The 288,358-nt window shown below is 40.4% G+C and overlaps 3 protein-coding genes and 1 long non-coding RNA gene across 10 annotated transcripts; 2 read left to right on the forward strand and 2 right to left on the reverse strand.

Moving 5' to 3' along the window:
- The first annotated feature begins 58,017 nt into the window (after positions 1-58,017).
- SNRK (SNF related kinase) lies at positions 58,018-96,725 on the forward strand. Of its 4 annotated transcripts, none has more exons than XM_048301060.1 (7): positions 58,018-58,315; positions 68,629-68,726; positions 70,060-70,753; positions 83,900-84,041; positions 86,952-87,164; positions 88,215-88,349; positions 92,910-96,725. In XM_048301060.1, exons 3-7 carry the CDS (start codon positions 70,165-70,167, stop codon positions 94,126-94,128), a joined length of 2,298 nt encoding a protein of 765 aa, XP_048157017.1. In that variant the 5' UTR covers positions 58,018-58,315; positions 68,629-68,726; positions 70,060-70,164; the 3' UTR covers positions 94,129-96,725. The 4 variants fall into 4 exon arrangements, with proteins under 4 accessions (XP_048157017.1, XP_048157027.1, XP_048157034.1 ...); XM_048301070.1 differs by having other exon boundaries at positions 68,629-68,721; XM_048301077.1 differs by lacking the exon at positions 58,018-58,315 and adding an exon at positions 60,414-60,494.
- A 4,682-nt stretch (positions 96,726-101,407) lies between these two features.
- On the reverse strand, positions 101,408-224,766 carry ANO10 (anoctamin 10). Of its 4 annotated transcripts, none has more exons than XM_048301114.1 (15): positions 224,662-224,766; positions 223,384-223,505; positions 221,308-221,481; positions 220,130-220,312; positions 218,581-218,715; positions 216,937-217,056; positions 214,337-214,906; positions 211,949-212,004; positions 210,433-210,507; positions 209,295-209,477; positions 205,695-205,886; positions 203,497-203,625; positions 142,921-143,037; positions 107,751-107,848; positions 101,408-102,283 (listed from the first exon to the last, which is right to left on the reverse strand). In XM_048301114.1, exons 3-15 carry the CDS (start codon positions 221,465-221,467, stop codon positions 102,277-102,279), a joined length of 2,025 nt encoding a protein of 674 aa, XP_048157071.1. In that variant the 5' UTR covers positions 221,468-221,481; positions 223,384-223,505; positions 224,662-224,766; the 3' UTR covers positions 101,408-102,276. The 4 variants fall into 4 exon arrangements, with proteins under 4 accessions (XP_048157071.1, XP_048157054.1, XP_048157062.1 ...); XM_048301097.1 differs by having other exon boundaries at positions 107,751-107,851; XM_048301105.1 differs by lacking the exon at positions 223,384-223,505 and having other exon boundaries at positions 107,751-107,851.
- A 24,702-nt stretch (positions 224,767-249,468) lies between these two features.
- On the forward strand, positions 249,469-275,429 carry ABHD5 (abhydrolase domain containing 5, lysophosphatidic acid acyltransferase). Its single transcript, XM_048301137.1, has 7 exons — positions 249,469-249,623; positions 263,427-263,512; positions 263,790-264,162; positions 267,574-267,728; positions 271,813-271,924; positions 272,457-272,643; positions 275,282-275,429. The coding sequence occupies exons 1-7, from the start codon at positions 249,493-249,495 to the stop codon at positions 275,369-275,371; spliced, it is 1,134 nt and encodes a 377-aa protein (XP_048157094.1). The 5' UTR covers positions 249,469-249,492; the 3' UTR covers positions 275,372-275,429.
- LOC125324799 lies at positions 268,038-272,515 on the reverse strand. Its single transcript, XR_007203130.1, has 2 exons — positions 272,438-272,515; positions 268,038-270,839 (listed from the first exon to the last, which is right to left on the reverse strand). It is a non-coding gene; the product is annotated as an uncharacterized LOC125324799 (long non-coding RNA).
- Positions 275,430-288,358: the final 12,929 nt, after the last annotated feature.

Here is a 288,358-nt window from a genome sequence, read left to right on the forward strand (position 1 = left end):
GACATAGTGATGTTATGCCTCATAAAGAAGGGCCATGCAAACTCCTCTGAGCTGTAAACATCTGATTCTGCTGATGGGACTGTTATAGACAAATCTATGCTACAGAACATTTCTTCAAATAGACAGCAGATACAATGTTTGACTATGATCACACATAGATCACAAAGCCTTTAAACTGTGGCTTTGGTTCTAGGATCATTAACTCCTGGTAGGATTACCCACCAAAGTGGTCTTAGTTCTCTAGTCACCACACAATCTGCTCACGGACAGTCTTCCTGTAGAATACGGAATGGAATAAGGAACCGCAGGCAGCGCTCTGAGACCAGGCAGCCTCAGACATTAATGCCCCCTACTGATATTTGAACAATTCTGGGGAAAGAGATGTCTCAAAGTGCTGGCAATGGCAGCAAGGCTGATACAAGCAGCGAGAACACATGTGAGGAGCACAGATCGACAGCTTGAGGCTCCGGACAATTAAATGTGTAGCACAGAGCAAAGTAACTGCTCAGAAAAAACCATAATTTGGGAAAAAGCTGGTTTGAAGATCTTGTATTTTAGGGTGAAGGAGTTTCAGTAGCTGAAAGTTAAACCTTGGCATTTCAGCTGCCACAGAAGCCCATGGACTGTCTCATCCAGGCCAAGGGAACTGTGGGCATGGGATACTTGGGAGCTGCAAGGGCACCATGAGCACAGCTCACACCAAGATGTTTGCAGACATACATCATGGTCGATACTACAGACCATGGTCACCTCACTTGGAGGGAAATTGAGTTGGGATGGCAGTGACATGACTAAGGTGTAATCATGTACGGGTAGGCAAATAACTTCCTTTTTAATTAGGGTTTCTGTAATGCCTGATTCTTCTTACCAGCCCAGCAGTTATAATCCTTTATTGCCAAATGCTGACAGCAATTTCATTGCCTGTGAACCACTACTTGGACCAGCTTTTCCGAAATTTGGTGTTTGAAACTTGGGTTGCTCTGTGCTATGTTCCATTATTATATATAGAGCAGGTGTTTCCAGTGCTTCCAAGGAAAAACATTTTATGCTTTATACTGAGTATCCATAGCCTAAGAGTTACAAACTTGTATTTTTGAAAGTAAAATAAAGCTCAGATATTTGAGCAAAAAGACTACTGTTTAGTTTCCTCATCTTCCCAGGAGCAAAGGCAGCCATTCTGTTATATCCACTGAGACCTCGGCTCAGAAGAGCACTCCTGTAAACTTCCTGTGAGGTGCAATTGACTCTGTGGCTCAGTGGAAGTTGCTGTACTTCCATCCACACACCTTCAGCAAGTCTTAAATCGTCTGAGGAGCCACATCTGTGCAAAAAGTACAAGGATGAGTATGTAATTTGCGTGTCACACATGTATCCATGGTCTGGGAGGGAAGAACAGCCTCCCCAGCCACAGAAAAGCTGTTTGCTGTCTGGTGATAAGGGCGAGGAATTTCAGTCAGTGTAGTCCTGTGGACTGGGAGCCTCAGGGCAAGAGACAGAACCTGCCTCTGGTGCTACCCTTAGGTGAGTTACTTCCTACTGAAGACACAGCCTGTGTTTCCAAAGAGCTTCTTCCTGCCTATAGACTGGCTTATAGAGTCAAGGTAACTTCCTGCTAAGTTTGCTGTGGCAGCCTGCCAGCATCAGACGAAGACAGCATTTGCAAAAATAACAAGACACCTTAAGAAGTCTGAAAGGGAGTTTGGATTTTACTATTACCACTACCCAAAAAACACTGTGTATCAGTGTGCCCTTGGGAATACATTCAGACAGTGAAATCCCATTTCCTTATCATGCGCAGTAAAACGCTGTGAAGTTAAAACCCTCGGTGGCTTCTTATGCTTTTATCACTGGATTTATGTCAGCAAAATAGCATGGAAAGTGTATTCAAGTGGTTATTATGCACCACTCTGATCATACAACATGAAGTTGTATCTGGCACCTTGTATGCAAAGGAAACCTGCTTTTGATGGAAACTAAAATGGTTAATTTGCTACATTAGCATGTGATAATTAGTACGCAGGGCTTATGATGTATTACAACTACATCTTAGTATGCATGCATGCAAATAGACACATAATACATCAGTGTATTAAATGCAGGCATCTCTAGGACAGAAGGTGATATAAACAAATCTAAGCAGAAGCTTTGGACACAGAATGAGGGCTGCATAATGAGTGCCTCAATTTACAGTCCAATAACATATTATATATTCCTCCACACACCCTGAACAGTGTGCATATATTAAAATCTCTAATCTGTCTATTTTCATATTCCTGAATATATTTGGACTTTCTGTGGTTCTTTCTTTTTAAATTGCACAATCCAGGGTCAATTAAATGGTTGCGGCTTGAAGATGCACACTGTGGCTGTGTCAGAGCAGGACATCTCATCACTCTCAGTTTTGTGCATCTGTAACCATGGTGACTTTGTGGCTGCAGCTTTCCCCAGACTTGCTGTAACCTGGGGTGGATAAAGGCATGCTTCTCCGTCTGGTGCGGATGTCACGTACAGGATCTCTTAGGATACATTTTTAATTACCATGTTCTCTTAATTACTCCTTCTGATTTCCCTGGTGAATTTCCTTTCTCGAGTTTCAGTGACTCATTGTGAAACCAAGTGATATCTTTGCTGTCTTCAGTCAAGAAAATTCATCCCAGACCTCTGCACCTTCTCAAGGACAGCCCTTGACTGAAAAGCAGTGCAACCTGGTGCTTTGTGCTTGTGGCTACTGACCAAACGTGGTGTTTTACAAGTGCAGATTTCCTTCCCTTGGCTGCCGGCCTTGCCAAACTGCACTGGAGAGTGTGGCTGTGCTGTCCGAAGTGGCCTCCAAGGGCAGCCCTGCTTTGGCTGCCAGCTGGCTGAGCTCAAGGTGGGCTCCACCATAACATCTCCTCTCAGGGAGGTGCAAGGACCGCACGGTGGTGACCCCAACAGGAGTGCAAAGGTGACACATGAGGGGGTGTAATGACAAGGGAGGGTCTCATCACCCCCTTGGCCATTTGGTCCCCTCCACAGCTGTCAGGCACTCTGGAGATAGACTAAAGTGCCTGTGGGACATGGTGCCATAGAAAAGCTGTCTTGGATGTGCTCGGGGGGGAAGCTGTGGGATGCCCAGCACACACATCCCACTCACTGGGAGCTACAGGCAGCAATCTGTAAGTCTGCAGTGTGTAAATCTCACCAGCCCCTGCTGAGAGGGGGCTTAGCCAGGCAGTGTTTCCTGTCACCACACTCTTCTCGATTGCTCTGCTACAGCACAGTGTGCTGGGACCAAACAGCTCTGGATTTAGCCTTTTATTTGACAAGGTACCTAGCTAAGAGCTGTAATTTATCCCTTTCAAGCAAGCACTTCTCCTTGTGTGTTAAACCCACCCCTGGGCAGAGGTCCAGGCAGCACAAGCCCTGCGCTGCAGGCAGGCGACACGGACCATACACACATTTTACAGCCACACAGCATGGGACTGAGCAGCTGAGGAGGCACAGTACCAGACTGTAGGAGTGTTTTCTTTCAGTGTTCCTGGGGGGCTCGTCTTCATCTTGGCCTTCATGGACTGGGAAGTCACTTTACACCGTAGGTTAATCAGCATTTAACAGAGCACCCATGTATTCTTCCACTTAAACTGCACTAAACACAAGCAGTAACTGCACTATTTCTTTTTTCTACCTGGGCAGTAATACATCTTCTTTTCATGAAGTCATCCTTAGCTGAGCCATCTCTGTAAATAGCTGAGCCGTTGAGGTGCATTATTTATCACCGTCAGATGTTTAGCACACGAAACCAAGCGGCGGGCGGCAATCGGATCACCTTCTCACTCGGATGGGATGAGGGGGATTTATGGTCAAAAGCTGTGCCATGGAAAGAACACACAGTACTTGTTAATTAAGGACAAGCAGTTGAAGATCAGTACTGCTGCATTTCTGACAGAGGGCAGCATTGAGTTTTTTATCATATAAAATAAGAACCCAACAAAACACTTCTTGGCAGTGATTGCGCAGTTCAGAAAGAAGAAAAGCTTATCACTCCCATTTTTCAAAAAACCGTGCTATCAACTGGCTGTTAACTAAAATTTCTTTTTGCAGCTGGCTGTTTTTTGAGACTGTTTTGGCAGGGGCAGGGCAGGGTTGGGGTTGTTTGCTCATAGCTTCATGGAAATGTTGCTTTATGGTCTGCCCCTTGCTGCTTCTCCTCTACCCAAGGTGATGAAAGTCACCAGAACTTGATACTGCCTGGACAGCCTTGTAAGGGAAACATGTCCTGTAACACCCAGCTGTTGTTCCCCTGTTTTGGGGGCCTATGGAAAAGAAGGATCTAGGAGTACTCAGAAATGATCTGGGGAGCCACCAGCTCCTGCTGCAGACAGCAATTTCATGAACCAGCTTTGGACTTGAGTCCCTTTCTCCCTAAGAGCCTCTGCTCCCTCCTGAGTTTTAATAAGACCAGAGAGCTGTGAAGGCATCCCCACAGCTGCAGCAGGAGGGGATGCTGCTGCATGGCACCCTGGGCAAATGTCTGGGCTCAGGAAGTTTTGAAGGGAGGATTTAGCTGGTGCAGTGTTTCTAGACACTGTTTCTACCTCTCTGTGTTCTGTTAGAAACACATCTTTTTTCTTTTCCCTGCCAGCAAGAAATAAATTAATTTAATTCCTGAGCAATGTAATTTATGATTAGAAATGGTCCCTGATGTGGGAATTTACAGCAAAGCCTGTATCTAACTTTCTAGTGTTCCCAGCCTGTTGCATCTCTGGGCCCTGGCTGCACCTCCATTTGTAATTGAAAGAAGACAATTGCTATATGAAATTGCTAGAAGAGTGGGTGCACCACGAACTTGAGGATCAACTGGAAATTTGCCCACTTAGGAGACATCTTCCAGTAAATGTGGATGTTTCCCAAAAACGGTGGGTGTGGGAGTGTGTGTGTTATGTGTTGCAATACCACCTCCCTGTAGGCATTTTCATTGTAAGTTTGGGAGAGAACTGCTGCATATTCCATCTTTGCCCTGTCTCATTGATATTCATTCATTCTCCAGTGGGCTTAATGTTGCTGTCTGCACAGGGAAAAAAAATTAAAATAACAAGACAAGGAAATAATAGAAGAAGGAGGTGATTCTTTTTAAACCTTTCTCATGAGTGAAGACAAGGATTCATTCGTCCTGAGCCTTTGTTCTGGGAGCGCTCGGCACAGCAGTTGTTAGAGCAGGTAGCAGGAACAAGGTATTCAGATGCCTCAGAATACATCTATAAATCATGTCACCACTTTTCTCTGCAGGAGCCAAAGAGTAGGAGGGAAGAGGGATGAGAACAGCGAACAGATCAAACAAGCAACCTTCAGAGGAGACGTCAGCCCCACAATGATCCTTGGTGTGATGTGAGCATCTTTGAGGGCTCCTGTAGGTAGTTTTATTTGTCTAAAATAGGATGGACCCTAACTAAATATTTATGTGCTTCTCAAATGGCTTTCAAAATATTTAAAGTTCTTTGCTCACGTGGACTGAAAGTCTTCAAAGGAGCACAAGTCCTCTTGACTTGCAAGATGATATGAGCACCTATATCACATGTCTGCTTTTGGAAATACTCCTTGCAGTACAGCCAATGCAGGCTGATGGATATTGTCCAGCTGTCCCAGCAGGCAGAAGTTGTGCAACCCCTCTAGGGCAAAGGATATTTGGACAATGAAAGGGAAATGACGATATTCCTGCCTCGCCCAGCCCTGATTGCCTTAGGAAGGATGCAAATATCTGTACAGCTTTACCTGGAGGTCAAACAGGACCTGATCAGGCCAGGGTCTGTGGAGGGAAGCTCAGCTAAGTTGCCAGGTCTCACACGCTGCGGATGAAGGTCCTGGGGCCACTCCTTGCTCCTCTGCCATAGGCTGGGGCCAGGCAGTGGGGTTGCTCCCCAGCCAGCACCCTTCATGGCACACAGCCAGACAGCCTAACATGGGCACTGCTCACTGTGGAGCTGGTGGCCAGTCACCATGCGGGGAGAGGCTGCTGTGCCCCCTTTCTGACTCCTTGGGCCCATCACCTCCCTTCCATCCCCTGCACATTGCCAGTTTCTGTCTTTCTTCCGTAATCTCTGCCAGATCTCACTCCATGTCTGGTCACCCTTTGTGGCACAAGGTGTGTCGCTGGCTGCCATTGCTGTCCCTTTAATCACTGCCCACTCCAGGAGGACCTTGAGCAATTGTGTGCTCAGAGCAACATGACATTTTGGCTGTAGCTGCCAAGGGTTTGCCTACTTTGTAGGCAAAACGGATCTTTGTCTGGGTGAAATCCTTGCAGGTCTGCTGCTTTCACCTGTGGACTGCAGTATTTGTACAGAGAGGTTCATGACAGGCTTTATGGATCCGGTTTTATGGGCTTTTAGGTGCTGTGCTTAATTTGTGCCTTCACCTCCCCTATCTGCCTTTCCATAAATGCATGTCTGGGCTGTGGAGTGAAAAGTTGTTGAAGCTCATGTTAGCCACACCATCTCCTTATGTGCCTTAACTACTCCAGCTCAAGACTAGCTCGTGATAGCTTAAATTTGAACCTGCTTATATTTGCCCCCAGAAGGAGAGCAGATAACCCACTTTTATCCTTTGAGCTGTGCAGGAATGGAGAGATCAGAGGCACCAAGGGTTCAACCAAGTATAAAACTGTCCATGGCACTACCATGATGCTGTCTGTCAGATCCATGAGGACTGAGCTTTGCAGAGACCAAACCCAGCAACTCTGTTTGTCTTCTGTGCAAATCCAGAATACTGCTGCTTGTCTTAACCTTAACCTACCAAATTTTAAACTCTGAGTGGAAAGAAACCTTCTAAAGGTGGCAAATCTTTGCAGTTGTGTTGCTAACATCCTTTAATGACCTGCAGCATTCCAGATGCAGATAATTTTTACTACATCAAATGCTAGCAAACAGCAACAATACAATTTCACAAAATAAAACACAAATTTTAAGCAGCAAAAATTCTGCCTTTTGAGCTGCTGTTCTAAATTAAGCATCTTGTAAGCGCCGAACAAGCAAAACAATTATGCTTTCCTATTTCATATCTCACCTCAAGATGACTGAAGCATTTATTGAGTGCTCAAAACATACTATGTGGTTGTAGTAGCAAGCAAAGCAAAGTGGGCCACAGAAGAGCTGTAATGCCAGAGGAAAGCAAAACAGCACCATTGAGCAGATGATTTCATGCCTGGAAGAACAACCCAAAATTCCCACTTGGAGAACGCAGAGGCTGTGCACACTCCAGTCCAGTGCCAGGGCCAAGGGTAGGGTACAAACCTGTAGCAGACAGCAAATCACCATTTTGTATATGAGCTGCCTCCACATCGAGGTGGGGAAAGCCTTGAAGGGTCCTGCCCTGGCCAGCCCGGGCATGTGGCTGTGTGTTTCACTCTGCCTGGCATTCAGGTGGTGGGTGCCAGCAGGAAAATGCATAAGGGCATTAAGCCAACTTCCTGAGAACATGCCACTGCTTCATTCTCCAGCCAACAACAGCGATCACCTTCAGCGCAACAAACCCAGCTTTGCTTCTGTGGGTACGTCCCTCACGTGCTCCGGGGCGCAGGACTTTGCCTCTGCAACCTGCTGGAACAGGTGTGCCAGCATAACTGGGAGATACTCAGATACAGGATGGCTTAAGGCAGTGGAAACGATGGGAAAGACGAAGGAAAAAGTCTTCTGAGGGGAAACATCTGTTCTCTTTACCATTAGCTACAAGTGGTACCTTTTTAATTATTGAGATGCTGGAGCTGGCAGAGGTTGTGAATTGACTTGGTAATTATTTAGAAGAGCCCCAATTGCTGGCAAGGAATCCCATGTAGTCATTTTCTAACTGAATAGAGGGAGAAATAAACTCTTCAAGTATTTATTATTATTACAGCCTGTCAATTATGAAGATTTATTCATTCCTGCTGAGCTACCTGGAGACTTGGCTTTATCACTTCACTGCTGCTGCCACGACACTATTATATATGTGAAAATGTGAAGGTGAGGCATGCTTTTTGAAGCTAGACACAATTCATCTTCCTGAGTTTTGACAGCTCCCCACCATGTACAAGATAACACTGTCTAACACACCGACCACGGCAGTACAGTGTGCTTTTCTCAGGTTTGATTCAGCACAGCTTCTTAGCTCACACACTGTAACATCTTTAAGCAAGCTGAAAGTGCAATGAGAGTCAGTCTTAATATTTTCCACAGCTATCCAGACCACCGTATAAACACCCTGGTCCATCGGGCTCATGGGCTGCTGAGGGCATATTTAAGCCCATTGAAAATGGGATTTCAGTTGGTAAATTCCCCATCTTTCAGGTCAGTCAGGTCCTGAATTTAGGGCAGGTTGACCAAGATCTTTAGGAAATGTGGGGATGTTGGTGTCTTGTTCTGTGTAGCTCATTTAAGCCTGTTCATGGATGCAATAGAGGCTCAGCACAAAGCTATTGTTTTCTGGTCCAAGAGGGAAGTGGCTTATGATGCCATTTCCCTTGGGATTTGTGTCCTTTCCCTTTCCCTTTCCCTTTCCCTTTCCCTTTCTCTTTCCCTTTCCCTTTCCCTTTCCCTTCCCTTTCCCTTCTCTCCCCTCCCCTCACCTCCCCCCTTTTTAAAAAAAAAAAAAGAAAGCAGCAGCCTTTTATGGTTTTGTTAAGTGAGAGGCAGATTTTTTGGGGCAGAATTAAGGAGATAAGAGAATGAGAGCCCCCATCGTTCAGACCTCAGTTGGAGAGACTATGCCTCAGGAAAACCTTCCCCACCTCTTCCTCCCCGGTTCCCTGTCTCCCTGCACAGCTGCCCGTCACACTGCTTGCACTGCCCCAGGGTGCACGCTCCCTGGATGGTAGGTGACTCCAAAATTGCTTTCATAGGCTTTATTTTGGGAGCCATTTGAAAGGCATGGGCTGTCTGTGAGGATTTGAAGCCCTGCTGCCTTTTGTGCTGTAGCCAGCGTACAGAGGGTGCCAGCAGTGAGCCCCTCCACTCCCACCCTGAATTGGGGTCCAAGTTCCCGGGTGGGGAACTTCCCAGAAAAATGCTCTTTGCAGTCTCATCCCAAGCAACTGCGACAATTTGGGGCCATCTGCAGATTTGCCACCTCACCGCTCACCTCTTTTCCAGATCATTAAGGCATGCATTAAACACCACCGACCTTCTGAACGAATTTGTGAGTCACTCCTACAACTAGCTGGGAAAATGATCCCAGCTCCTTATTTTCAGCCTCCATCTCTGTTTTGCCGTGCTTTTCCTCACGTGACAGGGTGATTTCCCGGTCGAGGTTATGCAAGGTGTGTTAGTCAAGATCCCTCACATCCTGTGCCGAATCAGGGCTGGAATTTCTGCATGAGCCTTTGGGGAGGAGTGGGTGCTGCTGCTATGTTTGCCAGCTTCCCAGCTGTGCTGCAAGGTATTTGCTGCCTGTGTCAAGGTTGGGCCATGCAACTCTTCCAGAGGCATGGGAGAGGCATTTGGGGAAGTTTTTTCCATTGCTGATGGTCTGCTCTGCGGCTTTTTGCAGGAAGCTGTGCTGCACCTGCAGTCTGGGATAGGCAGAACCTGGAAAGACAAGATATAAACACCAAAACCAGAGCCACTGCCAGGCCGGGCAATTAGTTTTATTTATACAAACACACCTCCCCACTGTAGTTTTTGCTTCCCTGGCACATGTTCATTTTCCTTCCTCCTCTCTTCTTCTCAGAACATTGTGGGGCCATGAGTTTCCCAGCCTGTTCCTCTGGCTGCCCACCAGCCGTGCCGCTGGGTCGGCACAAGCGCGATGCTCTCATTCAGCAGCCCCAGGGCTGCTGTGCGACAGCCAAGGCAGATGTGCCGTGGGGATCTGCACTCTGCCCCCCGTGTTCCCCCTCGCCTGCCAGTTCTGGGGAGCTGGTCCTGAGCTTGCTGTGAGGGACAGGTAGCTCATTAAACTGCTCGCTGTGCTGTGCAGCATTCCCACTTGGCAAGGTCATCACTGGCACCTCAAGCCATTCCTCCCATCTGGGGGAGAGGTAGGGGAGAACCTGTTGGGAAACCTTCCTGTGTGCTAAACAATGCTTGCTGAAAATACACCATGGGATACAGCCCTGAGGAGGCAGAACAGCCTGGAGCCAGCTTCAGATTATGTCTTCCCTATCCACTAGCCACTCTAAAGAGAGGCACACAACCCCAGATGGTTTGTACCTTAACACGTGGGATGGATGGCAACCATATCCTTTGCTGCCTTTCCTGGTTGCCATTGCAGAGACCAGGCAGCTCCATGGTTGGCTGGGGCATCATCCCAGATCTCAGCCATGAGCCTGGACATGGGCAAAGCACAATTCCTTCTTCCCAGCATCCAGCCACTAAGAGGAGCCAGCATTAGGGGGTAAAAAAACCCATCACCAGCTGTGGGATCTCTTGGGGTACTGGGGAGTGCAGAGCCCTGGCTGCAGGTCTCTGCCAGAGGGGGAGATGTTTCCAGCCCCAGGGTGTCAGGGTTCAGAGGACCCTCCAGCCCAGCTGGGCTGTATTTTTTTTGGATACACCAAATGGAAAATATTAGCCTGTAGACAAAACTGATGCTGTGAGGAGGAGCACAGGGCAGTGTGCCCACTGCAGGAGCCGGGGCTGGAGCAGCAAGCTACCCACATGGCCAAGCTATGCCAGCTATGGGCTGCTGGGGGGCGATGCTGGCACCATCCTCAACCATGCTGGGAATAGCTTTTACTGCTGCAAGTCACCTGGGCACACTCCATGGAAAAGTTTAAAGGTGAAAAGTCCTCTTTGCCTTCCCACCGCCTGCCAAGGATGTCGAGGAAGGGTTGTGTTTGTCTGCCTGTCTCTCTGGAGATAACCAGGAGGTGGCCAGCAGTTGGCCTCCTGGTCTAAAAATGGCTCTATTTTATAACAAACATCCCACTTGTCTTTGGCAGGTATTAACCACGAAGCAGGAGGTCTAATACACAAGCAGCACAGGGCTCATCTCCCTCTGTGATAAATACAGAGCTGGAACCTGCCTCACACTGCAGGTGACAACCTAGAGCAGCCCCGTGGAAACACATAGGGGAAGATCACAACTCTGGGCATGCACCTCAGGTCAATTTTCCATAGTGCTTTTTGTCTCCTACTTTAAATAAACTCAGAATTCATTAATTCAGAGCCTCTGTTTTTCTGTACCATCTGCTTGTGGGCCAGCATAGCTGACAGTATCTGGAGTCAGCTCTCCTGCCACCTGCTCCCGCTGGGTTTTCCTCCTCTAGCAAAGCTTTAACCTTTGGTTTGCAGCCTGCTCAAATGTGGTTCATTATTAATTGGCTGGAAAAGCGGGGCCACTGCAATGGACTTTTGGAGCTCCTGCCTCCCACCCGTCTCCTTGCATGACCTGGCCTGGCCAAGCAGGACAGGCAAGGCATGTCTACAAGCTCAGCCAAGGAGGATTGCAAAGGAGGGCCACGCTGCATGGCACCCTGCAGCTCCTGTCTCCAATGACCTCTGCGAATCCCCACCCGGATGCCAGAACTGATGGAGGGTCCTCAGGAGAAGGTACTGATTTAGGGACAGCCTTGTTTCTACTTTGAAGGGTGGCACAGCCTTCCCCATGCTCTGGCTTTACCAATCTAGGCTCTGTTTTGCTCCGTTGGTGACCCATTCATGCTCAGGCCAGATGAGACCATCACCATAATCTGGCTTTTTCTTCTCACAACTCAGCTGTAAATCTTCACCCAGTGATTTCTGCACTGAGATCCTGAGATTACAAGTGCTGCCAGAGGTAGCACCTGGCTTTTCAGAGGTCCAGACCTGATTCAAAGACTTTGAACATCATTGCGAAATTCTTTGGAATCTCTTCGAAGGGATATAAATAATCCCTGTGACTTGTGCAGATGGGAAACACAGCTTTCTGTCCACCTATCCTGACACAGGGTGTGGCAGGCTGTGTGCATGGCCTGGTGGATACACACCAGCCCCCATGACAGGCTCCACACCTCCAACACAGCAGTAGTGTGGAGCATAAAGAAAACAGCAACCCACCCTCCCCCCCCCAGAAGATGAGATCAGGATGTTTCCATGCTGGTCCTTTTGGGAAAGGGAAAAGCAGCAGCTCAGCATCTCAAATCATAGCCCAGTTGGTGGGGCTGCCAGGCAGGTACAGTGCTGCAAGGCTCCCTCTCCAAACCCGGGCCCAAGTTCCTGCAATGTGGGGTGCCTACACAGCCAACACCCCTGCTGCTGGTGTCACAGCCCTGCTGGGGGACCAGGGGCTGGGGCAAACCCTCCACAGCTCTCCAGGAAGTGCTGGCCATCCAAAACAAATTTAAAACCCAAGCCTTCCAGCTGGCCTTCTGTTTGTAGTCCTGGAGAGAACTTTTGGGTACAAGAAAACAATTCCAAAGACCTAAAAATAACCCTGAACTTCTTCAACAGGGCAGTTTTATTTTGAGGTATGTAGAATATTATCAACACTGAGACCTCCTGCTAAAACTGTGGAGGAGATGAAAGCCTCTTGTCACCTGAGCTGCCCTTCAGGCCTGGGAGGGCTTGTATTTGAGCACATTCCAGGACTCAGGTGGTGAGGTTGTGCTTCACATCCTGCTTGATTGGGACAAGGACAGCAGTTGTCACCGATGTTCTCTGCTCCTTCTGTGTCAGAGAGCTCTGCTTTGTTTCTCTTCCCAAGACTAGCTAGGGAATACACAAGCAGTGTTTAAACAAGCCATGGTCATATTATTTTATTGAAATGATTAAAAAAAAAAAAAAAAAAAGGGCCCTTTTGTTTTATAAACCTGAAGGTTCTGGCTGAGAGTCTCTGACAGCATCCCTTCAGCACAAAGCAAACCTAGAAGAAACATGACAACGAGATATGTTAGCAGCTTGAACACTCTGCTCAGTTTAAAGCTATGTGTTATTGCAGGTCTGAAATGTTATTTCTGTTGGATATACAAAACCTTGCGCTTCTTACAGATTTACTTCTTCACTCCTCCCAAGCTTGTCTCCAACAGCAGGTTTTTGTCCTTTGTCTCCAGAGTCCAGAGCTCACTCATCTCACCAGGGCAGATATTGCCATGCTTCACTCAGCTGAGTGGCCCCAATATTTTGCCAGTTGCCTGCTGCTGCTCCAACCCTGTTTCAGATGCCCATTTCAGGAAGAGAAACCTGCTTGCCTGGGCTGGAGCAAAAAGAAAAGGCTGTTCTGAACTGGAGGAATGAATAACCATCCCTTCTTTTATGCTAGTAACTTTAAAAGGCATTAAAATAGAAGGCTTTCAGGGCAGAAGAATCCCCATCACTAGGCTACAGATGCTGCAGAAGGTGGTTTCATTATGAGCAAAGGATGTCTGGAAACAGATACTCCTTTTCACAAATACTCCAGTCACTGTCTTGGAAAAAATCAGGTCTGTCACCTGCTCTGCTCACGTGTGAATGTGCATTGCCTCCAAATTCAGAATTTCTTAGATCATTATATTGTCTACAATGGGGTTGCTGCCTGCAGAGAGCTGAAGATCCCTCACCCCTGCACACACACACATGCACACACTCTCTCTCTCATGTCAGTAACTATCTTTATGGCCACAAAATCCCATGAAAACAGATGGTGGTGTAGTAAAACTATGATAAACAGAGTGATTTACATACACAGGCAACTCCAGCTCTCATTAAGAATAAATTAAGTAAAGACACCCAAGATGCAAGTAACTCTCTGGCTCCAGCTCCAGGCACTCCCAGCATTGTTGATGCCTGAGTCTGGGATGCTGCTGCAGTCCCAGGTGATGCTGAAGCCTGGGAACCCCAGATTTGCATTTCATATCTAATTTGAGATGGAGTGTGTGCCCAGAGCTTCAGTCGGAGCCCACCTCCAACAGGAACCAAAGGAAAGGATGCTTTTCTTAGATTTTAAGATTTTAAAGTCAAAGCTGAGCCACGTGGTGCAGGTGATCCTCCCTTCAAAGCTGGAGCCCAGCACCTCTTGGTGTACTTCAAGCACAGCTGCCTTGCCAGCAGCCCCCAAGATTCCCATGTGCTCAGTGAAGTTGGTAAGGACAAATCTGTCCCCTTTCACCTCCCCTCTGACCATGGCCTCTGGGCAGGACTGCCCAGAATGGGTTGGCCAGTGACAAGCCCAGCATTCCCAGATTCCTCACAGGGGAGGTTCTGAGAGGTCCAAGTCAACATAACAGCAGGGATGGTGTGACCACACAGGAGCACACCTCAGCCCACCTCCCCTATGGGCTGGGGAGGGAGGAAAAAGCATCCCTTGGGCCCCCTCTGTTTGCTGGGAGTGCACATGGCCCCTCCAGCAGCTCCCACTGCCTCCGGCTCTGCCAGCCTGGACATGGAGACAACAGCTGGAGGAAACAGCCAAGCCCTGGGCAAGGCCCATGCAGTGCAGTACCTTCACCTTTCCAGAGGGATTTTCAAATGGTGGGCTCGGCCAGCCCTTGGCCAGACACAGCTGCTGTACCTGGAAAGATAAAGGGTAAAGTCCAGAGATTCACTGGTCTGTCTCTGCTCCACAGGGCTTCCCGAGGGTGTGCCAAGGCAGCGTGCCTCTCCTCGTGACCCCTTATGTGTCCTGTGGGACTTGCTCTGTGAGAAAGAGGGGGAGGAAGGATGAAAATCCAAGATGAAGCACAATTAAAACCACTGGGAACCTGATGAGCCAGCTGGTCCCCAAGCAAGCACCCTCAGGGACCTCCCCCAGGGAGCAGGCTCCAGGGGCTCTTGCAGCAAAGGCTCTGGGCAGCCTCTTCCCACACAGTACAGCCTGCCTTGCCTTGCCTTTCCTATGCTTTAATTTTCAGGATTTTCACCTGTGTGGTTTAGTTTTTGTTCACAGTGTGTTCCCATATGGTTTAATTTGCACCTCTAAAATTAAAACCAGATTCCTTGCTGTTAGGGGGCAGCAGGTCTGAGCACCAAGCCACAAAATTTTCTGGTTTTCTGTCCCAGTGAGCTTAGTCAAGCACAGGGTTCCTTGTAGCCTTGGTGTTCCTTAGCCCAGAGCTACAGGAATGGGGAGCTGTGGCAATAACAGAAAATTTTCATGGAAGATTTTTTATGTGTCATCAAGCTGCACAATTAAATGGCATCAAAAGGTGCCAGATGAGGAACTCTGAAAGTTGCATTTAATTTGGTGTGTGGTTGGGTTTGTTTAAATCCACCATTAATCACTGCTCATGATATTCACAAGGAACAAAATATTCCTTTGCAAAACCGGGGCTACTGTACTCCTGAAGTGGGAATAAAAAGGGGCCAGAGCAAGTCAGGAGCCCTGTGACAAATGTGTGCAGCATATTCTGGAATACCATTAGAAGGCTGCAGCCTCCGTGTGCAGCATGGATGGAGATACACTCGGAGCTCCCTGAAGCGTGGGACTGGTGTAGCTCAGGGGAGACCTTCCCCACTGGGCTGGTGGGCTGGGTGCTCCAGGTCCCTTCAGCTCCTGCCCTTTCCATGTCTAATTCCAAGAGGCAAAGCTGGCCCAGGTGATTCTCTCAGCAGGAATGTCAATACAGCACATCAGGCTGCAAGGAGAGAAAACAGCCATTCTGGGCAACCAGCCCCTGCCAGCCCCTCCCCAGCAGCCAGAGGAGATGTCCAGGAAGGACATAAGGAAAGCATAGGCATACAATGAACCTGTCCCAGGGAAATTCCATCCAGTGGCTCATGGACATCACCTGCTTGAGATGACATCCTTGAGTTTAGCAGCCCTTGAAGGATTTGAGTTATTTAAATTTGTATAGCTGCTTTCTGATCCTTGACAAAGCTCCCAGCACCTACACCATCCTATGCCAACAATCTCAAATGGCAGTAAAGTGCTGAAATACCATTTCCCCCTGCTTCTTTTAAATGTGCTGCCTAATAAACTTAGAATATTATTTTAAGTCTGGTGAGAAGGAATGAAAGTTTCTTTCTGTTTCCCTTTCTCTCACAGACCTCTTGCATGCACACTGTTTTGGGGTGACTTTATGATGTGTATCCCATATCTCTGCCCTATGCCCAGAAATTAACTTTGTGCCTTTCTATGCCTCTAAACTGAGCCTGAGAGGGGGAAGGAAAAACTGAGCAAAACTTTTTCAAAGCAGTTTGCAGCTTGTTCAAGGTCACACAGAGATAGCAGGTTTTTTTCCCAGCTGCAGCAGGGGAGCAAGGAAGCACCTGGCTTGCGGCTGCCCCGTCAGCTTTTGGCCAGTTGTTCAGCTTCTTTTTCTCCAGAGAGAGACTGGGAGTTGAATTTTCTTTCTCTTCCCATGAAATTTGGGACTTCTCCCTTTTCCACTGGACTGCTTCAATATCAGAGCACATAGGAGGACTTTCCACCGGGCACAAAGGGCCTGGCCCTGGGCCAAGCCCCAGCTCCGAGGAGACCAAAGGGAGGACTCTAACACTTTCCCAGGTTTTTTCTCCACAGCGGGAGATTTTATTATTTAGCATTATTTTCCTTTTCCCGTGTGTTTGGTAAATAAATAGTTTTTACCTCTTTCACTTTCCTTTGAGGAAAATTTATTTTTTTCCAAACCTGATGGGGCAGGGGTGGTGACCTGCCTTCTCTCAGAGGATATATTTCTAAATTTGGCCAAACCAGTACACTCACCCATGCCCTGCAGCCATCCCACTTCCAGTCTATCCAGCCCATCCTCCCACAGAAGCTGCTCCCTATTTCTGTCTGCCTTTTTTCCCCCAGCAATGCAGTGTTAGCCATGTTGATCTACCTGAGGCATCTCACAAGGAATCAATGGAGGTACAGGTGGAAGAGCCTCATCGTTGGGATGATCTGTCTGAGGTATCATGCCATGCACAGCATTACCTTTTACGTGGAAAATTTCACCATTGTCCCTTTGCTGCATGCTCAGCCAGGGGGATGATGCTGCTGGACATTACTGTGAGTACACTGGCAGCTCCAGACTGTTCGAGTACAGCTCTTGGTGTGACTCAGTGATGGCAGGGATCATTTGGTCCATCTTGGGAAGTAGCACAAGTGAAGAAGGAGCAGCATGACTGCCTCAGTTTCTCAGTCTTTACCCTAGAGCACCCAGAAAGCAAACACAGAGCCCGCACTAGAGGGAGGCTCAGGAACAACCACTGAGGAAATCTCTTACTTCACATCCTGAGCACAGAATGCCTCTCTCGGGAAGATAAAACAGGCTGGAGGGGGGTGGATGCATCTCTTCCCTCTCAGGAGGAGCAGAGGGAGCACTCCCCTGCTGGGCACCCCCTTCCCCTCTTGCCTTGCTGTTCCTGAGCTCATGAGTGTCTTACAATTTACTTTAATTACTGCCTTTACCTCCAGCCTTTAGAAGCTGCCCACCCCCCACGGCTTGAGTGAGGAACGACATTTTACCATCACTAAACCAGGCAGGCTGGCAATATCCCATATGTTTTCATATCTTCCTGGCTTTAAATGGGGACCAGCTGTGAGGTGCACCGAGGACCAAACCCATACACAATCTATCCAATCCCCTCTGTGTCTGCCAACGCTAGGGACCAACCTTGTTCAGTTTTCTCTGCTGCAGGTTGTGTTCCAGTCCTGACAATGTCCCGCCTCTCATGATTTCATGCCCTTTCTGGCTGTTCTCTTGATGGGGAGCTGAACAAAACCAGTACAAAAGGAGGCTATGGCAAAATTTGCACTGACATTTGCTGGCATTGTTCTTCTTTTCTGGCAACTGGAATGTGGAATGTGTCTGATATTTATCAGAGAAAAAAAATGTCACGTCCTTTCTCTTCCTCCTGCTATATATTAAAGAAATAGAAAGGCAGTCTGGAAGCTTTTAAAGGTCAATGTTCTTACACCAAAGACAGTCACAGACACCTAAATGCTTAGGCACAGATGCACAGCATGCACCCCAAGGAGATTACTGTTCAGGAGATCCTTCCTCATGCTGGATTACTTTTAAATGATGTAAGGTGGTTCTAGTCTTCGCAGCCTCACACTTGATGTTCTGGGAATTGCCTGGCCATGTTTGTACCACCATGGGTCTTTTACACCCCCACAGTCCCCCATGGGAAAATGACAGGAGTGAAGGGTTGCATGTTCCCCCGTCCTTGGTCAGTCTTGCCTGCTGGTGTTCTCCTGTAATAAAACACCACATCAGCAGCTCCTTCTTGGGTGGAAAAACCCAGCCTGAACACTAGCCTCTCTTTCCCTCTTAGGTGTCTTTCCCCTTTTTAGCTCAATTTTTGCCCTGTTGCATGGCACTTTGGTGGAAAGGCTTATTGACAGAACCAGTGTGAACCACAGCCATGGCTTCTGTGCTTGCAAATGTATGGATGTACAGCTGTGAGCCTGCGTGCTTTCATGTGTAAATATGCATATGTGCCAATATGTGAGCTGATCAGAATATTGCCCCTGTATATTTATCATTTCTTACAATGCATGGCATTAAAAAAGATAGCACAGTAGATGTAATATGTAATGCAAATGTCATATGCAAATAATTTACTTAGTGTCACAGCAAGAGCAACAGAAGACAAGGAATCCGACTCTCAGCAAGTCTGTGGGGTTTACGTTTTACATTACATCCTCACTCCATTTGCTGGGATGGCATGAGGAAAGTAGCTGTCAGTAATACTTTGTGTGGCAGCAGATGCAACGTGCAGAACTGTGAGCAGGCTGATGCAGTACCTTTTATTATCCAGATTAAGGATGGCAGGCAATTTACTTGCTAAAGGCCAACAGCAAATAATCTTTTCCCTGTGAAATGAATTTAGGCAGCTTGAGGTGGGGCCAGAAAGCAATTAAGTATATTATTAAAGCTGGGCAGGAGATTGTAATCATACATATGTATATTACGTACTTACATATATAGAAAGGCAAATAAGTCTGCAGCCACCTTTGGAACCAATATATTCAAGTTTGAAATGCAATAAGGCTGGAAATTAGGTGCTTATCTTCCTTTGTTAATGTGTAATCTTCCCCTTTAATCAGCTGCATTAATTATTCCATCACACTGAGTTTTTACATTTCTGAAAAGCAGAAAAGTTAATTTTGTTGTGGTTCATGGCTTTTGCGAATTACCTGGGGCAGAGCACAGCAGGGATGAAGACAGGCTGGCTACTGCCTGCCTGCCTCCCCTTGCAGGCACCCTGCTAACAGGGTCCTCACCTCCCGCTCCAGGCTGAGCCCTCCTGCCCGCCGGAGCAGCAAGATTCCCGCAGCATCTGGCGACAAAGGGATACTCTGCTCTGGATGTTGTCTGTTGTCAAGGAGATAAAGTATCCAGATTATCAGGCCAAGCGATAATATGATAGACATTCAGTGAGATACATGTAGCTTTCAAGAAAAAGTAGTCAGAAATCTTCCACAGTACGACAGGGATTTTGCCTCCCTTACCTAAGAGGTCTCAGTACAAACAGAAAACAGGGTTTGCATTTGGCTGTAACAAAGATGCAGACTGAGACTGCTCCTTACATACAGAATGTCAATAAATACATGATGGGAGAATATTTTCCTCTATCATAAGGGCAACAGCCACAAAAAAGCCTGATCAAGTATGCTCCATTTATAACATCTGATTGCAAAAGGTAATCCCTGCTCATTGAGGATGTGGCAGTCATGGGCACAAACCACAAGCTGAGCAAAAGGTCATCAGCACTTGGGGAAGAGGGTATCACATCTGGTCCAGGGGTGCGCCTCAAAAACCTTCCAACTCCCCCTTCCCCACCCCACCAGCCCCCCAGTAACCACTCCACTTCCACAGAGGCAGAATGAGCATGTTACCCTTTGGCTAAGGAGGGTAAATGAGGGATCCCCAAAGCATTATTTTCCCTCCTGGAAGAGCTGATATCTGAAGGCAGGTGTTGCTCTGTTGAGATCTCTTCACCGAGACGTCAGCACCTCCACTGAGCCCCTACTGCTGCTGCCGTCGCAGGCAACACAGCAGGGCTCAGCCCCCACTGCCAGACTTAGATGTATAAACTGCTGCAGCTCTAATTAAAAAGTGGATTTCTTTCTTCTGGGGCTGTAAAAAATGGTGTTATAAACTGAGGTCAACACAGGAAAACCCAGTCACTCTCTTTACCCACTTCCCCTTTAGACAGAAAGACTGATGTTTCCCTACACTGGGCACACATCCCATGTAGTGATTTTGATAAAATTACAATATTCTTTGTTTAAGCAAAGTGTTCCGATATTATTAAAACGTCCCAGATCCATTGTGTTATTGAAAACCTTTCAGTTAACCCAAAAGTCAATTGAAAAGTGAATTTTAATTTCAGGGCATATTTAAAAATTTGTCATTTACTTTTGGATTAGGAGTGGAATAAAATAAGGAAACTGCAAGAACAGAAATTATCCCAGTGATTTTTATATTAACTGACACAACTCTCACATTAACTGCTTCAGGGTTTTATTGCAGGACAGGGTTAAGATTCAAACTAATGAAGTGAGGTCAATATACAGGCCAAATAACGCAACAGCTGGCACAGTGCTCTAAGAACTAAAGGAGGTCACTAAAAACGATGCCAGCTCACAGTGGTTTATATAAAATGTACTTTGTCAAACTAACCGGCCGCCTTTGATGAGATGATAAATTTTGCTGAAAGAGATAAAAAGCCTTGGACTTGGTACGGCGTGACATTGGCTCAGAAGCTAGGATGGCATGAAATCAATGTGTCGATATTAAATGACATTAAGCAGCTACAAGCTGCTTCATGTCTATATCATAAAGTAAATTGTAAATAGGAATCATCTCGTGTGCACTGTATGCGGGCCACTTTGGGATCACATATTTTGTGTCCATTACAGCTAGTATTTTCGTAAGTACTTAGAAGAAAACCTAATCACCACTGATGATGCTTGTGGGTGGTGCAGATTTTGGGGGATAACAGCAATAACAAAGAAAAGATAGTACAGATCAGCATCACCTGGTGACCTGCACCTGAGCAAAAATATCTCTGCTGAGCAGAGCCAAACATAAATCCATATATCTGAGGGCGAGAAGATGTTGATGAGGCAGGTGAGCCATACACATCCAGCTTGTGAGGTGAACTACTCCAGTAAGAGCCTTATTTACAATTTAATATCCTGGAAGATCCTGGCAGAGCCCCACAGGCATACTCATCAGCTAGCCTTGACCACCTCAGCATTTGGATGCCTCCTGAGTTCCTCCTTCTGTTTGTTGACTTGCCTGTTACTCTGTTAAAGGCTCCTCATAGTTGCCGTGCTCTCTTTAATCCTGGTTTTGAAGCACTGCACTTCCTACAGAGGTAGGACTGCAATTATATTCCACCTTGACCCGTGGCCTCCAAGCAGGCTTCCTGCACTCAGCCTGCCCCTTGGGGACAAGGGACACTGTCCCTTGCTTGTCTCATCCCTGGGGGCTTCTGGACTGCTGCTGACCTGGGATCTCTGGAGGACTTGCTTACAGGCTCAAAACATCTTTCTTTCAAACACAATAAATAAATCTTTCCCTAAACAGCCTCACATTTTGTGCCATCTTTTATGTCTTCGGATGTTATATGCTGCATAAAACATGAGAGGTCATTGAAGTTGAAGTGAGAAACTAATTAGCCCATATTTACACTGAGGTATGCAAATAAATTATGTTATTCAAATATCAGGCATCCCTTTTTAAGTATTGGCTAATATTCTAGCAAAATCCTCAGGTTACAGAGATCAGAGAAGATGCTTAATTTATGGCAAGCACCCAAATATATGACTACACTGGGGTGACACTGTCACCAGAAGAGAGGAGATGACCCTAATACCACCTGCAAAGCTGCACTGAGGGCATTGCCACAGGGACTCTTAGAGCAGCTGCATCTCACAGGGGAAACAAAGAGCTGTGGACCCTTCCCCATGAGCCCATCAGCTCTGGCCCCAGAGGCTACAAGGTGCTAACATATGTTGCAACCAAAATATATCCCATATATCCTCAAGGGAACCGATTGCCAAAGCAGAGGAAGGATATTAAATCTGTTGTCCAAAAAAGGCTGAGCACCTGCTGCTTCCCTCTGTTTGCTGCTGTTACTGTGATCTCTGCTATGCTCAGCTCCTATTTTCATGAAACTTGTAGGAACTTAATATCTTCGCGCCTTTTGTTCCTCTGTCAAATTTGTCTGAGGCCAGCCAATGATTTCAATGCAATAGCAGGGAATGCAAAGGGAGCAAGCAAGTGATTGCATAGCTGTATTTCCTTACGAAGTAGGCTAAAAATAACAGTGACCTTTACGAGCTCTATTTTTCCATGGTTTGGAGCAGAGTTGTGAAATTTGGCAGGTGCAAGAGGCCTTTGGGGTGTGCCTTCTGCTGTTCCTGTGAAAATCTTCTCAAATTTGGGCTAGGTATAAGCCTTTGGAAAACAAGACCATATGTTAAGAATATGGTTCAGATGCATGTAAGAACTTAAGCAATTCAGAGGAATTCCCCCATAATTTCACCCTCCCCAGGTCTCATGCTACTTTCCTACTCTGTGCCACTGCCTGGCCCTGGGGTCTCCATTTGGATACCCCCAGGTCCCAGTATGAATACTGGGGTGGAAGGCAGAGGCACAGTTTCTTCAGAGCTCCCTGTTCTCACCTTGCTAACAAAGACAGGGTAAAAGGATGCTCAGAGCAACCATGTGAAGGGACAAGGACGTGGAGCAGATGGTGGATCAAGGTGGTCCTGAGTCACCACATCCCGCAAAAGACAGAGCCAGTGGACAGCCTCCCAAACCCATTCCTGCTCGGAGAAGGAGGACTTGCTACTGAGTGTGCTTTCAGACAAAAGCTGTGCATAAGATGCATGCATTAATCTCTGGTATGCACGTATGTGAGCAAAATAATCCCAGTTACGCGGTGTTGTCACGCACACAGCCACGTGGAGGGAAGGTCTCAGTCTGAGATCTGCCCATGCAGCCGCAATGAGGAAGAGAACGTTTGGCTTCATAATAGATTAGTCATTTGCTTGTAGTTTAAATAAGGCTCTGAGAAATTGTTGTCTGACACTGCTTTCTGGCTGGACTGGTAAGAGTGGCTTTGAGCCGTGTCCATGGAACATCTGCCTCACTGAACCGGAGGGGTGAGCAGTGACAGACAGTGGTTTGATGACTCTTGCCTGAGTGAAGGACGCTTCCACAGACAGCAAAAAATGTTTTGTTTTTTTTACTCCTAATTTACACAGGCTTGCTTTAGGGAAAGGTGATTTTGAAGCAGAGGATGAACTTTGAGGTCCTTCATCCCTACAGGCTCCAGTCTGTTTTTCCCCTGGCACTGCATGGCCCTGCTCTGACCTGCACAGGCCACACTGGGAGCTGGGATGATGCAGATCAGTGTATGGAAGAAGAGTCACCAAGTGACCAAGTGTATCCAGGGAGATCAATCCATCCAGAGCAGATTAATATGGGCACACCTGATCCCCAAAGGACCCAGGAAAGCTTGCCACAGCCACCAACACCAGGAGTGACTATGGAGGTTGCAGGTGGCAGGCAGACAGTGATGGAGGGAAAATTTATGAGGAATTGAATGAGAATTGGGATTGTTTGGGCAGAAAAGAATGAAATTGAACTGAAAGATAAGGGAGAGACAAGATGGGGAAATGGAAAATACTATATTCAGTAGTGGCTATCAAATAGGATTTCTATTCTATGCACCCATGATGGCAAGAATCCCATAGAAAAAATAGATTTTGATTAACATGCACTCAATTACATTAGTAATTAAAGTCTGTGCATTGTAGGGACTGTTCAATTAAAATTGCACTACCCGTGTCCTTTTTAACAGCTCTTAATTTCTGAGGGGCTGAATTTATGATGTTTCTCTGCCACTGCCATTTTCTTGATCGAATTCTAATCCTTCTAGAGGAGTGCCAGTTGATACCTGCTGGAGATCTCTACACACAAACCAGTACAGCAATCACAAAGGTAGGGAGAGCTGGAGCAAGTATTTAAAGGAGGCATTAGCAAAGAGGGCAGCTGTCCTTGTGCAATGCCTTCACTGCATTCCCCATGCCATTGTCCTGAAAATGCCCACTTGTGGGCAAAACACTGCTTGAGCCTGGAGTGACTCCAGGCAGGGATGTCATGAGCAGCATGTTTTGCCAGCATTACTGGCAGTGGCTTAAGGACCTGCCCTTGCACATTGCCTGGCCAAGCTTGGGAGCACCCTGGCATGGGGAAACAAGGGGGTTGTGACACCCTCGGCCCCACTGCTGATGCCACCAGACCCCTTCTGTCAGAGCCCTGTCTGTTAGCAGGATCAGAGCTGACTATCCTTAGTGAGCAGAGGAAGACTTTGCTTTTGAGATTAAGGCTGGACATGTGGTGCAGGCAGGTGCCTGCAGTTTGGGTGTTTGAGCTCTGGCTGTAATGTGGACATGGGACAAGCCTGGCACATCTCACACAGTGGCTCTCTTCATCACATGGTGTGTCCTTGTGCTGTGGTCCTGCTGAGCTCGGGCTGAGGATCCCATGCAGAACCCCGTGGGGACAACCCCTCAGCTCCTGTACCCTGTGCTGAGGCCTCCAGAGCCCAATGCATCGAGCCATGGCACTGCTATGCACCAGACACCCACCTCTCCATGCCTCATTTCAAGCTGAAGACTGCATCCTAGTAGAGGGGCTGTTTCATAAAGGACTCTCCATTCTATTTGTGATAATCCAAAGCCCTTTTCCTCTTGTTCATGGCTATGTAACAGCCCTAGTGGCAAATGCATCAGCTGCTTATTCGGGAGAGAAATCCTGGCACTGCTGAATGCAAATTTACGTAAGCCAAATGGCACACAAGTTTTCCAGAGAACACTGGCAGATCCCCACTGATTTTCAGAAATACCTATTCTTTTAATAGCTGATGGACAGGTTCATTAGGTACCTATTTTTAACGAGATGAAATAGATTCTGAATAACTGAAGTGACCAACATGTCACTCCTGAGCAGACAAAACTTGGATGCAGTCACTGGGGATTTTTCCCATGTCAGAATGTGGTAAAGGCTGCAATAAATGACTTCTGTGATGCTGAGGACCCCCAGTTAGACACTTTGCTTTCTTCCTGGTGATGAGTAAAGAATTGCCCACTGATCACAAAAAATACAAATCACATTTTCACCAGACTTTTCTTATCTAAACTGCCTTATTGCCTACCCTCCTTAATTTAAAAAAAATTAAACCTGTAAGTGGCTCAGATGAGAGTCCTGCTGCCACCTTGGCACAGTTCACCTCTCTTCCTTTGAAAAAATGCTGCGAATATTTCATGTTTGATTGCCAGCAAAACTTACCTGGGCAGGTGTTAACACTGAGGACAATATATTGTGTATATATATGTATACAATATTGATTTTGGTTAGGAGTCTAATGAATTTTTAAGCAGATGGCAAACTGGGCAGTATAACAGGAGGCAAAAACAGGCAGATAGAACTTTAATCTTGTTATATAGGTTATGTCTACTGGAGACCACCTGTTTCTCTGGGTCTGCAATGTCCCCTTGGGTTCAGAGTGCCAAGGGCAGAACCACCAAAGTCTGGTACTCTCAAGCCAGGGGGTTGTAGTCTTATGGTAGAGACAGTTTTAGACGCTTTCCATACTACTGCTGGTATGAAGTGGGCCAAGCAGATCTGGGGAGACACTACATCAGTTTTGCTGGGGTATTCAGTGAGAATAAGGTTGGATCATCACCCACCGTCCCCTCTGACCATGTGCTATGCCAAAAAACCCTTTTCTGCTGTCTAATGATTTGCAGCCCAAAGAGCAGGCTAGTATTTTAACAGATGTAGACTTGCCTCCTTCACCTATCTCCTCATAGGAAGAGTTCACCGGAAGGTTAATAGGATGCTGAGAAGACAGACTGATTAAAATTAAATTAATCCAAATTAAATTAGGGGAAAGTCAAGTAACCCAGTCAGTTCATAAGAATTCATAGGAAAAGTATTAAAAAGAAGCAGTTCAGACTGTAAGGATCTGGACCCGAGAGTGTTCTTCCCCAGGCATCACCCAGAAGGATTCAGTTGTGGAGTTCGCACGGCTTGTAAGACCAGTCTCAGGAGCAGCCAGGAGCACGCTGTGCTTGATCACCAGCCCTGCAGTACACCCAGCTGGCTCTGGGACAGCCTGCGGACTTCCCGGGGGACAGCGTGGCTGGGAGGACCTGGTGGTGGGACCCGTCGGTGGGACCCGTCACACACCCATGCAGGAGGTGCCAGGCTCTGCCCTGCAGCGTCCCATCCCGAGCGCCAGGCGGGCTGAGAGCGCAGCATGCGGGAGGTGGTGCGTGTTGGGAAGCAGGGCAGCACGGAGCCAGCGGGCATTCCTGCGCTCCTTGCCTCCATCCGTGCTGCCCCAGCTCTGTGACTGCTTCCACACCTAGCATCCACGGCACAGGAGGTTTGCAAGGTCTGCAACGACTCCCAGGAAGCTTCGAGAAAGCACTTAGCACAGGGAAGGGTGTTTTAAAGCAACAGTAATAACGATCAAGTGAGCTACATTCATCTCTAGTGCTATTAAAGCTATTTCATAAAACAACAAATCTCTCCACAGATGTGTCTAGGTGATCCACTCCCCCAACACATCCTCCAGGAATTCAGATGGTCATCTGCTTTCACATGCAGCAAGGCAAGCCTCTTTTTCCATCATGTGAACTTAGGAGAGAAACTGCCTCAAAAACAAAGGGTCACAAAATCCTCACTACCCTAAACCGCACAGAGTCACGGTTATTCTGCAGTTGAATACGTAACACCCCTCATATTACATGTGCCTAATTTTCTTTTAGTTTCAAAGTATCAGTATAGCATTCGTTTTTGGATTCTTGCTTTTTTTGTTCTTACTCTATGAACTAAGAGAGGCTCTTTAAACTCCATAGTGTGCAATACCTCCTTCTAAGGAGGCAATCATCTCATCATAAGATGAAACAATATATATGTAAATGTACATTGATACATAAAAACTGAAGTAAGACATTAAGATCTACATTTTGATGCACTAATTTGGGCCTAGTTATGTTGACACAGATGGAGTGAATTACTGGAGGAGAAAAAGCACATCTGTTAAATGTTATTGTTTAATTAAGCCATTAGCAACTGAAAGACAAGGGCCTTTAAATTATAGTATTTTATATTTATCCCAGCCCGTGGTAGTCGTATGGCTCCCTTAGCACTTGGAGTGCTCTGTAATCTTTAATGCAATCAGCACAACAACCTCTCTGTGAAAGAGATCAAGAAGGGTCCCCCTCTCTGCCTCGCAGATGGGGAGGTGAGCTGTTTGGCCTAGGAAATTCAGGCAAAGCACAGTGATCTGGGCTGACACTGTGACACGGACCTTCTTTGTTGGCCTGCATGGCAGAGCCTTACAGGACCTCTAAGGAAATCTTCATCTGGGGGTGAGCATCCCTGAAACCTCTGGTCGTTTCTCCGTGAGGGCTTTGCACCCTGATATTCGTGTACACACAGCTGTGGAGTTTTGGACATACAAAATTTGCTACCTGAGTGCCAAGCTCTGCATGCACAGCCAAAGAAATTGGCAATAAGCCTTTATTACAGCCACAGGCTCTCTCTGGAAATCTTATTCTCCTGTTCAATTTTACAGGGAATAGATTTCCTAGCTGGAGGGAAATTTCTTCCTGTGAGAGGGAAGAAAATGTCTCTGCGAGACACCTTACCAATGGACTTACTACGACATAGAGGGGAAGAAGTCTCATCTTGTATTCCAAAAAGCCTTCAAATTCACCTGGGAAGGGTCCACCACCACTCCAAGGATGCAGGGTCAGCCATGAGAACTTGTCCTGCAGGTTGTCCCACTGAACACCTGCCCCTTTTTTAAGTCACCTTTACTGTGGAAATAGGACTTTACAGAGTTCTAGAGAGCTTAGAGTTGTTAAGCATCCAGAAGCAGTGCAAAACCAGACATCCATAAAGAGCAAAGACACCCTTTTAGCAGTTTTAGGGGGGAGAGGTGAACACCATCAGCCTTGTCTTTGCCCAGAAACTGAGGCTTCCTTGGTTCTGCTGCCCAAGCAATGCCTGGTACCTGGCATGATGGGCAAGCAACAGGGTCACAAGCGGTGCCCATAAATTGTTCATTTAATTTTCCTGTGCCATTTACACATCACTGCCAGCAAAGTGACACGTGACAAATAAAAGTAAGAAATGCTTTCAGCTTTAAAAATAGAAATGTTTTTCACTGTAGCTGCTGCAGGAGGAAGGCCTGAGTCTGCTCTCACTTGTGCTGGCGTAAAACAAAATTAGCTGCACAGAAATGAATAGAGTTACATCTATCAAAAACTGCACAAGTGGCAGCAGAACTGACCCCTTTTCTTTTAAACTTCTTCCTACTCAATACTGTATGAACATCTTTTATATTTGATGCAGTAATCTTTCAGAGCTGACCCCTGCCCCCCACATCAGAGCTGATGCCGTTCAGGAGCTAACATGGATAGAGCTCAGAGAGGAAAATCGGCCTTGGTGAAGGCCCACACAATATGGGAAGCGATCCTTGGGCCAGCACAGAGCAGTGTAAAGCGCCACCACAGAGGGCCAGCATTTGCTTTTCCTACACTAGAAAATGTTACAGCACAGCACAGTCACTGGCATCAGGGAGGGTGCTCACGGTGCTCTCCAAGGAGAAGAAACACTGATGGACTCCTGATGGTGCCCCATTCAGCTGTCCTTGTCCAGAGCCACTGACTTTGGCCAGGCATGATCAAGCCTCCGTGGGACCTAAGGAGGTTGGCAGAACACATGGAAACTTCCCGAGGGATGTGCCAGGGAAAGGAGACAGCATATCCCTCCCAATAAAAGCAGTGGCTCAAAGACAACGAATCCCTTCTCACAGGGAGCTGGATGCCAGTGCTCCACTGTCTGAGGAGGCAGCAATTTGAAAACTAACCAGAAACCTTGCTGCTATCCCAGAGTACTGCATTAAATAATTGAAAAAATGAATAATTAAATTAAAAGAGGATTATTTCCCACAGGCTGGCAGAAAATTGCTGCCTGCAGGACAAAGGATGATGGCAACACTTCATTTTCTGCAGTTCTCAGCAGTCAGGAGTGAGGTGATGTGAATAACATCCACAGTGGGCAGGAAGAGCCCCCCGAGTCACACTGGATTTTTGGCTCACAGTTTATCCCTAAATTGTCTATCGCCAAGTGCAAGAATAGTGATTTCTAAAGAACAGGGAAGCAAATCAGGAAATACAAGACATTCCCTTTTCCAAGAATGTCACCCTTGGGGTGTGGGGGCATCTATTTACGTAGAGGTACCTGAGGGATTTGCACAGATCAATCCTGTTGACCCACAGTGAGCTGCTACACATATTTGTAGGATACATTCCCGTGTTAAGTCATCTACATTTATTTTATTGCTGGATACGAGGAGACACACATGTCTGCTTTGTTCTAGCACTTTATAAGAACAGTATAATGGCACTATTATATTTTTCCCTAAGATGTGTATATCTGTTTGAACAGACGACACATTGTAAGAGTCTGTATTTCTCATGAACTATAATTAAACATGAACAACTCTCCACACAGGATAACAATACTATAATATACTTGCTCTCCTCACAGAAATTTAAACAAGTCGACATGCTGAGTGAAAAATGATCCTACATTTATGCAGACTTACATTCTCTGAGTAGCTGCAAGCCCTTGGCATGCTGACATCCTGACTGTATGAGGCACTATAGCAGGGTCTGAACATGACCTGAGGGGAGTAAGTTGTCCTCTTCAACCCATCCACCTTCCCAGCACCTCAAGCTCTCCTCACCCAGCCAGTACACCCCTTCATTGTCCCACTTCATTCTTTGTGTCTTTTGCATCTGGAAGCCCTGTTTTTCTCCTCTGTGGAAGGTTCCTTCTGACAGCCCTCCTAAACTCCTCCCTTAAACTCCAGTGAAGCAATTTCTTCACTCACCACGTCAGTGTTGGCTATAAAAGGTCAGGGTATTTTTCCAAGAGCTATGACATTTTTCTTTAAGCCCATCTTCTTGTCTCTATCTATCCAGAAGCTTTATAGTCCCCAACACAGTGGTCATAGCTGTGACTGAGCTGTCACAAACCAGATAGCTGTGATGGTGCCATGGGATTCACAAACACACATGCAGCATCAGGAGGGGAAGTTAGTCACCCTTCCTCCCTCCACTAGCAGGTCCGTACTCATCATCACATCACATGTATATCTGGAAACTGTGACCCAGTGCAGGAGGCCCAGGGTTTCAACAGCAGATTTCTCATTCTCCACCCCCTGTGCCAAAGCAGATGGGCAGAGGAAGCTCAGCAAGTAAACAGCATGCTTGACACTATGGAGCAGTGCTGCAGCAGAACAATTTCTGAATGCCAGCCCAGGGCCCCAGTCCCAAAACCAGCCCTTTACTTCCTCTACAGAGAATGTCTGCAGGCTGCATTGTAAGAGAGGACATCTTTTGTGAGAGGTGGCTTTTGAATACAGGAGCAATGAACCCATGCTGGAGCCCAGAGCCAGTGAGGCCAAAGCAGAGGAGAGGCAGGGGTGAGGGCCTTTCTGGCCGTGCAGGCAGCTCCACTGCCCTCCTCTCACAAAGGTCCAGCAAACCGAGGCCAGTCCTCAGCACCGAAGTGGGGGGCAGAAGCACAGCAGCTTCTCCCTCTGTATCAAACCATGAATAGCAGCGCAGTGGAGGCTGGTGGAGGGGATATTTCAGTACATGCCTTTTCATTAGTACACCCTTGCATTTGGTAAATGAATCTCCAGTCCCTTCAGAAATGGCTTTGTGGTGACACATTCCAGGGCCAATCATCACCGATCCAAGACTAACATTTACACACACAGGAGTTGAAAGCTGGTATTCACATGCTACCCGGCACCAATGCTCCCCTCTCTGCCTATGCAGCTATTCCTTTATCTCAGGCTGTCTAATAGCCACAGGAATACAATTGGTGATTTTCCCTTCTGTCCTGAAGCCCTCCCAGCTAAACCAGTGGGAAACATCTTCGTCCTGCTCAGCTCCAGCCCCAGCTCCCTCCACCGTTTCAGCAGGGGCTAAAACCGCCATAGGGATACTCTAATCCCAGCCATCTGGCAGGGGTCCCTGGGGTACAGTCCTCCAGCTCCAGACTGTCAGCATGCTGCCAGATGAGTGCTCCCTGCTGCTGGAACAACTCCCAGCCAGCCAGCCGCCTCCAGCCTCCAGCATCTCCTTCCCACAAGCGCAGAAGAAAGAGCTGGTTTGGGGATGGGGGAGGAGAGAATTGAGCTTCGACCCTTCAGAGAGGCATTCATTTTCCCTTGCTCATCAGGGAACACTAGAATACAGTTTTTGTGAAGGTGTGTCAGCCCCTGTGATTTAATGCCAGCACTGGCTCATTGCATCTTCAAAGCTCTTTACCATTGGCTGGCCATGGTCTCCTCTCAGGAACCACCAGACAACTGTGCTGGGACAAGTGGCACCACGCAGAGCCTGTCCCCCTCCCAAATGACTCAAGCCCTGCAAGGGTACCTTTGCAAGGCAGGCAGAATCAGTGTTATTATTCCCTCTGACAGATGGGAAAAATGAGAGGAGGTGCAATGGCAAGACTCGCCCAGGGCCTTCCTGTTAACCTGTGCTGTGAATGCCTGAATTGCTCAGCCCTGCGCTCCAGCCAGTCAGCTCAAACTGCCTCTGGTACTCTTTGCTGCAAACCACTGAAAAAAGCATCAGTGCATCAGTTTTGGGTCAAGCCAAGGTCCTGTCTACCCCTGTATCCCATCTCTGATGAAGGGCATGGGTGGGCATTGGCAGAAAGGCCAAGCCAGTGAGACTGGTACAGAGCATGTCCCTCCCAGTATGCCTTGAAAAATGAGTGATGCCTTTCCATCCCCATCACCTCTCATAATGATTAAAGCATTGAATCATGCTTTTGGCTTACAGAGCTTGCATTGTGCGGGTCTGTTTGAATTGAAGAAAGGAAACGCTTTGATGATCTTAATCAGAACTTCCCTCTAAACACATGTTTCCGTCCCTGCCACGGCAGGAGCAAACACAGCACTCTGCTACCCAAGAGCTCACGTCCAAAACATGCTTCCAGCCCCAAAGGTCACCAGGAATGGAGGAAAAAATGTAACCCTGCTCTCAAGTCGTTAGCCAGACCAAACAAAAGATTCGTCTCCAGTCCGAAGAGGAAGAAGGTCTCTAGTAGACAGAGGGGCTTCAGTGGGAGATCACTGCATTTCAGGCTGGTTCCAATGCCACTGAGGTGGAGAAGAGGTTTTTGGTGGGGTCCAGATGAGGTCCTTGGGAAGCACATCAACAGCGTGACCGGGCGTATGGATGCAAGATCTAAACCATGTCATAAGAGCACACAGCAACACTTCAGGCAGGTGCTGAAGAAGAATTATTCATCATATGCTTTTGATCCTCCCTTTTACCTTGTGAAGATGTTTTATATATTTTGCATCAGAAGTAAAATTTACCCAAGGAATGTAATAAACAGCATTGCCTCGAAGACAGTGCACAAACTTTACACTACTGGCAGATTAAAAAGTCATCTGCTCCCTAGCGATTTCCTCCTGCACGTACCAAAGAAGTCCAAGTGTAGATAAATTTAACACAGATGATTCTCATTTTTTGCTTCTGGAAAATGTTGCCCTGGCAGATCATGGAGTCAAGCTATGCATCTGTCACTCCCTCCAGTCAAGTCCTTGGGAATCTATATTTATAGTCTTAGGCTTTGTACAGTTAGAGTCGATGCCAAAGCCTGCTGCAGTCAATGGAAATCTTGGGAAAAAAGCATTAGAAATGTTTTATAAAAGCACAGTTTTGACTAGAACATGTTAAAATGTTAGAATATGTAAAAAATTTTCAAAAATATTTTTTAAACATTTCAAAAAAAAACCTATCCAGGCAGAAGATTCTGAAATGAGCTCTGGATGTGTGCTTGTGAAAATGCTCAGGGCAATGAGTTTACCTGAGCACAGCATCTTGCCTGCCATGCACAGCACCTTGTGCTCCTCTGGCACTTCAGCCCCTGAACTGGGTCAGAGGGAGTTTTGCATAGCTGATTCAAGTGAACTCCAATTCCACTTTAGTCTTCTGTTCTGTTATCTTTCTGTTAAATAAATGCCGTTCTACAACTTCATTATTTGTTGTTACCAATCACTGAGGAACCAGCAGGTGTGTACATCAATAAAAGCAGGGAGATTTTTCTCACTTTTGAAGTTTCCTGAGAAAAAACAGTGTTTCCTACAAGATTTTTTGGATGGGCATCATCTCCCTCTGGGACTCCACTGTGGAATATTGTCACTTTTTTTATCTGTGACTGCATCAATGGCAATATATTTTCTGTCTTGGCCTCTTTCAGTTTTTGCCAGGTTTTACAACCCCCTTGAAATCTGGTCTACAAGAGTCTAGAATATCTGATCTGTAGGTCAGAGATACAGAAGGGTACACACATACATTAAGGTGACACACATACAGAGCAACACACGACCAGAAAACTTCAGGGTGATAAATGGATGAGCAAAAAATATGCATCACAACTTTAAAATCCTGTAGCCACTGAAGTAAGTAAAAAGAAGTCCTATAAGGAACTACAAAACAACAGCATTTCCAGCTGAGGTAACCAAGACACAAAATAAAATAAAATGCTGACCAGGAGCATTGGAGGATAGTACAAACACCATAAGACTTCTCCAGTAAACTTGGCTTCTCAAGGTTGAAAAAGGTTCATACCAACCTTGCTGTGCCTTGCACAGCTGGTAGAGGCCTCCCAGCTGAAAGGATCTGGCAAGCCTGAAGCCAGTTTTAACATCTCTTGGCAACAGAGCATGATCAAGCCAAATGTTTTCCAGTGGTCCCACATTCACATGTACTTTAGTGTCATCTACAGCAAATCCACGGCTGAGGATATATAAAAGAAGACATTGATACACTTGCCCATGGGTTCCCCATGCAGCATCTGTACCACCAAATTTCCTGTGCAGATGCCCCAGTTTAAATATTCAGGCACTTCTGTGCTGAAAGAGCAAAGTCAGAGGTGATCCAGGCCCCACTCCTGCCTGCATGCTGCCCACATGGTCATTGTTTGATTCAGCTTGTCTACTGCCAGAGCTTATCTTGGATGTGAAGATCCATAGGGCAGCATTCTTAGGGAAGACTGAGCTCAGATGTAAAAATACTTATGGCACAGCATGTCCTTCTATACATTGCTTCTGTTCACCATAGACTTGCTTGGGGAGCTGCTGTGTGCAAAAGGCAGTGAGAGTTCACAAGCCCCCAAGCATTGCCCAGTCAGTGCTGTCAGGTGGTTATCTCTGTGCAGCACAATCTTCATGGTGCTGCATAGCTAAGGACAGAAGGGCTTACAAGGTCTAAAATTAGGGGCTCCTTTGCCCAGGACATCCATTAAACCTCATCTAGGAAGTGTTCTCACCATACACATGGCCAATCTATTCTCCCCAAAAATGTGAAATAGGTAGAACAATTTACTCTTACTCTGCATCTCCACCCTTTTTACTGCAAGAAGCTTCATCCACAATGTGGGAATCCCGGGCATAATTTCCTCTTCTAAGACAGTAGGAATATGTGTGTCCTAGATACATGCTGTGACTACCAAATAACAGGTTCTATCCTGAGGAGATGCTCCATGCCCAAAATAAAACAGGGACACTTGGCAAGAAACAAGAAGATTTGGTGGGGAAACAGAAGCTGTCAAGGGAAATTCTGCTGCTGCAACATCAGGGAAGAGGAAGAGGCTGTAGGACAACAGAGGCCATCAAGCAAGGTCACTACTAACTTCAGCAGTCTGGGTCAGGGTCCAATTTTTATCTTCCTGTCTCACTTGAATGCTGGATTTTTAGAAATTTCCTTATAAACTTTATGTAACTTCTCTTCCTCTTCATGATGTTGGTGCTCCTTTTACCTGCTCCTTTTACACGTCATGCTACCATGAAAGCTATTTAATGTCTTTCACAGTGTCTGATGATAGCGAGTGGCTTTTTTATGCCTTGCGCAATTATCCTGCTACGTGCTCAGGAAATGCGTGTCCCAGGACTCCAGGAATGTCTGTTTCCAGGACGTACCTGTTGGTTTTATAATATGCAAATATCTGTTAGCTGGTTTTGTAACTTCGTGAAGTTATGAGCCAGTGAAATTAGAGAGTGAATGGCTTTACACTACAGGAACCCAAAGAAGAGCTCCAGCATGTGTAAATCAGTGTAGCTCCACTGAGTCTGATGGAGCTGGGTCAATTTATTCTAGGTGAGCAGCTCTTGTAACTGGAGACATAGCCCCAAAATGGCCTGTAATAAGACACCATCCTGCTTCTTCTCCCTTCAAGTGCGCTAGCACTGCATCCTTGCAGATGATTGCATGTTATGCCACGTGCTGGCCCTTCTCATACAGCAACGGGCACTGATGTTTATCACAAGCATTGTGTGAGGTGAGAGGGAAAAAACCACAGCAAGAACTTGGCACCACTTTAGTCTCATCTGAGCCTTGCTTTGGATACCCGGAGCGTTCCAGAGGCTCTGCCTGCCCACTTTGTGTGGGCACAAACGGCAGCCTTTGATTCCCGGGTGGCACTGGTTCCTGCCCTTTGCTGTGGCTTTAAGACACAAGGGCATTCTAAGTGCCTGGCTGCAGTTCTTAAGAATATCAGCACTTTGGGCTCTTGGAGCAGCTGCATCCTTATCCCCAGCATCTGAAAACCACGTGTATTATTAAAGTGGCAGATTTCAGAACTGGCATTTCCCCACAACCACAGGTATTTAAAAAATTTAGCAAAACAAGATGGCATGCTGGGATGGTTCTTACGGGTCCTGCATAGCACTTGAGCAGGAGACAAAAAAATACCAGAGCTGGCTCTATGCAAGATGAGCCTTGGATGTGATTCCTCCTCTGTCTCTGGCAGGATACAGCCACTGTGCTAACAAAAACATGAAGACTCTTCCAGAAATATTGCTCTTGAAACTTTTCATGGCCTTGTACACAAAACGCTGCAAGACTCATAACCTATTTAAGGTTGGTGATGCAGAGCAGGAAATAGTTGTCCCCAGGAAGCAGCTGGTTGATGAAAGTTCCACTGGTGTGAATAACCAGCACAATTACAGGGAAAGGCAGCTGTCTTGAACGAACTGTTAATGGGACACTGAGCCTTTAACTGCTAGATCAAAGTGCAAATGTGTCCCAGAGCAGCACTGACTCACGTTATTTGATGTCCTATGGGAAACATGTTAGTAAGGCTCATTCCAGCTCCTTAGCTCACCAGAATCATTGAAACTGAAGGAGCTGAAGCCTCCAACACACTGAGATGCTTCTGTTGGTCCTACCAGATTTGTTTCTACAGCCTTGGAAAACTGACCTTACTTGTCTCTGCCACAAGGGCCACCACTGCCACTCACACAGACTGTCTCAATTTTTGGCCAAGAACAGAAACAGCATGAAAACGAAAATCCCATTTTAGCACTCATGTCAATTATTTATTCATGAATGCTGATTTATTCATCAAGATGTCTGCCTTCAGCTGTAATTTAACAGCTTTGCTAAACATGGGTTTCATTTAAGTAACAAGGAACTTCACTCTAGTCCTTCATCTATCTAATAAGGGCCAGCAGGGGTCCTTATTTAATAAGGACTGCAAATGGACCGATCTGAATTCTGGCTTTAATAGACAAAATTAACAGCAAAGATTAATTTCCTCCACTGCAGGAATGAACATTAGGATGAACGTTATGAGGAAGTCAAGCTAAATGATTGTAATTTCTAAGCCTTAATATCTATTTAGATAGTCATTTTGCAATAACAAACAATTAGATCTATGCAAAAGGCAGATAATGAATAGGAAATATAAGTGTTCTATGGACCTTTCTGGACTATAAATGTCTATCACCTGGTTGCCCAAGACTGTGTGGAACCAGAGTCAAAGAATCCAGTTGGCTCTCCCAGTCCTATATTTGTACTGAATATAAAGTAATTATTTTTAAGAGAAGATAAAATACAGGTATCCCCAATTTAGATAAAAAATAAAAGCTTTTCTACAGTTACCCAACCATGACTCACCAGGACTTTACACTGAATGATAGCCACATGCTGCATGAAGGCTCTCTGTAATGCTGGATATGGTACAGCAAGTCTGAATTGCTATATGAATTCTTAGTCTAAGAAAATTCCTTCTGTAAAATGGGAAGTTCCTACATAGTGCTGCTCTTGCTCGGTAAGGATATTTGCTACAAATGGTATAGACAGCAGTCAGTGTACCCAGAAATTTGATCAAGACCCAATAGGAAACAAAAAGCAGTAAGGTCATCTGATCGTGATCAAGTCACCATGAACTAGCCTGAGCTCTGGTAAAAGTACAGCTTTAGCCCATGGTAATTGTAACTCTCTAGTAATGTTCTGCTTCTCAACTGCAGTGTTCTAGGAGCTGAGCATGGCTCAGATCAGAAGCAAGACTGTGCCCATGCCACCTCCCACTAGCACTGCTGAGCTGAAGGACAAAATGACCAGCCCCAGCTCTGACAGCCTCCCTGCTGGCGTCCACTGTTCCCTCACAACTCCTGGTATGGTGTTGCCAAGCTCCCTCACTGAAGGGACAAGCCTAATCAGCTTAAATGGTCCCAAAGAAGTTATGAAGTGCCCAGAGAACCAACTGAGGTGGGTAGAGAGGATGTGGGGGGTAACAAGAAACACAGACAGTGACCTCTTAAGCCAGCCAAAAGAAGACATGAACCCACAACCTAGCTTGTCAAAAAACCTGTAGCTCCGTCACACAGAAATATGTGAAAATACCCACAGCTACACACTGCTCTACTTTCTCCCCTATGGATTTTTATTAACAAATATTTCTACAAGCCTGGGGGAATGACATTGGGATGAAACAAAGTATGTACTGGCAGTGAATATGCACCATGGTTTGCTATATGTTTGCCTGACTTTTTAAGTGCCAATGTTTTTCTTCTTAATTTTTTTTCTTCAAAGCCTGGCATACTACCATGACAGCTTTACAGTGAGACACCAGTCCAACATGCTGACATCAACTAAGAAGGCATAGCAACAACCCAGCCCTTTCACATACTTTACGAGTACAATGTGTTAGTGTTAAGCAATATTTGAAGAAATACTAGGCAAAATGATTCCCAGGAAGACCTGGGTTCTGACTTCATGCAGGCAAAGAAATATATGACAGAAATGACAAATTCTAGTGACATTGCTGATGGCCCACCTAGTCAGGGAGCAGTTGTAAGACTCAAGTGTAAGCAACAGCCCATGAAAGAACATCCTCTTCATTCCTTTCAGTTAATTTGCTTGACTTTTATGCTGGCAAGTGTTGTTTGGTAACATTAAACAGCATAATAGGGCAAGAGGTTTGCTTATTTGCATCTAGTGAAGATAAAGAGGTTAAAAAAGAAAAACCCTGCTAATAGTAACAACTTGCATTACAAAGGGCTGAGGTGTACAGTATACTCTTCTAGAACCACACTAAAGCCCAAAAGCAATGGCATGTTGACACTATCAAAAGTCTGCACTTTTCACAAAGAAAACAACACTTAATCTCTAAAAACGAACAGATAAAAGGTTCAGAAAAATCTCTCCAGACATACAGTCCATCACTACTTTACAATGTTCAGGTCTTACACAATTCACTCAGCTTCCCCCACTCCCCCTTTGCCTTATTCAGGGATGGAAATGTTCTGCTGGCTTGTGTGCTGTAGCAGCTGCTCCTCTTGACATTTCTGCTGCAGGCTGGGATACAGACCCTGAGAGTTAGTTCTAATGAAATAGCTAATATAACCCTTCCTCTCATTTCCCAATATTTCATGTGAATGAGAAATTCTAATTTAGGCAATCCTTTATCTGAGAAGTCTTCCTAGGTTAGTGGAGATTCAAAAATAGTTTGAAACAGCAACAACAAAACCAAGGGTGCTTCAGGCTTTAATTTTCTTCCAACAACTTTTGCAGCTTATTAGAAGAAAGTAGATACTATTTCTACCAGGTATCCTGCAAGGAAATTCAGTCTATTAGTTATTGGCTCCCACTCTTTAGATGGGTGCACCAGTGAATAGAATAAGATACAGAAAGCTAATCATAGAATCATAGAATATCCTGAGTTGGAAAGGAGCCATAAAAATCATTGAGTCCAACTCCTGGCCCTGCACAGGACACTCCAAGAGTCACACCATGTGCCTGAGAGTGTTGTCCAAATGCTTCTTGAGCTCTGTCAGGCTTGTGCTGTGACCTGCTTACCAGCTGTGACCACTCCCCTGGGGAGCCTGTTCCAGTGCCCAATCACCCTCTGGGTAAAGAAACTTTTCCTAATATCCAACCTAAACCTCCCTGCACACAACTTCATGCCACTGGTCACCAGAGAGAAGAGATCAGTGTCTGCCCCTCCTCTTCCTCTCACAAGGAAGTTGTAACTGCAATGAGGTCTCCACTCAGTCTCCTCTTCTTCAGGCTGAACAAACTAAGTGCCCTCATCTGCTTCTCATACGTCTTCTCTAGGCCCTTCACCATCTTTGTATCTCTACTTTGGACACTCTGTAATAGTTTTATATCTTTTTTATATTGCAGAGACCAAAACTTGCACACAACATTCAAGGTGAGGCCGCACCAGTGCAGAGCAGAGCAGGACAATCACCTCCCTCAACCAGCTAAATGCTGGTGCTGAGAATATGTGGACATGACACAGTAAGACAGCATGATTTTGACCCACAGGGTGCATTTGTAGCTCAAAAAGTACAAGGGAGAAAATGTCTTTACAGAAATTATTAATATTGCATTTCCGTGGCAGAACATCCAAGATGCAATTCGTGATAAAGGGGCTTTGTCTTGGCAGGCCATTTCTTCAATGGGCCTGCAGGAGCTGCTCATTAGGAATGTTTTGATCACCACCACTGACCACTGAAGACGCTGTAAAGAAAGCCTCCATTCGTTCCCATCACACTGCAAATATACAGCCCATGCAAACATTTGGGTTTTTTGAGGATCCACTGAGACTGCTGGCTAGCAAAACCCTCAGCATCACACTGAGCAAATTTGACAAAATAAGAAGAAAGTCGAGTGTCAGTCAATGAGACCTGGGAGCAGAGATATCTGTATTGAATTACCCTTTTTGTGCTTCTGCCCATTACCTGAAGAAATGTGGGACATCTGGGAAACAGGAATTGCAAATGCAGTCAGTTACCCTCTCAGCTGTGACAGATCTAGTTTGAGTTCTGCTTGTATTGCTCAATAATTTCTTCAGGGAAAGGTGTATCGCAGGAACAATTAATTGAAAAAATGGTAATTAATTAACATATACACCCCATCTCAGCAGTAGAAAATGTTTGTTCCTGGCACGAGAAAGAGACAAGAGTCTCCTCATCCCAAGTCGCTTTACAGCTCCATTAATCATCTGCGTTTGTTCCAGTGGAGAATGTGCTTACTGCAAGTGTTTTGTCTCATGCCTGCATACATTTCCATGCCCTGACTCCTGCATAGCCTCCAGGAAACTCCTCGATGCAGGCAAAATTCTTCATGAAGTTCACAGAGGCACTCAACCATGCTGCTTGGCCAGCTCCGTCAATATCATCATGCAGCATACTGATCCTGCTTTTTATGCATGTATGTTTTTCAGATTCCAGGAACAGCTTTACCATCATTAACCAACTAAAGAGAGTATGTAATCCATGGTGAATATTTCTCAACAAATGCCACTCTGGTGGAGGCTTACTGCCAGATTGCCATGGGCTTGTTTCCAAGGTTACGTTTCCATTGGCCCATTTCTGTACGCTGATGTCTTGTACCCATACGCCAAAACAGGGTCTAGGAGCATACCTGCCCTGGAGGAGCACGGGGTTATGATAATTCAGGAGTCCTAGCAGTGAATTCCCAGGTGTTACAATCCCCCGAATAGAAGTGAGGTACAACCTGTTGATCATACAGCCTCCCCTCCAAACACTCTCTCTGTCAGCTTCCTCCCCAAAACCTGCATTTCCCTCAAGATCTAGTATTGATTCCTCAGACTCAGCCCAGAGATTATAAATATCCCCAATCTCCCACGTTCCAGTTAGCATTTTGTGAGAAAACCTGAGGAAATTCAGCAACACAGCTAGCTTTTACACAGCATCCTAAAACAGCTCATTAAAAGCAAACAAACGAGAGCTCCCCAAACCCCAGGCCCTTTCTGAAATGCAGCTTCCCTCCATCTAATTGTGTCCCACTTCAGAAGTCCTTGTGGCAAGAAAGGCAAACAGGCGGTTCAAGGGGTACCCTCATGCTTTAGCTTTCTTGTGCATCTCCTTCAGACTTCACCCAGGAGACCTTTTAAACCCTCTTTTATCACCTCTTTAACATTGCCGAGTTGCTGGCAAGTTTCCAGTGCTCCTGGAAAAAAGGGTACTAGTTTGTATTCGGAGATAATGTACTCAGTGGAACAAAACCCATTATGCCATCCAGCAGCAGCAGCAATCCAAAAAGTCTTCACATTTTGAGTATCAGGAGACACTGCAGCTGTAAAACTCGCAGTGTATGCATAAGGGCTTGCCTGTCATCATAGATTTTAGGGATCAGCCTCCAAGAAGATGCACAATTTCCTGTCCCTTTTCCTGATCAGCAATCACTAATGAAATCTTTTTTGAATTTTTGCCAAGAGGAAAACAATAGGCTGCTCGAGAACTTCAGCTTGAATAGGTGTGAGTTATTGTGCTTCCTCTGCTTAGCCAAATCCTGTGAGAGGGCTGGGGGAGTATAATCAGAATTCAGTGTATGTGCTGAGAAGAGAGATGCATATCTGCTTTTTCCTTAATCCCAACATACTTTATTATCCCACTGGGGAGGATGGAGCTATGGAGATGCCATTTCAACTATCAGCTGAAGTTAAGAGATCAGTTCTGACAGCAGCACAGAGTATGTCATGAGCTTATGAATACATCGACCCTGAAGTCACTAACTCACCTGAAAATTTGTTGTTCTCTTTAAATGTCAGGTTTCACTCTGTTGGACACCAACAATTATAGGATCCCACAAATTAGTCAGAGCTTGGGCTAGAAAACGTGTGTTATGAAGGTGCATCCGGGACATTAGGAAAAGGTTCTTCACCCAGAGGATGGTCTGTCACTGGAACAAGTGTCCCAGGACACCAAACCTGCCAGAATTCAGGGAGTGTCTGGATGATGCTCTCAGTCATACAGTTAAGTTTAAGGTAGTACTTTGAGGAACAGGGAGGTGGACTCTATGATCCTTATGGATCCCATCCAACTTGAGATATTCTATGATTCCATGATTCTGTATCAGACAATCAATAAACAAGGTCTCTCCAGCAGTTTTAGAAGTGGGAGAAACTTCACAAATGGCAAGAGGGTAAATGATGTAATTAAACATAACATCTATTTCTCTAATATTAGCTTTGTTGTTTGTGAGGCTTGCCACAAAAATAAAGGCATGAAGGAAAACAAGCAGGTTCATGTAAGTAAAATCCTCTAAACTGAGAAAGATGGGGTTTATTGATAAATAGAAAATAAAGATGTTTTGTGCTTTGAGAATGCTGAAAGACGATACTATTATATAAACCAACTACAGACTATGAACATAATTTGTTATTATATTGTTTCAGTAAACATGTTTGCCTATCCTCTTTTAAATCTACCTGTAAAGGATTTTTTTTTAATGAAATCAAAATATATTTCATTGTATTTATACACTAGCAGAATGCCTCTCAGTTTTACCATGAATTTCCCATAGTTTGAACAAAAGTCCAAATTTGCAATTGCCTGAAGTGACTGCCTGTTCTTGACACATGCCTCTTTCTTAGTCAGCTGGTGCAAACCAGTCATCATGGAAATCTGAAATTCATTGCAGAACAAGATATTGTACACTGTGGGGAATGTTCCGTGACTAACAAAGGATAATTTATTTAATCTGATTTTATTTTCAAAATGAAGTGGCTTTTGATTTCTTCTTTTAGATTTGGGAATGAACACTGTATTGGAGTGTGTATCTCCTGTGTGTACTGCTTGAAACTGCAGAGATGCAACAGCTTGCCTGTAGAGATTGAAACCAAAGGTCGCTTTGCCTAATGTTGGGATATGGGCCAGGCCTTCTCTATGTTTTTCTCTCTCTCCCGATATCACTCTTGTATCCATGCCAGGAATTAGGATATTCATCTTCTCTAGGTAAACATCAGTTTATAAAATGGAGAATATAATTGCACAGAAGCAGCTATGATATGCCTTGGGATTAGTGAATACCTCCTAATTGAGCTTCAGTGAAAGCGGCAGTTCTGGCATTATTTTTATTCACCTTGTGGAAAATTATTGGAGCATATTTCATATAATTAGGATCAAGAATGGATTTGGCATCACTTCCAGCAAATGCCCCTGAACACTAATCTGGTTTATTTGGCACGACTGATGAAGCTTCTCTTGTGGGGAATACAATGACAACAATTAACCTGGCAACACAGAACAGAAATGGGAAGTGGGAAATTGTCTTGTCTTTTATCCACATACAGGATGAAGTGTGGCCTCGTTCAGCAACAAAGCAGTGCCTTGAATTTATTTTCTTCTTTTGTTTTTTTCTCCCATCTTGAGATGCCCTAAGGAATCTTCTCTTTTTTCCCCCCATCTATCTGAAAAATCTACATTTTTCATGCTGTTCAAGAGGATCCAAACAAACAGACTTATTGAAAGTGTTTGTAGCTCAATGTATTGGATTTAACTGGACGTCATTGAATGACCAAAAGTCTCTTTCTCTTTCTAGAATTAGACCAATATTGACTTTCAACAGCCAGTTCAGAGCAAGAAATCAATAGCAGGATTCGGGCAAGGTCTTCAGGTCACTGCACAAGGATGTACTTTTTTTTTTTTTAATAACTGCATGTGATCCCTATATACTCCAGTTCCTAGTGAGTTCTGTTTGTTCCTTCTCAATGAGTGTTCTGGACAACTTGACAAACCCCCTTTTTTCTCTTCTTTATCCACTCATTATAAATTCGGCACTGACAATGCATTTTAAGATTTCCAGGTCAGGTAAAGTGACAATTCATCCATCCACAGCTTTCTTTTCCTTTGATCTAGTCATCAGACTGGATGATAGCACAGTGAGGCTTGGGAAAACTAGTCTTCCAAAGTTTGTTTTCAGGGAGAATGTTTGGAAGAAGAGACTTCCACTAGAAGCAGGACAAAGAGATTAGGTATTAACCTGGGATCTTAAATACAGCAAAGCTTGAGAGACTTAGGGAGATTTACAGACACAGGGGAACTTGGCAAGAAAGAGGAAGAGTACAGCAATTTGGTTTAGCTGCTGAGCCAGCCAAGAAACGGATGAGAAGAGCTCTGTGGGGAGGAGTGAGAGAGGAGGATCTTGTGTACTTAGGGAACCTTAGGCTTAACCCCAAAGAACACCATAAAGCAGTGACGAAATTTAAACAAGGAAATACATAGAGGTGCTTATTGGCATTATGTGGGGTTTGGGTTTTTTTTCTAGAGCAGTATATTTCTTTTGCCAGATGTACGACCTAAGAACACAATAAATTTCTTGCTCAGACTCATATTCTGTCCCTGATCATGGCAGTAGGAAACACCATCCAGGCAAGCATGCTCATTTTATTTAAGCACAGTCAGAAAACCTGCATGTTTCCTCTCTCCCTGGTGGCTGAAAAGGTGAGATGGGAATCCTTGAGCACTTGCAGCTCTGGCGCTCAGGGCAGGAGCTTGCTTAAGCTGCTGAACAGCACAAGGCAGGCAGCTGTGGGGCTGGGACATACGATTTCTACACAAAGTCTCGTTTCTTTTACTGGAAAGAGAGAGAGCCTATGATCAAGCAGTGTGTGAGAGAGACTGAGAAACAGGCAGAGCTGTGATGTGCTTCTCACCTGAGGAGCCTCCTGTAAGCTCAGTGTAGCAGGGATGAGGTGTAAAACCCTGGTGAGAGCCATGCTAGTGTTTATGATGAGCAGCTGGAGATCACAGGATTGTATTTCAGTCATATTTTAAAAAATCTTTACAAACACAACAGATTTGGGGAATGCTGTCAAGTCTAGCCCCATCCTTTCTGAAATCCTTGAAAAACAGAGGAGACTCACAGCCTGTCCTGATCATTAACACCCCCCTCCCCACAGCCCCCAAACAGCCTCAAGCAAATGCCAAAACTGAGAGCTCCTCACAGAAAGTGTCCTTCCATTATCCTGAACTGCAATCTGTGCTCTATCCTCTTCTTTGACAGCAGAAAGGGGATGCAGTAAATCCTGTGCAAGCTGTTCACATCAAAACCAGCAGATGATCTTGTAAAATTGCTGCTCCTGGTAAAATACCTTGTTTGGTAAGAGAGCAGCTGCATTCAGCTCCTGGATTGACTGTAGATGTAGCCCAAAGATGAGAGAGCTGCAGCAATTTAGCTGTGAAGCAACAAGTAACTGACTTGCAATAGGCAAGGTCCAGTATGGGTAAAAAACACACTGGTACAACATCCCAGCCAGACAAAAATGAGAAACTTCCTAGAAAATGCTGATTTGTGATGTGCAAGAGGAACCCACCTACAGCCTCCATGTACAAACCAAGAAATGGCAGGCACACGTTCCATGAGAAGTGGAAATGACTATTTTTCCTAAGCAAATAACTCACTTTTGCCAGGTGTAATTTTTGCCAAGCCATTTCATCATGAACTCGGTCCTCCAGCAATAATCTGTGAGGTTTTCAACAGCTCCCCAGCTTTGTTGTCAGCTGAGCCAGAGAAAAGGGGCTGGTTTATTGTCAATGCAGCTGAACTACTATGGCCTATTTTCCCTGTTCTGTCCCCCACAAAAAATAATTTACAAAGCAGAAAGGAGCAAAGGGCAGGACAAATAACACTGCACCCAGGGGATCTGATCCTTGCTCTGGAAATGCCTGGTGCGGCAGAAGTGGCAAATCTCTCACACCAGACCTCCCATTGGCTGCCATCATCAGGGGACTGAGCAGCGCCCTGCAGCTGCGCTGGTCCCTGTCCCATGTTGTGTGTGTCCCCTGGTTTTATTCATGCTGCTGCACTTGGAAAGTGATACACACCACAGTGCTGCCCCAAACCTTACTCTGTGCACAACATATTCTGGCTCACTTTTCACCAGTTTTTGTTAAAAATTTTATTTTTGTGCACACATAGCATTGCATTCCATTTCTAAATTTAGAGGCTCTTAAATCCATCCTTAACTCAAAAGTCTTGGATAGCCACCTTCTGGCACCTCAGTTTAAAAGCTCTGGCCTGAATGTTTCATGTACTCTCTTGTGCCAGACATTGCACAGCCCCCTAAAGAGTGACAGATAATGAATGAATTGCATATGCTTCAATACCAGGTTTCATGAGCAGAAAATGGGATGTCACCCTTAATTATGAATTTTCTTCTCTCCTCCTCTAAAAATCTGCATAATAACAATTAGCACAGCATAAATGCGTACTGTACATTTTCATGGGGTTTGGACACAAATATATTTACCTCACACTACACGAAAATTAGCAAAATAGCAATGTTCCCTGTCAGCACAAAGAGAAGTGAAAGATAATAAATCACCAACTTGTAAACTGCACCCAAGAATCAATAAAATGTAAATGGCTACAACACAGAAAGTAGAAATACATTAAATATGAATGATAAGAAGGAGTAATAAGACTGAAAAATGATAAGGCTGTGTACTTCTTTACATGAGACAGAAGTGATGGAGAATGTTTCTGGACTGGTAAAAAGAGAGAAGTTCTTTTTAAACAAAATGGTATCTGACCATGTAACCCTGTCCACTACCCCTCTAATGGAGATAGAATATATCATGAGAGTGTCAACAAACTTTTGCAAACTTTACACATTACTGATTACAAATGAAAACGTAAGGCTGCCTACACATGTTCTGGCTCTTATCTCTCCTCTGGGGGAAAGCATTAAATCCTCAGCCTGCCATGGAAAATGTAGCATTCAGACATCTGCAACCAGTATGTGTAAAGAAGAAAAGATAAGGTGCATATCAAGCCTACATCTGTGACAGGGGTCTCAGAGTGTCTAGAGATAGATGAATGAATGCATATGAAGATGAACTGAAAATCTTCTAATTAAATCTACGCTTTCCCCAAAAGTATTTGCTCTCTACAGAATATTTTCTGTTTTGAAAGAAAAGCTCACCGAAAAGATTTTGGCCAACATCCTCAATATCCAGTGCTTACATGCACACACTCTTCTTTTAAGAAATAAATAGCCTATTCTTGAGCAAAGATACTGTGTATACTTTAAAGACTCCCTGGAGAAAGTTCAGCCTGCTCGTCTACTGTGCAAGGTAAGAGGCAAGCTGTTAATGGTTGCAGGATGGCACTAGATATGTAGGCTGCGAGACAGATTTGGATCTTTGAAGAATAACTGGTTCTGAACAACAGGAGATAAATCAGAACAAAGCCACAGGTAGATGCTTGGATGAACAGTGGCCTGCCAGTCAGAGCCAGTCATTAGCCCATACTGGCAGTGTAGGTGAGATGAATAAGGTAGAGCTTCAACTTCAAACTTCTACGCAAGGCTCTTGAATTTTACAGCTAGAAGTACAACAGCTTTGTATGGTCAGCAATTCATCTTATTGCTTTGGAAACTTAAAAATAAAAAATGCAAATGCACCTTTCATGTGTTGATTACTTAGGGATGTACAAAACCATGAACAGTGGCAGTAACAAAATGTCTCCTGGGTGCCTCTGAACACCACAGGAGGACACAGGCGAGGTTCCCTAGGAAACCAGAGATGCACTCCAAAGCATGTGCAAGCTTGGCCAGCTGACAGTCACTCAGTTGTGTTCTGAACATCGCTGCTAGAAGGTATGTGATTCAACTCCGGAGTGGAGTTGGAAGGACTAATTGTGGAAAGCCTAGAGGAGGTTGGGATAGATTTATTCCTGGTTGCATAAATATTCAGACCTCTAAAAGAAAGAAAAGGCTGATTGCTAGCTATCCAAAATGAGGGGGAGAGAAGGGTGAATAACACTTCAATTAATCTAAATATTGATCTTAGTCCCAGACTCTGCTGGCCTAAATTCCACCTAAATCCTTGTGCCTACTGTTTTCTATTGGCTGGGACCCCAAAGGCTTCAGAGTAATTATTCCAGAGATGTGAGTAAGGCTTAGAGCACACAGCCACCAGTGCTCAACACTAAGAACTCAGATTTATGTGGAATCTAGTCCTGGCAAAACTAGGCATTAGGATTCAACTGTACCTCCAAGGTGCTTATGAGAGAAGATGTCTGCAGACCCAATGCTCAACCTTGCCTCTTCCAACTTTTAGACGAAAATATCAATTTAGCATCTCTTGGGAAATACAGTATAGCACCTCTCCTAAGCTCTGCTCTTTTTCTGCATCCCAGCACCTACAACCCCTCATTGGGTTTGCTCAGAAGAGAGCTATGGCTGAAAGTACAGGTGACCCATGGGGACAATGAGAGGAGAGGAGAGGAGAGGAGAGGAGAGGAGAGGAGAGGAGAGGAGAGGAGAGGAGAGGAGAGGAGAGGAGAGGAGAGGAGAGGAGAGGAGAGGAGAGGAGAGGAGAGGAGAGGAGAGGAGAGGAGAGGAGAGGAGAGGAGAGGAGAGGAGAGGAGAGGAGAGAACTGTTGCCCTCCTTGGCCAGATGATTCCTAACCCTTTGCAGATCTTTCATCTCTTACTACTAGAAGATCCTTTTAGCAAGGGTAGAACAGTGGAATTTCTCATACTACTATGGAAGACATGACACGACTGAATTTCTTTCCAATTGAATTTCCCTGACTCCCTGAGAACAAGCCCCTGTATCTACCAAAGACTGGAAAGCAGTCATAGACATTTCAGAATGCTGCCTACAACTCAGCAGCAAGTCCTTCCCAATGATCTGTGGATCAAATATCCTTAATATCAAATACTTGAGGATTGGGATGTTTGGAGTGGAAAGGGTCTGCCACACACAAACATTCTTACAAAGCTTTCCATTTTCCAAAGAAGAACTGTTGTTCCCGAGCTCCCCTGCCCTGGTGTGAGATAGAGCAGACAGGTGTGGCTGTGACTCCAGCACAAGTAATAAATACATTTAGCAGCTAAATTAGCATAATTGCTTGCCTAGTCATCTAGCATGCAAAGTGCACAAACAAGTACCATAACAGTTTTATTACATGTACATGCTTGCGTTTCCTTGAGACGTGATAAAGCAAACAGATCAGTAATTTTAGAACAAGCAGTAAAAAAACCTAAAAAAATGCAATGAGTAATTTAAAACAAATGTTAAGAAAACTGTGTCTTTAAGAAATCTTCTCCAAGCTCTGCACCAATTCTATTTTATCGATATGAAAGATACGATCACCAAATGTATTGCTGGTCACAAAAACTTACATTTAGGTAGCTCTTTGTTCCATGATGAAATATGTTTTGTTTTGTTCCATTATGAAACATACTTCACTGCAGTCATTTATACTCTCCGGTGTAAAAGGTGTGATTTGATCTGGAAATATTTTGAATGGGTGATTGCTTGAGAAATGTCCCCACCCTTTTCTATGCTCAAACAACAGATAAGAAATGTGCCTCTTATTTCTCAAGTAGAATATTTCGTTCTTGCTGATAATATTGCACAGTGCCTTTTGAAGAGCTTGAATATCAGTAATTTAAAACTGTTCTAAATACACTTCTAACAATCTGCTATAATTTCACAAATATTACATGAGCTAGCGAACAAGTTTGTTAGTCAAAACAAATAAGCTAAAACATCTTTGGGGTTACACCAAGATGCACTCAGCTGTTAGACAAAGTAAAATCAGCTGTTAGAGTTTGTTCCTTTTACAAATGGCCTATTGTGTGTGTTTCAGGGAACAGTGGGAGCAGTGAGCACGACATGAATGAAGGAGTCTGTCAAATCCTCAGTTTGATTTATAATAATGGGGTTGCATTGACATGAGAATAAAATACAGCAAAGCATATGTTCACTATGAGTAATACAGACTCATTTATATATTACAGGAGTATTAAATAAATAGTCTTGATCATTTTCTAAAATAGTCCTACAATGAATGTGGTTACAGTGCCATGGGACAAATTCTGCTTCATAGGCAGTGATCAAACAGACAGAAAAAACATTAACCCTGGTTTTTGTTTCTCGTTAGGTTTCCAGTCCTTAGACTGGTTAAGGGAGTTGAAACAGCATACATCTTCTGTTGTGGGTCTAAGGCGAAACTAACCCTGGTCTTTCTTTGAAACAGAGAACAAGCACAACAGTGTCTTCATGACATAGCTTGCTCAGCTTCAGTCCTCAAAGAATCTGGTCCCTTAAATTCTCGATTGGATTTTGGCAGGAAAGGCCCAGGTAGGATTTCAAGAAAACATTGACACAGTTTCAGAGATGTCAGTGACAAATCCAACTCAGCTATAAAACAGTTACTGTGGGAACACAGAGAAATACATGCATTTATCTTGAAGACTGGCAACTCTTCCACATGAATGTTCTAATTAGGAATCATGACAGCCTACTTTTTTTAAAACCTTAGTTGTAAATGGACAACAAATGTTATTTATCAGTGATTGAGCAAGAGAATGTCACTGTTTAAACATGGAAATGGAATTAAAAGTCCTGCATTTAATTATGTTTGGGGTTGCTTTTCATTTGGATCTAAACCTGAAGATTTTTTAAAGATGTGGCTCCAATATTGTTTCTCTTTGTAAAATGGGAAAAATGTTAAAGAACATATCCAAGCTGCCTTTAACAGCATGAAAATTGTCTAAAACATAGTAAATCTCCTAGTTGTTCAAATAATCATGCATTGTATGAGCATGGTTATTTTGTGTTATGGTTCTAACCACTACATTATGTGACAGCTCTTACAAACCAGAAGTTTCTGAAGTCTCATTTCTATTCCTTTTCTTTCCTTTCTTTTTCAGTGAAAATGCTCTTTACCTATCTCTCCCAGAGACCTCAATTTGTGCACCTACTCAGTGTCAGAAGCAAAGTCATTATAAGAAAACTGCTTTTTTTTTTCTTCATTTCCAGGCTGAATTGAGAAGTTCTAAACATCTGCCAGTAACTTTGTAAATCAGAAATCTGATAAATGAAACACACAGCATTCTGGTCAGGCCACCTAAAGAAAAGGAAGACTAAGTACAGAAAGGAAAACTGAGCAAAAATAAGCAAACACAAGCAAAATAGACTGCTTCCTGAGCTCTAAGGCATAGGCCAAATTGAAGTTGAGGTGTAGGTGGATACAACTTCTGCAGCACTAGTAGCAAAGTCCAGGCCAAGGCTGCAGCTGTGAATTCTTGAGAATGTGGAGCTTCAATCTGCTAAACCTGGAAAGCTGCTCTGCCCTTCAGTCTTCATTCCAGGGTGTGAGTTTAACCACACAGCTTTAACCATTTGCCTTTACTGCACCGGCAGAGGTAATTTTGACTACATTTGTTGAGTGCTGAGAGCAGATGTGTAAGTATTTAGCATGGCATTCATCAGAACTAAAAAAAACAATCAAACAAAACCCCATGACCCCAAATCCTTTGTTGACATGAATTTTTGAAATGTTTCTTTTCAAAACTAAAATGTTGCACTTGTGAAAATGGCAACGCTATCCTTTTAGATGAACATCAGTTATTCCAAAGAAACACATTTTGCTGTGTAAAACATGATTACTGCTGTTCCATGACTACAATTGCCCTCAAAGGTGCAATTCTCAAGCTCTCCTTCCAAGAAATTGCTTATTTTTAAATCCATGGCATTACATAGTTGTACAGGTCTTCAGCAACAAGTCTCCACATCCCATCTTGTTATTTCCTGCAGTGCACTGGACGCAATTAAGTTTAGATCAGGGGTACGTACTACTAAGGACCCTTCCTTAGGTAATGTGTGTTTGAACATAGCTGAAAATAAGCAACAATTATAATACTGCAAAAAGCTTTTAAATATTTTCTTTTTAGGACATCATCCATTGAAGTGGCAGGGTGGAATATAGGTCATATCCTAGCCATTAGCACTTATGCTTCAGTAGCAAACAACTGGGGTTAAGTAATCTGTCACATGATCAGAATTCTAATTTTGATTTTAACTCAATAATTGTGTGCTTTTTCCCTGTAGCAGCGCATGTATGGCTGATTTTCTACACTTTCTACCATTTAGTGTATTCAAGCCCCATACTCATAGAGAATTTGAAAGAATTTTTTTTGCCATTTATTTACAGAGAGTCTCTCACCATAGACTGTTCTTCAGAAGGACAATTTTTCTAAACCCTACCTTCCCTTCTTCCTCCCAGGTCAATGCTGCTTTCTTTATTATGCTACCCAGGCAAGGTGGTTGGGGATTTTGAGAAAGTTCAGACAAAGTCTTCCCCAGCCAGCGTGACACCTGCACAAGGAAACCTAGCACTTTGTCCCACACAAAGGTCTCCCAACCTTTCCCAGAACAGAGAAAGACAGAGAGTACTCCTGAGTTAGGCTCCTGACTACTATAAAAGAACATGTTGGCACTAAGGGATTTTTTTTCTACAACTGACTCACTTTTTCCTATCCTGGCTCTTCTAGAAGAGTTACTAGGAATCCCTAAATAACTTGGGCCAAGCCCAAAACCATAAGTGAAAAGGAATGCAAGTCACCAGCCTTAGAACCACTCCTAACTTTACTATGTTTAATTAGTTTATCACTTAAAACACTAATGGCATGTCTACAGACTTCGTGCCTCTACCTTCCCTTCCAGATTGATACATTTTTATCCTTTCAGACTAAGGCATTAGGAGTCCATGTCTTACCTTACTTCATTCATCATTTCTATGCCTGATGTTCTTTTAATATCCGGTTCTTTTCTGACTGAAGCAGGAGCTTTTGAACTGTGTCATCAGCTCACCAGAATAAGATGTGGGACAAAGGTATCATAGGAAGGGCAAAGTTTCTGCACTACTTCTGTGCTAGTCAGGACCCAGAGAGGCTACATGCTGGGTCTCAGCCTGATATTTTTGTCCCCCTTGCCTGGGCTAAGTCAGCTTGGGCCACATCCCAGTTTCCCTGTCAGCCCAAGGGTCCCCTGTATCACTGTGTCTGCTATTTGTGTCACCAGGTGGGATTAGTTGCTTTGACTAAAAAGCAAATGAGGAGTTAGGGGACACGATATGTGCTTCCTTCACAGCTGTCAGCAGCTCTCTAATGGCCCTTGGCACCAGCGGGAAACACTACTCTCCACCCATTACAGGAAGCACACGCCTTCCTCCTCCACAGCAGTAGAGCACCCATGGCCTTGCTTTGTGTTTCCTGTGGGTGTGGGTGGGTGTTTGTGCCCTTCCTAGGAGAAGGAGAGACCTTTTGGAAAGGCCTGCAGCAGCACTGCAGAGCAGCTACGTGGTGGTGGAAAAGCTCAGTATTCCAGATGCGGTCCGAGTGCCAAGTAGAGGATGGTAATTGCTTCCCCCCTCTCCTGGCTGTGTTCCTACTGACACAGTCCAGGATGCTGTTAGCCTTCATCACTGGCTTGGGCTTACCCAGCTGTCCCCCAGGACCCCATGCCCTTCTCCACAGAGCCATACCCTGAGTTAGTCTGTCCCAGATACTGTTTGTCCTGGTTGAATTTCATGAGGTTCTTGTCATACCATTCTTTCAGCCTGAGTCCCTCTGAGTGGCAGCTCTACTCTTGACCATATTGGCTCTCCCACTAATCTGCTGTCATCCACAAACTTGATGAAAGGGCACTCTGTCACCTCCTCTAGGCATTCCTACAGACATTAAACAGGTCAGGTCCCAGGACAGATCCCTACAGTACTCCACTTCTTACTGGCCTCCAGAGAGAGTACAGCCCTTTAACTGCTGGCCTCTGAGTCCTATCATCCAATATTTTACCCATGTGGTTGTCCATCTATCTAGCCCACAACATGTTAATTTGGATACAAGACAGTAGACGGTGTCAAAAGCACTGCAAAAGTCAAGGTAAATAATATCCTTTGCTCTTCCTCATCTACAAATCCAGTTGTTTTACAATAGAAGGCAATTGGGTTGGTGAGGCATGCTGGCTGTTCCTGATCACCTCCTCCTTCCTGTGTTCAGAAAAGTGTTCCAGGAGGACATGGATTTCCACATGGACTGTAGTGAGGCTGATCAGCTGAGAGTTTCCCTTTGGACTTTTTTTCAAGAGTCATTGGGGAACACTCTAATGGTTGTAGAGACTCCAGTCTCCACTACCTTTCAAAGAAAAAAGTGCAGTCTTGCAGTGACACCAGACAGCTCCCTCAACATCTTGGATACAGCTCTGTTGATCCCATGAATGTTTATGGGTCAAATTCTCCCATGTAATCCTTGACTTGATCCTCACCTGTTGCTGACAGTTCTCCTCCACGAACTCTAAGCACAGAGATCCGGGAGACCTTGATGATATGCTTGAGGCAACAGTGGCTCTGGGTGCCACAACCTCATCGGTTTCCATTGCTAGATCATTTGCCCCATTCAGGAACAAGACCACGTCTCTTGTTTTCAGTCTTCTACTCTTCGAGTTGTGGCAGAAGCTCTTCTTGTTGCCCTTGGGATCATTTGCAAATCTTAAATACAGCTTTGACCTCAGAAAAGAGACTGTATATGATTCCTTTGGGTATTTCCAGCAGTTTCTGCATCAGCCCAGAAACCTGAGTTACCTCCCCTGATCATGGAAATGTACAGATTGTTCAAATGCAAGCACCGAGGCTATTAAGAAATGTAATATCTGAATGTCCTTCATAAGCTGCAGTATAAATTGTACTCTTCTATATCTGTCCAAAGGCAGCTGCTTTGTTCTGCTTTGTCAGGGAAACTGTTAATAATTTAATAATGAAAGGGAACTAATGAGGCCTATGGATTTGAGCCTCATGCTCCGATTATCCAGTGTCTAATGAAGTGTGAATTTTGACTGAAGCTTTTCCCACCCTGAGGGGAAAAAGCTACTCTCATGCATTCGGATTCTCCTGTGACTAATGAAGGGTGAGCTCACACTGCAGCTTCTGCTGTACAGGGAGTACAGGTAAGGTTACTGTTTGCTGCATAGGCCTAGTTTCATGACACTTATGAAAACATGTAATTCTGGAAATATCTACCCCTTTAATTCAGATTTGACCAGTGGGTTTGGGAATTACTAGGGAGAATGGACATACTCACAAAGGCTGGTCCAAAGTCATGATTTAAGCCTCAAGCATTTTGAGACATCCCAACATTTTCTTGCCCTACTTTGTATTTCAAACATGTGTCACTGGAAAGGTGCAAAATAATTTACATTATGTATTAGCCTAATTTTTGAAACAGGTGAACCATAATGATCTTTTTAAGAACGTATCCCTTCTCACATCCTGGAGACTAACAATTTCACACGTGTTTATACACCCCATACTTTTGAGAGATGGCTTACACTTTTTGTATCTTATCTAAAATAAGGTTATTTCTAATGTCAGCCAGTAGGTATTCTGTAAAAACAAATATTATCTACCATTTTCTTCCTGTAGTAGATTATGCTTGGATTTAGCAAGGAGGAATGTCGTCTGGTCTGATTTGGAAGCATGTATGCCATGAGCATTCCCTCAAACAGATGCATGAGGCTGTTGCTGTCACCTTCCCTAGACAAATACATTCAGGCCAATGACTGACGGGTGAGGTGTGTTTTGCTGCGGCACAGCTATCGTGTATTAGCTGTCCTGTTTTATAACTGACGTGGGGACCAAGGCACGGCGCTTTTATTGCGGGGTAAACCAGGCAAGGCCAACCAAAAGCAGCAGCACAGGGCTGACTTCCCCCAGCAACCTCGCTGCAGCTTGCGTGGTTTTACAGGCATGTAGCTACCACATTCATTACGTTTTCACTGCAAAAAAACCCTCACAAAACCAAACACAGCCCTGTGCCACTGAAGACAAAGCCCAGTGTAAGTGACTGTATATGTGACAGGAGATTTACATTACCTTGTCAGAGACTGGTATTGGTCTCACCCCAGAAGTACGTGATCTAGTGTAAACAGTGATAAAGTTGCCTGAAAACAGGTAATTCCATCCCACTACAACTGCCAGACTCCTTCCAGTCCCTGTTGTCTCCACTTAAGTGCTGCATATATTCTTGACCCTCTTCTTGGTCTCACACATACCCAGCTACAAAGACTCATCCCATTGAATAAAACAGCTGTTGTATTGCATAAGTGACCCTAAGTATAGTATCTCAAAATAGCTATGTTGCAGGTGAGATTTTTTTTCCCCCTGCAAATGTATCCTTTTCTACCCACCTGTTTTCCCACATAAGAAAACATACGGAAAAGCTGAGTACATCTGAGCACAATATCCTGTGTGGCAGTGCAATAGATGATAATGTGATTTCTAGCTGATATAGAAAAGTCCTTCATGCCAAAATATTTTGCAAAGGAACACTTAGTGGCCATGAACTGAATCATCATTTGGTCTCTGTGAGATGTGCCTTCTTCAACATGCCAATGAAAAACAACTGGAAATACATAATTAACTAGAGAGATGGAATCTAGATTTAAGTTTTACAACACAATAAGTGTGAGGCATCACCTGACCATGGCAGGCTCAGAAATCCAAGTGGTGCATATCACATGCTTGTGCAAACTCAGACTTGAGAAATCAAGTGATAATCAGGCAGACACAGGTGATGGGCTGGTTATTGCAATCTCCTACATCAAATCCATCTTGTAAATTCAGCAATCAGTTGTGTTTTACTGGTGTCTGAATTGTGCAAGCATGGAGAATCAAGCCTGATTGGAAAGTGGAGAAATGCTGACCAAATAATGAAATTCTCATTCTTACAGGAGGCAGTGATCAGACTCAACATATCCTGAAATCTTCATGTATTTTTCACCTTATTTCTCTTTGAAACCTTAAAATACAAAATCATTACGTCCTTTATTATTACATATGATCACACTATTTCAGTTTAGTCATTCCATGAACTGTATTTTCTGGCTTAGTGTATTCACAAACATTGGTTTCAAGCTAAGAAATTCCAGATTAATTCAATAGCCTCTGCTGTACATAAGCTATTAACAAAAGAATGATATCTAAATTTTGTCAAAGCATGGGAAAAAATGAAAAGCATTTCTCAAACATTTTCTTAAAATTAGGCTTAGCTGTATAGTGAGGTTTTGTATTCTCTCTTCATATATCTTGATTGGCCATTTCTATTGGAAAAAAAAACAGGGCACTTTTCAAAGTGCCACTTTCAAGTCTTTTATTTTCCTGGCTATTCAAAGATTTTCCTTCCTTGATCTTCAGAGGAAATTCTTGCATTATTTCTGATGTTCCAAGCAACCACTTTGCTCATCCCTCTTAGCACACACTTAGCCTGACTGCTTCTGTAGCACAACCACTTGAGATGTTTCCCTCGCCTTCACTACACGTAGGGCCTTGTATGTGTGCAGGGAAACTGCTGTGACAGGGGTATGTGTAAAGGGAAGCTCTGAAACCCCTGCCAGGCTCGTTCCTCGACCTGTTTACTCCTACTAGCTTCACTGCCATCCTTTCCTTTCACTCTCCCTGCTTCCAGATGACCTCCACCATCCATTGTGCTCCCACCCTTCTCACCACAGTGAAATCCAACAGCAGTGTGCCTCGATGCCCTCACACCATTGCTACCCAGGCCAGCTGCCCAGGACACAAGGGGCACCATTCCCTGCTCGGGGAGGTGGTGGAGTCATTGTCCTTGGAGGTGTTTAAGGAAAGACTGGACGTGGCACTCCCTGCCATGGTCTGGTTGACGGAGTGGTGTTCGGTCACAGGTTGGACTCGATGATCTCAGAAGTCTTTTCCAATCGAACTGATTCTGTGTTCCCTATACTCTCATTTATACGCTATTATTTCTACCCAGGAATCACAGGCGTGGCCCTTTCACGACTTTAACGAGCCCTCCAGCCCAGCGACCCCTCCAGAGGCACAGGGGGCCGCCAACTCGCCGCCACGCAGGTGGCGGACGCGCGGGCTTCTTCACCCTCTCCTCACACCTTCAGCGCTTCGCCCTTATTTTTCTTTATTCGCTCTTATTTTTCTTTTTTCTAGGGCGAATTGCTCAGAACCTCCATGAAGGCGAAGCCCAGAGAGGACCGAACCGAGCACTCCCACTGCCCTCCGCTCAGCTCCCCTCAGGCGCTCCATCCCCTGCCCGCCCCCCCGCCACCGCCATTGGCCCCCGTCGTGACTGCGCTTGGCGCGCGGCCTGGCCTCCCCTCCCCTCCCCTCCCCGCCGCGCGGCGCAGGCGCGGCTGCGCGCGGGCGTCCGTTGGCCCCGCCCCGCCCCTCGCGGCCCCGCGCGAGCCGCGGCCGTTGTTATCAGTCGCGACTCGGAGGCGCAGCAGGAGCGGCCGCAGCGCCGGGTCCCGTCCGAGCGCAGCGCGGGCAAGGAGAGCGACCTGCCGCAGCCCCGCCGACCTTCCCCGCTCGGCTCTTGGACTCCCTCTGTCCCTTCTCTGTCCCTCCTTCCTTCCGCGCTCAGCTCCCCGTCCCCGTCGCCGCTCCCGAGGGCAGTCGCAGCGGGCGCTGCCCATGCAGGGGGCGGCGCGGGGCGCGGCGCCCCGAGGAGACGCCGCCGCTGCGGGCAGTAAGTTGCCGGCGGGGTTGGGCCGCGTTCGGCTCAGGCTGGGCCGGTGGGGTGTGGTGGGTTCCTTCCTCCCCCTCCCTGCGCCTTCCCGTTCCTCCCGGAGCCGGCCGAGCCCAATGGCGGCCTCGGCCCAGGGGGAGGAGGAGGCGGTGGAGGGGACGTTTGCCGGCCGTCGCCGAAGGTCGGTGTGTCGGTGCCGGCGGGGCTGGAGGGGAGGGCTTGGGGAAGGGAGGGGAGAAGCCGTTGTTTCTGTAGGGACGGCGGACTCCCGGGGTGCGGGTGTTCCTGCGGGGGACGATGGGCTCCCGGGATGCGGGTGTTCCTGCGGGGACGGCGGGATGCCGGGAGCCTCCCGTGCCCCCGGCGCGGCAGAGCGTCCGTGCGACACGGCCCCGTGTGACCGCGGTGACACCCGGCCCCGCGCGTGTGACCGGAGTGACACCGGTCTCTCCGTCACCCCTGCGCTGCTGCTGCCCGCGACGGCTCCGCCGCGTAGGTTCCGTTGCTGGGAAGGGACAAAAAAATAAACAAGTGAGGCGAGAACCCCGCGGTCCGGCCGCGGATGCGTTTTAGGGGGATGACGGTGCATCTCGCCCCTCGGTATCCGGTGCGTAGCCAACAGGTTTGCCTTCGTCTCCTTCTGCCCAGGGTTGGAGCGTGCCTCTCCTGACAGAGGCTGGAAGTATTGCTCGTTCTTTGTCAGTACTTTGCTGTTTTGCTGCTGTCAGTACACTTATTACGTTGAATTCACTGCCAAGAGATTAGTATAGAAATTGGTAGAATAACTAGCAAGGTCCGGCACAGAAGTCTTTGTGCTTCTTGCCAGGTGAGTTTTGGTACCCAGATGCTTAAATTAATGGAAGGTGACTTTTAAGGATAGTTGATGTGCAGTGTAATAGTTGAAGGACAGATACATGTGGTTGGTTTTGTTATTTGTTTTGTTTTGGTTGGTTTGGGTTTTTGTTTTGTTTTTTTTTTTTTAAGTAAGTAGACTGAATGAAGTATTGGAGAATATCCACTAGGGCAAAACTCCCTATATTGGCCAGAGGATGGTTGGTGACAAAAGTGACCTATTTTCAGATTGGATGTTTTTATTGGTAAGAGATGCTAGTATACCTGTGAAGGAGAAACCTTTATGTGGGATACATGCATACAGGAAGCTTTGGGTTTTTGCTTATTCACAGATAGTTTCTTATGGATCATCTTGCTTCCAAGAGCTTGTTCTGAGTAGATGAGGGCAAAGAAGTGGTTTCTTCAGTGGTACCATTACAGTTACTGGAGCAGCTGAAGTGTATTGTATGATTTTCAGCCATCTAGCATGAATGAAGTGCATGCAAATGTGCTTACGCCTGCCCTCTGTAGTGCAGTCACTACTTAGTCATATCGGCTGCTTTTTTGGAGTTGTTTATTATGGATATATTTAGATCTTCAGGCTCTGGGGAAGGACCAGTTTAACGAATCTCTGCAAAGCAAAATCTCTATAGAAGTGTTTACTCACAAATGTTTATTGTGTTAGAATTAAGCATTTCTTTCAAGGCATGCACCATTAGAAGCTGGGTTAAGGAATGGTGGGGTTTTTTTGGCAGATATATCACAGAAAGTGGGAAATTGGCTCGTAGTTGTTTTTGTACTATTGCTGATCCTTGGAAGGAATCTGAAACAAATAAGAACTAACAATCATCGCTAAACAATGCAATCAAATTTTACCTTGTGAAACATATCAAAATGTTTACTTAAACAGACTAATATCTGCTCCTTTTACTTCTAGTGTATACAACATCCAGATTAGAGGGCTTAATAATAAAAGCTAAGGAGGAGAAAGTCCAGTCTTGCCTCTTATTTTTCCTGAATATTCTAAATGACCAGAAAAGTGGTAGAATGATGACATGATTTTTCAAGTGTTTGGAAGGAGAAGCTAACCTGAGTGCTGGAGCTTTGCCTGGTAGGCAAGGTAGCATCTAAGACAGCACATTCATCTGGCTCTTTTAAGAGAATCTTTTATGATCCACACTTGAGGCTTTCATGAAAAACAGGGAAAAGGGAAAATTGCATCTTAAGTGTACTTACTGTGTTATGGTTTTTGTTTTCATTTTACACAGTTGAGAAGCAAGAAAGTACAGTTCGAGTGCTGGACACTCTACAGGTTACTGCTGTTCCTTGAATCATCCTGCTATGTGGTGTGAGTGGTTGTACTGTAATAAATAGTCTGCTTTCTGATTATTTTAAAGAAGTAGCATGTTAAAGGTATGCATGCTAATATGCTACTGCAGATGTTCTTCTGCTTGCAGTAGTCATCTTGTCTGCTGTTCTGACCAACCTGGTCTCTTCTAACTGCCTTCGAATCATACTCGAATAATTCTTTTGCAGTCTACACCTCCAGTGTATCATTGTCCCTTTTATCTTGCTGGCAACTGTAATGCCAAAGTAGCGCCTTTGTGTTGCTTAGCCTGCCTTGCTTTCAAGGGCACAGTATCCTGGGTTTTTTCCTCACAATGTGTCTCCTGGGAAATAATGCACTTCTTTTCTTGGATTTTCAAAATTCCACTGAAATGCTGTAGCTGTAAAACTTAGTGATGAACTTCTGTTCATTCCTATTTAAAAGTGTTTCCTGATTATGTCTTAAAATAAGAAAGCAATGAAACATGGTTCAGATCAGGCATATAGGGCTGAACTGCAGTTTATAATGAATATAGTAATATTAAATTGCATAAACTCTTAACTTTAATAGCCTGTGAGGTTCTGCCCATCTTCTGTGTCACATTATTTTCAAGCACTTGACTGAAATGCTACAGCTGCTATAATAGTGTACGTACCTGTTGTTTTAATACACATAACAGTATTATATAAGAGCTTAAGAGGATTTGAAAAAAATGTATATTCCCTTACAATTCTAGGATAACTCACCCTGGCAGAATTCTAGTACACATAAGTTGATTGAGTCACCAATGTGAAGAAGTTAATGAGATATAATTATACTTGCAAAGTCTAAAACAGAGCATGTTCACTTTCTGAAAAGCTGAATCCCTGTTATAGTGATCTTCTACAACAGTGCTGGGACACAAATGTTGCATTGTATTTGACAGCCTGGTTTTTATTCTTTCTTTGTGTATCATTGTGGGTTTTTCTGCAGCACTCTCCTATCTAGTTAAACCAACTTTACTTGAGAGATGATAGCCTAGACTTTCATAATCTTAGTTTATGTTGAAGCGTGGCAAGTTTCAGGTGTCTGGCTGTTCCTAACTAATTTAGGATGCTATAAATGAGAATAAGGTATTGAAACTGAGTAACTGTAAGTTGGAGTCAATCTATTTATCAAGATTTAAGCAGTGTGTATCCTACGTGGAAAACATCAGTCTTATAGAGGCAACTTAAGTCAATTCAGTACTTGAATTTGATATTACCAGATGTATTGCTAAACAAATGAAGCTATCTGACATTCGACCTTGAAGATGTTAAGAAATGTAATAGAAATTATTATTGTTTGTAATAGGTACTGAGAGTATGCACATATTTGCATCTGAATATTTGTGTTTGAGATGGCATGTGATGCTTTCGCCTCCCTTGATACAGAATAAAAATCATGTTTGTGGTTCTGAATTTACACAACTAAAATGTAGGTGTTAAAACCATGCTAACATTGAAATATTATGCCACACCTAAGTGTTCATTGATTAATGGGGGAATGTTTAGAGCTCCCGTTAATGGTCTTGGCTGCACTGCCTGGCATGACAAAATTATGTGGTAATGTTAATAAATAGACATTTGAAAAAGGTGAAACAATTCTGGGAGTTCATGAACATGGAGTAGATGAAGCAGCTCCTCTAAAAGTTTAGTTTGGTGGAGAAGTCTGAGTTGTCTGCTTTCTGCAAAGGTCCTGTCATAAGTTTCCTGGAAATAAAGATTTAATGTCCTGTCTAAAAGATGGTGGTACTGGCATGAATCACCTGATATGCAAAATATTTCTGCATCAGTTTTATGTTCCTCATTATTTTGGGGGAAGAAAAAAGAAGTAAAAAAGGAAAATGTGATGGGATTCATAATACTAAAAATCTTCAAAAATCTACTTGGATACTGTTTATCAAGCTTGGAAAAGTATAATTTTGGGCTAGGGAGTCCAACTACCCTGAGTTATCTCTGTTGCTTGTACAAGTGTTGACTGAAATACCAGATCTGGTTGGTTAGATGTATGAATGTCTGTAGCTAAGAAACCCATGCTAATTTTCTATAGTTGAGCAAAAAATTTCTGCTAGTGGGAACTGCAAAATACGAGAATTTCAATTGAAATTAATTTTTTTTATATAATATGACATCACAGGGTCTGAACAAAGTTTTGTTGCTGATTTACAGATACAGAAAGAAAGTACTAGCAGGTATCACAAAACTTGGAGCAAGTCCTTTTAAAAGATGTTATCACATACTATTATGTAGAAGATAATTTACAAGGCGTGGCCATTTGGGAAGATGTGGTATTTTTCTATACAATAATACTTTAGGAGCAGCTTCAGAGCTGAAGTGCTGTATTGCTGAAGCCTCTGCTACCGTGGACAGGGTAGTGTCTCTATTGCTTTTTTCTTTAGCTACATACTGGCCTTCAAGAGTAGGCATAAAAGGAAAACAGATACATGAGATTAATTGCTTTTGGAGCTGTAGCTGTCGTGAGGACTTTAAATGGTGTAAAGCTATTGCTGAGTTTTTGAATCATAGGGTAGCTTGTATTTGTCTTTTGTAATACCTCCTCTTAGAAATGGAAAGTACCTTGTGAACTGCAGCGATTATCAGCAAGGTTGTGAAAGTACTTTAGGCTTTTAACATATTTCACAATTGGAACCAGTGCCAGTAACTACCAGTGATGGGTTTGTTAGTGAATCGTAGTTCCATCAGTCTTCATGCATCTGTCTTCTTAATAGCTTTGGTTTCTAGCCTGTAATCATAATCTTGCTGTTACTACTACTGTCTCACTGTTGCTTTGCAATCTGTACATCAGTGTTGTCTGTATTTTTTCTCATTCACCTGCTTTGAAAGAAAAAGGAAATGGATATTCTGGACTTTTAAAGTGGAGGCCTTGAAGGACCAACTCAGATCCCGTGGCTTCTTTAAGTTGTCTGTATTGAAGATGACTCTCACACAGATACCAAATATCTGGTGGAGTTTCCACAACACAGTTCTCAAGTTTTAGTGTGCTCTTTTCTAGTGTTCTGCAGACCACTCATGACAGCTTAGCTTTGTGAAAGAGGAAAGCTTTAACTGTCTGTGCTTGATGTGGCTGCACTAATCTTCAAGAAAATAGATGGTAGACAGCGATCTATAGGTCTAAAAGTTTGGGAATTCTTCATCTAAGAAATAAATATGTTCTTAATTGATGATATCCTGAATCATGTGTTGTATCTTTTAAATTTTCTTTTTCTCATGCACTGGATCTGTCTCAAAGTGTCTTGATCTTAGAACTCAGGTCATGCAGGCTCTCATCTTTTTCTGTTACAAAATGCTGTTAGTAACTTTTTTCTTCTCAAATCTATAATAGCGCTACCCTTCCCATCCTCCAACATTTTGTTGGTCCAGGAGCAATGTTTTACCAAGTTTATTGACCTGCCAAACATTTCTGCTGTTGGCTGTTCACTGAATAATGGACCTTAGAGTTTAAGAATTCTTGTTAGCATTTTGCTTTTATTTCAATTCTAAGAAGAGTTAAGGCTAGACATAAGTAGCTCTAATGCCTGCAATACATTCCAAAACAATGAAACATAAAAATTTCGCTAGAGATTTCCCAAATGTTTAGAATGGCAAAACTTCATCAGCAATTGGCACCTCTTATATATTTTCAGAGCAAAATTCTATATACTGTTTAAAACTAAGGAATACAATTAAATTGTTCAGGTTAATTCTTCTTTTTATGTTTGAAATACAGCATTACTTGATAACTCTTCATCATGATCTTCATCATTTTAGGGGTAGCCAATGCTGAATAGTAGCGAGGTTTGCTGATACATCTTGACATTTTAGTAACACAGTATGAGCTGGTTTCTGACACTAAGGCCTAATAGGAAAATAAAAGAACACGTACACCTTGAAAAAATCTCCTGTAGTATTTTGTGTGGAACTCACTTGGAGCAGGAGAGTTCATGGGGTTTGTCATCAGTGAAAGGGAAGATATGTGTGTATGCTGTGGTGCAGTCATGTAAAGTGGAAAATAAAGCTTTAGAGGGCATTGTGTATATAAAGGCTGAGTTGTAATACAGCTGCTACTGTGAATTGTATCTTCCTCCACCCCCCAAAAATGCTGCATCTACAAAATGTTTGGCTGTAGGGCAGGTATAGATTGCCATGATTTCTTTGAGTAACTTTGAATGGTGGTTGTGAAAGCTTAGGCCATAGGAGGGTGGAGGAGGAAGGGCTCTGCTGGACCATGACACCTGTGTATGCAAACAGAAGGAGAATACACTTTCCTGGGATCCTGACTCCCATAGTGAGTCTTGAATATTCAAGAAACACTGGGTACTAGGAGCTTAAGAAGTTTGAAGTACGATGGAGGAGTCGAGTAATGACAAGTTTTCAGAGCATGTGATATGCATTGAGTGTATACATTCTTCACATGTCACTCTTGCAATGCCTTTTACCTGCTTCTAGTGTGTTGGTGCTCCCTTATACCAAAAGAAAGGTGGTAAAAAACCTTCTGGGGGAAAGCAGATTGACACGTTAGTGAAGGTGTAACAGTGCCAGTAGTGGCTCATATAGTAACAGGATAGACTGTTTTTAAAGGTTTGTGGATTAGCCTGTAAAGATACCTTATGTTAGGATAGCAGATAAAAATTGGGAGGAAATATTGAAAAAAAAATGAAAAATCATACTTGCACTTTGTTTACTGAGTTAATATGTCCTTCAGTTTGCTCTCAGATTCTGATGATTTGTACAAATTCCTTTCAGAGTGAAAAAAATTGCTTCTGAATCTCCATATTCCATTTATGTCAAATTTTGGATTTAGTGTTTCTAGGAACACTATCAACGTAAGTCTTACTCTCAAGATACAAATACAAATAATTGGAGTAGATGCTGTTACTTATCTTAGACAAAAGAAAGCAAAAGGAGAAAAAGGGTAAAAAAACTTATCTGAGAGAAAAGAGAGCAAAAGGAGAAAAAGGGTAAAAAGAAACTTCTTTAATCTATCTGGTGGATGTGTATAATGTGTGCATCCACTGAACTATTCATTCTAAACTCCTGTTACAGAAAATGAAAGCGTGTGCTTTTAAGAAATGATTAATTTGATCTATTTGGCTATCTGCTTTAGGGCGCACTTTGTTTTATCACAGACTCTTATCTGTGTTGACTGAATCTCCATTTATCGAGAAGGGAGACAGGAATGGTTAGCTGTCTGTGGACGGATGAGTCCCAGTGAGGATTACTTCAGCTTTCATGTTTGTTAGCCTGATAATGCAGGGAAGTCCTTGCATTGATAATTTTTCAACATTTTGTTTAAATGGGACCTTGAAGCTTCATTTTCTAAAGTAAGCTAATACACACATTAGGGTAAGATAAACTAGGTTGGTTTTACATGCAGTATATAATCTGATGAAACTTTCTGAATAGGGTGAATTGCTTAAAGAAAAAGTAGTGTCTCTGAAGCATGCTCCTTTTTCTAAACAGATCTATTCATCCATCTTTTAAAGATGGTTGAATCACAGTACTGTTGTTAAGCTTCTTAATAAGATGCATGTGATATTACAAAACAGCTCCTGGAGATCTCCATTAATGGCTGTTTGCAGTGTTTTGTGGCATAGGTATATGAGCTTCTAGGGAAGGAAGGATCCGTTCTGAATTTATTTACTGGTAAATGTCTACATTGCATAAAATGAGTATTGGGGGTGTAGCTGAGTTCTGGTATAATTAGGGAAAAATGCATTTTTAGAACCATAATTAGCCACATGGATTAAACGCTGCCAATGGTTACTGAACTCACCAACTAGAAAAACCAAACTCTAATGCTGAAAAACGAACTTATCAGGGATTTGAGATAATGTGAAAGAAAAGACAGGTAAATATTTTACGTGATAAAACTCTCTTAAATGCTTTTTCTCAGGCTGTCATTTGGCTTGCTGCTAAAGTGTGGCTGGTGGAAACTTTGCTTGTCATCTGCTTTAGTCTGCAGCTCCTTCATTTGGTCAAAATGTTTGAGGGGTCACATTGTAAACTGGATCACTGAAATGATCCATCATTAAAAGTAATCCTGTGTTGGAGGGTGATGGCAAAACTAGAGGTTTGGCGATTTCATCTATAATTAGCCCCAGAAGTTCCACTGTTGTAGCTAAGGAGACAAAAACAAAGGAGGGGTCTCAAAGAGGCTCCAGCTTGAAAGTTATGAAAATGTGCTCTTAGTTGATCCTTAAGTACTGTCAAAATTATACTTTCTTACTCTTGAGAGAAACTGAGAAAAAGAAACTGCTCTGAAATGTATTGTTATGGCAACTGCACTCCTTTACATAGCTTATTTAAATTGTAACCAAGGCTTGTATCTATATACACTATGACATTTTTGCATCCACTTCCTACTGCTGAACAATTCTAAATTTTGGTGTGTTCAAACCATGTGTTGCATCTAAGATCCTTGTATTTAGCCGTGGGAGCTTCATCTATGCAGATTTATTTTAAAACCACGGAGTTAAGGGTTAGTTGGTCTGTTATTGTGGAGACTTTAAGTTAAATTGTTAATGAATATGCATTAATTTTATTACAGCTTATGGGGCTGCAACATTAGTAAACGTAATTTATCTTCCATTTCTGTAATCTCTTACCCTGTTGATTACTCTCTGATATATTTCTTCGTGGCTTAAGCATAACTTTTTTGCTGGAATTCTGTTGACAGGCTGATATTTATGTGTAATCTGTGATTTAGAGTTAAATCACTTGTTGAGTTTGTACAATGATGGTTGAGAATGTGCCAAGTGAACAAAGTAATGAGCATAAATCTTCTTTCCTTACTGCTGAGTGTTGCAGTTAAATTCAGACAAGTTGTCTTTAATTTGTGTGCTCCAGTTTTCCTTTAATTTCTTTAATCTAGAAGCAGGAGTCCGATTAGGATGCTCTGGAGACAGCAGTACTATAAAGCATGTTTGTGTGCGGTTTTTTGTTGTTGTTGGGGGTTTTTTAAAATTCTGGCAATCCCTTTAGGAGTGAGACTCTGGAGTTGCACAACCATATTGGGCACAGCTGATTAATATATCCCCTATTGCTTCATACAGGCTAAGATTAGGTGGTTTATGTGTGTGCATGGACCGTTTTTCATTAGTCTCCATGTTGGGGTTAGGTCAGTAAGATGGAACATTATACAACTATACAGTAAAGCATTGCTTGAAAACATTGTCAGTGCGCAGTAGTAGTGAAAAAGCCCTCAAACTGGCCTAAGAAAGTAGAATAGAACAAACCAAAAATGAGTAGAGAAGGGTGAGAGGAATGCTGAAGCCTGTGGAATAACCTCTGCAAAAGGAACGATAGACTAGGACTTGAACAAGATTGAACTGAAGTTAGAAGGGAGGAAATGCTGTGAGTTGCTTGAGGCAAGGTAAATGGAGTATGATAGTTCTTGTTTTGGAACAGACGGTGAATGAGAAGATGCACAAATTATCAGGAGATTAAAAACAAACAGGAGGAAGTGGTTCTTCTCATAGCACATAGTTAAGCTATTCAGCTCTGCTGCAGTATGTTCTTGATGCTAAAAATTCACATGCTTTAATAAAGCACCTGCCCTCTTTCACAGAGAGGGGTGGGGTGGAATCCATCAAGTGCTATTAAACACAAGCCCACTGCTCTCAAATGTAAAGAAGTTTTTGAATCTCTGAAAGATAAGGAGAGTTCTACTGTTTATTGTTGCATTTGCCATTGTACTATGTTGTTCCCTATGCATCCTGTAATAGTTTCTACCAGGTAGGAGAGTGTTTGACACAGGCATTTGATTTAATGTAGAATGCTTTAATTCAGTTTTGTGCTTTTTTGAGTAAGGATGGGAGGGTGTTACATGGGAATGGTAGGGGAAACTCTGTAAGATGAGCAGTATGGGAAGTAGATATGCCAACCATCTTCTAGTGGAGTGGTTTTTGAAAGAGCATGTGAAGCATAGTGCTTAATAGCAGAATGAAAGGGTGCGTACAGCAACAAAAAACCCAGAGAAGTTTGTTAAAGCTTGATGACTATCTTTAAAGAAACGCAAAACCCCAAACCTCAATTGTTTATATTGTTTGTTATTTTATTAATGCTTATACTTAACTCTGTTCCTTGTCTAGGTTATGAAGTTTTGGAAGTTAATTGATTTCATTTAAATTTCACAGGGGTGGAGGTCTCAAACTGAATTCTATGTGTTTTGTGGAAGCAGACAGCTGGATGGTGAAGAGGTTGTATCATGGCTCCAGCTGAGAGAAGCGGTAAGGTGAGCTTGTTAAACATCAGAGAATCCTCATAGGACCCCCAGCCTTGTAATTGAATTAATACGAAACCAGGTTCATTAGTTTCACTGTCTGTGAAATAACTTGTTTAGCAGGGAGTGTTTTTAATCTAAAGCTTACATTTCAACTTGAAAATAACTAATGTAAGGGTCTGTTTGTTTCCCATCTTCCTTTTCAAAGATTATCTTTTTGAAGTTCAGTTTTGAAACTGAAAAAATATTCTAAAGAGCTATGTTTTCTGTATTTTAGAGTTGGCAATGAGCCATTTAATTTTCATACTTCTAACTACATATTTCTATCTTGCACTCAAAGTTGGAGAAATGGTTAGCTTTTTGATAGCTACAATTTTTTATTTAAACATCAATCTGTTAACAATGCAGGAAAAGGTTTTGGGAGGTTTTCTATGACAATGGGACGTAAGACCTTCAAAATCAGTTTTGAACATTAATATTTTATAAGTTGGGTCTTGTTTGCTTAAATGCTAAACACCAAGTGAGCAGGAATTCAGTATAAAAAAGCTGAACTCTTGAGTCTTCTCTGCTTCCTTCCCACTCCTCTTCCCCTTCTCCTCACTCATTCCTAGGACTGCTGAACATATGCAGCCTACCTCCAAACTTTTTATCACCAGTTTGTATAACTTCAGTCAAAATATTTAACAAGATATTTTATTTGCAGTAAGTACATCCAACCCAAATGTTTCATTTCAGCCTTTAAAGCTTTGTTCATTTGCTGTAATTATAGTATTGATTGATAATGCTCAAGCTAATTAGAGTAACAAAATTAAGTATTGTATGTCACTCTGAGCTTTTCTAAACAGAAAGCTGTTAAAAGGGAGGAGGTAGAAGTCCCAAGTCATGTCATCAGAACTTTGTATTAGAGCTGTTTGATGTGCAGTGTGAAGGGATGTGCCAAAAATGAGATGTATGAAGTATGTTCCTTTTGCTGATATTCTGTGCTGCCCAGCTGTTTCATAATGTATCTGGAAAAGTTACATATTTCATCTTGGTCAATTTTAACCGTCCTTATAATACCGATTTCTTCAAGTGCTGCCTGAAAGGTTTCTGACTCAAGACAGTGAAGGCCACTGAATTTGGGACAAATTTTCATTATTGCAGTGTTGAAACTCAGTTTCTTCAAGCATACTGATAATGTGATGTCAGAAATCTGCAAGTTAGCACAGCCTGGCTTATTGCAGAAATTCCTGAAGATTATTAATAAATAATCTGTAGTAATCTGCTAATATAACTTGGGGTAATTACAGGATAATAATTTTGCTTACTCTTATACAAGTATATAATCTTGTCTCTTTATTCTTAGGTATGCTTGGCAGTGATTATGGACTATTTATTTGCATCAGATACACTTGTATGAAAATACCACGTTTCCAAAGAGCTTGAACATTATTTCATCTTCTGAAACAGAATGGCAGGCTTCAAACGAGGATATGATGGAAAAATTGCAGGATTGTATGACTTGGATAAAACTTTGGGCAGAGGCCATTTTGCTGTGGTCAAACTTGCTCGGCATGTCTTTACGGGTGAAAAAGTAGCAGTAAAAGTCATTGACAAGACCAAACTGGACACTCTCGCCACTGGACATCTCTTTCAAGAAGTCAGGTGCATGAAATTAGTGCAGCATCCCAACATAGTGCGGCTGTACGAAGTGATTGACACCCAGACGAAGCTGTATCTCATCTTAGAGCTAGGGGATGGTGGAGATATGTTTGATTACATCATGAAACATGAAGAAGGTCTCAATGAGGATCTGGCAAAAAAATACTTCGCTCAGATAGTTCATGCTATATCCTACTGCCATAAACTGCATGTAGTCCATAGAGACTTAAAACCTGAGAATGTGGTTTTCTTTGAAAAACAAGGACTTGTGAAATTGACTGATTTTGGCTTCAGCAACAAATTTCAGCCTGGAAAGAAGCTCACCACAAGCTGTGGATCTCTTGCCTATTCTGCTCCTGAAATTTTACTTGGGGATGAATATGATGCACCAGCAGTGGGTATGTATGTCCACTTTGAGTTGAACCAGTAATCTACAAACGTAAATACCATGATCTTGTACCTCTGTTTTCTGTTTCAAGATAATGCCATATGTGGAAGCCAGCTAATTGGTAAGAAGTAATATAACCTGGATGAGCTGTGGATGAGTTACTGCTGGAGCAGCTCTTGTTTGAAGGAGATACTCAAAACATTCTCAAAAATGCTTAAAAGTTCTTTTTGTATGAAATGATGCAATTGTATACATTGTAATTTTTTTTTTTTAATTAATTGTAATGTGGATGCAATGGGTATATTTGTAAATACTTTGTTAGAGAGAGCCCATCTTCTTTTCGGAAAAGTTGCCTGTTTGGAATTTATTTTTAATGTGACCCCACACTCTGTTGTACCCAACCACTGGTGATAATTCTTTGCTCCATTTAGCCATGTAAGAATAGCATTGTGAGCCCAGGCTGCTTAGATGTTCTGCTGCAAGGTGGTGGGAAGCCATTTGTACCAAGTACTAACTCAGCTATCAAAGGAGGAGATAGGGAGTTAAAGAAAGCTTCAACTCCCTCTACCCCTTCTCTGCCCTTTTTTTGTCTGAGAAGTGAAAGTAGCAGATGAGTTCCCAGTTGCTCCTGAGTGTATAAAAGGTAAAAGAAATAGTAATGTGTAAATTAGTCTGCATGTTTCTAGCTGCAAAGCGGAGCGTGCAGGGTGGACTACTACATATAATTCTCTTACTGTCTTTCTTAGGTCTACTGCTTATTCTAGTAGAAGTAATTTTCAGTCGTTTTAGAATAGCTGTAAACATTGATAGGGTCACTGAATATTGTCCTGTAGTCATATAGATTGCTTAAATCTTAGCTGAGGTACATGAGTGAGGTACAGGTCACTTCTCCAGCAGGTGTAGGTACCTATAATTCCAAACGGTGCTTCAGAAATGGCTTCTGGTAGTCAACATGCCTCTTGTTCTTGTTTGCTCAGTATCTGATACTTTCACAGGTGTTAATAGCACCCATTAGGACTCCGTACATGGCTGTGTGTGTTTTGTTATGTTTCATAGTAGTGACTGTAGTGATGGTTTAAATTAATATAGAGTTGTCTGGGTTTTTGCTTATTTTCCTGAGGTAAACAAGCAGCTAATTTTGTGTGCTGACAGGCATACAAAACTGTTGAACTACAATTCTTGCATTATTTTTAAATACAAATATTTTCAGCTATCAGGTATTATGGTCTTTGCCTAAACATTTGAATAACACTTCATGGCTTCTGACTTTGAATAGGTGTTGTTTTTCTGGGTTTTCTGGACTTGAAAGGAATTTTGGATCGCTGTTATTTCCGGGTTTGCAAATCCATGTTGATGCTGGAGTGATACTTTACAAAATTATTTCTATTTAGAGACAGATGTTTTAGATGAGTCGTTCTGGTTTTATTAGTGGCCAACTAGAGCTCCTAAGTTGTTCTGTGTTCTCCTGTGTCCTTTTATTTTGAGAATTTCCTGAAGCATGAGTGTAATTGATAGCTGTAGCCTTCAAAACAAGATAGAAAAGTGCATTTGTTAAATATTCTGTACAGTGCCTTATGTGAATTTTTTCTTGAAAAATGGAATTGCGGTGAAATTTTGGAGGATGAGCAAAAAATTAAGTTTTGATATTGCTGCCCAGTTGAAGATGCTTGGGAAAAAGGTGGTGTGTGGAGATTAATGGGGGAGAGGGAATTAGGAGCATTATGACCAGATGGTCCAAATTGAATTACATAGTTAATAAAGCATGCTTTGGACCTCTTAATCCTAAGTGTAATAATGTTTGTTATAGGACTTTGTAAACAATTAGGGAGGTAAACTTCTGAATAGTACTAAAAGAAAATTTTTGAATGGATTCATAGAGGGGGAAGTCTGGCTAATATGGAATGGATTGATGTGAAAAGTAGAAAAATTAGGAAAAAATGAAATTGTTTTAACTGGTGTCTAAGGATGCCAATTATCTTCTATTTCGGAGAATATTTGCGTACACATCAGGGGTTAGTTTTTGCTTACTTATTCCCCATGCTGTCTCAGCTACTGGATACTTAAAACTTCTATCCTAGTTGACCAATTGCAGTGCTTGTATCCTAACATTTTAATGGCATATTTTTCATCACTCTGTAATGCACTACAAGTTCTCTATGAAGTACTGTCAGTTAACAGAGTAAAAATACCAACATTTACTACAAGATTCCAATAAGGTGATGACCTTGAAGGGTCTGGATTTTCCTTTTCTACCTATGGGTAAAAAGGTAAGATACACTATACAAGTTTTCTAAATTTGATTTATGTATTTTAAGTACAGAGATTGTGGGGGAAGAAAAAATAGGGCCTTCTTTAAAGCCCTCTTTCCCCAAAGAAATCCTAAACATAAGTTTAGGATATTTATCACTAAAAATGTAATTATGTAACTGAGAAACCAGCTTCTGCAAACTTGAAAGATAAACTTTCATGCTGGGATGAGGTTGTACTTGTGGACTAGGTGTATGTATAAATTCAGAAGTAGAAATTTTCAAGACAGAAATTGCATCAGTTACATTGTGATGCGAGTAATGTGCAAGGTGTGTATATTTAGCTTGAAATAGTGGTGGAGTGCTGTCAACTCATTCAGCTGTTGGCTGAATGGGGCTATTAATATTGCAATAATAGTGACTGACAATGGCAGAGATTTTTCTGCCAGTTAGGATGAAATTACATTACCGCTGAACCAATCTAAAAACTTGTTCCTTAGTAAAAAGGGGGTCATGCTTTCCCCAGTGCAACTTACATGGTCATGCCCCCTTGTGAGAATCTGACCACTTGAAATCCAACTCAGTTCACTGAAATGACAAATTGAAATGGATTCCCCTGCTTTTACACTCTGTGCATATTAAGGTACATTTGCATTCATTATATTTTTAAAACCCCACACCTGTTTTTATTTATGGAAAATTGTTGCAAAAATCACTGGAAGAAAAATCAATTGGGGTATATGATGGGGTTTTTTTGGCCAAAGACTTTGCCACAACCATGGCTTTTGGATCTCTTATGAATAATATTAGAATGAGTATATAAAGGAAGATAATTTATATTTTGTTTCAACAAACAGCTGAAATATTTAGGGCAAATCTTTGTTAAGTTATATGCTTATTAAAGGTAATAGAAAAGCTTGCTTTATGAAAACATAACTGTTTCAGCTAGTTGAGGGATTAATCTGCCCTTTGTGATGTCACTTGAAAATCTGCACACTTGAAAAGAGCCTAGTTAATTTAGGTCTCTCATTTCCTTTTGTGTTTAAAGCTGTAGTTACAATGATGCAAGAGGAATATTGGGCAATGATATATGTTCCCAGGGCTTTTCAAAAAGCTGAGTGAGTTAGATAATGAGAAGTTCTGTTGCTTGTAGTTTCCCATCTTTTTTTCATACTTAATTAAAATTTGTTCTAATCAGAGGAAAGTGGGAGGACTGTTGTTGGACATAAAGTTCATTTCCTAAATGAAATGGACATGCTACTTTAGATCAGAGTTCTGTCGAGAGCAGTGGTGTGATACTGTGAATTCCATCAGTATTTAAAAGTTGATAACTACAGACGAGAAAGAATAGTGTGCTTCTGGTAGTACTCTTCCTCTTGCTCTACCAGCATCAGCAGAGATTGGATTATTAAATAAATAGAAATTGCCTCGTTCCTAGGTGATGAAATTTAGTTGGAGTTTTTCAGATTAGTTGATTCTTTCAGCAGAGGGCAAGTTCTATTTTGGCATCTCTACAAAGTGTGAAGTGCTGTGTAGGCTACAGTAATGCTGGAAGACACAGACACTTGTGATAGGTTTGTATTAATGTAGTTGGGGATCTTGCAATGCATGGAAACATTTGCAGAGTAAATTCATTCTTCTGGGGATGAGAAATGGGCAAATTCAAACTGTAGCATTGGAATTTTGTATACTTACCATAGTTGAGCACTGGCCTTTAGAAAAGTACTGTAATGCACAAGTAACACTGTAGTTACCATCACAGTTACTTAGCACTGCAGTCTGTCATCACAGCAACACAAAGAATGGTTGCAAGATGTTCCTCATAAAAGACATGACAATCTTGAGGATAACAAAGAATTTATGTTCTGTGGCAATTTGTATGCAGGTAGTAAAGTTTATTTCTAATGAAAGAGTTCAGTTTTCATGCAGTATGCTATCCTTTGGTTCTCCCCCCCTCCCCCCCCCCCCAGTCTAATTATTGTATTGACAAAAAAATACTTTTAGTGCTTAAAATTGAGGATGTTATGCTGCAGCGATTTGAGCCTTGTATTCAGAAGTGAAGCTTTGATGTGATGGGGCTGCAGTGAACTGTGCGAATTTGGGATCCTGATAACTTCTCAGTAAATCTGAGCAAGCTAATATTTATGAAGTATAATTTATGTTCTGTTCTGGATTATTTTATGCAAGTTTTCATGCATTCACCAGTGAACTGCTGGGTGAAGCAAAGAATAATTTATCCAAGTGAAACTACAGAGAAGAAGCTGTCAGGATAGGCTTCAGTTACCGCCATATCAGCTAAACTGCAATTTAAGTATAGGGATATAGTTACGTTGCTGTGTTTATGGGAGAACTGTTTTCATAGTATTTCAAGCTGCTGTTGTGGAGCAAGCCTTCGTTATCATGAGTACATCTCCACAGCCAGGAAGCTTAATGTCATATATCTTTCAAATGAGTACTCAGATTATTTCCAGCCTGTGGCTGACTAATTTGGCAACACAGATCTGGTGGGACCAAAATCAGTAGCATACTACCTAGCTATAAACCAGATGCCCAAGTTTTGCATTCATGTGTAAATCATGTATTCAGATGTTAATTTTTTATAAATAAAGTACAAATTATACATTATACAGCTAAAATGTGTAGGAAAAGATAGTCCACAGAAAATATGAAGAATTTTTAAGATACAAGGAGCAAACTGTCTTTATATACCAAAAAAAGAACAAAGTCATTGCAGTGAAACATGTACATGTGCTGTATAGACTTTAATATGTCCAATGATTTTGAGAACATGTTTATAAAGAAGAAAACTTCCTTTTATATTTAATTAATATTGGGTTTTATTCTGGCTAATTATTTTCTGGAGCAGTAGTATTGGAATTCATGCAGAAAATGTTGGTTTAGTTTAGTTTCTTAATATAGATTAGTAACTTTTTGGGAGCTAAACAACAGACACCAAAGGAGATGAGATAGATCATATTTTTAAATGCAGAACTGATGATTTGGAGTAAAACAGGCCATTTTGGAATAAAGGCAAGTGGCATGTGTTCAGTAAGACATTTCAGTGGTGGTGTTTTCAGTTAAAATCCCCTTATTGAAATTTGAGATGCATTAGTTACTAAAAAGGAGAAATGAACAACTGTTTGTATTTTAGTGGTTTTACTTAACCAGCAAAACCCATGCTATTGACTTCAGGGAAAAATCATGAAATCATAGAATGGTTTGAGTTGGAAGGGACCTTAAAGTTGGGTTGTATTCTCAACCCTCTGCTGTGGCAGGGACACCTCCCATTAGACCAGGTTGCTCAGAGCCCCATCCAACCTGGCCTTGAGCACTGACAGCCAGTGGGGCATCCACAACTTCTCTGGGCAACCTGTTCCAGTGCCTCACCACCTTAACAGTGAAGAACTTCTTCCTAATATCCAATATAAACCTGCCGTCTCTCAGTTTAAAGCCATTGGCTTTTGTTGTGTCACCACATGCCCATGGAAAAAGTCTCTCTCCAGCTCTCTTGTCGCCCCCTTTAGGTACGGGAAGGTGCTCTAAGGTCTCCCCAGAACCTTCTCTTTTCCAGGCTAAGCTACCCCAGCTCTCTCAGCCTGTCTCCATAGGAGAGGTGCTTCAGCCCTCTGATCATCTTCATGGCCTCCTCACTGCAGCAGGTCCATGTCCTCCTTATGTTGGGGCATCCAGAGTACGAGTACTGGTTTGCCAGACTGAATGAAAATAGGAATCACTTCTGAAGATAAGACTTAGTTACTGATGATTGTGTCTTAGTCAAGCAAGATAACTTAGAACAGACTGTTTCACCAGACAGATGAGCTAATTAGGAAAATAATTTGCCAAATGCCATTTGCTATTTATGCTCTTTTTTGGAGGAAAGGGGGAAAGGAAAAGATTTCTCCTAATTCTCTTCTCTGCTATGTGTCCTAATAGTAATATTGATTGGATTTATAGTGCTTTAAAATAAAGAAAAACCCCAGTTCTGCATGTTAATTTTGAAAATGTTAGCCTTGATTGTGGATGTTTTCTTCCTCAGCCTTCAGCAAGGGAAAAATAAATGCATTTTACAAAGACAAAAAAAGTTAACAGATGGTAGCATCTCTGAGAACTACAGAGGTCAGTATACAAGTTCATTCAAAGCCTTTTTCATTAAAAATTAAAGAGTGAAAGAATAGTTAAATCAGCTAAAAATTTGAGTATCTATGAAAAAATAATCCTTGTTCTATACTCTTAATGCTTGAAATTTTACTGGTCCAATTTGATCATGATCCAGATTTGTCAGTAGTCTTTGCACATGGCAGTGTAAAAATACTTCTGATATATAGAAATGTTGAAGTGTTTTAACACAATTACTCTATACCTTCTCGCTACTGACTTTTTATGCAAGGGATGCAACTTTTTAAAGATTTTTAGCTTCTACAGGAGTGGAAATACTTTTTCTTACTCTCCTTTTGAAGCACAGGTGTATCAACAAGCACCATTCAAATGATTCAGTAGTATGATACCAGCTTTTATCTTTTGTACTGTTGTATATAATGTTTCATCACTATTTCTAACAGAAGTCTCATTTACTGCAGTGTTTCACTTGTCATGTGAATTTTTACTGTTTAATTGTGTTTTGGTTCTTCAGACAATTATGTGGAGCTGTGCTATACATTTGAGTATTCATTCAGTTTCCCTCAGCCTGTGAGTGGGTTCTTAAATTCTAACTTGTAACAAGCATGCTTGCCACTTACCCTCCTGAGCTACCAGCCTGTACCTGCTCTTGAACCCGTCAAGGTTCCACTCTTCAATGCAAATGAAGTAGTTCACAATGGGGTTTTTGTGTCTTGACTTCAAGAGAGCAGTCTGCAGGTACTGGCCAGTTGTTGCCTAGTCATGAACGTGCCCAGAGTGCAGAGATACTGATGATTTTACATAGAGTTGTTCCTATTTAGCTCTGCATACAAGAACTAGGTATTGAAGTGCTGATGTGTTGAATCTCTTCCAAGGCTTGTATTCAACAGGTTTCTGTTGGGCTTTCTTCATCAATCTGCTCTGAAGAGGTAGCAGCAGCAGTGGTAACATTCTTCAGTGTCTTAACACAGTGTTTAGAGTAACTGCCCATAATCCTGGAAATTTGGGTCCATTTCCACCCTTCATTTATTTACAGTCTGTTGATACCTCTGTAGCGGCAGAATAAACATGTAAACATTTGTCATCTCCATAAAAGTTGGTTTGTTTCCTTTTAGCTTAAGTGGCTCCTAGCAGAAAATAACTAATGTTCAGCTGTTACAGTAAATACTGTGAAGAGAAATTTATAAAACCTGGCTAAATTTACTCAGTATTACAAATAATTTTTGTAGAAAGATCCGTCTTAGCAGCTGAGCAATATATACTGTAAACTGTTGAGCGTTTCTAAATTTAAGTTAGGAGGAAAAAAAAATCCACCCTTTTTCCCATCAAGGTCTGAAATAAACAACTTCAATAAGCAGACTCAATTTACATTATATGTGTAAATGCAAATGTGTCTATTCCAAAATGAGTATGGATTTTTAATTGCTTAAAATCACAAGTTCATATAGCATATATAAAGTGTGACAAATGTCTGGCTTCTGAGGAATGGTAGAAATTTGAGGAAATACGAAGCTATAAGCATCCCGTGTCACTTTAGTTGTAACTTACTGAAATCGTAAGTACTTATTTTAGGAGTAAATCACAAACTTCAGAAAGCAGTAAGTGACTAATGAAATGGTGAAGTAGATGAACATGGATATCCTTTGTGGAGTGTGCAGACTTGAACACGACAGATGTTTGACCACCCTGTGTTTACGACAGGCGTAGCACAGACAACTACTGTTGTAATTTGGTTTCTATGGCAGTGACTTCACATTATGTAAGGAAGTTGCATATACACAGCCCTGGTTGTCATGGTTCATGGTCCTTTTCTGATTATTTAATGGCTTGAAAACAAAAAAATATTCTCTACTGCAGCTAGTTACTACTGGTTTTATTCTTATTTTATTCTTGTCATAGCAATGACAGTTTCAAGCTACTAGTACCCAATTTAAAGGCTAAATTCTATCTTGAGATCTTCACAGGGCTTGTGAAAGAGACCTTGATATTGGCTACTGCAGTATAGAACTGGCCTTCCTTTAATAACTTGAAGTTTTGCAGGTTATAAGAATGCTAAATGCATGCAGCATGTTGGGCCTAATTTCTGCTTTCCATCAGTTTTCTAAAGAGAGCAAATTAGATGACCCTTGAAGGACAGAAATAAGCAGTTTCCAAAAAGCCTTCATCTGCTAATTGCTAGTTATTAAGAGTAGGAAGAGAACTTGAAATTGTGAAAAATAAATTATTATTTGAATCTGCATTTTAAAGGTGGTCTCTGTAACCCTTCTCTTCCTTATGTTCCTTCAATTAAGGGTCTCAAATCTAAAACTGGCACTGATTATGACAGGACCAAACTGTGGTAATGAACACTGTTGTGTGTGGCTTTGTGTATTGTTTGGGGAAATAATAAAATTTGGTAAATATGCATTATAATAAAATAACCTCTGATTCTCCTTTACTAATTACTCTAAGACAACCCCGCTTAAAGATCCTGCATCTTTCAGCCAGATGACACTATTCTGGAATAGAAGAATTCTCCAGAATGAACTGTGATTATTATATTAAATGGGTGAACAAAACCAGTATATTTAGAGAAGAAAGCAGTATATTTACATGGTTTTTTGCAATTTATTTTCTGATTTGACTGAAAAATATGCAGCTGTGTTAACAAGAGCCTTGTTAAAGGTGTTGCATCAGTCATATGGTTGGTTGGCTTTAGTTGCATGAGGAGTTGCAAACAATTGATGTGGTCTGGTTAAACTGTGGCACAGAAAACGGACAAGGAATCAACCCCTTGTCTGGAGAGTTTGCATATGAAGGGGCAGGACAGAACTCTTGAATGTGTTCTCTCAGTACACCTGCAGACATCTAAATGCTTGGCTCTGTTTCCAGAAATGAGAGGCTTGCTATAATATGATATTGGAGGGCTTGTGAAGATGTTGCTAAGATGACATCTGTCTTTTGACATAGTAAGGTGTCTCGATTTTGGAGACAAAACTTCAGGAGGAAACACTCTGGAATGAGTGTCTCCTCCGAAGGGAAAAGGGCCTCCCCTTTTCCTCCACCAATAAGACAAGTGGGTCACAGCAAGTGAGAGTGGAAAAAAACCAAACAGTTTATTAACACATGAACAAAACAGGGTAGAACAGAATTAAAAAGAAAAACCAAACTCAAAATACAACAAATTCCCAGAGAGGGAACAGACACGCGGGCTCGGACCAGCCAGGGCCACCCCGCGGGGCCACCCCCGCAGGCTCCCTGAACCAGCGAGGAGGGAAGGGAGGTAGTGAGGCAAGGGGAAGGAAGGGGAAAAAAGAACAAGAAAAGAAACCAACTGAACTTTTTCCAGCTAGCCAGAACACAAAGGAAACCAAAAAGCAGCACAGCGCTCCCGGCGCGCTCCCTGCCGAGCCCCTGGAGCTGTTGGGCTGAACCGTTCAACTGCCCCCTCCAGCCCCTGGCTCCAGCCCTGGCCCTGGGTCCATCTTAGAGGCACAGCGTCCTTGGGCATTGAGCGGATGGTTAAGGAATAAAGCGGCTTCATAACATCACCCCAGGACATAAGGTCTGCTCTAAGCCTCCCAGTGATTTTTCAGTCTTACATGTAGATTAGACTTTCTCAGGCACACTATCTTTTTGCTTCTGGGTTATTAGTAGACTTTTAAGTTTTGCTGAGGCTGCCCAGCTCTGTCCATGACACTGCAGGCTGAGTCATTTTAGTCACCTTGGCTGTAGGTGCAGTGAAGTTGATCTTTTTTCAGCTGTAAAAATAGGCTAAGAATAAAAGCCCTATAATTGTTTCTGTCCACTGTTGTTTCTTGGTCACATCAGAATAAATGTCTGCTATGCTTGCAGGGTAACAAAATACACATTTATCAGAAAAGTGTAATAGGAAGCTTTTCCTGTAGTATGTAAGAGTGAGGTAAAGTATAGTTGTTGCTGCTCTAGTGCTCTTCACTGAGAGGCTTAGAATATCCATGTAATATGCCAAGGTTAAATAGTCTTAAGCACTGTTTTTAGTTTCTAAAATAACTTTTTCGGCATATACATGATGCTCTTTTAGTGTATATTTTATGCATTAAACAGAATTTGTGATATAATAAAATACAGTAGCAGTTCAGTGCATGATTTATATTTCATTATTAACAAGAGTTTGTATTCTATTTTTTGTGCTGCTGTGTTAAAATTATTTCATTTTACTATTTTCAGCTCTTCTTATCTGGAAAGACCCATGGGTACAGAGTGCAAAATATTAGTAACTAGTGAAAGAAAAATAGACAAAATTCTCTGTTATGTGCTGGCTAATCAGTAATTACTGTTTTATTTGTCAAAACATAAAGGTTGATGTCTAATGGACATTGCATAATGGCAAGCAATAGTGGTTTGGGGGTTTACTTTGCATTTAGACAATCAGTTGGATTTTGCTTCTAAAAATTATTTTTTATTTTTATGAAGTAAATGTGCATAAATGTTTATCTAAATAACTTCTGGAAAACTAAAACAGTACCTGTTATCACATATCCTTTCAAATTGAAATACAGCGAAGTGAATGTATAGCCCGGAGAGGAAGCCATGTGTGTAAAATAGGAAATAAATTAGGAGACTACCTTTTAATGGAAAATACATAAAATATGTTCAGTATCTGCTCGGTGCAGTTGAAACTTCAAGGTCTGATAGAATTTCCTGTGTATGGTGATTTCATGGTACTTTAATTGTTGTCTTTGATTGCTGTCCTTTTCTCAGGACTGTCTTACTGTTTTTGAGCTTGATTTCTTACACTACTGTCTTCTCCCTTCTGTTCAAAGTTTTTATATGCTTACTTTTAACTACCAGTTTAATTATATTGCTCCCTTCCCCAATATTTTTCTCTTGGCTTAAATTTAGCCAGTATTTATTGCTTTATTATAACAAATGTAATTTGTCTGCAATAATGAATACTATGTGGACTCTTGTAAAATACTTCATTGCTTAAAGGACGCATGAAGCATTCTGTTCTGTTGTGGGGGAGTATTGAACAGAATACTTGGATAGATCAAATCACAACTTAGGTCCCAGGCAAAGTTAAAAGTCTGGGAAGATATTGATAGCCAAGAGATGACTGTTCATAGAAATGCATAAATTCACATGTCTTTTGTGCTTGCAAAAACTTCATGTAATCTGTTGTGTGATGGAAGATAGATAATGCACCAAAAACTATTGGCTGCTTTGAAACTAAACAGCAGCAGAAAGACAACAAGTATCAAAGCACTTATTGAATCTGTAAACATCGTGACTGTCATGCTGAATTTACAGGTATACATGATATACTCAAGATGCTGAGTACCTTCAGGATTGAGGCCCTAGTGAGCATAGCAGAAATCCAGTAATTGAGCTTAATATAAGCAAGTTTTACTACAAATTAGAGCTCTGAAGAAAATCATCATGTAGTGTTTCTGTTCTCCTCTGTCAGCTAAACCATAAGAAGAATAGGTCATAACTAGCAAAATGAGTAATTGTTCTGAGGATGGATCTTTGTGATTTACTTCATTTAATAAAAAGTTTAGCTATCCTTCAGCATGAAATGCATGTAAAGTATTTTGAATGGGCCACAGAAAGCAAGATGCAGTTGAGTAGCTTATGTGGATCCCTCTTGCAAGCCCTTCCAGGAAAGAGCTCGTGTGCTCTGTGTCCCAGATCACTGGCGGCTGCTCTCTCTTCTTTCCTTGGGAGGTGCCTGCCTGATCATTTCTCAGCTGTTTGGTTTTACTGGGTACAGATCTGTAACATGTTAAGGGTTTAAGACCCCAAATTGCTGCTGAAATTCCCAGAGCATGGAGTTGTAGCTGAATTTTAAGATGATGGCAATTTTATAAGCATGTATTGGAGCGAGTTATTTATTTTTCTGCAATATAATGTATTTCATAATATTTATGTTTCCTTTATTGAATGCAGTGACTCTCATGAAATGTTTTCTTCTAGGTGGGCTCTTAATAAAGATCTGAGCTAAATATTAGCTAAACCAGCTACAAGGCTTCATGCCCCAAAGTGCTTCTTTTTCATCTTTTGGTATGCCATTTCACTGGGGAACAGGAGAGTTGTTAAATGTTTATTTTACACAAGCAGGAATTAGAAGGAAACAAGAAGACTCCCAGAGTGTAGTAGAAATCACTGTTAATTGTTATGTTTGGATATTTAAAAAAACCCCCAAAATCAGCACCCAACCCCACTATTCCCCCACTATACACTTTGTAGTATCATTGGTATAAGAAGCTGGTTTTACATAAACTAATTTAGTTACTGTTGAAGTGCCAAATTTTAAAGCAACACAACTGAGGAAAAAACATAGCAAAAGCAGTCTTACTGAAATAAGTGACTTTCTTTGTAATTTCTTACACCGTAGAGTAACATGTAAATCTAGAGAACAGTTTACATGAGTCCTTCAGAAAGTAATGTATTTTGAATACAAATCTCTTGAATAACCTGTGCCTACCTGTTAACAAAAGGGTAATGAATTCTTGCCTTCTAAGTGACCAGATTATTTTCAGCTTTATCCAACACTGCTGTCAAAAGTGTTAATGCATCTCAAACTGTTATGCATCCTTGAAGGAATGAATTCTGATTTTTTTCCCCCCTTTCAAAAACTGTAAAAGCTGTCAAACAATGGAACTACTGTATTTTTTACTTCAGTGGAATTGCAATTTCCATAAGTAATGCTCATAGTGAAGAGTACAGTAATCACCCCAATATGCATTTTAAGAATATTTCATGGGTTGGATGGTAATTATGTCTGTATCCTCAACGTTTGATTTTTTAAAATATGTACTTTATATTTACAGATATATGGAGTTTGGGGGTCATCCTCTTCATGTTGGTCTGTGGACAACCACCATTTCAAGAAGCAAATGACAGTGAAACTCTGACTATGATAATGGACTGCAAATACACAGTGCCACCACATGTGTCCAAAGAATGTAAAGAGTAAGTAGAGTACTAAACAACTTGGAAGCATTCACAGAAGTGGATTTTCATTACTTTGGGGAGTTCCCCATAGCATATTATCAATGTGTAGAATATTCCTTGATGCTCTTTCTTTTATGTCTCTCAGTTGTCATGCATTTTATAAAGAATTGAAGAAGTTACTCAGTACTGATTGACTTTGGCCAACTCTTGATGGACAAATTACCAGATGGTGTTGAGATTATTTTGTGACAAGGGTTAGGAAGATACTGCTGTTAATTGAATTCTGTCCAAACAAGAAGTTAACAAAACCTGTCACACAGCAAGTTTTGCTCATCTCCTACTGAAATTGCAACTCCAAATTAACATCCTAGGCAATCAAGGGAGAAAAATACTTGGTCTGGAAATACCATATCCACTTCGGAATCGTGATTGCTTTTGATGCGTTGTTTTTCTGCAGTGTTCACTGGAGCTTTTTTATTTTTATTGATATGTTCCAGTATTTCCCATGTTTCCCTATTGGTTAATCGCCTTCAGTCCTTTAAATATATATCCCAGTTGCATCACTTAGACTATTTTAAAATGTTTGTCTGGGTTCTTGAATCTGCAGGAGACTATCTTTTAATTTTCAATATGAAGAACCAGATGCCTTTATAAATGCTTGAAAAATGCATTTAGTTCAGTCAAAAAATCTAGAGCAGCATCTAGAATTCTGTTGTTTGCCACAGAATGACATTTTGTCACAGCTGTGGTCATAATGACTGTTCCTTTCTTTACCTGTCATCTGTGCAGTCCAGGAGTCTAATGCATAACATGGTGAACAGCATCCTGGCCTGCATCAGCAACAGTGTGGCCAGCAGGACCAGGGCAGTGATCATCCCCCTGTGCTCAGCGCTGGTGAGAGCACATCCTGAGTCCTGTGTTCAGTTTTGGGCTCTCAGGAAAGACATTGAGGTGCTGCATTGTGTCCAGAGAAGGGCAGTGAAGCTGGGGAGGAGCTGAGAGAGCTGGGGGTGTTCAGCCTGGAGAAGAGGCGGCTCAGGGGAGACCTTACTGCTCTCTACAACCACCTGAAAGGAGGTTGTAGCCAAGTGGGGTCGGTCTCTTCTCCCAGGTAACAAGCAATAGGATGAGGAAATGACCTCAGGTTAAGATCAGATATTAGGAAAAATTTCTTGTCAAGCATTAGAACAGGCCTCCCAGGGAAGTAGTAGAATCACCATGCCTGGAAGTGATGATGATTCAAAAGTATTGTAGATATGGCACTTAGAGAGATGGTTTAGTGGTGAGCATGGTGGTGCTATTTTAGTGCTTGGACCTATATTCTATAATTCTGTGCCATAGCTGGTGTTCTTGTCTTGTCATTAGTGTCTAGCACCCTCCAGTAACATGGAAAAGCTACCATGAGCTTGAAGAGTTTCACATACAGGAAGAGGTTTAAAATACAATACAGGAAGAGGTTTAAGAGAGAGCTCTTATCAGTGAATTGTATCAAATCAATCTCCTGAGATGCTGCATGCTGTGCTGAGGCCAGGAAACTTATCTTTTACAGCCTTTTGCTTAATATATTTGCTAACACTGATTTGCTTAAATGTCCAGATCTGCTTTCTCTGTATGAAGCATGGACAATGTGCAACCAGTTACTCAGGTCTTCTATAGGTTAGTTTTTATGGAAAAGTCTGGGAATGTTTAAACTTCCTGCTTGGAGTGAAAGCATTTGTGGTTTGAGATGCATAAACAAGCTTCAAGCAGGAGGCACATGTGCTGCATTTGTGTGGTTTTACTACAGGTGTAGTTTAAAAAAAAAGTCAAATTAAGTACGGAGTTTGTTCTCTTTCTGTCATAATATTAACAAAAGCAAAGAAACTCAAGGCTCCCATGTCTCACCCCACCTTTCCTCTTGGTAAAGGCAGAGACCACAGCTACTAAAAATAAATGTGCCTTTTTTTTTTACTGTAGAATTTTTAAAGAAGGTTGAATTACCCCCCACTTTTAAATCCATACATCATCTCACACCAAAAAAAAAAAAACCCCAACCCCAAAAAACCAAACAAAAAAACCCTGTAAAATATTGTGATTACCTTTGGGCTTTATGTGTGGCCTCGCAGTCAGAAGTTGCATGGTACAGTGTAGTTAGTGCAAGAAAAAGCACTGTATGATATGTATGATAACTGGAGAACATGTTGGAGCAATACAGTTTCTTTGTAACCTTGGCATTAAAACCATATATCTGTATTTGTTGTACAAAGCCAAAAATACCTCCCCCAAGAACGTTCCATGTATAGTAAGTGAACAGAGATGTGCTGTGCTAATGAAGTCTTCTTTCTCTGTTTACTTGGGGAATTTATGCACTTTCTTCCCAGCATTTGTAAAATCTCAGTATTGGCCCATTAGTAGATTTGTCACTACATCATCCCGGAGAGTGTATTGGTCTGTTTAGGTTTTGTTCTATGCAGGTAGGCAAATCACAGTTTTTTCAAGGATACTGAAGACTTAATTGTCTGATACTTACTTCAGAATAAAATATTTGTTTATCTTGCCATTCCATATACTTATTGACAGCAGCAATAATAAAAAATCCCATTTCTATTACTTTACTAACTAGCTGGTAGGCCATCTGTGACCTGTAGTTGCCCCATAAGACCTACTGAAAACAAATAAATGAGAAAAATCAGATTGTTTATCTAAGTACAGTAAATGAAAACTGCACTGTTTATGATATTTAGAGTTTTAATAAATTGTTTGTTTCAGTTCATCAATATTTGAAATGTCTTTGAGACTAAATAATTTCCCATCACATTGTTTACTTTGAGACTTCTGAAGATCCATGTGACCTGACAGCAGAAAATGTCTTCCTAATGTTGCTCTTACAACAGCTGCTTTTTTAAACACGCGTGTGCATTTTTGTTTAGATTTATTTTTCATTCACAGTCTAATTACACGGATGTTGCAGAGAGACCCGAAGCGAAGGGCATCTTTGGAAGAGATTGAAAACCATGCATGGCTCCAAGGAGTTGACCCATCTCCTGCAACCAAGTATAATATTCCTCTTGTATCATACAAAAATCTGTCTGAGGAGGAGCACAACAGTATAATACAGCGCATGGTTCTTGGGGACATCGCAGACCGAGATACCATTGTGGAGTAAGTCGTCACTTCTCTAAATGCAGTTTGTTTGTGCATCTCTCATTTTTTATTCAAGAACATCATGAGAACCTGGGCACTTTGGGGTTTAAATATCAGGCCATTCAGTTAACAAAACAAAGTATTACAGTCTTGCTCTGTATCAGAAATACTTAAGTATACCCAAATTTATGACAAACTTCAAGAAAATGTGTTGGAACAGTGTTTTGATTCTTGCAGTAGCCATCTTGACTAAATTTAAATGCTTTAGAATCCATGCTTTTACTTGTTCTTCACCTCTCATGCATATTTGGAGGTGAAAAATTCTAGCATTTTTCCCTTAGCGCAATTCCAGTGCACACAAATTTTTGTTAACTTAAAACGTTAACTCCTTTTATCTATGTAATGCATAATAGTCACTCACTGAGGGAGCTTGCTAGAAAGCTACATAGATTCTTCTAATAGATAAAAACTGCTAAATTTCTAAGATATTCCCCAAATTTAAATAGGTCTTAAATATTTTTTCCTTTTTGTATGTGTTTAAGCTGTAAAAAACTGTTGATGGGGAAGGGGAAGCAGCAGTCTCACTCCTTAAGCTTTTAGCTGTATAACAGGGGCATCATCTCTGTTACAATGTCTGAGTGACACTTACTGGCTTATGAACTTTTACTGTAAACTCAATATGACAGCCCTAAAATAATGAAAGTTTTCTTCCATTTGTTGCGTAACCAAATATTAGTACTTTGTGGTTGTATGTGCCAGTGGGAAAGCCCATCACTGGTGCAGAACATTAATAAAAAACACTGTTATCATTTAAAGAATGTAAAATAAAAAATAATTTCTTGGATGATATTCTGAGGACGTTTTCTTCCAATTATAGTTGAAATTGCTAGACTTGTTGGCTCTTTATTTTTAATAAAATTAAGGCATGCCCGTCAAAAGATCAGAAATGGGCAGTCCTGTTTTCAGGCACTCTTCCTGCTGTGGGAAACACAGGAAGATGTGAGATGCATGTCCAGTTCTTAGAAACCACTGATGGATGGGTTATTTCATGTTTTGTGCTTTCCTCAGGGCATTGGAGACTAACAAATACAATCACATCACTGCTACTTACTTCTTACTAGCTGAGAGGATCCTGCGAGAAAAACAAGAGAAGGAAATTCAGACCAGATCTGCAAGCCCCAGCAACATCAAAGCTCAGTTCAGGTGAGAATTAAGACTCTAAATGGCTGGGGGGGGGGGGAGGGGGTGGCACTATTTTGGGGTTTTTTGTTTGTTTTTTAAATTGTCTTAATGAGAATATTAAATTGCTGAAGTACTGATTTCTTGAAAACAGTAAAATACTCATTGCAAATTTTAAATGTCTTCAAAGTGCTGTGGAGACTTCAGGAGCTGTTCAGAAATGAGTTGCACATAATATTTTCAATTCCTACCCTTCTCAGGAAATGACAAGGCAATTTGAAGTCTGTACCTAAAGAGACAAATTTTCACACCTCCTAGAAAAGGGCTTGTTCATTGACCTTCAGCTCCTCATACAAATTGTGTTACATAATATCCCTGGGGAAAAATTAGTTGCATAATCCATAAACCTGCTGATACAGAATCAGTTATAAATGAAAAATCACTCTAAATTTGATCTGTAGGTATGTTTTTTCATGTCAGTTGCTGTGCCTGTTGTGTAAGCAAAATGGTTGAATTTATTGTTTTAATCAGTCACTTAAAGACATTGCAATAGGTTTTGTTTGTTTGACAAAAGCATGAATTAAAAAACTGTTTTAGTAAGGGTCCCTGGGATTTTCAAAGCTTAATCTTGTGACACAGTAAAACTAAAAGGGGAGAGTTGGGATTCTGGCATGTAGTTGGTATTGGTATGCTCAATTGTTCATTGGCTCTGCAACCAGTTATCGAAGCATCCCATATTTTCTGTTACAGCAGAATGGGCTTCAACAAAACCAACCAACCAAAAAAAGAAAACCAAAACCAAACCAACCAACCAACCAAAAAAACCCAACCCAAAAGGCAAATAGTATAGTTTCCACTTGCATGTCGATACTGGAGGATGCAAGTTTTTGAGCAGTTCTTTTGCTTAAACATTGGGGTTTTTCTTTCCTAAGTTAAGTATTAAACTATCACTAGGGATCTGCTGGTATTGGATAAAATATTCATTGGCCCATCTTGACAATTGTTCCAGTGAAGATGGAGGAGGTACTGAGGCATTTCCATTAACTTTCATCCTGCAACCTCCAGTTTTTTCAGAAGTTGCCTATTGAGGTAAAATATTGGTAACTGTTACCAGCAATAATAACAATTGTTAGTAGATAATTTATTAATGATAAAAGAATACTAAATTTTGTGCTGATGTTTTGCATTGCTAACTCCAGCAACGTCTTCAGTGTTGTTTAGCTGTAGGATTTAGAGAAAAAGAGAAAATAACTTGTTCATTCCAAAGGTTTCTTTGTGCCAACTTTCATGCAAGGTCACATGTGAAATTATTTAATAGGAATAATCATAGGAGCATAAATGCTGGGATGTCCTTCTGGTGCATAGTCATAGTTTCCTTGGCCTAACTGATAAAAGTAAGGTACTACTACTTGAAATCTAAAAAATACGGACACTTGTTATAAATTAAGGACTCACATACGGGAAAATAGGTTAAAGTCTCCATTGGTTGTCACATTGGATTTAGGCTTGAGATTTTAGTGGCATCTCTTCTGAATACCATTCTGTGTCCCTGAATTATGAGTTGATGCTCTATATATTAGAGTGTTTTCAGTATCTTTGTCATTTCCAAGTGGGACTGCACCCTGCACTGTGTACACTTAAAGATCATTCACTCAGTGGTCACTGATGTAGGAAATTTTATCTTATGTGGTTACAGGTACTTCAGAAGGGTTATTGTTGCGGGCATTTAAGGGTCGCCTACAGAACCAGAATGGTCTGGAGCTGGGTGTGACAGAGCTCACCTCTCTTTAAGGGCAATACTGTAACTTTGACTCAGCAGTTCTCTCATGATGGATCATCCTCTTATTTTCATGTCAACTTCTTTAAAAAACAAATCCCATCAAATATGCCTAATACTAAGTATTACTTATAAAACAAATTACTTCAGAGGAAAACCTGGAGTTCACCTTCACATAGAAACTCTAAAACTGTAAAGTTGGCTTTTGAATTGTGTGGGGTTTTTTTCCTTAGTGTCAGTGTCACTCTTTCAGTAAAGTGCAACCCTAGTTATATAAGACACTGGAACAAAAAGTTCAATGAATCTAAATCTTTATATGAATTCATAAAATCGGAGTAGCTGTAGCCTGCCCTTTGAGTATGAATTTCCATAACAAGGACATCTGCACAAACTCAGGAACCCTTGCTCTAATGGTCCCAGTGCCTGTTCTTTGCTTCCATGATGGTTCTAAATTCCAAGCGTTTCTATAGAATGACCTCATGGAAAAGATAACAAAGTAGTGCATTAGTTTGATTTTGAGACCTTCAGACATAAAAAAACCCACCCAAACTATTTAACTTGCAACCTGGAGCTTCTTTTCTGTCCCACTCTCCCCTCAGGCCCACTGGGATTAAAGGGAGAGGCAGAAGGGAAGGGAGGCAAACATGGGCTGCTATGAGAGATAAACATACTGTAGTGAGGAGGTTTATTGCCTGGCAACTAGAGTACTGTAAGATACTATATTTGCTCTTGATTGTGACAGCCACAGAACTTTCCTATTTTTGCTGACAAACCAGTCTGTTCTTTAAGCATGGCAAGTTCCTGAAAGTTTTAGATCTTCATTTTCTGTCATATTTATAGTTATGTTTCTAGTGTATTTAAGTCCTGTTTTTTAATTACAGACAATTGTTTGTGTTTAAAATACACAGCAGAGCACAAGTCATCAGCAAACTGGGTCAGTGTTTCCCAGTGTTTCTGGAGTCAGCTGGGGCCTAAGGGAGAGTGCCAGAGTCAAACCAAGGAAGACAACAGCCCAGGCTTCACTTCCTGTCTGTGGAGCTTGGCTCAGAGCTCCTGGTTGTGTTGCCTCCCTCCAGGTAGAGCTCCCCACTGCAGGGAGGCTGGTGGGAGGCCACCAGCAGCTCCCAGTGAGACAGGCAGGAGCCTGCACGGCTCCACCCACGGAATGCACTACACAGGCTCTGGCAGTGTGTGGGCAACCAGGCTCTGCTGTTAGAGGGTCCTGAGGGTATTTCTGGCACCAGCTGGTTGAGCAAAACCAACGTGAGTGCTTCAAAGCAAAGTCTGCAGCAAGGCTTGGTGAGTTTATTGCTGGCTTTAGTAAAGCCTCCTCCTCCTCAAAGTTCATACAGCTGGGGAGAGTTGTCAGAAGACAACCTGGTGTAGACCAGTATCTCACACCAAAGGGTCTTTTTCTGCACAGCCTTCAGCAAGTGCAGCCCTACTGCAGCAAAGAGGTGTTTGAGCCTTCCCTCTTCCTTCAGCTTGACCTCCTAACATGGCAGAGAGGAGGAAACTGATGTGATCCTTGTGTCTTTGTATGCGGTCTGTCAGGCAAATACCTGGGGTCACACTTGGTGTGAAACATTCTCTGCTGTCCTCCTCCTCTTGCTTCTAAACTGGGCTGCAAAGTCATGCAGCCCTTTCTTTTGGCACACACAAAATAATGGGAATGTCTTGTAATATGCTGTCCATATGTGAACAGAGGCCACTACTACAGCTTTTCATGCAGTATGCCAGAGTATTTTTGGTTTGTAAAGTTAAATGATTGGCAAACTTTTTAAAATGAAAGACAAAAAGCTTACACTGAGTGAAGACATCGAAGAATTGTTCAGTGTTAAGGTATTGGTCTGTAGATGTTGGTTTTTTGGATTAGGCTTTCAAAATAGAGTAAAGACTGTTTTTGTTCTTAATTTATTCTGTGTGCATTTTTTGAAAATTAAAATATATGTTAAGATTTAAAGTCAAATACAAATCATTAAGAGATACTGGAGATAAGACATCAGCTGCTACTTGTAAAACTGATGCACACTCATGTTACTTTTGATTTGAGCTAATGCTATTACAGAGTCATTCATTTTCAGATTGGATTTACAGGTTATCCAAGTGTCATATTCTTAAGCAGCTTGAGTTCTGAATTCATGCAGTTGTATTATTCAGATGCTCAGCTAAGGACAAATAAATATATTATCTCAGTTTGCATGTGTTTAAAATTAAAGGGAACTTTGTAGAATAGAGAGCTTGGTGAGAATGAGAGACTGTTTTGTCTGACTCACCTTTTCAGTCTCACTCATGTTAATTCTAGCCTAATTTTTATATTAAGAATACTGGGGGAAAAAAACCCAGAAGCTAAAAGTAAAGCTTAAATAGTAAAGTAAAATAGTTTGCAATGCTATCTTAAGTTGTGCTTGAATAGGCTTGTACCTTCCTCTAGGAACTGGTGGTTCTGTACCAATCTCAGACTATTTTCTTTGAGACACAATTATTTCAAGTTCTTTCATTGCTTAATAATTTTCTGAGAGCAGTGAAATCTTAGATTTGACAGTAACCAACATAATTTCCAAACGACGTTCTTGTATAGATGGTGTTCCTTTCAAATACCAGCATTTCTAAAGGAATGCACATTCTCTGAGAACACTTCCTGCGCTCAGTCACTCACTCCTGTTGTTTACAGACACGCCACTCAGCAGCCCAGTTTGTGTGTCAGTACTTGTGCTTCTCTGGTGCAGATCTTACATTTCCTTCTAAGTTCTGAAATGCTTGCCATGATGTAACTTCCTGTTTATCCTCTCTAATTTTTTATGCAGGCAGTCGTGGCCAACAAAAATTGATGTCCCCCAGGATCTGGAGGATGATCTTACAGCAACCCCTCTCTCCCATGCCACTGTTCCTCAGTCACCGGCTCGCACGGCTGAGAATGTTCTCAACGGGCACCGGAGCAAAGCCCTTGGGGATTCGGCAAAGAAGGAGGAGATCCCAGAACTGGCTGGGCCGGCACTTTCAGCAGTTCCATCAGTGAGCTTAAAACCCACTACAAGTGGCCGGAAGTGCTTGTTCAGAGTAGAAGAAGATGAAGAGGAGGATGAGGAAGATAAAAAACCTATTTCTCTTTCTACTCAAGTTGTTCTGCGTCGTAAGCCTTCGGTTACAAATCGTCTTACTTCGAGAAAGAGTGCACCAGTCCTCAACCAGATCTTCGAGGAGGGCGAGTCAGATGACGAGTTTGACATGGACGAGAACTTGCCCCCAAAGCTCAGCAGGTTAAAGATGAATATCGCCTCGCCCAGCACAGTGCACAAACGCTATCACCGCAGGAAAAGCCAGGGACGGGGCTCCAGCTGCAGCAGCTCCGAAACCAGCGATGACGACTCAGAAAGTAGGAGGCGTCTGGACAAGGACAGCGGGTTTACCTACTCCTGGCACAGACGGGATAGCAGCGAAGGGCCGCCTGGCAGCCAGGGCGATGGTGGGGGACAAAGCAAACCAAGCAATGGAAACGGAGGGGTGGACAAAACGAGCCCAGGCGATAACAACAAAGGTGGGGGGAGTCCCTCTGGTAGCTCTGGCGGGAGTGCCAACACCACCTCGGGTTCCACTCGGAGATGCGCTGGATCTGGAAACTCGATGCAGCTGTCGTCCAGAAGCGCAGGGGAACTTGTTGAAAGCCTGAAGCTAATGAGCCTTTGCCTAGGCTCACAGATTCACGGCAGCACGAAATACATTACTGATCCTCAAAACAATCTGTCCTTTTCCAGTGTAAAAGTACAGGAGAAATCAACGTGGAAAATGTGTATAAGCTCCAGCGGAAGTGCAAACCAGGCTTCATCGCTGGGCAGCCTAAAATTTTTTTCCGACCAAATGTCAGAGACAACAAATGAATTGGAACGGCTAAAGAACAGGAACTTGAAAAACAATGTGCTACAACTACCTCTCTGTGAAAAGATGATATCTGTGAATATTCAGCGGAACCCAAAGGAGGGGCTGCTGTGTACCTCCAGTCAAACCAGTTGTTGTCATGTCATTTGACAATGACCTGACTTGAACAGCTCGATCTGTTTGACAGTGTCATTCTTCCTGGTCAGAGCTGTGAACACCTTGTCACAGACCCCCTTTTGTTGTCTTACAATTTTTAAGTGGGCTTCAAGCAGTTATTTATTATACTTTAATTTTGTGTTTGCTTGATGGTATGACAATGCATGGTCTTTGCATGCTGCTAGCAGATATGTTTTTCTTTTTCAACAAAACAGAATATTTTATTGTGTAATTTTTACATTTATAATTTTACTATGTAAGATCTGGATTAAATTAAAATAAATATCTGGATCCTAATGTAAATGAAGCACTTAGAAGTTTCAAGTTCTGCACTTAAACTAGAGAGAGAAGCTTTTGTTTGCTTGTGAAATGTTAATTCTTGTTCTGACCTTCTGTGAAAACTAAAATATGTGATACGTGGCATACTTCTATGTGTCTGAAACAGAACCAAAGCAATAATGTTTTGATGCTGAAAACTCTTCAGGGAGCTTTCAGATGTTCCAAGGCTTGTACAAAGCAAAGATGCACTGAAAATTAGTGATCTTGAAATACGATTTTAAACCCACACCTATTTGTCTTAAGCTATGATATGGATAAAGTTGTGGCTCAAAAATGAAACCGAAAAGATCTTGTTTTGCTAGAGGCAGTTTTCTTAAAAAAAAAAAAAAAAAAGGCAAGTAGATTTGTAAGGCAGCTTTCTCCCATAGAAATATGTTAATATTACAAGCAGACAATCTTTTTTAATATAACAAAGGTAAATTATTAAGTCTACTTCTGAGTTTTTACATGCTAACTGAAAATAAAGTATTTGTATGAATTACTTTTGTTAGTAGTATATCATGACACTTAGTATTTTAGGTTTTTACCTCGTAAACCCTTTCTGCTGTTCTCTACTCCCTTCCCTGAGATTCAAGAAGGCAATAAGGGATGGAAAACCTTTAGGTAATTGGATTCACATTGAAATTATTGTCATTTATGTTATTATTACTCTTTTTAAGACTTAAAATACTGCTGTTCCCCACATGTACACCACTTATTTTCCCTCAATAATACGCTTTTTCATAAAGTCCACTTAAAACAGCCTGTGGGAAAGTGTTTCTTTCACAGCTCTCAGCCTTCCTGTCAGGTTTCCCATTGCCGTGGCAAGGTCTTGCTTTAGCCTATTTCTGTACAAAAGGATACTTATGACCAGATGAATTAACTTTGTGGAATTTTATTACCTAGAATAAAATATATTGCAGATTCCTAGTTTTGGGAAGGGCAAGAATGTCTTATTTTTTCATGCTGTACACTGGGTCTTCTACGCAATGCTAGTGAAACGGGGGGTACTATGTAGCAGCGCCCTGGGCAGACCCTGGGCGTCCCAGAGGAGTTTGACACTGTTGAGCATCTTGTAACACTTGCAGAATGGTCAATACAGTGTGGTTTGTGTCCGCTGTGGAGGCAGCAGAGCACCAAAGAACGGCTGGGTCAGGATGGCCACAGCTCACAACAGCTCTTGTGAGTCCTGCAAGACTTCCGAGAGTCTGAAGTGTGTGGGGTGTCCTTCCTGGCAAGCCAAGGCAGGGGCTCTGCTTCCGGAACAAGGCAAAGGATAAGTGTTTCACTTCTTTACATTTTAATCTCTAGTTGCAGTTTAGTTAAAAGCTACAAGTGTAGATGTGTGGGTGAAGCCATAGAACATAATTGCTTGAAATTTTTGAGCAGGGATCTTACCAAGGGCCAGAAACGAGATGTGTGGTTCACAGACAGTGAGCGTAACATCCACGTAGGAGACAAGTTTATAAAGGGCATTGGCAATAAACTTTATTTGTTGCAGTTTTTTTCCAAGTATTGTAAATACTCTTTCCTGATATGTACAGCCTTGGAATGGCACCTTTTAACTAACCCCGGGTGTATTTTGTTTCCAATGTTTTTATATACTACTGTATATATGGTGCTCACTTTAGAACAGCCGTGTTGACCATTTATGCTGCATAGTTGTATTATAGCCTTATAGTTGTGTGTGGCTGGTTGGACCTCTGGGTGTACAGATGTGTTAGTCTGAGTGCTGTCCTCTCCCCTCTGTTGATAGGTGAATGATTGTGCATGTGGTGTACGTCGTGTTATGTCGTCACGTAAAAGGAAGGGCGAGAATAACCACTACATTAAGATAATATTGGACCAAACTATTTAGAGCAAGTAAACAGTTTCTTGTACCCCTTAACGTGTCTTTAAGAGTTGCATATAGTTACAGTAGTGTATAAAGTAAATATTGTGGAAAAACAGTTAGTCTTGTATTTTTCTGTATGTGTGTATATAAAAATATATAAAAAATAATGTACCTCTAGCAACTTAATCTGTATTTAAGATGTGACAATCTTGACACAGAATTTTAAGAGTAGCAATCTAAATAAGCAGAATTAATGAACTGAAGTATAAAAATTTCTCACCGAGAAAGAATCCATGTGTGTTAAGAGGGTACAGAAATATCAACTGATCTTATTGCTTCTGGCAATGTTTGGCTTTTTCACTGTATAAACATTCATGGTGTGCGACAGAAATGGAAAATCCAGTTAATAAAAGTGATATCCTGATTGATGCATAAGCGATGACTTGCATGTGGATGCGGTTTGTTTCTCCTGGCGTTGGGTGTGTGAGGGCGGCACAGCCTCCGGGCCCGTCCCTGCGCTGCAGCACCTGGGGAGAGCGAGGGGCCTTGCATGGCAAGAGCCCAGCTTTGTGAGTGGATGGACATTAATTTGTGAACTTGCAGTTATTCTCTTGCATTGATCAAACGTGTTCATTTGGGCTTCACAGTTGTCACAGCTGTCATCCGCTAAGAGTTTTTTGTCTCAGGGCTGAGGTAGCTGTTCCTCAGGCAGAACTCCAGGCTGGTTTAAATGTTTTAGTAAACCTGGCACGCTGCTGCTCAGTGAGAGGAGACGGATGCTACAGCTGTGCAGCTTAAACCCTCTTAGCAGCTCCACAACACAGGACACTGGGGGTCCTAAAGTCTCAGCTAAAATGTTTCCTATCAGCAGGCAGATGAGTCAGCCTGTGTCCACTGCAGTCCCAGGAGGGCAGGGACATCTCTCCCAGCCCTGGCATCACTTGTGGGGGAAGGAAGTTGCTTCAGTGCTCTCAGGCTGACCACATTAGATGAAGTGATGGGGTGGATGCCAGATCTGCACAGTTGTGGTGTAAACTAGTACTTTTCTTCTTGTGAAGGTGTGAGTTGAAGTTCTGGCAGTCTAGATGTAATGTTTTTAATCCAAACCTATCCTGGTACCATTGTTCTTTACAAAAAAGATGTGTAACAGTAAAAATATGGGATGGCAGCAGTGCCAGCCCACTTTGCCCCGCCAGCACATGCTGCAATCAGATGCACAGGGCTGCCTGGAAGTGGGGTGGCTTCTGGCATCTCACCCTTCAGAGGTGTCTGTAGTGGCCTGTGGTTGGAGCAGCTCAGCTCAGCCTGCAGTGCTGCAGTGATTTAACTGCTCCTGCAGCACAAGCTGCAACCAGCCAGGGAGGGTATGGACACAGGGATCAAGGGCATGGAACAGGTAATGTGAATACATGCCATTAACTGACCACTGCTTTGGGCCGGGGCACTTGTGCAGAGCTGCACCCACGGGCTTGTGCAGCTGGGACCTCACCCCTGCTGAGGAGCTTCCCAGCTCTGGTCACTGCAAAATGGGGTGGAGGCAGTATCAGGAAAGGAGTGGCCAAGGAACTTGCAGAGCTGTGACCAAGACAGGAAAGGCGTAACACATCTTGCAGTGCAAGGCCAAGCAATAACATAGCAGTAGCCGGTAGGTGCAGGTCAGATACTTCTCATGTCTGATTTTTTTCAAGGATTTTTTCATCAGCAAATAAAAGGAAATCCCAATGCAGATGGCTGGCAATAAACAGGGAACAGGGGCAAGCTGGAGCATCCCAAACATCAGAGACAACACAGCCACCCCGTTAGCCTTTCCCATGGTTAAGTTTATATGAATGAATCAGAACTGATTTGTTTGTCGTTAATTCCAAATGATGACTTGCTTTCAGTAAAAGATGTTTGAGCAATAACACCTTGACATGACTGTACTTGGGAAAGTGTAGCAATGACTCAAATGTTGCACTGCTGACTGGATGCAGCCAGCCAGGCTCCCTCACTGAAGTCACATCCATACAGTGTTTTGAAGGACTGCAGGATTGCCCTTCTCTGGAGCACTGTCTCTGCAGCTGCCTTAACCTGCTCCCTCCCTGAACCACAGGCTCTGGCTCTTTATTTTTTAAATTGTAATCATAAGATGACTCAGTTTGGCCTATCTGCTTGTATTACAAATGACATCAATTTCTGGAAGTCGAGAACCTGTATTAGTGATGGAGTAAAGTTTTATTACACAGGGGTAAAGAAAAGACATAACCTCTATTTCTTATGTGGTGGAAGAATTACATTGTGTGAAAAATGCAAGTATAGGGCTTGAGAAGCCCAGAGAGGTAACACAGACTTCATCAGGCTTTCAGATGTGTCATGTCAGATCTCAGCAATTCATTTCACCAAGCCCTTGTGTAACATCCTCCTACTTCCTCCCTCTCTCACTGCTCTCTCTTGAGAAATACAGAGCCTGTATTTCTGGGTTTTCTCTGGTTTTCTCTCTGGGCCATTGTGTGCCACATGCCCTCAGCCTGGGACAGGCTCCTCTCGGCACTAGGACAGCCCTGGGAGCCAGGGCTGAGGAGCTGCTCTTACAGCAGGCCCAGCGTTGCCATCATGATGCCAGTGATGACAGAGGCCATCCCCACAGTGCTTTGTATCGAGCACTGGCGTGCAGAGAGATGCTCTGCTCTCAGCACCAGGCTCCAGGGCTGGCAGTGAGTCACCAGGCCCTGCTGTCAGCCCTGGCCTGACACTGGCACTTGCCCCTGCAGCTCTTGGGTGAGGCACGGCAGATCTTTCCTGAAGAAAGCACATTGCAGTAGTAGGCATTGTTCCCATGGGCTTTGCTTACATGAATAAGGAAGCAAACTCAAATTTCTCTGAATGAGATTCAAGATCAATTCCCTCAGGTCCAGGTAGGCTAAAGTACCCGTAACTGCTTGCCTGCTTACAAAGGAACCTTTCCATGTAATCAGTGTTTTCCTCTTCTGTTGTCCTCAGGTTCACGTGAAGTGAACAGTAGATGTCTTGAGTCAGCAGATCCCTCTGGGCCACGCAGTTACACCTGTGCTCACAACATGCCTGATGAGAGAACTTTTGTATCACCAGCAAGTGATTTATGAGTTCCCTTCTAAAAATACAGCTTTCTTGGGTTGTTATTGTTGCTGTGAAGGAGATGTGTAAAATCCAAGTCTTAACAGACAGATAAAGGCTACTCCCACACAGTCATCTTCCCAAACAGGATGCTCCCAGCCTCATCCTTGGTTTTTCCCTGAAGCTTGAGACCAGAGATAAACTTATTTTATTGCTTAGACTCAAGTACTGGCAGAACAGCCTCACACCCTGTCTGTCGGTCTGCACTCCTGAAGGGCCCAGAGCCACGGCTCCGCAGAGGGGTGAGGCTCTCTCAACTGGGTAAGGGACACCCTGCCATGGACACTGGAAACAGACATTCAGATTCCATGTCCTGTGAATGGCAGCTACTGATAAATATCTTATTGTTTCTGATATTTTCACCTGACAACTGATTTTGGTCAGTGAGTTCCATCCCTGGCATCCCAGAATGTTTACAGCTGCACCTACAGCAGAAAGGAAACAACACATTCAGGAGCACAGACAAAAACACTTTCTTCTCCCAAATGAGAAATGAAAATAGATGCCATCATGAATGTAAAAAACCCCTGAAGACAAAACCCAGTACCAAGGAGTATGAAACACAGCAACTCCTGCCCAGTGACAGGACAAAGAGCTGCATACAGAGGAATAGGAGCTGAATTTCAGTTCAGTGAAAAAATACTACTTGGCACTATGAGGGAACATTTCTTAGCAAGTTAAAGTGTGTGTTTTTAGGACAGAAACAGTCTCTCTCATGATCATGTAGCATCTCTGATGCTACAACTAGAGTTCTCCCAGTATGTGGAACAAACTTTAAATCCCTGTGAAACAAAGGAGTCTCATACTTCTCATTCACTCACGCCATGGAAAGTCAGAATTCCTCCATACCTACTTGCTTTAGGTGGAGAATGCACCTAAGAACAGTATCCCTGTTTATAGATACAGAAACTAAGCAGAAGTGAAGGGATTTGCCCAAGGCAAAGGCTACAGCTGACATTACTGATGTCACTGGGTACTTATACCTCACTAGAGATTTTCCTGTTAATCCACAAAAAACCAGAAGAAATGGACCCCACAAGGAAAACCACAAAGTCAGTTTTGCAGAAGGTGACTTATTTGTTTCACATGATCACAGCTGACACACGACTTCAGCAAAACACACCAACTTCATGCTCCCAGACCACCATCAGTTAGCAGACCAGCAGATTCCCTTCAAAATGGCTACAAGGTCACAAGAACAAACTCCATCAGGAACTCATCCCATTGATTTTTCTTCTCTGGAACTGCTCACTCAAAAACACTGACCAGGCAGTTAAAACTTGAAGAAACATGAGCTACTTCAGACCAAAGTGGGAAGGAGATTGCAAAGATGGGGAGTTTTCATGGAGAACACACTGTTCCCCTCCTACAAAAACATTTGGTTTTGGGATCTCTACAGCACTACAGGAAGGATGACATACTTCCCTCAGAGATCCTCAGGGCAGAGCTTGTGCAGCCACAGCCCTGCCACTGCTTCAGGAACAGGCTGTGAAAGCAGCAGCCCATGAGATACCCCTGAAATAGCAGCAGCGTGGGGGATACTCAGTGGGAGAAGCAAGAACAGAGCAGCCATAGCACAGGTTTGCTCCTCTTCCCAGGGGAACAGTCATTTCTTACTGGGTCACACCTGCAGAGCCTGAGAAATCCTAGTTTTTAGTTCCAGAAAAAAAACCCCATTATTTTGGCTTAGTTGTATTACTCTGCTGTGGGGGCCCTGTGGCAGAAATCTTAAATGTGCAAAGTAGGCAAACTACTTAATTATGGCAGCAGCAGATTTTTGCAAACAAAATTCCAGCAAGTACCACATACAGTTCCATCTACCAAAACTGAGTATCACAGCAGCCAAAAATAAACTGTCTCAAGGTCATAGGAGCAAACACTGTAGATTTCGGTCCTATTACTGTCAGAAAACAAGGAAACATTAGGACAACTACCTTTTTGTGAAGTGCAAGGAAAAACAAATCAGATATTCACTACAAACACAAGTCCTGGTGTATCAAGTATCAAGTTTAATTGATCTGTTACTGTTAGTTTATTTAACTAGAAGATCCACTCATACAATGCTGCAGTTCAGAATCCAGGGGAGTGATACATAATCCAATGTAAATTAGAAAATAAATATGCTTCATAAGTCACTGATCAGCAATCTGTTGCCTAATAAATATTTTTTACCTGGTTTTTGAAAATATTTTAGCTGGGATCTATTTAGAGAACTAGCAAACAGGAGTATATAATGCATACTCTATAAATATTTATGTTCAACTACCTCTTAGATCACATAATGAAAATACATTGTTGTTCCCTATGAAATCTATAACATACTTAAATTAATTTGCTGTGGACAAGCAGAAGCTGATAAGCAAATCTTTGAAATAATACAGGATTGATTAGCTATTGTAATAAAGAAAGGAAAGGGGCAATAACCATAAAGGGACAGTACACTGTGAACTAAATAATAGTTTGTTGGGGGTTTTTTTTCCCCTTTAGAAAGTTGCAGCTGAAAATTCTAGTTAGCTTCTGGATGCTACCTCACAGGATCTGTTTTCAATCACTCAAAGCACAGGGAGTCTGGCAGATTTCATCCAGACCTGGCATAAGCTGGAGTGCTTTATTTGGTGTTACCTTCATAAGCAATTGCATATGAGAAACAAAGAGAGCAGGAGAAAAAAAGGTTCTTTACAGTGTCAGGCAAAGATAATAACCAAGTTTCATTTAAGCAGGTGCCACCTACTCGGTAGATGGTGGAGGGTGCACTCTGAGCGCCACACGACCACAAACCCTGGCTCCGCCCCGCATGTGACCGCCTTAGTCATCCTCATTCCTCCGTGTTTACTCCTTCAGGGACTCCGCCGCCAGCTTCATTTGCTGCCAGAGGAGAGAACAGCGGAGAGAGACGCTGAGTACAGCGGCAGCAGAAGGAATTACACAAACCAGCCAGAGCCCAAAGCAGGACACTGAGTAATAAAACCACACCAAAAAAAGAGCCTGAGCATTTAAAAACAAAAAACGCAAGTCTGTCATGCCTGATTTTTACAAAATACACGGTTTTAACAGAGGCTTTACTTTTGTCCACCAAAACACTCATCAAATGGCAATGCAATCTGTATGCTAATTACTTAATTAGTTTTGTGATGAATAATGCCTTACATGAAAGTCATTTAGCCTTTTAAATATTTAGGCTTTTAAGCTGATCTCAAAAGGTCAGTGAACTACTGACAAACTGCTGTCCCCACTTCCCACTGCAACAATCTGTTAACTGTTATCCAGTGTTTCTCTTTTTGTTGTTGTTGAATTGAATAAAAACATCCTGTGATATAAGAAGGAGGTATCAGACTGCTATGGTGATATGTGTTATTTCCAATCCTGCTTGATAACCAGTGTTTTCATTATCTTAGGATGTCACCAGAGAGATCTCCACGTGAAACCAGGATAACAGTCCCAGGTGTGGAAAGTATCTGCTGAATAAAAGAAAACAGAGCCACTCTGTGAAGCTTCTTGTTAAAGAGGATGTTTCGTAACACAGAACTTACAGAGGCAACAAGAGTTTAAATTGTGCCCAAGGCATCTCTCATACATCACCTGGGGGTTATCAGCCAAGGGGCTGGAAACGTCTGGATGGCTGGAACCACCCTGATAAACCTCTGGATGGCTGGAACCACCCTGATAAACCAAGAAATAGTCAGAGCGACTTAACACTCTGAAGAAAAAAGACGGGGACAACAGTCACAGAAAGGAGACGAGAGGGAGACCAGCCCAAAGGACAGGGTGAGGAGCAGGGGCAAGGAGATCCACAGCACTGCTGGAATTCACTGCTCATGCCCAGCATCACTGCCTCCTTGGAGGCAATTCAGCAGGCAAGGAAAGGAAAAGCCTGGACATGAAAAAATTTGAGTGATCATATGAAAAAACAATTTAAGCAGCTTTCAACTCCTAAGCAGCTGTGAGGGTTCCGTATCATTCCCCCAGTGGAGGATGGACAAGTGCTACTGAGCTGAAGTTCTTTCTTTTACATTTGTATTCGATTTCATAAAAATGGCCCATGACATATGAGCTATTAGAAAGAGAAGTATCTAATAATGCTACAACAAAACTGGAAAAGATGAAACTGCAAATAAAGTGGGCACTATCATTCAGTTTCTATCCCACAGCATGGGATACAAGGATGTCATATGCTTTAACACAGCACCTTCAACCTTTTCTTCGCTGCTAGTCTGTGCCTGAACCATTCCAAAACAGTATTCTGCATGATAAAAACACACCTACTACAACTTTTCCTTATCATTTTTATCTGTATTTCCATGCCATCTATAAGTGAAGTAAATTTAGTCTGTGATACAAATATTTATATGCTTCTCCATAGCAACAGTGTAAGGAAAAAAGCCATTGCTAAAGGCTGGAATACAGATTCCTCTTCTACATCCTGATTCACTTATTTAAATAAATGTCTGAATAAAACTACGGCATCTTTAATTAAAGTGACTTTTCCTCTCATTGCAAAAACATAGAAAATACACAGAAGACAGCAACTTCATTCAGTTCCTGACTCATCAAATTCAAACTTAATTCTCTTATTTTAGAATGATTTTCTTAAATTCTGAGTGGTGGTGTAATTATATGGGAATTGATGAGGAATGCAGAAAACTGGAAAGGTATTTTTATTCTCTGATCTCTGCAGGGCTTGCCAGAGTCTGGAAAAAACCCAAGCACATGACTGCTAATGATAACTAAATGTAATCTGTCCAAAATCTCTGTACAAGTTGGACCACTCTCATTTATTTTTGAAGGCCCTCCTAATTTTAACTGAGCTAATCTTAAACTAGGATTCTCTTGTGCTGGCAATCTTATGCTATCATATTTAAAGTAAGTGATATGAACAAACAAATATCCCAGCTTCTTGAGCAGGCCAGTGAATAGAAAAACCTCTTAAAATAGCTTCACATGCTGCCATGGCACACAAGGCCTGGGCAAAACCAGTCCAAATGCAGTCACTCACATATTTCAGGAAATGAATCATATGCCACCTGAGAACCCCAAGAGCTGCATATTTCATTTCTTCTTTATAGTTTCTAATAACAAAATGTATTTAGCAGTACCTGGCAGCAGCAAACTCCCCAAGATCTATCACTTGGGCAAGCAACATGTGGTGGCACCTTTAAACAGAGAAATTCTTTGCCAAGTTCAGGCTGAAGAATGTTTAAATTTCCTTTTTCTTTTACTGTGAAAGGAAATGTTCCATTTTAATGGGAAAATATTTCTCTAAGACAACATATGGGAAAGGGAGTGTATTTTTGAATTTTTATTGCTGAGAAAGGGAACTGACAAGGTACTTTCTAAGATCACTTTCCCCCTGACAGCCCCAACAGGTTCACTGACAAACCTTTGGGGCTGAGTTAACCACTCTTCCATCAAAAAGACATTTATTTGTAAGCTTTAAGGAGTATTTTAAAAATATAGAAAAGAGGTATTAAAAACATCTCGATCTACTTGTCAAGCCTACAAGATACATAACAACAAACAACGCTCATTTGAGGGGTATGAAAAGCCTCTGCGAACTAATCAGAGGCACAGCTCAGAAATGAGTTGGGTCAAGAAGCCATTTATTATCAGCTGAGAGTTACCAGTGAAAGGTTTATACTTAATGCTCTGTTTTATGCAGCACCCTTAGCAACAGCAGCCTATGCATGCAACACGAGTGAAATGTGTTTAAACTAGTATTAATTTTAGTGGCGCTACAGGGTTGTTTATTCTAAAATTCTACTATTAGGAAATGCTCTTAATGTTTATCTGCTGTAATTCAATAAATTTGCTATTTCCATTTTATTAAGTTTAAATTTCTTTGTAAAGCACATGTAATATAATTAGACAGTACTTCCAGGAGAAATAGCAAACCAATTACTTAGATTTCCCTACATTTCAACATTAAATTTTCTGAAAGAACTTTATTAAAATGATACTTTCACACCACAAATAGAGCTGCATGCCAAGCATGGAAATCAGGCTACTCCTTTGTGGGCTCACTCATGAGAAACACCAACTTTAGTGTACAAGTTATGGCTGTGGTAGCTCTCCAGTTAGAGGGTCTGTGGAAGTCTAAACATGTGATTTAGTGCTGCCAACACCACCAAAATACAAAATTAAATAGCTACAAACATGAAATAACAGAAATATACAGCAGCACCAGGGCTTGGTTCAAGTCACAGCCTCACTGGCAATGCAGGATACTTCCACATGGCACGAGGAGGACCGTGGCCCACCCTGTTTTCCAAGCCCTTTGCCCAGGGCTGAGGAGCTGCTTTGCCCCTCACTCTGCACAGCAGGGCTGCTTCGGGCTGAGACTCTGCTTCGGGCTGAGTCCCAGCACGTGGCTTCTTTCTGCCCCTGGGCTGAGAGGCAGGAGCTGCCTCTCACACCCCCACCTTGCCAATCCATCTGTGACCTTCTTTCTGCACCAGAGGAGGTCAGAGATAAACCAGCACTGCTGCTGTGCTGGTTTCACACACACTCATAACCTAATCAAACACTCTCACCTTTCCTTTATGGTTTCTGTGGGACAGCCAACATTTAACAGGCACTAACAGTCTTTGCCGGTTTAATGTTGATTTACTGCCCTTGCTGAGCTCTGTGTCAAATGCTTATAACACTGTTATTTTCCAGTTATGCTCAGTCTTGGTAAGCCAGCCTCTAACTAGTCTTAATTTCACCACTGTGTGTGTTAATGCCAACTGACAATTCAACCACGACCTGTGGAAAACAATTCTAAAAATAGAAAGCATATAAAAGTGAAAACCAAAGAAAACAGGATCTAATGATTCACTGGTTTGGTGCTTTTCCATAGGTATACTCACCATACACATAGGTTTGTACATATGTAGAACAGACATGTAAACAGCCTATATTAAATATAAGAAGACATGAAGGCAGATGTTTTTTATCAGCAATTCCATCTTCTGGTTTTCCAGTATACACCATGTAGAACAGCTCATGAGCACTTAGAAAGAGCAGTGGTACATGGTATCTTTCCCACTTTCTTACATTAATAATTATATGAAAACATGGTAGATATATATTAAATTCTTCTTTTGTAATGGTGTCCAATCACAACAAAAGTAGTTTATTGGCTCTTGAGCTGTCTCAAGAACTGTATCAGCTTAATCTGAAAGTACCAACCAGTTACAGAAGAGGCAAATTAACACCCACTTCAAAACTCAGTAAGCCTCTTCCACATGTAGTATTTTATTCTGTGTAAAGGTTTAAAAGCTTATTTAATGGAAATTTGTTCTCACTGATTATAATGGTGTAAAGTTATGGTAACTTTGTATCTAGAATCACAAACCTTCCCTCAAGGGTTTTGTCTATGGCACGGAACGCTCTACACGGAATGGCGCTCAAGGACTCTGGGCTTGGGGTTACTTTTAAGCTGCATTTCTGACTCTGACCAGTTTTCCAGCAACCTGTTAGGTTCCTTAGCTGGAGATGGTAACTGATGCTTCTTGACAGCAGTAATAACCAGTCCCTATACTAGTACACTCCCATTTATAAATCCCAGGACCACACAGCCACAATATAACACTGAAAGCTTATTTTCATTTAAGTCATCCTGCACAACTCTTCAGTCTTCTTGAAAGCTGATGATTTCCAGAATACAGTTTCTCCCCTACTTCAATAGCATGGTAAAAGACTTGTAGGAACAATTTCACAACTTCCTTGTTTCCCAGAGCCAAGACCAATGGCCCTGTGATGCTGCAATCCAGTGGAAACAACTCCCTACAAAGGCAAGCCATACATGAGCATTGAACAGTCAATAGGAAGTAAGAAGAATTTTAAACTGAAGATAACAAAAAACCAAATTCAGAATTATCACTCTCACAAGGACTGTAAGCAATTACAGTAATTTAACTTCTTGAGGAATATTTACTCCTTACTTCTAGGTTGCACCTGAAAGATTACATCTAGGTTTGGGCCCTCCAGTGTAAGGAGGATACTGATGAACTCTGCCAAGTCTAACTTTGGAATCCAAGATGGGCAGGGAGGTGATGCACATGCCCGAGACACCTGCCAATATCTACAAGGACGTAAGCAAGAAGACGGGATCAGGGTCTTGGCCAGGGTGCACAGCCAGGAAACAAGAAATGAAGTGGTCATTAAAAAATAAGTCAAAAAGGCCTCAACAGAAAGCATTTCACTACAAGGATAACTAAGCACTGCAGCAGGGGCCCAGGGAGGTTTTGGAGTCTCTGTCCTCAAAAGACTCAAGAGGAAAACCACCCCCAACAAGCGCTGGGGTCTAAATTTGGTGCCAATCCTATCCGGAGCAGGAAGTAGGACTACTGACCTTCTGAGGTCCCTCCCAGGTTGAGAGATTTTTATAGTTGTTTCTACAGGAATTGTGACAGGAAGTTTGCCTGGACTCCACAGACCCAGAGTGGGAATCTGCTACAAGAAATAGAAAGTTAACAGGAAAGAGCAAAGAAATGGTTCTCTCCTTTCTTGTATGCCTAATTCAAGATAGAATACCAAGTGCAGTGTTAATGAAACAATAGGTTTGCAAAATTAGTAAGTGCAGAGTCAGGAAAACTTGCAGAATCACGTAATTTGTGCCTTGGAGTATTGTGCCTGATTAATAGTGCTGTGAGGAACAGCAGACAAAGCAACCCCATTTGTAGTACATTTTTTTCCTAAGATTTTTTTTCTGATCTACTTCAGATTGTCTCTGATTTAAATTGCAAAGTATTAATTAATACTCATTACAATATTCTTACAGTATTAGTCACCCCTTCCTGAACCTTATCTTAGTTCAGTAGACAGTACAAAAATGAAGAATAGTGGAAGTCAGACTAATAGTATTTTCTTTAGAAGTATATAGCTCATGCATTCTGTCCCTCAAAATATTACATTATTTTTGTCTTTGTGTAGCTCATATTTTATAGCTTTTTTTCCACCATAACTGGCCATGTAGTTGCCAAGTGACAGATAAATACACAACGTTAAACAACACATCCGAATGCCTGACGAGGAGCGTGTGCCGAAACCTCCCTCGCAGGATGCCAGTCCAGCCCAAGGGATGCTCTCCCCTTTAGCTCATGCAATTACCTCTCACCCAATCAGCAGCTGGTCAACAGATTTTGGAGTCAGAAACTCTTGACTGGCTATGAAAGCAATGATGCAAAAATGTGCAATGTGACATGACCTTGGTGACATCTCCAAGTGCAGTCCCACACACACTTCTGTAATTTTGTGCCGTGGGTCAAACAGACATCACTATAGTTTAAGGGTGCAGCTGGTCCCTAGGTCAACAGCACATCAGCAATGCTTTACTGGTTTCAGGGCGAGCTATGATACCATTTATTTTCTCAGGGGTTTTGGAGGATGGTAATTACCTGCTTGCGATTACTAGTTACAATCAAGTGAAAATGCGTATACCAAACTATTCTGCCTCTCTGAAGTTTAACAAGCTTATTCACTAAGCAGGGTGCCCCTGAGCGGGCACACAGCCTTTGGAAGAGAAATACCCACCACTCTGAGAGTTTAACTAGCCTTCTGGACACAAATTCCTAATATATGGATATGGCTGACACTGAAGCTTAACTGCAGACATAGCTGTGTTAGCTTTATACCAACTGTAATCTCCTTCCCTGGAGATACTCAAGAGCCATCTGGACACAGTCCTAAGCAGCATGCTCTGGGGGTCCCTGCTTGAGCAGGGAGGTTGGACTAGCTGATCTCCAGAGGTTTCTTCCAACCTGACCGGTTCTGTGGTTCTGTGACAGCAGTAACAGCCTGGCTAACAATCAGTCTGCTCAGTGTGCATTAATTTACCACTTAAGCTCACATGCCTTGCACTCACTCTGCCTCATGATTGAGGAGGCACAGCTGAAAGCAGTCAAACAGCCCCTGCAGCAACACCAGCAGTGGTGGCGAAGGGCTTGAAGGCGGTCGGTGGCACTGCAGAGGGAAACTGACAGTCCTTCCTCCCCACACTGCTTGAGTGGCCAAGCGCTTGGGTGGTGGAAAAAATACACAGCTCACTGCAGCTTCTGCAGATGTTCCAGAGTAACAAACAAAGCTATGTGAGCTCTGTGCTTCCATTTTTTTCCAGCTTAAGGCCAGAAGGAACCTGCTGGGTTACAGACACCAGCCTCCCTCGAGTGCATAAACCCACGTCACAGAGGTTTAGCCAGCAGAGACCACGCAGCATCGGTTCCAGTATTGCACAGGCCAAAACCCACACAGTTTTTGCCGACATTCTTTAGCAAATCTATTATACAAAAGGCAAGAGACTAGTTTAAAATATTTAATGCCACAAAATGAGCAGAGGAAAAACTCAAAGAGCATGAATGTGTCTCCTCGTAATCATGCAACAGCAGGGAACAGACTGTGAAAAACAGACGATCTCTCAAAATCAATTATGCCCAATCCTCAGAAGTCAAAAAAAATATATTCCACTAGTTTCTGGACAGAAATTTGGCCATCCCTGGAACCCAGGCACACAGACCCCAACACCTAAGCACTATGGAAGTCCTACCCACCCTCTGCTCTGCCAGTGGACACAAAGGCATGCCTAAGTGTTGGGGTCCCTCCCCTGCCGTGTAGCCCTGGGAGAGGGGCCCTGAGGGCACAGACACGGGGCTTCCCTGTCCCTGCTCAGCCTCGTTCCCATTGGTTGGTTTGTGTTCCCTGCGCGGGCAGAAGGACCCTTGGTCCCGTGACTGGAACAGTTCCTGGGCAGAGCTCCGGCCATGCGGCTGGAGAAATAAACATCTCTCTGAAACAGCTATCAAGAATCTGTCTGTCCATATATATTTCTTTTCCACGGGACTCCTGGTTTGATATATGCGTGTTGCAGGATCCCCACTGCAACACCTAAGCCCCAGCCCAAGACCAGCTGGTCTCAAGTTTTACCCTGGGCTCACATTTCTCTCCAAATTTGCTAATTTGTGGAGTCATATAGAGCCCAACTTGGTTTCATATAAAACAAGTAACAAGATAAAAAGTTTACTCCTCTATGCAGGAAATGCACTGGGTAATCTAGATCAGACTCCAGATATGAAACTAAGAACCCAACTTCAAGCACTATTTTTGGAAATTACCATCTGTGACATAAATCTGACATAAACAAGCAGACAAATATGCAGGGGGCATGGCTGTCCTCTGTCCTGCTACCACACTGCAGCCACAATGCTGCAAGTACAAATTTCCCATTTCTTTGTGGCAGGCAAGAAACTTCAGCCTCACAACACATCAGAAAACACCAGAGAAATCAAATGTCTGAAAAATATAAGTAGAAAATATTATAGTGTATCTGAAGTAAAAGCTACATTTGAGAACTCAGAGTTCAACACTGGGCAGACACATAGGAAAGCAACCACTGCTGTGAAGGGAGTTCTTCCTAGGAGGGAATTTGCCTCTTTATCTGTTGTACCAGCATGAAAAGTAAGTTTAATTTGAAAGTAACTGTTACCACAGTATAAAAAAAGTATTTTAATGCAGTAAAGTAGGAAAAATTAGTCAATGTTTAGATTATTTGGTGAAGAACTAGTCTCAATTCTACCTAAGAGTTTATTAGGCAAGGAGTCCAAGGCCAGCAACAAAGGGACCTGCCAGGCCATCTTATTTGTTTTCCTCCCCTGTAGAGGCTCTCCTGACCCAGGCACGTGTTACTGCAATATAATTTCGAGTAGTATTTTCATTCTTGCTTTTCTCTTCAAAGACAAGATTTCTTCTACTTCCTGTGAGGGCTCTGCTATTGCCTATTTACAGCCTAGTGAAAAATAATCAACACAGAGCTGCTAAACAGCTTCTAATTACAGTTATTTTATAAATATTCTGAAGCTATCAACTCTATGAATTTTAAAGTGCATCAAATATCTCTTCAAATACTTCCAAAATGGCACTGGTGTCACTGACAGAATTTCTTCCTTCACCAAAGACACCTGTGACACAGCAAATTCCCTTCTGCCAAGTTCCCAGCTCCTTGGGAAGACTATGCACCCCCGGGAAGAGATAAATTGTTTTCCCTTAAACACTGGGCCAAACATAAGTATCAATATATTACAGGCTAATGATTTGTTCTGAAATCTATATTTAAGCTGATATATGTCTGATCAGATAAGTCAGTTACTCAAATTAGTTATGGTGGATGTATGGTTTGATCTGGCTCAGGAAGTTCTTGAACTAAGCATAGGCAGGAGACAGGGAGATACATGTTATTCCTGCTTTTCACTCTATCCTAGACATCTGTGTATTGCCACTTTGGAGGCTTTGGCACCAGTATGCAAATATACACGTACACAAAGAACACAGCTTATTAAACGTGCCATTTTCATTGAAGAGGCACAACTGGACACAAAGCATTACTCTCATTGTACTACAAAAGACTGTCTAATAAGCAGGTAGGAGAGTAAAAGGTTGGTTTGGTAGTTTATAACTGCATTTCTTCAAAATGAGCAAAGTTGTAACAGCTGACATAGTCCTAAATTATAGTTATGGCAGTATTTATGAATTTATAATCTTTATAAATTGCTCTGCTAAGCCTGTTGCAATTTTAAACAACGTAGCAAAAAGGGTAAAGGTCTGGTTTCCAAGAAGGCAATGGCAAAGTTCTCATTTATTTCAGTGAAACCAGACTTTCTATGTTTCCTGTGTTACGAGTGAACAAAATGCTTTTTCCCTTTTTCCAACACATTAGTGGGAAGAAAACCCCTTTGCTGTAGGCTGCTCACCACCTTTGTTTTGAAGTGATGTAGTGCTCCTCCTCCACAGCCCCCTGTTCAGAGCTACCTGCACTGTATCAGAGACAATCACAAAATTCTGTGCCTTTTTGTCTCCAATACCATCAGCAACTTCTTTGCAAAGCTTTATGAAATTCTTTTGCAATAAAGAGCAAATTAAAGCTGTGTAAGACCTACTATTTCCAGTCTCAAGAGAGATGGTATTTTAAGCAGCTCTGTAATATGAAGACAAACAACGACCTGTAGTTATGTTGAGTATTAGCGTTTACTCTGTTTCTGAAATCTGCTTTAGTGCCTTTGAACACCCTATGCTATGTAACTGAGAAACTACAGAAAAAGTATTTTGGGATGAGGTTTAAATTGAAAAAAATGGATGAATTATTTCTGACTATTTAATTTTATTATTTTCATGCCTTGCCAACCCTATAATCCCAGTTTCTTTCTGTTAATTTAAATTTTGTGCAATACAATACATAAAGGCAGAGTACATGTATTATATAAAACACATCTACATTTGTAAGAATTTCTTTTAATAACATTGTGGTTTTTAGGTTTAGAACTTCATGTTAAAATTGTTACACTCTAAACAAAACTTGAACAATTACAAAAATGGTCATGCATATTGCAATTATTCTTTTACTTCGTCAACATGAACTTTGTGTCTACGCAGGCTTTCCATGCACAGAGCAAGTCCATTTTCATATGCCTTGGTAACACTTCTCCTTATTTCTTCCGCTCTTTGATTTCCTTCAAGTATTTTTGCTTTATTAAAGCATTTTACTCCTTTCCTTATTTATTCCTTGCTGATTCCCCACTCTCTGTTCTACTGTCCTAGTTGTACCCTCTCCCTTATATTTTCACTTTCAATTCCTTCAAAATGAGAAATCTTTCCCCTTTGCCTCTAAATTCACAGGTGGGCAAGGGTCAGATTTGCTGGCACAAAAACTGCCGAGAAGAGTGGCCCTGGAGGTTGGCAGCTTCCCAGTGGGGAGAGAGCCACACTCCTCCTCCCACTCCCATCATCCTGCACTGCCTTTCAGGAGCAGTGGGAACCAAAGGAAGGACAACGTACCGCTAGCATAGCCCCGCTTTGGGGCTCTGCTCTGAGGGGCTGGATAAAGCTGGGCAATAAATTGAAGCCTAGAAATAAATGTGTGGAACAGATATATGCAGCTCCAGTCCAGCTGCTGTTCTAGACTGACCTCCTTCTTCTGCTTCAATGGAAATTAGAGCTAATGGTGCCAGCTTCAGCACGCACTGAGGGATTAACTATTGTGATTCATGTTAAATTGCCACACTAATTTAATTCTATCAGACCTCAAGGCTTGGCTTTGGAATGTTGTTATACACTGCAAAGTGCTTTTACTGGATACCCTGGGTTACCAGTACCATCACACTCCTATTCCTCAACTTTAATCTATCACAACAAATATATTCTCTAGCATGCAACCACAAACATCTAAAGTAATTTCTCTTCAACATATTAGCTGCAGCACATCAAAACTCTCTGATTGCTATAGAAACACTGTACAACATCACCATTTGTGACAAAATATGTTGTCTTGTAAATTTTATAGTAAGACCTTTATAAAATGGGTTGTTACATCTGTCAAACCAACCATATTTTAACAAACATGCCAGTAAGTGCTGTGAAAACACTCTAAATAAATGCTGAAAACATCATATGATTTTGCATCAGTAAAGTGAGTCAATATTATCCAGTGAGTCACCTAACTAATTCACCACAAATTTATGTAATGGTATAAGATGGAAGGTGAACACACATTTCCACAGATCCTTCAGGGCAAATCAAATATACAAGCTAGGGCAGCACAAATAATTGCAAAATATTAACAAGCTGCAGAAACCCATTTTCTGCACTTTGCACTTGATAATATGTCAGTGCTCACATGCTCCCGCTTCCTTCTTAACACTGGAAACAATCAGAAAGTAAAGGCACACCATTATAGGACCAACACACACCATTGTAGGACCAACAGAACTGCAAGAACCGTGGACGTTAGTGCCATCCTTTTCTAAAATAATAACATTTCACAACCACAGCAAAAGATTTCTTCAATAAACTAAAGCAAGTATCTCTTACATATTAAAATGAGAGCACATAATTTCCACTACTAATAGGAAATTACAATAATTATTAGTGGTGTAAAGAAATACAGCAAAGGCTGTGGTTTACAAAAGAGCCAGTGTGAGACTGCGTCTACCAAGGACCTGATTAGCACCCACACACCCAGATTCTCATTCTCTCTCTCTCTCTCTCTGTACCTGTATACTGCATCTATTTATCTATCTAAAAAATAAAGAAAATGCATTCATAAAGAAGACCTTAACAATGTTTGTATTTGAAGGGGCATTATCCACAATATTAATGGGAGGCTGTTAGGTTTTGGTTTCCATGTGTTGGTTTTTGTTACCCTGAAAATTCTCCTCTCAATGCCTTCCTCATTTGTAACTGAAATATTGCTACCAGAATGTTACAGTGAATTCGCACTTCAGTTTAGCAATGGAGTTTTTCAGCAGGCACCATATACTAAAAACTAATTAGCATTGAGCACTAATTTAAAATACGTATTATATATGTTACTCTATATTACTTGCTATGAATCTCATATAAATAACCTTCAAGTAATTGTATTAGAATTTTGCCATCTTATTAACTTTTCATCAAAGAAACATATCCTATTGAAATTGCCATCTGCTGAACTTGCTTCTTGACTTTGTTTCATCTTTCTGTGACATGGGAATAATCACCAATACTATCGGGAAAAAAATACATAAATAACACCTTAAATAAGTTTTCTCTCTTCTGAAATCTGCAGGGGTTTGACTAAAAAGAAGAAAAGAGGTTTTTGTCCTGTGTTAGTGAATGGCTGAATCTCCTTTCATGATTTCTGCTGATCAGTGAAAAAACAGAGAAGAAAATACAGCTCAGAATCACTCAGATCCATATAAATGCTCTTGTATTAGATGCTTACGCAACAAACCGGAAGATTCACAGCGGCATTAAAAATAATCTCGTTTGTGAAGCAGATATGAAAATTCTTCCTATTGATGAGATAAGCTTAAAACTAATTGATACAGCAAGTAAGCAACTGCTCCCATTAATTGTTGCTCTAAAGTTTTAATTGTTAACTACACTTTCACATACTTCTCACGGAAACAACAGGACAGACCACCCCCAGAGAAGAAGTAACTGGATAAACCAATTAATGGTTTGGCCTAGTAATTTCAACTTCACCATGTTAAAAACAGGTAAGGGAAGCTCTGGGTGTGTCCCACCTGCAGAATAAAGGTGTCTTCTTGCCACATGTGAGTCTAATTTAGCCACTTAGGAGTTTCTCAACCTGGCACACCAGTTACATTCTCGGTTTACTCAACAGCACTTCCACCAACCCAAAACCATCTGTCTTTCATTTCATTAAGAATTTACCTCACTTCTGGTTACCCAATGTTAGCTAGAATGTATTAACAGACCTTTCCATCTCCCCAAAAGAGGAAAAAGAGACTGACTAATTTGATAGCATTTCTCAAGTCAGAAACAGGAAGGACCAAGAGTCACAAGAACCGTATCTATTTAGCAGACTTACTACTCTTTTATATATAAAAGTAGTCTTACCTTTTGAAAAATGCCACCAGCCCAAGAAGACATTGATAACAACCCCCACCCCCTTTCACAGAAACAGACCTCCTTATTCATTCTGTTCCAAACTATTCAAACACAGAACTTCTCTTCAAAAAATATCCAGCAATCCCTGCTGTGTTTAGGGCAGTCCTGCTCTTCCAACAGCATGTAAAATTGTCCTTAAACATCTAAGGCTGTGTTGCTGCCCAAATGTTTTCAAGTCTTCTTTTTTCTTCCTAGATAACCAAAAGCAATGCACGAGGCAGAATTGTACAAAGCTCTTGAAACTTGCATGGGCAATCAGATGGTGATGTGTACCTGTAGCACCGGCACTCAAAAAACCTCTGAGGCAGGAACTTAACACTTGTGCATTTCTACAGAGAGCTAAGGCAACAGAAGTCCTAATGTGTTTAAGCCCTGTAAGTGCTACAACTAAATAAACACTGCAGAATAAAGAGTTACCTAACACACAGTTCTTTTGTCTCAGAGTCTGACCTGAATATTAAAAACCTGGGTTTTGTGACCCATTCTGGCAGATGTACCATATCGTCCATGAGGATTACCAAAATAGTTACAAAAGCTTTTAAAATCCTTCAACTTTTTCCTATTTCTTTCCTATCAAAAGCTACGGAGGCACCATGCCTGCACAGGTCTGCTAAATAATCAAAATAGTTTCTCTGCATTGAAATTTAAACTTTTAACATGTCTTTGAAGGAACTCTAGTTGGTCACATCCCTTAAAATTTGATCAACCAATCTGGACAACATTAGAACAATATTGCTCAAAATGGAAGGAACCTCAAAGGTCACCTAGTTCCAATTCCCCTGCTATGGGCAGGGACACCTTTCACTACACCAGCTTGCTCAGGGACCCCATCCAACCTGGCCTTTACTTCCAGGGATGGGGCATCCACAATTTCTCTGGGCAACCTGTTCTAGTGCCTCACCATCCTCACAGTAAAGAACTTCTCCCTAATATCTAAGCTAAACCTATTCTCTTTCAGTTTGAAACTATTACCTCTTGTCCTATCACTACATGCCCATGTGAACAGTCTCTCTCCATCTTTCCTGCAGGCTCCCTTCAGGTACTGGAAGGCCACAATTAGGTCATCCAGAGCCTTATTTTTTTCAGGATGAAAACAGCGCTTGCTCTAGTGTCAAAAACTGGTTTTCATCTTTGAAAAGAAAAGTCTTTGCTTTATCATGTTGAGCACCTTCGTTGCTTTTTCCTGGGGTTTTAGAGTTGTTGGCTGTACCCTTCCTTTTTTTTCTTCCTCCTAAAAAGAGATAATTACTCTCCTCACCTCTCCATCCTTTCTGCTCAACTGCCCCATTAATTCATTCCAGAATTTTATCTGGGAGATGGTCCTTTCTGGCTCATATTTTTCTTTTGTAATAAGCCAATACCCTACCAAACATTCTGTGTCTGACAAGGTAACAATTTCTGGCCCAACAAGACATGTTTTGAGTGTTCCCTCCTCCGCTCTGAGGGACCAAGGAGAGGTTACAGAACAGCAGCAGACTCCTGAACTGAGATGTGCATTGCTGCAGTATATATTGCTCTGGGACAGCTTTGCTCTGAGATAACAAGGTAGGTAGTACAGGCTATGGCTCATTTCTCTACATGCATTCCACATTCTTCTGACTTTCGTAATTTATTCCACATGAAATAAAAATTGAGACAGTAGAGAAAAAAAAACCCTGGAATATGAATGATACTATTATCATCTGAGGAAACAGATAAAAAGAAAAAAAAAATTCTCCTAAGAAAAGAAGGTAATCAGACAAAAAAAATCATAGATTGGTTATGCAGCCTTAACAAAGACTCAAAAACTAAAGCACTCTCAAAATAATAGAACAAGAAGTCAGCAAAGCCTCTAAATGAGGAAGAAAAACCAACCAACCAATCCAAAACCAAACAGAGCAACTAAACTAATTAACTTCAGATTCTCCAAATGCTTCTCAGAAAAGCAAATCTTTCTGTTTTCAATCTATTTCAGAGGATACATGGCCATAAGTAGTGCACACTGCTCCTATTATTGGGCGAATAACCTAGCAAACTACAGAGGCACAATTGCTCTGAAATGCTAGCTGAAGTTTTACTTGTTGTCAAAAGAAAAGAAATGAAAAAGAAACAAAAAGAGTATTACAGTACCTTAACTTATAAAATGTTCTATTTGATTCTAGTTATGCTTTTCCATTTAATTTTCATTTATTTGGCTAAAACTTTAAAATACAATAAAGCTTTAAAAAGTATCTGTCTGAATTCAGTTCTTTTGGCAGATATTTTCCTCCTGGCTTCTCTAATCCGTTTTATATGAGCTGGCATCTTAGTATGCAGAGCCTAACAGTACCATTGAAACCTCCTGACAGCCTGCTTCTCAGAAGCAAAAAAGACATTATCTCCCCAAAAAACCTGCTCTAAACAGTGTTCTCTTTTGCACATGAACTACCTGTCACCCCATGCCCTGTTACTTGTTATTCTTAGAGCTGCACATTAAAGAGAACCAATCCTGAGAGCACATACAGGAAAACTTACTCTTTTGGTTAGGCACAGCTATTTATGTAATGGTGTGTTGCTTTCCATGTACATAAATGAATTTGGTTTTTATGAAAATTCCCTCTGAATATTGGAGACTTCAGTCTCTTAATAAATAAACACAGAGCAGCAACATAATACTGCTTCTGTAACAGAGCAATACTGAGACTGATACACATGCAATGATGTATATATGCTTGTCTATACAAAGCTGCAGTACGTGCCTCACAATTTCAGAAAGTTCTTAGCAGAATGTTATACTGAGCTGACAAAAATGTAGAATGTCAGTCACCTCAGTTTAATACTTCTTTCAGGAAGGGAAGGTTAAAGGAACTCCACTGTTGTCTGCTTGCTAAATTACCCCCAAACACATTTTAGTACTTTATAATCTGTTACATACAACATTGAATATTCTACTCTCTGTACGAATAATAAAAAATGCTATTTTCAGCTTGTCAAAAGAAATATTTGAGCGTTTACAGCATAGTGTGTAATGAATTAATTACACACTAGGCAATTAAAATCTAAAATACTCACCATGCTAACTTAAAAGGATGCTGAATACTAATTAAAGACTGACATGCTCTTTGACCCTAACCAGCTTTCTTTGAACACAAAACCTCTTGAATTTCTCAAATGTCAAGCCTTGCTGCTTTTCCATAGAAGTGTATGAGACTTCAAACGCAGCAGAAATCCTGTCTTTATGATGCTCTGCAGAACAATGGAAAAACAGGCAATGCTTGTATGTTGACTGTTGCAGTCATTCCGGTTAAAAACCCCCTACATCCTTCATGAACACATCAGGCCTTACTTGCTCCACTTAGTGTGCTCCCTATTTTGCTTGCATATTGAAAACCCCCTCTTATTACTGTGACTAACCTTTTTGTATTAATTTTTCTCTGTTTAATCACTTCACAATTCAACCATTTCATAGTTCAGCTGTTGTTTCAATGGGGTGGTCTCTAACAGCTTTGCTGGCAGTCTGAACTACACGTAGGCTCTAGCCAGAATGGCATTTTCCACAATCTTGTGCTAGAAATAAATTTGATTTAAGGAGAAAATGCAATGGTAATGAATCCATTTCCAGTGCTTTATGATGTATAATCCTACGCAAGAGTTTCTCAATTCTCTAAGTATCTGCCTTCCCCTGAGGTTTTGTGCACACACCAAATCTCCTGTCCCAGAAAGACTAACCACATGCCATCCACACCCAGCTTCCTGCTGTGGGTGCATACTCATAACAAAGTGCAGAATGAATACTTTATTGCTTATCCAGTACCTGAAGAGTTTATGTATGCTATGTCCCCTCATGCTAAACTAAAAAGGACTTGGAAGTAGGTAAATGGTAGATTTGCATATCAACAAAACACTTCTGACAACTCCAGTTATTAATGGGTAGCTTCCCTTCTTCCCTTCAATCCCTGTCCACATGATCATTCACACTGTCACTGATTCAAAGCAGTATCCTCCCACATATTCACAGTTGATTAGGAGTTAGATTTGAGAGTCTTTCAGCTGCACAGCTGACACAGGACCGCCAAGAACAGCTTTGCTTCTGGATGTCTCTGGAAGGGCAGAATTTGGTAACAGGGTAGCAAACAAAGGGGTTACTTTTCAGATGACAGGACCACAGAATTTCCTGTGAGCTCAGCACTAAATCAAACACTGATAGGTGTATCTGGGTAAGTAAATGCAGGCAAGTATCTCATTGCAAACTCTGATGACTTGTTACCCTGTTGGTCTCCTTAGTGATAGGCTTATATTGAGTATAATTATCTTGAGTAACCAAAACACCAAAGTTAAATAAAAAAAAAAAATCGGAAGCTGAAATGTTCAAAGCACATGGTCATCCAAATTGTAACAGGCATCTGGACAAGCAAGTAACATAATCACATACCTTGAACTGACAGCATGCATTACTACAGAATAATTATTAAATAGTAACTCTAAAATTCAAGCAAGTCTCTGAATTTCAGTGGTGGCCAACAGCTGTTTCCTAAAATTTGCAGTTTTCACAGTGACAGTAGGTCTCTAAAATCACCTGAATCAGATATCTAAGGGGCCAGGGCCATGGAGCAAGGGACCACAAAGTAACTTTGCCGCCACCAGCCAATTTCAACTGAAGTCATAACTTTGCAGAGGTCTCAAGGATGCCAAGTGTCTCTTCACTTTATGAAAATCAGTAGCTGTGTATGAAGGGAAATCCAAACCAACAGCCTATCACTGAAAACAGAATTGTAGCTCAGAGTAGCTGCCACTTGTTTAATGAGGACATGTGCACAGCTGCCTATAGGCTCAGGAAAGACAGGACATAAATCCTGAGGGAATCAGGCTTCATTAGCTCAGCTGCCTATAAGCAGATTGCAATGGGAGAACATGCAAATGGAAAAGTTTATTGTATAAGAAATCAGTCCAATCTCCTTCATGGTATCTGTCCCTGTACAGTCTTGATAAAAGTAAAGTCTTGATTTTCATTCCCTTCCCTGGTTACAACCTGCATTTATCAGAGTTCTGCCATTTTCACTAGTCTCTCAGCATACAGGTACCCAATTCTTTTATTTCTTTTTTATTCTTATCTAAAATAGACTGTAAGACTCTATGTTCAAAACACCTTTTTGCCCTTTTTTGTCTCTAAATGAAAGTTATCATTCTATTTGAGAGAGCAAGCAGGTAAAAAGAAATTTTACAACATTTTTAAAGAATAAAATTAACGCAAGCATATGACAGAAGGAAACTGTCAACCGCAACAAAAATCAGAGTAACTACAACTTACTGCTTTGATAAACTTGGAAACACTCATAGTTTATAGAAATGTAGCTCTCCAAGGAGCCAGGAGAATAATATCTGCCATGGCAACCAAACACAGAGTCTTCTGGCACTTTCTGAATGAGCATTTAGGAGGAGATTAATTCAACACTCTGCATGATGAAAGGGCTCTTGAGATCCATAACTGTCTCCCACAAATTACCCTTATTGTACAACTGGATGTTTAGAACAGATTGCACATTATCTATATTGAACTAGAGCTTTCACAGCAAATTTATACGAAACAGATTAAGCCTACATGATGTGTCACACTATTTTTCACCCACTTATTTCAGGGCATTTATAAAAATGGGCATTTTATTAAATGGATCATCGCAGTTTTGCAGGATTTATTTTTAAGCTTGTTTATATTTAGAAGTACCATAAAGCCTTTTTGCTACGAAACTTTGGAATTTCTGAAACACGTAAAAGCATAAAAAGATACTACAGAATTGACAGTAGAGTATGTAAACAGACAGCAGAAAGACTGCCATGTAAGCGAGCATTTATAGCCATTGCCATGCATTTCACGCTATTTTGAATTTATAGTAAATTCAAGTGATAACATACTTCAATAAATAATTATGTCTTCTTATTTATATACACCAAACAATATTTTTCAGCAAATGCAGCACCTGAAGAGCACCAGACAGTTCAATGAAAGCAAGTATTTTATAGAATGCGTTTTAGAAGAGTGTGTTAAACCTCTAGCTGCTTCATCAGAATCTAAATTACTATGGAATCTTGCCTCCCAGGACAAAAGTGATTTGGTATTTTGTTTACTGATTCCCTTATATTGCATCCAATCATACTGTACAACATAAATAACAGAAGAAACTTGGAATAAAACGAGATCTAGAGCGCAAGCACATTTAGAAATGACTGCAGGATAGAAGAGCCAGTCAGCTACTCTTAGGAAAGAGGAAATGTTGTGTCTCTTCTGAGGCTACTGGAAACTCCTCTCTGCAGCGCAGCAACGCTCAAGACAAAGTATTTCCCCGCTGGATTAAGTGAAGATCTTTCCAGTTGTTTGCAGCTATGAGTAACACCTCAATTGCACAAACTATTCTGGAGGATGCACACCCAAAAAGTAGTCTTAGCCAGTCTGATGAAAGCTGAGGTTGAAGATTATAAATAGCTTTGACTTAGTTTTGTATTTGGCAACGGCAATGAACGAAAGGTGAACTTATCAAAAAATTTCTAAATGCCACACATAATTTGTGGTGATAGACAGTGGAAATTAGACACTTAATCCACCAGCATTTCTGAAAATCCCACTTTGGCTTTGATTACATTATCATACATTATTTCTGAAAAATCCCTATCTTCTTTACAACTAGGAATACATTAGGCAGGCAACAAGAAAAAACAAAAAAGTAGTGAGTGTAATTACAATTTTGAAGACCCAAGACTTATGTAGAGCTACCATTTATTTGCAAATCAGGCAACTCTGAATCTACACCACTTAAGTATAGATTGTACTCTGCACTGTGGGCTGTGGAACTGCGTATCCTGAATAATAAACACCATGTAAATCAGGGAACAGCATTTAGGTTCTAAGCAGAGAAAAAAAGGTATTTACCTTGCCATTAAACAGTGAATAAAAATAAATTTAGGTAAAACAACCTCACTCACTGAACATCATGTAAGTTAGACTGAGGTACAAATATTGGGTGGAATAAAAATCCAGAGCACAAGGAGCAAAGCTGTGGTTTGGCAAGTTCCCTTCAATTTACTGCTTCTCACTTCAGTCCCATTTTACAATTATTATATCATTAACAAACCATCAGTCCTCACTTTGGTGCTGATAATTAATGCTGTTATAAGTTTTAGAAGGTCTTTAAAAACATTAGGCATTTTAAGCATTCAAACATCACCAAAAAAAAATCCCTCTGGGCTTGAGAGTGAGAGGCTCCCACACCTAATGGAGTTGGGCTGATTATTCCAGATAAAGACTTTCATGTTTCTTGACTCTTTTACAAAGCAATGAAGTGAAACAGATTTGTACATTTCACCACTTCAACTCTACAGAAAAGCTACACAGGTTTTAATACCTGTATTTTAGAAAACAACTGAGGCTTTGCAAACCACTATAATGATACCTCTCCCAGAAGTCTATCTGTTGATTAACAAACCTCCAAAACAAATCTTTCCTGTATAAAGAGAATTAAATATGTTACAATTTAAAGTCAATGTATTTCCAAGGAATTAGAAATGGTAATTTGAAAATTGTCCCAAAGGATCTGCAGAAGTACTTACATGATCAAGTAAATTGCTTCTCCCCAATACTACTGCTTCAAGATCATTATTTTCCAAAGCTACTCTTCACAAACAAGCTAGACAAATCTACAAAATGTGGTAAGAATTTGAATCTGCAATTCACAAAAGAAAATACGTAACCAGAGAGCAAAAAAATCATTCACAGATATGAAACCTATCCCAAAAACCAAATTCCTCTGTCTCCACGTCAGCTGAATCTGAGACTTTATACCTGCACTCTTCCTTCCCTCTCATCCATAAAAAACCTCAACAACCACAAATGCCACTATTTAAATTATCTTTCTGATCTGTGCCTGTAACTTTATCACCATTCTCTTCAGCCTACTGCTCCTTCGCATGAAACGAATTCTCCTGACTTTTGGAAGTTTTGTAATCTATTCTGCATCCACTTGCTCCATTCTGACACAGAGAACTAACTCTTCTCATGACTTTGCCAAAGAAATAATTCCTTGCTACCATGCTTCTTCCTCAAAATCATGGTTCTTTCATGCTGCCACACAAGTATAGAAAAGCTCTCCGTGAGCATTCATAGAAAGTATCCTGAAAAAATCACTTTTAATGTATAAAGAACAATTCATAAAACTCTGATCAGGTCATTTATCGTGAACATGTTTTCCAGGGGGGGCTAAGAGCTCTTCATTAGATCTGATTAGATCTGCCAAAATATCTGATTGGTTTTTATTACCATGTCCTCCAGAACCTATTTTTGCTATAGTTCTAATATTGTAGTTTAATGTAATAGAAAGTATTATCTAATCTTAGCTATAGATGTCACTAGTTGTCTCCTGTAATAGTAACAAACTGAAAATGCAGCATGACCTGTAACATATTTAGAGTATAGTATTGGGAAGGGAATATATTTTGTAGGAGTGAGTTCTTTTCATGACTGAGTAAAGGCATAATGAGAGCTGTACTTCACATTATGAAAGTTTTATAGTTCCAGATATTCTGAATGAATGTAAAATTTAAATTTAGTAAGATGTGTTCTGAAGACAACCTTGTCACTTAAACACCTTTTGAGCCCTTAGGAACAGGGCTGATTGTTGCCTTGGAAACAAAGACTGCTCTAGTGTTTTCATTTCAAGGGATTCAGTCAATTTGAAGTCAAATTTCCAATTGCTAATTTTATAGACAGTGCAGGTGCAAAAGTTTTAAGATTAGAACAGAAACTGTTTGCAATGCTGTTCCCTGACAACAGTGTTTATTTATTTATTTATTTTGCACTGCCCTTGGCAAATGATGGTATTCTTGCATAACACTCTGCAGGAAACTCAATTGTATACTGTCCCTCTGCATAAGAGGGTGATTATGATAATGGAGGAAACAAACCTGAAAGTAAAAATGCAAAGACCTTCAGGCATAAACAAACAAATGTGTCATTTTGGTCCTAGTGTTCTTTAAACTGATGTAAGATATTTATAAAAAAATGAACAGGATAACACCACCCAATGCTCTACTTCTATGCATACATTCTTTTTTCTGTGTATCTATGTTCAGACAAAGTATTTGTAAAAATGAGGACTAACATTTAAAAAGACATTCCATTCATCATTTCAGTGAAGCCACTTTGTTTAAATAAAGCACAAAGAAGGACAGGAAGAGACACTGCCAAGCAGGACCTTTGATAGGGGATGACACTCATTTTTTGAAGCTCAAATTCAGTCTTATATTAATGGGCCCCATTATTCACCCTCAAGTTAATCATGACATACCTAATTCTGTCTCTTTCTTGGTCAAAATATAAACACTTCCATTTTCAAACAGGATTAAATTATGGACCAAGTTCTTAGCTGGTATCTACCCATGAAAATATCCACACTTTACCCTGAGGGAGACTTGCTCCATGTACAGATAGCAGAGAGGGGTAGGTTCCTTCACAGATTGCTCATAACTCAAAGTTAGATTCCTGTTCTGAGGAACCTCTTTCTCGGCCTTTCTTCAAGGAATGGGGGAGACTGGCATATCTAAAACAAGTTTTCCCAGTATGTCTATACAATATTCAGTGTAGGTATTTTAATAGCCTAGCTATAATTGCAAAAGTTCTACAGTACTACACAAATACCTACAATTAGCTATAGAGTTTTGTGCTGTTAAAAATATTTTTTCTTCCTCACATGCACAGGGCTCGTTAACTTCTATTATCTCACATTGTCAGAAAGTTACAAAGCACATCCCCAGAGCATTCATTCATCAATCCAGTTTGCAGAAACTATTGTTTCCATTCAGCATAAAAGAATCACTCACTTGCCCATCTTAAATCTGCATTCTCCATTCCGGCTGGTGAAATTCAACCAGACTCCTCTTCTTTATACCAGGATTTAATACCTGTAAGAATTTCTCATGACTAGCCTTGCCTTTCTAATCAAACTGAAGAACCCCTATCTTAAAAGACTGATGAAAATGGAAGTTACTTTATAAGAGAAGTAATAGTTAATACAAAAAATTTTATTTCCACATAAGCATAAGCAGGATAGGGGCCATAAGAACCACGTATACCCAGAGGGGGAAAAAAACCCCCAAACCTTTAAAAATCCCTGAAATAATAAATAAAATTTAAATGAAACAGCTACTGAATGATTCAGCATTTAAAAATTGTGATGGCCAAGTTGATTCAGTATTATCAAAAACCAACGACTATGTACAGACCCAGAGGCACATGCAGATGTATAAAGATGTGTATACATGCACAGGAGTTAGTGTATTATGAAAATAAAAATGTACTTCAAATAGAATGAGAGATCTCACAGTTAACATACATTTCAACATGATAATGAAGGCAGGAATTGCTCATTATTTTTACTACTGTGGAGACAACAAAATTGCTTGAATCAATGCAACGCTAAAAAGCAAATGAAGGAACAAGATCTTCTAAGTGTGCCATGTGCAACTACCCTTCCCGTCACTCCTCCACCTTCCTCAACTTTCAATTTCAGGTTTCAGTATTCAGGTTTTTTTGCACCAGGCTTTCTTTGGAAACCATCACATTCTGTTACCACTGAAATGAAGGCCTTCAAGAACTGAGTATTTTGAGTGTTACAACAAAAACATGGGCATAATGAGGGTAAATTAAATGCAATTTAAGCTCGTTGAGAGGCTGGGAGATTTTGTTCAAATACTGAATATTGTGATGAGGGAACCGAACAATTCAGAATAGATTCTTTTCTTTCATAGTTCTTTGTTTGTGTCTTAATAAAATCAATGTAAACAAACTGCCTAGCAGAGCAAGGCTGGCTTGGGTACTTAAACGACTTTTTTCAGCTCGTTTCGTTTCCTGGATTAATTCCATTGTCACTTTGTGTAGAGCTGTGGAACGCTCATAGTGGCAAATAAATGGATGTTTACAAAATACTCACTGTACAGGGACTTTAAAATGCCTAACAGCTGATTAAAAGTCCAGGGTGAACTGCAACAAGGCAAAGAGTATAGTTATGAAATCAGGTTCAGGAAACTCACTGCATGACAACCTAACGATATTTCTCCCACAGAGACAAGAAATATTAAGATAAGTAAAACAAAGAAATGCGAAACTGGGAAGATTAGAAGAGTCTACACACCAAAATGAATAAAGACTAAAACCCTTTCAGAACAAAACACAATGGACAGAATACAAAGCAGGTACAAAATTTGAGAGAATAGGGCAGGAAGAGGAGGAGACTATTTTTATACCAAACAATTCCGTAAACCACATTTATTTCATCCTCAGGGACACTTTTTGTCGGATAAAAGTAACCATCTGGCTGCAGATTGATGTACAGAACTAACCCACTGTAGGAACAGTGAGCTAACTTGTTTGCGCCTTGTTTACCTAAAGAGTCAATGCTAAAGAAACCCTATTTTACCTTAACTGGTTCTTTAAGTTATATTGTATGGATTTGCTAGTGATACACTTGACACCCATGATTGTCGAAGGCTGCCAGTCCTGAAATCCCAATTAGAGACGAAACAACCAACTCCCCATTTCTTTATAGAACCAGTAAGATATAAACTCTGCTGAGGCAAAATATTACAGTGCAGCATGATGAACACCGGCTGTAATTACTGCATATACATACTTACCTCAATGTGTAAATAATTGTATTATATAATTTTATTACATAAAAACTGCCTACAGAGACCTTGTTCCCAGTGACTAGTAATGAGTTACACGTGGACAGGATGTTTGTGTGAAATGTTCTACTTAACAGGAACTGCAGGATGGCTTCATGGGGCTGTCTTCTTAGACATGGGAAATAAGGACAGAGATCTTCCTCAAGGGAAAGACACAAAACTCAGTTTGCACTAACAAAGCAAAAAGCAGTTGCTCACAAACTAGACACTGAGATCCCAGCAACTATGAGGTGACAAAACGTGTTTCATGGCACTGATGTAGGAAAACTGGCTGCACTAACTTCTGCAAAATGTCTCTTTGTAGAGTTCATGGAAAGCTGTGATTACTATAGGACCAGCCAACAGACTGAAATAGCAGAAAGCTTTCTGCAGGTTAGTGATTAACTTTAGACTGGCAATGGACAGATTTTCCTTCATTTTACTTAACAAGTGAGTCTCCACTAAATTTTGTTGTTTCTTGGGAGGGAAAGTCTGACGTACAGCTGAACTGCCCCTCGCTCTGGCAGTGAATCACACCAACAGCAGTGTAACATGCCAGAGGCAACAATGCTGGATATGAAGGCAGACCCCAGCTGCAGCTCTGAGAAGCACCATCAGGCAGAAGAGGTAATTGGGTATAGGCTGGATTTACATATTAGCAGTCTCTAATAAAAAATGTGTTCAGTTTAGTTCAATGTTGGTCAGGTACACAGGCTTTAGCTTAATTGTGACTATCCTGCAACCAAAGCAAACTGCTTCTGGACAGAGTGGAACTAATACTGCTCCTGCTTTGTTTGAACAGTGACCATTGCAGCACTGTCAGCATCTGGCCTCTCGACATGTCATCTGTGTTCCACAACATCTGGATGAGAAAAAGTTCCTAGCAAACACTCCATGCCAGCTGCACGAAGGCATTGCGCTGCCTTTCCCACCTCAAAGCGAGTTTTTGAGTGGAGACTGAGGGATGAAATAGAATACTCCTTTGCAAAGCTGAATTCAATTTCCCAATTACTTGAGAATAGAATGTCTTATAGAGCTCTCATCTGTGATCTGTTACAGTTACTACAGTGATTTCAACCATTTAACCTGCAGTATAAATTAAATCTGGCATGCTGTCAGGAAGGAGCTGTAGCTATCTGACCAAAGCATGAAGAATTGAGCTCTTACTGCTACCATTAAAATGTGTTGCAGAGGTTGGAAAAGGTTCATCATCAAGCACCTTTTGATCTTGATCTGAAACTGTGATGGATTAAAGAAGCCTCAGAAGATTTCCCCCCATAAGAAATATCCATGCTTCTATTCGCAGAAGAACTGCAGTTAAATCTGCAGAAGATTTTACTAGCAGTAACAAAATAACTAGCAAAAAAATTGCTGAGCTGCAATTCTCTGTCCCAAATGCCAAGAAATGCTTATTCAGACTGTATATAAACAGCACACCCTTCCTGCTGGGCCTAAAAACTCCCCATCATCTCATAGTATTGAAATATATTCCACTGCAATACAAGCTTCTGTACGTGATTTGCTCTTTTATACTGATACTCAGTTAAAAAAAAAATAATTTCTCATGGACACTTGATTCTGTTCTTCTTACAAATTATTGTATTACTTTCGAATATCTTAACATGTGTGTTTCATGCAATCCTGCTGCCACTGCTGCAGAAATAAGAGAGATGCCCATTTTCCAAGAGGGCTGCCTGTGTTTCCGGGCTGGTTTCAGGCGGGTGCTGGTGAGTTTTGGAAGAGCAGCCGGTGACCTGGAGCATGGGGGAGCTCTTATGTAATATGCTTATACACCTTACGTAACTTTCATATACTGTGACAGCCAAACCATCTCCCAGATATTTGACTATCTGACAGCTCTCCCTTTTTAACTCTCTCACTATCTGGCTTTTAAGAAGATATTTTAAAAAACTCCTAACAATCCTCCCTCACTTCCCCCACTCACTGAGCTCCCTATATTACAGACACTAATGGCATCATGCTAGCTACCAGCAGGAACAGATGAGGTCTTTGCTTTTAGGACATTTTCACATATATCTCGTGCCAGTAAACCTAACTTTAGAAAAATCACATTTTGCACACACTACAGCCATGGTTTCACAGCAGGAGAAACCTGTGTTTTTACAAGTGCTTTTTCTTCTCAGTTCCCAGCAATTTAATCTCTAGCTGAGTGGATGGCAAATATTAACCAAAGGCATTCACTGAGGAGGAAGGGAAAGAAAATTTCTTGTGCAGTAGTCAAGTATTTAACAAAGCTACAACTTTTGAAAACATCCTGTGAAAAAACAGTTCTTACCAAATGATAGCTGAGATCTTGGCGGATACCAATGCAAAAAACAAGGCATTTTAAGAAAATTACTTCTATTTGCCTTTTCTAGGATAGTTGCACAATACATAATGCTTTTATTTTTTTTACGTTTGTTTATAATATTTTATAGCTTGCAGAAAACAGTATTTGTAAAATAAAGTCTTCCCAGAAACTCAAAGTATAAATAATGAATTCATACATTCTTGGTCAACAAAAAGTTTAACTCCTAGCACATTGTTGTAGCCTAACAGCCTCATTTTGCACCAGTATTATAATGACACTGGCAGAATACAAAAAGCAGAGATGCTATTGTAAGTATGAAACAAGCAACATTCTTCTTAAGTGCCAGCTCTAAGCAAGTAGAACCATTCTGTTTTCCTTGCCATTGAAGCTGTGAGATACCCTTAATTGTGAGATACCCTCTCTTTAACCTTGTCTATAAAAATGGAACACCGAATCTGAATTTTAAAAGTAGCATTTAGCAGTAGCATGTTTAGAAACACAGTCAGAGGATACAAGATAATTTGACCTAAAAAAGCTAAGAGGCTTTGGGCATTAAAGCAGACTCTCAAATGTTTATCTTAATGCAACAGTTTTGCCCTCAAAGCTACCCAGTATGATTAATGTTTGCTGGAAAACATTATGCACACACGATACCTAAGTAAATAGACAGTAACTTTTAAATGGACATTCTTCCAGGGAAAGCAGTTGCCTATATTCAGCTGAACTTTTAAAAACCTGCTTATTGTGACTATAACGATGCCTTTAAGAAAATAAAAGTAAATCAGTAGTTACAAAGGAAAGATTTTGTAACTCAACTGGTAGGCAGAAAGCAGTGGCTTCTGGAATTTCGCTACACATTATGGAGGTGCTGGCCAGAACTCCCTAAGCAAAATGTCCCCCTAGAAACACAGGAGATCCCAAACAGTAAAAAAATTCAACCTCTTTGTATTTCTAAGCACTCCTCACATGAAACAAATTTTTGACCCTTCTGCACATAAATGCCTCTCATAAGAAAGTTAATTACTAATGGAATGTTTAATATATAATTAAATAAAAATTTCAGATGCAAAATACAACTTTTATGTAAGAGTCACACATGTAAATAACCCAATATATTTAGGAATACAAACCTATTCCTCATATTCCTCAGTGCAGTATTTTCTTCATAAAGTTAACAGAGTTTGAAAGACTGGAATTTTAAGTGTTCCAGTCCAAAGTGATAGAAATTATTGTAGTTATTTTAAGAAAATAAACAATATCACGGCACTGTTATGTTGTGGTGTAACTGCCCAACATACTTCAAAAACACAAAAGTCCACGAGATCAACCACCACCAAGTCATGATATCTTGTCTAATGACAACTACCAAACTGACAGTATTCAAGACTTTTCATGTTTTGGCAGATTAAGCAATTTTCCATGAAAAAAGAACAGGAAAGTACCCATAGCACCTAAGATCCCCACTGTGGTGGCAAGGAACAAATTAGGTACATCAATTCAGGTACTGTAATGGGGTGGAAGAAAAGAAACTACAGGAATCTTGCCAACTTGAATTTTCCCAAATTTGGTAATAGATCTGGCTTTCATTGTGTTAGCAAAATGTTAACCTGGCCCCCAAGAAAGAGGACTCTTTGCACCAATGCACATTATTTGACCATCTATACACAAACAGAGGAAAAAAGGAGTCAGCTAAAGCCCTGAAGCATGTGATTTGATTATACTAATTGTCTTAAAGCAAATTTGCAAGCATCATTAACAAACTAAAAGCAAATCAGCCATTATGTTTTCCATAAAGCCCATAAAATAAAGTTAGAGAAAATCAAATTCATGTATTACAGAAGCCAAAAGGACCTCCATGACAATTTAGTCAAATACCTCCTCTCATATGTAAACGGTAAAGACTTTTTCCCACCAAACCAAATTAAAATATATTGAAACATCTGCTAATAATCAACCTATGTCCTTGGCACCAAGAATAATGAGTTGTGGCACTTCTTGCTGAAGGATATTGTGGAGCTTAAAGCTAAAAATGGTTCAAAAGACGGTAGAACACTACTGTGGAAGAGAAAATAACTGAAGATTACTAAATACAAAGATACTGCATCCGTCTTAGAAAAATCAAGAGCTAGAAGTGACTGGAAATTATGAGAGTTTTAGGAGGAAGCACACCACCTAATTGCCACACTTCCCTGCTCTTTTCTAGACATCTGTTTGTGGATGCTGGTAGAGATGGCATACTATCTTTGATAAAAGTTCTTTTTGTCCCTGATATGCTTGTTTTCTAGTCTGGACCAACATTCACCTATTTTCACAGATACAAGATCATGCCTCCTTTATGTAATGTTTGATTTCAGACACTGGGCCACATGACTTTTTTATCAAGAAGTCAAAAAGGTCTCCCACTACACTTCCATGTACTAGCAAATACATAACTTACACAACAACATCTCTCATCCTTTTCTTGACAAGCTAAGTAAATTGTCCCTAAATAATCTCCCCTGCATTACGGCAGCAAAGGTTACAAACTGCTGGTTCAGGCTGTCACATAATTTATGAGAATCACTTATACATGTATTAAAAAGAACTGCTGATACTAGAACAAAAGGCTCACAAATGTCCCTGTGGTAGACAGAGACTTCTCACACATGCATCTTAAATGTGCATTAGCCAGAAAAAATATCAGAGCTTAATCTCTGCAGACTTTCCTATCATCATCTCTTGCATTCTTGGTATGCTATCAGAGCTCCTTTCTGATCCCCTAATCATATATACTCATTAAGAAATGCCAAACCCAAGTTCCTTTGATAACACAAGTGCTACCAGTCTCCTTGTAAGGAAGGTAGCAAGCTGCAGCAAATGAAGGAAAAAGCAAGTTAGAACTTCCTTCTGGTTGATACCTCACACCTACTTCTAGAAAAGTGACTCAACACAGGGTCCTGGTTTTGTTGCCTGAGCTGGCACAGTGAGAAAAAGGGACTCAATCTCCCTTCCCCTTCATGCACAGAGTTTCTGTGTCTTCTTCAGACACTGGACATCCTGGCATGCCCTGTTAAGGGATCAAATCTTCTGCAGTTTCTCATTATTTACCAGTTTAATTTCAATCAAGCAGTGTCTACCATTGAACAGTGTATCTCCACCACAGTTACACAATCATTAGTGAAAATAGTACTTTCCTCACCGTATCTGTGAAACACATACACTAAATTCTGCTGGTGCTGTCCTGCCACACATGCATACTCAACTTGGAGTTAGACTGCTTACATCTCTACTAGTGACAGAGGTGGGCTTTTTCTTTTGACACATGCATGGCACGTTTTCACAAAGCAAATCTCTCATACAGTTCAAAGTGTTCCAGGAAAAAAAAGATGGATTTTATTTTAATCAACCAAAGCAAATAGGAGAAAACTTCAAAAACTCTCTGACAAAATTTCACTCTGCAGGAAGTGTTTATTTTAAAAATATGACCTTTCCTAGTCTACAAGGAGCTTCAGTTATACCAACTAGCTCAACATGAGGATGTGGGCTGGATGACTTCTAGCTGTCCCTTCAAAACTACACCAGTCTATAATTTTGTGAAGTCACAAACCCTTAAAGATTGTGTTTAAATACAGTCTAGGTATCAGTCTGGATACTGGTAAAGGGCAAAATTATTTAAGACATTATACCAAAATTCCTTATATCAGGGATACAGCAAGTCTTAGAAAAGAGGTAGACACAGAACACATACTTGCTAATTATCTATGAACAAGCGGGTGGTGTCTATTCTGATACAACCGAGATACCTACATCAGACACGACTGTTTTTCAGCTGACATGGATGAGCATATGTAGAGTTTGCAGAAGCCTTCTAATACACTGCAGTTGAAACAAATAAAACCACCTTTGTTGGACCAAGCTGCTTCATATCCGTCTGTTCACTTGGAAGGTTCTCCTCAGCACAAATTTGACTAGATTCAAATTTTGAATTATCACAAATTTTGAGAAGCAGCAAAAAGGACAAGTAGACAAAACTGTGTTGCCAAATAATATGCATAAATTACAAGACTACAAATGAAATATGAATTGGTAATTTGTTCTAGAAAATTATGAATGGCAGAAAAACCCCAGCCAAAATTCAAATGTTGCCATATGTTGTCCAGCTATTGGGAACTCAGTGACTCCTAGGGAGCAGTAGTTTGACTAAGAGTCAATCACTTGCACTACCTGCCAGGCAGGCGTCCCCACTAAGACGCCTCAAGAGACAGAGGCATTCAAAGACTGAAACCTCCTGCAATGAAGTCTTTGCCTAGCTTTGGAGAAGAAAGAGCAACCATTCCATCCTGAACTCCAAGTAGATGAGAGAGAAGAAGGTTAATGCTTTAAGATAGGTTTGTAGGAAAAAAAACCCCAAACATCTTAATGGATATTACTGATACAGAGCAGTTGTTGGGAGAGCTACTGCACAAATTGTCACTGCTTGTGTGACAGGGATCGAAGCCATGCAGGACAGGGTCCACTCTGTGACAGTCAAAGGAGTGGTCTTTGCAGTAAGACATCCCTTAGGAGATTAAATCTCAAGCCATAGTTGCAGTAGAAAGTATCAGGAAAGATGGTGCTGGGCATGGATTCAGTAAGGGACAGATCAAAGTGCCCATAGTGTGTCTCCTCTTTTACTTTGCAACACAGTCCTTGACTGTACTGAGGGATTTTGCTGCCTCTTGGGAATTAAGAGAAAATGTTCTGTACCTATATACACTGGTGACACTGTTCATGCCTGGTTTACCTGTACATACCTGTGATAATAAAATAACCTGTGGCCTGCCCATTAAAATAATGCCTCTAACTTAGATGTTTAGGTCAACAAAACAGATTGAAAAATAGGGAAAATAATATACAATGGTGATAACAAGTACCAATTTTTACCTTTTGAAAATCACCCTCTCAACACATTTTCAACTATATCAGCTCCTTAGATGCTGGGAGAAAGCACAGAATTAGATACCTGAAAGTGCCAGAAGCAGCAGTCCATGAAACCACCTTTACAAAGTCTTCTGTGATGAAAGTTTGAAAAACATTTGCACAAGGACTACTCTTAACATAGCAAAAGGATGTGCTAAAAGTCATGTGTATATAACAAACATAATTAAGTAGTAATACAGACTATCAAATTTAAACAAAATGCACACACATTAACTACTTATTTTTCTTTTTATTCTATCCAGACAAGCAATTAATTACATCTCATTTGAGAACAAAAATGAATCAATGTGGCAAGAACTTGACTATTTGCCACGAGTTTTACTGAAATACCAGATATATATCAGAGTGCTATTTCTCACCACAGAAAGCATGAGTATTTGAGGCAGCACCAGGAAGCACAGAGATTTTTTTCAAAATCAAAAATTAACAAAACCCCAGTGGCTAGGTAGGCAACATATCATGCTGAAGACTTGTTCTTAGAATCACCATTATCAGGCTGCACAGCATGCAAAGACTCAGTCTTGGTACAAGTGACATCACTAGCAACATGCAGACATGAACCCACTTTTAAAGTTTTTCCTCTTTTTCAGGAATTCTGAGGGTTCCTGCTCGTTGGTCTCCAGTTACGTCTCAGAAAGAGCTCTTCTCGTAGACAGGATCACAGAGATTTTCTTGGGAGGAGGGGTGGTAGTGGTATAATCAGTAATAGTTAAACATCTGAAATTTGGCTGAAATAATCATCTCCAGAAAGTTGTGTCATACTTACTGTCTTCCTGGTAATAGAGAAAGCTTTCCAGAGTAATGTTTAATTATTTCAAATAAACTAGCACTTCCTCTTAAAGTCCATTGCTCTCACTGGGATCTTTTGAGGTGGCATAGGGAAAAGGATATTTAAAATGCAATAGGTGTGTGGGAGTCCACAGCTACTTGCAACAAATACTGTATTTTTTATCATCAAGTTCCATTCAGTTCTATAAAGACAAGCTCATTATCCAAGCACGGTAAGTGTAACCCCATGGGATTCTTTTCTTTTGAAGGAATTTTAACATGAGAAGACATTTAATTTTTACTTCTCACTCTAGTCCTTCACCTTCTCAGTAACAGGTACAAACACATTTAGAAGTCTGTAACTACAGACACAAGGATGCCCTGTAAAAGCTGGTTACCAGAGTTCTTGAAATCAAATCTCACTGTGCACCTTATTCTCATTTGTATGGGAAGTGGAATAGCCTCTTCCCTTGTATTCAAACCAGTACACACATAATTGGGATCTCCTCTGGGTTCTGAAACTATGAAAGCCTCGTGTAGCTGCAGCAGTCTTACAGTAGGAACAATTTTAACCTAGTTTTTATCCTATCCCCTTATTCCAGGTTTCCTTGTTGAGATCACATCTTGTCAATGACCTGGGACATCAGGCAAAAAGAGAGTACTGAACTGACTGATGTTCATTCCACCACCAGGCTCTAGGTCAGGATTTGAAAAAAGGTAAAATGGGTAATCTTTCCAGAGAGACTCAGCTGTTATGGAAACATAACTTGATGCACAATTTTACCCCTAGCAACAGCCACAGAGAACAAATGGGTTGCTGAAAAAGAAAATTACACCTGCTGGGAAGTTGGTGCACTATTTGTTTCTGTTCCCATTAAGAGCATGCAAAGATATCATCTACCATCACATTACACCTATTTAAAAGTTTATATTTACACTGTTAGCTCTTAAGGGTCCCACAGTTAAAAGTTTAACTTATTTCCAACCAGACAGACTTCTTGTCACCTCACCTTCAGTTGAAAAGTTGCAAATGGGGAGATGCAAATCTTCTTACCAAACTTGATTTTACTTCTATTTTTTTAAAGGACAACAATTCTTTTTTGTTTTGCTAACACTTTTATATTGAAAGAAATTTTCATTAACATACTCTCAAGCAAGCTCCAGGATTAAAGGCATTCATGTTTAAAATACCCTGGCAAAACTATGTTTGAGCACAATCTGTTCTATGACTGGGTGCAAGTGTTTCTATGCTTAAAAAACTGTTATGAAAATATAATGAATCTTACTTGCATTATATCCTCCTGCTACCAAACACATGCAAATGTTATATTGACATGTCTAAAAGTGTTCTGCCTATTCACTAGGAAAAACTGCATTTGTGAAATTGAAGTAACAGGTTGGGCCTTAAAAAAAACTACAGCAAACAACAATTAGCAATGGTTCTATTTTAACATCAGCTGTGAATTATGTCTGATTACACAAACCAGTAGAGCCTATCAAAAAAAAGTGCAGCCACATATTTTTTTCTGAAAAAAATGAGGCCTTGTTAAAAATATTTTTTTTTCTTTAGAAACAATGCTATTTTTAAGGATTTTCTTGGGGGCAAGGGGAGTGTCAAAACATAAAGCAAATGGTTTATTTGCTTGTATTCTGTTTTAACCTAAATTCAATGTTTGAGCTCAAGTTCCATCAGCCTTTCCTACAGGTTGTTTTGCAAATCTTTGATTATTTGAATGAAATCTTTTCATGTCAGCTACTTGCCCTCCTGTCTGATTGCAGCCTTGTGTTTGTCCAGAATTGCCAGCAACCATGGAACAAGCTTCAGTGGTGTTTTGAGGGCAGTCCTAATACTACAGGCCCCTCTACATCCTGGTAATTACAGCATCAAGTAAGGCAGAAATCCACTGAGTTTGTTTCAGACTCTCAAAAACTGTCTTCAGTTCCCATTTTGCATGATAAATAAACAGGATGTTAAGAAATAATGCTCTTCCACTGTTAAATGGTTAAAACAAAAGATCCTGTTCTTTTTCTTCCCCCACAAAAGGAGAAGGGTCATTTCTGAGGCTCACTGATAATTCAAGCAGCTCTACTGGCCCATCACATCCACAGTCATATTTTGAGATACATGATATATTAGTACATAGAAAATCTCTGCAAGAACAACAGCTTGAAGAGGTGCCAGGAGAACGCACAAATGTCACACAGTACAGAAGACCCTTAAGTTAGCAACACTTCTGTTTTGATCTGAGCTAAAGAAAGCTGTTCTCAGAGAGGCTACAGACTCTAACAGGCCAGCATAGTGTATTCCTTCTGGAAAGGATGTGATTACTGCTTGTGGGTACTATTCCCAGGGGAAATACCAAGGTTCAGCAATTGCAGTCAGAAACCAGAAAGCCTTGCCATTATTAGAGCTGCTGCAGTGTAGTGAATTGCAATGATAAGGCACTGCAATTACCTGAATCAGAAGGTTTTCACTGAGAAAACACCAACTTTTGCATACCAGAATACCTGCAGAAGGAGGGAGGAAGGGTTTAAACTTCCCATATGACTGCACCTAGGTGAAGAGACACCTGTCTCTTTCTGTCATTGTCACATTATCCTTTTCAAAAAGAAGCTTGTTAATACACTGTCATGTTTTGAAGAAGCCTCTGGTCAATGACGATAATGCAGAAATCAGTCACAGCATTCTGAATTTACTGCATTTCCTTGAGAGGGAACTGAGACACAAGATCCATTTTCAGGAAATGGCTGACATTGCTGGAAAAATCCTAGTGAATGCTGCACCTACTGTTGCTTCAAAAAACATGTTATTCTGCTGGAAATCATTAGGAAGGAACACTCCTGACTTACAAACACCTAGGCATCACTCTAAAGCAACTGAAGCAATTGTTTGTGGATATCCAGACTATACCACTGCCATTAAGCAATTGCATATGGATGGTACAACTGCCAAGGGAGATACTGTATGAAAGAGCAAAAGGTCTTAACCGCATTGCTTTATCACTCTCTGAACAGAAATACACCAGGGAGGATAAAGGAGGCATATTTTCATGGCTGGTGTTCACTAAGCCTGACCCTTTTCATTACTGCCAGTTGAGGAAGGGTGACAGCTGTCAATCAGCTGACTGGGCCCTTTACTCATGAGCCTGTTATCTGTCTGGAGTCACTTTCTGGTGGAATACTTACAGATGGACACCAAATACCTAACAGATGGACACGCTTCTTCAGAGGAAGCACTGAAAGGCTTCACGTATCGGAAGGAAAAGGCATTCCTGTTAAAAGATACTGCCCACTGATGGCTAGAACACTAAGGAAGGAAGCAAGAGTACAGGGATGATAGGACGTTTATAAATTTTTCTGCTCCAGCTTAAGGACAGTTTTTCTCCTCTACAGTTACTCTGAAAAAGCCAGCTCTTGCATGAAAAAGTATTTCTCTACTGTTGCCATCAGGGCTATGTTTATTTTGCTGAGAGAATGGTGAAGAAGATGCTATAAGGAAAAACATCGTTACCCAATTTAGGTAATTCAGATGTTTTAATGTAAAAGTATCATAAAAAACCACAAGCATTTTCATATCAATGAGGTTTTTTTTGTGTTTTCAGAGATAGTACTGATGCTGTGTAAGTAGTTGCACTTTGTGGAAAGATAGGCCATTCTCCATCATTTAACACTCTATCCTTCCTTGAAACATATCTACTAGTTATACATCATCTTGGAGTTGTTACTATCTGTATTTCATGATCAGAAAATAATTGCACGAATAATTATTTTTCCCTAACTGGGCTACCATTTCCCTGAGTCTAGTTTCAGCTCAGAAAAAAGGTATTTATTTGATGTTTGCCTCAGTTAGAAGAAGGTAATACTGGGGAGATCTCCTAATACCTGAAAACATCACTATAATCTAGTCCACAAAATGAAAATTATGCTGTTTAATCTGTGGTTATCTTGTGTTTCTGAAACTTAGACCTTTTACAAGGATATATGGCTGATCCATCTCCAACCATGAAGGCTTTTTGTCTATTCATTAAGCTTTGATCTATCCAGACGCTGAAGTGCTTATCAGTGAAGCTTTTACTGTCACTGCCCTGAAAATGCTAGATAGTGAACTCACACAAGTTTTACATCATTATTTCCATGTACAATGTATGCAGTGGTGATTCCTGAACCACTGGAGAATTAACTGACTGTTTCCATGCTGCCTGCAGGCACATCTATACTTGGTCTTCCTTAAAATAGGAACTAGACAGAAGAGCATGGCATGCTTCTGCACTTGCAGCAAGTACTGCAAAGATGCAAGGAGAGTCTCGGGCACCTCACTCCACTTTACCAAGTGGCTACTTCCCCAGGAAGGATCCTGCTGCTCACCAGAAAAGGGCCCATCACCCTGGCAGCAAACAATACTCACTTCTAGTTGTCCATTATCCAGCTTCCTTCCACGCAACAAAGAACCTGACAACACTTTAGAGAATGTGAAAGGAATCGCTCCTGCTCCTCTTCCAAGAATCTTGATGCATAATGTCATTAGTCCCCTATGATAAAGTTCACACTAATTTATTCTCTGCCTCAGCTCCCCCCCAACAATAGTCTCATCAGCCTCCTCTATCATTCTTTACAGGGAAATTTGAAGCAAAATCTACAGCTGTAACACATCCTCCAATTTGGATTCAGAAAGATTAATGTACCTTGTCTTGACTTACATTAACAAACTTTGTTGTGATACTAGGTCTGTATCATAACAAAGTATTTTCGAAATAGATTACATTATTCAACCCATTCAACAGTGTATTCCCTTTAAATAGTCTCAACACAAACTATGTAAAGAAATGTTTCAAAGAAACATTTCAGAAGTTCCTAAAAACCTTTCCTAAAGTTTGAGAATTTCAAAACAAGACTGACATTCCAATATAAAATGAATTCCTTTTTCTTTTAATGGAATTTTTCACCATATAGAAGGGCTTTTTTAACAAGCTCTAATGATGACTATTCATCGCTATTAGAGAGCTCAGACACTCTATTCCCTAAAATCCCTTTCAAATAGACACTCAAGTCTTCAAATGGATTTGAACACGGAATAGTTACAGTCCCACTGCATCATGTTAAAAAGCAATTAGCTTAGCATTAATGAAAATGTAAAGGTAACCCCACTGCCTAAAGTTAAGGATCCCAAGCATAATCAGTACAACTGTTCAAAGCAGCCGTATTAGGAGACCTTCTCTCCATGTACTGTATACAGAACCTAATAATCTATTTTGGCATCTCAGAGGTTTACAGTGTGGCATTGTTAATACCCTTCTAATAGCTACATCCCAAGATAGCAGTACTCTAAAAGATTATATGGTAAAACACAATGGAATGCATGTCTGCATAGCATCAAGAAAGGAATGTGATGCATACTTGCACAAAATTATACAAACCAGTTTCTCCATAACATTTGATCCCACAACATATTCGCCCCAGATATTTATGCCTGTTGTTTTGGGGGATTTTGTTGTTCTCATTTTTTGCTTGGAAGTAAGATATACAGCATAAATTACCATGCTGTAATAATTACCATGTAATAAGAGGAAGAAACAGAAAATGTGCTTCTAAAATAAATGCTTCGGTATCTTTTTGCAGTGCCAATGTACTACTTTTAAACACAGATATTTTTCACTCAAAACCCACTAAGGAGCAAGAAAAAACGCCCAAATATCTACATGTCTGTGGCATACGTAGCACAGTATCAATCAGAGGAAATCTAAAAAGGTGATGGCATATACTTGTGTTTGAACTACTTATCAAGGCACTTGAAACTCAGCCAATACTCTTCCTAGATCCTTTAGGAAGCCTGAAAGTATAGGTGAGAACTAGGCCAGGCTTCTGGTTCTTGCTGAAATTCAGACTAACTTTTCGCTACTGAATTAATGAAGCAACCCTGAAAAACTGGGAATCGGGCATATATTATTGTAGGAATGCACAGATGCTAGGACAGGAGATAAAGACCTAACTGCTGACATGCACACTCATATTGAAAGAGACTCTGTACATATTCCAATTGGAACACTGTGACCAAAGGTGACTATATTCTCTTGACCTTAACATTCCAGTGGGTGACTAGTTTTGCCTGTCTACAAAATGAAAACAGAGAAAGAACAGCTGAAATAGAAATGTAGTCCTGTTCCTTTTAATATTATCTAAAAACCACATGAGATCCCTGGCCAGCTCCTGCTAACTTCACATCGACCTACTACAGAAAAACAAACCAGAACTATCAGGCATTAGATACGATTGTAATTTGGATTTTGTTTGTCATGGCTGATTAAGAAAGACAGCACTGGCCTCAATAGCGATGTTCTAGTATCACACAAAATGGTGGGATTTTAACTAGAAAAGGCAGTGCATTGTTTATAGACTCTGTTCAGAAAAAAGAGATTGTTTTTTCACATGCAGCTACAGTAGATGCTTTAAAAAGTAACCTTCCATTTTACACACATAATAAATAGTATAGAGGAGTTTACATACGTGCATGCAGAGCACACAAAGAACATGCTCATGTAAAACCATGCTCTGCAGTGTGAAAATATCTGAAATGAAAATAAACAGGGAAACCAGTCTCCGCAGCTCAATGCTTGCGTTTTTATTCTTAGTTCGTTTTCTGATATGTAAAATAGTTTAGAAATCCCATCTAGCACTGTACAGTCAGAAGCTCCTAAAGAATGCTACCACTGCAAAACCAGCTCTGTAGAATCTCTGTATCCTACTGAAGCTAATCCTGTGCAATTCGTCGTCTCTTGCGATCTCCACCACTGACTCTATGGAATAATTTGTTCAAACAGAAATTTTCAGTAAAACAATCTAGTTCCTTATTTTCCTACATTGTTTTGGAATGTTTCTTAAGTATATTGTAGAATATACCTTTCTACACAATAAAATGAGAATACTGTATGGACAGTAAAATAAGGCAATATCACTATTTCCTCACATGTATATACTTCTCAACACAGTTACTTCAAACATGTTCAGCCTGTTTACAATTTCTGATTAATACTAGAGCCAAGTTAACTGTTTACTTGAGATGGTATTTCAGAAATGAAAGCAATTCTAGTGTTGTAGTAACAAACACCTCCAGAGGATGAAATGAGGTTTCATAGGACCAATGTCCTTTAAAAGTGACAATATAAACAAAGTATGTTTGCACACACAAGGACAACAGACATTATAAGGTGCTACATTACCAGCCACACCAGGAATTTCAAGCTGTCTGAAAGGGAAGATCATTTTCCTGGTGTTGATTTGCATGCATTGGTGGGTTGAAAGTACAGATGAGTAAGTTAGAACTCTCAGCTCCACTTCTTAAGGAATGATGGATTAAGAGAAAATGAAGCTGCATCTGAAATGCTCTTACCTGTTGTTTGAGAGCCTCTAAAGATTCAAATTCCAATTTGGCGAGTTTCATCTGGATATCTCTTGGTTTATCAGGAATTACAAAAGCCATGATAAACTTTATTGCTAGTAGCAAGTGCTGTGAAAAAAAGGAAAAAGAAAAATGTTGTTTTATAGAGTTTGAAGCATGAAGAAAACAGCATAATATTTCTAAATTTTAGTAACAGATGTATAAACAATGATTTCTTGCGACATGTACAACACAGCTTACTATAACCACATTAGGCCTCAGCTACTCTGTATTTTTTCTGTTTGCAAGTCATTCATAATTTGAATCTAAACACAGTCTGCTTATTTTCATAATAATCCTATTTTCACTGTATACGATAACATTCTAAATGAATTTTGTATTTGTGATTCCAGATAAAATAACAGCTTTTAAAACATATTATTGGTGTATAGGAATTGAATTATGGCACCCAGTATATACAGTTTCAGAGTGAATTTTTTACATGTATACATATATATATATAAATATACATACAAATACATATCAGATGGAATTATAACAACATACATATGTGCATACAGACATGTATGTATGTCATGATACAAATGAAACAAGATATGGTAAAAGGTATGAACAAACAGAATTTCTGCATTAGAGAAGTTACTAAAACATAAAAGCATTCCTGAGAGCATCAGAAAAGAACAAAACTAAGTAAAACATAATCCTTAAAGAAGTGGCACACCCATGAACAGGAACTTTTCAGGAAATGGAGAAACATTCCATATATAAGATGTCAAATTAGTCATAATTTATTGCAAAACTTTATAATCTTATTTAAGAGAAAACAACCACGAAGTTCTGTTGAACCCAGTCACTGAGCAGTCTTTATATCACTCAAATATGCACTATCTCACAAAAAACAAATGCCAAACTGTCAAATCAGTGGTTTTGTTTCTTCATTTATGTCAACTACAATCTAAATAATAAATCTTCTTCTGTCAAGGCCTGAGCTGACAGTATGCTGCATGTTTGTAAGCAGGAACTTGCTCCTAGCTGAGAAAACCCTGGCCAAGATAAGGCAACACTCAAATATATGTGCTTAACTTCAAGCATGTGCTTACACTGGCATGATGATACTGATGGAGGTGCTTAAATTAGATAGTACATCCAAGCTACTTCACAAATTCCCCTGGTTTTTTAATATAATAGGGAGCAGAGCAGTGCTCCTCCCTGAAATACCATTTTGCTGAACTGTATGATCTTGATGGACTTGGGCACATGAATAATAACATAACAGACCAAAAATCCCCCACATTCTGGTATTACACAAGCAAGAAGCTAATGAAAACACTATCGACTTCACAGGAGCTGTAGTGAAACTCTAAACAAGGCAATATGTAAGGGTTAAAGTAAAAAGTCAGATTATGGTAACAAGAGAACAACGACAAAGAGCCATACATTAAAATATTCCTTAAAATGTATTGCAGAAACATAGTAGGTCTAGGAAACAAAGTACAAAGTATAAAGTACAAAGTACAAAGAATAATACTTTCTGTAAAGAGGTGGAAGGGAGGCTAAAAATTGATACAATGAAAACACAAAGAGGTTAATGAATCAATTGGCACGTCTGCTGTGCAATGCAATGGTTAATATGACATTATTAAAAAAATTATGTCAACAGTAAAATATTCTCTCACTCATTTAGATTTTCTTTTCCCCCTCTACTTAATACCGTCTGCTACTGAGAAATTTTTCTTCCAAAAAAATGACAGCAAACAATGTTGGTTTATGCTAGAAGTATACAGCAATAAAAAGCTTGTATCAAAGTATCATGTATCAAAGTCAGCTTCGGAGGAATGTCTTAAATGAAAGAAAGTAAAATGCTGAAGACAATAATTGAACAAGACAAACAATACTCCTGTACAGAATAGAGTCATAACTACTCACAGACTGAAGGGGAATAACTAATCTTCAGATAAAATTTTGGTATGGCAATGTGAAAATAAAGAGATCAAATTGGGAATAACTCAAAACAAAATAACAGGATTGGGCTAAGGCAGAACTAGCAATATTTGAGGAATTTGGAAACGGATATTTATTTGGAAAGTTACAATGGACAGTTAAAAAAAGACTCAGCATCACACAAAGTCACTTCTAGATGCCCAAAGTCCTTTGGGCTGGGGTTCATCTCATATTGCTCAACAAAAAAAAAATTGTATTTTTTAAATTATAATAAGGAGTAAAAATCAAATTTTGCAAATGTAATTATTCAAGCACTGCCTCTTGAGGAGTTTTGAAAACATAAACCAAGTGAGTAACTTTACACAGAGTCTTCAAAGTAGCTCCAAATTCAAACAGCTTTTAAGAAAATAGAACAAATAATTTCAAGGAAATGTAAATAACATTATGGAGGATAAAAACTGACTAAGTTTTTCCCATTTTTGATACAGGTGAGGAAGGAATAGAAAAGACATCTAGGGAAACCAGAATTAAACCCAACAAAAATACTGATGTTAATCCCAGAAAACATTGTATCTTTTCAACTAAATTTAGAAAGGCAACATGTTTTAATTACTTCACCATGTGAAGAGTTTTATTTAGCTGCTTGTCAGAAATTAGTTTTCATGCTAACACAAATCAGCCAACAAACACAAGGATACAGTCTTAAACATGAAGGCAGAACCTCTGACAGTCTTCAAGCCAGAGAGGGATCAAAAGTTGGAGTACAGATGTGGGAAGTCACTACTTTTGCCTGCCCCACTGTCATTTCTTTCCTAGGCATCCACTAAGGGCCATTGTTTAAAAAAAAAACAAACAAAAAAAACAGGGTTAGGAAGACCTTTGCTTTATTCCTACGAATGGTTTTTAAAGTTCTTTTTCCCTCCCATGAAAACAAAGCTTTACCAGTCAAACTGCCCAGACTGCGTGTGGGATGTCCTTCTGGGCAAGTCTTGTGACTCAGAAAACACACTGGACCTAACAGACTGCAAACTGATTTCAAGCCCACCTCATAACTCCCATGAACCTGAAAAAAGATACCAGATAAACAGCCTCCGTCAGATAACTTTTCCAGCTGTTCTTATTTGCAAATTTGGAGCAGTATGAATAAAACTGTCAAGGTAATTGTCAAGGCAGAAATTATGAATCTGGGTCACATGATCCATGAAACCTCTTGAAAAGAAATGGATCTATTTTATTAACAGTTTATACTTCATTTTGAAATTGTAACTTGACAAAGGAAATTTAAGCAGTTATTCAAGAGAAACTGAAGGAAAAAGTAGGGAGTCGAGTAGTTGAGTTCATTGTATCAGTCACATTCCCATACTGATTTCTTAATCTTGTTTAGTGTAACTCCTGCAAGTCAGATCCACAAAAAGCAGACATCAGCTTTCAAAAAAGAAATGTCTTAGGAGTATAGTATAAATCACTGGGAAACAACAAGACTTGCTTTCATTACATTAACACTAGTATGAATATGTTATAAAACCAAAATACTAAAGTTTATCCAAATTTGCTATACTAGTGTAAATGTACTTGTTCAGTACTATTATTTCTTCATAGAGATGGTTTTTTGGTTTGGTTTTTTTTTTGTTTTGGGTTTTTTGTTGAAATCAGGTTACAAACCCAACCATTATTTCTAACTGCAACCATTAAAAAGCAGTGTTGTTTCCAAGAACATGCCCTTTATGATCACAAGAGGACTATTCCACTGTGAGCAAAACCCAGGGTAACATTCCCACAAGCTGTAAGCTCTCCAATGCCAACAGCAAAGTCCCCTCTTATTTTGCAATGTGCCAAGCAAGCACAGAAACAGCTCTGAATCTCTTCCCCCTGATAAATGCAGCGCCGTCAAACTCTTGTGGTCCTGTGCCAGGTGCTTGGCGAGCCAGAACTATTCTGTTCTGCAAAGCCACCAACAAGAGCAGAAGCAGCAGCTGTGTTTTGCAGCAGTGGGTCCCCAATCTCACCTCTTCTAAAACAGAAACTGCAAATTAGGGTTAAATTCCTGGAATTATGAACAGCTAATTTGATTTCTGTACTGGTTTTACCACAGCAATTCCTGACAAAATCTGCTCAACTGAAGGAAAAAAAGAAAGAAAATAACATAAGCAGTAGCTGTGTTGCTGGTTAGCTGATGAAGAGTATGCCAAATGTCAGCTTGGGGAGACCTTAGTAGCATTTTGCATCAAAAGCCTATTCTATAATCTACTATTTATAGAAACTTTCAACTAAAATCAGAAATCTGGACCTAGACCGGCCCAGAACCAGTCCACACTCTGAAGCGAGGTGGTCTTTGGTTACTAACTCTGCACAGGTGAGGAACCCTACACAAAAGCCAACACCCGAGACTGGCACCTCACTTGGAACCTCTGTCCTCTGCTGGCCTTTGCCAAAGGAAAGGCATCACAGCAGAATCATGTTGCTGTCAGAGCAGAAGGCAGGGAGATCATTAGCCTCCTTGCTAGGACTCCAGATCAAGGAGAAAAAAAGGCAGGAGTAAAGTGAAAAATAATTCTGTCAAGGGAGCAATACAGGCAAAGAAAAATTTTCATAAAGCTCAGAAGTTGAAATAAATTAAACTGTCTTTAACAGACAGCAATAAATTTATGAGCAAGTATTTCTGCAATATACCTAAGAAGAAAGCATGACCAAACCTTCCTTCCCTCCTGTTGACTGAAGTGGCTTCAATAGAGAGTCTTGCTAAGGGAGAAGAATGATCACAGCTGAGAGACTTTAAAAAGGGCCTTTCTTCTGCTAATCCAATAATTGCTGCCTTTAAAACCACATATCCCATATATTATTATGAAATTTTTCTTTCAAAATTTTACTTTATCCACAGACATGGCCAAAATCCTGAGGGGGGGAGGGGATGACAAAAAAGTTATTACATGTTGGTCTATTTCATGGCTTCTTCACCTCTCCCATTAATTTTCTTTTCCACAAACATCCACAGGCACACACCCACAGTCCGAACACCTGCCACAATCTGTAAGCTCCATCTACCCTATTTATTTATTCCCAAAGCAGCATAGCCCATTTCTCCCTCATTTCAGCCTCCTCGCTGCTGAAACTCCAGGGAAACACTACAACTGAAGTGCAGTCTTCCTACCTCAGATCCAATGTCTCTTGCCACTTCAGCACAGTGAAATCTGTCTCAGTTCTCAACTGAAATATGCTCAGTACAGGTGAAAAGTTCATGCACTTACACCTGATGCCCTCCTTTAAGACACTACAAAGCACATAAACCAGAGATGCTTCAGAAGCTTGTAGCTTTACCAAGTTGGACAGTTTTCTAATAGAAGCATCCCAAAGCACATACTTAGATCAGAGTTAAACTTCTGTCAGCCTTCACACTGCTACTTCAGAGCACAGATACAATGCCTCAACATAACAATCTCATTTTTATGTATTTATAAATAGCCTATATTTATTTCTTTACTTATTAGATCTTCGACTTCCACAGAAGGTGGAAGGCTTTTATGTTAAATACAAAACCTCAAAACTACAAACTTAAAAAGAACCCATCCAGCAGGGAGAGTTTCAGCCTGTCCCATTAAAATGTGGCTGAGGTAGATGCAAGTGAGCAGAAGCGTATTACAAAACGTGTCCGGGAGCGTGAGCAGAGACAGCATTATCCAGTCCATTTATCATCTGTAATAGAACATCCGTTTCTTCCTCTTAGATTCTGAGTACACACACACAAAGGCTGCCCAAGGAAACCTGGTAGCTTCATTTCTGCCAGAACGTTTTGCTGACTGTCAGAAGGGCAGGAGCAGATCACCCACCTTCTACTGACCACACCAGCATGTCTGAAACTTAGACATGCTCAACGGAGTTCTTAAGCTTATGTTTCATTTTAAGAATATCTACGAATATTTTTAGGTTCAGGGAAACATTTAAGCCTGATAATGCTCAAGTCATTTGCTGAATCTCGATCTTAAGATTTAATGGATGAATCACAATGTTTTTTTTTTTCCTAGAGGTGGTTGAATGTGACACGTACTAAATTCACAAGTTTGAAAGGAAGAATGCCAGCTCGCACAGCGTCTCCTTGCATTTACACTTCAGAAACTGTTTTAGGTAGTGCAGGAATCCTGGTCTGTATTTTTATTACCAATCCACTGTAAAACATCACAAGTAGAAATCTATGCTGAAAAAGATACCAGGCTTTAATGTACCATTCTGAGGTATATTTCAACTGCAAGTATTAAGCTGCTTCATGAGAATCTGGGTTCATTTCAGCAGCTCTGGCCTCTAGAAGCACTGAAACACACCTCTTTCCAGGCGTCATGGGTTAGCAAGCATAGTCCCAGAAGTGATGTTCTTGCGAAGTGGTGCTTACAGCTTCCTCTATGACCTGATAGAACCTATCAGCTGGCCAGTTTGAATTTGGACAATTCTTTAAGCCACTGAAAGTTGTGACCGCCTCTGTGATGCACACTTAAGAACAGAAAACCCTGAGGCAGAGCTGTCTCATTTCCAGTGCTGGGACAGGTGGCTGCAGGCCCTGTGTGGGGGCCAGCGGGCCCGGCCCAGGCCCTGCTCGGGCCACGCTGGGCCGGGCCACAGCCATCCTGGAGCCGATGGACCTGTTCCACACACAGAACCCCCCCTCCACAGCAGGGCTGTGGGCAGCCGGAGCAGCTTGACTCGCCCCCTCCCCCTCCCCCCTCCAGTGCGGCCAAAATTTCAGCAAAGCGGCACCGGCACCGCTGTCCGGCAGAGGTCAGGTGACCAACAGCGATAAGCAACACTCCAGCTGCAAGGCCGAGGTGAGATTAACCCTTTTAGTGCTGTGAAGAGCTGAAAACCTGAGGGAAGAGAAAGAGGAGATGCTTAAAGCTGAAATTCTGTTGTGAAGCTATGATATGTCAGAGTATCCCATTGTAATTTCATGAAGATATGGGGGGTGGAGTGTTCAACTCGTGAGCAAAAGCACCTGCACTGAGATAGGCAGATGCTGACACAGCTGTAATTTCATAAGGAGTTTGAACAGGGAGAAATGGAAGCCATGAGGACTTTTGCTCCAAATGGGAAAGGAGAAAACCTCAGTTCCTAGAGATGCTCCCAGAGATAGTCCTAAAGACGAAGATGAGGAAGACCCTTTGCTCCCAGGGAAGGAGAAGGGCCTCCGTTCTTAGAGATGAAATGCTCCCAGAGATGGGTGAAGAGAACTTTTGTTTCTGAACGGCTCAACCTTAAAATTGTACCCCAAAAAACTTCAAGAGTGGACCCTCGAAAGCAGTTGTGGGAAAAGCTGCAAGTTGGGGGGAAGGGACTCGCAAGCAGAGACACTCCTCTTCCTAAATGGACTGAACAAAGTTATTTGGAAGAGGGCAGCTGTCTCATTGTAATAATGTGTTCATAGCATGGGCAAGAGAGACTCCTCTTCCTAAACGGACTGAACAAGGTTATTATGTGTAGGTTTCGGGTGTGGGTTCGGCAATCACGGTGGGCGCCAGACTGTAGGTTACGGGGGTTCTGGGGTCCAGTCGGGACGGCTGGACGTAGACGGTGACGGATGGAGACGAGAGATCTCTATAGGCAGGTCTTGGGACACAGCCGGTTTATTGTAAAGGGCGTGGGTATTGGGGCACTGCTCAGAGCTGGTAGACTCAGCTCTGAGCAGGCCCAAGAGAGCAAGAGAGTGAACGGGTGAGAGAGAGAGAGAGAGAGAGTAGGAGCAAGAGTAGAAGTGGAAGAGAGAGAATGAGAATGTGAATGAGTAGAAGAGAGAGAGTGAGAATGAGAATGAGAATGTGTAGAAGAGAGAGAGTGAGAATTGAGAATGAGAATGTGAATGAATAGAAGAGAGAGAATGAGAATGTCTGAAGTCCTGGTTACAATACAATAAATCATCTTCTGTACTGAATATTCTAATTGTCACTAACCAATCTAATACAAGATACAAATCCTATAGCATTTACATACAGCCTATAAGAGTTCTTATATTACCATAGAGTGTTACATCTTAACTTCTAAAAACTACTCTTTGGACCCCTTCTGCTGAGCTAGTAGGGTCTGCTCTGACCCTTGGACCTGTTTGCAAGCAGAGGGTATTGTTCCATCAAGAGGGGATTACTTCAGTGGCCATACCATTGTTTTCTAGTTGTTCAGTAACTAAGACCTGGTATTTCAAAAGTGGCTTTCATTTCGATGTTGCCTGTAGTTTTCATATTCCCAAAATCTTTTGTCAGGCAATCATATTTCCAAGGCTTTCCTGTTTCATCTTTCCCAACAATTATGGAAGTGGTAAACAGACTGAACATCTTAAGGGTTGTCTTTTTACATTGTCAGTGGGAGAAGGGAGAAAGGTGGGGGGAGGAGAAGAGTTCTAAAGGTGTGGTATGAAATTTTTTTTCTTCTTTTAGGTCTGTTAATAAACTTCTTTATATATATAGAAAGACTATATATATATATAGTCTTTCAAGTTTGGTGCCTGCTTTGCGTTTCTCCTAATTCTTATCTCACAGAAGGTAAAAAGTAATGAGTATTTTGGACCAAACCACTACACCAGGTAAGTCTTGGTCCTATGCCTCAAGACTACTGAATTGGTTTCTCTCAGAAGAAGTAAATTTATTCTGAATGCTACAATTGCTTCACAAACTATCAAAATGGATGGAAGAAAAAAAAAATTCCACACCAGTACGCTTAAGCAAGAGACTAGTAAGTAAGACAACAAGAAAGGTTTTTTCAATTTAAAAAAAAAAAGTTAAGATAATCTCTAAGGAAACAGATTCAGTGCTCATGTTTCCAGGAAGTAACTGCAGAAGCAATGAGTTAAGCAAAGCAAAAAATAAAATACTGCTAACATCATCATCTAGTGAGGAAGCTGATCTCTTCTGCCCTTACATATTTTTGTACTCTCCTTCTGTTTTCAAAAAGATCTCTACAAGACTGGTTGGAAAGCAAGTACAGCAAGCCAATCCTATTTCTGAAACTTAGTCCTGCCCTTGGAAAGCCCTAGGAAGTATTTAAACTAGATACAAATTTACGTCAAATAAATAAATAAATATTCTAGCAAAATATATATGAATAAACGAAAAATCACAAGTAATCTGGTCAGTTACATAATTGTGACCATTTTCTGTCTTATGATACTACTATGCTTTCTAGTCATTCAGTATTTTTTTAAAAACAAATTTTCTAATTATTTATAATTTATATTTACTAATGTTTAAACCACAGCTGTTACATATCATATTCAGCCAGTAATGAACTGCAGCATTATCTGGTTTTATCAGACTTTTTGAAAACATTTAGAAGCCGAACTGTTCTCTGTAACTTTCTCCAACAATAACAATTAAGACGTGAGGCAGCCCAAAACCTACAGAAATTTTGTCACCAACTTATCTGATACTGGGAAAAAAGCCACTAGTTTATTACTTCTCACCATTTACATATCTGTTCAAGGCTTTTTATAGATCTTTTACACTGGAATTTTAAGTCTACCTTCAGATTACTTCTTCAAGACTGAAGTATGAACAAAAGAGGGCCAAGTGCTAGTAGAGAGGGTATTTTACTTACATACCCAAGGAGCATTTTCCCCTCTCTCCAGGGAAACTGCCATTTTTATATCTATCACTATAAATTAAGGATTCTGGAAGGTTCTAGAAACACCTGCTGAAAGAAAAAATTCTAAATAAAAGATCTTTTGGTATCAGTCTTGTACACAGGCTCCTAACTGACTGCAGCTTGGGAAAAAACAGTTGCCCTAATAATCTTGTTGTATAAACAGAGCATATTCTGTAACCCAAAATATTTTATGATACAGCACACTTGCAAAACTGTCTGTATAAAAGTCTCTATAAAACTACAGCATACACAAACAGGCATTTCAGAAATGTTACAGAAACATGATTTTTCTCACATTTGCTTAATCCTGTAGTCAATTCCGAAGACATGAAAAAAATCACTGTAGGTGTAAATTTGTTTTGGAGGTTGTAAGTATCTGCTAATGGTTAATTTTGCGGTAACCCAACAGTCTTCAAACTAGCATGATAATGCACCTATCTCTATGTTACCGTTTGATAATCCTGAAATGTTTTGGCACAATGCTTATCTCAATTTATGGCCAGCATTTAATAGGAACTGGGATGAGAGTTGCCAAAAGCCAAATTAGCTAATGCTGAATGTAATGAACAGCAGAGCTTTGATCATGCTGTGAAATAAATTCCAAGTGAAAAGTGGAAAGAAGGATGCCCATGGAATTAAAATTGACAGTATGATTAATACAAGCCATATGAAGTGCCTCTTAGCTGATTGCTAATGTTACATATCGGCTTCCATACTGACAGGTATAGTTTATTGTCAAAATGCCCTAATGTTCCACATCAAGGAAGGGGGAAAAAATTGCCATTTTCTATTAATCTGCAAAACTCATACTTCTTTCCACATTTAAGTCATACATTTTTCTCTGTGAAAAAAAGATACGAGAAAATTATGGCACATGTACTTATGTATTGTAAGGAATTCAGTTTTCCAGGGCTCAGAAACTCCTCCTTGGTTACCTGACTAGCAACCTGATGATTAGTAATGACATATGAAGCAATGTTCCTGCCAGGGTTTTAAAACTACTGTTAGATCAGTGATAAACAGAAATTGTCACCTGCTGCAGGCCTCACAGATTTTAAGAACTTTTTGCTCCTGCCTCAACCAAACCCCATTTGTCCTAGTCCAAGCCAAAGTGAACAGATATAGAACTTCCAACTGAGTTGTGGACAAATTCAGCAAAGATACCAAAACATACACATATGAATGGAAATCCACTATACTTCAACAAGCCATACAGATATTTTCCTGAAAATGTGGGGTGGGTCTGGAGACTGAAGGACTATTAGACTTATCTGACCTTTTTTTTTCCAGTTTATGAATGGGTGATGGAAGAGGTGATGTTGCATCTACATTAGAATTTAAACTATTTTAAACACTGAAATTGATGTTCTTGTCTGTCGCCTTGACAGCAAGAAACAAAAAAGGTAACTGGTGTTTAGTTCTAAGAGTGAAGTCTCAGTCAGTCATTCTTCCAGATGACACACACTTTAGCTTTTGACCTTAACTGTGAATAACAAGTTCTCCAACCAGATGCATGGTATTGTATTTCCAGCTATTTGCTTTCTTCTCTCATAGCTCCCTGGCTTTACATGCAGCAGGTCTTATGATGTTTTCAAAGCTGATTCACAAGAACATTCATCCTACTGAAAAATCTCTTTGCCTCACAACACCAAGATAAATAAAGACCCATAGCTGAATAAACACGTTTTAAACAAAACACAGTGTTTCACCACACTGCCAATGCACCTTCTTTGAATGAGTCAAGATTTTAGTGCAATGCACAGCTTTCTTCCTACTGTATTGCATTCACCCTGTTCTAAGTGGTTTGCTTTGCTCTACTTCTCTTTGAAGTTGTAAGTAAATTCTATAGGACATGGCATATTTTTTAATCTGGACCAAAAGGTGAATCATGGAATGTTAAATAATAAACAAAATATCACAGCCATGACTTACCAGAGAAAAAACAAACGGTATTGCAATATGTCACACTCTAAGCTGCAGATTGTCGTCTCTATTCCTGTGCAACTTTAATCAAAAGGAATTAATTGAAAAGGGTCCAATAAAACTAGCTAATCTGAAACAATTGTGAGGGAAAAATCACAACTGACTATTTTTCATATTGGGAACTCATCACCTGCATTTTTTTCCTGTAGAAACTAAGGGGGTTTTTTGTCAGAACTATCAAAGTCAAATAATCCTTTGCTTTTCAATAAAGGTCAGAAGGAAAGCTTTCTATTCAGCTGGAGTATTTTAATTAAACATTGCAGCAGGTGTTTGGATATGCTGCCAACACCTAAAAAGCTTTCATTAAAACTGTATCTTAAAAAAAAATAAAGACCTATACATCCTCCTCAAGCCCTCTTTATCTGCCTTTTCTCTGGATGGGTATTCACAAAATTACACACCATTTTCTCTGTTTTGGAACACCATTACCTGCCCTAGCTATAAAAAGAATTCTTCATCAAAGCTGCTGGAAGCAAACCATGGAATTCTCACATCAGCTTTTATGGCCGCAGCAGATCCCTGCAACAGAGCACAGCCCAGAGTTTAGCCTTAGCTGCTGACCTGCTTCAACTTCTTGGGAACATAATTGGTCTGTCCAAGCTGACAAAAAGAGAATCTTTAACTGTGAGCCAAATTCACTTTTCAGACAAAATACTGCAGGTAATGCTGAACTCTTTGCATAAAGTTGGGAGGTGTGTTATTGCTGCAAAACTCAATTACTTGCATATGACACAGTCATGTAAAAGCAGCCTAAGGAACACTTCCAAAACTGCTTATGTCTTTAAGGAATGCAAAGCCCTTGGAAAGTTCTGTTCTTCACCAGAGAGGAAGAACAAGGCATGCTCTACACAGTGGCACTCAGTGATTCTATCAAGTCCTTCTGTCAGCTGAGAAAGTGAGTCAGAATGTGAATCCCAACATGAAGACTACAAAGCAGTAATTCCTATACACTGGGATACGCATAGTTCCATCAGCGCAGTACTGTTCTCCAAAAGTATCAGTGTAACCCAATGCTTACAGCTTGACAAATTCAGTGGGCATCTGTGACATCTCAAAAAAATTCACATTTGAAATGGAAGAGGTTGTCAATTGAATTCTGATGTTTAAGGAGAAAGGAATATCAGCAAATATCAACAATACCAACAAACATCAACAAATACCTTTATTTACTTACTCATTTAAGAGCTTTTTTCTGAGACTTGGTAGTTTGGCCTTTGGAACTACAGTCAGAACAGAAAACCAACAGTTTAATCTCAGTGGTGTAACAGCTTTGACAACACGTAGTGAGCACAACTTCTCATCTCCCTACAAATAGCAAGGCTGAAAGCAAAAAAAAAAAAAAGCAAAAAAAAGAAGAGCTCTATTTACAGATTCAATTAGAATTTTAAGACCATTTGGAGCAAGACCAACTTGCAGCAAGGGCTCAGCATCGCTTTGTTGCTATGAAACATCATCACATAGGAATAATCAGCCATAAAAACCTGCAGCTGATTCATTCAGTGGCAGAAACTATCTCAGCTGAGAGGGACACTTTCAATTTAAAATGAATTAAGTTGCAATTTTGAACATGGCTCTAAAATATACCTCAAGAATCTCAAACTGATAACCCTGAGACGTCAGACAAGACCCTGGACCTTAGTAACTAAATCTGAACAGGTCCTTGTGTACCTATAACAATGCATGCAAACAGAGACAGGTGGAAAACTGAGACTTTCCACATAAGAATCTCAACAGAGCTGACCAGTGCTGTCTTGCGATTCTGAACAGTCTAGGGACTGAAGGAAGAAATCATCTCTACCTGTGACTTTAGAAGGCCTGCTACTAATAATTAAAAGGAGTAACATGATACCAAAAATGACAGTATCCCAGCTTCAAAACTCATTCTGGGAATGAGAAGAGGCATTACCTCACTACAGAAATAACTTCTAGCAGCAGTGACTTGGGCTTGCTGTGAACCAGGAGGATGGTTTTACAGAAGTATGTATCCCACAGACTTTGAGTTTTGAACCAGTCCTGGGTCTGCACACAGAGACTGATAAAAAGTAGGTATTTATTTCCTGAATCTGGGGACCATTTGTACTTACTGATTTGCCTTATGACCAGACTGAAAAGGAATTCTCATTCTTCTCTGAGTTAAGAAAATGATGGAAATGAAATTATTCTACAGTGCCTTTCCTTCTGCTTGTAGATAAAGCAAATTACTGCTCCTTTTTTGTGCTAAGTGTGGGTAAAGAGAGTTCTTCAGGACAAATGAGAGAAGTATACAGAGAAAGACAAAAGGATGTGAATGTACAGGACTGAGCAAACCTGGTGCATAAGGGCAAGACTGTTGCTACAAACAGAGCATGCCTTGGAATAGACTGTGATGCACCAGCACTCTGCCAGCTTCACTGCCCCCAAACAGCAACATAAGCCAGTTTACCATCTCCACAGCCTGCTGTCTCCAAAAGGGACAAGATGACTCCCTGGGTGCAGAGACAGGTGCCTATCTGAAAATAGGCACTCCTGGTCAATTAATGCAATTAATGTCTTCAAAAGAGACATGTTTATAAAAGTAAAATCACTGAAGATCACAACATTTCAAATCTTTCATCCAAACAGACTCCCTCAACAGTCACATGAATCTGAACTACAAACAAAACAACAGCACTGTGAACAGGCAAAACATGAACAAAATTTTCACTTTGCTGGGACCCTGCCTTTTTCTCCTTCGAAGCTCTTTAAGAGCTGTTACTTGAAAGGAGAAATCTCTAAGACCTCCTGGCCTAGATTTTTTTTTTTTTTTACTTTTTTATATCCTTGACCAAGTGTTGCTTGTTAATCTAAACACACACATCCTTATGTACAAAAGAAGTCTTCTCCATACTCTTAAAATGGTTAAAAAAAATACAGTGGGAGAACTTGTCCTGGAATGCTTGAGAGATCTGGCAGTACTTGATGTTATATGGGGTTTTGTGACATAACAATTAAGGAATTACCTTCTAACTTAGTAAATTGCTACACCAAGCAAAAGGTTAAAGTCATGTCAGATAACAAAAAGGCTCATAAATCAGTTTTGCTACTTACATTTTTTTCCTAACATCTCATCCAGCATTTTTACTCGAAGAAATATAAGTATGTCTCAAACACAGGAAGAAAATTTCTCAGTCAGACAATATCCAAAAGTAAGACCTTCCAGCATGACAACAAGCATTTTAAGAATAAAATCGAGTATACTTTCCCTTCAAACCAGAGGAACATTACTGTTCTTGGATAATACTGAATGGTTCTGCGTTAGATAAAACAACTTCGCTGTATATAGCAATTTAAAATCCATTTTTATGATGAAGCATTTTAGCATCACAGATACCAAGCTCTCTCAAGACAGAAACAGTATCTTTACCAGTCAGCAGACATACACCTTGCTCACTTTCAACGGGAACAAGCATATTACCCTCAAATCTGAAAAGTATCTAGATTGTTTTCAGAATTTACAGGGATGTCAGATGCAAACTAGAGAAGTTCCAAACACTGTACTGCTTCTGCTTTTGTTTTCCATGACCATGAAGGCAGTTACTTTTTTTTTTTTACTGAATACCTGATCTTTTAAAATCAGCTACTATGTTTAAAACACTATCACTGAACAGATGGCACACGTGTATCACCATTTTATCCTGTCCCAGATCTTTAGAAATTGAGTTTTGTTGTTTTGTGGGGAAAGGATTCTTTTGTTTTAAGTAATTTTGCAACTTTCCATGTTGCATTTACTAATTTTTGCTTAACTTCTCTCCCACACACAAAAAGCACTAGGTAACACAGTTCAAAGCAAAAACACTTGGGGATCACTGATGTCCAGGATGCTTCTGAAGATATAAGCCATTCTTCAGAATCATTACTCTTCCAAGATTAATACTTAAGACTTTCAAACCAGGTAAATGGCAAGAGTTTCTTTGACAAATTGTGTTGCCTGAAGCAAGTATAAAACAAGCTTTAAAATACTAAAATATCATTTCTAAAGGAAAGAATGCCATTGTGCACAGGTTTACTTAATTTTCCTATAACACTGAAGGAGAGATGAAAAGATACAGTATTGATCAGAGAGGTGCTTTGCTACCCTGTTCTGTCAGAGGTTAAGTCCTTGATCTCATTAAGGACATGCTTGGTTGTTAGTAAGGGTAATTTTTCTGACAATGCTTTGCTTTTGAGGGACACAGATTTAATTTGTTTTGGTTGGGTTAAAAGTTCATCTCTCCCTTCTTTTATTTCCCACCATGCCAGCAATCTTATCTTCACATGGCCAATTCAATCTTTTTGTCCTTTGACTATTATTTTTAAAGCTTAAATATATACAGCTGACCTTTATTTTAATTTAAATTCTCCTTCATACTTTTAGAATGTTGTCAGACTTGCTATCTCCAAGTGAACTTGCTGCTGCACAGTTAAAGTAGTCTTTTTGGCCCTGTCAGCAGCAGGATATGTTTAATAGGATGAATTTCTGGGCTTCTCTGATCAATCTGTAATTCTAAGTGCCAGTTCTCAATATACCCCCTTTAGAAATTCACTCTAACAACTCTTCTTGAGGCCCAAAGCTCCTGAGGTGTTATGCCTCAGGAGTCCTCAGTTCTGTATCTGGTACCAACAGTGAGGATATGGCCATTCATATAATTAATACGCCACCCCTGTGTAATCCAAAAGACTGATGCACAAGACCCATCATTTGCATCCAACACAGCAATCCCAGCCCATTCCAAACAGTTTAGCATCCAGGTTTACTGCAAGAATGATAGAGATTCAACCATTAAGGAACTTCTATAAATAGAAAACCTAGGATGATGGCTCACATTTTGTTTTCAAGTGTTACGTGTCTCCTCTTTCTAGGTATTTGTATAGCAATAGCATTTTTTAAAAAGGTTCATTTAAAACCATACAGTTTTCTGAATACATAACGCTGCTTGTAACATTACACATAGAGCTGTTTCTCAGAATGTATACTTGTCTCTCTTAAATGCAGAGAAGCAATAAAGACAGCCATTATTTGTTTCAAATATAATACATATTTTCTTGACATAAAACATTTATATGCAGTTTCTGAAATCAAGTCTGGTTAGATTGTGTCACTGGGAGAAAACTGGTGTTAAGATCAGGGATCACTTGCATTCTTCCATAAGGCAATAAGGAGTTGCAAAATCCAATTTTGCCAATAAAAACTTCCAACTGAATACAAAAGATTAAAAATCACAATGCTGATCAAAGCTTTAGGCTTGTTTTAATGTTCTTTCTTCTCCCTTGCTACGAGATGTTCAATAGCTCACAAATAACAAGTTAGAAATGCCAAACAGGTCTGCTATCTAAAATGCACATGCCGTAACTCTCAGTCAGTAATAGGCCTGGGAGAGATTACAGCACAAACTTGCACTCCCTCTATAGTGCATCATATTTCTTCCTTGTATGCACTTAGATGCTTCCCAGTGGACAATCTATTCTTCAATAACGTGTATGAACTTCTGTTACAATTTTCTGAATAACAGATCTACTTTACACAAAGTTACTTTATGCATTTTGCTTTTATATATTTACCTGCAAAGTAAACCCTTGTAGCTGAAAGTGCTTACAACTGAACAACACTCCATCATGAAAACAAGGTTTTTAAATTGACTAAAAGCATGTTCAAAAATCCTAGCTTTGTTTTTATCCTGAACTATTACCAACACAGCTTCCAATCACAAGGGAGTAGACCTGCGTTCCCTTGCTCACTTCTCTACTTAAGCTTAAATAGTGCAAATAACCTTTGCTGTTTGTAGCCCACCAGCAAAGCATTCCTTCACTGCAGAGGAAAGCCAGCCGGGAGCAGCAGCCTTCTCCCTAAGCACACACAGAGTGCAGGGGTGGGCCATGTGCTGCATGAAGATGGGTGGGAGCATAAAGGCAGTGTGACTGACATAAAATTCCTAATTGGGTTCTGGACAAGGTCATTTTAATTCAGCCCAGCTAGATACCTGCATATTCCTCAGTCCCACACACTGCACGTACACTGATGACTCAGAATGAGCTCCTGCTCCAAACACCACAGTTTTGATCAATGACAAAACAAGCAAGAAGGCATAGATTTATGATTTAAATGGAAAGATTAGTGCTGAATGGCAAAGCACAAGCTCATCTGGATGGCTCCTTCTTAAAACTTCAACACTAATAGCAATCTCTCATTTTTCCTGCAAAATTCATTTAGCTATGAAGCTCACAAGACAAAAAGCCCTGTATGCCTCATAGCATAGACACAGAGCAAGACTAAAAGTGGAACGAACATGTCTTCCTCCATAGATTAGAGTGACAAATATTATTAAGCCAGACAATAGCCCTGGAAATGAAAAATGAAAAGCAATCCCCTATCACCACATACCTCAGAGCACGAGTTTGGAGATCATATGCTGAAAACCAGTTTCTGAGAAAGTGTCAGCATGCTCTATTTTTGTTGGCACAACCATCAGTGCTCTAGTTCTGAAAACCAGGTCAATGCTGCTTTTGTGCCTACATGCTTGAAATCAGATACCTGTATTTTATAAGTTCTGTTTTACTATACAGTATTTATGGTTTATCCAAGTATTTGAGTCACTGAAACAGACAAGCACTAATAATAATTACCCTGAGATTAAAGACTAGACACTCAAAATTGGATCAAGACCTTTTTGTTGAGCAAAATAAATTAAAATCATGTATGAGATTTTCTTTCATCTAAGTTTAATTATCTAATAAATCAAGCATAGCCAAAGCTAGCAGGATCCACATCCCCAGATGGCATATTCCAAATGAAGGCAGGAATGACTCTCTGCAGGTGTCTATACATTCCACTTGCCCAGACAGTAGTCTAGGCAACTGGCTTCAGACGGATACTAGCTTTCACGTTGTTAAAGGTTAGGGGAGACTTTCCAATTTGTATAAATTTAAGAGTAAATGCCATAAAAAACTCACCAGTTGAACTCAGAGGGAAATAAACACAACAGTGATTGAGTAGAAGAAATACTCCAAAACCTTTTTATGATCCTGTGTTTCTGCAGAAAAGTCACTTTGAAACATTAAAAACAGTAAGCTATGAAATATGAAGTACAGTTCCTAGTCTGTTGTGATTACTGAAGCTAACTACTTAAAATAGTCATCTTGCTTAGGTTGTGTACTTAATGAGTTCATTTACATGAATAGGTACAGGCAGAAGTCTCACATTTTACAACACTGATCTCTCCAGGGCTTCCATACAGTGTTAATGGTAATAACTTCAGTATTTTAGTAAGAAAAGGAAGAACTTCATAAAACCTTTAACCTGTATACGAAATACAGAATGTGACAGAAAATTTTGTGAACTATTTTTGTGTAGCTAAAGAATGCTGAGACTACAATACTGGAGAATATTTTAGAAAATGTCATATATGTGCTTTGATGTGTTCAGTCAACTATTTTAAAATTACTGTATTATGCTTACACTGGATTTTCAGGAGATAAGTATTTTTCTTAATTTCTGACTTCTGCTGGAAAAAAAAACAAACACACAAAGCTACATCTTCACTAAGTCATCATCTGGGACATCCCAAACATTCATACATGCACATCACAAGAAAACCATTAAAGATGCATTGTTTTCAAGCTTCTGGAATGAAATTATAAGACATTTCATATACAATAAAATTACTGAATTAATTTCCTTTCCCGAAACATAAAGATCACTTCAGCTTTCTGGGTTTCTCTCATCATCATCCAGCTGTGCAGGCTTCTCTAGTGCCGAGGAAATAAACACAGCATTATTTAAGTTGGAGAAGACCTCTAAGATCATCAAGTCCAACTGTTAACCCAGCAATGCAAAGTTCACCACTAAATTGTGTCCTTACGTGCCACATCTACAGGTCTTTTAAATACCTCTAGGGATGGTGATTCAAACTCTTCCCTGGGCAGCCTGTTCCAATACTTAACAACCCTTTCAGTGAAAAATTTTTCCTCATATCCAATCTAAACCTTCCCTGGAGCAACTTGAGGCCACTTCCTCTTGTTCTACTGCTTGTTAGTTGGGAGAAGATACTGACTCCCACCTTGCTACAACCTCCTTTCAGGCAGCTGTAGAGCTTCTGAGCCTCCTTTTCTCCAGGCTAAAAAAACCCAGCTCCACAGCCACTCTTCACACCATCCTCACTCCTCGACTTGTGCTCCAGACCCTTCGCCAGCTTTGCTGCCCTCTCTGGACTCGCTCCAGCACCTCAGTATCTTCCCTGCAGTGAGGGGCCCAAAACTGAACACAGGATTTGAGGTGTGGCCTCACCAGTGGTGAGCACAGGGGGACAATCACTGCCCTGGTCCTGCTGGCCACACCATTGCTGATACAGGCCAGGATGACACTGGCCTTCTCGGCCACCTAGGCACACTGTTGGTTAGTGTTCAGCTGCTGTTGACTACACTCCCAACAGTTTATTTTCTTGCTGAAAAGTGAACTTTCATCACACCAGTGTACCTCCCATCAGAAAACTCTTAACCCTGGTTTTACTAGTCCAGCAGCCCCTCATTTACATGGCTAAAGAAAATTCACTCGAATTACAGAGAAACACACAAAGAAAAGCCACCTTTGCAGGAACAAGACCCAGATAAAAAGAAATTAATTAAAAACAATGAAGAAACAAAGGAAACTGCGGTAAAAGCAGCATTCTGAAATTAAGTAGGTGTTCAGAGATAATTTTTTTGTCAGATGTAGTCTGGGATTTCCAGCTCAAAATAGGTAACTTGTAGTATACCCACACACTTCCAACTCTTCTCCCTACTCTATGAATTCCCAGTGCAGATTAATGCAGTCAAATGTGCTTTTAAGTGACACATTAAATTAGGAGTCTCATACCTTTTTAGAAAACATAGGTCAATTTACCAGTAAAGCCCTCTGGCCATTAGTACTTCCATTTTAGTATTTCCCATCAACAAGTCAAAGGCAAACACTTTAAGCTTCATTAATCTTCAGCAATCCCAAATGCCAGTTTCTTGATTACCTACTGGGTTGTTGTATACTACTCCATCTCTTAAGCTGTAAGAGGGATTACAGTATTATAAAATCGCTTAGAACTTGCATCATAAACTGAACTATTCATACCATCTGTTATAGAAGAGTGAATTGTTCTCCCTGCTGAAGAAAAGATTGAGGTTAATCCGCTTCCCCAGTGCGGTGCAGCAAATCAGAAGAGCAGGCTACACTAAAATGCTGAAATCTATAGTTGCCCGTTTCATGATAATTCTGTATTATCTTTTCAACAACATGGAAGCACAGCTACCCTAGTACATCACTATCATGTCCTAAAAATTCTAGGACTATTCTAGTTCTTGAGACAGCAAATGAATTTTTTTTGAACATTTGTATATTATTAGCTATAACATTATTACTGCAGTGCCCAGATAGTTCAGCTGGAGAATCCAGCCTCTGCATGAGATGTTTAAGACAGTTATTTCAAGTGCTTCAGGTCAATAAGCCAATACTTCTGCACTCTTGTAAATGAGGCCAGGATTTCTCATGAGGTTTTACCAATAACTTCAGAAATATTAAATTATTCCTTTCATCCTATTTGTCTTACCTAACACCACAGATCCCATAAAAAAAAAGTTCATTTTGTTCTAGGATACTTTATGGAAATAAAACTCTGAACACAGATTCAGCTGGAAAATGAAACTCCTTCCACCTACATTGCCATCTTATTGTTTGCAGAATGGAACAATTACAATTTAGAAATAAGTTCATTTTCATACCAAAATTGAAAACAGCAAGCTCATTATACAAAGAATAAAATAGCTTTAAATGGGTGTATTTTATTTTCTCATTTAATCATTTTCTTATGTAAGTATTTTGACAGGGTGTTTAGGCCAAAATTCTCCTTCTCTCCTATCACAGCTCAGTTTCTGATAATGATGACTCAGGTTATGAATGACAGGTTAGAAAGCAACAGTAAGATCCTTCCTGCTAGAAAGTGTCATATTTGAGCTCAAACAAAAATATCTAAAAATATGAAAAGAAATACAGGAGAACAGAATGAAGATAACAGGTAAAAATGTTGCCTACATTCAAGTGCAATGCAGAGTAGAAATTCCTTTTGAGTAGTTCCAGGCAGGAGCTCTGACAGACATAGACATACTATGATGAAAGAGAAAAGGAAGCATCTTACAGACAAGGGAGAAACAGTCTGGGCTCAGGCCCACTTATCCATTTCCACAAAATTTGGACATACTACACAACTTGGCTTCCATAACAAGAGCTCTTAAGCTAGTTTGTATGATATGACAAAGTTACTTATCATATACAATGTAAGACTCATGGATGAAGAAAATTTGCAAATAAGAGTAAAAAAAATCTAAATATTTCATTGGTCAGAAGAGCTCTAGCAAAGATATTTGCAATTCTCCACTAAATTATTAGAGAAAATAAAGCTTTACAGTTTTTCTTTTAACAAATGAATGAAGAAATAAATTCTAGTTAAGTTACTTTTAAGACTGCAGTATGCATTTTTGGTATGATGGGGAAAAAAAAGAGCTAATGAAAATATTTTATTTTTAATTACAGGCACAGAAAAAAAGGCAAAGTAAAGCTTAGTGAAGTAAACCTCTCATTTTCTCACCTGTGCACTGTCCTCAACAGATATATTATTTAAGATCTACCTGCCCTACCATAAGAAAACCAGATGTAACCTTACCCATGTCACAGATACATACAAACAACTCTACCAAGACTCCAGTGCAAGCTTCAAGGATGGTATTATCCAGAAGGCATAGTTTCTGAAAAAGTACAAAGCCACTTTAAAATCTTGCTCTTTACTGTGGCTGCATACTCTGCTTGTCTCTCAGAGGAACATGTGCACACCATCAGGTGATGATAAAATGTAGAGCTGTAATGCTGTTTACAGTGACTATACATGAATCAAACCATGGCTTTATCCAAGTGTGACAGAATTCCTACAAGATAGAAGGAGCTCAGTGAACCATCACACTCTTCTAATGAGTAAACACCTTTCTGTCTCTCCTAATCTCTACAATAAACACCAATCAGTAATTCTAGGCTCTCCTCTTCACTCAGTATGACACCTAATTCTGAAAAGATAACTGTGATTATTTTGACAGAAAAAAAAGATGATGCAAAACAAATGACTAACATCAGCCTTCCCATAGAATCAAGCCAGAATGTTCCCATATTGTAAACAAAGGCTTTTTTCCAGTCTAAACTCACAAGTGGTTACATAACAAGTTTCTAACATATAAACTCTAACTTGAAAAATCATTTTGTTTTTATCCACCACACTTACCTAATTTTGAACAAACACTACTCAGAGCTAAAAAAAAGTAAATAAATTATCTGGGTATACACAAATACAGACTGAAACTGCAGATTTAATACTCCTTCTGGTTTACCAGAATTATCGTCATGTGCAACATTGTGTCTTATTCATTGTGCTGCTTATGAAATATTTTAATAGTGTGGTTTTGTGAAATTTTAAAAAACCAAGACAAAATGTTTTACTTTTAAATTTAATGATGCTCACAAGATGTCAGTACTGAACTGTTTGCTCTAAAAGGTCCCTTACATATTAAGCTTCTAAGACAATGTTGATGAGCAGATGAAGTACGTGTCTGTAACAAAATTTATCAGGTTTCAGTAATAATGCACGAATCACATAATCACCATTAAAAAGAAAAAAATTTGTTAGTTTTCCCAGATTGAGATTACTGTAAAATTTGATAGAAACCAACTCCCTTCTACTGCATCAGTGGGGGGGGGGGGGGGCGGGGAATCAAACATGCCCAGTATACAGAACTAGGCTCTAGCTTATTTCTTTCTCTATTTATTTCTTTGATAAACTCTTTTAAACTCTCACTCACAAAATTTTTGAAGCATTAACTTGACATTTGGATACAGCTATAAGACTTAAGTATATCCAAATTATTGAGACTTTGTCAGTGTTTAACGGTAAACAAGAAGCTAGAAGATTTTGTTCTGTGGTACATCCCCTTTAATGATCAGGCTAAACATGTTCCCTCAGTCGTGACAATTCTTAATTAAAAAAACCACCTTAGGACAGTGAAGTAAACTTCTTAAACCAGCTATACAAGTTACTGTAACATGATTACCACAGCACTTACAAAGCCTAAACCATTTTTCCCTTTCTTAAAAAAAAAAAAGATGCCAGGGGAGTGGAAGAGTATATGTTACTCAGGTTATTAGACGGTGTATTACAGAATAAATAATTTTGTCTGTTGCTCATTTTAATGTTGAGTTATTCCTCCATTGAAATTAATGCTTTTTGGTTAAAGGACTTTCCCTATTTAAATTCTGCCTATTCTGTAGGGAATTCAGAAAGATTTTTCATCCTTCTCTAGAGGACCTGAGAACAGAGGCATTTTTCTTCCTACTTATTTTAAAAATTGCAGGTGTTTATGATCTGATTTATCACTAAAAAAGGAGCCACAAAAGCAAACTCTTTTAAAGAATATCACACAAGTTAGAACTACATAACATAGCTGGAAGCTACTTCAATCCCTTTGACCTTGTGTTCACTGGAAGAAATAAAAACAAATAAAAACCCCTCTGTGCTCAAGCAACTCAATCCAAGGTAACATCCTATGGAAAACAAAGTAGCTTTTGATAATTTAGGATAAAATGAATGTGCTCACCTGAATTAAGCGAACACCAGAGCTTCATCTTTAAACCTTTTCAGGAGTTAGTGAGAAGTCATTACAGCACAAGCTCACAGAGTGCCAAGAGGTACCTCCCATCCACAGGTACACACTATGGATTCAGCTGCTTTGCAACCCTTACCTGCACCTTTCAGTTCAAGGAACTGGGGCAGTGAGCAAACTCATGCGAGTGACACTTTCCAAGAAATGAATAATCAACAAGAAAGATGGGAATCCTGGACTCCAAAGGTTGCCTAGTATGGCAAGTCAACATGGATAGATGTGAAGACCAAGTGTCTAATTATTTCACATGCTATTTTTTGTAATTCATTTCCTGCCTCATTGCTTCTGCTTCTGTTACAGGATTAAAGCCTAGGACAAGGCCTCTTCTGAAACAATGGTAGCACTTTTTCCTTCCTTGTGTTAGGCAATATGCCTTACGAACTCTGCCTCCTGTTCCTCTCAAGAAGTCACTGTCTTCCCCTGTCTGGAAGCTCACAAATAAATCAACTGCTTCTCTCGGGCTATTTAAACTGACAGTATTTCACTTCAGCAGAAACTGAAAGTATAATCTCTACTAGACATTATATGTATTATCATCATTTATTTGTTCTGTATCACAGAAATCACCGGTTAGCAAAGCCAAACAAAAATTAATATCCCATCATTGGGGATAATGAGGATTTTTAATTTTTTTTTTTTTTTTTTTTTTTTTAATTTAACAACACTTTTATGTTTTGGGTTTTTTTAAATTGTTAAAGAGAAGCATTGATGAATCTGAAGTCAGCTGACCAGGGACTCATGGCCAGCACTCAGGAGATCAGGTGTTCTGGTTAAGTGTGCACTAGATGTGAAATGCTTCATTCATAGTCCAAACACCACTGCCTGCTCATCAGCCCTCTCAGGTAAAAGACTGCCCTGCAGGACACATCCACTTTACAGTTCATTAACTAAGAAGTTCTGTACTTCAAAGATAGGAAAGAAGGGGAAAAAAACCCCAAAGAAACAGTCTTTCCAAGACATCTTTCCTAACTATAAAAATACCCTACGTTAACACGCACATACTCATCTTCCATTGGATTTTGTTTGAGATGCAGTCCCAAACTATATCTGAAGGCTTTGTGTCACACTTGATCCTTGAAATTAATAACATCTGTATGTATGCAGCAGTCCACTGATATTTTTTGGTAGCAGAATCAAAACCTTTATCTTCTATGAAATCAAGCTCAAATTCATAGATTTTCATGGAAGTGAGACCATGCAAATGAATTATTGGGGCCACGAAAGTATTACACTCTCTTTATAAAAGCCATTATTTTTTAAAACCAGTTCAAAAGCTAACAACACAATCTGCTGGAATACCACTGGGTGAAAAGAGGGGCTGGGCTTTGCTCAGAGAAGATGCAGGAAAGGAGCTTCTATTCCACTGGAGAATTACATTACAATCATTATCATGTGCTTACCAGAAAACCAAAACACTCCTCACAATAATGACCATCTACAGTCTCCTTTTACTTCATTTTGTTGTGGTGGAGAGCTAATTATACATACTAGGACTTTCTGAAAATAAATCCTTGACATGCTATTAACAGAGTCTTTATTAATTATGACATGAAGTGTTACATACTAAGAGTCACAGATGCTTCATGACATAAGTCTTATAACATTAAAGAGGGGGGAACAAACCACTGCAGAAATGCATGTATGGGATATAATCTAATGAGTTCTTTCAGAATTTATTTGTGCATACAGGTATCAGTAACCTGAAACTATTTTAGAAGTTCACATTTTGAAATACAGTTTCAGTTTTACTTCCCCTCCCATGAACAGTATTAATGCTATGGGGACTTTTTTTTCTTTTTTAAGTGCTTTAGGCTGGCGTCAGAAAGTACTTTAAATTTTAAGAGTGCCTCCTGTGCATCCCTGTCTAGCATGTCTAAGAGGAAATATTGTCAGTGAAGTCTGACTAGCAGCCATACAGGTCATGAAAGCAGTTGCATAACCAAACAGTGTGGACAGCCGTTGTATTCAAAAGATAATGCAGTGCCGCAGGTTTGAAAACAATGAAGCAAGGGAGGTGTGTTCAAAATCATAGCTGAAGGAGAACAGAAACATCTACATACTTTAATCTTCGAAAAACATTGAAGACACTGAATATCCCTCTCTACCTTCATGAAGACAAAAGAAGCCTGGTACAATTGGGAATGACTGCCTGTTTTGTTTTGCTGCTCCAGTAGTTATAAATGCCAGGCACCGCTGCTGCTGCTTTGTTGCTGTGCAAGTGACAGCTGAGAAAAATGATGATGCTAGAGATATGTGTTATGAATATACAAATAGGTGAGAGACAACTGATTCCTGCAGACAAGAGTCTAGACATTTCATTTAGTAAGTGCTTCTCCCTTTCCCTAAATCCAGCAACTCACTGAACATACAGCCTTATCAAATACTGTGTGTCTCTGGAACTCTGCTGGTAAATAATGGTGCAGCCATTATTACAGCCTAAACACACTCGACAGCTTCAGCAGCAGCATTGATCTCACTGTCATAAAAGAGACTAGTCCAAGGTTTCTGAGCCTACTAGGATGCTGAATAGCTACCTCCAGACAGTCCTGCTTTGTGTGCACAGGATAAATTGAACTATTGACAATGTCGTATTTGTTATCTTTTTAACAAGAAATCCAAGTGAAAAAATGTAGTGAAAATGTAACTACCATACAATATCTAAAGAGCAACTTTCTTGAGAAGTTGCACATTAGTTCTAAAATACTATGTAAGAGTCTCTGAACAACGCTGGAGTTTGGTTATGTTGACACATATACCTGCTACCGTGTCATGCAACAAAGGAAAAGGGTTTAAGCTATGTAAGAGAAAGAAAAAAAAAAAAAAATCCTTCTTTTCCTTCTTTTAAACACAATTCAAAGCCAATCTCCAATTAAACCTGTGTATTACCAAGTCACTTATTTAATTCATAGCCAAAGTACATGGCTTCATATCCATAAAGAACATATTCTTCTATTGTGTTGACATTGTACTAAACTGAAAAAAAAAAAAAAATAGCATGTCACTGAAATAGAGTATCAAAAGTCTGTTCACAGCATCAGTGCACCATTCTGGCAGTTAAACAGTGATAAAACTAGAGTAGTTTGGTCTTTTTGATTCCTTTCTGGGGCTTCAGGGTAAGTTTTCCCTGCCATACATCCCAATACAGTTGTTTCAATTGCTCTTAAGAAAATAAAAGGAACTCAGTGATGGATAAATCTAAGCTTACCATTTCCAGCTATTTCGGTTTTTGTTATATTTCTATGGACTTCCTAATAATCCACTTCAATACCAATGTAGTCTTCTTTTTAGCATCTTTCCAAGTTAATAAAAAGCACAAGATTACAAAACTAGAAATGCTATAGCTTATACAATGGCATATTAGAGGAGGCTGAACTATTTGAAGTGAAATCAAGGACTTATCAACAGCACACTGCATTCAGTAATGACATCAGGAGTTTTTAAGAGTCCTACATCCACTGGAGAGCACAGGTATATTATACTCAGAATAGTAAATTTGGTATGGCCATCGCAATAATAAGTACCTACAAATAATAAAGAATCCCACCCAATCTCAGAGCCCCCTTGCAAGCTTTGAATGCCAAAAGGAACAGTAAGAAGACTGTTCCTATTATGATGTTCTCTATTATTAGGCCAGATCTTGTTTCTGCAACAGAAACCTTTCGTTTTTCATGTATTTATAACCACAACTAAGTTTCCTTCATTCCTGGGTAGCACGATTGTTTTTATGACACACTGTGCTAACTAGGAAAGATCAGAAAGAATGTGTATACAAATAAAAGTACCCAAGAAGAATTTGATACACAGACACAGAGCACAACACAGAAGGTTTACACCATCACCACCTGGTTTTATGCCTCAGTCAAAAGTTCTTGTCACCACTAACAATCAACTACTAATGCCAATCAACTTGCATTAGCATAAAATTGTTTCTTGAGAACATTATAAAACTTGGTTGATAAAAAGAAACTATTTTGATATAGAATACTTACAGCATCTGAAAACATGTGACTTGATTTTACAGAAAGTTTTGATTAAACAGCGTAATACAAATTAAAAAGGCTTAAAAATGAGACATATGATAGAGCTCAAGGATACCATCTTAGTACGGTTGTACCTATTCTGCAGCAGCACATGAACCATCTCAAAACACCATCCTTGTTCATCAGAATACTCAGCTCTTGATGATTTCAAAGAAAAATAAAATAATTTCAAAAAAAACCCCAACTCTGTGGTGCTCAAGCAACAATAAATTCTGAAGAAACCAAGGCGCTGATGCAGAGGTACCACATCTATTCACTGACCGCATACAACCAAGACAAACTTTCCAGAACAACCAAGTGAAATGCTGTACCTACAAATGGTCACAAAGGTCAGGTGACAGAATGAGGGAATCACAGTCCACAGAAGAAGTAACTCAAAATAAGAGATCTGGATACTGACTAATTATTCCTTGGACACTATGGAAGTATTTTACTTAACATAGTAAACAAAAGAATCTGGACAAGACAGAAAGCTAAATTACTTTGCCTCTGATATTGATGAGACTAGTACTGCAAAGGCAAAGGAAATGTAGCATTCCCCACTTCAAGAGCAATGCTGTAAAAATGTGAAATGCTTGCAGAAAAAACCCCAACATATTGGGGTTTGACTGAAGAATCACAGCGACAAAATAAAGAAACCTTTATTTACCAAGAAGAAAATTAAAGGGTAATCTGATTAAAGTATATACGCAAGACATCAAAGGGAACAGAAGGTTCCTAAATTTAAGGAGGAAAAGAATAATAGCCAAAGACAAGAAACCGAAGATGGTCAAATGTAAAATAGGTGATTTTTCTTTTCTTAAATAGCATGATTTATGCTTGAAAGAAGGTACTAAGGGTCATCATTTTTGCAACTTACGTATATGAAAGCATAATTTTCATCAATTGTTTTGGGGGTTTTTTAGGTTTTTTTTTACAAGAAAATATACTACCAGCTCAAGCTTTTAAGAGACAAGAACTGAAAACATAATGGAATTGATGTCAGTGTTAAGAAAACTTGAGAGATTTTCTGGCTTTAAAACCTGGCATGTTTAGAAATATTCAATACAAAGTACTACTACCCGCACAATAATTTTTTCTGTGCATAAAGTGTTCTATGCAAAATACCCATTTTCAAAACTTACGCAGAGTACTTTCACAAGTGCAAATGTCATTTGGCAATCTTTGTAGTTTTACTGTAATAGCAAAGAAACATTCCTTCATTTGATGAGCTGAAAGTGCCTCAACAGATCAGCACACTGGTACTAACTAAAGAATTACCAAATGTATAAAGTCTATGTTCTCTTTACTTCAAAGTGAAGAATTAAAAAAAAAGGCAAGATATAAGAACAATAACACAATAAACTCTTAGAAATCAGACTGCTTATGTTTCAAAAGACATAAATCACCTAATTAACACTGAAATAAATTGTCTTTTCTCTGACATGAGCAGTGAGAACAGACTGAAAATTATGGCAGCAGAAATGAACCACTGGGATAAGAACAGAATGAACAATCAGGCCAAGAATTCAAAGGCTCTTCTCATAAATTACTCTAAAGTAAGTTTAGCATTTTACTTGTGTTTTATATCAATTTTTCAGTAAGATACAGGACCTAGAAATCCTGTAATCACAAAAGAAGTCTGATGATGCAGAATTTTGTTTGCTGTTAAGAGAAGAAAAACAGCTGAGCCTGTGCTGCATCCGTTTGTGGTAAGTCAGTTCTTCACAAGAAGAGCATTTTCAGTCAATCTCTAGAATGTTGTAGGGCCAAAAAGATTTATTTTGAAATAGGTAGCTCCTGAGTAACGGAAGTGGTGGGATTTTTTGTTGTCCATTCTTGCTTCTGCTTATCACCTTCTAAAAGGAACCAAGCTTTTCGACGTATTTGAAAAGAAGAACTTCAAAGAAAGGACATCGGATCTACAGAGAGCACTCACACAGAAGATAAAACACTTCCTATAATGAACTGTGAACTTGAGCACAGGTAGCCCACCTTTGCTTCAAGGGCTCAATACAAAGACAAAGCAACAAAGGAAGACAAATTGATCAAACCATTCAAGGCTATGTCAATCTGCAGCAGATATCCTATAGCCCTTGTAAAATGCAGTTACCTTGGAGGGGCTTAAAAAATGGCCTAAATTAAAAATCTACCAGTTCATACAACATTAATATACATTTTAAAAGATAAATAAATGAAGGATTGCTTATATGGGATTTAAGGGGGTTAACACAAGAAACTAATTAATCACATAGCTTTACATTGCTAATAGGCTGCCGAATAATAAATATTTAGTTGTACCCTGAAGTAATTTTAACAAGCCAAGGGATTCAACACTTCTCAACAGCCTTCTGAACTTCAGTTAGTAATATATGCAACAAAGGAACTTTTCAAGGAGGAGGAAAATATGAGTGGATAAACACCTCTAATATGGATATACACCTGTGATGCTCTAAAAGGCATGAGATTAGCACAACACCCTTTCTTTTCTCAGTTCCTAAATTATGAGATATTTTATTCTCCCACTCTAGGATTAACTAGAAAGCAGATGAAGCTAGCTGCCTAGGAGACCTGAAAAGCAATATAATGCAAATTTAGCTAGTTCCCTACTTTGGAATGAGAGCAACTCATGAGACACACACAAATGTGTTTCAATATGCAATCAGAACGGAAGAAAACAAAAGTGAAAAGGAATTATCTACTGAGAATTCAGGTGGTATTCCAAGCAGCTACAATTTGTGAAGATATTTTATTTTTAACTCGAGTAATCTGACTGTTTTCACAGATGAAGGGAAGACTCTGACAGCAGTCAAAAACAGGAAATAAAGCATATGTGAATGAAAATGGTAATCTGCTGCTTCCATGAACAGCTTATTTTGTAGACAGAAATTTTTTATGAAAGACTTGGAATTTGCATCAAGGCCATCAAGGACCCTCCTTAAAATGCCTATGAGAAATTTAGCTGTCTTTTCCTTTCAGAAGTGGGGGATAACTTTCAATAATTCATTCTGGTTTATATTTAAAATGGCATTACACAACTTTAAAAGGATTGCCATATCTACTTTGAAAACAAGAAAGTAACTAGCAACAACCTTCGTGGGAGTAAATAATTAACACAAGAACAGTTTAAGCCTTTCTCTTCCATTGTTCTTGGTTTAGTGGAAGAAGAATAATTCAAACAGCATAAAAGTATTTGATACATGAAGTGTCGCAGTATCCCTATGAGGTAAGTAAAGACAATTGCCCAGTGAGAGAATTAAGCCACAGAGGTAAGTCTCTCACCCTAGGCACCATGGACTGCTGCATTTTCAGGCTGATGGCATTCTGTGCTAGTCCTCATCCACACTTCAGAACTCAAGAACAATTTTATGGAATAAATCAGTCACAGAAATAACACTGTAAAAGGAGACACACACGAGATAATTTAACATTTGGAACTGTTCAATCCGTTGGAGATACTTTTATTGCACAATTCCAGAGGTCGGCCCATGTAATCATTAAGCACTATTTAAATAGACTAGCAGCATTCCCTTTCCATATGGATTAGAACTCAGTCTTCATTTTTTTTATCCAGTTATAAAAAGTTGTAGATGATCTGTTCATTTTTTTCTTGCAAGTATTTTTTTCCGTTTATTCATTAATTCTATCCTTGAACGATTTTAGGTTGCATTATTGCCACTTCATAAAATATAACTATTAGCAAAGCAGGAAATTAATCTAATGCACGCATAAATTACTTGTTGCAGATCCCAAACAGTTTGCACAGGACCATCTGTATCATAAAGATGCACTGAAGACACAGAACATAAGACCCTCTAGGATTTTCTGTTCTATTTCCTTCCAAGAAACCACCAATCTGCAAATGTGGATGTGGAATTGCTCTTGTTTAGATAAACAATAACTTTTTATTAATTGTTTTCTCTTGGCTAATGCAACTACTGTCTATGCTGTAGTGCATCTGTGGCCCATATAAAGATCCTGGTCTGGACCTGGGCTTTACACTAACCATTTATCCTCTCTTTTCAGCCATGAACTTATGTATGGGTTTCTTAAGATGTGACTTAAGCAAGTCTTACCAAAAAAAAAAAAAAAAAAAAAAAGGAATTGCTGCCTTCCAGCATCCCCTACAACCAACATAACCTATTACATTCTACTAGCCACACCAAAGCCTAGGAGAATACATGCAAGGGCATTTAATTTAGCTATTCAACTATACTTCAAATGCCCCTCAGCACTGCAGAGTTGTACAGAAATTAAAATGTGTACGTCTCAACAGCCTAATCTGTATATATGGAATCAAACTAAGCCCTTTTTTTCTGTTGAAGAACCCTGTTTTCATGTAGGGTAACCCATACATTTGTCCTCGCTCCCTATTCCTTCTTTAAAACTTACCACAAAACCTTAGTTGAACCTTCCTATGGATAACTTCCTTAAATTCATAGGTAATAATAAACAGTAACACAAACAGATGCCTGACGTAGATGACTCCGTATATAACCTTGATTTACATATTTTCCTTTTCCAAACTTCTTAGCTATTATCCATCTTTAAACATCCTGTTTTAACTATAGCACAAACTTTTTCTTAGACTGAAATAGGTACGAACTCATTATGAGCAGCACCATGCAGAAATGCTGAATTTATGTAATTCTCACTGTATTGCTGGGTGATACAATGATTACCATCTCTCAGACACAAGCCCTAGGTACAGCCTTCGAGCACCACACATGAACAGGGATATCCGTGCATGTTCACTCACTGCACTCATTTTCATCCCAAGAATCTGATAAATTTAGAATGGGAAAAGTTATTTAGAAGTTCATTTTTCAACTGCTAAGGGTAATCATTCAGGTTTTAAAACTATATCTGTGTGTGCATGGGACAGAGATACTTGGATCTTTGAAAAGACTGACAGGCTCAAGGCTGGCCTACTTTTGAAAGCAGAGCACAATCCATTAAAAAAATCCATGAAGCTCTTCTCACATCCATTAGTCGCTTTTTCCTACCAAAATAAGACCCATCTTTAAATTATCAGTTTGGTAAAGGAGTAACATTAAAGTGGGTAAATGCACGTGATTCTACTGACTTTTTATTAAAATCAACTAAATTTCTACTAAGCTCTCAAGCAGCCTTACAGTATCATCAGAAATTTAAACTGTCCTCCTTCTATCGTTAGCCAGGAGAGATGATAGAGTTTTAAAAACAAAAGGAAGATAATACTCTTCAACAGGATGAAGCAATCATACTGAACTGTAAAATAACCATGCAGCTGTTAATAAGGCATAAGTTAGCTCTTATGCCTAATTACTTCATATTTTAGTAAGTACTGTAGCATATTTATATAAGAACATTAAATCATTTGACCTCAAGCTATAGATACACACAATAAATTTTTTTTCTTGAATTAATGCATAGGCAGTTAAAGCAAACAGTCATCATCACCTACAAAGACAAAATTCAGGTGAAGTCCATCAAAGCATCATTCCAACATACAAAATGAGGTTTATACTGCATTTGTCATTACTGAGAGTCAAGTTTTACTGCTGTTTTGGTAAAAAAGTTAAACTAAAAAATTCTCATCTGTCAGTTCGGCAGTCTCCTAGTAGTTGAAATCAAGCAAATACATAATAAAGGTAGAAAAGTTCCAGGCTAACAGTGCAGGCTGTGTTATGTAAGAAGCATATAAACACTTCCACAACTTAAAATAATCAAATATTTTTAGTATCGTTCAACTTCCTCTCTGGCTAGTTCCTTTTTCAAAACAAAACCCCAAACACAGCATATAGGAACACAGAACACTAAGTAGACAAGGAAATTAAAATGTTATTGTTCTATTTAGAAAGGAAAGAAACACCGAACTAACAAATTTGCAGTTTTTTATTTCTGAAAACTACTACTGTCTGACAGGTAACCTGCAGAGTGAGTGATTTCAAGAGACTGGCCTCTCCATTGTTCACAAAACAGACTCCAAACAATTCATTTTGTTCTGTCTTCCTCCAAATATCACGCAAGAGTCTTGCCTGACATCCTGTCCATGTTTAACTGACCAGCAGATGCCACGAATGCATCATTCAGATCTTAATGTTTATCTTCCAAAGGAAGAAGGCAGTACATTTCTGAAGCAAAAAAAACCCCACCCAATAAAGTTCTGGAGCAAAAATCACCTGAGAAGTCATGCATATACAAAGTTGAGCTTTTAACAAGTACGTACGAGTAGTCCTGAATTACAAGTCACACTTTTAAATGTATCAGGTGGAAAGTCTGTACAATAGTAGTATATTTGCAAAAAAGAAGTAAGTAATGCACTCTAAAGCATTAGGTGATGCCACACTGTAAGGCCTTGTTTCTTTTTTGCTATTCACCATGGACAGCATAAGCTACCGCTCCAAAAGCTCATTCTACTTTATTTTTCACTAGACACTCAGCCACATCTCTGGCAATACTGCAGGAATTTTACACAAGACATGGCAATAGCCAGCACAGCTGTTGCAGAGCCCTGGTAACTACCAGGTCCCTCATTGTAACACTCCTATGCAGAGTAGAGCAAGTGTAACCAGAAGAATCTAATGCTAAGAAAGCAGTATATAAAATCTATGGATTTAATGGAGGCAAGGGACTCTGGCCTTTCTGGACACTCAGAAGGAAGAGAAAGGAACGAAGCATTTATCCCAACAGCCTGGGAAAACATCATTTAATCTGAAGGAGAGAGTTTTGTCTCTTCTAATAAATTCAGGTAAGGTCTGAGGGCTAAGACACATAAGCACTGTATAGAGAAATAGCCACAAAAACAAAGGCAGCTGTCACTTCGACAACTAGGGAGGAAGGGAAGTAAAGCAGGGTTTGAAGTCCAACTCCACCATGAAAGGAAGAACAGAACACAGAATCTCAACAAAAATCATGAAACAACATAAGAGGGAGCAATTATTGTAAATAGTGTTTCGGTAAGAATAGACAAGTATGAAACTAATTTTAGGCTGTCTGCAAGGAAGGCAGAAACTTTTCAGTTAGAAATTTTCAGTTTATATATGAAAGCACCATAACTTTCTATATAACATTTTTATCTACCCTAAAATAAAATGTAGTTTAGGCAGCTGAATAAGAGGTTAAAGATTTCTTTTTGGAATGCATGTCAACGTATTTATATGAGTGCAAGTTTTAGCAGTATCAGTCAACTTTCCAGGCTTTGCAGAAGGTCATCATGTTCTGGCTAAAGAATATTTTATAGCACTCTCTTCAGCCCTAGCAAAAGCTTAGCAACACAGCTCTCCCTTCACTGCATGCCCAAGAAAGCCATGTGTATTTTCTAACCTTACTCTGCACTACACACTACAGAGACTGCAGGATCAGGTACAGGAGAAATGATCAAGCATTCTGAAAGGCTTTGTTTCTAACACTATTTACATGTAGATTTTTCCTTTCAAAACCAAACCAAGACTCCTCATTAACTCACGTGTTTATGCTGCTACAAGTAGCAAGAGAAAATCATAAGAACATCATTTATTACAGAGTAATACCTGAAGAGGAGTAACTCCCCTGTAACATTTATTATCTCCTTTCATGTTCTTTCAGGCATAAGCTACCAAACATGGCCACAGTAAGCATCTGTTCACTCTGTTTAGGTTAGGTTTTCTTAATCACAATCTAGTACTTCTGGAAGTTTCTCCTTCCCTAAGATCATTGTCAAACTACAGGAGAAATATATACTGTTAGGTAGACATCTGGCAGTGCTTAGTACAATTTAATGCTTTCAAACACTTACACCAGTCACCTCCTTTTTTTAAATAAAAACTTCAAAATGTAAAAGAGAATTATGTTATCACATGTAACCATGAATTGGTTTTTCTATTACTGAACATTCCTTCAGATAGACAAGTGGGAGAGACCACCAGAGGTTTTCCAAACAGTAATTTGTAACTGTTCAAATCACTATTTGGCACTGTCTTTTTAAATTTTTTAGCATCCATTCCCTTATGCACATAAACATACCAAAAGAAGCAGTCAGTGCATACTATCCAAACAGTGACGCAATACAGAACACTTTTTGAGAAACTGCTCTAAGCACGTTGTGCATCTTTTGTGACAGCCTATTCTTGAATCAGATCCTTTGACTTCATGAACAGGGTGAACAGCAACTGCAAGTTTGCCACTGACAAGAAACAGCAACAGAGCCAGGCCAACAAAGTTCAAAAGTCAAGAAGATACCAGAAATAGAAAATGGCTTGAAATGGCTTTTTGAGATCTTAGGAGGAGCCTGACACATTTTGAGGAATTCAGAGCTAAATGTAAAAAAATGCTAACTCCACAACTTTTTAGAAAGATTTCCTACCCAACATTTCTGCACAGCATCCTACTCAGATCCTACCATCTCCAAGCAACCCCAGCTTTTCCCCAGAGAGCCTGAATTCTCTTCTGTCCTCAGATGCATCCCACTGTGCACATTATGCTTCCTCCCTTGTCATCAGGCACTTTGCACCACCACTTAGGCTTTCTCAAACCCATAATGCTCAGTTTTTGCTCAATGCAACCGTCTGGGGAAAGGCAGCTGCACCTGCAGAAGCACAGTGGTGATTCCCTGGGCCTCTTGTCCTTCCCTCCAAGTTCATTCCTCTTTTGACTGTTTCTCCTCACTGGAACAGGTGCAACTTTTTAGTTCTGTCTGCACAACTCTCCATGAAAAAACCCCACCTGGCCCTGCCTAGGACAATACACACTGAAGAAGTTAGTGTTGACAGCAGCGTCAGACTGCAGATCATCCAGAAAACTTGTGGCAGAGAAGCTGTATCTTTGCCCTCATCTTCTGAGTCTCCTCAAACTAGCCCTTCTTCCCTTGCTCTGCCCATTTGACAATGGTTTCAAAACAGAAAAATATGGAAGCTGCTTTTAGAAGGTTATGAAAATAAATGCTATTGTGTTACTGAGAACAGAACATAGAAACATCCAATATCCTGTCTCTGGAAGAAGGTGCCGAAGAAAACACAAGTGGATAACAATAGCTTCCCACAGCATACCTCTGAGTAAACTGCTTCTTCAGGACCACTCATAGCAGAGGTTGTATCTGTATTTTTGGCTTAGTCTTTCCACTCATTAAACATTTTGAAAAATGTAATTGAAAACACATCAATTGTTCCTTGCAGCCTGATCACTGTGCATCACTGCTAGAAGGAAGCTGACCAAATAAACTGTTTACATCAAAAATGTTTCTTTAATCCTAAAATTTGCTCTACACATAGGCAAAGTGCATCCCTGACTGTAGTATTCATCCTAACAGCATCTTAAAAACCCCAAAACGTATTACAACTATTAGCAACTATTTCAAAAGAACTTTGACAGCACTGATTAAACCTAACAATTCTTGTTTCATCATTAGGTTTCTTTAAAAATAGATGGACTTGCACAACAATGATTTTGTTCTTAAAGTATCTTCTAGATGTTAAGAAGAGCAAATTGTGCTTTAATAAATAAATACATTAAATCTGAACTGCAGAGGAAGCTAAATTAACCCCACTGGGGTTCCTACCCCTGTTGTCTTGCCAGTTCTGTTTTTGTTTGCTTGCATATGATAGAAATATTGAAACATTTGGCTCAAAGTACTCCTGAGTATACACAGGAGACTTGCAGAGCCGGTTCAGCATCAAGCAGAGGAAAAGGAGAGCAAATGACATCCTGTCTGCTTATGTAATAATTTTTTCCAAAGTTTGTTTCCCATAGTTGGGATTTAAAATAGTACCTTAGCTGCATTATAAAAGCAAAGTATTATAAGTTCACAAGAACCTTATTGTTTACCACAAGACAAGTATGTAACAGATAATCAGAAGAAACAAATTAATTGCCCTGCACCAAATTCTAAACCCATCATTATGCATTTTCCCACATACTTTAACTCAAAAGGAGAAAACATGCCTGCAAATGGAAAATGAAACACAACACCGGTCTTTGTCAGACCATTTATTTGGGCTCAGGCAATTTTCCCAAATGCTGAGATAACACCACAAAGTGTGCAGGATCACTACTTACTTCAACCCAAGTTTAAAACATTTTTCTTCACTTAAAATCCATTACTGGTTCAAAGGATCAGCAGCTTAGTTTTATTGTATAGCAAGCCAGTGTCTATGTAACAGTGAAACAGGTCTTTTTCTGTGTGCAGTATTTAAAAAGCTGTCAGTATTGAGTGAAAAACTGTTTAAGTTCTCTGTTTGAGATAACTCTCATTTCAAGTCATCACAGACTCATTCTTCTCCATCGAGAAAAATCATTATGTTGCTTATTCTGGCATCACACCTATGTTATCACTGATCATCAAGAGCTACCTGTTAAAGCTATTTTAACTTTCATTGAGTTTATTTTCCACAGCCCAAACATCCTGTCACTGGGGAAACATCTGTAGGCAGGAATGCAAATTATCAATTATATCTAGGGAGGCACAAAAGAAAGAAGTGTAAGAATTTGCCTTAGTTTTTCAAAAACTCTACAAATAAAATACTTCTGAAAACTGGTTTCACAGTTCTGCTAGACTGAAACAGTTTAGGGTTGTTGTTTCATGCCATTATTTTCTCCTTTTAGTGTGTTCCATAAACCCCTCCAAAAGTTATCAGAATTCAAATACATTTAACAACTGAATGCTGATCTGGACTAAAATCCCCATCTCCCAAACAATACTAAGGAACTTCTAAAGCCCATCGAGTTCCCGAATACTTTTAAAATGCTAACACAGACAGAATTTAAAGTTCTATGAGAAACAAGCAGAAACCGTTTTGACTTCTGAGTACCTTGGTAAACCAGCAGGGAGAAAGGGCAACCTCCAAAACAGTGGAATGCATATTACAAATGTTTAGAGCTTGCCTAATCCCCAAGTGACACCAGTATAACATGTGCATTCATATTATTAGCGTTATTTCAGTATAACTCCTAGCCAATATTGTTATTTCTAGTACAAGAACAGATCAGGTTGCTTTGAAGGCCTGCTAGAATTTTAGTTCATGCAGCTTAATGGTATAATTAAGGCACCAAATAATGTACCATTTTAACTTTCTTTAGGCTGAAGCTCAAGCACAACAAAAAATCCTAAACAGAAACAAACAACTAAAAAAAAAAAAACCACCAACACACACAAAATCCCCAAACCCCAAATAAAAAAACTCTCCCACAAAACAATAACAAAAAAACCCTGAAGAGGTAATCCAAAATAAAAATGAGACAGCTATCTCAGTTTTGAGGTAGTGGCAGCTCTCTAGTAAAACTTTATCTCTCTCCTATTTCAATATTCTTTCTGGAGGTACAGATACATGTAACCTTTTGATTTATTCAAGCTATTTAAAAGGAAGCATTGTAACAAACTTAATCCTACAAGCTGCTTTCACTTAACTATATATTTTTACACATTTTGAATTTCCAAGTTATTTTGGAAAAAGAGCTATTATCTGCAAGAAAAAATTAATCTCTATTGACCAAAGAATATGAACAATCCTGTGCAGTGGAACACTGTAAGCAAAGATAATTATGTTGTATTCCTGGATGTGCAAACTGTGTAACATAAACCCAAGTTACTATCTTGTTGATACATATTCTAGCTATCTGCTGTGGTCCACAATTGTAAGTATTTACAGTTAATTAGGAATATCCAAAGGTATTTCAGGTATTTTCCAGGAATATTCAAAGGTATTCAAAGTTACTCATGCAAGAGAAACAGTTAAAGAACAATTGCTACAACAATTTAACATGTATGAAAATACATTAAATAAAACAAGTGAAGACTCATTTTTTTTCATATTAGAACACATTAGAAGTTAGTATATGAAATAACAGACAAAAGCTTCAAAAGCTTGTTAAAAAACTTCTTTTAAATTATCCTCTTTAGTACCCTCAAAAAAAACTATGCTTCTATTGACAACGCATTAACTTTTTCTTTCAACCCCATTGTTGAGAAGATGTTCTGTATTTGTGGAGGCAAACACCACTCAGAACAAGCAACAAGCGCAGTAATGGATGTGCATTCTTCACTTAAAAATTTTTAAACACAAAAAAAAAAATCTATCGAGTAAACATTCATAAAATTAAAAAAAACGAAAGATACAATTTTAAAAAATCCTTCCAGTTTATATTTTACAGAGATAACTCACACATGGACTATAAAATTATCTTTCCCATTCTAAACTCCATTTTCATAATTAGCTCTGTCCCATAAAGTGGCTCTTTATTCCCAGTTGCTGTATTTTCACTTTGCTAACAGGCTGTAAACATACTACCTTTCCTTTTTATTAACATTGGCTAATTAACCATTAGCTTGGAAATATATACATCTGTCTTTTTTTTTTTTTTTTCAGTTTAAATAAACTAACATTAGTATGCTACTTTGGAATAATATCATTATTATGGCAACCAAATTAAGAGTTTTAACATAGTGCTCACAATTTGAAACGGGAAATGAAAGATTATCAGTTTGGGAAAAACGGCTTGAAAAACCATTCATATACAGAACTGTACAAACTTTCTTCCCTCTTTTGTTCACCACAAGCATGACCTATCTGCAGAGAACCCTTCACAAACAGATTTCTACAGATCAATATCATCCCGATACTGAAAGTGGAACTACAGAATGCTTTAGTGACTGTGTATTAATTTGACCCAGTATTTCCATTGAATGCATGGAAGTTTCAATTCAAAGTCATGATCAAACTGCATCTTTAATAAATACACTGTCAAAGTGCCGCATATGAAGATCTGATGCAAAGTTCCAAAATAACATTACATATGAAAAGGCATTGTAATAAATTATTTCCATGTGACAGCAAACTTCAACTCTGAGGACTAATCTAGAAGATACATCAAATTCGCTATCCTGTTTATGCCCAGCAACTCCCAGTCATTAATGTCCATGCAAATTACCTGGACCATGCACTGGATATGCCTCACTTGATGGTAACTATACATTTTCTATGCATTTAAGCATTCTAGCCTTCTCCAACTTTTTATAATAGCAATTTTCTAAGAATATATGGAAATATTTTTAAGCTAGTTATTCCAAGACAACCTTTACAGAATTTGAAGGTCACTGACACCTGATCCATTTTAAATTAGATATGCAAGCATACATGATTTACAATGACTCCTTTCGACTGATATGGATATAGGAGTACTCTCACAACAGATCAGCAGGGATGCAGTCTCTGACAAAGGAGTTGAAAAACATGAGAGGAAACATCCAGTGAGATCCAGAAAATCAGCAATCTGCCTACAGACTTACTGCGAGGGGAAGCGAGCCAGAGCTACAAGTCAATACAAGTCAATGTCGATCACACTGGGCAGGGGTTCTGTTCTACAGAAGACGACAGGTTTTAGCTGAAGAAAACTGACCACATCCCAAATATGACATTTATACATGTTCCATTATCTAAGATAAATAAGAAATTTCAATTCCTCATCTTCCTTCCACCAATACATGGACTATTGCTTAGCTCTGGTAAAAACAAACCAATCCCTCAGCTCCTGTTTCCTAACTCGCAAATACTGAAATTTGATTTTCGTTTAAACCAATTTTAAGAATACATTATCATGTATCAATTGATTATTTTTGTATAAAAAACAGATGCCCTGACAGTGAATATTCTCCTCTTCATGCACACAAGGAAGCGTATTGCAATTAATTATCAAACTTTAGGATTATCCTATCTACAAAGTGATTTTTTTTTTTTTTTTTATTTAATCTACTTTAGTAGATTTGAGGTATTTGCAGCTAATATTCTATAATAAACCAATTTCATCAAGCGACAGGGCAATTCACCAGGAAATAAAAACATCATGCAGAGACCAGGCAAATCAGTACCTTCATCTACAGTGTGTGAATCCTTCAAGCAGGAAAAGCAATTATCAGGTAAAAATAGATCTGCACACAGCCAGGATGGCTTCAAGCTTACTGGGGGCTTGAATGTGCACTGACCAAAAAAACCTCCAAAGAGCACACACACACACACTGAGTGGCAGAAGAGTTTATATAAAGTTAGGAAAGCGCACATTTGGAAATGGCTGCCAATGCTCTTTGGTAGGCAGCAGGAGGCAATAACACTGGGATGAAAAAGCATAAATACAAAAAAAACAAACCCTTTAAACAAAGGAACATTCACCTAATATCTCAGACACAGTCTAAGTTTTCAAAGAATGCCCAGCATTCAGGGCATCCACTGGTAAAAAGGCATCTCCTGTGCAAAACAAAGGCAGTGTTCTGATGTATGTCTTCATAGAGCTGAAACCTAGATTCAAATATGCACCAACACAGATTTTCAAAACCTGAAACCACATTCAAGGATTTCCAGAAGGCAGAGGATGAAGACTTAGGCTGTTAAGGGAACATCTCAGATCCGGAGGTAGGTCTGGACAGGATTTTAATTTGGAAACATATACTTACAAATGGCTAATAGAAAGAAAACTATCAGTGTGTTCAGTTTTAACACCCAAGGTCTTGCAAAACTGTATATTCATTAAGAGATACAGATCACTAACACTAAATCAGCTCTGAATTTATTTTACACTTAGAATAAAATCTTGGCATTTATATTTACAATACTGAGTTTATTTTATTCTTTGTTACTAATGTTTACACTGTAAGTAGCAAAAAATTAAAAACTACCTACAGTATGGAATTAATTTAGTTGTGTAAATTATAATGTACATTTCTGGAGATATTTAGCAAGTTAATATACTAACTCTTTTTTTTTTTTTTAACCTCCATTTGTATTTGTCTCCTGCTCTGAAATACAACCTCAGGCATTGAGATAACCTCTCCATATGTTATCTAGTTACAGCAGCTTTTCTTAAAACCCTGCACACCCTCTGCCAACGTGCAATCATGTAATCTGCATTGAAGAGCTGATTTTGGTCCTGTTTTTTAGTTTTTCTAAAGACACGGATAGTGCTTCACCTCCAACATCAGTGGTCATTTACTTGTATTTCCTTACTCTAAGACAGACTTCAATGATACTAAATTTCAGTAGTTTTGTTGGGCATTAAAACTTCACTTTTTGCTGAGATTAAAAAAAAAAAAAATTCAACTGTTTCCTTTTCATAAGTTCCAGTTGTCTTCAACAAGGTTTAGACATACCACCTGGCCCTGCATCCTGTATGGACACATTTGCTTCTCCTCTTCCCTCTAATAATCTACTGAGCCTCTTCCAAACCAGAGTAGACACTCTTCATGCATAGCTACTGATATTGAATGCATGAATAGGAAACACATTCAATACATTCTGGCCTTCAAATTATAAGCACATTCCTTTTAAGACACTTTAACCATGTCTCAGACAAACTTGCTCTTTACAAAGTCACTGAAATATTTCATACAATGAAAATACTGCCACTCTTTTTATCCAGAAAGCTAGCACCAACAAAAACGTGAAGGGATGGAGAATTACTGTTCTTTTTGCCTTGTACTAATATTCAGACTGGTTTTATTTCTAAGAAAAGGAGAACCAAACATTCTATTTACAGTCAGAAAATTTATAAAGTCTGTATTTGTAATCACAGTAATATGAGAATTTTAAGAATTCTTGCTCTTGGAATATATTAAAAACATAAACATCATTCTCCCTGAGCTAAGCCTAAGAGAAGCGGCATCAACAACAATGAAGCACACTTCGAATGAGCCAGCCTTGCATCAATCGGCTCCAGAGATGATTCCACAGCTGCCCCAGCAATAAGCAGAGGAGCCAGCCAAAAGACCAGAAAAGAAGCCCAAAAGGAGGTCAAGGCTTGCGAGCCAGAACTTGGCATCTGGGTCTTACAGCTGTCAGGGATACTTATGAGAGAAGTCACTGTTGTCTACAGATTTTGAAAACAGTTGGGGAACAGGAAGAGGAAAAAGAAAAAACCAAATCTATCTACAACTATTATGAGCCAAGCTAGAGCAGAAATGCAATACATGCCACCACTTGTTTTGTCACAGCACTGTGATACCAAACCACTACACCAAATGAGAAAAGTATTATCTGCACAGAAACACAGTTTTGCAGTGATCTGGAACATCAGACTTCCAAAGAGATTTTTTTCTGGGAAAGAAACATCCGTGAACAAGATGGAAATAAAAAACTAGACAACTACTCCTTTGTGTGTGTGTGTTTCAAAATACAAAATTTTGCCTTAATTTTTTTTTTAAGGGGGATAACCTGTCAAACTTTCCTTTAAACTCCCTATTGTGTAACTACTACCAGCACCACCAAGAACTCCAATGTATAATCAACTGTTTAGTTGCCAAGTTGCATGCACATTTTATTTTAAAAAAAACCCAAACAAACCATAGTTTATCTAGACAATAGATAAATTGAAATATGAAACTGCACTGTCTTTATTAGAGATTCCATACTTGTTAATGACAGACACGAAACTCAGAATGAAAACTGCACATTTCAAGAATCATTAAACAGAGTTTGCAGGATCTCTAAACAAAAGAAGAGACTCAGACCAAGAACTCCAGTTTTGCAAAAATTAATTTTAAGTGTATATGCAGGCAAAAATCCAAAGCTAGCGGCAGTTTTCGGGAAAGCTGCCTCCACAGATTCTGGGCTGACAAGCCAAGCAACTGCCAAACAATGTTTCAAAACAAAAGAGAGACTCTTGGAAAGTGCCAAAAGAGATGTTATATTCTGCCATTACAACTCACGCTTTATCAAAAGGAAAGAGAGGACACTTGTACTGGGATTCTCATTGGCACTGTGAATCAGGCACATTCCGTACTAAGCAGATTCCCAAGGAAATACGCACGCTAGTGTGGACTGCAAAAATGAAGAAATGTTCAGCTGTGATGAAAAGCAAAAGAAAAGGAGAAACAAAGACAATGCAACTGATGTCCAAAAAATGCATAGTTCTGTCAAAGAGGTGCTTTAAGCAGAAGCGACATGAACAGCAAAACTCTTAAAACACACAATTTGACAGGATATTTGAATTTATTTTCTCCAATCTATTCTTACTTCTAATCAGCCTTTATGTCTAGTTGTAGATTGAGATACCATCTCTTATTTCATTGTCTGAGTTTAGAAGAACTAGCTAGTTCATTATATTCTTGACTTTGTAGTCTGATATCCATCCCCTGAACATCACACTTCCATCTGTTTTTCTTGGACCGTATGAAGCAACAGAAAGCTGTCTCAAGGCACCATTCTCCAGCACACTCTTCACTGTTATACAAATAAGCCCTCTAGTGGTAAAAGAACCGTGAGACCCACCATGTTCAAAGTTTCTGTGCACCCCCTCTCCGGGATAAAAATCGTACTCTCATAATACCTCCTAACTAAAGGTGGGCCACTAACAGTCTATCTACAACCTCTTTTGAAAGATTTTCATTGAAGATGCCAACTTTATCTTGAGCATGAGTGGTGGCTTTGTTACTGAATCCAGGGATAAAAACATAATTATCAACAGAATAGAACCATCAAAGGTACAAAACAAATTTAGCATGATGTCACAGAACTTTCCAGATTTTATGATTTTTTAAGAAGTATGCTAATACAGAGATAATGAACTACACCACACACTAGCACTTCATTAAGCCGTTTGATTACCAGAATCTTAAGTGAATGCTTGTGTTCTTTTCATTCTACGCTACTGCATTTCCTTTCCCTTTAAGAGTATTTATTCTCTAGTTCTAAATACTAGTCAGTGAACTGATAACAGAAACACCACCAACACTGACCTATGTTTGTGGCAGTGATTTGCATTATAACTGCCCAAACATTGCCAATGCATCAGATACTTTATCTGAAGAAACTCAGCTTCACACACTGCCAGACTTAACACTGTCAAAAATTCCTAAATATTATGCTAACATTTTGTAACAGAAGACTAACATGCTATCTAGTTTTAAAATAAAACAGCTATTTTATATTAGCAAGCATGAGCAAAAATCTCCCATCCACATACTTCTCCCCTTACTTCAACACAGCAAATTGGTATACATGAAAAGGGGTCCAAAGGGACAGTGATTCTGTATTGGCACGTATTTCCACATATTCAGCAGGACTAATGAAACAGAATTATCTGTTTGGCCAGATCAGAGCTCGCACTATGTTTTTAGTGACTCAAGAGCTCAGTGTCAGTATCATGGTGTATTTGCAACCTCACTGTAGTGATAATGAAGGAGACTCTGGAGGGAGAGGTCACTAATCACCTTCCACAAAACACTGCCTACTTAAGAACACCTCTGACCCCCTTTCTATTCTGAGTAGAGGTGAGCTTAGGAAATCATGGCACACCATCAGTTCACAGAATAGACCCTTATATTTTTTCACTTGACAAGCCTGCAGCCTACCAGGTAGAATTCAAATGGAAGACTTCTTTGGAAGTGCAAGTGCCAACAAAACTCTATCAACACAACAACAAATTAATTTTTTGGCCTCCATAAACCTTTTTTGTGTTATTTCTGCCTGTCATGCACATGCCCTGATATAACGCTAAATGGTTATAATTCAGACAACAGCGGTAGAGGATGAATCACACGTCCTGTTGCAATTTGACAGCTAGAAACAAATTTCTCAGTATCAATATATATTTCTGAAATTCCTTGCGAAACCATTCACAAATGAAACTATAGTGCAGAAACGCATAAACTTGATATGCAGGTTCAGAAGCAACAATAAAAGTAAATGTGACTACTCTGACAAGATTGATAGTAGTTGTATCACTTTCAAAACACTCTAAATCAAATAACTGAATAGGAAAGCACACAAATGACTGGAACAAAAGCCTTCCAACAGTAACTGTTGGCAACTATCAGGCTACAAAGTATTTACCAGCTTGACTCGTACTTCGGAGACTTTGGTTAAAAATTCTTAAATAACAAGAAGAGAAAGTTCATAAATAGGTTACTCAGAAGGCTCAAAACCCTCATGTCAGCAATCCCATATGTTGTGGGGCTGGTCAAGATTACATGATCTTGGTTCAGAGCAGTTGGAGAAAAGCTAGATAAGCTAAACTTAAGGCATGGTCCACAAAACACTTTGAATCTTCATCCCCCAAAATGCCAGACTGGCAGACCTGTTACATGGTACTGCAGCTCCTCCACCTTCAAACAGCCACCCCTGATTTCTCCTGATGAAAAATGGGGTAAACAGGAGCAGAGGGAGAATGATGCACACTTGAGCCCTGTCCTGCCAAAGTCAAGCTTTTTCTGAGTTACACACCAAAACATTAGATAGCCCTCTCAGGCCCTGAATGGTTTTGACACCCATTTTCCAAAGGTAGCTAAATTCTGTAATATAAAGCACATTAGAAAGGTACAGATGGCACAGGTGCAGTTTATAGCTAGAGATGGCAGTAGGCCTAAGGAATCTAACATGAATTTATCTCTAAGTCTTGACTTTCTGCCAAAATATTTAAGCTACCATTGTGTTATCCAATGCATACACATGCATAAAGACACTTTTGTACCAGCAGAATCCATCAGTATAATTGTACCAAGGCAATGTTTTGAGACAATGAACTAAGAGAAAATGACAAGACAGGAGGCATCTTTTGTTTGAAACAGAGTCAACAAAGTTTTGAGTCTTCCCCCAAACTTTTAAAAGAATCTAAAATACAGCTTTTTCTTTTCACATATCAGCCACAATTACTCTGTGAGATAAAAAGAAGCATCTGTCTCTTTCTGTGGCTTCCAAGACTATAGCCTATCACTCACTAGATCTCTGCAGCTCAGATGTCTTCAGAGGGAAGCTAAGCAAAGCAAGATGCAGGTGCCATTACTAATGCAATGTGACATTGCAAAGGAAGCTGGATTCCCTCCTCCTTTTTGCTGGGTTTCTGTTAGCTTCCCTAGCTAAAATTCAAGAAATATATCATACAGCTATATATACTCCTACACTTCAGCTTCAAAAGACATTTTACAACATACAGCTTTTGATCCCTTGCTGTAGAAATTATTTTGTATTTAAACTGTGTAACTATAGATACTATTGATCTCAGAGTTTAATCTACATGGAGAGTGGGAAGGAAGAGCAAGTTGCCAGCACTATTATTCACCCCACCTTCAGGAACAGTTAGAAAGGGAGGAGAGGGGACATGAAAAACAGGCTAAAAATTCAGCGCATTCGGAACTTGTGATTTTAAAGATTTATACCAAAATAAAATTATTAAAATATTGCAACAGGGTATCCATATGAGGAGGTGCACTCCTAATATTTCTTCTTCAGTAAGTATTATTGTTAACTTCTCTGGCTAGTTGAGGTCTTAGTGTAAGCATCACAGCACTTCAGGTTGCTTGGAAAGCCTGATCAACTTGCAAGACTCATAAAAACACAACAACAAAATTATATAAGGCTCTACCCATACTCAGCAAATTCAGAACTTGCAATTCCAGCCACACCAATACAATGACCATGCAGCTGACAAAGAACTGCAGTCTCACTACTACCAAGGAAATTACCAATTATGTTTTGTGCTACATGTAGCTGCCAAGATAAGCATCAAAGTAACTAGAAATCCTAAAGAGGCAGATCCACTCATTCTCACTGACATGCCCAGAGTCAGTTTTATGTGGCCGTGACAGGACCTTCCAAGTTAACAGAAGATCAGTTCATGAAGCTATTAGCATAATGGTACCAGTATCCCTTTTCCACCTGCTGTTTCCTTGGGGAGGAATATGGCTACATCCCATTCTCACTACCAGCTGTGCTCTTGACTCTTAAAGGACAGCTGCAGTCAGAATCTGGAAGCCATTATAGTCTACTCTAATTACAGGGAGTGAAACAGAAACAGGAACACAGACAGGAATAGTCTATGGTCTGTTTTGTGGACTCCTCCTCACTCACACGTATGGAGCTCACCCTCAAATCCTACCTATATATGCATTTTATGTTTGTAAAAATGATATAATACGCTTTCTACAGAATTATTTTGTTAAACTGGCATCAAGACCACTGGAAAGATGTCACACTAATACCCATCATGTTTCTCCTATTTCCTCCTGCAGGTCCTAAAATTACACAGGAAGTGGAGCAGGACTGCCAAATCAAACCATTGTTAGAGTGGACTGATACCCCCAGGTGTTTTCAACATACTATAATTCAGGATGCATTAATAATTTGTCTGTTACAAACCACTCTTGGTATACCATCTTTTTTCTTAAACAAAGCCTCTTAGAAGCTAGAAGAACAAAAAAAAGTATTTGAATTCAGTAACTTTATTTGCTAAGCTATAAGAGTAAAAATCTAAATATTTCCTGTAATAAACTGTTTATTTCCATTTCAGTGGATTCTAAAACAAGTTTGTCTCAGATTTTTCAGTGGTTATGAACTTCTGAAAAAAATACAAAATACACTGAGATGCAGATGAACTGCAGTATCACAAACTATATTGCAAGTTTAATAAAAGATACCCTTATATTTGACATTGGTTTATCCATAATCCCTATAACAGGCACATACACAAACACTTTTCATCCCACAACAAATCCTCTGACTAAAACTAACCTTGATCAAACATGTTACAGTTTATGAATTCTCAGCAGCATCTATCTGTATCTCCTTTGTGTTATTCATTGTAGACATTTAGCCGATTATAGGCAAACATGAGGAATCTCCCATAACTTCAAAAGGACTGTTCGAAGCATGAAAAAAACCAGGATACGCCTCACAGCTCGCACACTGCCACAATAAATGAAAAATCCCTTTGAAAATTACGTATCATTCCATTAATTTCTTCTGAACAGAAGAGTGAAAATCTGGATTGACACTTTCTTCCAGTGTAAGATAAAAACTCAGTGTACAAATGGAGTAAGCCCCAGCTCTTTTGACATTTACTTTCCAGCATGACTCAAGACCATCTTCAGTCTGCGTTTAATAAAACATTTTCACAAAGACTATTAAAAACCCCCAAAAACTCTCTACTACAGCCTTTCAATCCATTACTGCATTTTCTTGCACAATTTGAGTTCCAAAATCAGTTTTCATTTAAGTGTTCCAGGTGGCATTTAAAAAACAAAACAAACCAAAAGAAAAAAAAAAAATTCATAAAGCCAAATTTTACAAAGTGCATGATGCTTCAGAGCGTTTTTTAAAAAAGGGTTGGGAGGGTAAAAACTATAGCAACAAATTTAACTCCTTTTTAAATAAAAGCCTATAGAACCCATGCTGCAAGTTTCCAATAAGTGACTACTAATTATGTTTACAACACTGAGCAGGTATGTAACAAAGTCAACAGCATGAGTACCAAAACTGATCCAGAAGGTTTAACACTCCAAACCAGAACATTAAAAGTTATTGCAAGGAATTTAATAAAAGTGAATTTTTCTCTAATTTTTTAACTGCAAAACATGTGAGCAACAATAGTACATCATTAAGACTCTTTCTGTAAAGAGGTGTTTTTATCTAATCAACAACAGAGAGCCTCCAACACGTTTGACTGGCTTTCTCTTGCTATTTATAGTCAGTTTTACAGATTTCCTATTCTCCATCTCTTCTGCAGCTGCAGTTGCAAACTCTGCATTTTCTACCCTACCTACTCAGAAGCACTCATTTTCACTCTCAATCATCCGAGGATACAAATAATGAAGTGTATTTATTGTCCAACACTGCACACAGTTCAAAAACCAAACAAACCAACCAAAACATACCACGTTAGACAAAAAAATCATACAAAGCTTTGGAGACAGGAAAAACATTGCATTCCCTAAAAAGGAATACTCTTAGTAAGAACAATACAAAGTAATACTGTTGCAAACTGCATCAGAGATAAATGGCTATATGGTAGAGCCCTATAGCTCTACCTATTCACAGATTCCTAGGAAAAGCCATTATTCAGGCTTGTGCTGGCAGCTATGGATAGAGCATTTGCAGAGAATTATTTAAATAATTTAACAGAATAAACTAATACATTATTTACAAAACAAAACAATTCGCCTTCATGAAATGCTAAGCCAGCCTTGAAATGGCTGTGAAGCAAGAAGGCTTTGAATGTTCATACTCTGTCTTGTCGTGAAACAGTTACTAATCCTAATCAAGTGGAAAGTAAACAATTAATATTAATAAGTATTAACTTAGCTTTTGTCTGGACGTTCAACTTCCAACTGCTAGCAAGGAAGTGTATTCAGTGTATTCAGGCTTGAGCTGGAAATATTTACACATTAAAGGAAACTTCTTTGTGGAAAATATTAAGCTAAGTGAGTTTTAAAGAGATCTAAAAGTCTGATTCTTATAGAGTTCTTTAAAACATCTTGTAATTGTCTCCGAAGATCTGTTCTCTATTCATCCTCCCTTTTGAAGTTTTGTCATTCTGGCATCCTTGCACAATCCCAGAAGAAACAGAAAAAAAATATTCTTACTCAGTCTTCTCCTGCTGTTCTTCCAGACTGACACTTCTGAAGCACTTATGAGCATAGTTAAGAAATGTGCTCTCTTCCTAAAGTATCTCCCCCATCCAACCTTCCTAATAAGAATACAGCTATATCTACCAGATAATGGTAATTAATGAGGAATGGCACAGTCTCAGACACATCCATTTCTGCTTCCTACTGAAGGAAACCCAACATGACCCTTCTGGAAAGTTCAGGTCTTTCAGCTAACTAGCATCTGATACCTTTGTAGCTCCCTGATCCTACCACCACCCAGCTGACAGCAAGAAGAGAGCATTCTCTTTTTGCTATCATTGTTTCTACTAAGACACCTACAAGGTTTTCTCCTAGCGAGAAAGCTTCCTGTGCTCTTAACCTTCATTATAATGTCCGAACCACACTGCCAGAATTCAATTTAAGAATTAAAAATGCTTCTTAGACAGAAAAGACAACTGAAAAAAAGCACAGAGAAAAGCTAGGAAAATCCAGAGTAGAACCAATATGTATGGTAATTACTTATGATGCCAAGAGTATATTAACATCAGTTGCTTAAGTAGCATTTTACTAGAGTATAATTCAAATTATTTTGAAAAAGTAGGTACCCCATTGTATAAAAGCATTGCACACTTTCACTAACAGCTCTGGACAGATAATTTTCAGTTACAAGACAGGTTGCATTGTAAATCATCAGATTCTGGGAATTAATTTTGAAAGAGCATGACTATATATTTGGCTGTACTAATTTACTCTCCCCCTTGGCCTCTGCCACAGAAAGGATCCTGGCCTATAAAGACCTCTGATCTGACCTAGCTCAGCCATCCTTTGCACACTGTCTTCTTTAAAGAAGACAAAAATCACATTCTGAATTGTGTCAGCAAGGAACTAACATTACTGTGAAAATGCTCCAGTTGGGGCAGACACAGTAGTAAAATACATCAACACATTCCAGCTATCAGGGTTGAAAAACCTGATGCAATACCTTGGTTTCTTGCTGTCCTACACATTACATACATGCCCACATATTTAACATATTTCAGTGTTTGTACACGGTTGGAAGAGCACAATTCATTCATCTGTGTGATTATTTTTCAATTTCAAACAGCAAATTGAGAACCTGAAAATGGAAGGGTTTGAGTAAAGAGCAGAAAATAAGGAGGAACAAATGAAAATTACTCACAAATAGGAAAATGGAAAAATACTGTTTTAGGCTCTGAGACTTTCAAAAATCCACTGGATAATTTAAGCATAGATGTTAACATGTATTTTCATTTTTGTACTAGCAGAAAGCTGTGGAACACAACTTACTTGGATCTTTGAATCTTTTAGTGTTTGTTTTCATTCTGACACACTTTTGGCATTAAGCTTTATTATTCAAAGTGACCAAAAAAATTAACACTAAATCAGAAAGAGTATCTCAAAAGAACCAGTAGATGGCAATAAAAAGATCTGTGATAAATTCTGATTTTGCAAATAGACAATCTGTAGCAATGTACAACCAGCAAAACTGGTATTTCTTTTTAACCTCATTGATATGGTTCCAGGAGGCTTCTTGAAGCAGCAAACATTTAGAAAATTTTATACAGACAAATCCATAAATCTTTCCCCATGTCTGAAAGGTGAGAAAAAAAACCCCTGAGAACAATCTGTTCCTGTAACTCAGAAGAGTAACTTATCTAAAATATTTCTTCACTTCATATTAAAGATTTCAAGAATCTTTTGCAAAGTAATATGAATATAAAATGCACTGATATTTGAGTTCATTTTCACTCTTAAAATGTTGCCAAAGAGTAAAATATAGAACCAGTAGAATTTGTTAAGTCTTTGGACTTAGTCTTATAGGCTTTATGTAAGTCTTTATAGCTTTAGAAGCTTTCATTAAGTCTTACACCAAGGCTATTCAGCAACTACCGGTTATTTTTTTGCCAGGGTTTCAGCTTGACGTTAAAATAGCAAACTATTTTTATGTCTCACAATTTCAATCCTAGGAATAAACTAAATTGCAGTGGGTTACTTGTGTAGCAGAGAATAAAAAAATCAAATTACTATTTTGTGTTGTATTAAAAATATAAACATACATATATTAGATTTTCAAAGGAGGGCTTTTAGATATGATTTCTTATGTATATGTATATATTAAGTAAATGTTTGCAGCTGAGGTAGAGGTATTCTAGAACAACAATATGTTAATTGAAATCACTAGTGTTTTGGATTGACTTTTTTAATATTCAGAATTAGTAATGCTGAAGAATTATTTTATGTATGTATACAACAATGAACCAAATAATTACACAATTTGCATAAAGCTCATTTTTCCATTTTCCTATGTTTTCCCATTTTCACCACAAGTGCAAGCATAGATAGGTCTCGGCTAGGATATCTGTTTCACTGAAATAAAATACTAGAGGAATTAAATTTTCCAAAAAATGAACTGTAAAGCTGACAGTAAGGTTTGTACCCTACCATGAAACATTTTTGAAAAACAGATTTATAAGTAACCCCCTAATTAATATTTACTCATGATAGGTATTTTTCAAGTATTTTTTCATATACATTCAACTATTAGGAAGAAATTGAAACCACACATCAAATATTTACCACTAAGGACTCTGCTTTGCAGCTATACCCGAAAACTGACAAACTACTCAATTTATAAATCTAGTATATACACATGCATGTATGTCAGTATGGAAAAAACACATTACCACAGAAAAGAACACATGGAAAGAGAAATACCTCAAGCCTGTTGCCAAAAAAAATTCAGCAGTAAGAAAGTTAGAAGTGTTGCCTAACACTCCCAGAAATTATTTTCTCTGATTAAAGAGCAAATAGATTGAAGACAAAAGAAAGAATACACACTGCAATTAGCAGAAAGACTTAAGGGGATAAGCATACATTAAAAACACTTTTTTTTTTTTTAAGTGGCACTGGCAACTTGGAAAGCAGAGACTGAAAACTTGGAGGGAGCCTGCTGGAGAGCCATGTACGGAGTTGAAGAACCTGACATAGGAACACAGGTTGAAGAAACTCAGTTTGTTACACTCAGATAAGAGAAGGCTTGGGAGGGTGGGTGAGATCTAATCACATTCTTCCAATGCCTAACAGGTAGTTTTCAAGAATCCAGAGGCATCCTCTTCACAAAGATGCACAGCAAAAGAACAAGAAGTCATGAGCTACCAACTTGCACCAGACAATTTTTTTTCTTCCCATAAGAAAAAACCCCTATTATTTGCCAGGAGAACAATTAAACAGTGGACCAGGCTGCCCAGCAAAGTGGGTGCCTTCCTCTCACTGGAAGTGTTCAAGTCTTAGCTTATCTTGATAAGGACATGAAGAACTTAATCCAGGGTTCTGCTTTCAGCAGGTTTGGGCAAATAATCTCCAGAGGTCCCTTCCAACATATACTGCTCTTTGATCCCATATGTGAAACTCTGCAGCTCCTATATGCTACATTAGTGCCTGGCAATAACACAGAAATAATTAAGCAAAAACACTGCTTTATGCACAGCTATTGTGCTTCAATCTTTGCGCTTCTATAACTCCAACACTATCAAAGGATTTATACGTGTGTACGCTGATGCAGCCTATTTTTCTGCACTTTTTCCCAGTTCTTTTCCTATTAAAATTGGTCCTTACATAAATGTATATTTAGCATATCTTCTAAATCCCAAACTCATGAGTTCTACAGGAACAAAGCTACTTGCTTCACACATGCGGAACGCTATACCGTGCAGGACCATGCCTCATTTCCAGCTGGCCAGAATGGAGTCGTGTACATTACTGTGAGGAAGTAATTCAACTAGAACTGTTTCGTAAAAAACAAAATTACCCAGCTTTATCAGGAGAAAACAGATTGCACTGAAATCTGCTGCAAAACATTTAAGAAATTTTAAAGGGAAAAAAAAGGCAAAATACTTGAATTTTGACATAACAATCCACCTAAAATTGCTTCTGCTAAGAAAGTGGATTCAAAAGATCCTCAACTGTACTCCGGATGCAATGTTTACTAATTTTCAAGTTTGTGTAGAATGCAAAGTACAATGATGCCTAGAATTAGACGATAAATATACCTTGTCATCTACTAGAATTCAAACTGCTTGACTCTAGTTTTTCCCAGTTTCTCTGGCACATCATTTCAGAAAAAACTGTCAGGCTTACTGTTGAGCTCACTGAGTCTTGGGACCATTACAACAAGATTTTTCAGCAGAAGATCAAAGAGCTTCTACTCTATACCAGGAGGCCTTTGATGAAAAAATACACTTAATAAAATGGAATTCTAAAGAAACATTGTATACCAGGCAACTCTCAATCACTTTGATTTTCAATCAGCTTTATTGACATGCTATGATTCCTGCTTTCCAGCCTTTTATAAATGGACCATCAGCTCTCTCACCCAGAAAAAACAAAGCTTAAGAAAGGATTACTTTATTCCACTCCATACTTCTTACAGAAGCAACTTTTCAATATAGATTTTTCTATGATGCTCAGGAAGATCTATGTCCTTATAAGGACACCATGAAATTAAATCAACACAGAGCAACTGTTTATACTATGTTTACTACAAACACACCAGCCATGTTTCTATGCAAAGGTCCTCATTTTCATCTATAGCAGAGCTGATTACATTCTTCCCAAAATTGCATTCCTAGATCATAATGTCAGATTTTATCAAGAAGGACCTTCATTACTACTTAGTATTTCCAAGCTAATTCCCAAATGCCTCAATGTAACATAGAGCATCCAGGCTTAGTGCACTTCTGCAAAAAAGCTTCCTATTACTTAGTACACACTTCAGGGCTGGATACACGCGTTGCTTTTGGAGGCTAGGACACATTCATGATGAGTGAACTTCACAGCTACTGCTTCAAAACACCACTACTGATGTACTGTTAAAAGCAAAAATCACTGCTTAAGAGTTGTACATACAACTGATTTCTTGAACTCAACTTTCAGAGTAGTCCCAACACTGATTTAATTAGCATTCCTTAAACTTACCAGAATCCACACTAAAAAGAAACAGTCATCAGGAACAAAACTCTTTGTCAACAATTTTTGCAAGAAAAATTTTAAAAAGCACTGCAGAATTAAGGTTACACTTGTTTTAACCTACTTCCCTAACTATTCACCGAGTTTCTTCAGAGCTATTTCCTTTTTTTTGGTTCAAATCAGTGTAGGCAGTCAGAAGTGATTGGAACAGTTTCACACAAGCACAGACACGTGCTTGGAATGTCCTCCTTTGCACCCAAATTCACACCAGAATTATGTGTCTATGGTGAAGTCTGAATAACTAAACACACTATGTGATACAACTATTTTTAAATTATGTTAATAAGGATTTATTGTTTCCTGCTTTAAGGGCATTCAGCTATTTTTTTTTGTTTGAAAACTGCACTGGCTGCACTCAGTTAGCACCCATCCATAAGTAAAAGAGGGGAGTTTCATCATTCTACTCCTGGTTCAAATCATGTTGCCATGGAAGCAGATGTTGAATTGATGAAAATAGGTCAATTGTTCAAAAAAAAAAAAAAATCACTGGCTTAATACTTTAAAAAATATTATTATACTATTTTAATGCTTTCTGTTATTTTGAAATTGTTAATATTTTATTCTGTGGTATTCTAGTTAGCATTTACATTTCTCACACTATACATATTCCCACCAAAAATGTAGACAGCATTAGAGTTAAGAGTTGTTAATGAAAAAGGAAATATTTTGCATAAATTGGTAGGGGCTGGGTACAGAATGCTCATAAGAATATCACACACAGTTCTTTGTTACTTCAGCAGTGGGAGGTGTTAAATGTTGCCATATAAACTGTTTCCATTTGAAGAGTATTAGTACTATTATTAAAAAGCACTAGCATTTTTTGGAAAAAAAAAAAAAAATCAGGACATCGCAAATACCCATGCTTGGCTTTGACAGCAACAGTGCTTTCCTGTTTAGTTTTGCATCAAACAGATATATAAATACTCAACTGGAGTCTCAGTTACTTAGAACTGATTAAAATACTTAAAGACAGCTAAGATTTAAGTAGGTTACCCCATCAATAGAACATGTGAAAATACACATAGCCAACTCAAAGAAATTTCTCTCTTAACATTCTCAAACTGGCTGTCAAGATGCTGTCAAAATAGCATAAAACACACTGTGAAATGCTCATCCTCACCTGCAGCAAACATCAGAAAATAACTCACCTGTATCATGTTTTTCCGAATCTCTACTAGCTGATCTTTTCTATCTTTTCTATCTGAAAATTTCACATCTAAATGTTTTTCTACCTTGACACTGATGTACTCCAGATGCACCAGGTTTGTCCTAGAAGTTTATATTATATTCTGTTCCTGAATATTTCTTTACAACTGAAATGCAGAGTTCAATCATTAAATAGCGTAGAGGTACATGGGAATACTGCCAATACATGAGATCTGTGCTCCTTTCATAGTTCAGAGATCTTTCTGTAAATTGGTACTTTAAGGAGAAAGGCTCAGTAGTGCAGAAGTCCCACAAATTTAATCCAGCACAAACCTACCACGGCACTACTGCGTGTCTTCCACACACCGCTGTTCTGCCCTGCTCCCTAGTGAACTGGGTCAGACAGTTTCTCCCACATCAACTCCCTGATCTGTTTCATCAGGCACCAGATAAAAGAAAGTCCCAGTGTAACAGGTAAGACAGGAGTAAATACACAGGAAGCAAAGCAAAAATATCCCTGTCTCTTGAAGTTAACATAAATCTATACTGCTGCTGTTCATAGCCCCACAGCATTCAGTAATCCTCCTTTTTCTTTCAACCTTTTGTAATCAATGTTTTAACCTGAAATATGTACAACAGAACCTCTGATAAAAAAATTTCTGTAACTCAGAACACGCTTAGCTGTCAACACAACTGAAACAATTTTCAACAGAAATAAAACTCCTGTTTGCTGTGTTCATTTTCATATAGTTTTTTAAAATTAAATTTCTGTATAAAATGTGTTTCACTTTGGAGAACTCTTTTGGACTCCAGAAAGTTAAAAATTTGTGTTATGAAACTTTTCGCAGTATTGTATGACCTGAACTATTCTCCATCTCTTTAAAAGACTAAAACAAACAAACAAAAAACCCCCGAAACCCCACACATGTGGAGTCGTTTAATACTGTTTAAAATGTACTGAAAGAGTGTCTTTATGGAAACTGCAGAAGTCTTACATTTCAGATTGAGTAGTTTTGGAACTGTTTATAACCAATGACATTCCAAAAAAATCACATGGCTTATTATGCTCCAGAAACATACTGTAAGACCCACAATGTTGGTTTTGTATATGTTTTTTCTCAGACAATAAATAGCTGACAATAAAAGAAAAACAATCACCAAAAAAAAAAAAATCAAACTAGCATATTTAAAATCATCAAGCATACTGGACACTTTTGATTAAAACTTTTTAAAATAGACCTTTTCTGACCAGTGCATTATGGCTTGTAGTTTTGTTGTTTGGTTGTTTTGGGTTTTTTTAATTAAGCAGAATAATTAGAGAAAAGTTGACTTTTCTTTAACCAAATTATTACCTTTCATTTCCTCTGGCTCATCCAGCATTAGCCTCCAACAGTCCTTTCATACTACATTAATTATAGATTGGTGGTCTTCCCCGAAGTTGCTTCTCTACATAAGATAACATTTTTCCCTTCTCCTCCCCTCAGTACTAACTCACCCTTTCCCTCCAAACCTTCTTCCCTTTGTTTTCTGAACCTCCCTTTCCACAGCATTTATTTGAGCTACAATGTTCAGGAGTTCCAAGAGATACCCAATTATTATGCTGCAATTCCTGTTCCCTAAAGGGTTGCATATAAGCAAAATTTAAATTTAGATAAAAATGCTGGTATTCTCCTTTGGTCTACCAAGAAACAGAGGTCTGCCTAGAGATCAAATAGCAAGCGTCACATTTAAACAGAAAAAAGGATAACACACAGCAAGCAAAGGCAAAAACAGCCCCATCTCTAAGCTGCCAGAAATCCATACTGCTTACATTTACTCATCCAATTTTCACAATATCATCTCTCTAAATATGTTGTCCAGTAATGAGCTATGTAATTACATTTAATTTGCTAAATCAGTTTTATATTAAAATACCTCACTGAGGTTAATGTAAATATTCACACATGCATAATAGAAGAGTGCATCAGGCTGCCTGTAGTCTCCAGCAAACCAGTTGACATGACTCATATTTACAGTTAACTCTGCAAACCTTAAGGTTTGGAAAATAAAACCCAAAGCAAGCTCATAATTCATTGCATAACACCTAATACCTGTAAAAAGAACAACAAAGAAATATATGCTCCAGATGCACCTCTGTAAGGTGGTGCACTTTAGTAATCACACATACACAATCCAGACCTTTTGCCATGAGAAAAGCAATCCAGTTCCTAAAAGCTAAAATAGAAAAATGGTAAAAGTCAAGGCAATGCAATACAAGAAAGCCCTGAAGCAAAGATTTATAAAGGCAAAGGCCTGCAATTTCAGTTATGTAAAATGCCCACAGTCATCCCGGCCATGTCTGAAAAGGAATGACACTGATGTGCTTACTATATGGAATTAGAAAAAGATTAAACCCAAATGCTGTTACAATCACTATTATTTACAGTCCTGACACACAGTTGTTTCAGATAAGCCCTACAGGATATGTCCATAAAGATTATGTAGGAAGTCTTTTTAAGATATGCCAGGGTCACAACCCAAGCAGAGAAATAAACAGTTCACAAAAATGTGATTATTTTGCTTCTTGAAATAGCCCTACTAAATACTTGAAGTACATGAAGAAACAAATACACAGTATCTTGGGAATGCATGGGAAAGTATGGCAACAGCATTCACAGTAAATGAAAACACAGAAGCAAAAGAAATCAAAAAAGATTTTGAAACACTTCTTTGATAAGGAAATATTAATTTCCTTCTAATATAAGATCATTTTCACTGATGTTTATATTATTTGCTACAACATGCATTGTTTGAAGGCAGACTTACCTCCACCAATGCCACAGTCAGAACAAGGTCCATTTTTGAGTCTGGGAAAAGGGCATCCACTTGTGGAGACATTCCAATCAGTATACAATTAGTAACAACTGATATTACACTCATAGTTTCAAAGGCCAACTGAAATAAAACACAAATATATTTACAGTTATGACCATTACCTCTAACTTACTGGTCCCTGAATTGCTCTGGACAGTACCCCTCTCTTCATTAAAGCCTCAGAAGACCCATTAGTTTAACTTTTTATTTTCCTTCATCTTTTGAATTCTATAGCGTAAGACTTGTTTGGCAAGCAGTCCAGACTTGACAAGACCACAACAAGGTTGTAACCTGAACACATAAAAGAGTACACACTCACCTACAGTTGTACTCCTAAACAAATTTATTTCAGGATAAAGGAAAAACTGCAAAATTCCAAGAGGAACTAATAGTCGTAACACTGGTTTTGAAGGTTCGGTCTGAATGCAAAGTAAGAGGAAAAGGTAAGAATGGTTCAGAATGCCTTTTAAAATCACAACCACTTGAGATTTGTTGAAAGACTTACATTTAAACACATGCAACAGCACAAGTCTAAGAACCTCTTGCCTACAGAGGTCCCACAAAATGTCTGAAAATATTAATACAGCTTAACAATTACATTTGCAATATAATGGTTACTTATTCCAAGGTCCTGTCTGGAATGAGAAAGACTGACACAGAATTGTAGCAACTGTCACAATGAATTAGCAGAAATAGCTTTCTCCTTGACAAGAAACTAGTGACTCAGTTCACCTGATGAAATAATTCCAGTATTCCTTTAACAGAAATCTTCCAGCAAATGCTCTAATTTCCCATATGAAATGGATGACTTGAAAATTTAGTTATTATTTTTAATTCACAAAGCAAATTCATTTCTGCTATTAGCTAAAAAATTACACCATAAAATAAAATTACTGTACCAGTAATAATTTTTCAGCCTACTCTCTTGATTGAAACAAACTATTCCAGCAAAACTAAATGCTATTAATATACCTGCAGCTATGCTTGTGACTTACGACCACAGCCTGATTATTCTGGTGGTTACATGACTGGTCAATGCAGCTATGCCATTAAGAAGTTGGCAGCATAGATCTGGACTGAGAAAGTACATCCCATGTTAAAATGCAAGCAGATTATAATTCACACATTTTAATGACATATTATTAGAAGACTTCACCTTTAAGTCCACTTCATTAATATGTGTCTAATGAACACTGCTCAGGACCCTTGGTTTGCATGTTTTTACTGTATGTTTTACTTGAGGTTTCATTATTTCATTTCTCACTTCTCGTTTGCTTCATTTGATAACATTTACAAACCCTTCAAATTAAATAATCCATTGTGCCCTTTATCTCCATTATGCAATGCTACAAAACTTTTAAAATAAAATTATAATATGGATCATCCCCTAGAAAGGTCCCCCAACCAACCTCACACTCCCTTATCAAGCCGCTGCTATTATGGAATGCCAACGTTTCTGGATGCAACTTAGTCACTTCAGAAAACTCTGGTCAGGATCAGTTCACTGATGCAGCACACTCGACAGGCCCCAAAATAGCTGGTGGCAGCATGATTGCATGGACAAACAACTGAGGACAGAAAATGCTTAACCCAGTCCTATTATCATGAAATTGTTTAGATAGACTACAGTGTTCAGGCTGTGCAGAAAGTGCCAGCTCCTGCTCACAGATCCGGATTATTTTAAAATTAGTCAGCTTGAGTACCAGTAACCACAGCAGCACAGGCCACTAGCCTGGCTTAGGAATCCAACTACTTACCTATTCTTCCACTTCTCTTGAAACCCCTGCTGAGCTCCATGCTTCTGAGATTGCATCAGAAGTTACTATTTCCAAAATACACTGGCTATAAAGAATACTGGGCAATATCTGGAAGCTTTGCTTTGTTGAAGTTGTAACAGGAGTACAATACACATACAAGAACTAAAGAAAATATATGCTTCCTTTTCCAAGGCAACTGAAAGAAATGTGGTCAAAAACCCCACCAAAAATATCATTGGGATATATATTTGGATAGATGATATGCCAGGGCATTGAAGAGAACAAAGTACCTACTGAACTTTAAAGTGGCTCATGGGACAAACATAAAGCTTTCATACTGTTGTTGAAACCTCTTTTAAACAAATGAATAGGAAAAAAAGACACAAAAATTACCTGCCAAACACCAATATTCGCTGTGGGTTCTGCAAATGGACGCTTGTAAACTCTACACATCTTTAAGGCATCAGAGTATATCTCTGTGATGTTGTTTAACACTGCAAAGACAGCTGCCAGTGGATAAACACACGAGAAAAGACTCACATAGCCAAACTGTAGGAACAACTCCAGGTAATCATCAAAAGTACCCTGAAAAATAGAGCAAACAGAACAACTGTAAGCTACCAAAAAAAAAAAAAAAAAAAAAAAAGAAATACAGAAATCATACTACAGTTGCAAATATGTTTCCTCATCCCAAATCTGTTGTTTGGAAATGACTGCTGATAGTAAACAATGACAATTTTTTTAAAAAATATAATTCATTTGGAATTATTCAGTCACTAAAAACTTCTTACAAGGAGAGGCCCAGGGTTTTCCTTTTGCCCAATGAATTTTCTGCAAGTCTCACTTCCTATCCTTATTACATGAAGTAACTGTATAAACACATTCTTACTGTTTATGTATGTCTCAACTTATCAATGTTCCTGAGTATCTCAGTTAAACAGTAACAGAAGGAACAGTGAGGAACAGAAAAACAGCACCATGCATTTAAACTGGCACAACATTCTCCTGAAAGCACTGTGGCAATAGAAGACCTAGCATTTCAGACTGTCCATGAAAGATCCAACCAGAATGGTAGGTTGGTAGATAGGCAACTCGTTTCTGGTATTTCTGCTTGTTTATTTCCAAACCGGTAGGACAGAGTTAGTGGCCCACTTGAAGGCTGAAATCTACAAGGCAGCACTGACATCTCAAAGGAACAATTAGTGCAAACAAAAAAACCTATTTAACAAATCCCAACAGGTCTGTCACCTGATCTTTAAATGAAGAACATGGGTACTTAAGTGCTGATTAAGTATTCACATGTAGGTGATCATATATCTGCATATTAGTTTTGTAGTATTAATAATAGTTTGCTACAACTGCAGCAATTTTTTAATGAAAAACCAAACTAATCACTTTTAAAGAGAAAGTGTTCATAAGCAAAGAATGGTGAAATACAACAAAAAAGTTAGACTGGGATCTAGCTATCTTGTATTAACACAGACACACGTATTGTCCTCTCTCAAAACTGAAATCATGAAGACTTGACAGTAACTGAAATTATTACAAGAACCACATAAAAGTGGGTTTGGCTCCAAGGATCATCTGATACAGTTACCTACTCTTTTTTGCCCATCACAGCCATTAAACTGACTGCCCTCTCCAGCATCGTGTGCTTTTTTCCCCTAGGAAACAGAGAGAGGCAGTAGAACCCTGCAAGCTCAGAAATCAATATGGGATACTCATTAATTCCATTTTTCACTTGAACTCGTTTTAAAGTTGCACACTAGTTGGGTCTCAGAAACCAATCTGCAGGCCAGACCAGGAAGAGCTACCTAACTTTTAAAGCCATTAAGATTTTTTCGTCAGAAACGTTTTGTACAAACTCTAAATTTTGCTAAGGTCTTCCTCAGGGACATTTGCAGGAACGCTCACTGGAATGGCAGCCACACATCTGTTACTGTTATCACTTTCTCAGACAATCGTTGCAGGCAGAGAGAGAGCTTTCCTTTGGGCTCCTCCTTCTGGTAACTGCACAGTATTCCCACTGCTTCCCACACTTTTCTTCTCATTTCCTTGCCCAATACCTACTGGCTTTTAGAATAACAGAGTATGAACTAAGTAAGTATTTATTTTTCTCCTACTCAATTTATGAAACTTTGTGTAGGAAGACAGGAGTCTAAGACGATGTTAAAGAAATGTGTAACTGCGCAACTGGCAATCATGAGATCAGCTACGGCATCAAGGAAACAAAACCAAGGAAGAAATTCAGGGAAAAATTAACTAGAGGAGTGAAGCAGAAATTAGAAAAATAATAATTAAAAAATTATTGCAGGATGTTTTTAGATCTTAAACAGGGTTAAGGGCTGGATATTTGAAAAGTAAGCAAGAATGAGGACAAAAAGAATAGAAAATTCAATGTTAAAGAATATATGAAAGAAGGAAGGAAAACAAAAGAAAAGAGCCTGAAACACAGAATTCTGTCAAGACTCCTCAGTTACTAAACAGTCAAATGGTTCCCCCTTGTGACAGTTTTAATTTTAGAAATATTCTTGCCTGCTGACAGCTTACTGCTTGCAAACAAATCAGCGGTCTGATATCATTTATCGACAAGCACAGCAAAACAATAATCTTTAGACTGAATATAAAATTGGGCTTTGAGTACACAGTACTTAGAACTGAAACTGAGGCTAGCAGTGGACACATGCAAGGCAAAGTCCTAACTCTACAACTGACCTCTTGGGTTCCCATGAAAAACTGTTCAGGGCACAACAGTACAACAGGTGCAGATTCATTTGATCCAGCTCTGCACAAGAAGCACTGGGCAATGTTACTCAGACACCAAACTGGCTTTGTATGTGACAGCTGAGAAGCAGGAGTCAGCTCAGCTCTAAGAGGCAGAGCTTATTTGGTCAGGCCTGATGCTGACACACAACTTTGGGAGCTGTGCTGGCAGATGTGCAGGTGTTGTGCTGGACTGTGCTGATTTACCAGTTCAGACACTAACGCAGGGACTTCTGCTGTGTTCTGCACTGCAAGGCAGACAGGCTGTCTAAATCTATCTCCCTCCAACCTTCACACAAGAACACATTTGTACAGTTTTTAAATTGTAAAGGTGATAGTTCTTTCTCCTTTTCCCACTTCATGGCACTTCATGCAGGAAGAGAGGAATCTGATAGGGCATTATTATCAAATTTCAAACTGCTAATGTCTACCTTTTACATGAAAGGTACACTATCTACATGTACTTCTTACTCTGCAAAAACATAAATCATACAGTATTAAGACTCCTGTGACTCTGCTTGCAGCATCTGATCAAGTTGTCAGCCAGTCTGTAAGGCCTTAACATACACATTGATGTCCACTGTGTTAATTTCTTCAGAATTTTAAGTAATGAATTGCATGAAATCTGCTAAATACAATTAAAAATTATACTGCGTAGGAGGTGGTCAAGAACAGAACCAAGAAGACAGTGAATACCAAACCTGTGGTTTCAAGAGACAAGAGCTTCCAGCAAGAGTATTGTTTTGAAGAGCTGGTTTCTTCTATCCTCCATTTCTGGCCCCATCCAGACATAAGTGCTCTCTCTCTCAGGCTCTAGTTTAACTGACTGTTTAAACTAGCACCACTGCAACACCAAATCAAAACAGAAAATTTCCATCTGCCCTGTGCCATCCTACTCATCCCGGCAGCCTTTGGGTTGCCCTTGGAGATGAAGGGCATATTGCACAAATACTTCTTTCCAGTGATATGGGGTTAGGTAGCTCCAGATAAGAGCTGTTCACTCCTTCCCCTTCATTCTGTTCATTCCTTCCCTTCATTCTGGGATCCTGCACTGTGTCCACTACTTGATCCAGGATACCATAAAGCTGCATAAACAGCTACCAGCAAAGCTGATGAAGCTGAAAATAAGCTGCCAGGCCAGACAGCCAAAAATATTTGTTTGCCTTAGCTGATGCCTCTGTCAACTACAGCCCAGAAAAGTTTTAACTCTTTTACAGTAGTACAACATACCAAATAGGTTCCCATTTCTTTCTCCATGTTGACCTGTTCAGCTATTGACAGATCCCTATCAGTTTTCTGGGAACACATGCGTTTCTTCATCCTCCTGTTGTATCTCTTCTGAAGCCAGTAAGGAAGCAAGGATTCTGCAAACTGGTTGAGGATCTGCGAAGTTATCAGCAAAGTGGCCAAGCTCTTAAGTTTAAAAAAAAAAAAAAAAAAAAAAATAGAACTGTGATGAACCTATGATCATTTGCAATTCTGTGTGCTCTTGTACCACTCTAAGTTACTATACTATGAAGAAAAGGCCAGCCTAACAAACCTAGCAATAGCATATGAAAAGTACAGATGATCTAGTTCTCATCCTCTGCTGTGTGCTGAAAAGAACTAATTAGGAGTTAGTAGTCTAAATATTTTGTGTATCTGTATGTATCTTGGAAACAGTACACCAAGTACAATGAAGGGTAATGCATATTTAATATATACCAATGGCAATCACAGAGCTAAAGACTGAATTTTTTTCTATGTTTTTTATTTCCTGATTTTACCTGAAACTACAGGAAACGTCTCAAGTGTTATGTCCGGTATATATATGTCAAGTGTTTTGCTAGAGATCACTTCAGAGTAACAGAGGTCTTGAGCTGAAGTTCTTGTACTGCTCATTATGTTTAGAGCAAAAATATTTTCCTTATACGTAATTTTCATGCATTTGAGTGAGAAAGTTGATTTAAAATAACTACAAATTATTTTTGCTTTTATTTATTCTCAGATCCTCACTGTAGTCATAAACTTAATCACAACCCTATCCTCAAGAGTCTCTCATTAGAAACACTACAGAGAAGAACATTTTCTAACATAAAAGGAAATAAAGAGGAAATGAAAATTTCCCAGTCTCATCTGTGTGAGAGAATAATCAAATTTATTTGAAAGCATTTCCTCATTTATACAGAGAGAAAGAATTACTCTGTTATTATTCTGCAATAATGTTAGGGAAACTGAAACATGGAAGCTGGATTTCTAAGAAAATATGGGTGAAATATATTAATTGCCAAGTTTATGTTTTGGAATAACTATTAAATACTAAAGTCTTTCAATCAATCCATTATTTTCCTAGATTCATCAACATTCTTAAGATGTTCTTGGAACTCACCTGCCTCAAAAGCTTCATATCAAACAACACAAAGGCAATGTAGAACAGAGATGCAAAACAATTTAAGAAGTTGAACTGCAAATAAAAATATTTGGTTTTAGTACTCAAGCAAAAGTTCAGATGCAGAATTATCATCTAACTTAACAGCTGTTCTGACTAAATGGTTTCCATGAAGACGTAAACTCTCCATTAAAGTTTTCTTTACCATTTTCAAACCTTAGGTCAGGAAAAACGTATTTTCAATATTGGTCTTACTAAGTTTTTCACTCAAGCTTAATGCTTTCCTAAAGTAAAGTGTACAAAGAGAACTACAACTGAATTACGAAATGTGGACATTAAAAATGTATCACCTTCTACTTAACTTTCATTTTTTTGGCAATTTCTCCAGAGATAACACTATAAAAAGGACATATTGATCTTAATTTAGATCAATTAATTTTTAAATAACTACTTTATCAACATATTTATTATAATATATAACATTTTATATATTAATAATATAATATATAAAATATTATTGTATTACAAAAATATACATGTTGGATGATATATCTCTCAATCTGTAAAAATGTTCCTTTATATATGTTAGTTGTGCTTTATATTTAATCATTTCAAAAGGTTTTATGGCCAAGAGAAATATTTCCTACTTCTAAAATGACACATAATCACAGTACTGTACTTGAAAAATCACAATCAAACTCTGAAGTTTCCTACTTGCTAACAGTGCTGCAGCTCCTGTTTTGGAGCTCATGGACAACGCAGATAAATACTGGGAGTGCAGAGAGCCTCTCACAGACTGAGAACGAAAACTGGGGGGAACTAACACTTGACATTTCACAATTTTTTTAATCAACCAGTAACAGATGAGTAACACAGAGATTTAACACAAAAAATATCACAGAACAAAACAAAACAAACAAACCCCAAATAAACACACACACACAAAAAAAACATGGTGAAGGAAATAAGGAAGGAACTCTAAGGAAATAGAGAAAATAAAGAAGGAAGAAACTTAAATAATCTTTTCAAAAAGGAAACAAGAAGATATGGTAAACTAAATAGATCAGTATATGCTATGAACTGCACAGGGGCAGACTGATGGACAGGTATTTTCAGGTTCCTCTAACTAGTTGTCTGAACATTAGTATAGGTGGAAGTTAATACATGAACTTTTAAAAATATGGTTTACCATAAAATCGTGCAAAAATTGAATGGAATAGTTCTCAGTTGAAGACAGGACCACACCAATTAACAGAAACTTATATATACAGCATCCTAATGAAAGAACAAATCAATACAAATAAAAAGCCAACTCTCCACTATAAAAGAGGCATCTAAAACAGTCTAGCAGTTACTGCAACCATAATAGAAATCTTCTTTACTCTGATATTTGTGCTACTATTTGGCCTTGAGCAAAACTGTGGGTCACTGCGGTAATGCTAGGAAAGCACTAATAAAACACAGCACAACCTGTCTTTTTAAATAATCTTAAAAGCTGCTTATATGATATACTTACTACTAAAACCTTCAGAATTAAATGGTTCTGATATGAAGATTCCAGCCTGTGATTTTCTAAAATAGCAACAAAATTATTAATTAGTAAACAGCACAAGCTCCTATCATGTACTAGACATTGCTCTCCAAAGGGCAAACAGACACTTTTACTCTGCATGAAAATTACTTATCTAATAGTTTGTATTATTCCAACACTTTATGGTAAAATGAATGTATACTGTACCAATACCTCACTTAATCTATAAAGCTAATTTGATGCACAATATTATCAAACACATTTTTGACTACAACTCCAGTATTTTTTCTACTTTTCCTTTTATATATTTCTTAACTCTGAAGAGCTATTTTATAGAAGAAAAAACATCCATCACTCTTTAGACTTAACAAAATGTGTCTAATTATTGATTGCTCTTTGGCTGAAAACTAATGCAAGACTAATGGGAATATATACCAAAAAGTAACAATTGCAAATTTGATTCAAAACCAGTAAATGTTCTGAGAAATACTCCCATCCCTCTCCAAGGAATTTACGTAAGACTGTAAAGCAAGACTAGATTACATGAAGTTCAACAGATGCATTATTCATTTTAACTGAGATTTTCAGTTCATTCAAAATACACTGTCAGAACCTCATGTTTCAGGAAGGCTGGTTTACTAGAGGGGAGAAAAGGGAAGTGGTGATTTTCAATTTCTTCCTGCTATTTTGTCAGATTGTACCTTTAAAGCCCTGGCTAAGCAGTAACTGAGAAGGCAGTACACGAGCACGTGTTGTGTCAACAAGGCTGAAAGGAGACACCATCACCTATGGACCTCATTCAGGACAAAACAGCAGAGTTCTACTCTGACAGGAGCATGAAGTAAGGCCTGACATGTGGAAAATAACACTCAAGTGACTGAATGCAATTTTTACTTTTAGCTTTCACAATACAATCAGCTTTCATGATAAGTGGGTGCAAAAGGGGTGCTTAAAATACCCCAGATTGTTTCCCATGCTTTGTCACTTCAGCTGCTGAAGTCAGATATTATCTGAAAATAGGCCAGGTGGGAAGGAAGGTAGGACAGCCAGATGAGCTCTTCAGCCTATTCAGAGCATGGCAGCATAAACATATCAGATAGCTCAGAAAAGGCACAAGCTGTCAGTGTAGCAGGTTACATAAGTACTGTCTCTGCTGAATATGAAACATCAGCTTAAAACCAAAAAAAGTCTGGATTAAAAAACCCCCTTCAGTTGCCGGCTAAAGACATTTCAGTCTATCAGACCAACATAACTGGGTAGTTCACAGAAATGCTTTTTCTTGCTGTACAGTAAAACACAGTGAAACAAAACAGCCAACTGAGCCCTAGATATGAATTTAAAAATCATTATTTAAATAAAAACCTTGAACAGTCACAAACAAATCAAGAAATTGCTTGCTTTTACTACCATGGCTGTCAGGTTGAATCTGCTGAGCAAATCATTTTGGCAAGCATAACCAGCCCCCACTTCAACACCTCTTCTTATTCTGTCTTTGCATCAATCTCCCTTTTGCTTTATCTTTCTTCTGTTAATTTTCTGTGTCTCCAGCTTTAGTAATCTGGATTCTGTCCTGGAAATCAATGCCATATGGAGTGACACGAAGCAGTTAATTGTCCATTAGCTTAATCTATTAACTTTGTCTGAAAGTGACTTCACATGTCTGTAGAAGTGCTAAAATTCAAAATAAATACTAGCATTTCACTGTCCTTATGCTAGGTTACAAAACACAAGGCCTAATCTGTTAAATCAGTCACACACACAAGGGGGAAAAAAAAGGTAATCTGTTAGAACATTCCTCCTCTTCTAAGAGTGCCCAGAGAATCACATTTTGATAGGGATGTGAAATCCCAGTCTTTGTTATATATGTAGCATACATAAACACTCTCATGTGACATTTAGTTCTTGGGTTTAGATTTGGTTCTGTAATCTCAGTGCCTCTGCACAGATGTACAGCAGACTAAAACACACTCAGCAAAGCCAGATTGTGGGTGCAACTGGCCAGGACAGCCCTTCCTGCTATCCGTACACCTCTGAGCTCTCCCCTCACCTCTTTTGTCAGCACTATGGCCGATACAGCCAGACAAAGAGCTAAATCAGGGAGGGGGAACATCTGCACCAAAGGCAGGATCACCCGTTCTGATGGCATGTCAGACTCAGACCAAATTAAACCAAATATGAAACTGCAATCTCAGAACACCCAAAATATAAGAAGTTTAAAAGGCCATCTCTTTTACCCCACAGCAAGAACCTACTTTGGGAAATTTCTTTAGCATTCTGTTGAACAAGAGCTCACAGTAATGTATTCTACAAAGAAACAAATTCTAAGTATGTGGGATTCTAACTTGAAGGAAGAAGAATGAACAACTCTCTTACCCCATGATGTCAAGAATTCAGCAGCATACCGATAGATACGGTTCATAATTTCAATCACAACAGCATAGATGATACTGGGCACATACAGCATCAAGCTGCTGAAGTTAGACTCATTCTCTTTGTGATAATCCAGAGCCCACTGCTCTAAGTCAAAGTAAATCATCATCACATACAGTGAGAAGTAGAGGCAAAGGCACACAAATGGTAAGGACACCAGGTAAATCCGTAATTGCCTCTTAAGACTTGAGTACACTGGCTCCTCCCTGCCAGTGACAGGATTGATACCCAGCACACCATGGAAGCCTGGTCTTGGTTCCTCAAACTGTCGTTTCATCAGCAGCGTCCCCCAGCGATACGTCAGGATGGTGCAGATCCGCTTCCAAACCTCCAGTATCACAGTGGACCACAGGAGGTTGAATGTGGCAAACATGACGTATTTGTCATAGTCTTCCCATGCAAACACGTAATAAGGAATCCCAATGACAGCCATTGGAATCAAAGCAAATGTGAAGTATTCCAAGAAGCCAAAGTAGAGAGCAATGGTTTCGCCAAAGTAGCAGCGTATGTCATCTGCAGAAAGAAATTAATCAATTAAGACTACACTTAACAGAGAAGTCAGTACAATATCAAACTTGACCTTACATGAACTTGTAACTTTCCATTGGCCAGAATTTTTTTCTTCTAAATAACACAATGAATATCATTGCTTCTTCTTTCTTCCTTCACCCTTATTCCAGAAAGTCAGATGGTTATCTGAATTTTTTTTACGTTACATATATACACACAGAACCATACCATTCAGATGGTAAGGAAGTCAAATACCTCAATAACTACTATATCAACATCAGCTATCCAGACAAACAGAAAACAAAACAAAACAAACAAAAAAAAAAAAAAAAAAAAAAAAAGAAAAAGAAAAAGAAAAAGAAAAAAAACCAACCAAAGAGAAAACACTATCATTCTTGAACACAGAATTGATCAATGAACGGCATGGAAGACATCTGATGTAATAAAAACCAAACTTTTAACAGCAAGTGACACCCAGCTTCTGAAAAATCGCACTGGCATATGCACTCCTGGAAAACAAATTTGTCTCATCTTGCCCAGGGAAAAAAAGCTAGCTGTGCTTTGACAACCCTCAAGGAACTAAAGGAATAGATGGTCAGGTGTATCAAAATCTTAAATCTTAAAACATGTCAGAGAGAATAATCAGGTTGAGATAACTCTCTTCAACAGACAACTGATACATGAAATACTTCCTGTACTCACTAAGTTCGTCTGCTACAGAGACTTGGAAAGTGCATTAGTAATGGATATATTTCATGACAGATGTATTACCTCCAAGAAGACATCGCACTTATCTTAGTAATAACAACAACAACAAAAAAATAGGATTATTATTCATATAATCTAGAAGTGATTAGATATAGAAATGCCTATCAAACAGAGTTGGGAATGCTGAAATCTCTTATCTTCACCTGCTTGGAAGACCAGATTGCTTGTATGCCACTGCTCTGCATTCACCAGCTTAACAAAACAGCCACAGAAGCATGGCCTCTGAACTGACACTGTAAATACACTACTGCAGTGTATTACCTCTGTAACACGCTACCACAAAAAAACCTGACATGCAATACCAGAATATTCTTACAGCTTACAAAACACTACAGCAGAAGCTTACAATTGTCAACCACACAAAAGTCTCTGAAAGCAAGAAGGAAAGGTAAACAGATCAGCACTCCAACATCCCTGTCAATCAAAAAGTCATTAACAAATACATTCAAGTGTAGGTCATTAGCATGACTTCACACTCCAAGCATCCAACATGAACGACATCCCTAAATTTGTACATACTTAACAGGTACCTGGGATTTACTTCAAAATTTTGTAAGGATTCAGTGTCAGTCCAAAAAAACCCCTTTCTCACATAAACAAAAGACCAGCACACAATAAGGCTCCTAACACAATACTCTGTGGGAGGCATATCAAGCCAGATCTTTTAACTTCCTGCAGGCTCAGGAAAGAACCTCAAGCAACTGCAAGACTGAGAGACTTAAAATCAGGCAAGCTTCCAAACGCTTAGTTTCTTATTTTTAAATGACATTTACAGGTTTAGAGTTTAGAACTTAACTTTCCACATGGCCAGACTAAAAATTATAATCATTTTAAGATTATTCAGTGTCTAAAATACATTCAAGTGATGCTGGCATGCAACAACATACAGTCTTCATTCAGACAATGAATATAAAACAAACAGTTGTAAATACACTTTTGACACACCTACAACACAAAAAAGCTTTGGGATTTCCAAACACATGGGAGCTTGTCAAGAGTCAGTCTGAAAAAACAGTCTTGGCTTGTACCATTCCTGCTTTACTGATTGGTGGGGAGAATTTGTGATGTGCAGACTGCTGTTACATGGAAGTTCACAGACACCAAATCTGCAGACTCTGGAACCACCAATTTTGCAAGTCTAGAACCATTTCAGGAGGTCACACAGGAAACACTAGAAGAGGAAAAACTTGTCCAAATGGTAAAACAGCAGTGGTCTAATTTCACGACTCCATTGCATGACCACAGTGCAAATGCTGTTCACATACCTAAAGGTTGATAACCAACTTTCACTCGGCCATACCATCTGTGACGAAGCTTTTTCAACTCTTCTCTATCATGCAGAGGGAAAATCTGAACAAGAATACCACTGGTCAATAATCTTCTCACTAGAAGAGAAAAGAAATAGATACCTTACACTCCTTCAAAGGACAGTGAAGTTGACATAAGCAAACAGGTTACACTGTGTGCTTAGCAAGCCTAAAGCTCCTTTGAAATAGATCTAGTACTCAAATCCTAAAAAAATTGTCTCATGTTAGCTAAAAATTATAGAGAGCAGTTATACCTATTCCTGCAAATACTGTGCTGTCCACTGGAAGAGAAAGAGCAACCTTTTTACATCTAGTAACTACTCCATAGCTTTGCAATATAACCAGATGCAGCTTCAATAGCAAAAAGTGCTACAGGTCAGGACTGAAGTGCCATATGTAGCTTTGTGGGGATAGCCACAAAGCCATAATTGTATTGATTATAGGAAAGATACAAAAAAACCTTTTAAACATCAGTTTACACTAATTCATAAATTACATCACATGTTCATTGCAAACAAACTACATATTCCACAATCTGTATTTAACTTTGTTATGGAAAGCAATACAACGTGTGTGGATAAACAAACTGCTCTGAAGTTACAACCACGGAAAAAAGAAAATAAATTAAAAAAACAGGGAGGCACTGGAAGTGTGACAGTACTTTACTATTTCCCATCATCATCTGCTTGACATGACTAGAAAAATACCTTGGCTATATAAAAAAATTACCAATGTAAACTCATCTGACATCTACATTTATTTACACGTTTTGAACCACTAATATACACAGATCTCCTTTGATGACCAACACTAATGAATGAAGATACTGTTTATAAAAGGACATACAATTATTAAGATACATTCTCCTAAGAATCTGTAGCATCTCTGCCAACAAACTAGTTCCAGCTACCATAAAAATAGCACCAGCTCTCATTGCTTCTTTCTCCCATGAAAAGGAAGAGCCCTTGAAGCAAAGAGGAGAATCAGTGAAACCAAATAAATGAAATAAAACTTCCTTCATATTACGAAATGTATAACTCTGGAGCACTGTTACTCATTCCAGTATTTTTTTACAGAGACAATCCAAGTATATAATCATGTAATTTAAAAATTAATATTTTTGGTACTAATTAAAACTAATCAATAACATCAACATGTGCAAAAACTACCCAGCTGAAGAGACCAGAGCCTCAGCCTCACAGAACAACTCAGGATAGAAGGCCCTCTGGAAGTAATCAGGTCCAGCTACCTGCTCAAGGTAGGTGTGGCTTAAATTGGGCTGCTCAGGACCTTGTCTAGAAAGGATCTAGAAGTCTCCCAGGACAGAGTTACCAATAATCTCTTTAAATCCCAGATCAAATGTTTGATTACCCTGTTGTGAAAAATATTTTCTTGATACCTAATCAGAATTTCTCCTTGTATTGTGCATCCATTGCCTTTTCTCCTATTACTGAACCAGTGAAAAAACAAAGTTGGTTAAAAATAGTGGGACTTGAATGTCTGAAGGATTTCTCTTCATTAAAGGAAAATTACTTTTTTTCCACCATGAATACTATCCTACATCAACACAGTGAGTTAGAGGCAACAAACTACACTGCTTACCAATTGATTTCCCTGGGTACAGCTTTGCCTGAGGATATCCAGGGATCATTTTTTCATTTTTAGCTCTCAAATTTTCAAGTTCATGTTTGATGATGTACTGACATTCTGCCATTGTAAGGAAATTGTGATTGTCATCTAGATAAAAAAGAAGGTTGTATGAAATGGTGCAGCACAGGAATACAACCCTGGCAGCAAATAACTACAAAGAAAAAACCAGAAACAGAAAAAAAATTACAGCAACAAACCTATGTCAACCCCATGAATTTATCATCATGGAAACACGAGTCTGATTTCCTGGAGATAAAAAATAAATTACTATTTTTTCCCCTTAGGAATATGAAACTATAGGGATTGCCCTAAATACACTAAGTAAGAAGCTAAAATATCAACAAAACTCTAATACAAAGAATAACAACAAAGTATTAGTTAAATTGGGCAAACAGAAATACTGTCAAGACAACATAGATGGCAGAGTTTCTTTTGTAGGTGACAATTTCTCTGACTGCACCTCGACAAAACTAAAATTAGATTTGTGCCTTTAAAAAGAAAAAATACCAATGGATACAGCCAAAACTATATTTACAGCAGCTGGAATTCCAGCTAATCCTAGAGATTCTGTCAACAGGGGAATTTGTGTCAGATTTGCATTAATAATGTAAAGGCATGAAAGAAATGGAAGTGGCGCTTTTGCAACTGACCATTCTTCTGAAGGCTTCCTAATTTCAGGAAAACAAGGCCACAAAAGTAAAGACACTGCAACAGTTATTGCACACAGCAGTGGTGTTGAGCAAAACTGGCACTGAACAACAAAAGTTCAAATTGTTTCAGGCAGACCCAAGAACCTTGATATTGAAAATGTGGTGAAAGGCATCACTCAAACAGCCACATTAAAAGTATTAGCAACACCAAGCTGGAACTCCAATATTTACCTGCAGAGCAAAAAATGAGTTCTGCCACTGTAGGGGGGTTAAATACCTTACAAGCAACACATTTAAAAGGAAATGTTCCTGTGTTGGCACCTTCACAAAGTAAGAGAGGAAAAGAAACGATTCCACTAATCATGCCCAAATTCCACTGAATGCGTCTGTAGTGTTAATTATTGTTTGTTTGATGTGTACATGTAACAGAGAAAAATGTTTCTATTTTTTCCAGCTAATTATAAGATAATAAACCTCAAAACTGGCTCACAGAAATTAAATTGCTACATTAATTCATAACATGGATTGTTAATCATAAAATCATGTTTATCAGCTCTTTGTCTTGTCTTATTTTCCAAGAAAATCTTTCATACAAGTAAGAGACTATTTGGAGCATAGAAAAGCATAAAGGAAAAGACAAGCAAAAAACTAAAGCCATGTGAAAGAAAACAAAATTCATTATATGACCTGGATTTCCACAGCTAAAAACAAGTATTTTTTTCATGGCTTGGTCTTGCTGTTCACAGTTACCATTCCAAGGAACAGAAAAGACCATAGGAGATTTAGCAGCACAATTGCTCATAATCTTTAGTCTCTACTTTGCAATGACAAAGATTCCTACAATTGCTTACCTGCAAAATCTTTGAAAGTTTTTCTACTGCTGTATGTAAAAGTTCTCATTGAGTTATCACTGCATTCCTTCACCAAACCTACAGTTTCAGCTCCGAGCAACAGTCTTAAGTGGGAAGCTCCAACTAGATAAATATTTTCAACTCCATTTTCCATAACCAGTGGTTTAACCAGTAGTTGTGCACCTTTAAAGTAAAGAGGGGTAAAATAAGCAAGAAAGTACATTAAAATTACATCTAAAAGCCCTAGTATTTTAGCATCCAATATATTGGCCCTAGCTAACAGGAGTGCTGAAATGTCTCTTTTTAAGGGCGCAAAGAGTCAAGATTTCAACAACACTTGACATATGGTGTTCAGAACCTTGCAGGGTCACCCCCTGATTCAGCCCTGCTTCTGTTGAAGCACTCGCAACAATGAACTGGAACAATGGGGACTGTTTGGATCTATTTCCCTAAGGTTCACACCACAAAAGCCAGAAGTGCTTCTGCAAACAGTCCCACTGATTTTAAGGAGACTAGATTTTTCAAACAGAAACATCTCTAACTTATCTAATAGAGGCCTGAAAGCAAGTTGGTAGTCACAAATCCAGCAGATACAGAAATATTACTGACCATAAGCCATAAGCTACAACAGCTGTAAATAATGACTTTTTTTAAAAAAGTTTAAAAAAAGTCCAAGGAATTGCAAATTAATTAGCCTAACTTCAATTCCCAGAAGCATACCAAAATGAGTAACGAAATACTGTCTTAGTAAGACCCCACATGCTACCAAAAAATATAAATAAAATCCAACATTAGGTTACCAAGATTAAATTGTTTTCTGCTAACTTAATTTTGTTCTACAACATGGTACAAAGTCTTATGGACAGGATGTGAAGCATCTTCATTTAGGCAAGGTTTACCATGTTTCCATAAGCAACAGGACAAAGATGCCTAGACAACTGCTATAAACTCTGACATCAACATTACATTGAAAGATAGGTTATCAGGGCTTCAATGCAAAAAATGGAAGAATTCTAGAGTTCAACTGGCATTTGACCTTAAGCCAATGTTTTCATTAATAACAGGGTTAAGTGGGTTCCAAAAATGCAAAATGAAATGAGACTGGCAAACAATCATTATACCACAAATTCCCTGAAAACTAATTTTCTGTATGTCTTCATATTATATACTGTACTCACCTCCATTTGCCTTTTTGTCCACAATTCGTTTAGTGAACCATTCTATGGTTTCTTCTTTGGTGCCTTTTGCAAGTTCAATTACTACCAGAGGCGTGAAGTTAGACTCAACAGTATCCAAGAAAGACCAGCTTTCCACCACCTCTTTTGTTTTTTCCGCCATCTCTTGAGAGCTTGCTAAGTAAAAAACCAAAACAAAGCAAATGCTAAAAAATATTTGGTACTAATCTAAACACCACAAAACTTTTCTGTAGTGAGTTACACAAGTCTGTGCTTAGCAAAGGCATAGGTGTGCACTTTTATGCACTTACTACTACCAGGCTGAGTAACTTCCACAGTTGTCAAGATGCTACCGATCTCCCACGGCATTTGTGTCCTACCCTCCAGATAGGAAAACTGTTGTTGCTACTTACAACTGTTGTTGTAATGAGAAGAAAGCAAATAAATAAATTCAAACAAATCAATAAGGGGAAACTATCCTCAAAAACAACAGCTTGCAACTTCCTACAGTGTATTTGTCAGCAAATTAAAACATTAACAGAAACTTAGTCAAACAGGTATTTAAAAATCAATAAGCTTCTCATGGTATGAGTATGCAAACACATTATAAGGAAGAACCTCCTCAGTTAATCTTTGAAGCTTTAACCATACCAAGGAAACTTACACCACCTTGTGTAGGTGAGTAAGACACCTATCATATCAATAGGCAAATTAAACTCAAAGCACTTAAATGACTTTTTGCAACCTATAAACCAAGTGTTCTGTGACAAAGTCCAGCTGCAAAGCACTGAGCACAGCTTTATGTGTAAATAATCCAAATCATCTAAGCAGGCCTTTATAGACTCACAGACCCATTTAGGTTGGAAAAGGCCTTCAGGAGTGAGTCCAACCATTAACACAGCACTTCCAAGTCCACCACTAAACAGTAGCTCCAAGAGTCGTATCTACAGAGCTTTTAAATACCTCCAGGGATGGTGACTCAACCATTTTCCTGGACAGCCTGCTTCAATGCTTGACAACCCCTTCCATAATGAAATTTTTCACAAAATTTTAATGGCACAACTTGAAGCCCTTTTCTCTTATCACTTGTTACTTGGCAGACCCCCACCTTGCAACAACCTCCTTTCAGGTAGTTGTAGAGAGTGGTAAGGTCTCCTCTGAGCCTTCTTTTCTGCAGGCTTAACAACTCCAGGCACTTCTCTTTTGTCTTTTTAACAAATTTTACATAAATTATTCTGCAGAGATCATTGTATCATGCTTCATAAAGAGATGTTGATATAAAACAGTAAATCTGGTAACTAACCTGCTCCATTTAAAAAAAAAAAAGTAAAAAACCCAAACATAAAACCTATCACAGCTTTAACTTACTAAATTTAAAAGTGAGGGAAAGGTTTGGTGATTTTGGTTTGGGGTTGGTTTTTTTTGCTATTAACTTGACTGAAGAAGGGAGTTTACCCACTGCCTTTAAGTAGTTTCCCCTCTCCTGTTAAAACACTGAAAATACTTAATTTCTAAGGAAGTTGCTATAAGGATGCAGTTCAACTTTTATGACAGTTATACTTCTGTGATTCATAGACAAATCAGGCTCCAGTATTTCATATAAGTTATCCTACAAAATACAGTGATACTGTAAACATATGCTTATCATAATAAACAAGTCTATTTACTTTTAACTGTCAGAAACAACTTTCAAGCCGAATTTCAATGGGGTTTTCAGTTAGTTTCACTTGTCTTTTCACAGGCACACAATCCTGCAACATTCAGATTTACAGCTCTGAACCAAAGTATGCATTATCTTTAAAAGAAATGTACAAGATCAATAAAGTATTTAAAAACATTTTAGATGCGTATCTGCACAAACAGAATGAACCAGACAGAGGAAAACATAACCAGGGATGAGGCACTGTAACTGAGATTGTCAGTAAGTAACTACACTGTCTTGACGAGTCACTGCACCTTAATGCATCACTATCCATAATCAGGGGTTTCCTAAAATAATGCCTGACACGTTGTGCATATTGCCATTTCTAAAGAATTTAAAGAATGAAAAGCACTAGATAATTATTAAATATTACTTACCAGTTAACAATATCCCTTTGCAGAACAGTTATCTCTTGAAAACAGCCTTTTTATAAACAACGTGCTACTCAGTGAACTTGGCTCCTATCATTTATTCAGAATCATCATACTTGGCATGGTGACTGTGAAAGAATCACAGAAACATCACAGCATCATGGAATGGTTTGGGTTGGAGGTACTTTAAGGATCACCTAGTTCCAATTCCCCTGCCATGGCCAGGAACACGTTCCACTAACCCAGTTTGCCCAGAGCCCCATCCAACCTGGCCTTTAACATTGCCAGGGATGGGGCATCGGCAGCTTCTCTGGGCAACTTGTTCCAGTGCCTCACCACCCTCACAGCAAAAAATTTCTTCCTAACATCTAACCAAAAACTACTCTCGAAACTCAGTTTGATTTGTTATTTTCAGGCTTTCAGTAAAGTGTCCGTTTCAGGCTTATTACTACTGAAAACTACAACAGAGATGAAGCACTCTTCCAAATCGCCTCTGTGATTTCCACACGTTTTTTAAACAGGTTGTCCAACGCCCAGCACAGACCCTGTGGGAAGTAATTTGGCCTCCTCTTTCACACCTGCACACTGTGTAACTTGGGACACACACAGAAGCACGGGAAACAGCCCCAAAAGGCCGTCAAACCCCTAGAGCTCCCGCTCCCACGGAGTAGCTGAGTGGCGGTCACAATTAATTAGCTTGGAAAAGACCTCTGAGACCATCGAGTCCAACCAATGACCAGGGACCCCCTTGCCAGCTCAGGGCAGAGGGAGCTGCAGCCCTTTTCCAGGGCGTGTCGGCGCAGAGCGGGTCAGAGCCGGGTTCACTGCCCCGCCTCCACCCGCTCGGCGGCCCCGGGAGCCGCCACGTCCGGGCCGTGCCCGCTCTAAGGCGGCCCATCACGGCTCCTTCCCGCTGCCAGGCTGCGCCTCGCTCTCCTTTTTTAGGAACTTAAATATCGGGGAGGAGAGCAGCCCGGCCGGCCCCGCTGCCTGCACGGCCGGTGACTCACTCCCTGCCCCCGGCCGGGCCCGGCCGCGCTCGCCGGCGCCCTGTGCCGCTTCCCCCCGCCGACCGCAGCCCACCGCGGCCGCACGACGCGAGCACCACCCCGACCGCTGCCGGGGCGGCGGGGGAAGCGCTGGCGGTGTCACGGCTGCCCACGCTCGACACTGGCTCCGCGCCGCGGCGGGCTGGGCGGGAAGGGCGGAGGCTCCTCCCCTCTCGGCGGCGCAGGCAGCGAGAGCCCCTTCCCGCTGAATGCCGGCCGCCCACTCCCCACTCACCGCCGGTGCCGGCTCCACATCCGCAGGGCAGGGCGGGGCGCAGGCGGGCGGAGGCCGCAGGCACCGGGCGCTGCCAGGATGGGCGCCGGGCCGGCCCAGCGTGACACCGCCCGCCGCTGCCGCTGGCCACGCCCCTCGCCGTGGCTCTGCCCGGCCCGTGTCTGCCCGCCCGGCTCTTGCGCGGGCCTTCAAAATGCACCGGTGTCAGTGTTTCGGCAACGCTCGTATGCGCCACCAGCTCTCATTTCATCTTCTTGTTTATTTCCACCTTTTGCTCCCTGTGCTGCCTCCTGTCACAGAATCACTGAATCAATTAGGTTGGAAAAGGCTTCTAAGATCATCGAGTCCAACCTACGACTGAACATTATTGTGTCAACCAGACCACAGCACTGAGTGCTACATCCAGTCTTTCCTTGAACACCTCCAGGGACGGTGACCCCACCACCGCCTTGGACAGTCCATTCCAATGTTTATTCATCCTTTTTGTAAAGAAATTACTCCTGATGTCCAACCTAAACCTCTCCTGGCACAGCTTGAGACTAAGTCCTCTAGTCCTGCAGTGGTTGCCCAGGACAAGAAACCAACCCTCACCTGGCTACGCCCTCCTTTCAGGTGGTTGCAGAGAGTAGTAAGGTCTCCTCTGAGCCTCCTTTTCTGCAGGCTAAATAACCCCAGCTCCCTGAGCTGCTCCTCATAGGACTTGTGTTCCAGATCCCTCACCAGCTATGCTGCCCTTCTCTGGACTCACTCCAGCACCTAAATGTCCTTCCCAAACTGAGGGGTCCAGAACTGGGCAGAACACTCGAGGTGTGGCCTCACCAGTGCTGAGTACAGGGGAACAATCACTTTCCCAGTCCTGCTGGCCACACTATTCCTGGTACAGGTCAGGAAGCCATTGGCCTTCTTGGCCACCTGGGCACACTGCTGGCTCATGTCCTTCTCTGGACACAGCCCAAACCTCCTCCTGGAGCTTGAGTTATAAAAACCGTGCACTTCAGCTGGGTTAGTTATTTTTCCAAATGTTGTTTTGCACAGGAAAAGACGACATTTTTGCATTTTGATACCAAGACTTTTGTAGAGAATATAGTTCCAAGAATCCACTTGTAGCTGGGAAGAGAGCAGTATGACTGTAAAGCAGTGGCGGCGGACAAAGGATCTGGCCAGCAAAGCATGCTCCCCTGCTCAGCTTGGGGAATACTTTTCAGCATATTTTGAAATAAACAGAGATATTTGTATGTAAATTTTATGATGAAATTTTGATTTGTGTTCAGTAGCGAGTATAAAATACCAGCTTTTGGTGATGAATTTTTGTAGTATTTATAGCCAATGAAGCAGTGAGGGTCTAGGACACCCTGGAAAATGGGGATATGTGAATATTTGAAATGTATATACTACAGACTGCAGTGGAGAGTAGAAAGGCACCATCTGTATCAGATCATTTGGGCAGAATGTCAGACTACTTAAACTGTGTTTCAGTCTTGTCCGGCTTCCAGTGGCCTCGCCATGTAGTTATTCACCTCTGAGCATCGCCTACTGTGAAAATTTTACTTCCTGAAGAAGTAGCATGGCAGTAACAGAGAGGTGGTTTTTAACCTCCTTAACAAAAAGAGGTTTTTAGACCTTATTCTTGTGTTTTGCATGTTGGACAACCCCAGTTATTATGCATCTTACGAATATCCACAATGTCTTCATGGGCTTTGGGCCTCTGGCCTTCTTGGCCTGACATCTTCAGTCTTCTAGTAGTTTACAAACAATTCTTTTAAAACTATCTCTGACACCTCCTATATTTATGAGTTTTCAATGGGGACTTGACAATATCCAACTACTCTGGCCTATGCAAAGATTCATTCAAAATCAATCTCTTTTTCGCCATCAAAATTTTTTTTCTACTGGACAGGGTAATGGCAATATTGCTTGATGGGACTGTCACATTTCCTCAATGTCGTGTATCCACTAGGTGTCACATTCTTGCTATGCAATGAATTCTTTACTGTTACGCTCTCAGTTTCTCTCTAGAGAGTTCACGTTTTGCTAGCCATGCATAATGGTTAGCACATAATGCCATGTTCACAAAAGAAAAATAGGATTCATAAGTAGATGGTGGATGTGTCTACAAAGTAATCCATACACACATACACTGCTGGCGTAGTGGAAACAGTCTCACCATGATGGCAAAAAGTAAATTGTGCCAATCACAGTGTTGTAGCGACTAGAAATTTTCTCTTAAGAGGATTAGTTAATTTAAAGTTGAATCAGGTATGCCCATCCTAAATTGAAAACTGCACCAGCACTATAGCTAAATATAAATCCCAAGCTTGTATCTGTTAGTGACTGTAGTCCAGTCTTGTGGTTCTGCTAGCTGATTATAGCATTTTCATGGTCTGTCTCTGTCAGGCACCATGCAGACTGCAGACACAGTAGAATGGATGAGCTGTGGTAAGGCAGGAAAAAAAAGAGAGAGACAAAAGAAGGATCCATGAAAATTTCAAGAGCAGAGGATTTATTTTTATTCTGTGGTTAAACTCTCTTCCTCCCTGGACTAATGACTACCACAGTACTCAACTAAATTAACAACCCATTAATCTACCATGAAGTGAAACTGGCTTTTATACTTGGCTGAAATTTCTACCATATTTTGGATATAGTTCAATGGCTAGCTGAGCCCATCCAGCATCTCACTGCTACTAAAAGGGTGAGATCTCACTCCCAGTCCACCATTATAATTTCCTTCTCCCTGTACCCACATTGCCAGATCTAAGGCTCTGCCCCACACTTAAGCCAACTCTGGCATTCACCAGGTCCATCTCTGAGTTCATTCAATTTACCAGCTCCATAGAAAACCACCCACTTTTGGTTTGTTTTGCTTTGTTCTATTTCAGTGATTTAAATAAACTCATATAAAGGTTAAAGAGCTGGCACAAGGAAAGAACCTTTCCATACAGGGATCCTCATTAATTCAAATGCATGTAGATGTACGTACGGTATGACAACCAGACTTCACATAGTCACATAATGAAATTAATATTGACTATTATCTGAAGTCCTATATAATAGCAATCGTTCTCTTAAAATTTACCTTTACCTAGGTTTTGAGGCATACTGGAACACAGTGTTACCATAAAAGTAAGGAGTAACTAACAGCAAAATATCCTTTTCATTCAAAAGCTAATGACATATTAGTTTGAGTGAAAAATGAATTATGAGATACCTAAAGTTTAAGGCTAACATTAAATTACATTATTATGTTATTAATAACAATTACATAAAAAATTTAGTAATTAAATTTCAATTAATGTGTTTGTCAGAGTAAGATACAGTGACATTTTACCAATTTTCAATGACATTTTTTGTCAGATTATACAGGATCTTTCCAAGAGTGTAATAAACATTATTAAATTGTTTTTACCTTCCTGCAAATGGAGGGTTGTATATATGAAAATTCTGCTAGCAAGGATTTTCTTGCTATTTTCTAAGTCCGTGAGAGACTTTTCTCTCTCACAGAAGAAGTAGCAGAGTTATGTAAACAACCACGTCACCTGCAACCTTGAAAAGTCTTGTTTATGGTACAGTAGAAAAATATTTTGAAAATGGATGTTTTAGGTTTTTAGCCAATCACCCCCAAGGGGTGGCTGATCCTTGTCCAATTGGACTATGAAGAAAAAAGTCTATAAACAGTTTGTAAAATAATTAAATAAATCAATCTTGCTGCACAATTCCTGCCTGCTGGATCTTCTCTCCTCCTCCTCCCTACGGCTGCGGGACACAGTGATGTACCCTAGGGCCTAGGCCTGCGGTAATAGAGGGTAAATTATTTTTTGGGTCACACCTGGCAGAATTTTTACATCCTGACAGAAATTTTCACATGTGTTCAGGCAGTACAAGTATTGCTTGTGTCAAAGTATGGAAGTTTTGATTCATAAATACTGAGCAATGAAGCTGATTGATTGTAATCTGTAAGGTACATGGAAGACACATCTCTTCCATTTCACATTGTGTCCATCTGATTGGAAACATCTAGTTTTAACTTAGGTATCTATTTCCAAATAAGATCATCAGGGAACAAAAAGCCCTGCCCTGTCAAACAAAATGGAAACAACATAAAAAGAGGAGGATCAGCCTGCCTAAGTCTGAAAGAAGTGAGAGAAACCATTCTCAAATTATTACCCAGGAGGAGCAAGTAAAAGATAAAACATGTGTAAGATGTTATTCATCATTTATATGTGAAGAAAAATAAATTTAAAGTTATCAAGGCCAACAGCATCCTAGCTTGTATCAGAAATAGTATGATTAGCAGGAATAGGGCAGTGATCTCCCCCTGGACTTTGCACTGTAGAGGCTGCACCTCAAGTCCTATGTCTAGTTCTAAGCCACTCACTCCAAGGAAGACATTCCAAGGAAGAGGTGCTGGAGCAAGTCCAGAGAATGGCAATGAAGCTGGTGCAAGGACTAGATCACAACTCCTATGAGGAGCGGCTGAGGGATCAGGGATTGTTTAGCCTGGAGAAAAGGAGACTCAGAGGAGACCTTATCACTCTCTGCAACCACCTGAAAGGAGTGTGAAGCCAGGTGGGGGTTGGCCTTTTCTTCCAGACAGCTAGCAGTAGGACAAGAGAATATGGCCTCAAGTTGCACCAGGGGAGATTTAGTTTGGGTATGAGGAAAAATTTCTTCACTGAAAGATTTGTCAAGGCTTGGAACAGGCTGCCCAGGAAAGTGGTTGAGTCACCATCCCTGGAGGTATTTTAAAGCCATGTAGATGGGGCACTTGGGGACATGGTTTAGTGATGGACTTTGCATTGCTGGGTTAACAGCTGGACTCAATGATCTTAGAGGTCTTTTTTAACCTAAATGATTCTATGTTTATTTTCTCAGTATTAAGAGTAGCCCGCACAGCTGGGTGATGATGAGGGAGATCCAGCAAGCCAAGTGATTTATGTTTTGGGAAAGTGAATAAAGTCAGTAATTTTACTGTACATGAAGAAGTGTTTCAAAATTTCATCCCAGAAGCTTGAAAACAATGCATCCGTTCTGATTTTCTTTTGAGATGCATGTGTCAATGTTTAGGATATCCCAAATGGTGAGCTAGAATCTTGGCTTACAGAGCCTCCCTGAATTTGTCAAAATAATATATGAATTCATGTAAAAACTTCACAATTAACCACTGGGGTCCAGTTAACATCATTGTGATAGTGTCAGGAGCAAAACCGCTGAATTTTGCTGCATTTAGACAAATAGAGCCATGAGGTTACTGAGGTTACAGTGCTTCTGATTAACCTATACGGCCTTCTGTTTCTATTCACTACCCTTCATTCCGAAAAGAATGTCGTTTAGTAGACTTCACCATCCACCTGCTGTGGAATAGCATCCTATATCCTATGATCACTGGTCTATTCAGAAGTAACTCATTACTGGAATTTTCAATACATTCTATTGTACTGCCTTCATTCAGTGACTTACATATGACACCTTTTTTTTCTCTCTCATCTGAAGACTTAATCAATTGTAAAGGCTGCATTTATCATGTTCTGCCAAAACAGCAACAGCGACAACAAAAAAGCTGTACATTTTGTATATTTAAATTTTAATTTTCTTTTCTTTGCATATTTAGTATTATAGAGGACAGTGTCTATCATTCCACCCGGGCAGAAAATACTTGGTTTATCTGTTTAGTGCATGGCTAGAAACAGTACTGCATAGTTAACTGGTTAATTACTATGGTCTACTAGATAGCATAATTTAACACATTCTAACAAAATACGCAGTCTGGATTCATCAGTAGCCATGATGCCATGCTTGGGGCTGTGCCTCACAGAAGCAATCCCTGACTATACGATCTGATGCAGCCTTTCAGCCTTTTGTGCTCTTCAAATACATGTTTTAATAATATCTCTGCCTGGATTTAGGAACTGAAGGAAGATTATTCTAAAAAGCTGAAAGAGCTTGAACAAGGTTTTGGCAAGTCAAGTTCAGGGATTTGTTATTCAGTAAAAGTCCTTCCAGCCACTACCTTCAAAGTATCACTCAGTGAAGATAACGACATGATAATGTCCTGTGCTGAAGGCTCTGAATTATGAATGGGAATTGCTGTAGGAGGGCTGAAGAAGTTAATGATTCCAGTTGTCTTTCAGCTCTTCTGCCTGAATTCAGCTGTTGGACAAGCACAGCATGGGGCTTTAAGGCAAACCAAAAGAGAAGGAACACCATCAGCCATTCCAAATGACATCAGATATGTACATGGTGGGTTTTATTGTGCTTTGTGAACTATTTAATGTGTTCTTACAGACAACTTCATGAAGTTATCTATATTGATTGCAAATGCCACACCTCTATACAATCCCTTTTAGTCTAATTTTTAAGTAACTTGAAGCATAACTTGGAAACTGTTTTTTTATGGAGCTCTTGATTATGAAAAGATGAGTTCTGTAGGTTTTTCTAGCCGATTCTTCACACTGTCATAAACTGATTTCTCATGGGAAATACATTCACTTACATAGTTAGGCAAGGGCTGTAGCACTGGCATACTGCTGGCAAAGCGATCATAGATCTGACAGCTGTCCAACAGTTTTAAATCGAAAGACTCTGACATCTGTTTTCCTTTCCTGCAGTACGCATTGTTGCACTGTAAGATACATTTCCAAGTCTGCATATAATTTCTTTGTTTAACTACTATCCCCTAGTATGAATTGTACACCTGTTTATTTGACTGTTCTCACCATTGCTTGGAAAATGAAAAAACCAGTTAAATCCATTAAACTACAGATATCCTATTGCTATTAATTGTTATTTCTATGGGCCCAAATTTGTCATTATTACTGATGTCAGTCTAGTTTTACATACTACATCTACATACTCAGACACATATCTTCGCCTTCATTCTCAGATGACCCCAGATTGATGCATACAGGCATTTACTCACCAAAGACTTCAAAACAGAAATAAAAATTGCAAGCCTTGAATAAATCACTCTTAATTTTTTTATCAAAATGTAAATGGGATCATTTGGGGACTTGTCCCCTTAGAAACCAACAACGCCAAGAAAAAAAAATTGAACGAATGAAAATAGCACCATTTGAAATATTCAGTGAAACATTTTAGCAATCACTGAAGTAAGACTAGCTATTAAAGAAAAATAGGATGAGTCAAAAGAGAAAGTCTTTTGCTGTGATCTCTTCTACAGCGTACTGACAAGAAAAGTACTGACAGAACTAGGAGGTGAGCATATGCTATTGTTAAAAGACTGCATGTGCTGATCTAGTTCAGCATGTACTTTTGGTATCCAGCTAGTTCCTTGAATGCAAAGTCAGGTAGTTTTTCAATATCTGCATTCACGTGGGTCCCAGTGCTGTCATCAAATGTTCAGAGCATAGGGTAATAAAGATATATGATATCTTCTGGCACTTCGGGGGAACACAAGGCACTCAAAGTGAATCTGAAAAAATGTTTAACTTGACCTGTCTGCTATAGTCATACATTCAAGAATACCAGATACAAAATATTTGTAATGTTAAAGGTATTTTATAAAAATTCCAACTAATTAGAGACTAGAATATTATCTTTCTTAGTATCAAGTGGTTCACTTAAAATCTATGAGTACTATGAGTCTGTACAGAAGAATCTTGATTTTATCAAGGTCTTTCAATTTCTCTTTTATTTCTGTAGTCTATAATTCTATAATCTGATTTGAAGCACACTCAGATATAGCAAACCTAATTTTAAGAAGATTTTATTTTAGTAAAAATCATCTCCAATCAGCAATTAGAAATGCAATGTGGTAGAAAACAGAAATTCTATTTCTGTTCTCAGTTCCTTCTGAAGCAGATGTCTAGTGTTTGTCAAGAGGGAATGGCAGAAAAGTGTAGTATTTGCCCTGTTTTAAGTTGCAGAAGGGAGTGCTCCCTTGTGCTGGTACTACAGTGAAATAAACTAAGCAAAACATTAAATTGAAGAATTCTCCATTCATAATGTCAAATGTCAAGTACAAGTCAAAAAAAGATCAGCAATTAATGTTGCCCTTAAAAATCTTTTGCCTGGGGGATCTGAAGTCATGCACTAAAAACAGAGTATAGAATGCAAGTTCCATTTGGGGTTTCTTCCCTTTTCAGGAAAAATAATGTTTTACTTTGGTATTATGTTATATAACCAGGAGTCTGTGTTCACTTCAGATTTAAGGAGGGTGTCAGGTGTCTGGGTACAGACAATCTCAGTCAGTCCAGCCTAGGTATGAGTGGGTGTATTTAAAGCTGTATGTGAGTCAGAGTGAGTCTCACTAGTATTGCATGCAAGGCCCTAGAACTCATGGGAGCATGAAGCTTTGTGTTGGGGTCCCTCCCCTGCCGTGTAGCCCTGGGAGAGGGGCCCTGAGGGCACAGACACGGGGCTTCCCTGCCCCTGCTCAGCCTCGTTCCCATTGGTTGGTTTGTGTTCCCTGCGCGGGAGAAGGACCCTTGGTCCCGTGACTGGAACAGTTCCTGGGCAGAGCTCCGGCCATGCGGCTGGAGAAATAAACATCTCTGAAACAGCTAGCAAGAATCTGTCTGTCCGTATATATATTTCCTTTCCACGGGACTCCTGGTTTGATATATGCGTGTTGCAGTATCCCCACTGCAACAAATGGTGGAGATTTGTGAGCAGAACGATCCCCGATCCCTAAGCGACTGATTTGTGTGAGTAAACCCTGGAAACTTTGGATTCCTCTTCTTGGTTTTGCTTTGCTATTCCATATCTAAACTATGGAGGAACCGTGGGAAGACTCTTGGCTCTCAGAGCCGCATATGGACATTTATCTTAAACTTAAAATGATTCTTGAACAACGATTTGTAAATTTTAGCTTGATTCAAGCTCAAAAAGAACTGAAACACTTCCTGGCATGGTTGTTTAAGAACTTTTTCTATGTTTCTTGGGATTTAATTCTTACCAAGGGCTTTTGGAAAACCGTTTGGACACAGTTAATATTGGAGTCAAAATATATGCCGATGGAAGAATATTTTCGTGAATATTATTTAGTTACCGAGACTGTTGAGCAATGTCAGCTGTGTCCTGGTGAAGGGAAGCGTGGCGCAGGGACCGTGCGGCCCAGGCCACGTGCGCCGAGCGCTCTGCGAGCAGCAGCGAGGCAGTTCCCGCGTGCGGGCGGAGCCACGCGAGCCGCAGTGTCGGTGGCGGAGCGAGGCGCGGCGGGAGCGGCGGGACCCGGCGGGACCCACACGGCCGCGTGCAGCGCGTGGTGGAGCGAGCCCCGGGAACGCCCGGCCGAGAGGGGCGGCACGCGGGCGGCGGCTGGCGGCGGTGGCGGTGGAACGGAGCCGCGCCCAGCCGAGACGCGTGCTGGAGCAGGGCGCAGGGGGGTCGTCGCTCGGGGGCCCGGCCGAGACGTGGGTGCAGCGCCCGGCAGCGGCAGCGAAGCTGCGACCAGAGGAGGCGACGCACGGAGAACTGAGCGGCGTGGCCCGGCCCGGCCCGCGCAGCCCCGAACGCGACCCCGGGAAGAGCGCGCAGGCACGAGCAGCCCCGACAATTCCAACACGGGAGCGACCGAAGGAGAGAGCAAAGACGCAGCGAGACAGAAAACAGCAGCCACTCGGAAAAAGGAAAAGATCATAGCAACTAAGACCTTAGGGATAGTAAAATGGTATAATGTTAAGCAAAATTATGGTTTTATAACAAGGTGTGACAACCAGCAAGACATATTCGTGCATAGAACTGCTATTAAAAAGAATAACCCTGAAAAATGCATCCCAAGCTTGGGAGATGGAGAGGTGGTGGAATTTAATATTGTACTAGGGAGAAAAGGGTTACAAGCATCGCAGGTCACTGGGCCTGATGGTGTTCCTGTAAAAGGCAGTATATATGCAAAAAATCGTAGTCATGTTAGACAATATCTCCATTGTAAGCCCCCCCTACAGTTTCCCTTTCCTAATCCCACCTTTCCCTTTTACCCTATGTCCTATTACCCCCAGTGTATTCCCAATCCGTTTTTTCATCCATGGTTTCCCTCACAAAACCATGCTTTTGCCAATTGTTTCCCCAAAAATCCCTTTCCAATGCCGAGTGGGGGATGAAAAGGGGGAGGGAAGAAGTTAAACCCTCTCCTGCCTCAGTTTCCCCACAAAGCATGCTCAGAGTTCTGTCTCCCTTCTGTCAGCCCTAAGATGTTCCACAGAATCTGTTTGGACATTTAAAGACTCAGGAGGGTGGCTTGTTTTGTTTTGAAACTGTTCTTGTTATGTTTATCCAGTTGTTTTCATTCTCCTTTTATTAAAATAAAACGGGTGAGGTGTTGGGGTCCCTCCCCTGCCGTGTAGCCCTGGGAGAGGGGCCCTGAGGGCACAGACACGGGGCTTCCCTGCCCCTGCTCAGCCTCGTTCCCATTGGTTGGTTTGTGTTCCCTGCGCGGGCAGAAGGACCCTTGGTCCCGTGACTGGAACAGTTCCTGGGCAGAGCTCCGGCCATGCGGCTGGAGAAATAAACATCTCTGAAACAGCTAGCAAGAATCTGTCTGTCCGTATATATATTTCCTTTCCACGGGACTCCTGGTTTGATATATGCGTGTTGCAGTATCCCCACTGCAACAGCTTTGTATGTTACTGCAGTACTGGGGTGCATGGAGGCTCTACACCGAGTCAGCAGATGAAGGCTTCTCTCTTCTGTGTAGGCCCGTACGCTGCACGCCCTGGACATACTGAGCTGTGTGGCAAGAACACACTGCCCTTGAGGCACATAAGGTAGGCAGGCCCCCAGGGCAGGCACACACAACAGCATGGACCAGCAGTACAGGCAGAGACATACCTTTCCTGGCTCACAGAGACAGCCACAGCTTCATCCCAGGTGCCTGGGACTGGTGGCTCTGAGAGAAGCTGCAGTGCTACACTAGTAACACCAGTTCCCTGGACTACGGCAGGGAATGAGGTGGTGAAGGCCAGTGTGCAGGTGTGGAAGGATTCATCTATTGCTTTATGAAATCCATGCAGCAGCATGGTTCTTTCTCACTTAACTGTGAGAGAACTTGACTGCTCTTCTGGACACTCTGGAAGTGCTGGGAAATACTGAGGGGCTGTCAGCACCCATTTATGTTGTCACTCTGAAGCTGACATGTTGCTAACAAGAGTAAGAAGGTGGGCTGGTCCTGTCCCCTAGCTGAACCAGCTTGTCTGAACTGAAATCCCACCTCCAGACTAAGTGAGATGGTTTCAGGTGTCCACAAGTAGTCACCATGCCAGTGTAAGTGCACAAGTAACACAGGCAATCAAGACACCCCCTCAAGCACTTATAAAGGGCTGGTGGTAAGGGTTCAAAAGCTGCCGTTAGTGGTATATAACAATATGTTCAGAGGGATGGTTTGCCACATCAGATAGGCAGGACCTGCTGAATTGAGGATCTTTGTATGTCTGGAAATATGGATCTGTGCCACAACTGGTAGAACAGGCTATTCTGGGCTAGTTTCAGCTTAATACAGTTGTGTACTCTGAAATGGCTGAGAATGTGTGCAGCTGCAGAGCTTTACCAAGTCAGAGAAGTTGGAAACTCACACTAACCTAGGTTTGAAACACTCTGATCTAAAACATTCTGGGCATTTAACGCTCTTAAAAGAAGGGAGATTGGTCAATGGCAGAATTAAGATGGGCACTGGCAGTATTAGATGGTGTCAGTAACAGTATCCTGCACTGAAGGTGACGATCCGCTTGGCAGCACTGACCTAGCAGGCAGGAATACTATAGATACCAGCGGCATCTAGCCAGAAGAAAGACATGTTGTCTTTCTTCAGAAGTCAAAGCATATACTGTGATTGTACATATCCGTTGCTTAGGCACCTGTTAATAAGCACTACTGAGTTACCAAATGCATTGTTTTTTTTCCTTAATCATTAGCAAAGTAATCAAACATACATCCCTCTCTGGCTTTTTAAAGTAGGACCTTAAATTCAAAGGTATTTTGCCTTCAATGGACAATATTTGTGCCCCACTTAGTTAAATGGTCTTTGAGGAGATCTCAATATTCTCATGGGATTTTGTTGTACAACCAGAGTAATGTTGTATGATAAATATGAAGAAAAAAAACATGTTTAACTTTCCCAAAAATGTTAACATTGATTAAAAAAATACAGATCTTATGGTAAGATGCAATATTATTTGCACAATGTAATTTAAATTATATTTTATGGACATTTTACAGCTTATATTTTATATTACTGTCTTCCTTGATTATGTCATATAGATCTGTAGTTGTTGTTTTATTAATTTTTTTATTTGTTTGTCATGGGATGATTACATTTAATTATTGATTTATTCACTGTGACATCATTCAATTTTCTGAGGCATACAGTGGGTAATAAAGGCACTTCACCAGTTTGGGGTGTTTTAATTTCAAAAGCCATATACATTTATTTGTTATTTTAAATGTACATGTTTGGTATAGGACAAATTCAACATCATTTGAACATATTTGAATAAGGAGGAAATTTGTAAAAAAATTATAGTTCCTTAAAAGACCAGAAGATAAAAGACCAGAAAATACCTTAGCATTTAACTGACCTTTACTCAAGCTTCTTCCATACTAGACACCAAAATCAAATAAAAATTGAATCCAAGTAAAGTATCCAGTATTGCACTCTATACAGTGTGGAGTCTGTTCTTACGTAACTCATACATACATGGTTTTTTAATGTGATTTATTTGTCTTGACTCCACTAAGTTCAGCCCATGTAGCTGAAGTATAAATGTTCATATTTTTGGGGCTGCACATCAGTGCTGACACATCTAGGTGAAGAACTGGTTCCCCAGATAAGTTCCTCCACACTCCTGTTACCTGAAGGAGTGTCAGCCAGAGCTCCCCAGGTGACCTTTCAGCTGCCACTCAGAGATTATCTGCATGATCTAGTGCCACTTGACACACCCTTGGGTATCAAAGATCTCTACAGACGGCTGGCAGAGACACCACAAGACTGAAGACCGACCTGCACCGTTCTGACACAACAGTGGGAGTACAGGAGAGGTACACCACGCAGCAGTGAAAATGGTACTAGACAGATATGTTTAAGCAGCTTATTTAGCTTTTTGCTTATCTAGTTAGGTGGGCACTTTGTCTTCTTGAGAGATTAGTGTTCTGCATCAGCCTCAAAAGCCAACAGTTCTCTACACAGGAAGTTGCCCATCAAGGACACGGTTGCATACATTTTTCTCAGTTTGATTAGCAAGCATAAGCATTAATTTTTTCTTTCGCACAGCCTACAGTAACACCTTCATATATACATCTTTCTGTTATTTCTCCAGCAGTACAAACCATAATGAAACTTTGGGTGTGCCCACAAAGAAAATACACAGTATTAAATAAATACATCAGTATGATTACTTAGCCACACACCAGTAAGCATATGGAATGTTTTGACAAGAGTAAACTTTAAAAGTTTCCCCTTTCTTTGGAATTGCTCTACATGACCAAACACCCTACCACAACAAAATCAAGATATGGCTGTAGCATAGGGAGGTAAATGTGTGCTATGTTTAATCCAATTAGCATAGTTACAAGTAGCAGTGTAGATGCAGCAGCATAGGCTGGACAGTACATTATATAAATCAGAATACAAGCCATACAAAAATCTAGCAACATGCTCTGAACCTTCTCGTTGTTCTTTTTCAGCTTCCAGCAATCAGTGACCGAAGGACTGAGATAGGATTTGTCTCCGGCCGCTATCTTCAATGCCAATCAACAGACACCTCCCATTACCCTGCCTACTCCCATATCTACAGTTCTGTCTCCTCAGTCTTCAACAGCACCACATTCCACTATTTCTGTCACATGAAAAAGTACCTCCTGATGATTTTTTTCATCTATACCATGATTTACAGGATGCTTCTAATTCTTGTATTGTGAGGTTTTGTGAATGCTTGCTTCTTGTTTACCTTTCCATACCATCCATTGCTTTAAAGATTTTTCTTGTGCTACTTTCCACATCACTTTTCTAGGCGAAGAATTCTAAACTATTTAACTCCTCCACACATGGTAGTTATTCTTTACCTCTGAAAGTCTCTGCCACCCTTCCTTCAACTTTTTCTTGTCCTAGCCTACTATACCTTTTCCAAAATGGCATAAGCAAAACTCCATACAGGAGTAAAAATACTTCAGTCCCAATTAAAATGCTTGAATTTATTCCTTCGGTATACTTACTTTCCCTATCCCATGACTAAAACAAAAAGATGAATTCATGTAAGGTGTTCCAGGAAATAACCTGCAGCTACAGCACTACAAAAATGAAATTGAATATCTCTGTTTATCTCTAAATATTGGTATTCTCATAAGTTACACAGTGATTGACCTTTACTTGGTATAATTGTGCCATTTTTGTAACTGATTGTAAAGAAATGCAAGAATAGTAAGCTGTTTGATGTTACACAGAGTATACTATACTTAAAATCACAGATCTGCAATCAAAGACAAAAGTTCTGCTGAAACCAAGTTGCCAGGCAAACAAACTACATTTAAAAACCAGAAGAATATTCAATAACAATCCATTTGTATTGCCCAAAGCACAAAAAAAAAAAGCAAGATGAAACCAAGTGTCTTGGATACGTAGAAAAGCGTATATAAGCAACAACACCGACTGAAAAGAAATAGGTCATGTGAAGAGAAGCATTAAATTTAGTAATCAAATGTATATTCAGCAGAAAAGATAAAGAAGCTTTAGTGAAACAACTTAAAGAAAAACAAAAAAAATTTAAGAGATTTCTGAAGCTGGGAGACACGTGAGACAAAAGATGTGCACTTGGTTGCAACAATGCAACTGAAAAGAAATTCCATGCTAGTTAGCTGAGTTAAATTTGTAATATGAAATAACTCAGAGCAGATTTTGGTACAGTATTTTATTTTTGATCAGTTTTACCCCAGAAGCTTGATAAGAGCTCTAGTTCATTGGGCTCCTGCACAAGCAGACTGAAGTCATGATATGTTAAGTTGGTACAAAAGTACAATGGTAAAACTTTTAGTGACATCACAAGGTCTTGCAGGCAGCCACTACAATTTGCTTTTCATCCTAATTAGGTCAGTGACAGAGCTCTCCTACATTACACAGAATCGCACACATGATCTAATGAAAAGGTGTGACCACTGCTGCTGTTGGCATCTCATCTGAGCCTAGTCAGTTCAGCTGAAGAACTTGTTCACCAGGGAACTTACCTGGAGGTGTGACAGTCAGCTGTCTTGAGCCACAGATGTGGTAACACTGAAAGAATCACCCTGTTCCACAACCTGTTACCAAAAAAATTGTACTCTCTTCCTCCCTGAAAGATTTTTACTCCATTTCAGAGACTGTCTTGTTAAATCCTTGAACACTCATGGATGGCATTTTTTGTAATAGTGGAGTTTCTTCCATTTCAGATGCACCAGCTCAGCCACTCACAAGAGCCTTTCTTTCACTGTTAAATTACAGGTTTTCTCACCTTTGGACAAGGTCTGAACTCCATGGGCACTCCCTGCCCAACAAAAAGGCAGGTCATGCAGCTGTGATAGTAGCTGCAGGACAGCTGATTAGGACCTCAGGAAGAAGACAGAAACTCATAGCATCCAGGAAAGGAAAGGGCTGGCTTGTGAGCAGTAGAGCCATTTATCCTTTCCTCCTGCTTAGCTCAAGACTCAGCACAAGCTGTGCTCTGGGGGTGCTTGCTTCCCACAGAAACAGTTCAGCACCATTCTGCTGCTGTGGGAAGCAGCAGTTTTCAAAGCCAGCCCTCTCCTGAGGTCCTGTGGGAAATACCAGTGGGGGAAAGAATACACTTCTCTCAGAAATGATAGCATATTTTAATTCAGAAGGAAAAAACCCCAACAAACAAATGCAGCATATATGCTGCTATATACTGCAGCAATTTGAACACTACAATTACAGAAATACATATTTCATGTTTAATATAAATTCATCCTGTAGATTTGCTGTCTCTGGGAGTAACCATTGACTTTGCTCTGTGGGCACTGCTGAAAATAGTGGGCAGAATAGGATCATCTAATGATGCCAATTTTGTGTCTATTTATCAGTAACTGACATAGCAAAAAATACTGGCTGGAATACAGACAAACATGACAAGTCTGGGGTGGGAACTAAGATATGTGGTATAAAGGGTAGCACTGTGGTTTGAATGTGAATGCAAAGGTTGAGTGTATTTAGGAAGGACAGTGCATATCCATCTGTCATCAGCACCCAGTAAACAAACAGAAGAAAAGCCATGGAGAGCAAAGAGAAGCAGTAGTTACATGTCACCAAGAGAAAGTTGAAAGAACAAACTGTAAGCAGACATTATACTTTGTGTCGTTTGGTTCTTTCTCTTTTCAGGGAAATGTTTGTGAACATTTCTTGTGAATTAAAACACCATAGACATAACTGGGTTCTCTGTCATTGCATTCCCTAATTAAAAAAAGAAAAAAACCTCATAAGGCTGAATCTGGCCAGCAAGAGAGGCTACAAAGTAGGGGAGAAAAAAGTACTTTAAACTGAGCTTAAGCAGTTACTCATCTTGACATTGCCTTACAAAAGTGATCTTTATGTTGAAAAGGCCAAATTCCAAGGAGAAAAGTATTTTCCACTCTGCTACTAGTTACTATTGCTATTTTTTACCAGCTAGAATCAGCATAACAACTATTTCTTTTTTTGCCTTATTGAACCCTAATACTTTACTATCAAAACAGAACATTTCTCTCAAAAGAAGAAACAACAATTAAATTATAACAAAACACGTTGACTGACTGTAAATATTGCTTTCAGTGTTTTCTTCACACATACAAAGCAGAAGATTTTACTAGTAGGTATTCTTTACTCATGTTGTATACATAAATAACTGGGACCTAACATGGGTGAGAAACAATCAGTTGTTTTGATGAATCTGGTTGAAAACATTTATCGTATTTCAAGTACAGAGGTATTAAAATAATTTTTAACAAAAAAGCCTGCAATAAACTTATTTCACGAGAGAAGTGACTGGAAATTCTCAGGTTCAGAGCTTACTAGATACCAAGTACAATACCCAGAGGAGGCTTCCTGTATTTACTCATGGCAGGTGCTTGGAGATTGTTGACCAGTTGAGTATTACAACTTATGCTTTAGGGTTAAAAAAAAAAAAAAAAAAAAAAAAAAAAAAAAAAGTGGTTTTATGTACAAAGAAAACTCCAAAACATTGCACAACAGGGTGAAGGATTACACCAGAGAAGTTGCACTGTGTTTCATAGGTAAATTAATTTAACTAGGAGCAGGATTGTGAGGAGGATTTTTTGGTTTGAAACCTTCAACTAGTATCAAATGGAGTGGCATGGGCTCCAGGACATGAGACAAGACAATGGGTGTACTGGTGGACAGGATCCACTTTTTACCAAAACCTATAGTGATATAAGAAGGGGCAACATTTTCAAAGTTTAAGATGGAAGATTTAGATTTGATATAAGCATGAACTTTCTTATGATGAGGGTAGTGAGATACTGGAACAGGTTGCTCAGAGAAACTGAGGATGCCCCATCTCTAGGCGTGATCAAGTTCACGTTGACAGGCCTTTGAGCAACTTGGTCTAGTGGAAGGTGTCCCTGCTCACTGCAGTGGGATTGGACTAGACAACCTTTAAAGTTCCCTTCCAACCCAGACTCTTCTGTGATTCTATGATTCTAAGACATTAAAACAATTGAAACAGTCCTCAGGGTCCTCAGAAAGTCATACTGACAGCTTCACTACACCTAAATTTCTGATTATGAAGGAGATGCACACAGCCTGTTCCTAAAGTGACAATGACAGACTACGATCATAGCACTGGCAACCTTTTTCCAGTACTCTATCCTTGAAAAACATTTTTCCTAATGTTTAACCTAAAATATCCTGGTTGCAATTTCTGCTCCTGGTGGACAGAGAAAAGAAGTTATTCCCATCTCATCAGTAACTTCTCGTATACTTGCAGACTATAGTCATTCTCCTACTCTTACTCTTCCCTAATTAACCAGTCTGAAATAATTCACTATTTCCTCTAGGTCCCTTGACATTCTGGTTGCCCTTTAGGTGGTCCACATCATTCTTCACATGCAGCATTCAAAACTAGCTTTACAACTGTTAAGCAAAGCAGAATTCCTTGCCAGGACTTGCAAACTCTAATCCCATAATACATCCTAGCAGAATGCTTATCTTTTTTTTGCAATAATAAGACATGGTTGACTCACACCCAGTCTGTGACCACTCAAATCCTGAATTATTATTGTACAGAATTTCTACCTAATCAGTTTCCCCTACTAGCTGATTATTGCTGCCTAGGGCTGCATCTGTTTTGGCTGAAGAACTTCCCATTTTTTTCATATTTCTAACTGAAGATAATTTTTATTTTGTCCCTGCCCTCCAGCATACCTACTCCCTCCCAGCCTGATACATACATGAATTCAATGAGCATTTTCCCTTTTATAAGCATGCATCCAGGTCACCAGATTCTGAATCTGTGCAATCCAACTTGATACACATTTCCATTTTGATAGAAAACCACTCTGTAACTCTGGTTTTCCAACAAACATTGCATACACCTAGCTGCAGGCCAACATGGAACACACATTATTAATTTCCATATGGGAAGCACATAAAACGTTCCCTGAAAATCAAGACATACTGCATCTAGAGCTCTTCTCTATCCATAAGGTATGTCATGTGGTTGTATGGGCAATCAGATTTTTGAGATGTGAGTTTGTTGCCAGTTACTCGTCCCTATGTTATTTTTCAGGAATGTACAAATATATTTTTCTAGAAAAATAATTTTGCTTAATAATGTCATACCTTTTTTCTCCTTTCTCTCTCTACCAGGCTTGTCACTTTACAGCCTCCCTCTATCCTACCTAACATCCATAACTTCTCAAATACTTTGATTATTGACACTGGGATTCTGTTAGCAAGAGCTTTAAATACTCTAGGACATAGTTAAAGAGAGAATTCGGGTCCATTTGAAAACACATGGCTTAAACATTCTACCCTTTTCTTAACTGAAAATGCACCTGGCTAGTGCATTAGTTGCCTTATTTTACTACCTTAGATAGTGAAATCTAGAAGGTACTGCATTCCTGACACCTTTTAGTTTTCTCACTTTACAATGAGAGTACACTTTCTATTACACACAATTTATGGGCTTCTGGAGTGATGTGGGGGTTTTATTTCGCTCGCTAGTTGCATTTCATCTCATGTTTGTCTTTCTGATTTTTTTCTCACATGCTTCTGTTGTACTTCTATTCTCAGCCTTAACAACCAGCATAAAAGCTAACTTACTTTCTCCTCTCCTGTAGGTTTGTTTCTCCAGGTTGAGTGATTTAGCCGAGCTGGTTTCCTAACTCCAAGTTCATTGAAGACTGCCTTCCTGACTTCCATGGGGTTCATGTTGATCATACTCCTTGTTCTGCTCCTGTAGATGACTAATCTCTCATCACTCTGCTATGTCATGTACAGTCCCAACTAATGCTTACCCTGACCTTTTCAGCTACTTGCTTCTTACTGCCTGTAATCAAAACTAGAATAGCCTTATTGCTCTGTGCAGACTTCTCCAGAAAATCTGGAAGGCTCAACTGTCTCCAGCCTTGTGTTCATGTAGGTATTCACATTCACACGTGAGGGAGAGGAAACAAGAAGTTTGTGCCACAGGGACACTGCTTAAATTACACAACCTGTCTCATACAGCAAATGTCTCATCATCATGGGTTCTTTGCAGGGACCATGTATGACCCAAACAGACACAGTCACAGCACTCTTGGTGGGAGTACCCTGTCACCCACCTGAAAACATGAGACCTTGTCTCTCCCCAGCCACTCCCATGTCTAGGAGGGAATTTTAGGTTAGTCAAGTGTGAGTCATGAACTCTGGAATAGCCAAGCATGTCAAGATGGAAGTTCTGCATAGCAACACAGCCTGTCACAGCCTCAGCTGCTGATTATCCTGATATATTAATAAATATGTATCTAGGCACCCCTCTTTGCAGTTCACTCGCTCCTTGGAACACTTAAACTTCTCCTGGCCTCCTCGTAGCTGACTCTTGCACACAGTTACTCAACTTTCTACTGCAATTGCCATGGGCATGGTTTCAAAATGTTTCCTATAGGGCAGATAGGGGGGTCTGAATGGAAACCCATTCTGAGATGGTGTGAACAGCAGCTCAGTCTGGACTGCTCTTTCTTTATTCCCATCTCATGATCCTGGTGAAGTAACCAGCAAAACTTTTCATACAATTCTCTTCAACTACACCTCTTTTGTTCAAATGCTAAAATTCAGAGACTCTGGTTTGCCCTCCGGGACTGTCCCCTTACAGTCATGGCCACCATGTCATCAATTTCCCAGTTCACAGACAGCCTGCTCCCAGAGCAGGATCAAACATGAGTCCTGGAAGAGGCACAAGAAAGCTGTGGATATGTGCACAGCAAGGATATGAAAGGACAAGAGGCTGAGACAGACTGCTTTCCCATGTAAGGCAGGCCTTGGGCACAAGGACCATAGAGAAACAGTAGCCTTGCTTCAAGGAGGGCCTCCCATGTCACCAACATCCCTCACAGCTTCCAGGAGTTTGGGTATCTGTAGAAATAGCCTCCTTATGCTCACCATAGGGAGATACATGTTGGTTGGAAGATGTTGGCAAAGTGAATGTAAAGGAGGATCTCCAAGTATTTGAACAATTCTTGGTCAGCCTATACTCATTTAAAACTCTTCCTACCCCCACATATGTGTCTAGGAAACGGGATAATATGGAGCAGACACACTAGGAGCACAACAAGCATGCTGCCACTGGTCTCAAACTGCCAGTCTTGTTTGGAGGAGAACATTGAGACAGAGTCCACAAAGATCAGAAGTTGAACAAGCTGCCCAGGGCTGCTGTGGCCCCGTAGACAACTGGGCTCTGAGAGGGCCCAACTGCATGAATCTCCAGACTCCACCAAAAACTGAGTTACATCTTTTTGTTTCTTCCGTGACTTAGCCAAGGCTGAAACATCCAGCTGCCATAGTACTGAGGTCCAGAACCAGGCAGAAGCAGCTCAGTTAACGTCAGGATTCCTCCCACACCTCAGTAACACAGAGAGCCCTCCCCAGAGAAACACAGATACCAGGACTCTGGGCAGAGTTCCTCATTTACATCTTCAGTCTTCCAGTGCTATTTGGGCTTCTGCTCAGGCTTAGCCACAGCTAACTCCAACACCTGCACCTCCAGTCCCTGAGGCAGCTGACAAACAGGCTTCTCTCCTGAAGAAGCACAGCAGAGGAAGTCAGTCCTCCAGTGACAGCAATGCATGGACAGGTGCTCCCAGGGGCATTCTACGACAGCTCCAAGGTCTTCTTGCCATCACAAACAAGTTCATTTGCAGAAACCAACCAGATTTATTCTGCTTTCTCCTTGCTATTCTGAGGCCCCACAAAATGTCGAAATAAGATCAGGCATAATAAATGACCTTACTTTAATATAAACATGTTTAAACACTCTTAGTCTGTAACACTTGGCCAGGTCAACCCCCTCTTGTTGCTCCGACTGATTTTAGCAAGCTGCAAACTGCAACCGATGCAGTTTGGAGAAGTAGCTTACTCATGGGTAACATACCACTTATTAAATAGAACAGTACTAAACTAATTCAATAATGAGGGCCAGATACAAGCCCCACTAAAAATCAACACAGAGAAGTGAGAAATTTAACAGTAGCAGGGACCATTCCCTTTGAGATATTTTCAGTGTCCAGAAATTTTCCTGAAATACAAAAATGGAAAAAATCATCTGAACTATTTGTCTCATTATGATACAGCTGTCCTTCATTCACTGACACTACACTGCAACATTAGCCAACTGATGCACAACTCTCTTCTTCTATCAGCATTATTGCAGTCATTTCTTCATGCACAGAAATACAGAAGATTTATCCACATAATCAAATCAGCTCTGAAGAAACGGAGTCATTCCTCAGTAAGAGAAAGAAGGACTGCTAAGTAAAAGTGGGCTGCTTGTACAATTATATTCTTAAACAAGTGTAACCAATTACTGCTTGGGTGAGCATCACGGAATTAAAATCACAGATAATTGTGTCTGAGCACTTGCACATTCCATGAGTAGGATGTAAATCTCATTTATGAGGTTTTAAACTTACTCTTCCATTGAAATTAAGAACAAATAAAATCATAGCATCCAGAGCTATTGTTTCAGGCTGTTTGCAAATTCTAGCAACCATCATTGCAAACCTTTGCCAGCGATCACATACTTCTACACACACTGATAGTCACTTTTCTCATAAATAAAATCTTTCAGAGAAATAATAAAAATAAATACACTCTCCTGAGAAAAATATCAGATTGCCAAACCATTGTGACACAGACAAACTTTAGCTGAGATTGTGTAATCTCAACAATCGCTGTTGTTAAATTGCAGAATGGTTTTAGCTGAGAATTATTTCAGCTATTACCAAATTCAACTTATACCTTTTATCAAAGGATTTCAGAAACCAAAAGAAACAGTAATCATCATTCCATCTGTTTTTCTAAAAACAGCTTTAGAGCTCAGTTACAAAATTCAGAAGAAACACAAGACTTAAAATCTTCTCGCCACTCCTTCCACTTGTTGCACTTTGCTGCTTTGTTTCAATTAAGGTTTGTTGATTGTCCAATACAAATGCAGTTCTTATGCAGCTGAACAATAACACAGTCAATATTGTGAGGCCAAGTGCTGTCTAAAACAAGCACATCCCAGTATTCTCCTCCCCATAGGCACGGCTGCACTTAATCTTTCAAAACACTTGAAAATGACAGTTGAAATAGGTATTCTACTTGCAATCGTCTTAGGGACGGATAATATTTAATTTGCATCCAGAACTCCTAATTTGCTTCTTATATGTAAAAACAAACATTACAAACTGGAACACCAAGTGTTGACTAGCCCTGCTGCCCTCTTTGCAGGCCTTGCTGAGCGAGTTGGCCAAAGATCTTTCTGTGGAGGAGCTTACACTTTAGTTTGGGTTCTGCTATCTCTCCTGCTTTACTTCTCAGCTGTGTGCTGGCACCGGGGCTTTGCCAGCTCTCAGATGCCACTGCCCGGTGTCGTGTCCCCCCTGTGCATTACTCGGTGGGGAGGTGTAGTGGTTTGGTCCAAAATACTCATTACTGTTTATCTGCTGTGAGATAAGAATTAGAAGAAATGCAAAACAGGCACCAAACTTGAAAGAATATAAAGAAGTTTATTAACAGACCTAAAAGAAGAAAAAAAATTATACCACCTTCAGAACTCTCCTCCTCCCCCCACCTTCCTCCCTTCTCCCACTGACAATGTGAAAAGACAACCCTTTAGATGTTCAGTCTGTTTACCACTTCCATAATAACCTTGTTCAGTCCATTTAGAAAGAGAAGTCTCTTCTTGCTCGTGCTATGAAAACAGTATCACAACGAGACAGCCACCCACTTCCAAATATTGTTCAGTCCATTTAGGAAGAGGAGTCTCTCTGCCTGCGTGTGAGTCCTTTCCCCCGACTTGCAGCTTTTCCCGCAACTGCTTTCGAGGGTCCACTCTTGAAGTTTTTTGGGGTACAATTTTAAGGTTGAGCCGTTCAGAAACAAAAACAGAGGCCCTTCTCCTTCCCTGGGAGCAAAGGGTCTTCATCATCTTCATCTTTAGGACTATCTCTGAGAGCATCTCTAGGGACTGAGGTTTTCTCCTTTCCCGTTTGGAGCAAAAGTCCTCATCTGGTTCATCTCTCCCTGTCCAAACTTCTCGTGAAATTACAGCTGCGTCAGCATCTGCCTATCTCAGCGCAGGTGCTTTTGCTTACGAGTTGAACACTCCACCCCCCATATCTTCATGAAATTACAACAGGATACTCTGATATATCATAGCTTCACAAGAGAATTTCAGCTTTAAGCATCTCCTCTCTCTCTTCCCTCAGGTTTTCAGCTCTTCACAGCATTAGAAGGGTTAATCTCACCTCGGCCTTGCAGCTTTGCAGCTGGAATGTTGAATTTTTCTTATCGCAGTGGAGAGGGGGGAGAGCCGAGCCGCTCCGGCTGCCCACGGCAAGGCAGTGGGGGGGGTTCCACGGCTGGAACAGGTCCATGGCTCCAGGATGGCCGTGGCCTGGCCCAGCCTGGCCCAAGCAGGGCCTGGCCGGGCCCGCTGGCCCCCACTCGGGGCCTGCAGCCACCTGTCCCAGCGCCAGAAACGAGAGAGAGCTTGGAGGGGGAGTTTGCCTATTCTTAAACGTGGATCACAGAGGTGATCACAACTTTAAGTGGCTTAGAGAATTGTCCATATTCAAACTGGCCAGCTGATAGGTTCTTTCAGTTCCCAGAGGAAACTGTAAGCACCCCTTAGCAAGGACGTCCCTTCCGGGACTATGCTTGCTAACCTATGACAGGAGGCAGTGGGGAACACAGCCCTTCGGTAGATAGGCACGGTACGCATAGTGTGTACACACAATGTCTGCACAGTGCTCACAGGGTACAGTGTGCACAGTACAGGATGCACACACACGCACCGTGCGCCCCACACTCACGGGGCAGAGACGCCCCTCTGCCGGCCCGGGAAGCCGCGGCCCTTCTGCACGGGCGTCATCTGTGCCGCCATCCCGGGATCAGGAGGCGGGACACAGGTCCTACCAACGGGAGCCTTGCTCCAGCCATGTCGCTGGTGGGCGGCTGGGGAGCGGCCGGGACCCGCACCCCTCTTAGGGAACCATGCCCCGTGCCCGCCCGATGCCCACACACGGCCCCGGGGATCGCCTGCGGGGCTCCAGCCCCTGCTGGCCGTGCACGATGCCGCTCGGGGGTGTGGGTGGCCCCGCGGCGATGACGCAGGCGGCGGGCGGGCAGGAGGGAGGGAGTAAGAGAGGGAGGAGCCCGTAATGGCCGGTTCTGCTGCCGTCGCGCTGTCCCTCGCTGCGCTGTCGGCCACCGCCACCGCCGCCCCTCCGCCGCTGTCAGCTCCCGGCCGCTGCGCCGCCGCCATGGCCGATGAGGAGGCTCCCAGCGAAGGGTGAGTGATGCAGCCGCGGGGTGACCCCCGTCCTCCCCGCGGGTGTCCTGGGTCGCGGGAGGAAGCCTTTCGGGGCGCCCGGGCCGTGCCGCCACGAGCGCTGCTCGCCCGCCTCCTCCCGCCGCCGGCCCGTCTGCCCGCGGTGCCTACGGGTTACGGGGCGGCGGCGGCGGCCGGCCCCTGTGTCGGGGTTTGGGTGGGCTCCCGCCTCCCCCAGCGCCCGCCGGGCTCCGCGCTCCGCTCCGGCCCCGCCGCGGTCCGGTATCGCCACTCGCGCGCTTCCCGGCGTGTGGGCACACTGCCTGCCATGTTTTCCTGCCGCACAGCCCGCCTTCCTGCCATGGCTTCCCGCCTCCTGGCACGGGCAGGCTCCCGGCAGGGTTTGCCGCCGGCTCCTTGCGAGCCCCGTGCCCCCGCTGCCTCGCCTTCTGCACTGGAGCTCCGCCGTGGCTGGCCAGCTGTTGTCATTGTACACCTGCCTGCAGGCGTGCCCCTGCGCGTTTCTCTGCCGCTTTGCTTTGGCGTATGTACGCACCCCGACTGTCATCCACCCTTCCCTTTGCGCCCCAGAGGTCACACGTCTGTATACGGTGCTGGCCCATGCTCCCGTAAGCCTCTGCAGCTTTATCTGTGCATACAAATACCCTATCTTCCTGTTCCGTCCATTCTGTATGTTCACTGTGATGTAGAGCAGACAGTACACTTGTCAGCCTCTCTTTTGTCATCATTCTATATTTGACAGGAGATGAGAGCACATCTATAAATCACAAGCATGCACTGTTGCTCTAACTTTTCCAGTACTGTATGCTATCCCTGGTAACTTTCTCTTTCCTTTCACTGTCCCAAGGTATTCACACCTACTGAAGTAACTCCTATGGCAAAAGTTACCCTGCCCCTGTTCTTGACATACATCTCTAATACTTGTTTATAACTTACACCCTTGCTATATGACTTTATTATAGCTATTAGTCATTCTTCTGCCTGAAATTACATAGTTCTGCACTTTATCTTTTGTCTGTGTACATTCAAATGGTTATATACAAGTTACTAATCCACGGTCTGTTCTTCATGTCACGTGTTCTTTACTCATGTATGCCTTCGCAGTGTATGCTTTATTTCTTGTTAATCTTCAGCTTCTGTTGCAGACCCGTTCTTATACCCTTCCATTGCCCCCAAATATGTTGTCTGCCCCTGTAGAATAATACAGTCATCCTGTCTCTGAGTCTGTTTACCAAACATACTTAATATATCTGCTGGTCACTTATCTCAAAGTTTGTTCCATCATATTTTATGGTTCTAGTCCAAACAATCCTCTATGAGAATATATCTATCTGTGCTTTAGTCGCACATGTGCTTTATTCCTTCTGTCAGATGTGTAAATATGCTTTGTATGCATTGTTTACATAAATTTTTCCTCTTTCTCTCTGCTTTAAATATCAGGAGATATATCCCATTAGTGATTGCCTAGCCCTCAAAAACTCATTTCTTGCCTTTTCTTCTACATTTCCCTTCTTGCATAACTAAGTCTTGCGTTTTTTTGAGAAATCAGACTTAAAATTCTTCAACTACCTGCATGAAACTCATGCCATGCATTCATGACTTCTTAATTAAGGATGTTGCTATTTGCATGTTGCCGTGCTATGTGTCTGTTTTGTTATCTTTCAAAACTACCTGCATCCTCACTCTTCTTTTTGGTCCTTCTTCCAGTTTGGGATTTTGGTATTTCATCTTACATATTTTCCTGCTCTGCCAGCTCAGTCTGACCAGATCTGAACTATCCATCTTTTCCAAACTCCCTGTTATGCTCTTATCACCATATGTACACAGCATTCTCATTTCAAATGCAGACTCCAAAAGCTTCCCTTTCAAAGCACTATGCAATTTTGTCTAATCTGTAACTCTGCACTCTCCTCCTTTCCTCAAATTAAAATAGCTTTTCAAAATCTTCCCCTCCACACAACCTCTGCCTTCTGCAACATCACCCATGGGAAACTACAAGTCCCCTTCTTGGTTCTGTGTTCTTTCTGACCTATTCACTCTCTTGAACACAAGTAGCTTGTAAAGCTTCTTGTGGCTGGTTTACAGGTTTTCTAAGTAAGAGTCTTAAAATAGCTCTGCTTCAGCCTGTTTTGTTTGTGTGTTCATTCAGCGCATTAGCCTGAACTGCGTTAGCTGTCTGGTTTGATCACACAGTGCTGAGTGCTGCTGAGACCGTGCCAAGCACCCTCAACTCGAGTTGCCTGTCAGGATTGCAGGATCGTAACACTCGTTGATCTGGACATGGAGTTAGGCTGAATTTTCAAGAGGATTATTGCAAGTTTCTCATGTAATTTACACTGCTGGATGGCTTTTAAAGGCTGTTGATTTTCAGAACTTCTGAAAAATTAGACATTGATGTGGTATTTTTCAGAGTAAGCGTCCCAGTTTACTAAAGACTTCTAAGAACAAAATCTCATCATCCTTTTCCATGAATTCAGAAAGTGCATTTGTGTTGAAATGTTAGTGCTTTTATTGGTTGGTTTCTAGCAATAATTAAAAATAGCATTTCTTCATCTTTTGAAACTGAGAAGAGCTCGGTACCCAGGGGAAGTTTATAAACAAGAGAAATATGTTAATCTTTTTTCATTTAGAATGCTGTGGCAGTGATAGGAAGTTACAATATACCATCAAGCCCCTAGATTAAATTACTAGTGACAGGTGCATACAAAGAATAAATGCAAAGTTTATCTGCTCTGAAAACAATAGTGTGACTCAACTTGTTATGCAACACATTCGCTTTGTTTCAATTTGGTAACTGTGTAAAGCATGGTGAAAACAGAGTAACAGTGGTTCAGTTACTTTCTGGAAGATCTCAGCTGAAAAATATTCATGGCCCTGTCCTAACTTTGAATTAGAAGATTAACTAAACAAATGTTTTAGTAGTCACAATGACAGTGATTGCTTGATTAACATGTCACCTGCTAGTGATTTCCAAACCTGTTTACAGCCTTGGACCTCCTCTGTGTAAGTTTTAGATGAAGACTTCTGCCCGTGAGGCAGACAGCCTAGTGTGAGCCTTTTGCCAGTACTGAATTCACTTATTCACTCTGGATGCAGCAGGACTGCTTATGGCTTGTAATATAACTAGAAATAGCAGCTACTAAATGTATGTATCTATACAGAAAAAAAATCCCCAAATCACAATACTGGGGTGTTTTTTTCCCCTCTAAGATAAATGGAATAGCTCACTTTAAAAGAAAACTTTAAGGGATCTGCACTTACAAGCCTACATCAAATTGCTTGTAATTGGCCTGTAGTGTGACAGAATAATGGCTTGGAGTAAAGGTTAAAACATGCACTGCAACACCAGTGTTCACAATTATTTTTGTGTTATCCTATGAGCTTGTTTGTATTACAGAGCTCTTTATACAATTTTGAAGTGAGCTCTTTGATTAATAAAAGAGGAGTAGTTTATTAGGCTTGATAGAGCCTATGTCTCCTCCTTAGTATGATGGTTCACAGTGTTACAGCGTGAGGGACACTTTCAACTCAGAATTTTTGCTTGATTTTTTTTTTGCTGGTTACATCATCTAGATGTTAAAGCAAACTGAGTGGATAGGCTGCTGAAAGTGGGGTTCTGCTTACTTTTCTTCTTTCCTATAATGCAGGTGACTGAACGCAGGTTAGGTAGCTACACCTTGCATTTTTAAAAACTGAGTGAGATGTAAGTGCAGTGTGGAAGGCAGATGCAGAAAAAGGTTAAAGGACTTTTCCTTCCTCTTTTCTGATTTTGTCTTTTTGGCTGGCAGGGTTGTGTCAGTCACAGTTTCAGTACTTAATGCCGTTTGTGTTACATGCATGAGCTCATCAGAAGGTATTTGTATGAACAGCTTTTCAGGCATTTATAGGATTGTTTCTAATGGTCTCTGGTACGTGAATGAATCTGGGGAGGGAAGGTCTGTGTTCATCAAGGTCTCTCATCTCCCCTAATGCAGGCTAAAGGGATAGAGGGAAAGATGGCAAAATATAACAGGGGCTATCTTCTCATTTTAGTGGCATAAGAAAGATGCTCATAACCCCACTTTCCAAGTGTCAAGCAAAGACACTTCTTCAGAAGTTGCCAAAGTAGAATTAGGGTATCGGCAGGGGGGGCGGTGTCTCAGCCCTAGTGGACATTACAGTAGAGCTATAAATCCAGAGGGGCAGCTACCTGTGGGGCTGCTATAGTGCTGGTGACTATGGGTCATTGGAGAATTCAAATTTTAGCCAATATTGCATGTGTTTGGGTATATGCAAAGTTGTTTCAGAGCCTGCTGGGGGCTGGTAGGCGCAGTTAGAGACCTACCTCTTTGAAACGGACACTGTCTGCCAGGGATTCTCTGACTGTTCTGGATTTTTATGGGAGACTCTGAACAACTCTCCCAACTGATAAATAATTAAAATGTATTTTCTTTTATATAGTGGTTTATTAAGATTGCTTGCTAAAGGAAATTTTGATTTTTGTGTTTCATAACTTCTGAGTATTTACTTGCAATTCTGACATTGTTTTGGGATAGTTTTTTGTACATGATTTACATTGAGAGCCAGGGAGAAGAGGGCATGCGAGGAAAGGTGAGGAGTGTCTGCATTTACATTGGCTCAGAAAGATCCAGATGAGAAGCTGAGCAGCAGGAGAGAGGTCAGTGGAGAAGAGAGATTTGTGAGTCAGTAAAGCTGTGTAAGGGAATGAGGTCGGTCTAGAATAAGGTTAAGAGGGTAAAAGGAGGATTTTAAGTGGCAGCAAGAAAACATGGTGAGGAATGGCGGAGAAGGAAGGTGCTCTGAGTGTGTTGTAATAGAAAACTCAGGATGATAGGAGACTACAGAAAGGAGGGGAAGATGCAGGCATAAAAAATGCATTCTCTAAGAACAAGATGCAGGAGTGCCTGTTGCCATCGAGTAAGTCTGCTCATATATTGAAATGAGGACGAGAAGGGTGTGGCAATGGGAAAAATACAGAAATGGGGTGGGTCGGTGCTCTAGCCGACCATTGTAGAATTCTTTTCTTGATTGCATTTAGAAAGTGTCATACTGACACCAAAAGCTTATTAATTATATCTTTAACTTTCCATAAGGGACTTCTGCTATGATGGCTTTTTAGACCCATTTGACTTCTTAACTGTTTTTAAGACTACTTGCACTTCCTTGACAGCTAAAGCATTTGTTGTGTAAGGATGTAGAGAAAATAGTCTGTTGTCAAAAGGGTTGTGCACCTCTTAGGTTTTCCAGAAAATGGAAATAAGAATATGTAGTCCAAAATGTTGAATACCAGTTCTTGCATTTTGACATAGGTAACTCTTTGTCACCTTAGGTGGCTATGATAAAAGAGCAACATAGAAGCTCCTCTGATGAGTTGCAGTGAAACAACCCTCAGTGTGTATTCATACTTGTGTACAAGTGGAGTTTGTGTATAGCATGTTTGGAGCTGAGGGAAATGATCATGTGCTTTAGATAGTCTTATATCTGTGTTCTTACACAGGTCGTTATGGAAAGTGAAAACATTCACCTCCTGTTGACGTAGTGATCTGAATAGTGCATGATATACAATGGAATTTAACCAAAAGATAAGCCGAGTAGAGTGTGGGTGGGCAATGGTGCAGGTTAGTGAGAGGTGCCTGTTGCATGTATGCTTTGCTCTTGTCCAGTTTGATGGAATTTGGGGACAGGCTGAAATGTCTGCTGCTGGCATGGTAGGTGTAAGGCAAACAGGGATTAAGCAAGGCTGAAGTCATGCAGTATCTGAAGGGCAGCAGGAGTACATCAGTTGATGTATGAATAAAGTAAAAGCAGTAGAAAGTTAAATAATATTTGAGAGGCACTAAGAGGAAATTTACATTTCCTTAATTTTAAGTATGCTTTTCTTCACAAATTCTTACTGCAATGTGCAGTGTGTTGTTTGTAAAAACACGTGAAAGGTGTGGCACTGCCAAGTTCTATCGGACTTGAGTTTACTGTGGAGGAGGCAGAGGTAGGACCCCTGTGGTGCCGAACCCCTGTATTACACATGTGGTCTCTGTCACAGGGTTAAGGAGTTTTGGGGGGGCTGTGCAGCTTCTCTGTTTCTTCTCCTCTGCATCTTTATCTCTGTATTATTCCATACTTGCTGTGTGGTTGCTAATATGCTTTTTCTTTGGATTTTTTTTTATTTTAGCTTTTAAATAAGAATATGAAACCTAGTTGGGTGCTACCACTGCTACTTTGTAAGCAGTATGAGCATTGCAGGTTGCAGACTTGGGTGACAGTCCATGGATAAACTTCATTCTTGTGGTACACACTGAAAAAGCACTTGCCCTGAAATGGACACCTTTGGGTATAGATGGAAAGAGGGTGGAAGAAATTGTAAAAGTATAGAAGAAGGATACATATGGTTAAAAAAAAAGAAAAAGGTGCTGGAAGACACAGAAGAAAATGTGGAGGGGGCTGCAATTGTGCAAGTTATACTGCAAGGTGTACGTACATCTGAGGCCCACCATGGGAGGGAGCAGAATTGTAGGTCCTCTCCACTTCCACTCAGGTTGCTCAAATGAATTAAAATAAGTGCGGTAAACTTTAATATCTCTAACACAGCCAGAAAATGTCATTGGTTATGGATTCACATTCATGAGGTACGTTTTCAGGTTAATTTTGATAAGTGATAGTTAATTTTGATAAAAACAGTAATAAAATTTGCTTCTGAATTTTTATATTAATTCTGATGTTGAATGTTCTGAACACAGAGTTCAAGATGCAGTAAGTACATGAGGAATGCATTGTTTTCACCTCTGCCCTAATGTAGAGCAACATTCTGCAATAACCTATCATGGGTTTTGTGTTGGAATGGGGCTGATGTATGTTACACTTCCTAGAAATATTATGCAGAGGTTTTCAAAACATTCTGTTTTAATGTTACTGAAGTATCCAAGAGTTTCACAACATCTAACTGCATGGAACATCTTGGCTCAAAACTCATCTAAACAGAACTTTCTGGGCAGGGTTATGATGTCATCAGGGAAAAAAATTGGTATCCTTTTTTAACCTCTTGACAATGATTTCATCAAATTTTTTGTCTCCTCATGAAAATGGTAGACAGATATTGCTTAAAGCATTGAGGTGTTTTTGTTCCCATACCATATTCCTAATACTTGCTTCTGGGTCTTGCCTCTTTAGTATGCACTTCAAGGTCTTCTGTAAGGATCGCAACATTTTTAGTCTGTTCATGCAATGAAAGTGAAACACAGAATGCTTTTCTCCTCCTGATGTTTGTCTGCAACTGCCAGAGTGTTTTGTCCTAGGAACATCTCCTTCAGATTGTTGTGGTTGCTACGTCTGACTTCTATTGTACATGCAGAAGCTTTGTCCCTGGATATACAGCCTTCACAACAACAGTTACTGCATATGCCTGAATGATTCTGACTATATTCACTGTTCTTACAAGACACAAACATTAAGGAACATGCTGCACTTTAGGGACAGGAATGAAGGACTAGAAGGGCTCCTAAAATTAGTTATGCCTTTAAGGTTCTCATGAAATCGTATCCTGAGCCTTGTTGCAGAAACATCCCTACCTTAGTTAAATGCAGACTTGATGTCATGATTATATGTTACTGTCTGTCAGTGGCAGCTCTGACTTAAAAGCTTGGTGTCCTCCACCTTGACTCACGGTCTTTCTTTCTTCCTTGTTAGTTCATAGGCCTGCTGGTTAACTCTCTGGCTTTTCTGTAGCTGTGTTAAACCATAATTATCTGGTTTAAAATATAGTGTCTTTTAAACCTGAATTTCACAAATCTGGCACAGAGAACAGCCCCCAAGATGGACCTTGGATATAGTGATTACTAAAATATTTTTCTTTACATATTAGGGGGTTTTGCCATGGTGGTGTTGCTGGTAACAACATGTTAACAAAGAAGCATCAATTCTTGCCATAATCAGTCATGTAAACAGCACCCAATATTCTCGTATTGCAGGCTATTAAATTAATGAAATGGGAAAAGAAAAGTTTATTATAACTTAATTGTCATGGATAGAAATGAGCCAGATGTAAACCTGCTACTTTTCTCTGACATTTTGACACAGAAAGTTCTATTTGATTGTGTCATCCTTGACTGTTTCTTTTGCTTTTTATTGCTTCAGGTTATTACCCATAAACTTGAAATTTAGTAACCAAATATAGAATTTGCTCTTTAAACTTGGTGGTGTTGATGGTGGAAGAAACCATCCTCTGTACCCCTTAAGCTTTGTGTAGACTACTGCTGATGCTGAGGAAAAAGCATCCAATGAAAAGGAGATAATGAAAATGGTAAAAGGGTATCTGTAGCTATTTCACTTGAGCATCCATCCTGTGTTAACTGTAAAGTGTTCATAAAGCATTATAGTAAAAGTTTATTTTTAAAATTGACAGTTTGCCATAAATTTGATATGCTGACCTCTTTCCCAGTTATGAATATCTGATGGTTCTTTTCACTCTTCCTTTTTTTGTCCATTCTTAGTATTTCTGACCAACTGAAAGGGCTGAATGAGTTGTGAGAAGTAACATGGTGTTTCTATGGGATGAGGTTTCACCTTGGAATTGTGAACCTTATGTTGCTTATATTTAGATTGCAACATATTGGCAATTTTGAATTCCTTTGCTAGCACAGTACTGCAAAAATACTTTATGCAGAAACAAGAGGGTAGAACCTGAGCTGTCTTTCCATTAGCTTACCCTTGTTTTTTCCTGTTACAGTATAAGATTCTCTTAATTTGGAGCTAGCTTGAATTGCTGGGTGCTTATAACTGGATTGTCAGCTGAATGACCCTGAAAATCCCAATGCCATTCCTGTTGGTGCTGGGCAGAAACAATACCAAATTCTCTGCATTAATTTGTTTTTCTTTCCTTACTTACTTCTAAATGGCTGAAATTAATTCTGAGAGTCAGGAGACTAGAGGGTTATGGTTTTTGAGAGATCAGCTTCATTCTAATAAGATTTAAGGGTAAAGGGTAAAGCTTGAAGTAGTTTCCCATGAGTTCACTCAGTGTTTCAGCTTTTTTAAGTTTTTGAGCTTGCTCCCTAGCTAAAATCTTGGTAGTTAGCAATATTGTCTGCAAAAGTTCAATTAAAAATATTAAGTACATTTGTTTCCTGAGAGCAAGACAGAAACAGATGTGCAGCTCTGATGCTTGTGCATTCAGTTACTTTCCCATAAGCCTCTGTTTAGAAGCTGTTGCATATTTGTTTCATACCCTGAGCTCTGGCCTCCTTAGTGATGTAATTTTAAAGTCCAAATAATTCTTTGTGACAGGAAAATCTATTCTACGCACTCCTGTCACTGCTGCACGGTTTTTGGTCTGTACTGGGGGTTTTGATTACCATACTAATTTCAAAATTCTTAGTGAAAAGCTGATTTTATATTCAACACTTTAGAAAGGTTTCTGCATGTCCTGTCTTGGGTCAGCAATTTTTGACAGGTGATCATGTAGCAATGGTATTGTATTCATTTACTCAGGTTTGGTGGAGTTCTGTTACCTTTTTGCAACCTGTTTGCAAACCCCAGGTTCTTTGATTTGCTGTTTTGCCACACAGGCCTTCCATAGGTCATGACGGCTAGGTCTGCAATGCTGGTGTATGTGGGGAGATGCCTCCATTGAATGATTTCAAGCTTACTACATCTTGTAAGCCATGCATTCATGTTACTCTAGTGTAAGTAAATTAAAAGCTTGAAAAGTGAGAGAATGAGCTCCATTTCTGTACATTTCTGTCTCCTAGATAGAGTTATAAGCAACTTCTGCTGAATATCTTTATGTGGTAGAGGTTCCATTTTTTAAATCCACATTATAAGCCAGAAATCAAATGGATTTTTCAGCTGTTTCAGTACATATCTCATTGTTGAAATAGATGTTTTCAATTCTTCAGCTGTATCTAAGCTTTCACAAACTTTTTGTGAGTGTGTCAAATTTGTGACTGGCTACAGATCTATCAATTGTCTTGCATGAAATCAATCCTCACCAAGCTGAACAGGGTTAATAGAGCTGGCAGAAAGGTAACTGTGGTACAACCGATTTGCCACATTCTTCATTGGGTTTGATCTGAGTCGTGGAGGTGGATGGGTGGGTCATGCTCACTGTACCTCTGCCTCTACTTGATTCTCAGTTCTTTTGAAAGTTACCCTCAAGCAATTCAAGCAGTGCTGTGACAGCAAGTTCTTGATTCATATTATACATACACTGAAAAGCTGGACTTTAGTAACCTTACAGTCTTTTCATATTAACATTCAAACAGCTAAGGAAAAGCAGTATTATCCAGAGCTACATTTTGCACAATGTTCATTCATTATCAAAATTAAATGTCAAAATGTAGTAGTAATTACTTATTTTCATCCTTTCTTATGCTTGCAACCAGGGTCTCAGACCACTTGCTCCAACTAGCCAATCTGTTAGAGCCCGCCCGGTGGCTTGGCCCCTGCACATGGTGGTTGCAGCTCCCCCTTGTCAGATGTTTGTGCCTGTGTCCCTTTTGTTTGCATTATTTATTACTGTATTTGATCATCAGCATAGGCTCCTGATGGTCTCCACTAATCTTCTAGCCTCACATTAATCACCTTGACTTTCTCTAAGGTCGTTCAGTGGGTGTCTCCAGGGCTTTCCCTTACCTTCTGGTCTCCTTCCCTAGATGTGTTATCAGAAGTGTGGAAGTCTGTGTGGAGGTCTGTTGGCAAAGAGAGGGACTTCTTTGAATGCCTGGCAGGTCAGCAGCCCCCTGCCTGGTAGCCTCTGATTTTTCCAGCCTGTGTTACTGCAGACCTTGTCAGACAGATGTGAAAAATATAACTGACCCCAAACTGAAGATGCGAGGAATCACCCTATGCAATGCTTTGCCCCGCTGATGGTTATTGGTTATTTTAGCATGGATGTGCACGCTGGGTTTTGTTACTACATGGCCACAAACAAATATACACGTTAAATTCCACTGGTTATGTGCCTTGGTAATTTGATGTGTAACACCTGTAAGTACATTTGATAAAAATTTATAAAAATTTGCACTGTCAGTTGCCAGATTTATTTCACACTTTTTGAAATAGCAAGCAGCTAAGGCCAATGGATCTCTTATCTCCTCAAAATACAAGATTCTGCTCTTGACTTTGTAAAAAGACAGGTGGGAACAGAGTGTGAGGGAAGTGGTGGGTGATGAGAGCAGTGTGGGGTTTGCTTCTGGCAGTGGGTAGCTACTGCTGGAGTCTTTAGTTTTCTTTCTTAACTCATCTCCATTGCTGTGTGCACACTGCTTAGCAAGGTCCACTGCTTCATTTTTGGCATTATATAGCACTTACAGCTTTATATCACAGAAATAAAAATGATAGACCATGTAAGCAATGGATGCTCCTGTATACATTTAGAAGACACATGTAGCACAGATGTACAAAAGAAATAATACAACTATAGCCTTCCAAAATTATCAGAAAAATTATTCAAATAGATTAAATAGATGTTTATTCTCCACATGTGGAAAACATCTAGCAATGTGGTAAATAATTTTTGGAAGGAGGGAAACAAAAGATTAAGTCTTGAATATACGTAACGAAATACTTTCTTTCAAAAATAATGCTTCTAGAAATTGCTCACTTTTTTTTGCCTGAAAGCCTTCACTGTTTACTCTTTTAGTTCAGCAAGTACAACAGGACAGAATTGCAAACATAGTTTTAATTTTAAAAGCTTCGGTTTGCTGACTGTATTTGTCAAACTATACATGTATGCAATGTCTCTTCTGAATTAAAATCTAAATATTTTTAAACAGTTCTTATAACTAACAAAAGAAAGAGTGGGTGACTTTACCATTCTGATACATTTTCCTAAATAATTTTCCTAAGTATCCAGGTGCCTCCCTAGGACTAGGAAATACAATTCTGGGACTGTGATCAGTAGATATCACTTCTATTTCATTGTGGCCATATCTCTGCTCTGTTTTCTTGTTGACATGTTGCAGCTTTACATTTCTGTAGATAAATAAATAAAATCTTAAAAGTATTTTCTTCTCTGAATCAGTGGTTTTTCTGAGAAAAAACAGTACAGAGAGTTTCAGCTCAGGGGAAATAGTGACTGGTTTTGTTCCTGACCTAAGAGTTAAGAATGAAAATGCCAAGTTGAGCATTTAACTAACAGAAAGCTTGACTCAGAAGAGTGGTGACCTAGCTGTTGTTTAATAATTTACCAGAGTAATTCATAGCACTGGACACAATAAGCGTTATTGTTAAACTCGGATTTCACGGTTACTTGCGGGTGAAATTACTCTTGGCTTGTCTCAGCTTTAACTTCTTAAAAATCTTACTTTTAAATAAATGCATAGTTTAATGTGGAAGCAGAATATTTGGATGCCCATTTTCCTGTAAGGTGCTAAGTTCCTTCATTTCCTAGATTGCGTGAGCACACAGCATGGAAGGATGTACAACCATGTGTTCCCAGTCCCTCAATTATAATGATGATAACAATTCTCATGGTCCTTCCTTATAACAATTCCAGTGGTCTAGTGGGCCAGGAAGGTTATTTACAGAACAGCCAGATAACAGTGTAGAGGAGTAAATAATACTAAATAGCAGTGGGCCTGGGTGATTGGATGATTAATCCTTTCTGGTCAGATATGGTTTGGGGCTTTTTTTTCTTGATGTCTCCTAACAGTTTTCTGTGAATCCAAACAATGCTGCTTGCAGTTGCATTGTGCATCCCCAGAAAACCTTCCATGTCGTATCATAAACTTAAGTAGCTATGCAGCTGAGGTAGGTCAGCCCCTTAGAATATGTGGAGAAGATCCTGTGGATAAAGAACTTGTGGGGCCAGGTCTTTAATTTATTACTGATGTGTTGTGCACACAAAAACTGGACATGCAAGTCTTCTTGCATTAGTCGTTGTATAACCAATGCTCTCAGTGTTCAGTGCTGAAAATTCTGTAACTAACTGGAAAGCAGTTCAGTGTAGAAAAAGAGTGCTAGAGAAAGTTGATTTGGTGACTTAGTGACTTTTGGATCCTCTTCCCCGTGAGGAATGGTCCTGCAGTAGCAGCCTTTGCACTGATAGTCTAAGCCACTTCGAAACTGGGTGAGAGGCAGAAAAATAAGATTCTGCCTTAAAAACAAGGGATAAATTAGCACCAGGAAAAGCTGTACCAAATTGCCGTATCCTTTGCAGCGCTGTGTGAGGCAATGCTGCCGGCTGAGTCATTCCCCCTGCTCTCATGGTCAAGCTGGCAGTACCAAGATAGTAACTGACAGCTGGAAAAGCAGCTTCTGTTGAGGGAGTTGCTGGTTTGTTTTCCTCTGGGATTTTGTTTCTAAGTTCATAATTAAGGTCCAAGGTTTTGCTTTGCTGGGATAAACCTGCTCATTTTTCACTTTTTCAATTTAGAGTAATAATCAGCTCAGGTTAGGCTGTGGAATGTACAGCTTATTGCTTTTTTGGAAATAATAGGTTCATGCAAGGTTATGCATGTGCAGGCAGACTTCCAAAGAACTTGAGAGGAGGCTGGAAACTCCAGTGATTGTTACATGTCCTGCCAAGCTTGTTGAGTTGATGTGAGGGCTCATGTCTCCAGATCAGTATACTGTGATATCAGGACACAGTGGAAAAACTGCTCACCCTTTGAAGAATGCCCCTGATTGTGATGCCATTTTATAAAAAGTCACGAAAAAGTGAATTCCCTCCCACTGCACAATCCTGTTCTTCACACTGTGTGCTTAATGTGGACTCTCTTATGAAGAGCAGCAAAAGAAATGTCTTCAAAGCATTAGTGCCAAAAGTTACCATGCTGCTCAAGACGTTTTTCTTCTGTATTGCTGTTGTAGGTTCGGATGGTTATTCAGCTGGCTTCCTGCCTGGTGTCCCACATCACTGCTACACCTTAAAGAGGCTGAGGACAAAATGCTAAAATGTAAGTCTTTGGTTTTTAATAAGTTTCACAGATACAACTAGATTTTCTATAAATTTACATTAAATATAATGGAAGAAGTTTTTCAGTATGGCTTTTACACTGTGATGAAATAAACAGGTTTAAAATTACATTTTAATTTTCCACTTACGTAGAAATTTCATTAGAGGCTCTCTCCTTTGAAAGGACCTCCTATTTAAAACAGTGATTTCCGTAGAGTGTACTTTGTATTTTGTCATGCATGTCTAGCAACATAATTTTTCCCCATTTTTTTCTCCAGGTATTGCAAGCACATACAATAAACGATACGTGTATATATCTAATGGAAATAAAATATGGACACTGACGTTCTCTCCAGACCTTTCAAATAAAACTCCACTTGTTCTTCTGCATGGGTTTGGAGGAGGTGTTGGACTGTGGGCTCTCAACTTTGAAGATCTCTGTGAGAACAGGACCGTTCATGCTTTTGACCTCTTGGGATTTGGACATAGCAGTAGACCACACTTTGACACTGATGCTCGGGAAGCAGAAAATCAGTTTGTGGAATCCATAGAAGAATGGAGAAAGGAGGTGGGGCTAGAAAAAATGATTTTGCTTGGACACAACCTAGGTGGATTCCTGGCTGCTGCTTACTCCTTAAAATATCCATCAAGGTATGTGAAAATAAAGGAATGAAGGGATTCCTTTTCTGTATTTGACTAGTGATTTTAATATCGATTTTATTTCATCAGGCTCCTTATATCTTTACATAAATGACTGTGTTGATTTAACAAAATTCTAAGACCAAAGTATTAATTGTATGGTTTGTTTCCAGGTGAATGAAATAGGTAGATATGGTAAACATGGTTTTCTGTATACTTTACTGTACCTGTTTAGTTCAGTACCCCCTTGCCATGTTAGAAGGTGAAATAGCAATGAATATATTTATTGGGTGAATGTTTTGTCTCAAAGATTGTTTTGTGAAGGGAAAATAGGCCTGTTCCTGCCAGACTTCGCACTCTTATGGATAACATTGAAACTTCTGAATGTAATTCCCCTAGGTAATTTATGCCTATATGCTAGCAGTCAGCCTGGTGCCAGCAGGATGATGTAAAAATTATTTTAGTGACTGTTTGTTTTAAATTATCTGTATGCCACTTCATATTTCTTCTTTGCAAGACAACCCAGCTGCAGCAGTTCTCTAATTATATTTCATCAGCATTTTCTGCACCATGTTGTGTCCAACAGTTAATACCTTTTTTTCCTTTTAAAGTAGTAATTTGTTTCTTTTATATATGTGGTTATATGTCTGGCTATATATCCCCTGATGAGCTAGGATCCCACCAACTGAGGGAATTCTGTATGAAAAAAAAGGACAATGCTTTTGTTGGGCTACATATAGTGGTCTCCTATGAAAAACTGAATATAAGCTTAACTCTCCACATCATACGGCAGATTCTGTTTTATACTAAACATATCTTATTCTTTTCTATTCGTGTCAAGTTTTACTGTTTCTTTGTTTCTCACTTGGATATATTTGAAGTAATTTCATGCATCATTTGTCCCTAAAACACTTTGCCTTTTTCTTTCTAAATGGACAACAGTTAGCACAAGTGGCTGGAAATGATGTGTGAAAGTAGGTGTGTTTCTAAATCCAGAATTGCTAAAAAGAAATGCAATCCTCTGCTTTAGGGATGCAAACCTATTATCCTTATAGTTACAAAACCAACTTTTAGCTAACTGTAGTTAGCTTTTTGTAGGGATTACTTATAAGTTCCTTACCTCTTTTTCCAAAGTATCTATAAATGGCACTGTCCTATCCCTGTGGGATGGGATATTGGTTTTGCCCACTGCTGACATATATCAAAAGCGATGCTTTGTTTTCATGCATCACTGTGCTTAAGTTGGGGTTAATTAATTTGGGGATGTTTCAGTTTGTGCTCTCACATTACTAATGTTTCTCTGGAATTAAACTAAGACCACCAAAATAGCAAATTGACTGCTAGGGTCTTAAAAGAGCATTTAATCAAGTGATAAATATAGCACAGCTTTCAGCCAGGTTATCTACCAATGCATTAGAGGCTTAAGGGATTCTGGATACGTATTGTTAGGAAAGTAGATCTGTTTCTCCAAGCATGGATGATCCATTAATTTGCTGCACTGTACCAGAGTTGCTCATGGAAAATCCGAGGCTACTAATCCAAAAGGATTCCCATCTAGCATATCGCCAAGTTGAAGTGGGGCATGATTTTCAAATACTGTACTTTCTGGACATTTACTTTTGGAATGATTCTCATGGTCAACTTCCCATTATTCTGGGTTATGTTTTAGGCTTGATTACCAAAAGGAGAAATGCCAAATAGGAAGGAAAGTATTAAGAAAGGAAGCATGAAACAAAGCTTACTCTACTTTTATTCATTCATTTGCTGTATTATACTTAATGCCATAGTTTGTGCACAGAATGTGTAGCTGTCCTCAATGGCTCCTCATTGCTTGCACTGCTTTGCCTCTGATCTCTCCTGCTTGTTTTGTACAGTCCTCTCTTACTGTTGTTGTTTGCTGCAGGGTGCAAGTATGCTTATAGCTCAGCCAACAACCAAGAAACATCTTTGTGAGGTTAATCCTTTCCAACCCTTCATTCCAAGCACAAGTTTTTAGTTTCCCAACTGATTATAATCCAGAAATAGCTTTTGGCATCACTTCTGGCATCGTTTTAGGCACTATGGACTCTTCTGTGTTAATATCTAATCCCATGGCTTTAACAGGGAAGGAGGTAATGAAGGAAAAAGTGAAGATAAAAAGGTAAAAAGTTAAAGACAAAAATATAAAGATTTAGGTTAGATAAGACTTTTAGGATCTAGTCCAGCTGTTAACCTAGTACTGCCAAGTCCACCACTAACCTGGGTCCTTAAGCACTGCATTCACACATCTAAATACCTCCAAGGATGGGTACTCAACCACTTCCTTGGGCACAGTATCATAAAATGGTACAGGCTGGAAGGGACCTTCAGGATCATCTAGTTCCATCCCCCCTGCCATGGGCAGGGACACCTTCCACTAGACCAGATGGAACAAGACAGCCTGTTCCAATGCTTGACAGCTCTTTCAGTGAAGAAATTTTTCCTAATATCCAATCTAAACCTTCCCTAACACAACTTGAGGCTGTTTCCTAATGTCCTACTCCTTGCTTCTTGGGAAAAAAGACCAACCCCTACCTTACTACAACCTCCTGACAGGTAGTTGTATGCAGCGGTAATGAGGAAGCTGCCATGGAAAATCATCTTAAATATGGGAAACTGTAGTTAAGAGTCACTTTTTTCCAGAAATCACCAGTATCTAGGACAGTTAGAATAGGTGTTGTTCTGGGATTAAACAGAAATGGATGATTCTAGCCTACCAGGATGAATTAAAATTTTGATTGAGGGGGACCCACAGCATGAAGTGATCGATAGTTGCATGTGCTGGAGACTCCTGCTATGCTCTCTGTACTGATATTCCTTTGAGTAATAATTTTACAAATTGCCTCTCTGATGTTTTCTTTCATGACCTAAAATCAATAAATTTAGAAGAAAACTGCTAGTTTTGCTCTGCCCTTCTCGGTTTAAATTTTACTTTGGTAAGATGATTTTTCAGTTAAATTGTCTCTTCTTTGAACGGAGATCTTAGACTTCTAGCAACTTCACTTAAATGAAACAGATGCAATGATCCTCTTTTCTGTCAAATTAAACTGCTCCTGCAAATAATATTGACTGAGCATTTAGATTAGCCTATTTTTAGAAACAGAAACAAGACTATCCTTTCTCTCAAATGTTTGTGACAGTGAGTATCTATAAAATACTGAGCTTCTCTTTGTGACACATGCTTCCATGTTTCTGGTGTTCATACATATGATTAGAGGCAATTCACTCTCTAATTAGTAACTGAAATCAAAACCATTGATGAATCAGAAACTAGGTAATAAGCCTCTGTGATAGAAGTGACTAAAGTAGGCTATCTGTATGTATCTGTAAAACAGCACATTTTCATCATGCTCAGTTAAAGAAAAACTACTGTACCTTAAACCATTGAACCTTTTTTGCCAACAGGGTCAAGCATCTTATCTTAGTGGAGCCATGGGGTTTTCCAGAGAGGCCTGATAATGCTGAACACGAAAGACCAATTCCAATCTGGATCAAAGCACTAGGAGCTATATTGAGTCCATTTAATCCATTAGCTGGGCTAAGAATAGCAGGACCCTTTGGTGAGTTTTAGCTACTCTTTAATACCATTTCTATTTTGGTTAAACATAAACATGGAGCAGACAGCAACTTATGATAAGCTTTTTTGCAAGTCTATATCGCCCACAGAGGAAAGAGTTGGAGGAGAAAGTGGGAGTTGTTAAGGAAAGTTGAACTCTTTAGGAAAGAAGACAAACTCTTGCTATTAGAAATACTAGTACGATGCAAGCTACAGTTATGATCTGTACAGGCTTCAGTTATAGTGAGTTGGATTATGCAGATGTCTGTTGGGGAACCCTAACAAAGAGGCATGAATGTGAAAGGTTTTTTTCTGGTTGCTTCTGGTCACAATCCATTTAGCTTCCTTTCTAACTCCAGTTTGATGAGCAAACAGGATTTACAAATTCCCTTAAAGTTAGAAGGCAGTCTCTCATAAATGTGAAAATCTTTGGCCTGAGTTTAGAGAAGTTGAAACTGGGTTCTTTCTGTTAGCCATTTTCTTACTACTCTAGCAAATCTTGTGGGCCTCATTATGCTGGCAGTTCATATTTCCATTTCTTCAACAGCACTGATAGGATGGTAGATAAACTCTCTGTACCCTAGTACTAGGGCTAGATAGGGCTGACCAAAAATACCATGGTTTTAGTTCATCTGGGGTGTGGGGAGAAGAGTGTAATAAAATCTTGAAGTGATTATATGTATTCCTTCTAGAAGAGAAAGAGGTTATCTGTCTGTTACTCTCTGTGCTGCAGAATTATCTTGTGGAGAGGCTTTGATAAAAGATATCCTTCAGGCCCCTCACAAATTAAAATTAACTCACCTCTTCATCATTTCTGGTATTCAGTCTGAAGATAAACTTGTGAGATTTCTAGGCATTGTTTACATTTAAACCACATCTGTTTCCTAAATCTGTTTCTACAGAATATATATTTTAATATGCTGATTTGTTTGTTTCTTTTCAGTAGTGTGACAAATTTAGTTTTTCAGACAAGCAACATGTTTTGTACAAACAGATTTTTTTTTAAAGTAAAATGCTAATTCAGTTAACAAAACGACCTGGAGCATATTGAGTGATATGCACTGATTTAATGTGTGCATGCATAGATCAATCCACACGGGAAAATTCAAAGCTGAAATAGTCTCCCTTAGCAATAAGTGCAGTCAAACCATGATGCAGAAGCAGACTCTGTCTTGGCAAGGTGTCCCCAAACCTAGCCTCCCTTATAGGTTGCCTTGGAGGGCAGTGCCTTTAAAAAATTTTTCATCTGTTTCTCACTGCACTGGTAAAAAAGTTTTCTGTCACCAACTTAAGTTCTTGACAGGTGAAACATAGTTCTTGGAGAAGGGTAGGTCTAAACACAGTGCTGTGAGTAGGTGTCAGACGTAACCTGCTGAAAAGGCACTGAACTGAACCCCAGGTTTCATTCCACCTGCAAATGTGCTTAAGCTGATGGGAAGACATAGTTGTTTGAACCGTACTCTAAAGCCAATTGCCCTTGTTCAAAGGCATGAGTTAGGCACTTAAATGTGAGCCAGGTTCATTGGGATATCACAATAGAATCACAAGGATATTTAATCAGACCTGCAGGCAAATACTTAAAACTGGGAGAGAGACAGAATCCAGAGATATTTTTTTCTTTGAGTGGTTTCCAGGTAGTTGATTTGCATGTTTTCCTTCACTTAACTGGAACAGTCACCCAGGAGTCTCACAGTTTGGTGGGGGTTTGGTGCTTTGGTGCCAGAGCTGGATGCCTGAAAATTCCTCAGGACAACAGAAATGTCACTGTGACCACACCCTTTTTGTGGAACTTGGTGTCTTCAATGTTAGAATTTCTTATAGCATTTTCATAGACACTGTGGAAAACATCAGCCAGACAATTCAGAATTTCTTCAATAAACATTACAACAATGATTTACAGTGTGATTTCATTCCAAAATTTGTTCCAAGTTGCCTTGAATCCTTGTTTCATTCTCCCCCGTAAATTCCCAGGGAAAAACTGCTTTGGACTTGGACCCACAGACAAGACACTTCTTATCAAAATGGAAAGTGAATTCTAAAATTTGGTAACACTTCATGCTGTGGCCTCTGTGCTCACAGGGCAAGACACTGAATTAGTCTCTTTCTTCCAAGTACTCTTATTCCAAGCCAGCTGTGTTCACTTGTGTTCAGAAAACCCAAACACACAGAGAAAGAAGTCCAGCAATTGTATGCAGTGTAGGGAAAATAGGGCAGAGCCAATTGCCAGACTTCTACAAAATCTTCATTGCTTTGGGAGTTAAACCGCTGTTTCATAAGGGAATTATTTTCCCTTGCACTGTATTAGTTTTCTAAATCTGTTTAAAGCATGCATAAGGGCGTGTTGCAATCGTCTCAAGGTTACGAAAGCATAGATCACTGTGACAATGTCTACATAAATAATACCAGCCCTTTGCCCAGTGTGGGGTGCGAAGTGACATCATCATAATTGCACAGATTAACAACAGTATGAAGTTCCTACCATCTGGAAAAGGGGAAACATTCAGTCATACTCAGTCAGTTCAATGTCCACGTGGAGACCAGTGATGAGTTCCTCGCAGATCAGTGTTGGGATGGGCTGTTACACATCTTTGTCAGCAACATGGACAGTGGAATCAAGTGCACCCTCAGCAAGTCTGCTGATGGCACCAAGCCATGTGGTCAACAAGCTGTAGAGAAGGGATGCCATCCAGAGGAACATGGACAGGCTTGAAAGATGGGCCCATGCCAACTTCATGAAGTTTAATGAGGCCATGTGCAAGGTCCTGCACCTGGGTCAGGGTAATCCAAACCACCTCTGAACAGAGAATAGATTAAGGGAAGCCCTGAGGAGAAAGACCTGGGATGTTGGTTGATGAGAAGCCCAAAATGACCCACCAATGTGTACTTGCAGCCCAAAAAGCCACATATATCCTGGGCTGCATTAAAAGCAGTGTGGCCAGCAGATTGAGGGAGGTGATTCTCTCGCTCTGCTCTGCTCTCCTGAGATGCCATCTGGAATACTGCATCCAGCTCTGGGGCCCCAATATAAGAGTGTTGGAGGCATATCTGTGGGAGATAGTCGTGAGGAGGGACATGAAGATGGTCGTGCTGGAGGCACCTCTCATATGAAGACAGGCTGAAAGAGTTAAGATTCAGAAGAGAAGGCTTTGAGGACACCTTGTAGGAGCCTTACAGTACCTAAAGGGGGCCTACAAGAGAGCTGGAGAGAAATTTATTACAAGGGTGTGTAGTGATAGGACAGGGGCTAAGGGCTTCAAACTGAAAGGGTTGGATCAGATATTAGGGATGACTAATGTTCTTAGACTAAGATTAGCCTTCTGGTGAGGCTCTTGTCCCAGAGATCCATCTGGTCAATGTAGAAGAGACTTCTTCCTTAGAGAAGTTATTCAGAAAAGGTGCTTAAGTTCAGAAGGCCTGAACTGGCCCCTGAAAAGACACACACCTCTACTGGCTTGTTAGGAGAGCATGAGGACAATGGTTTTCAACATTCAGTCTCTTCATTTATTCCAGTACTTGTGCCTTATGTTAGGACTTCTACACCTGTTTTTTGTCATAGACTTCTGTTCTTTCAACCACACACTAGTTGGATGAACTGGCTTCAGAAGCAGACTGTTCTGTAAGAGGAGACGACAGACTTAAGCAAGAAAAGCACCCCAGCTTTTTCAGCAGTGCCTTCTGGTCCTGAAAGGTGTGATGCATTTAGCCTACTAGATACTGCCAGAGCAAGGAGAAAGTGTCAGTATCATGTGAGACTAAACTGGTGACAAAAAGACACTGCTTAGCCCTTTTGCAGGTCCCCATTGTAGGTTTCTTCTATTGCTGTAGTGACCATACTCAAACATTCCCCATATGTATTCAGCAGGGGGAGCAGCATAAAATTCTTTAGAGTATTTGTATTTCATTCATGTTAGGTGTAATTCCATCATGCAGCTAATTCCAAGACATGTAAGTGGTAAAGCCAAATACAGGTTTAGAGGCCACGAGTTTCAAGGGGATGTGTTTTGAGGGCTCTAATGAAAAGCATTAGGCAATCTGATAAAGTAATTTATATTCATTCCCCCTCTAACAGTGTTTTCTGGTTTTAACAGGATTAAGCCTTGTTCAGCGTTTAAGACCAGATTTCAAGCGAAAATATTCATCAATGTTTGATGACAACACTGTGGCTGAATATATCTATCACTGCAATGTACAGTCACCCAGGTGAGTATGAGTTTCCCAGTGTATGTTTTGAAGTCTGTTGTTCATTTACTGAGTGCCTGCTACTCCCTCCAATGGCCATGGCAGCAGTGTGCATGCTATTTTTTTTTTTAATTGTGGCATTTATTATATTGAAGAAAAAGGTACCATTGCAATTTTTTTGAATTCCGGATACTGATAAACATAAAGAGTATCCTAATTCTGTATTTCTTCTCAATTTGTGTTAATTCTGTGAGATTTTGGGCACTGCATTTAATTAAATAATTGTTGGAGAATTTTAATGTGTAAAGAATGTCTTTAAAAACTTTTAAAATAAGGCATTTCATTCTTTTAAGTGCTACCACTCAGTCATGCAAAAACATGGGCTCTTTCTGTTGAAAATTACATGTAAACCTTGAAAACTTACTTCTCTTAATTGTAAAAAATCCCAACCTCGTGTACTTTGTGCTACCAAAAGGTACAGATACTCCAGTTTAGATAAAAAGCAGATCCAATGGCAATTGAAATTGTTTTTACCCTTTTGAATGTCCTGAAGTGGTGAAACAGCTTTCAAGAACATGACGATTCCTTACGGATGGGCAAAGAGGCCGATGCTGCAACGGATTTCACAAATGGATCGAGACATTCCTATCACGGTGGTCTATGGAGCACGTTCATGTATAGATGGCAATTCTGGCAGCACTATCCAGTCTCTGAGACCAAATTCCTATGTGAAGACAATAGTAAGTTTGACTTTCAAAGCAGTCATTTGGTTTTTGTGTGGATTTGTTTCAATCATATCTATGTAGCCAGGTTGGATGGGGCCCTGAGCAACCTGGTCTAGGGGGAGGTGTCCCTGCCCATGGCAGGGGGGTTGGAACTAGATGAGCTTTAAGGTCCCTTCCAACCCAAACCATTCTATGATTCTATGTGGAATAGAATACCTGCTGTGGAAATGGTGCCACTTTTGATTAGAGCCTGGGGTAATAAGTTCTGTTTTCTGTAAGAGAGAGAGAGAAGACAAATGTTACATCACAGAAAACCTAGACAAAAGCGTTGAGTCCCCAGGCTAAGAACAAAACTTACTGTAGCACTAGAGGCCAAACTAGGTCAGTGAGCAAGGTGATTCTTTATTTTTTTCTACAGTGTGCTAATAGAAGTAGGTGTTGTGGTCACTGTTCTTGTCTGTGTTTTAAACCACAGCAGTCCTACTATCTCCATATGTATGTATGTATGTATAAGATTGTGGGGAGGCTCTCATAAACTCTTCTTCTGTCTATATAATGCATTTGTTTCTCTGATAAGAGAGTAGTTTGTACCTGGTGCTTAGGTTCTTGTAAGCATCTTTCTTTAAGTCATTAAAAAAATACTTAATGTTGTCTTACTACCTAAGACATTTTTGTTTAAAGGTATGGTATTATCGTTTAAAATGAGTGTACTTACAACTTGATGGAAATGTGCACACTGCATTTTTTTGTTGCCGATTTCTATAAAAACAAACTAATTTAAAAGTATTCTTCACACATTTGCACATCAGTCAACTGTGATAATTGAATATGCATACATGTTAAAATGCTGTGAGGTGATAAAATGTTTGAACACACCAGCTGTGATCTTACTGATGTCTGGAACTATCTGGACAGAGTGTACAATATGTAATGTTGATACTATACTATAACAAGTCATCCAAATAAAATTTTATGACTCAATACAGCTGAATTCAGAGCGGAAACTTAGAGAAAAGACATTGTTATCCAACTCTTTTAAGTGTGTGATCCGGTTTGGCCAAATTTAGAAATATATCCTCTGAGAGAAGGCAGGTCACCACCCCTCCCCCACCAGGTTCAGGGAAAATAAATTTTCCTCAAAGGAAAGTGAAAGAGATAAAAACTATTTATTTAACAAACACACGGGAAAGGAAAATAATGCTAAATAATAAAATCTCCCGCTGTGGAGAAAAAACCTGGGAAAGTGTTAGAGCCCTCCCTTTGGTCTCCTCGGAGCTGGGGCTTGGCCCAGGGCCAGGCCCTCTATGCCCGGTGGAAAGTCCTCCTATGTGCTCTGATATTGAAGCAGTCCAGTGGAAAAGGGAGAAAATCCGAAATTCCAGAGAAGGGAAAGAAAATTTAAACTCCCGGTCTCTCTCTGGAGAAAAAGAAGCTGAACAACTGGCCAGAAACTGACCCGGGAGCAGCAAGCCAGGTGCTTCTTCGCTCCCCTGCTGCAGCTGGGAAAAAAAACCTGCTATCTCTGTGTGACCTTGAACAAGCTGCAAACTGCTTTGAAAACGTTTTGCTCAGTTTTTCCTTCCTCCTCTCAAGCTCAGTTTAGAGGCATAGAAAGGCACAAAAATTAATTTCTGGGCATAGGGCAGCGATATGGGGATACACATCATAAAGTCACCCCAAGACAGTGTAGTAAAGAGCACAGATACCTTCCATAAATGTTGATATCCAGACTGAAAGTGTCACTTCACTGCTTGACCAAAGAGGGAGTTGTAACAGAAAGTCACTGTTAAAAAGTGTACAGAATATTGCTGGGATAAGCATTTACCATTCTGGCAGATTTTTTCCGCTCTGGTCAGGAACTTTTAGAAGGGACTGTGGAAAATTTTATTGTATTCCAGGTTAAAATTTTGCCAAACCAAATACAGATTCTAAAAGGTAAATTGGAGTGGTAAAATTGCAGGCATGCTCAAAAACCCATAGGAGGGCATGGGCTCTAATGAGACCAAGATGTGGACTGGCAGTGCCATGCTTGGTAAAATGCACAGGGGTTCTGTGGTTTTATTACATGTGTTCATTTCTAAGTAATTTTTGCTTTGAGTTTCTGGGGTTTTTAACACAATAATATAGCTATACTTTTATGAGATTTGGTTAGAGACTTTAGAGAGAGTATTTTAAGTAGGGGAGGGAAAATTAGTTTTAAATAAATAGTAGTCTTGGACTGACTAAAATGGGAAGAAAACAGGGTCAAGAACCTTTGCTGTACACTGTGGTGTTGGTTTACTTTGTAGCATTTTTAGCATAATTATAATTTTAGCAATTATAGAAATAGGCTATTTGAGTGGAGAGTGAAGGCAAGCAAGGCATATGTATCTACCAAGTTTGTTGTGCTGTGACTTGTGCACACTTCAGTGGTGGGGTTTTTTTCAACAAGGTGAGCAGTTGAATAAGCAGTAGTTTTATTTTCTTCTCCTCTGTAGGAAAGTTTCTTCACAAGGAAAAGAATATTTTGCTATTCCTTATGTTTAGAGTTGTTTTTTAGGCTGTATGATGCCAACTCTTAGGTAATGTGTAAAAGCCAGGTTCTTCACCTGTCCCAGTATTTGTTTGTTAGCTTTTTGTGATATTGACATGTTTCTTCACCTTTATCCTCCAGGCTATCCTCGGTGCAGGTCATTACGTGTATGCTGATCAACCTGAAGACTTCAACGAGAAAGTGAAAGACATCTGTGACTCTGTGGACTGAATGTCTTCTGATCTTTAGAATGTCATACCGTAGATAGCATTTAATGGCAATACTCTCTAGGAAATCACTAAAGAATGCAGGGCTAATGGAACAGGCTCTGTTTGCACACTGTTTCTTCTAAGAAGCCATTTGCACACTTAAACCACTGAGTGCCTATTTTTGGGGGGAATGAAGAGGTTTGAAGCTAACTTTGTACAGTTTTTTTTTTTGAAATTGTCCTGTCAGATACAAAATTACATGTAACTCTTGAAACTGGAATTTTCTTCAAAATTTAATTGGACTTTGCACATGTTGAACTTTCTAAAAATGCTGAATTCTCCAACACAGAACTGTATCAATAGAGATACAATGTACAAAATGCAATTTGGTTTCTTTGTGAACGTTCATACTTTTTAGCTGATGTTTCATAGCAAGAATATGAAACTGCATATGTATTTTATTTTTGGAACTCAGAACTCCATATACAATATTTTTAAGAGGGTTTGTTTTAATTGGAGTGGTAACAACTTATGAAACTGATTTTGGGAAAGGGACGGGGCCAAAATAATGAGCAGTGTCTGTCACTGAAATATGTTTGTTAGTTTGTAAGAAATTGAGGCTCAGTATTAGGAAATCTATCTTCTGTTGGATTTTATTTCCATTTATCTCAAGGCATCCTTTTCCATCTGTGCAACTTTTACGGAAGACTCAGTGTAAGAGTCGATGATGTCACCAGCATTCATGCTTCCATAAATATTTTGATGTGTAGATTTCTGTGGTTTAAAATACAGAAGATGGCTGGTTAGTTATTCCATCTATTTTTAACACTTTACTGCAAGATTTGTTACTAGTCTAAACCTAACAGTTGTGGATAAGCTGATAAGATTTTGATTAGGGCTAGGAAGTATCCACCTGGATAATGAGCCTGTTTCCCATTTTCTTTTGGTAGAAAGCCTAGTCCATATTTTAGTGAATTCGGGCTGCAGGAGAGACAGAGGCAGAATATTGATGTTCTCTAATAGGGAACTGCAACAGCTTAATGTATTTTATTTAACATGCAGCCTTCTTATAGGAAGGATTATTATTGGAATGAACAATACCACTGTAATGAATTATAATTACATGTTTTGGAGATTCTTTATGTATTTTAATTGAGTATTTCAATATCAGAGATAGTCCAGTCTCTGCTACTTTTTGAATTACAGTTTGACATTAGTTCTTTACATGCCTAGTAAATTATATTAAGAAAAAATACTTTGTCACTTTAAAGCCAAATTATGTGGTGGTTTGTTTTTTAACAAGTTTACATAAAACTATTGATCTGTTTTTGAATATTCAATTGACTACTGAAGAGTTCTTGATACTTTTATACAAAGAGAATTTTAATTAATGATAGCACTGTTTTAAAGCTTGAATTATGTCCATTTTTTTCTCAAATTAAGGAATGGTTGCACATATTTATGATGTTGCACATTGCACATATTTATGATGTGGAAGGCAAAGATACCTAAAATATTCAGGAAATAACCTGATTATGTTCCCCAGCAGAACATAATCTCTCTTACTGAAGGAGATACTTATCTATATGGTGCTATGTAAACATCAAACAGTTTTTGTGGCTGCCTTGACTGGTAGCACTTAATATCTAGCAAGATAAAGATTTTAATTAAAATTAAGATTGAATTAAATTACTTTTTCAGTTAGCAGATTCCAGAACTGTAAAACAAAATTTTGGGTTATTTGCTAAAATCTTGAGTTGAAAATGGAAAATCAGAATTATCAATTCCGTTTTTTAATATAAGCTATAAATTATCAGTCATGCCACCATTTAGGTGGATGCCTTCAGCAGGTTGGTTATTTTTCACCCTTTTCAGTGTCTTATTTTGTATTTATCAATTTAAACAGCTGGTTTAGTTGTGCATAAAAACTTAATGCAAAAATAAATTCTGAGTCTTCTCCAAATAATAAAAGGTGAAACAAACTATTGGTATTTTCAGACAGCACTTACGGATGGGAATTGTAGATTCCACATTAAAAGTTGGAAGTAGGGATAAAAATTGTACACTGGATGTGAATATTGTTTTAAATATCCCTTGCTTTTTCAGCTTATTGTACTAATAAGACTTATTGCTTATGTTTTGCACAATAAAAAAAATTCTTAAATGTTAAATATTTGATTAATGTTAAGAGATGATATTGCTTTTATAAAAATTATGTGCAATTAAGCCCTGGAAATCAAGAGTTATTAGTTAAATTGAGGTAAGCCATCCAAAATACATTAAAAATACAGTAATGCTTATTTTCAAATGTCTCAATGTTCTTAGGTTTCCTTGTAGTTAACTGAAACTGGGGAGTGTTTGTCAACAAGTAGCTGCAAGCTGAAAATGTTGATTGTATGTGTAAGGAAAATGATTCTGGATTATCTTCCAGGCAGTATTAGATGCTGCTCTGAAGGTCAAGATGGAATTCTGAGTCCTATAACCTGATCAAATTACTGTAATAAATGTCATAGGAGGTGCTGAACAGAAGATGAATGGCTGAAAAGTCTTGGGAGCTAGACCTTTTGTGAGCCATTACTGTCTGGAAATAATCTCAGTTTCTCAAGAAGTTCTGTTTCAGTGCAATGACCAGTTGCTTAAATGTACTGTGGTGAGCACTGAATGCTGATGATGCTATTTTTATTACAGCACTATAAAATAAGAGAAGAATCACAGGCATACAGGCACCCAAAGATCTATCCCATTCTAGCATCAAAATGAACACAGCTGTGTACCAGAGGCTAGAGCATAACAAAAAGAATCCAAAATATTAATAAAAATCCAAGATAAACTGCCTAAATCTCCAGGACACACTCTTCCTGAGGTTGTTGTGATAAAATTTATTTAAAGTAACTTAGTAATATTTTGTTTTCCATGGCTGAGTTCATCTTGTTACTTACTGAACACTGCCAGATTAGATTGTAGTTCTGAAAAACTGATTTTCAGAGAACTTGTTTATAAGACTATAATAAAACACTCACAACCATCACAAGGAAGTCCCTGTTTGTATCTGATTGTGAAATGGAAATGGAAAATGTGAATTCATATGTGTTGATCTTGGAAAAATGGGTCCAAACAAGAGAAATGTCATCATCTGGTTTCACTTGGATTAAACCAATGCTAGCCGTTCCTTTTAAAAGTTATCTTTTTAAGGTTGCTACAACTGTTTGTGCTGAGCCGATGTGCCAGTCTCTCTCTGAAATGCCTTCTGTGGTCCTCACTGTGGTTCCTCAGGTTCCAAGCCCTTCCAGATCACAGTTACTCAGCTTTTTCACTGGGATGAAAACAAGATTAAATACAATTGAAACACCTGGAATTGATGTATGGGCAGACATTTTCAGGAATGCCTGTTTTGTTAGCATTCATTAAAATGTGAGCCTGCAGAAGCCTAAGGCTCACAGTCAACTGCTTTTAAATGGGTAATTTCTTGGAGCTCCTTGGCTTATCTACCATTTTGTTGGGTGCTTTTGGCCAGTTGACTATCAAGCCATCCTGCAATCTCTGAGTGTGGCATCACAGCCATCTTGCCTTGAAGCCTTCACTGAGGGATTTATGTTTTGTAGGAAGCACAAGTGAAACTTGTAAAGCATTGAGGCACTACAGGTAGCTGAAGAGAGACATGTATTAGCGGGACTGGTAAGATCAGAACAGGGCACAGGCGTGTGCAGCAACTGCCTTCGGGTGTTACTGGCAGCAGATGGAAATGGATGGAGCCTTCAGGTTTTCAGGCCAGGGGATGGACAGACCAGTGTGGAGAGCAGAGGCACATGGCTGGGATGACAGCCTACACCACATGGAACAGTAAGAGCTAGAAAGGAATGAGGCAGCTGGAAACAGTAAAATTAAGTTGAAGAGCTCTGGGGTGGGAGCATCCAAGAGCTGGTCAGCTCTGGAGGAGAAGGGAAATGGTGAGGGAAAGTTTGGGGTGTCTAGTGTGCAAGTAGCACAGCTTACCGAGGTTAAGGAGGATGCCTACAGCGCCAGCTAGAGGGAAGTCTGGTTGGAGAGCTTGGATCTACACTATAGGGGCACTTTAAAGTTTTGGTATCCCTCCTTTGGCTAAAGCTTGTTCTCAGAATGCAAGTGCTTTTTCCCGAGCTGGACACCATTGTCTCAAATTGGTACTTGGACAGGAACCTTAAAGAATTACCTCTAATGCAGCACTGAAGAAGTCATGGGAAACTGTATTCTCACAAATCAGCTGATGGTGAAGCGTGAGGAAGGGGGTCACTGGACTGCCTGAGGTAAGATGAAAAATCAAGATATACAACATGACTTGTCACTAAAGATCATAAATTCATCTTTTACAAGAGGAGTGGGGTGCGTTGGCTCTGTTGCAGTTTGTCTTGTTGCTTTTGATCACAAGGATATCCTACCTTAAGATTTGGATGTGGGTAGTAGCATGTAGAAGTATAAAATATGGAAATATTTGCCACATATACTTTAGGAAACACAAGTAGCAGGAATGTACCGAAGACATTTTTAGATATGTACATAATTTGCATTAGTAATTAGCAGCAAGATGAAAGTGGTGACAACACTACAAGTTAGGTGTTTACTTGCATTTTATGCTTCACTTGCAGAGGAAAGCTAGCAAACTGAAACTAAGTTTTGGGAAGCAGGGCAGAGGCTGTGGAGTGTGACCCCAAATGTATGCTAAGGAGTAGATGTACTTTGAAAATGAGCTACTGCAAAAGCAGGATCTCGATATATTTACAGGTCTATTTCTGCACTCTCACATTCACCTACTTGATGTGTAAATGACTGGAGCTGTGTGTGGAGCAAGGTGCGGCTATCACTTCCTTTGTAGTGTTGTGATATTTAAATGCTGGCCTGATACCCACCTGCCTTTCTGCTTTGACTTCATTTAAAGATTCTTGCACTCGCTCAGAGCTCAAACCTAAAATGGAGGCTAGACAGCTCAGTGCATGCAAATCCCCCAGCTAGAGACCCCCTCTGAAAAGGAGATTATTACTCATGTCTACCTGAGGCTTGTGTTCTTCTTGGTGACTGCCAGGAGTGAGATTGATCTCCCTCAGCTTGTCCTGCTGGACACTGAGCCCCTGTGATCAGTCATGTGCCATGGCCAGTTCTGCATCATGAGTACCCCCAGTAGATGCTCTGGTAAGTACAGGGTTAAGGAAAATAACCATTCTGCAAACACAGTGGAAGGAAGACTCTGGTAGTGGGATCACGCATGGGGGTAGGAAGACCAGCACATGATGATTCCTGAGAGCAGTGGGATGGTGTGCACCATCCAGCACTTGACCCTGGTTTGTTTCCTGGCTTGCAGGGCCTGAGTACCATGCTGCTGTCAGATTTGCTTGCTGCACACCCCGACTCAAAATTTATTTCCCTGTGTCCAGCTCCCTGAGATGCAGGATGAAACCTTGAGGCTCTTGGGCATCTTAAACACCTCAGTCTAAGCATTCCACCAGCAGTGAGCCTACTCACAGCTGAAGCTGCTGTGCCTGTTTGTTACACAAAGGAACTTTGCAGGACAATAGTAGGTGCAGGTAAGGCACAGAGAAAAGTGGGGAACCAGCTGGCTCATCCCCTGGCACTGACTCCTTCCTAGCTTTTAGCCCTTCTCTGTGCTCAGCACAAGGCTTGGCCATGCAGGAGGTTCCCCAGTTGGGAATGCATTTCCCGGCCAAAAATTGTAGAATCATAGAACCACAGAATGGGTTGGGTTGTAAGAAACTTCTAAGATTATCTAGTTCCAACTCTGAAAGCTGCATCCAACCTGAATTACCTTCATGGAGATCTCCATGCCTCAGCCCCCATGCCAATGGGTAACTCTGTTCTGCACAGGCAGGATCGGCCCATGCTGGGACTTTGTGCATCATCCCAAAGCAGCTTCAAGGCTGTGTGACACCTGCCATAGTTCCTGACAGCAAAGCCTGCCTGAGTGCATTAGTTAGGGTCATGCTTTGTTCACAGAAAACAAGAATTCAGGTGTGTCACAGGGGCAGTTGTCACCAAAATGGTGCATAAACTATTTTGGGGGTTTTTTTAATACATGCAGATTTCAGCAGCAGTTTGGGGGACAACAACTGTTAAGCACACAGTAGTGTTTGCCTGTTGTAGAATGGATATAGATTTGTTTTATGAGGGTTTTAAAACTAGTTTTTGCTAAAATGCTGAAGGGTTAGTGAGAAAAGGCATTTATTTTTATCCCAGAAATATGTAGAAACATGAAAATCCAGCCAGGTGAATGAATCCAACCTCTCATCAAGTCACACCTCTAATTAATAGGCTAATTATTACAACAGTATTTCCCCAGGCTCCTTCAGTGCAAGCCAGCTCCCAGCTGGGGCTGCACATCCCTGCCACCCCATACTTCCATGCTTGCACTGTTGGCCACGCAGAGAAGGGATGGCAGGAGCAGGGAGGGAGGGGGAGACTCTCCCCTCCTTTCCCCCATCGGTTGGGAAGCTGAGGCTCTCTTCTCCTTTGCTCCATCAGTTCTGCACAGACCCCACTAGAGCGGACACAGCGCTCCCAAACTGCCCCGGCATTTCCTCCAGGCTCCTGCTTCTGCACAGTGCTGCTTTTATAGAAGAAGCTGCACTGCAATTTCTTCTTCCACACCTGACAGATTGATACCTAAAGGTTTGGGGCAGTGCTGAAAGAGGGGTTTCATCCATTTGATTCACCCCTTTCATATGGGAAAGGGCAGGTTGTAGAAGGAGTGAATGTGGTGCCATCCCATTAACGTAGATCTCTGTAGCACTGCATCTTTGCTTTTTTTATCCTAATGCCTTTTCACAAGGCAGAAATGAAATCCACACAGAAAGGCTAGACATGGGAAAGAGGAGGGAGGCACAAATGAACCTCCTCTATTATTACAGACCATCCCCAGAATGAGAATAAATGGTGATAAGAGGAAAAAATAACTGCAACAGAATTATTAAATAAGGGGCAACTTTTAAAGTGGCTCCAGTCTGGCTTCTAATTTTGTTCCTGTAATTTGATTGTGGGTTTAAATGGGACTGCTTAGACATTAGCTACTTGATCTGCCAGCAGCAGCAGGTAAGCAGTGCAGAAGTATGTGCCAGGGCTGGGCGGGCGCTGTGCCCTGCCCGCCGGCGGAGAGGGACGGAAGGCGGGGGAGAAGCTCCCTTCCTTCCAGCGCTTCCATCACAGGCAGGTGTTGAGACCCCCAGAAAAGGGCTGAGTGGGACACGGGGCATGTATCCCACAGGAATCCCCCCGTCTGCGCCAGCCTCGGGGAGATGCAGCTCCGGGAGATGCAGCAGCACCCGGCTGGCCGTGCCCTAGGAAAAGCGGTGGCAGCTTTGCTGCTGCTGAGCCATGTCTCCGCAGACAGGGCTGTGGCAGGCCTGTATGTGCACACTCACAGGTGTGACAGAATGGCGCCAGGAGGGAACGATGCTGTGGGGAACAAGGGCAGACTTCACTGTCAAGATAAAACATTGACCCTTGAGTAAAAAACAATAAAGGTACGGCTACAGAAGCCTGTTAGGTGCTGTAGCTGGCACCAGCACAGGGGTACCTCCAGGCTCCATTGCAGCCTGCCGCCACTGCATGTCACTGTTAGGACAGAGCGACCCAGGCTGAGGTCTGCGCAGCTCTGGTGGGGACAGACCCCGCTACCCCCCGGGTGGGACCACCCTGTGGAGATGGGCTGTGGGAATCCAACACCCAAGGATTGTTGCCCCGTGGTGAAAGCAGTCAAAAAGCTTAGTGTGCCCTGCAAAAATAGCTTGTTCCCAAAGTGACAGACATGAGTAGTCTGAGTTACACGTTTTATCAAAAGGGTGGGGCTTTTTCTGAGACAGGCAACCTGGTGTGGATAACTGGGGACAGGGGAGTAGGATGTGCCCCCTCGTCATTCTGAGTCAGCCCAGTTCCCCACTGGGGCAACTGAGGTTGCACCAGCTCCTGCTGAGGGGAAGGGATAGTTCACCAGACCTTACTGGTGGGGTTGGTGACTGTGGGAGCTGGGGCAAGGTGAGATTCCTTCCATCAGTTCCCCCACTCAGGATGGTGATCAGTCCATAGCAGGGAGCAGGATTTGGCCCTACTACAACAGGATCATGGGGCTGGCCAGGATGCTAAAGGGTGCTTGGGCAAACCTGAAGGCTGAAAGTTCACTCCACGGTTTAGAGGATTTATGGCCATGGCCATGGTGAAGCCCATATGGGCTTTGTGCTACTGGACACCCACCTTCCCAGTCTGGGTGCTGAAGATGCTAGAAGAGGTGACACCTTGGCCCATGCCATCCCCCTTGTCTGCATCCCTCTTTCCAGCTGGAGGTGATAACGTGGTGACAGACTGCATGAGGGATGATCATGTGTCTGCCACAAAAGCAGCTATTACAGAAAGAGGGCATGATTCACAGTTCAAGGGGAAAACTCTGCACACATCAGTCGTCAGGGGACGTGGGTGTAAGTAAAGCAGAGGCTCTTGCCCCCTGTGGGCCTCAGTCCCATGTGATTCTGGACATCTGACAACACTCTCTGGAAGCAGGGATATGTGCTGAGAGGGGAAGGAGAAATACCTGCAGCAACATCACTTCTTTGTTTGATGGGAGATACAGAAGGAGAGGTGACATTGCTGCTGCCAGGAGTGCACTTATGACACAGGCTCATGGTGGCCAGCAGTGTCATATGTTTGATCTACGCAATATCTATATTCATCACCACACATGCCAGCTGCAGCTAGACAAAAGCATTATAGTGCCCCAGGAGATCACATGGGAGATGTCTACGGCATCCTATGACTCCTTGAACCAACGATCTCAGCACCTCTCATATCATCTCCCTGTCCTGCTGCAATCCCCGCCCTCCATGGTCTGCTACCACCAAACCAAAGTGCCTGACCCAGACCCTGTGGCCATTCGCATCTCCCTTTTGCTCTTGAGGGACTCAAGGTTGGGACAGGAGCGATTTGGCAGCCCAGCCCTTCCTGCAATACTGAATTTCTTAGAGCACCTTTCAGGACGAAATGCTCTAAAATGCTCAGCTGGTCGGCAGATCCCCGCAGCACACTTGCACAGGCTGTTTGTCCCAACAGGATATTAAAAAGAAGAGGTTATAAAAGCAAGGCGTGATACGAGGCAAGGCTTAGCTCACAGTACCAACATTTATATCCTCTCTGCAGCTCATGTTCAGCAAGCAGGAAACATCTGCAGCCCTCACTGCCCCCTCCTCGTGCCTCCCTGGACTCCCCCTGGGGCCCTGGTGCTCTGATGGCAGTTGAGTACACTGGTCCCACTGGGTTGCTTTCTCATGGGGGACCAGGAAGCCTATTCCAGCTCTGGCTGGGGCAGCCAGCCCTGCCTGCACTATGTTGCCGGCCTCTGGTCCTTCCTGCAGCATGGACTGTAGCCCTGTGCTGTGGGCGGCTTCTCCTCAGCACAGACACCTTGCTTAAACATTGCTGCTTATCTTCAACCTCATCTGCTTTTGCTCTTGTCTGGATTTCCTGCTGGCACTCTGGACCTGGCTCACCATGATAGGGGCTGTCAGTGATCTCCAGGTCCTACCCGGCTGCAGCTAATCCCCCTCACTGGCCAAGTTGTGTTTACTCAGTTTCCCAAAACTCCTGAAGAAAATTCCCCATTGCTATTTGATTCCCACCAGCTCCATATCTGGTTAATCGTTCAGGGCAAATGGTGTTTGCCACAGCATTATCAGGGAAAGAAAGAAAGATCGGGCATCACATCCTGCTGGGCCATGGATGCTGGTTGTGCCCCAGCCGGGAGAGGGTGCAGAAGGTGAAGCAGAGAGCAGTCACACAGGGCTACCCACCGCAACGTGAAATGGCATCTCTCAATTTTAATATCAAAATAGCTGGCCACATTTTCTCAGTGTGTGCAGCAACAAGTTAAGATAGCTTCCTGTCCAGCTCCAGATCCCAGTGATCAGGAACACATGCAAGAGAGATTTCTCTCTGTCACGGCTGCCCGCTCTCATAATTGTTTATTCCTTTTTGCCCCCAGTCCCCCAGTCATTTTTTCTCCTTCTTCCTCCCTTCTGGTTTTACAGTCACTGGATAGACAGGCTCGCAGGCTATTTTTAGGTTTCTAAATTACTTTTCAGATCTACTCTAAATTTATCTCCCAATAATCTGAAATCTTGACATCTCAGGAGTGAGAATCATGTCTGAAAAAGAGGGAAAAGTTTAAGATCTGTCTTAACTGGGCTGGACCCCTTTGCTGTGGCAGTCTCCTGGTCTTCTTTCTCCTTATCCCTCACCTCTCCCACTAAGTGTACCCTGACCATCCTGACCAGCCTCTGCCAGGGGTAAGGGGTGGTTATTCCCACCCGAACAGTGGCCAAGACCAGGGATGCCCTGGGGAGGTGGGGGCACAGAGGAGCCCAGGGACAGAGGGGAGCGGAGGCAGCACCCCAGGGTCATGCTTTACCTGAGTGCAAAACAGGGAGCCGGGTTTGCAGCTGCAGTGCATTGGACTCCAATGGTTTTTGTACCTGCAGATCTTCCTGTGGGGGTGGGGGGAGGGGGAGGAAAAAAGTAATGCTTTAGAAAATTAACCAGGAAAACAGGTATTCTTGAAGAAGGTGACGCTGCAAGCCCAAGGCAAAGCTAGGAAGAGGAGGCAGGAGTCCTGCTGCGCGATTGCTGCGGGTTGCTCTGATGCAGAGCTACAAAATAGGAAAACTTTAAAATATTCCTTCGGGGCTGGGCACCTTTTGAGCTGCTGCCAGCTCCTCCCTGCAGTGCCTGAAGGATACATCTTTTGTCCTCACTTCTAAATGTTCCACACCCTGCAAACAACTGACCCCCAAATCCTCAATAATTGCCCTTTTCACAAACCACGTGCAAATGATTTTATCTCATGGCCTCAGATGGATGAAACCTCTGGATGTCGGTGCAAGGCTGCGTTCCCGACACCCCGAGCTAGGAAGCTGTGAGGGCTAAATGCTCTTAAAAATCAACTATTTCCTCCTCCGTCGTTCCTGACAGCCAGTTCCTAGGCAAACCAGCAGGATGATGCGCTGGGCTGGGGGGAAGGGGAGGGAAGGAGAAAAGGAGGGAAGGAGTTAACCTTCTTCCCATGGTAAAGCACTGAGGCTGCTTGCCAGTTTTCGGAAAAGCTGCAAGTCATTCTGCCAGGACGACGAGGAGGAGGGTTTGAAGTCTCTGGGATGTTCTCAGGAAAGTGCCGCAGTACGAGCCCAGCTGAGCTGGCATGACAAGCGGGGAGGGGACCTACCCGAGTCGGGAAGTGCGGAAAGAAACCCCAAGCAGGAGCATCCTGGCAGGACTGCAAAAATGCTACTGTCTTCAGGTTTCCTTCCTAACATTCCCCTCTCCTTTGGCCCTTATCCTTCACATGTCTCAGCCCCAGCATTCCAGACACCTCCATGCAGACAAGAAATCTGGGGAGTGAGATGGTGCTGCAAGCCCAAAGCAGGAGTGGGAGCAGCCACTGCAACCCTGGTTCCCTGGGTCACTGGAAAATATTGGATACCCTTTGACTAGAGGAGAGGTCTGCCTTTGGGGCAGAGGCACACGGAGCACTGCCTCCCTATCCTGAAGGGAATAGCTGTGCCTGGCCTCCTCCTCTTGCCCCCTAGCCCTAAAGATCCCCCAGGCATTCCTGTACTAGTTTCCAGAGAGAAATGTGGCGGAGTTAATTGAACATGAGGGCACATCTTGCTATCAATACCCATTTCCTGGGAGGAAAAGTGTATTCTGGAAAAAATAGCAGTCTGTGATGCATTATATTTGGAGAGAAAATAAGTAACCCGCCAAGGTAAGATGTCATCAGTGAAATACAGGGGTCCCCTCAGGCACATCTCAGTGGTGTCTCAGCACAGTGGCTGCACTGAGCATGTGGTGAATGCCCAGAAAGGTGAAAATAGATTAGGCAGAAGAAAATAAAACCCTACCGAGTGGTGCCACTGTGGAGCCCAAATTAGCAGGTTTGGGAAGCAGAGGCGGCAGGATGGAGCAGCAATGCAAGGCCACTGAACTGCAGAGCTCCTCTTTAGGGGTAAAAAAAACCCCTCACAGATGGATCCCACCTTGATTTTGTTGCTTGGCAGCATAAAACCCATTCTATTAAAGGCATGTAAAACCACCAGTGTAATTTCCTGGCTTATGTTTTTACGTTTAGAGCATATTACATCCAGCATGACCCAGTCTTTTGAGGGAAGCTTTGGTCAATTAAGATTAGCTGTCATTCCGCATTTATTACTATCACTTATAAACTCTCCTCATTGCCAAGAGGCAGAAGGAGAAGATGGTGCACAAAATAAATAAATAATTGAGGGAGAAGCTCATCAGGGCCCTGATTCCTATCCCCCTGTCATCTCTGGCAAAGCTCTGTTCTATGAGTCAGCTGCAGCGGGCTCTGGAAAACCATCACCATTTCACTGCTGCTATTAACCCACACATAGGTTCTCCTGAGGGCACTTGGGGTGAGTCAGGGGGGCACGAGCGAGGGGTTCCTGCCAGCTGCCCCTACCAGCTGCCCCTAACCTAGAGCGGTCCCAAAGGCACTGAGCCTCTTCTGTACTGGGCATTGCTGGAAGGAGGGGATTGGTGTCAAGGCACAACCAGCCTGACCTGGCACAGGGGTTTCTGGCTATGTCTGCTCATGGTGGGACCGAAGCATGTGTGCTCCAGATGGGTAGGAAGGTGGTTGGGATGTTGGCACAGCACCCTCGTTGCTCAGCTCTAGCCTGGCACAGAGAGAGTGGAACCCTAAGACATCCAGCGTATGGGGATGGGTGGCACTTCTCAGCCCCATACTGCATAGGGGCTGCGCCAAAAGGGCCAAATTGAGAGAAAACATGGGAAATATTTCAGATATGTGTACCTAAATGGGCAGTCCTAAAGGCCCTGTGCTCATGGGAGTGAGTCGAAACCTTGTCTTTTTACACCTTTAGTCCCTGCCTTGCTTGTGCAATTGCATAATAACAGTATGACCTTGAGACAGAAAAACAAGCAACTCCAGGATGCTGGTTCAGAT

This window comes from Corvus hawaiiensis, chromosome 1, assembly GCF_020740725.1.
Source record: "Corvus hawaiiensis isolate bCorHaw1 chromosome 1, bCorHaw1.pri.cur, whole genome shotgun sequence".
NCBI classification, from domain to species: Eukaryota; Metazoa; Chordata; class Aves; order Passeriformes; family Corvidae; genus Corvus; species Corvus hawaiiensis.

Excerpts from the sequence above, each read along its gene's own strand:
- SNRK (XM_048301060.1), top strand. The coding sequence starts at position 70,165 with ATGGCAGGCTTCAAACGAGGATATGATGGAAAAATTGCAGGATTGTAT. Across the intron at positions 84,042-86,951 it reads GTGTCCAAAGAATGTAAAGA|TCTAATTACACGGATGTTGC; the intron begins GTAAGTAGAGTA and ends TTTCATTCACAG. Across the intron at positions 88,350-92,909 it reads AACATCAAAGCTCAGTTCAG|GCAGTCGTGGCCAACAAAAA; the intron begins GTGAGAATTAAG and ends TTTTTTATGCAG.
- ANO10 (XM_048301105.1), bottom strand. The coding sequence starts at position 221,467 with ATGGCGGAAAAAACAAAAGAGGTGGTGGAAAGCTGGTCTTTCTTGGAT. Across the intron at positions 210,508-211,948 it reads TAATTCTGAAGGTTTTAGTA|TTCAACTTCTTAAATTGTTT; the intron begins GTAAGTATATCA and ends TTTTATTTGCAG. Across the intron at positions 205,887-209,294 it reads AAGAAATGGGAACCTATTTG|GGTACTTTTGATGATTACCT; the intron begins GTATGTTGTACT and ends TCTATTTTTCAG.
- ABHD5 (XM_048301137.1), top strand. The coding sequence starts at position 249,493 with ATGGCCGGTTCTGCTGCCGTCGCGCTGTCCCTCGCTGCGCTGTCGGCC. Across the intron at positions 263,513-263,789 it reads TGAGGACAAAATGCTAAAAT|GTATTGCAAGCACATACAAT; the intron begins GTAAGTCTTTGG and ends TTTTTTCTCCAG. Across the intron at positions 271,925-272,456 it reads TGCAATGTACAGTCACCCAG|TGGTGAAACAGCTTTCAAGA; the intron begins GTGAGTATGAGT and ends AATGTCCTGAAG.